This window comes from Haemaphysalis longicornis, unplaced genomic scaffold (genome assembly GCF_048455015.1).
Source record: "Haemaphysalis longicornis isolate Haplotype H1 unplaced genomic scaffold, Haemaphysalis longicornis Haplotype H1 scaffold_7, whole genome shotgun sequence".
NCBI classification, from domain to species: domain Eukaryota; kingdom Metazoa; phylum Arthropoda; class Arachnida; order Ixodida; family Ixodidae; genus Haemaphysalis; species Haemaphysalis longicornis.
Window position 1 is genome coordinate 88,294,433 of NW_027526422.1, and position 288,358 is coordinate 88,582,790.

The 288,358-nt window shown below is 46.7% G+C and overlaps 1 protein-coding gene across 2 annotated transcripts; it reads right to left on the reverse strand.

Annotated features, from left to right (window-relative positions):
- Window positions 1-63,468: 63,468 nt before the first annotated feature.
- Window positions 63,469-208,964, reverse strand: LOC144146052 (uncharacterized). 2 transcript variants are annotated; one of them, XM_077677981.1, is made up of 3 exons: window positions 208,765-208,964; window positions 80,595-80,709; window positions 63,469-66,197 (listed from the first exon to the last, which is right to left on the reverse strand). In XM_077677981.1, the coding sequence occupies exons 2-3, from the start codon at window positions 80,658-80,660 to the stop codon at window positions 65,946-65,948; spliced, it is 318 nt and encodes a 105-aa protein (XP_077534107.1). In that variant the 5' UTR covers window positions 80,661-80,709; window positions 208,765-208,964; the 3' UTR covers window positions 63,469-65,945. The 2 variants fall into 2 exon arrangements, with proteins under 2 accessions (XP_077534107.1, XP_077534108.1); XM_077677982.1 differs by lacking the exon at window positions 208,765-208,964 and adding an exon at window positions 91,377-91,535.
- Window positions 208,965-288,358: the final 79,394 nt, after the last annotated feature.

A 288,358-nucleotide genomic window follows, 5' to 3' on the forward strand; every position in this document is an offset into this window, starting at 1 on the left:
AAATCTTAAATGCTTGCAGAATGTAGTCACCCAACACACCCAGCACGTAGATTAGGGAGTCGCAAAGTACCTCAGCTAAAAATTACTGATCTATGCCCATCAGATAACTTGGAAACTGCCACGAAAGATTTTTCACTCTTTCCCGGTCTTGACGCTCTTCGACGGCACAATTACGTCACTAAGGCCATGTAGCGACTGTTGACCGGTTTCCCTTCAATTGCTGCAATGAACGCTTCTCGATAGCAACTTTAAAAATAAAGCCACAGAACCAAAGCAGAATCGGAAGGCGCATCTGGCGCGACGAGGAAATCACGCGGTGCCGCTCCTTGCTGGCGATAACTGTAACTTTCGCAGTGCTTCCAGACGCGAATGAAAGAGTGAAAGCGCTTATCGAAGCTGTTGCATGGTCCCTTTAACAACATGAATAGTTAAAAAATAACATGCGTGTGTGTTTATGCGTGTGCGCGTGGGTCCGCGTGATGTAGTGCAAATCGGTCCGGTGTGTGTGTGTGTGTGTCAGAGAGTGTGAGTGTGCTTGTGTCTGTTTCGGCTGCGTGCGAGCTCATTTTCGCGGGGTTTCAAATCCGAATGCCCAACGCAAATAAACTCATTTCTATACAGTCAGCCAACGTGGTAAGTATAAAACAGTGTTTTCCCTAAACTAAACAGTTATAAAACAGTTGTTGCCAATTTTGAATTGTTTTGTCACCCTCAGGTGCCATCTCAAACGGACAGATCAAATTGCAAACCATTCCATTCAGTTATTTCTGACATACATACCGCGTCTTTTGAAACTCTTTCTATGGCGTATCGGACATAGCCCAAAAACAGAGAAATGCATGTAGCGTGCCCCAACCTTTTTTGAACCACCGAAAAGGCAAGCCAGGATACCGGAGTAAAGCCAACCTCCCCTGCCCCCATCCCTGACGCCGTTCAACTGGGAAGAAATGGGAGTCTTCATCTCTAATGCTCCGTGCAGCGTAATTGGTCACTAAATAAATAAATAAATAAATAATTATGCATTCAGCAACAAGTTCCTCCGCTTGTGAAAGTAACGGGCAACGGGCAGTTACTTCGGGAAGAGTCAGGGTAGGTGCGTGTCTGTTAGTGCATACTTCAATCTATACTTCTCTGGGTGAATTTGTGGGTGCACGCATTAGCCAATGGGCCAGCGAGGCTCCGAGAAAATTAACCCTGTAGTTAGTCTTGTCCGCGTCCTAAACCTCGATCTCCTACCTCATTTTGCCGTGAAAACACGTGCTGCAAAGTCAGTAATGGACTGGAAATACAAGGTTCGCGTTTGCAACACCGTAAACCTCGGAAAACAATTTATCAGATAACAACACTGTAACAAAGGTGAGGGTTCTGCTTGAAAACGCAATCTTTCTACGGAGACAACAGCAAGAGGACGACGGCACGAACCGCTTTTGTTGCCGTTCTCTTGGTGTCAGCTTGTCGTGAGTTCCCTCTTGGAGAGTAACGTTTCACCAGATCGCCCAAGCAAGTATCCTTGGAAAAGTGAAGGCGCAAAGTTAAACGTTCTCTGAGAGCGCGTTTACAAGAACGCCCACGCCAGCCCTTCACTTATATTACCACGCCACCAAATGGGCTTCCCGACAAATGTTTCATAGTAGATTAGAGTAGTTCTGTCCCTCAGGCCAAAACTGAGCACTACTGAACTTCCCAAAAAACAAATGACCCCGAAGCGTGCAGAATAATTATTTAAGGATAGTTAAAATAGCGTAAAGCGAACGTTTTTTGATACTATTGCAACTGTGATGGTGTGGCCACTTCACCGCGGCCACATTGTACTACTCTCGGCGTCACTTCGATGGTTGCGTACTTCAAGCTTGCGACTTAGATTCCATAAAGAGCTTGGTTTCTTCATGGTAAACTTCTACAGTGTAATAACTACGATATTTATAATAATATATGGGGTGAAGTTGCCGTTGGTTTGGTATTCGTGATCAATAGGGTAATTCAGCAGGGGAAGGTCTCGCACGCAGAAAACAGCTTAATGATCGCCAGTAGCTCTGAACAATCATAGAAAGATACATGAAGTGCAACACTGGCACCACAGGTACAACTATTGGGGCAACGACAAGGGTTGCGCTGTGGCATTTTCATTGCGATATTACACGCAGGAGAATGAAAGTCTTGCAGCCGGAGTTTAATCAAACCTGGAGCTTATACACCGAATACCTAAAGCGTTCAATTTGCCTCGGATGCTAATGAAGGTAAACGCTTGGTCTTCAGGTAATCTCCTTCTGCAGTCGTACCGCTCTTGCTAAGCATCACAAAAGGCCTTGACTTGCGCAAGGAATTCCTCTCCTCAAACAGCGCTCAGGAGGCGGGAGTTTGCAGCTTGTAATTTAAATATACTGCTGAAGCGCGCGTGGGGACCCATGGTACCGCTCGCGGTACTTGCTGGGACATGCACCAAAACAAATAATTATTGAATCAATCTAATACAGATAACGCGAACACTACAAAGGTGGAATGTGTGCCCGTACTCTGAATTTTGTGTGCATGCCAGAAACCTAGAATTTAAGCAAGAGTGTATGCTGCTTTTGCATGATTAAAACTGGCACATAAACGTCGTTCTTAAAATTTAATATTTGACAAGGTTAGATAATTTGGAATGTGACCAGCCGCTCTACCAATTTACAATCGTGCTGGTTGCAAGTTAAATTGCTTGCTCTTGCATGCGAAATGCCTAAACATAGTAGCAAGATGGGTACTGTTTTCGTTTTGCTAGTTTTTGCTGGAGCGCGAGCACATGAGTTCTCGTCAGTGAGAAAAACAAACCACCCACGCTGTGCACGCGGGGCAAGGCAGTTCTACTCGCCTCAAACCCAAGTGCAGTAGATTGAGCTATAGCACATACCTTATGTACGAATTTTGTTTGTTGCCGCGGGTCTTTTAACACATGTCGCTCTTGTGAAATGAAAGACGCGGCATATCATGCTGCACTTGAGCATCGCGGGGGCCGCATGAGCATTACAGTCGCCTAATTACAATGATGGCTGGAAGGTCAGTGCAGTGGAAAGATTTAGATGCTCACTATTTCATTGCGTTCACTATTGCATGACTATAATGAACCTACATTTTGAGAACATACTCGCAAAATCTTAATCAATTGGATGGCGAAAGCATTGGATCCCTTCACACACGCGAAAAGTGGCCGCCGCTGCCGCCGCCGCCCTCCGTAAACATGCATGTTACCAAAACGGCCACCGCAGTAGGCAGAAATAATAAATAAATAAAACAATCCTGACCTGATGTGATATTTGAACAGAGGTCGTCAAAGACAGGAGCGAAATGTGCTGCCCACTGTGCTAGCCCGGTCACTAACCTCACCACTCGTAAACCGTGCAGAATCGCCCTTCCTGCATGATTCAAACACCAATTAAACACGTTGGTAGGCTGGACAATACGCCTAAAGCCATTTAAAACATACTGAACCATCCTTACGTATAACAAAGTTTGCATAAGGAGAGATTTACCCATTTTACACAAAAATATCACTGGTCTGAAATTAAAAAAACAATTACACCATCTTCCCGTGGGGAACCCTGATGAGGATGCGAAGCATCGTGGCGGTTCCGTGTGGTTCCATTGTGTTGCCGTTAAGTTGAGTGATCTGGTTTTTACTAGCGCCAGAGGGAATTCCGCGTCCGGGTCCACGCCGGTGGCAAAGGCATGCAAGTGCTGTTGTGTTACGGTGAGTAGGCGGTGGTTCTCGAGGCGCCGAAACTCGTCCATCATGTTCTTGTCGATGTTGTCTCTGTGGTAGAATCGGTAGTCTCTTTCGGCTTTGGTGAGGTAAAGATTGTTGACATTGGTGCACCGGTTGAGAGCAATGTACACGCCCTCATCTTCGCAGCTTTGTCTTCTCGTTCTTCTTCTTCTTCGGCGGTTCCCCTACGGGAAGATGACGACGGTGGTTGAACGCGAACCTATCTCGTGATGGATTCTTTGGTTGGCCATTCCCTAGGGGCATCCTGCCACAATCAGCATCAGAGGCGCTGCGGACAGGGCTGGTTGAGCTGCAAGGCGTGTGGCGCTTCCCGCCACAGCTTTCCCACGGGAAATTCAGCATCCCCCTCTAAAGTTTTCAGTTCGTCGTTTCCGTTGACGTTCAACTTCGCGTGCCTTCGTTGTGTCAGTAGCTTCTTGACGTAGTTTGAATGAGTCAAGGACATAAGGCGCGTTCGTAGCACTTGCTCCTGTCCCGGAGTCTGCTTGTCGGAGTTATTCACGTCAAAGAAACAAAAGTGAGGAGAGAGGGGAAAACACGACATAGCAGTAAAGTTTGTTATAGCCGCTAGGCTTTCGCAATCAAAACACGTAGGGAGACTTGAGTTGTCGAGAAATTTTTTAGATGCGAAGCAGCTTATCCTCGAGCCTGTTCCCTCCGCCGTTGTGCGGCGTCCACACCCCCATTGCGCATGCCTGGCCAGGCACCGCTGATGATGATAGTGGCAGGCTGCCCCTCGGGAATGGCCAACCAAAAAATCCATCACGCGATAGCTTCGCTTTCAACCATCGTCGTTATTTTGACGTAGGGGAACCATGAGTAGTATGCGAGGCATTCCTCCTCTCCTCGCCGACGCTCCTCTCCTCTCCGGCATTCCTCCTCTCCTCTTCAAAGCTCCTCTCCACTCCGGCATTCCTCCTCTCCTCTTCAAAGCTCCTCTCCACTCCGGAATTGCGCAACGAATGGCAACACCTGCGGCTCCGCGCGCGATAATGCGAAGCAGCTTAGGGTTAGGGACGCGACGGTAGCCGCTGCATACTCCGCTAGGGGCGCCACTGTAGCTCCGCGGTACAAATGGCGTGAGCGCGCGTTCCGCTCCCCTCATTCTTCTCCCTCAACGCCACGATCGAACTAAAAACTAATGGAAACCTGAGTCGACCCCATGGCTGCTTCGCATACTACTCAGGCTTTCCCTACGGGAAGAGGGTGAAATTTTTTTTAGCAATCAATTTGTTCCTGCGTTTTGTTTTCGTTTTCAACTCACCTCACCGCTTTTCTGTTCTTTGGACATCTATTTCCTACTTCAACGTTTAAAATTCTAACACGTGTAGATTCGTTACTCTTGTATACGCTAGTGACGCGTGATACAGACTTCGCACTTCGTTCATAACTTCAGTTTTTTTTTTTGTGCCTAGCTTAGAAAATTTTCGTTCATGGCTTTGGTTCCAACCAGACGTTTCTTTCAGGCGGCTTCATGGAAATGTAGCGCAGTGCCTCATCCGTCCCGCAAAATGTCAATATTTTTGGCAACCGCAATTACTCGTTCCTGTCTGGTTGAACCGGAAGCTTAGAAAAGGCCTCCGGTAAGCGCTAGAAATCAGACATCGCCGGCAAACTAGCTTTGTACAGAACGAAAATTTTGACAAGAATGTTTCCAACTCATCTTTTTGCTACCTAATATCATTAAGCTTGAGGGCATACACAGAAGGTCATTTCAGCCCTACCCTTCGTCTGCGATCACTTTCCCCCCGAGCGAACCGCATTCCATACTAAGAAAAAAGTGTCTCGCTATCCCGCTGCTCTTCTGGTCACTGCGCTGCCCGGGGCACTTAATTTTCGCGGGAGCCTAAAGAACATTACGGCTATAACGCTTCATTATAAAAGAAAAACGATGGGTGGTGGCCATAAAAAACACCACAACCGCCCGTGGCGGCATTAAATTACTGCGATGCGCCGCACCCAGACATATATTAAACGAGATTCAAGCGGGGAAACTGCAATCAAGAACACTGCCATAACAATAAAAAGCACTTGGTTATATTGCTCTTTTAAATTGTTTTACTTCCGTCCCATTATAAAACACTTTCCCGTGCCTCTCTGTAAACCTGGTTCTATGTAAAATAATGGTGTATTTACGACCGTACGCTCGTAAGCCACGACTGGCTGATCAATGAAATTTCCGAAGGGGTGCTACCTAAAAAAAGGGCGCCTATAGTGTGCTGCGAATTCTCTGGGCAAAAATTTCGGCTACCTTCGGCTGCTTGTAAATATAAGAATATTCGAGCAGGGAATTCAGGGCAATATTTTAAAGTTATTTGCCAAGAATACGTTATTTTTGTGGGTCGTTTTTTTTTTGTTTTCCCCAAACGTTTTTTTTTCCTGTGGTCGTGAGTGTTTACTTATATCTGCCTAATAAACAACTTCAATTCTACTGCACTGGAGTTGTGTTTTGTTGATACCTTTGTCGTTGTAGCTGCCATAAATCAGCGCGCCCCAGATGTTCTCTCAACAACGCGTATGCCCTCGCCGATAGACAAAAGGCGGTAGTAGTGGGCTGAAGAGAAGACACGCAAAGTGGCGAATAATGTCAGAGTATACCAGTGTGCAACAGTAAAAATAAAGGTATGCGAATAATAAAAAAGCTAGAATCCGTTCGCGGTTTCCTCAAGCTATGCCAAGCATATTTGTAAGGGGAATAACCATCTGTCTGATTTTAACAGAAGCAGGAAAAAAATTGGTGGATGCGTAAAGGAAAGCTTGTAATGATGTTTACATCATCATTATTGTGTCTGTTCTAAACTGCACACGAAGTTCAAGTAGCGCCGCCTAATATGATTGCACGGAGCATTGGAAAACTGGGTGGAGACGAATGTGCGTGTGGCATTTTTATTGCCCTGGTCGGCTCAGTTCTCACGTCGCTCGCCATCTTTCACTGCAGCTACGCGTTGTTGCCTCAACTCGCGTATTCGAGCCAGCGTACCCAGCATACATTCAAGATCATGCGCCACGTTTTACTGTTAACCAAGATGTCGCTGTCCTGCGGGACACTCCTTCAGGGCATTGATGTCCAGGACGCTGCTGTAAAGTTTTTGAAAGATTTTGTTGGCTGGTGTTCACGTGCTCGTTTCAAGAACACGAAGACAAAATGCAAATTTGATTCCTCAGAAATACTGCTTTCCCTCGAATAACAATGGTACCATTTTTGTCGGAAAATTCGGACAAATAATGGAAATAGCAAAGAAGGCATGTGAAGCAGTGGCGACTGCCTAGCCGCTTTCTGACAACTTTTGTATGACGTCACAGGATCTTGTTTGTGCGATTGGCGGGCGTTAACCGAAGCCACCGCCAGGAAACACGGCTGAGAAATTGTAGTGGGCCTCTGGTTCCGTGTAATCGTATCGCTTGAATGCTAACAACAAGTTAACACAGCGATGAAAATGTTTTATTTCCGATCCATAACATGTCACTCCTGCCCGTAACACGTCACTGTTGCTGGAAACTTGCAAGTTGTTTAATACGTCTTGCGCTTTTACTGTTAAAAACGTCTTTCGTGCATGGAATAAAGCTGAGTGAAGTACAGAAGCCTAGTTCTGTCCAATTAAACAGAGTTGTATGTTGTCCTAATGGTACATTTAACGGTCTTTCGGGCGCATCACCGGCTGCGCCGGCTCATATTTACAGAGAGAGAACAAGCGCTTGTCTGTGCTTCTTTCTTAGTCCCTGTCTTTTGCGCTGTTGTTTAAAATTATAGAGACCATCGCGCCAAAACGCTTTCATCCCGCATGTGACCACACTCTGCATACTCGGCGTCCCCTTCCACGAAAACAAATGAAAGCTTCACTTTTTTGCAACTACAGGTTAAGTTTACGCAACTCACATATTTCAGTAAAAGAATTTGCGCCGCCACGATTTCACGCAAGCCCTCCTACTCAGTCGAATCCCACGCCCCCTTACTGCAGCCTCAAACCGAGAGAACACTGCGAACTACATGCGCCCGTTTAGTAATCGCACAGAATACTTCATTTATCATGGTTTATCACGTAAAAAGGCAAAAGTAAAGAGGGGAAGGCAAACGTTGTTGAAACACCTGACGCCTCTATCGATCGCCACAAGCTCTGGCCGTGATCGACTCGCACTACGTCATTGTAACGACCCTCACACACACTCATCAGTGCTTCTACGGTGAGCACCTAAGAAACAGGCATGGTACGCTCCACCACCACAGCCTTTGCATACTTCTTGACCATCCTTACCATTCTTGCAGAGAAAACGCAAGCACGCCGTAACTTCGCAGCTTCCAGCTCTAAAACTTATCCGCACCTCCCAGCATTCCCCCTCCACAGAATCGGCGTTCACTCCTGTCGTAGGTAGAACTGAGGAAGCTCAAGCCGCTGCCCGCGATCTCACACTTTGCGTTTTCCTTTAGAAGAAGGCTATGCCCCACCCTTCATGTTCCCTTCAATCGTTACTAAATATCCCTTGAAATTACCGCCACTACGGACTACACCAACCCCTTTCACCTTACACTGACCCTCCCAGATGCGCGTATATGGCAATGACTCTAAGCCATCCAAGCATGCTCCAAGTCGTCCTCCTTTTCTTGTGTCCTGTTGCTCTCGCGTTGTTTTTTAATGGCCACTTCAAGCCGTACCTTCTGCATCACCCCTGTTCTCTACCTCACATTCTATACAAAATACCTCCGAGCTGCCCAGCAACGACGTCCCTTTTTCAACACATCGTCTTGTATGGGACATCCCACACCACCCGCACCTCCACCTTTCCTATTTCCAGAGCAGTGGGAGAGGGGGCTGACCATCTCGTGGTTTGAAGACCAGGTCGCTGGCGGCTAAGCTTCATGCAATGGAGGCCCAGAACTGTCCACTGCAACTTCACTGGTCTACCATCGCACGTGGGCATCATGGGCAACGAGGTTGCAGACGCCCTGGCCAGGGGTGCTGCTCGCCAGGCAGGGGTACCAGCCTCCCGAGATGTGGTGCCATTCGACGCAGCAAGGACTATTCTGGCCCGAGTGGTGGAGGCCCCACATCCAGATGCTCGAGTGGTCAGTGGTCAGGCCCCACGGGTCCTGCCCGGACGCATCAGCAGAGACGCCCGGGTGCTCCTGCTTCGCCTGCGACTTAATTGCTGCAATGTGGGAGCCCGCCTGCACCACCACGCCCGCCGAGCGTCCCCCACCTGCACCGACTGCCCAGAGCCCGAGACGCTCGAGCCCTTACTGCGCTCTTGCCGCCCGCACGACACCGCGAGGAAGGAACTCCGTGCTGCACTCCAGCGACTAGGTGCACCAAGCCACAAGCTGGAAGACTTCCTGTTCCCCACGGGACCGGACGCCTTACGACGGGAGGCCATCCAGCACCTCCTCAACTTCCTGGTTGTGACAGGACTCGTGCAGCGTTTGTAGCTGTTGAGCCTCGGACGAGACGAACGCGACATAGACTGTGCCCCACTCTCTTCCTTATTTCCTCTTTCTCTCTTCCTATCCTTTAACCACGTTCCCTTCCCTGCACTGGGTTGTATAAGGTTGAACTCTCCGACTGAGTACAACAATATACCCAATTCTTTTCTCTTCCCTGCTTTTTTTTCTTTTTTTTGTTTTCTCTGGCGCTCTTTGCCCTTAGTCGGCCATGCGCCGTAAAAAACCCAACCATCATCATCATCTTCCCTGCTTTCTTAATAAATCACCACCACCACAAAGACCAGGATTACGAGGTCCATCCAGTCTGCTCAACGGCGCTAGCTTGCGCTTTCTAGAATAACAGAGCACCGCACATTGCTTTCATTTCTGTTCTGGATCTTTATTTCGGTTACAATAAGCGCTTTCACCACCAATGCCACGAACTGAAGCGCGCAATCTGTCTACTAGGAGACATTTATTATCCTGAGTGGAGACCTTTTTACCGGAAAGGTGCTTGCCGAGCCGTGACCATCTCCTGAGAGCCTGCGCTCCACTTTTTTTTTCATGGGGCCTATACTCCCCTGTAATGGCCTTCGCCATTAAAATATCATGCGTTAGGCTCAATTAATCGTTCAATTATATTCCTACTAGACTTGGGCGTTCCTTTTTATGGCCAGATCTTTAACAGCTCGCCGCAAAGTTCTCACAGGTGCCTCTTGAACTCATCTTTGCAATTCTCTCCGCGGCGAATTTCAGTGACCACAAGACCAAATCGCCTGTATGTGACGAATAGCACACGCGCAGTGTTTTTTTAGAACTAATTTTACCTTTGAGGATTCATATCAACTTTGATTTTCTGTAATATTGCTTTACCCAAAAATAATAACGTAACAGGGGTAGTAGAGGTAATTGCGAATTTATTATTGCAAGGTCTAACACATACCAACGCACATAAATACCTTCAAGTGATAATACGGCAAGCAATCCGTGCAAGTTCTTATACAGAGTGCGGCTAACGTTAACTGGTTTGGGTGGAAGGATCTCAAGCTCTTTTGAAAGGTGCGAAAATGCGTGCTTTATTTTTATAAACAAAAACTTTTATTGAAGAGCATTAAGGTCTGTTAAGAATAATAAAGTTCTTAAGCAGGTAACTTCTCCAATCGACCAATCAACAGCGCGGAAATTAGTTTACGGGACTCCCACGATCGCAGTGTTTTCTTGTGATGCTTTTGATGGTTCTACGACTTAGAGCGGCGTCGATTTGTACACATACATTCGTAAACTCATAAACATTTTCTATATGCTGAGACAAGATCTAGTGTCTAGAAATGTGCCATGGTGTACGTCGCTATGTGTCTGCTCATTATATTAAACCATGCGAAAGTTGTAAGCACTTCACAGGGAATTTCCACTCGTCGTCAGGTAACTAAGCACAGTCCTGTAATAATAAAAAGAAACTGATTACTGTGAATATTTGCCCTTGCTTCACAATTACAGCTTATCTTTTTTTTCACAGAATGTTTATTTTGCAGCAAAATGTACTGTTATATTTCCTTTGTATTTATGGCCTCAGGAATTTGTTTTATTGCCAAATGTTGGGGCCGAAATTTTGCTGAACCCTACGTTGGGAAATAATAGTATGAGGGGAAGGGAATAAAATAACGATATTGATTAGCACCCAAAATGAAACGACATCATCTATACTGCAAATGTTTCCTAGCGCTAAATTCGCGCTGAACGGAAGTAAACTAATTGCAAGTGATTGAAAGAAAGGCAGGATTTATGAAATCGCTCCATGAGCTTAGCAACGCTATCCAAGTAGGTGGGGGATTAGTGAAAGGACCAAGGGTGTGTGTGACTACTTCATTGCCTCTTGCGATGGAATATGCGGCTGCTCCGACGTGCGTCCGTGATGCATCCGTGTAGACTAATCCCCCACCTACAGCGACTCTAGAGACTCTCCCAATAATCACCAGTATCCAGGACCTCTCATTACGGCCCCCTAACCCCTCAGGATATACCATATACACTGATTCAATGCAAGCTATTCGCGCCATTCACATGGGTAGGATTCCTGAAGAACTGCAGTATGATCTACGCAAAGCCTTAACAAAGCTACGTCCCCACACTGTCACACTGAGGTGGATTCCTGGTCACGCTGGAATCCCAGGCAATGAAGTTGTGCATAACCTCGCCCGCGAACTTCTGCACCGGGCGCCTGGGATTCCCTGGCCTTATCCACCGACGTGGGACACTACTCTCCACTACAAACAAGAAATAAAGCTTCACTACAAGAACATCAGAGAAACTCTTCGTACACTTCCTGTTCCAGACAAATCTCTAACAACCACGCAACTGCGCATTCTTCGACGCGTACAGTTAAATAACATCCTTACACCTGCTCGTTCCTTCCTCTACCGTATCCGACACTCACCAGCATGTCCCAGTTGTCCCGAACCATACGCTAATTTAGAACACTGCATTTTCGCCTACCCCATTGCAATTCAATGCCCACATTTTCCCCACCCACCTCCTTCAACGTGGCGGACTTGGATAGCCTCGGACGAGCTCTCGGACCAGTTGGCGTTGGTGAACCTGGCCCGGGACATTCTCGACGCTTAATGTTGCGTTTGAATAAAGTTTTTTCCTCTTCCTCCTATCCAAGTAAAAAAAGATCGAGACAGAATGCTTTTTAAGCAGGCAAACTAGTCTTAGAGCTTTTTTTTTTCATTTCCTTTCCAATTTTAACGTAACTGCACAGTGTTATGGAGTTCTCTGTGCTGATTTTAAATCTGCAATTAGACTTTCTGCAAGGTGATTATCTCTGGAGAAAATTAATAATTAATTGGCATCATTCTGCGTCCCAATTACAAAATAACCACTCCATACAGAATAGTGATTAACCCGTGGCTAGGCAGACAAATGACTAAAGAATACAACGTTGGAAGACTTTTTTCGATTCAGCTATTTTTCGTCATTTTACAGCAGACTGAACTTACCTCCTCCCGCGTTCTGCCAGAAATGGCTCTGAGGTGGTGTCAATGTAACGTAATAGTTTTTACCAAAGCCTCCATTTGAAAAAATTGTTTGCAACATTGTATTCTCCACACATTTAGAAATTAGAAACAAAAAATAATGACAGTTGTACCTCCTCTGGGTGCCGAGATATCCGAGGCCAAAATGCAAGCTTAGCGTTGCAAGATAACTGCCGTTTCATCATTGAAACATGTGCAAACTGAGCTGTAGAGTGCACTTTAAAAGGCCATTTACAATACAATATGGTGCCTTATGTTCAGGAAAATTTCAGACTGATAGAAAAATGGCCGTGGATGCCGCAAAGGCCATTTTCCAGAAAACGATTTTTTGGCCGTTTTTCGGCCAAAGACCCATCTGCCCCTTTAAAATTAAAGAAATTGTTATACAAAAATATGAAGAAGATACTATACTGGTGCAGATAGACAGTTTGTGAGATGATTTTTTTATGGTTCGTAAACCTAGAACGGCAGTACTCAGTTCCATATGACACGAGTACCCTAACAGTGTCTACGTGCCCTTGAAAATACTGAGAACGGGTTAATCTTCGGACGCTTATTCCTCTTAGCCCTATACGTTTGATCACGCTATCTGGCTCTGCATCACGCCAAATGTGTGTACTTTCCTCCGGGCTAAAAATTCATTTCATTTATTTTCTTTATATCACGGCTTGCCTACTCTCTCTCCGATTTCGCTCTGCGCCTTGCGAACTTACTAAAACTAAAGTCGAAGTCTCTTTTCTTCGAGACAGCGCACATCAAAGCGTTGTTGCATTTGTCGAATATGGTAATCTTCCAGCCGATTATTTAAAGAATTTTAAATCAAAGCACAAAATATGTGAATACTACAGAAAAATCTCGGTTTTACGCAACGTAATCTCCTTCGTAAAAATTGAAAACGGAGGCCGTACGAACCGTAGGAGCTGTGCATTATTAGACGCGCCGTATATATTGTTAAAATATGCTGACTAATTTACATATCTCCGGCTTCTTTCACATGTTCTGTAATTTCCCACAGAGATTTTCTTTTGTTTTCTAAGAGAATCAGCCTCCGCGATCCCTTAGCAACTAAGCGGTGACTGTGAGTACTCCTTCGGTGCTCCTAGTACTGTTTCCATTACCGTTTTCGACACTCAGAGGGCCAGGTGATCTAGATATTCCGAAGTACTCTCCCATGGTAAGATTGTTGATATTGTGGCAGTCGAAGCAAGTAGTTTTGTTCTTGTTTTCGTTTTTTTTTGCTGGGAAAGAGCGACGCCCGCGAAGTAGTGTGGCCTCTAATCCCCTTATTCAAGATATCAATAATGCGCTGGATTTCCTGTATTTGCCCATTCACACAATCCCCGTAACTTTTAAGAGCGTACATATCAGACGACATATCAATTGCATGCATATTAGGCAAGGGTCACGTAGAATGTAAAAACCGCACGCAAGTAAAAGAAACACTAGCGGAGGCTTAGTCGTTTGTAATGGTTCCGGTAAGTTGTATGTTTTTTTTTTGTATTTTACACTCAGCGAGATTTTAATGGAACAATATACTGGATGAAAAAGAGAATCGCATAAACCCTTGCTGAATGTAAAGAAAAACATACTCGGTCTGAAGCAAATATCAGCACAGCGTTGAAGCGACCGTCGGTCGTGAAGGTTTATCGGTGCATGTTAATGAAGACAAGAGTGGCCCACAATAATCCTGGATTGCCCTCGCCGAGCCAGACGAAGCGTTAAAACCCCCAATTAGTGAGCTAACCGTGTTGGGGGACCGAGGGCTAAGCCTCTTGTGGTTCGGTGCGTTGAACCCTGATCCTGCGTGATGCAGCGAGGGAGCCAACAAGGCTGCCTTTTATGCACGCCTCTGTATTTTTATTTGCTCAGCAGCGCTCGTTAGGATTGATCGGAGCGGTTCGAGGCTACTGAGAACAATGCGGGGAGCTCGGTGTGGAAGCACGAACGTTGCTGCCGCCGACACACTTTGGCGCCCAAGGAAGAGGCTATGAGCGTGCTACATTTTTTGTGTTTGAGGAACTCGGTATTAGTGTTGCTCCTGTATTCATCTTTCTTTGGGGACCTCGGAGTTTGGTGCTTGTCATTAAGAAACGGCTTCACGGTGTGTGAATTCCCGCTTGTAGGGAACGGCCAATTACTATTACCACTACGATCAGAAGTTGAAGAACTTAACGCCTCCCGGTGAGCACTTCGACTACTTGCCTGCCCCTAGCTGTCGTCAAATGTGGGCTGAGGCGGCGTGAACATATTTTCTATCATCAACGATGACGGCGACGAGACATTTCAGCTTCAAGACGTCACTGCCAATTAACGCACCCATCACGAAGTTAGAGCCTGTTAACGCCAGTTCCCCAGCATCGCCTCACACTTCCAACGTACCCTAACCTAACTTACCCTACCCTAAACCTAACCTTACCTGAGCTAAAACAGACGAAGAGCAAACCTAAACCTAATGTAATGTAACCTGGCCTAAATTGACGTCTTTTTTATTCATTTGCTTTTCACCCTAAATAGCGTGATGCGACGAGACGACCTGCAAAAGGACTCTTACTAACATCGAGGTCAGAAGCGGGTGCATCGTTTCCATTCGCCAAGCATTCACTTCCCAAACCGGCCACACGAACTAGAGAGGAATGATCAATTACGATGACACTTCGAGATCAGGAGACGCAAGCTCCGCTATACCATTGTTCCATCAGTTATCAATGCACGTTGTTTTTACCAGTGCATTTGCTTTCTTTCTGCATGGCTGAATTCTGATGCGAATATATAACGTAAAAGTAGCGAAATGCTTTGGTCTATAGAGTTCCGCAGAGTGTACTGGTAGCAAAGGTAGGTACTATAAGCATTCAAAATTCAAGTGAATGAGTAATGACATAAAACTCGCCTAAAGTAAGACATAAGGGGAATAAAACTCACATAAATGCAAAGCGGTATGTGAGTGTCATTCTAATGGAATCCAGTAGGTTTCTTCTTACCCGCTGTTAACTCCTCCACCCGCTAAAAGACGGCGCTGCATGTCCAAAAACGGAGATTCTCCATTTTTCACAAATGCGGCAGCTTTGGCGAAATTCAAGGGAGGCTTTTTTCGCGCTTGTTCTCACTCCCCACTGCCCTCTGCGCACGCGTAAGGCATCTTTCAGGAGAGCTGTCTCTGTCGATTTTAAATTCAGAGCATTTCAGTAACTCACGATGTCACCCGCGTTGACGTCCGTCGTAGTCCGCACCGTCGTTGTCCGCACCCGTCCCCCTACACTATTTAAAAAAAAATACTATCCGGCGCCTGGTTTCGATCCCTCGACCCTGCGGGCGGAACGCAATGTACATGGTGCTCTACCCACTGCGCCACAAAGCCGACACAGGATGGGAGGCTACGAACGCGCCTTATATCCTTGACTCATTCAAACTACGTCAACAAGCTGCTGATACAACGCATTCACTACCACCAACCCCCCAAACACTAAACGTTAACGCAATACACCCACCCCCTATGCGACGCATTTACTCGAGTGCCCCTCGCTGGGAGATGGGCCCAATTTTTTTCACGCGACCGGACAAACCACCACTGCTTACTGAATAAGCCGTCAGAGCTACTAAAAACATGAAAAAGCCAAAGCTAAAAATACTAGCCGAAAGGTTTCCCTTTGGCACTTTTAACATAATAGGGCAAGAGAGGTGAATAACTATTTTATTTATGTTTTGCAGCGATAGTTATCCTTGACTACCTGATCAGTGGTCACGTTAGTGTAGGTGCTAAATAAACGAATGAATGAGTTGGCAGTAGGAAAATTTGGCATATCTTGGTTTATTTACAAAAAGACAAGAAGAAACCTTCAGACCGATACAAACCAACCATGCGAGAGAACATGCAATATTTCAGTTTATAATCAATTTTCACTGACAACTTGCATAGATTGTGCTATATTGTTTCTCACGGCGGTTACAATATTCGAACGGGTGCGCATTTGTTTCCGTGACAGGTGTCAGTGGGAGACTGGCTTGACATACTCAGCATTTGCAGACATTTGGTTTTTCTCCGTGGATCCCGTAAAACTGATTCATAGCCTCGAGATTTTGCCTACATTACGAGTGCACACTAAGAGAACGTCGTTCCAATCTTTACGGCGTATCTTTAACACGCCTGAAAAAGTTCCTACACAGAGGCTTAAAATATGCGTCTGAACGTTAGAATAGTTAGGTCTGATGGCTTCCTTCTTCCCCGAACCCCGCAGAGCCGCCTCTCAAAAGTAGTACAGAACACAAAGTAGTTTTTATAGTCTCAACGGTTAATATGAGCACGGACCACGTTAAAAACGCTTGGTCACAATATATTCGCAATGTCGCGCAATAGTCCACTCATTATTCCCGTCACCCGTCCGGGCCGAGAAAGACAGAGTTGTGCCTTTAAGAATCTTCCCTGCGAGCGTGTGCTAGTAAAGGGGAAACTACTTTGGTGAAATAGGACGTTAACCGGATGAACATACATCAAAAACATCGATTTTCGGGGCAGCCAAGACGCCTAGCGAAAGTCAAATGTAAGTTGTATCAAAACACTACAACGGGTTACGCTAAAACATGGTGCTCTATGACTCGGCGCGTCTGGGCTTTTCGATGCGAACACAATGTCGCTGGAGTTCACACGGCGGGTTCAGCAGCGACGGCGCCGCGTCTCCAAATCAGCACTTTTAACTTCCGCTACCGACAATTAGAAGTTTGAAAACCGAGCTTCGCGAATCGATGTCCGGAAATGGAGCTTTTCAATGTAATGACAGTTCAGCTGAACACGTTTATGCTTCACTTGCCTCTCAATACTGCGGCCACTGCCTTCACTGGTGCAAGATGCTCCTGAGCGCCCCAGACACGCAGAGTACCGTTTCTATTCCCTACAAAAAAAAATAAGAAAGTGCCGCAGTTTGCACTAAGGGTAAAAGACTTGCACTAGTGATGCAAGACTGGAGAAGAGACGTGGCTGATGTACCTAAGATGGATTTGCGAACTCGCCGCTGAAAGTTCTCCATGACTGGCAGGTCCGGATCGTTTTTCCGCAGCATTTCACATCTATCCCACAGAGGACCGCGTTCGCACGCGCTAAAGCCGGCGGAAACAGGCTTCGCAAACATGGACTGCTTCCCTCGAAATCGGCTTCTGTGCTCCCCACTTAAGGCACGAATACACGTGAACTGGCGTGGAGAACAGCACGCAAGTAATCGTGCCACGAACGCAATCGCGCAGCAGCCGGATTCAATCCGCAAAGGAACCAGGGTAGATTCCCACCGAAGTGTTTTTTTTTCATGGTTTGTCTCTGTTTGTTTCATACGGCAGCGGTCTTTTAAGTGCATTTTGTAGTCTTTAATTTGGGCTGTTAGGTTATGGCTTTCTTGTTCCTTTATTATTTATTTCAATCCTCCCAAACCAATGTGCGCATTTGCCTTCACGTCTTGTAATGAGGTGGCATGTGAAGGCGAGATGAAATGTTGTTTAGCACGCAATGGGCGTCTAACTCGTTGTTACGTTCATTCATTTTTTCCGCTTTAGAACTAACCCCGTTTCGCTGTAAAACGTTTGCATGTTCTTATCTGGCATTTTTTTACTTGTAGATGTTCCGCACTACCTGCCAACATAACCGTTTTTTTTTCTTTCCAATTGGCTGCGCATCTTACCTGATCTTACCAGAGCTTTTTGGACGACCAACCGGGCTACGGATAAATCTATTAGTTCTTTGAAGAATCTCATCGGTCCCACTAAAAAAGCTTTCGCTGGAGACGACCCTTTGCATGCCTTGCTTGCTTGGACACAACTATCAGGTAACGGAAGCGAAGAGCGTATATAGGTTACGGTAGATGGGCAGGTGGAGGGAGCAGTGGTGTGTCAGCCATGCTTCATTGTGCAGACGCCAGCAGATTGTCTCGGTGGACCCTTTCAAAAGCACCCAAAGGATAAGCGCTCCTCTTCCCCGAGACCTGGGGCGGTATTCTTGAGTTTTGTCCCTTTTGCGTCCCTTTCAAAAGTGTCCCTTTTGGCGAGCCCTGATTGGCTAAAAGCAAACAACCGGAAGTGACGTAACGCAGGCGCAACAAACCTACTGCCAACGGCCACTGCTTAACCGGAAGTACGTCACGATGAAAGGGACTCAAAAGGGGCGTTTTCAAACGGGACATTTCCGAGAATAGCGCCCCTGGAGTCACTCCATTGTCCCTCAGTCGAACCATCTCATATCTTCGCTTACACCCCCCTTTCTTTCATACCTCGCAGGCCGTGCACCATCCAGAACGCCGCCTCGCTTAAAGTGCAGCCATCCCATACAACATATTGCAGCTCGCATTTAAGCAATGATGAACTCAATTTTTTTTACATTTCATAACTTTTTCGGACAACATACCCAGCCAAATTGCAGCGTGTTCGAGCCGCGTCCCTTTTCGAAGGAAACTTAATCTTCACATAATAGAATCCTTATTTTATTAATGATTGCTTGCTCTTCTGTCACCAGAAAATATTTTTTTTTTCACTTCGCCCATGACAATCTTCACCCTGTGTAATGTTTTTTTTTTACTGTGTGTCATCTGCGACAGATAAATATACGTGTCTGCCTTTTGTCCTTTATTGTTCCTTTGTTGTATTTTGTTCGTGTATTGTTCTCAACTATGGCTTTTGTAAACTACTCTCTGAAGTTTTTCTATTCGCTATTCTTGTTGCTTTCGGTTCATCTCGGTTCACTATCTGTTGTGTTGAACTCGTCATTACGGCGTCCTTTACGAAACGCCTACGCCGTATTAAAATGGTAATAAATGAAGTGAAGGGAATAGAGAGGACACATGCGACACAAAGCTGCTCAATAAAAATATGCAACCTTGAACTGGCGCCGATTTTAGTCGTCCGAAGAGCAATGGCTGAGATTAAAACTCTGTATAATATGACCTTTTTCATGAGAAGATAGCCTGGGAAGGAAGCGTGAGTACACATGCCAAGAGACACTCATCAGTGGTGCCAGTTCTTCAGACACCAAAAGGGCTGATTATGACACAAAACCTGCAGACCGGTCAAGGCAGACAGGCCACCTACGACCTACAATGGATAATTAATTGCCAATTTATTATTACTTTTCGGGATATATGAAAATGCTGTCTGGCCCTAAGATACACTAAGAAGGATGTTGCTTTCTTTTGAAAGTCCAACGAGGCACCCTGATCTCTTATTCGTCTGTGACGTGAATAGGCAGGGATAGGGAACCAAATAAACTTTTACAACGAAAATAATTCAAGAACTGAGAGGCAAAATTCAATCCGGGGGTTATAGGTGACAGATAATGATTCAGCACGGTATACGCCCCGCACTTGTTCAGCTAGCTCAGGAAAGGCATACGCGTCTCGTAAAGCAGCAAGCTGAAAACATTCTAGGACACGTAAGCTCTCATCACAAAGTAGTAAAGTAGTGAATGAAAAACCTTTAGTGTTTAATTGCAGGACGGATACGGCGGATTAGCTCTCTTCGTCGCATTTTAGAGCTACGGCTGCTCCTCAACGCCGAATAGCTCTGATCGACTATATTCAAGGCTGTTGTTAAGGGAGGCGGCCCACAGCCGATCGGCGCAGACCTCGCACCGATGAAAGTAGAACAAGGGTCCCGTCGAAGGCGGCGCAATCATTTTATGAACAGTCATGATGCCTGCCGGCAGTGGCGGCACCTTCACCCTATCGGCTGAAACGAACACATGTCCAGTGGTACGATGGTGTCCTCTCATTGTGATCATTATACGTTTTCTTTCGCATGGTTTTCTTTTTATAGGACAGCTATTATAGGCTAACTTGTCCATTTTATTGCCTACGTAGTCTGAGAGTAGCCGTTCCTATAATTCCCACTTCGCTACACCCTCTCCTTTTGGATACATGGTCGCCTTCGGGTCTTTATACTTCAATATAAGATGGCGTACGCTGCCCCTGAAAGAATGCATTCCCAGCAGTACATTTGCGTTTATAAGTGAAGCCCCCTTCAAGAAGATCTATGCAGGCTTGGTCTCTGTAAGCTGTCTTTCCCACATCGTGTGTTGCCCAGTGACGTCTACTGATAAAGGAAAAATATAGGAGACCAGCGATGACGATCGGGCCGCGGGCGCCAAGCGAATACGCGCAACGCCCGTCGGCTCCCCGAATACCCCGGGACGGAGACTGCAATACGTCGACAATTCTCGGCGTGAGGGCGCGGTTTAGGTGGGAGTTTGTGGCCAACCAATAAATCCACAAATAGCTTTGCTGGTAACACACATTCGCAGAGTGGGATAGCAACAAATTTTGTTTTCCGTCAAATGGCCACGACACTCCTTAAACCTACATATAAATGATTAGTGGGAACGAGCTTGCTTTAGTACTGTCCAAACTGCTACATTGTAACCATCGTGTAGAAATTACGCCCGTAGGTCATGTTCCTAACAAACTTTCATGAGTCGAAAGCCACAACGCATTAGCTACGTCCACATTAAGCCAGATGAAGCAACTAATCCACCATGGTTTTAAGAATGCGTGCTGCAAGGTTCGGTTCCCTGACTCACCCTGAGCATTCTTTCACCTGTTCCTTTTGTTTTACCTCTTCCTTTCTAACAGCGGCGCTGTTGTTACTGGCCGTAAGTTCGGAGTTAGTGCGTGCCGAAAACTCCCCGAGAAAAGACAGAGCGCTCGTGCACGCTTCTCTGGATTGCACGTTCGTCAAGCCAAGCATACCCACTTAGGGAGATTTGCCAACATTGGCCACAAAAACAATCCAGCGTTCGCCGTATCGTGGCAAAACGTGCTCAAAACGAGGAAGACGCGTCACAGCGTACGCCTTTCATTCGTTCGTCCTCGTGTCGCGTGCGCATGCGCCCTGTACCGCAGAAGAGCCGCAACTTGATTGTCGAAGCAGCTGTAGCTGATCATTCCCTGCACATGACCCAGCCGCGGATATTTCGCACGGCCAAGGAGAGAGAGAGAGAAACATCTTTATTGGCCTGCGTTCAAGCCCCCGTTGTAGGGGCAAACCTACTGCCTATTACCTCGCACCCCCCTCGCGGGAGATGGAGGCGTCGGTTTCAGCCGCTGGCTTTCGATGGCCGCGAGCGCGAGCTGGACAGCCATCTTCTGTAACCCACAGTCCGCACTCATGACCGCGCACTCAATTCGCGGTGGAAGCACGGTCACTTCGTCCGTATTAGTAGTCTCTTGCCTTGGTTGTTGTCCGCAACCCCACAGCATGTGCTGCATGGTGGCCCTCTCACCCCCGCACAACGCACACGCGTCCGATTGGTAGAGTTCGGGGCACACGTGCTTAGCGAACACCGGTGTCCAGATTGCCCGCGCCTGTAGCTGTCGCACGATCACTGCCTCTCTGCGGTTGAGATTACGGTGCGGTGGCGGGTAGACCCTGCGGCCTTCCCTGTACCATTCGAGCACCTCCCTGTAGGGGGTGATTGGAACCGCCGTTTCAGCTTCTTCTTCGTCTTCTTCTTCCCCTTCACCCTCGTCCTCCCCTTCGCCTCCCGCAGGCCTGCTTCGAGAGGCTCAGCGTGCAAAGCATCCGCTAGAAACCATGCGTCGCGCTTGCAGAGTGGCGTACGAAAACGTCGACCAAAATGACGAGCTCACTCTGGTCTTGCTCAACATAAGGTCATTGAAATGTCATGCCGCCAACGTCAACCACGACACCACAACGATACTAAAACTCAACTTTGTGTCCGTCAGTGAACACCTAAAACAGCTTCGTGAGTGCAAGCTTCCCTAATTTTTTTTACCTCTTCCTTTTTACCGGTTCTTGTTCCGGTACCATTCCTTATTATTCTTTTATTCGTTGGCCTTTTTCTAGGCCAACTCTTCGCTACGGTGATGGATTTTCTCCTTGCGCTGTTCAGTGGTGCTTTCCCATCGAAAATGGACACGAGCTGACACGGCACGCCGTCGTGCAAATGCGCCCTAGGGCGGCGCGGCAACTTCAAACGAACTATCACGAGTTGTAGGGTGTAAGAGCAAAATAAATCGGAAAAGATATGGCACATCACGCGTCATGTCGCCATTCAAGGTACCCCGAAGCGAAATACGCAAAAATGACGGTGTTTTACTTTCCTTTTTTTTTTTTCAGGCGCTTCCACATTACCAAGAATACGAGTCCAGCTTTAATATCAGCACCTCGAATTTCTGCTCATTACGTTCTCTGAAAAATACTTCTCGTAAATTCAAGCTCTGGCGAGAAATAAGGAAGGAGCCTCCTAAACAAGATATATTTAAAAAAAAGGTAAACCCAGCAAAAGAGCGCCGTTTCATATTCACAGCAAAAAAAAAGGGGGGTTCTAATCTCTCATTTTATTCGGCACGATGTTCTGAGAATTTACCTGAAGGGTACGTATGCGACGCATTCGTTCCACAGCCAGAAAGAAGAACACCGCTTGAAGCGCGACAGGTGACAATCATGCGGATTCAGAGCGGCGCGCGCGGGAAATTTTCCACGCTTCAAATGCGAGCTCGCAGCGCGAAAAAACGCCCCCAACATTCCCAACTCGTTATTCGAGTAATACGATGGAAATCGTGCGTCGCAACTTTTAATTACTACCCCGGAGGGTCTCTGCCCCGTCCTAATCCAGGAGAGAAGGGGAGAAGCTCTTGAAACTTGGGTCTTCTTGCTTGTGCTACGTGGGTGGTCGGAGCCTGGAAGTAGAAGAAAAAAATGGGGAAGGAATGCATGAGTAAGTGAGCGCTGACGAAATGCCATCAAGCTGGAGGACGCACCCAACGAGCTCGCTGTGTCGGTTCAGATTAAAATAACTCTCGCAGAGAACAAACGCAAAGACGTGCAAGCGAACGCGCACATAGAGTTGAAGCACTGCAGGGACGGAAACCTGAGGTCGCTTGAACCAATCAATTGGAATCTCATTACATGGACGCTCTTGGTCGCAGATGCAAGAGGGCCCACTGGAGCGTTCGTCGCCCACAGTTCACGCTCGTGTGGCCATCGAACCACGCGCCCTCTTCGAGGGAAATCAGAGATGCGGAACAGTGCAGCACCGTCGGGGAGTCATCACATTCACAATCTCCGCGCCTGACGGGGCCGGCCGGCTTTGTATTGTGGAATGAGGCAAACAAATTCGGTGCTCGAGCCACCACTTCGCGCTGACAGTCGAGTGGGTGCGTTGTTCTGAACGACTATCTCGAATTTGCAGGTTGCGAAGGCTTTGGGGGAGACGGCAGCCTACTTATTACTCCGTTTCCGAACGCAAAAAAGAAGTAAGGAAGATACGTGTGAAGCGAGGAGTCCTGCGATATTACTGCGTACAAACAGCGCCTGAAAACGGGATTGAAGTTGCAGGCTGCACAACAGAAATTATTGGACGCAAGCTCTTTCCTCGCGGCTCCAATAGGGACTCCGAAAAAAGATATTATGACATAAATATGCAGCATGCGACGACGACGCCCTTCGGTGACGCAAGTAACGGAATGGCCTTGTTTTCGAATGGGGAGGGGGGGGGAGGGGGAGGGTTTGTGACGATTGCCGCAATTTATGCAAAAACGCATTACCAATAACTCCATTACAAGTAAAGGGTTTCTTTCTTTAATAAGTTAATAATGTACTGAATCTTGTTTAGTATTGTTAACGGGTAGCGTACTTAAATGTGTTCTTTTTGAGTCTCGTGTAGGGTAGCGTTACTAGGTATTCGTTACATACAATTCGGGAAATCCGCTCATTTATAAGACTTAAAAGTCGAGAGGACATTATAACTGAACCCCAAACACTTTTTCCCGGCATTCTACCACCCGTCGGCCACACACGCTTGGCTTAACCGAACTGTTTTTCCAAGTCCTGACAAGAAAAAAGAACACTATAGAAACAAACAAACAAAGAAAAAACAAACAAACAATGACCCGGCGCTCTTCAGGTCTGACTCCCCCGCTTAACACGAGTTCCGAACAGATAAAAAACGCCATTCCTCATGTAACCTCACGAAAGAGATGTAAATGCGAAAGGCAATGGTGCCCGTCATAATGTATGGAACTGCTGGGGGATATCGTAATTGTGGTACGCTCCAAATACTTACGAGCAGGTAGGGCGAGAGTCATTACGCGGGAACTTTCGGAAGATTTTTGCACAGAAACCGTTACGAGTAACGGAAATCCAGACAACGGATACAGCTATAAGGGGGGTTCCGTGTTTTCGCCACTCATGTTTCCTGCATATCAGGTATTTGCGTGTGATTATTCTTCTGAGCGCCTATGCCGAGGGGAAGGCGGGGGGGGGGGGGGGGGGGGGGACAAGCAAATCGTTCATTTTGCGGTAATTTTTCAAGACTCCGCTTCTTTTCAGAACTTTTACAGCATTGGAACTTCGAATTCAAATTTTTTCGTGTGCTACATACTTATACCTTAAAGGTAAGTGAAAATAGGGCGCAATTAACACGAAATAACTTTCTCACGACTACTTCTGAGTACACGAGAGTTTGTAATCCTCTTAAGTTTGTAAGCCTCGCTTAAAAATTAATGCGAAAGCGGCATCGAGTCTCGGCTTCTTGGATAGCTTCTTTGCAGTCTTTGGCATAGGCACCGCTCCAGTGGCTTCTTGCGCGTTCCCTCGATGTTGATAACCGTTAAGACGTGCCTCCATGTGTGGATTTGAGATTGCAAGTCGCCGAATTTCCTGTTCAGCGGTGCAGAGTCAATATTGTTTATCATGTGGACCAGCTGTCGAATGACAATTGCAGACGAAGGCCTCTCCCTAAGACTTCCATTCTCCATGGTGTTTTCTAAACTACGCCTCTCCATTAATTTAATTACCCCCCGGTAGCCTCACTCGAGATGGCACCTGGGCTGGTGGTTATTCATCTCTGAAACAAAGCGCAAGTGTTTCCCTCCTCCCCTCCCTGTCCTGCGTGACGCGCTGTTGCTTTCTTTCAAATCTTGGCAGCTATGTTGTCGCTTGTGTTGTCCACCTTTGACACTCGTCAACATGACACCTTGTCAAGCACTACAAACGGCCACCGTTGGGGTCGCCTAATACGAATTGTACCAAAGTGGCAGTGGTTGTAAAGACAAAATAAATTTAAAAAAAATTCGCCGCATTTCCCCTAGGGGAAGAATGTGAAAGTGCGAATGCACGAGTTGAATTTGCGCGGTTCGGTAATGTTCGCGAAAGAGAGATCACACACACACACACAACTACAAAGAAAGAAAGATGCATTTATTCACAGACACCTATTTGTGTTGTCGTTGTACTTGATTGCTAGAGCGGATCTCAGCTTTGAAATTTCGTGTCAGTACTCCTTTAAGCGGGTGCATTAGCCCTTCTCACGCCCGATTCCTGGCCAATCCCCCACGTGGGTATGTGCCATGTCAGCGGCCAGGCAGCGCGCGCCCATCTCCCCCCGTTGCCAAGGAAGACGAGGAGATTCCTGGCCAATCCCCCGCGTGGGTATGTGCCATGTCAGCGGTCAGGCAGCGCGCGCCCATCTCCCCCCGTTGCCAAGGAAGACGAGGAGCGCGCGCACCCGCAGCTGTTGCTATGCGGACGGCGGCGGACGCTTCAGGCTCGCTTAAGAAGTGCATTCGCACTTAAAACGAAAGCCGTTCGACTGAATGTGAAAGCTGTCGGATGGGCAGAGCAGTGATTCGTCATAATGGGCTGCAGCGCCGTTATCCGCTCACTGCTGCATTTCAAATTCCCCGCCTTCGCAATGCTCGCGCGCCCCCTGCCTGAAGCTGTGCCAGCGGGAGTTCGGTTCTTTTTGCGGTTGCTTTAATTTCGTTTGCTGAGCTGTTTGGCGTCATTTCGAACACGTCATTTTTTTCTTGCGCGGCTGAGGCTTTCTGCGCCATTTCTAACACGCCATTTCTTTCTTGCGCGGCCGCTTTTTTCGGTTACTATGGTAAAAACCAACCCAACGAGCGTACCTAACTAAATAAACGCGGCGGCTGCCGGTTAAATACCGTAACTACCCGATTCTAACGCGCCCCCGATTCTAACGCGCACCAGATTTTCCAGGCAAAAAATCGAAAAAATTTGCACCTCCGTTTGTGAGCAAGAAAAACGAATGCGTAAGAAACGGGCGATTTATTCCCCGAAGTAATCTCACTCATCTCACTCCTCGTCGCTTTCCTAGAGCTCCTTGTCGCCTTCCGCTGACCGCAACATCTCGTCATTGGTGCCGTCAAGCGCGTTCGCGATGCCACACTTTTGAACAAACGTTCAACAATGTTCGATGGGATCATGGCCCACGTCTCGCATGCCCATCCCGCGAGCTAGTCCAGAGGCATACGCTTCAGCCAACCGCTCGTTGTGAACGCGTGGGAGCCGCTCGTAAGCCGCGGAAGCGGCGCACCTTCGTTGCCGCTGCTGCCATTGCTGTTATGAAGCACGCAAGTGGAATAATTTGACAATTTGTGTGAACGCCGAAAGAAAAACCTAGGTGCCTAAATCCGAAAAATTGTTGCTAAAAGCTTTGACGCCATCTTGAGATGGCGATGGCGATGAATGAAACGAAATTTCAGCTGTTTCGGCAGTTTCGGTTTCGTATCCGATTCTAACACGCATGCGATTTTTCGGCCTATTTTTGCGGAATAAAGGTGCGCGTTAGAATCGGGTAAGTACGGTACACAGATTTTGCCTGAAATGTACCTGCAGTTTTCTTTACGCTGAGTAACGGGGATATGTATGACAAGCAGTAGTGATTCACAAGGTTTGCACGGTTATGACAGTTTAAATCGCGTGGTTCTCGAAGCCTCAGCGTGACTCTCTGACCCCGGTACTGATGCTCTACTTGGGTCCGTTATCTAGCTGCGCCGCCTGATTATGGCAGTCGCATCGACCCTCAGCGAGCTAAGACGAAAAGGCGAGCCCATGAAGTGCTCTGCACTTAACACAATTTATGGGTTCGTGTGGAATTTGAACGTGGGTCGCCGTAGCAAGGTTCGAGTGCGTTAGCACTGCGCTAACCTGGCAACTTGTCGCTTTATTACCATTATCATTATTATAATACCTTGCCGACCTTCAATACCTTGCCGCTTATTCGCGCCCCGCTATCTATACGGTTTAGATCTCTAACGAATTTCTTCGGGCTTTTTAAGTCTTCAGTATTATCGCAAGTGCCATCGCTGCAATAGGACCCTTCTGAAAGTTACTGCAGGCCGCTTGCGAGTAGGTGATGACTGTGACCCGTTCTCGGCTATGGGGTGTTGGTGTGGTGGCAAGCGCGACTTCTGTCTGCTCCGCAAAGTCAGTGCAATTCTTATTGACCCTTTCCAAGCATAAATAAGTCCTTTACATCACTTTTTATCACAGTTATCGTGTGCGCCCTTTTGACTTTTTCCCGGTATTTCGCAGCGTCGGCGAATATGGTTGCTTCATCCTTGCTGTATGCTCTTCTCAAAGCCCTGACCCTGGCTCCACTTTTCGTCTTGTGGTAAACTGGGCGCAAGTTTCTGGAGGTAAACTTGCAACCATGATGTATTTCCTCAAAGTGGGAAGACGAGCCGTTTTTAGTTTTGTGCTCCCAGGCTCTGCCCGTAACACAGGCGGTGCAGGGTAGCTCTGCCGGTTTCGACAAGCTTGATTCGCTCGATTTGGCTGGCTTTAGGCGCCAACATGAACCCCCGCCGCGTGTTGGGCTCCACAAATGGAGAAACATAACCGTCGAGGTCTTGGCTCATGCTCCCAGTGCTAATTTTTAGGCTTGTCGAATTGAAATGACGATTTTCCCTATTTCCACTATTTTTAGCCCGAGTTACGGGGGCCCGTAAGTGGTTTTGCTAATTTCTAAGGTTTGTATTATTCTGATTGCGTCCTCTTCCTCCAGCCCGTGTTTTTTGTTCGTCACCCTTTTGAGTAGGTGGGTTCCCTGGATGACAGTATTTGTAGCTTTTGGAGGGTGTTGGTGCCTGCCCGTCTTGTTGAAAAGTCAGACCTAACACTCGGAATGTATCGCCCTTATGGATAGTAGTGCCGTGAAGCGTCAACCCGCGGGGTCGGAGGATCTCCTCGGGGATCCCCCGTATCCCCCACCTTTTGTACTCTTCTTAAGTAGCAGAATTTCGGATTTTTCTACACTAACAGGCAGCCCACATCTTTTCACGTAAGTTTCGGAGCAGTCAACCGCTTCCTGCAGGACGTCCTGCTGTATCACTGCTAGTCCATTGGGAGTCTGAAAGGTCACGTCGTCGGCGTAGATGGCCTGCCTGAGACCGAACATGCCGTTTAGCTGGTTAGGTTGCTTCATCATTGCCAAATTGATGAGAAATGGCGCGATGATCGAGCCCTCCGGGGGCTTTTTGCGGACACCTCGAATTTATCACTCCGTAGTTTGCCTAGTCCCAACGTCTCGCCGTGGGATAGAAGGGGAAGGCCCCTGATGAAATTACAGGCTTTCCCTCTGCATTGGGTAGCCCTCAGGGTTTCGAGTATGACCGCATGCGTCGTCAAAATCCCCAAGGCGAAGGTGGCTTTTGTTTTTGCGTTGCTAAGGTTGTCAATGACGTTTTTCCTTGTGTTCAAGTGGTATTACGTTTGGGCGGAACCCATGCATAGTGTCCGGCAGGCTTTTCAATCCCTCTGTTGTTGCTTCAATGTGAGAGATCGGCCTGTCAAGCGCAATGTGCTCCATTAGTTTGGTATATCCCCAAGGGTTCGTCGGAGTTTGGGAGCATGGTGGCATCGGCGTATTTCCACATCGCCGGCAGTTTTCCAATCCCCCACATCATTTTTCCCGAAAAGATCACCCATGGTCTTTTCGGCGGTGTTTCGCAGCCTTCCGTTCGTCATTCTGTCGGTTTCTTGAGCGTTCGTTTTAATTTAGGCAAGAATGAGCCGTATTTTACTAGACTGCGCAGTGCATTCATCGTTAAACGTGAAATCCCGCCTTCTTATGTTACAATCTCATGGCCGCCTTGTTTACAGGAGCTCCGCAAAGCGCCATGTTTTCGATTCTTAAGTGAATCGCGCGGCCACTGATCGGAGAAGCCCTTTTTCAGTGATAGGCGCAAATTTGGGATAATGATTCTGGTTTGATTTCCAGAGTGCTTCCAGGTTACAATTTCAGTCATTTGCCGCACGTTTTTCTCTACAACGTCTGCACTCGAGCTAGTTGGTACTCCTACATCCTTCACGTACTACGTTCGAATTTATTCGAGCTTACAGTTGTTTCCCTCTAGGCTTCAGTGCCAAATAAAGAGTCGTCCATAGTAACTGCGCCCATTTTGAATTGGTATTTTAATACCTATAACACCCACTTTTACATAATAGGGAGTTATAGCAGACCGGAGAACCCGTCACGGTACGGTACCCGGTAAGCGACCGTCGCTACTTCGCGTGCGCAGAGACTGAAAAATTGGTTGTGCGCATGCGAAGGTGTATAGGGTGCTCCGACCGGTTGTCTGCTCTGCTATAACTCTCTAAAAACACACTGAAAACGCGAATGATTCACGGAAAAGTGTTTAGTCTGCCTATGTCACTTTAGCCTACACCGGGAAATTCGGTCGATAATCTTGCTAAATACGGCAACACACCTTCGGTTACGGTGTGCTAGCTTTTGTTTCTTACGCGTTTAACCATGGATTGGAAACATTCACACATGACACGAGGGTTAGGATTAAAGGATTGTCACTTGAATGCAAGTTTTGCCGCAAAGCATGCTCTAAGGTTCGGCCAAGAAGGAGAACACTTAGTTTTTTTCTCCATTCAGCCCCAGGAAGACGACGTGGACGCACGTGTCGCTGCTCCGGCACGAGCGTCATATTTAGCTCTTCGATTGACCACCTGTGAGGGTAGGTGCCATCGATTTGCCATAAAGGCCAACTTAACCACCGCGACACGTTTTGCGACATCCTCGACTTGAAACATGGCTTCCCGACAACCGTGAAGTAAAAATCTCATTAAAGGGCTAATCTGGTTAAACTTTGGTTATGTTAAAGACTGCTTTGTCCTGATGCCAATGAAACCAATTTTATTGCAAACTCCAAACAAATAGTGGAGATAATAAAATATATAAAGCAGTGGCGACATCCCAACACTTCCCGGGAACTCTTCTATGACGTCACAAAACCTTGTTTGGGTGATTGGTGAACGCCGACCTCAGCCGCTGCCAAGAAATATTGTTGGGCGATTGTACATGGGCGTGTAGTTCGTTTATAGCATACCTTCAATGCGAACGTGCAGTTTGAATGCGGATAGCAATGATTTTAGGGCTGGTTCATAATTCGTTACTTCTATTCATAATACGTCACCGTGGCGCGAATTTTGAAACTTTTGAAACACTTCTTACATTTTGCTTGTTAATAAATTGTGCTTCATGGCGGAAAGGAAGCTGAGCGAGCTACCAAAGCAAGATGCTCGATTGCACGACGTTTCACTTGTCTTCATGGTTCCTTTAAGAGCAGCACGCAAAGCTATAAGTAGGTAGTTCTTCCACAAAATGGACTTTGCATCAAAGTGTCCTTCTATGTGGGGTCAGAAACCAGCATATTTAACTTTTCCGCTGGGCTCGTAGTGGAGTCGTGGCGGCAGCCGTTCGGCATGGTTCTATTTTCTCAAATGCAATCTGCGCTGACGCCTTGTGCCATCTAGTAGCTTGTTTCGTAGATATACAAATTACTTTTGGCACCTAAACTGACACTCCGATCACCTCAGGTATGGAGATACGGCTTGATTAGTGGCCTACGATCAAATCCCGGCACTTCTAGAATTTTTCTTTGGTCGAAGCTCCTTCACAGCTTTTCTTATCAGAAGTTTATCTAACGAATAACTTAATTGTGGATTACCTGTGGCAGCTCGTGCCTTTAAAGTCGGTGTCATCCGAACACGCGGTCGATCAGCGCATACAGCAGTGCTGAACGACTGGGTGCTCCGTGTCTTCAACAAAATAATAATATGCGCCTGTGGCGGTACTCGATACCTCTCTGATAAGCGTTGTTCTTCATTGATGGTGTCGCTATATAATTCGAAAATTACCTGGGTGCATCCTTGTAATTTCTGTATGGAAGTCACCCAGTGGTAGCTTTAGGGTTTAACTTGCCAAGTACAGTTCCCCCCTCTTCGTTTTTTTAGATGCGGCGCATCTCTTGCTCTGAGGCATGTCCCTCCTGCGTCGTCGTCGGCGGCGGCGGCGACTGTCCGCAGCCCTCCTCTGTTCGCCTCTCCCACAGCTGTGTGCAGCACTCTCACTCCGGCGCATTAGCATAACGACAGCTGGCGCGCTTGGTTTGCGCGCGCTTCGCTGCGTTAACGCTGCGTTAACAGCTGCTTCGGTGTGCATGTGCGCGCATGCGCGACTCTCCTCCGCGGTCTCCTCTCCTTCAACCCAATGGAAACGCCAACTGAACCCCCAGATGCGCCGCATCACACCAGGGTTCCCTCGCGGGGAGATGGAGGCAATTTTTTCATAGCCGGAACTGTTGCATTTACTTTTATTTACTCTAGTTTTATTGCTGCTTTCTTCACTTCTCTGTGGTCACCCCACGCCTATTTAGGCATCTGAAGACTCAGCCACATTGAATTCTTTTTTCCCGCCAGAATGTTGATTTCCACTCGGTGTCATCGACTGAACTCGTGTATCCTTGCTTCTATACACCTACTATAATCACGGGCTTTAAATTACATATTCCTAGGTCTCTCTTGATTACGCTTGCAATCTGATATGCGCGCTGTTTACTGTCCACTTACCAAACAGTTTGTTCTCTCTTCATCAATCTTCATTTCCGTACAGCTGAGATGTGTATATTCGCAGTCCAAACTATGGTCTATAGTAGGCTTTCATATTCATCCTCTAGTGCCCATGAAGGGACTAAAGTGTGTGCGCGACCCCGCTCCTATCCCCCCTTTTTCGCCTGCCATCTCTTTTATCCCCTGAACACCCCTTCCCCAGTGCCGAGTAGCAATCCGGGCTCTAAGCCTGGATAACCTCTCGGCCTTTCCTTTCGCTTTTCTCCTCCTCCTCCTTCATATTCATCAGTTGCACATTATTTGCCCTTCGCACTTATGTTTGCTAACTACTACAAGGAGATCGTTTTTTAGCGCTTGTCTACTTCCAGAGAGGCAATCTAATTTTGGTATCTGTTCCATCTACTATGTCGCCGTCAAGCCCTCTGAGTGGGTGAAATCACCAGGGTATTACAACTCCTTTGTCTTTCCGACAAAATTTTAATCTCACTCCTATTTGCCCCACTCCGTTCACTGCCCGTCCGCGAATAACTATTTGCATTTTTAACCGCCATTCTGCCTTTACGGGTAGATACTTCTTACGCATTCCACTTATTCTATTCCGGACTCTTACTTGTCTACAAATCACGCGAACCCTCCTTTGGCGACAAGTAAAACGCCTTGATAATGCACCCCTCCTGCCTTTCTCGTACGAATTTTTCTATTAAAACTCGTTACATATTAAATTCGTTTCTAGTCCTTAAAGAGCACTTTGTTCCGAAACAAGCACATTTGTTTTTGACGGAATTACTTTCGTATTCCTAACGACTTCCAACACTTACTGCAGCACAGCCAATTTAAACAAAACATTAAAGGGACTCGGCAACACGTCCGATAAATTCTTTCACGCACAAGTGGCTACCAGATGCTTTTATGGCTGCTACTGAAATAAAGCCGGCCAATAGCCGCTACACCGCTGTAATGACGTAATTCGAGCGCTGGAACATTGCTAAGGTCAGGAAAGAGAGAAATATTTCTTGAGCAAGTTAGCAAGTTATGTGATGGGCAAAGAGCAGTAATTTCTGGCTCAAGTACTTTGGGACCTCCTATGATAAGTACTGGATATGTTTGTTTACAATGTTTTGAAAGCATTTATTATTTAGAAAAAAAAAGCTAGAAAACAGTCACGGCCTATCTTTTTTCACTGTTTCCCCGTACTTGGTGTAGTATCTTTTGCTTATCTATTTCTCTGACAATGTTTTTTTGTTACTATTCCTGCTCCAGGGCGTCGTCACGCGAGCCCACTGATAGTTTAGGGTTTCACGCGACTGTATGGTAGAACATTTATACGTTAAATAAATGGTATCTTACCTTATCTTATCTTAATGCCGGACACTACTGAAAATATTCTCGCGACATGCCCCCGATTTGAAAACGGAAGGCAGATTCTCTTTAAAGGAGGCATGAAGACAAAATACAAGTTGGGTTTATTAGAAAGACTGCTTAGTCCCGATAACAATGATACCGATATCATCGCAATCTTCGAACAAATAACGGAGATATTGAAGAAAACGTGTGAAGCAGTCGCGACCCCCTAGCCAATTTCCCGCAACTTTTCTATGACGTCACGCAACCTTGTTTGTGTGATTGGCGGCCGCCTAACTGACCTGTCGCGATGACACATGACTGGACGTCTGTAATAAGGCCTCCAGTTCCATTTGACTGCATCACCTAAATGCTAACATGCAGTTAACGCACTGAAAATTATGTTTTATTGTTGGCCCGTATGACGTCATTCTTGCTCATAACACGTCACTGTGGCGCGAAATTTGAAAGTTTTTAAATACCTCTTGCTTTCTTTTGTTAAAAAACATCTTTTGTGGCTGTAATAGAGCTGAGTGAGATACTGAATCCTAGTTCTTTCAAATTACACGAAGTTGTATTTTCTCTTCATGGCTCCTTTAATACTATTGCTATGCGCTAATACGAAACGAATTTCTTGAATGGTCTCCTCCTACCTCTATACCCACCCAAATTAGCAAAGGCAGCCTGGAACGCTCGTATGGACTTTAAATCGCAACCGACGATTCTTCACCCGCTATTTATTCCCCGTGCCAACCGTGCGCCATACCTAAGATGTTGTAACACATAGGGGGTCTCATGCATTAGCAAAATCCTCATTGGATATGATCAATCGTAATAGACGTTAAAAAATCCCGTTCATTACTTGCCCACACCCACCGCTCCACATTACGTCGCCTTCTGTGTTCTCTCTTTTGGCAGCGATGACCTGCTCTCTCAGGGTTCTTACTCCACCCTGCCACTTCTGTCCGGTGCAAACAGCAATCAGCAACTATTGGACCGTCGTCCTCAGGTCGTGTGCCTCGTTTACAACCTCCATGTCAAGCTCTCTTACCGTCTTTTCGAGAACGCTGCTAAGGCGTGCTGCAATTACCACAATGTTTCGATTATGGCTCGACATGGCCGATTGCCCTCTCGCTTTCACCATCGCTGGCCTAATCGTCCGACCGCCAAGGGCACAAAGCTTTGCTCGACCGTCCCGCTTCATTCTCTTCCCCTCCAGCTGGGCTCCACCTATCCATGTTCGAGTGGCCGCAATAACGATGTCTTCGACCACACGTCCTTGTTTTCCTGGCCGCCTGCTTTAGGTACTGCTCTGAAGTTAAGGTAGGATCCGTCGCTCTGGCCTTTCATTCTGTCTTTTGCCTTTGTGCTCCCTGAAATATTGCTCCTATTCTACCGGTACGAGTGCATTCAGTATTAATGATACTTTGCCTAGTACACCACCGCACCGGCTGTGTAACGCCCTCTATCTGCACATAAATGCATATTTGGGGAGTTAAAACATTTGAGCCTTCTAACGGCGATAATTTGCCCGAGGAATAGAAGCAAACCACACTTTTAAGAAATAAGAAGCTCGACAGTACTAAAATAGAAATAATGCAGTTATAAGTGGCCTGTGACGACAAAAATCCCGGAAAACAACCCAAAACACGAAATAAAAATATCGTGAACAAGCACCGACAGCGCAACGCCCTGTATTCACACGAAAATGTATCATTGGCGTAGTTAACATATCCAATCAGTATAATTGTGTGAGTTTAGATTATTAGTTGAAAGAAAATAAGTCAAAACAAACAGATCAGACGTAGGAGTCCTTACGCATTGAGAAACTGTTTTCGGAATTTCTGTCCATACCGGTTGCGGCGGCTCAGTTGCTATGGCGTTGTGCTGCTGAGCCCAAAGACGCGGGTGCGATTCCCGGACGCGGCGGGCGATTTTTTCTGATGGAGACGAAAAGCAACAACGCCCGTGTGTCGAGATGTCGGCGTACGTTAAACATACCCAGGTGGTCCAAATTAATCCGGAGCCCTCCACTACATCGCGTCTCGTAGTCCATGTGTAGCCTTGCCGCGTTAACCCCAGTATCAATCACTCAAATTTTCTGTACATTGGCTTTCCCCCCCAAAAAAAGAAAATATTCTTACCAACGCACAAAGAACAGTGAGGTCTCAAAGAATAAATTCACAAGCACACACAAAATGCCGTACTTCTACTCACGCCTTATACGAACATGGTCAGATTGCCCAGTTTCTGCTCAGCTTCTAACGTTCTAACGCCCCCACGCTCGACTTGCAATGCAGTCTGTACTTCTGCAGGCCCGCCAATTACCTAGACGCGACAACACTAAGCATACAAGACACGTAGTTTCTGTTCCTTAGCTTGCTCTTTGCCGTCCTACCTCGTCTTATAGGCGCCTAGCTGAGCTCACGGTAATGCGTCTACCTACTACCCCTTCGCCCCGATCAAAGCCACACGTCAGGTGCATCGCTGTCTGCAAAGGAAGAGCACGGCAACTGGTAATTACAGACAACCTGAAGTGGTGTATACCAGTCCAAAGGAAGACAAAGTTGAAGGTGATGCCAATCTGACCCATCGCCTCGAGAGATTATATGTTGTTTCTTATTTGTACTCATCGCTCAGCTTACTGAAACTGTATTCACATGTTTCTTTTTCGGTGAGTGAAGGGGGTATTTGATGTTTCCTATTTCATCTGGTCGTTGGTATGATGTCCGTTTGACGTCGGTTTCTCCCGGTACGTTTCTTAAGCCTAGAAACGTCAGCGCAGGTGGCTATTTTGTGATTCAGTCTGTTTGCACATCTTTCTGCATAATAAACTATACACAAGTGGCAACTTCCATCTTGACTCGCCACTCATGGTGACAACAGGACACGGTAGTGCTTCTTAGTGAAGCAAGGAAACTGATCTTAAGCGTTACCCAGCGAGAGCGGAATATCTAAAAAAATACTAGATTTCAACCGCGTTTCGCTGTCTCCGTGCCTGGTACGCCGCCCAAGCCGCACGTGTCCATTGATGGTTGTCATCTTAGATTTCACTTCACGGCGACAAAGCTTGGCTTTGCTGGGATCTATGCTTGTGCGGTCAAAAATAGGCATTGTTTGATAGCCCTTTGCTGGTTTCCTAGCAGAGTGCTACTACGTAATACGAACCCAGTGGTGTCCTTTTGAACAAGGTCAAAATAAGACATTTTTTTCACCACATTCCACAAGGGAGAACGACAATGGAACCGGTGTTGTTTGCTCGCGGCGTCATGTATCCCGTAAGGCAGATTGAGCGCGTAACGTTGTTTGCGATATCCTATACTATGTTCCCGGTGCTTGTGTACAGGGCTGACGGGCTGTTGGTTAAATGACCGGGCACACAAGCAGCGTGTCGCAGTGCACAGCAATGTAGGTCGTCGCAGAGGTGACCACCGTAAAAGATAGGCGTGTGCGAAAAACCGAAACAAGCAATGTTATTGGAGCAGGGCCTCTGATCAAACTGAGAGAGAGAATGGATACGCCAGTTACAAAAATAAAGACACAAATGCGTCAGCCGGCCACTGTGTTAAAAAGATTAACTTTTACGTGATTTCCAGTAAACCTGTACCATTGCACAAACGCTGCTTTTGGCTCTTTTTAACGTCTCATTTCTTTAAAAGTATTTCCCTAATTGCGAAGGATGTAAAATTTCTTGAATGTTTCTAAAAAAATAAATAGTTGGAAGTCAGCGCCCGTCTGTGTGTCCTTGTGTTTACAGCGCTTCGTTTCATTTTTTTCGTAGAGTTCGATTTTTCTTTGAGATTATGAGCCAATTGATGCGCACCAGTGTCCCGCTCAATCTAGCTGAATGCGGGAGAGTACGTCTTTGACTTTTGCGCTTTCACTAACCTTTTAAGGGGTTTCGGCGTGGTATGTTTTCGAGTTTCGCAATTAAGATAGTATGCTTTACTTTCCAGGGTTTCTACGGTAGCATGTTAGCTGGTGTGTGCTACGCTCCGTAGCTAATAAGAAGTTAAGAAGCCGTTCCGCTGCTCCCACGTTATGGTGAGATTTTTATTAAACAAATTAAACAAGTGCATCCCCAAGGCAGCATGCCCGCCTAGAACTCTTCGCAAGGGGTGCTCCCCTCATCTTCCACAAGGATTTCCATGCTGTAAGCTCCTACACACAGGCCAACCTCTACCATCTCCTTTATACTTGCTCAATTGCCACCCAACATCTAGCCTCCAACCGAGAAAGCACGCAATCACCACACCAACGAACAAGTAATTACACTACCTGAGACAAAGGCGTCTTCATTTCACAGGACTATATTTTGTTACGAGGCATTGGCAGTTTTCCGACCATTCCAATGACCCACACCTAGTATGAAAACCGCACCGACAGAAGGTCAACATCCCCAACCCTTCCTCCGGCTTAACCCAGTACACCTCGGGCCTTCCTCCTTCAACACAGGTGCTACAGCAACATAAGCTTACCCAGGTTGCGACCCATCATCTAAGCTGCTGCTGATATACGTGTTTGTTAATCCACAGATGTGCGCGTTAGGATGCGGTTGTCTCGTGGAAAATTCTCAGCACCTTTGTTCGTGCTTGCTTGTCGGAAAGCACGAGCACGTGCATGCCCGTTTGGCGAACTGTCACGTTTCTCAAGCGTAACCTGTACACCCTTCGTCCTTCTGCATTATCATTCCCACCTGTAAATGTGTTTGTAAATATATGTTGAGCTGGTAGTTCCTGATGAAGCTTGTGATTGATAGGGAGGGTTTCGCACAAGGCGTGTGGGAGGCGGGGCGCGTAATTAGAAATACATGTGATGAGTGCTGAGGTGTGACCGCCTTGTAACGGGGACGCGCAGTGGACGCGCAGCAAATAGAATATAATCCGCCAAAAAACAGGGGCTCTTAAAAGTACGCCTGCGCGCTACCTGCACAAATAGAACGCACGTGGGCTGTGACGAAGCTACGGTTCAGAACACGAGGCTTATGGAGACGAGAAGAGACGACAGGGCATGAAAGGGGCAAACAACGTCGGGGGAAAATTTCCTTTCTTCCCTTAGTACGCGAACACGATCCGTTCGCATCTCACAGAGCTAGCCGCTTTTAGAAGGCTGCGTACTCCTTCGCGAAGTTATTTTCTGCATCGATTCCCAAAGTGGATGGCCATGTTTACGTTGTAAGGATGTTTGAGCAGGAAGCCGAGGCCGCGTTGGCGTCTTAAGGTTAAGGTCCAACATACGGGTTATTTTACCCCTGAAAGAAAAAAAGAAATTAATGTTATGATCTCTGAACTTACGCGTTTCTGCCCCTCATTTTAGTACGAGACGAACTGTTATTTGACCGGCCGTCTCATTGAAAGCTCTCTTCTGCACTTAAGGCATGCGAAGGTTGCGTTATACTCGACAACTTTACGATAAGAAGTTTAATTCGCTTTTCAAGGCAAAAAGAGACGGGTGGAAATGGAAGAAGCAAAGCGTGTTGCTTAAAGAGTCACCCGGAGTCGCGTATACACGACTGAATACCACCATTCTGACATAAGAAGCGAACCAACAAAACAAACAAACCGCGCACCGTACCACTTCAGCGTGAACTAATAAAGCAGGGAGAGAGGAAACTAATCAAACTTTTTTTTTTACTATTGAACAGGACCTACGTTCATGCGTACCGCTTGAAGCTGCTCGTAAACACAGCAAACTAACAATGGATGGTCGTAAATAACAAATTAACCCTCTGGAGGAGCAGTGACTTCAGGAAAGCCTGGCAGGATAAAATAAAGTATACATAAACAAAACAAGAGCAGTTCTCTGTTAAAACCCTGTTTTCAGTGTGAAGCGTCCCTAATGATTCCCACCTTCAGCACAGACGTCTATCGCACTGGGATCATTCGTCATTTTTCTTGGTTGGGCGACTATCTGCCAACAGTATAATTCTCGCTTTGTACTAGAAATGATTGCTTTTCTCGTAGGTGGGCCAGGTTTTAACTTTAGCCTACAATAGGGTATTTTATCGAGCAAGAAATTAACAACACTGCATAGATTATGATGATTGGAAGCATGCTGTCAGAGCTCCTTGGTGGACCCAAACAGGTGCTCTGGTAGTGAAAGTAAAAGTTGTAATTAGACTTGCACTCTAGCGTACACATCCAAAAAAGGCTGCCTAAAGAGGCTGCTTCTCCCGAGCTTATATATTGAAGGGAGACCCCGAAAAGTTGTATTCGACACAATTACTTTTAAAGGTGCCATGAAGAAAAAATACAAATTTGTATCATTCCACAGACTTGGTATTTTAGGCTGCCCTGAGCGTTTGTGCGGCACCAATCGTCCAACAGAAAAATACACAATTTAAGCCAAACTTTTGTTTCTCGCAGTGCAACGTATGTGCCATGACGTCAGGAATAATGTACAGTGATCCCTCGTTAACTCGAATTTGTAAAATCTGCTGAAATTTTTGAAATAAGCGTAGTTTCGAGTTAAGCGAAATGGCGAACATTTGTGGCCAGGTCGCTAAAATAAGAGGTAATTCTGGCAAAAAAAAAGCCCCACTGCACAGGGGCTTTTGTGATAAAGGCAAAAAGATCAACAAATTTTTATTATTCCGGAAGAAAAAACTGCGTGGTGCTCAGCTGTGTTGTGATCGCATCCGATCCCCGAAAAGCGTTCTCGACCTGCTCAATGCATCGCCTCAATTGTTGGTCACCACCGCTACAAGTTAGCTTGCTTCGAAGCAGGCGCAGAATCTTCGTTGCTTATGTTATTGTAGGCACTTCTGGAGGCTTCGCTTTGTCCACACGAGGAGTAGGGTCGCCCGTAGCTCTCTCCGCAATGCAGTCGTCGAACCGCGTTCAGTGCGTAGTCGGAGCTAAGCGTTACATTGGAGACTTTATGAGCTGTCTGTCGGGTACCTAGCCTTCTCTTTTCTCTGTCAACATTTCGAAATATCCGCGGTTCCCCGATAAAACGTTTCGAGATAAAGGTGGGCAAATGCGCGGCGAAAAAACTAAATGCGCGGAACTAAATGCGCGGCGAAAAAAAGTTCCGCGTTTACACGTTCGAGTGAACGATGGATTACTGTATTGTGGTCAGGCACCTAAAACTAACATTAGCATGTTGACTAAAGCTGCCGCTCTCCACAGGACGCATCTTTTGTTGCTTTGGTTTCCGTCCGGTCGCCTAGATGGCAAAGCGATAGCGCTCAGTACGGCTGCACGCACTGTGTTTCTCGTGACCAAACTTGTGCCTGGCACATCTTTGCTACGGCTGATAGTAATCGTTTGGTAAACTTTTGGCCATGACTCGACAATCAGGGTCACGCAAATGGCAGTATTGCTTACGCCAGTTGGCCAGTGTCGGGTAAATTAGGCCCAACGTGACCGATGCCATTGCAGCTATGGCTGTCATAGTGGACCCAGTACGCATTAGTGCTTCTACGTTTACGTGTTCGTTAGAATAATCGATTCTTTACCCCGTCGTTCCTACTGCTGTGGAAGAATATGCATTAATCTCAAGGGACCATAGTTCTTTCTACTCCCTGTTTAGTTTACGTTGAATCGTGTCGGCCTCAGCCAATCTCAAATCTAGCGGCCCCTAATGTGCCATCAGTTGAGTGCGGGAGAGGAGCTGGTTAGTTGCACGCCTATTCTTGTTTTCCTAGTTACATAACTTACTGGAGCGACGTTTACGTTAAAAGCTGTGTCGGCGTTATTCTAATGAGTCATTCTATCTTTCATTTTGCCTCTGTAGCCCCTTAAAGCAATTGTAGCGAATCTCTGAACAATGGATCCCTTTAGTGGCAGAGAAGCAATCTTAACATATTTTTGCATGGGTGCGTGCGTGCGTGCGTGCGTGTGTGGTACTTTTAAAGCGTGTGTCTAAACTGAAACCCACTGTTCTCCAAGAGGGTATCGAAACCAATTCAGACGCTGTCCTTAGCGAGAATCATAACCGATCAGCTCGAAGTCCTTTGTGGTTACACAAACAGAGTTGCGAGGTTACTTAAACACGTTTTCTGAGGGTTTGTAGAACCTACAAAATGTAATAATTCTAAGATAAACACTGATTCACCCTCATTCGGTAAGTTTTATCGCGCTGGAACCAACAAAAAAATGTTAGCCATTACAGTATAAATCAAGGTAACACCGTTCAAAGTCAACAACAAAGGAAACTTAACCACGTTCATATACATTTATGGCGCTTACGTTTGTGGGATTTTGGTGAAGAATGTAGAGCTTAACGGGTTGCCAGAGAGATTACAAGTGCACGTGCTGTGAAAAAAAAAGCTGTACTGCGCCAATTCTCTAACCGCGTGACGGCGCAATCACTTTATTCTTTTTTCTATCCTATCTCCGCACAGACGAAACACAAAGTAGCCTGAACGGGAGATTTTGGCTACTTGTTAAGCCTCCTTTTAAAATACATGTTTAAAACTCCTCACCGAAGGACGTTAACCCCTGCGTTCCGCAGTATGATGGGGGAAAAACTACCAGTTTACTGTGGCGGTCAAGAGCCGTCGTAAATAGGCGCATTCACCACAATTGCACCTCTCCCGAAAACGGAGTATGTGGCCGTCAATACTACGCTGGCTTGATGAGAGTAGCAAAAACCCCCACCAACCCCTCTTCTCCTTCACCTCCTGCACCTCTCCCTGCATTACGCCCCCTTACCAAATGGCTGGCAGTGGCTTGCAACCGCACGAATGGATGCAAGTCGCTTCCCGCCAACAAAAGCTCGGTGCGACCATTGTGGAATCTAGCCTGAACTAAGGTGCGACGCACTGTAACGTCTCTTCCTGGTCACCGACCTTCGAGACAATGGAGTACGCCAGCGAACCAACGCGAGGCCTAAATGCAGCGACCGCAAACGGACAGTGGCTCGTTGAAAACAACGCGGTTGTTCCTCTTCCAGCCGGTTCAAGGTAAGCATTGCATGTTTTTTAGGTGCAGGGCACCCTAGGGGCTGGCCCTATCGTCGTAGCTCACTCGATGGACCCTAGTAGAGCCCCACGACGTTCTGTCGTTGCGGCGTCCCATAGACGCTTCGAAAGCCAAGCGGTTTAGATAGTCATAAGCGTTCGAATCTCGTGAACCACCGGCACTTGTCATAAATCTCCCCGCTATTTAGCGCAAAGAGAACTGCAGGTACAATTGAGGCTAAATATACGTAATTAACCGGCAGCGCCCGCGTTCCTTTAGTTAGGAACGCTCGTTGGGTTGGTTTCTACCGTAGTAAGCGAAAAAAGTGGGTGTGCAAAGACGGCCCGTAAGGGAGGAAAAGCAAGCACAAAAATAACAGAACTCCCGCTGGCGCTCTTTCAGAAAGCGGGCGCGCGAGCACTGTGGAGCCGGGAAATTTAAATTACATTGGGTGGTATCCGTGAGCGGATAATGGCGCTACAGCCCATTATCGTGAATCAAAGCTCTGCACTTCCGGCAGCTTTCACATTGACCGGAACGGCTTTAATTTTTTTATTGCAACCAACATTTTGGGTGACCTGTGGCTCTTGTAGTGTCAAATTAAACTCAGTGTGTTTCCCGCGTCACTGTACCAGCGATTCTCCGCATGTCGAGGCGAGCTTTCTGCGCGAAAGAGAACGCCATGTCCGGAACATCACTGAGAAGGCCTAACGGTATGAAAACGATGCGGATACCAACCAGTCCCAGCTTCCGTTTTGTGTGTGCAGGTCGCGAGCAGAATGCAAAGTATCCGCAGAGTGAACAGCGATCGAGAAAGGAAGCTGGTAAGGCTAGTTAAGTGTTTTTTGTTACGCCGTATGTATTCGTGGCTCATCATTTACAGAGGAAGGTGAAGTTGGCCGAACAAACGCCGCATAGCGATTGTCTTAGGAAGTACGAGCGGTGCCCGCCGCGCCTGGTATATCGAGTGGGTGGCCGCTGCGCGTATACCTGGCAGCCGCATCCGTTCCACCGGGCAGGAAACGTGTCGGTGTGCCGTGGAAGAAGGTCGACAAAGGGAGCTCTCAGTGTGCAAATTGAACCAGCAAGTGCCATTTGCGGGAGAACTGTTTTAGCCTCGACTGTCGACTGTTTTATTTGGGAGCCCTGGGAATCATGTTTAGCGAACACGCCACAACTATAGAAATCTTTTCGCAAGGGGGGGCTGAGAGGGGGGAAGTGCGCGTGTTATAGCTAAAGCCCACTACCACAACAGTACACAGGAGGGAAGAGAGTGCTGGAGAATCACTTTGAGAAGTTTGGCGTCACAAGGATCGCTATCTCTAAGGAGCAACACTTCGTCTTGACCAGCTAGTCAGCAAAAGTGTCTGGGATGAAAGTGAAAGTTTGCACTGGTTTCAATGAAAATTTAGACATTACGGAAAGTTAAGCACAGAGTGACATGTGCCGGGTCATTACAAAACTGTTTCATTTTTTTCCAGGGCTGATGTACAACATGCGCCGGCATTTGCTGCTGCAGATTTAAAGCGCTCTTTTATCCCTGTAATGCCGGTGGTCCCGTGGCTTCGTGAGCAGCACACCTGGACGCCGCGGCAAAGCCCGTGTTCGGGAAGCAAGTGCAGGCAAACAGCGCAACTATCAATGCCTGGCTGACCTCATTGTTTGCAATTCGCTTACTTTTCTTTTCATAGAAGAAAGTTGTAGTAGATTAGGTTCCTACCAAGATACCGTGTATTCTTGGTGCACGTGTTTTGTTGATTGACAGTTTTCATACTGCGTTGTTATTTACGTGTTCCAAGGCATTTTCTTGATTGATTGATTGTAGGGTTTAACGCGCCGACGCAACGAAGGCGATGAGGCGCGCCGTAGTGGAGGGCTCCGGATTAATTTTGACCACCTGGGGATCTTTAACGTGCTCCGAAATCTCGCACACACGGGCGTTTTTGCTTTTTGCCTCCATCAGAAAAGCGGCCGCCGCGGCCGGGAACCGAAATGGCATTTTCCTATTTATGCAATTAATATGCTATAAATTGCCTGCGCGTAGAAAACAAACTATTCTCGTTTTGCCATTTAAATGTACGAAAAAAAGAAGATGCGGTTCCTCGATGCGGTTCCTCGACACCCGTAAAATAAACTAAAATGCGGGCTTTGTGCCGAATAACAACCCTCAAATACAGTCATAAATTCCCATAACGTCTCAATAAAACAACTAAAAAGCAACAAAAATACTCTGAATGCAGTTTAACAGTACTCCAAATGCGTCTCCTGGAAACTGCTAGTGGAAAAAAATATTATACTCCCAATGCTCCCCTTGACAACTCCCATTTTATTGGCCACCAATTTAACTCCGGAAATAATGGGAATAAAACGCTACCCCCCCCCCCCCCCCTCAAAGGAGCGTGGTATACTCCGACTTGGAATCGGGTTATGCGACAAGCCATTTACTTCCATTTTGGGTTATGTGTGTTCTGTTTGCACCGTGGGGGGAATCAGTTACCTTGATTCCTCAGTCGGACATTTCATTTTCGCATTTCATGGACTCCCGAACTTTGCCAGGAAAAGGTAAACCGCATGTTTTTGTGGAGCAACGAGTGGCAACTAGAGTGCGGCCTAATTTGCTACCTTGCGTGTCCCTAAGGCGACATGTGTAAAAAGGAAAAGCAGGAGCAGGAGGGCGGAAAGTAAAAACAGAACAGTGCGCAACATTACGACACTACACTTTCAAGAGCTGTGAGCGTCAATCCAGTCGTTTGTGCTATCCCATCCCTCGGAAAAAGCGGATGAGCACTTTTGACAGGTGACTGCGCGCTGATAACAGGGAATGTCAACATCTCATTATCTTCTTTCCACAGGAAGGCAACAATGAGTTCAGGTTGTAGAGAAGTAACACGGGCCACCTTCCAGGTGATCAAAAGCGGGAAGTCACATAAAGCAGCCATGTGCGTCTACGGCGCGCCGTATGCATAACACAGCGGATTTGCTGCCATGTCAGCTATAAAATGACACAGTCACACTGTGTGGCCCTTCTCATTCTTCCCAAAGAAAATGATGCCCTTCTCGACAAAGTCGACCAAGTGCAATTAAGTATCTGGTTTCGTTCCCGAAGCAGCTGCGGTGCATTACACTCATTTTCTATATTCGAACGAGCTGATATAGAGAGGATGCCGAATTTAGAGACAACGGGAAAGGCTAAAACATACACCTGTAAAGAAAGCCCATTGTAATCCCCCGAGTTGTTCCAGCATGTGCCGATAACGGCATATCGGTGAGACTTAAGTATGACCACTTCCTTCTAGCACGAAAGCATAACCTCCGGAAAGGAAATTAGGCTGGCCTTAACATAGATTCGGTGAATAGTCTGAAATTAAGCGCACGCTACAGATGTTTCGTCCGCTTTATTCATTCTAAATCCCAAATATTTGATCTCGTCATCGTCATTATCATCATCATCGCCATCCTATCTACGCCCACTACAGGGCAAAGGCCTCTCCCGTTATTCTACAATTACCCTGGTCCTGCGCTAACCGCGACCAATTTAACCCCGCAAACTTGTTGATCTCATCTGCTCATTTACCTTTCTGCCGCTTCCTGCTACGCTTGCCTTCCTTAGGGATCTACTCTGTTACCCTAGAGAGATTTTATCTCGTATTTGTGCCTTATTATTTATACTTTTACCGTGGGCCACTATTACGTAGCTTTTTGTACTGAGGAACAGCTTCAGGACACTACAAGCAGCGCACGTCTGTGGTGCGAGGGCTGGTGTCATAAAACTAATTTTGTCAAATGCATGTAAACTATTCCCGATTTTAATATTGTTTCAAACGAAGTTCCTCTATCTTACGGCAAGCTTCACTTTTGCCTGTTTAATCAAGGTATTACAGAGTATCCGCACAGGAATGCCTTCGGCGCGAATCCTTAGTGATGCGTTGCATGCAAGTGGCGCGCTGCAGCTTCTAAGCTATCGCGGGACCGATCGGAAATGCTTGTCTTGACTTTACTGTCACCTAGGGTTAATATATCGGGACGAAATGCTTGTAAAGTAAATGCAAAGACAATATTTTTGTAGTAACAAATATATATAACGGGCACTTTATGGTCTCCCTGTTCCTCTTTTGGACAGGGAAACGCATGCGGGGTTTTCGCAAGGGACTGTCTCAATTTACGGACTAAATTAGACTGCTGTGTTCGTGTTACCACAGAAATACAACACAAACGATGGTGCAAATATTGTCAACACATTTCTACCGGTTTTCTTGTTTTCTGACGGTTTTTTTACCATGTAAGTTGAAGCACTACTTCAGAACAGAAAACAAGTATGTGTTATCTTTGGAAGAAACTTATCGTCCCTAGGGCTGAAAGGTTTTCTTCAATGAGCGTGGTCGATGAAAGAACATGAAAAAATTAAGAGTGGAACCAACGCTCGGGTTTCGAAATGTTTTTCCAGCGGTGTGTGCTGTTTTCGTTTGCTTTAGTTTGACTTGAGTGCCGATATTTTCCTTCGTGCGTTGTTTTCGGACTTGAAACTAAGCACCTTGTACAAAAAACACAAAAGCGCTATCACCAGCCAGCAAGAAAAATACGACACGACTTCGAAATCTATACGCCGCTGCACTGGGATTACTGCGCCGATAGATAATGGACCATGAATAGTTTACAACGGATGTTGAGTACGACGTGACTTCGACCCTATCGAGCGCGATTAAGGCAAACATCCGGTGCAATTTTCTACTCATACCCCAAACATAGCTTGGGGGCGCTTTTAAATACGTCTCGTATACAGTGCCTGCATTAAAATTTCTAAAAGCGACGGTCCTGAAGATGAGCAAGAATTCGAACTGTGAGTGCGTTCATAGGAAGCGACACCCTTCGGCGTACAAAAGTGCACCGAGAAAGGCAGCATGCAAAAATCATCGTTACGAAAGAACAGGCTACCACTCCTGCCACATTTAAAAGAATTTTCGACGGGCTAGAAAATTAGTAGTATTTTTTCAGTTCTTTGAAAAGAATTTTTTTGTGGTGTACTCCGCAGCAAGACAGCTGTTTTATTCCTAAAGCAATATTCATCCTATCGTCAACACAAATCGCGGAGATGGGAGCGGAGGGTGGTACAGAAAAACCGACGGCACTGCCTTTCAGTAGGGGACCTCCGTGTCATCCATGTGTGGTGCTGCAAGATGTCGTCTGGAAAACATGGGCCGTGTCAAGGCTTCTATGCACAAGGTAAGACATATCACTCCGGCCGAGTAGCCGCAACGAGGCGCATGCTAATTGAACGTTTGAACGTTAACTTAAACAATAAATCAATGTATGTACCGCTCAAAATACAAAAGACAATACTGCTGACTGCCACTGACTTGCCGTTCCTAACATTACACATATAATTAATGACGAGTGATTGCACCGCACAATGTGCCTGCCGGGGACGTGGCGCCACCAATCGTCGCACTGGGGAACCTGACGTGCAGTTACACAAACTCCTGGTAAAAAGCGGCACCCGTCCACAGATATTGAATGACGGACACAGAAGCTTTCCATTTCCACAAGTTTTAAATGGTACGCAAAATAAAAATTGTGGTTGATGCCTCTTTCATAGGAAAAGGTAAAACACAATAGTGAAATGTGCCTTCACAAGAGCATTTATTGCGCACGCATATGAACTTGCACCTCGCTATTTATATTACGCGGGTATGGCACCGTTAGACGAATCAACGTTAGACACGGGACTGCACGCGCCGGAATATTGCGTAAATCCGACTGAAACCACAGCCCCTTGAAAACAATGCGAACAAACCGGAACCGAAACCAAAAGAACTAGGTGGCGAGGGGGGCCACAATTCACCCGCGTCCCGCGTACACGAAGACGCTGGCATCGAGGCGCCAACTGTAGGCGCTCATCAGTGTCATTATGAACTACTCCGCTTCACTTCTCTTAGACGGCAGCATTTCATAGACAGGATCTGAGTGAAGAAAGTAGTGGGAAAGATATAAGGCACGTTCGTAGATCACTTGCGCTTGAATTCGTAGCGCAGTGGGCAGAGCGCTGCGTACCTCCCATTGCGTCGAGAGGGTTCGTGTACAATGTTCTAGTACGCTGTAGTTCGTGGATCGAATCCGGGCGCAGCAGCGTCAGTGAACTTTTTCTGGCGACGTCATTTCCGTGACGGATATGACGCCGGTCAGATCTTTGTGTACCCGGACACAAAACACTTTCGTCTTAAAATGTCGCGGAATGTCCGGTGTAGGAATTGCCACGTACTGAGTAAGGAGACATTCTAAAGGAGTGATGATCCAAATTGCCAGGTACCGAGTAAGGAGTCATGATGTAGAAAAAATTAATGACCCATTCCTCCCTGGGATGGTAGATGATTAGCTAGGCATGTAGCAAGCGACATATACGCCGCTAGAGTTTGAGGGAAAGATATGAGAAAATTTTATTTTTATTAAGCCTTAATGGCGAAGACATACATCGACGCCGATGCCTTATATTAATACACTCTACTATTCTTGAAAATAGTGCCTAATTAATAAAAGTAATCCCCTCCAAATGGATATGAAGACATTTAAATTTCAGTCTAAGTGAGGTAATAATTTTGCAATTTGTGGCTGCTAATTACTAGTCTAGTAGAGATGCATGTCCAAGCGATGATACGTGTAAGATTGAGGTCCAAGTCCTGCCTTGAACGGCGTCTGACAGTGAGCGCGCGGTAATGGCACCTATTCTTTTTTGAGCACTATGCACTATACATACCTCGCGCCCAAATGACCCGTGGAGTCTCGCAAGTTTTCGATGTTGAACATTAAAAACGCATAAAACCTTCGGCATATAACATTCCCGTAAAAATACCGCGGCCGGGATGTCAATTGAGCTCATAGATGCGCGCTCACAGACAAATGACGTGACCACTGCTCTACGCCAAGTCATTGTCTCTTGTTTTACTTCGTGACGACGCTGTGCGAAACCGGTTTTTGAAGTTTTATGGATATGAACAGAAAGCCACCAACACAAGAAAAAAATTACCACTGCACTTAGGTCAGCTTACATGGTTTGAATGCGAAAGCATTACTGCTTTTAGCGGCTGCTGACACCCTGAAGGTTTAACTTCGACACGGGCTATGCTTTGTTGGCGGCCGCAAGCCAGAAGACAAAGTGCGTTGTCCCAAACACGAGCACAACTGAGTTAGTCAGATTTTCCGCGCAGTTGAATGCTCGCCGAAACATAGGCAGTTGAAACCCTGCATATTCTCATGAACTGTGAATCACCACTATTCAATCTCGCTGAAAGGTACGCATATGGCTAAGGAAATTATCAATCACTTAGGGAGAGCACAGTGGTTTGATATAGGTGGCGAGGGGGTGGAAGTGGTAAGAGAATATATCTACTTCGGCCAACTTGTCACACCGGTTCCCAACCATGAGGCAGATATAATTAGAAGGATAAGAATGGGGTAGACTGCATTAAGCAGGAATTCTCAGATAATGAATGGCAGCTTACCATTGTCCCTGAAGAAGAAAGTGTGCGACACCTGCATCTTACCGGTGCTCACCTACGGGGGAGAAACTTGGAGGCTCACAAGAGGGTTCAACTGAAATGTAGGACGGCTCAGCGAGCAGTAGAAAGGAAGATGATAGGTGAAGTATTAAGGGACAAGAAGAGACCCGTGTGGATAAGGGAACAAACGCGTGTTAAGGGCATATTAGTAGAAATTAAGAAGAAGAAATGGACGTTGGCAGGGCATGTAATGCAAAGGCAAGATAATTGTTGGTCATCAAGAGTAACAGACTCGATCCATAGAGAAAGCAAGCTCTGCAGAAGGTGGCAGATAGTTAGATGGGCAGATGAGATCAAGAAGTTTCCGGAGATACATTGGTCGCACTTAGCACAGGACTGGGGTGAGGGCAGATTATTGGGAGACGCCTTTGCCTTGCAGTGGGCGTAGATAGGGTGCTGCTGCTGCTGCTGCTGCTGCTGCTGCTGCTGCTGCTGCTGATGATGATGATGATGATGATGATGATTTCGGCTTGTTCAGCGGCGTACAGGTATGTTACGAAGACCCAGCCCATCGCTACCTCACTGGGCAGTAAGTTCTGAAGCTCCGAATTTGTGAAACTGGGCGATTTCAAGCCTTTTTTGCATAATTTGAACATACAACTGCTGATGCAAAGCGGATGCAGTTTGAAAACGTAAATGAACGGTTCAGAGCCGAGAAGTGAAAACCTTACACCAGCACTAGACACTGACTGCCAATTCCATTCACACACTACCCACAATTTTTTGAAGGGACACTATTGTATTTTGAAGGGACACTAAGTAATACTCAGAAACTCCGTGTGCCCCATGACCTCGATCGGGCCTTGGCAGCCACCGCCAGCCAGCTCCGATCTAGGACACCAATGGCGGCATCTATGGTAGCGCCCATGGTAAAGATGGCAGCGTGGATGCCTGGGGCTCCTGTGGTCCACTCCCGAAGCTCCCTCAAATCCTCCGCAAATTCTGGAAATCAGATGTTAGTTAAACATCCAAGTTCAACCTACATGCTTTTGCGACAAGGTAAGTTGCTACCCGGACGGGACGGTGTCGTCATCCGCGTCTGTGCGCCCTGCCTGTCCTCTGGGCAAGGAGTTATACGGACTGATATTTTTCTAGGCCAGCCTTTCGCGTTTCTGTGGGGCAGAGAATGTCTACAAATAAAAGGGAGCATATATGTCAGACGAGCGAAGGCACGAAGCGTTAGCCTGCTCAGGGAACGAAGAGGAGCGGCCCTCGCCGTGTTCTGTTGTGCTCCTGCGAATCAGAAGTCTGTGTCCTGCGTTCCCACACGGATCCGCCATAAAGGGTGCCGCTATAAGGATAATATTGCAATAAAGTAGAATACTATACGTACCCTCACAAGCATAGCCTGAATTTTCAAAAACGCAACTCACACCCACGGGGTAAATGACGTCAAAGCAGGTTGAGCGATGAAAGCGGCCTCTGGAGTAGGTGGCACTTTGTTTTTGTTGTAGCCTTATTGTAAAATCCGACGGAGTTCTACTATCGAAGTAGCCAACATGAAAAATTACGCAGTGAAACGGGAAGCAGATCCTAACGAACTTTATGAAAACGGTAATGTATAATGCACACATTTTAACCTTAATATTCTTCACAGTTTCCGTGGTCCAAGCGAATGCATAGTATTAATAACCCTGAAAGTTCGGTGCAGAACATGAACAAAACCATACCGTGCTTTTCTACTCTTGAACCTGATAACGTAGAGGCTGCGACGTTCAAAGGCGGAACAAAGGAGAAAATATTTTCTGAATAAAGCGCGTAATAATATACCCTGTATGAAGAAGACGCAAACATGCTTTGAATAGACCGTTCTACATCTGCTGAATGAAGGAGACGACACGAGGATGGGAAAGCAACCTTATAAACTAAAACATCGAGCCCCCCTTACGACAGCTCACTTTCCTGAATAACAGCCATGCTACAAGAGTATTTTCTTCCGTTCGGGACACGATGATCGGTCTGGTTGCCAAGATTTTTGAGTGAGCAGTAAAAGTAAATAAAAAGCAAAGCAAGTCATTGCTACCGTAAAGCTTGTGGGAGTGTTTGAGGCCCAAAAAACTTTTGTCGAGATTTTTTATTCCTTGTCAGGCAAGAAACCGGGGAGGAGCACTCAAAATATCACATGTCATGGGGTCGTTTCATTTACGGTAAAAAGGGTTGGCACTGAGGGCAGGGATCGAATTTAAAACGAAGTATCTTTGGAGCATATCTCTCATTACGAGCTCATCAGGAACAAACACACCCGTGGGAGCCCGGGGTATGAGTGTTTTTAAGGTAGTGTTGGGTTGTATGACCATTCTGAAGAGATTTTATCATCATTCTGTTTCCATAGACGGTGTTGATAAAATGTTAAGGCACACTAAAATAGTTGCAAGCGGCAATACATTATTAACACAGTTTACTGAGCTTGTCTACCGTACCCAATTACCTCTTAGATTCGACATTTAACATCCAATAAAGAGGGTCGAGCACCGACCGGCTAAGGGGCATCGATCGCGCAATCACCTTAACAAGGCCGAACACACGAGGGGACTAATGCAGCAAGGTGGCCCTAAATACAAAAAAAAAGTGAAGGAAGCCTCACTTACTCCTTCCCTCACTCACTCACTCACTCACTCACTCACTCACTCACTCACTCACTCACTCACTCACTCACTCACTCACTCACTCACTCACTCACTCACTCACTCACTCACTCACTCACTCACTCACTCACTCACTCTTACTCCCTCGCTCACTCTTACTCCCTCGCTCACTTACTCTCACTCACTGATTCACTCTCACTCACTCACTCACTCACTTACTCACTCGCTCTCACTCACTCACCTTGGTGGCAGTGCAGATATACTTGCTTCCCGCCCTAGCGTGTGCGACTGTTGAACGGCTTGTATAGTGAAATCTTGCTGATACAATTCCATATAGCGCAATGTTCCGTCGGAGTTCTGCAATCTTTGCAAACAAATGCACCTGCGCAGATGTCTTTTATGAGCCATTAAGCTCCATCGAATGATGACCCCAACTAAAGCAAAAAGATTCTATAGGCCCGAGACTTTGAGGAAGGTCATGGTCACGTTTTGTTGCGCTGAGGCTGTCTGTTACGCCCTCAACTTCGAGTGTCCGTACGCTGTGTGGAAAAGCCATTGCCACCGTAAGTGGCATGAAGCGGCGCGACAACGACTACCTATGTGATATGCACCTTACCTTTACTTGTAACGTTCCGCGGTTCAGTGTTTATCTGTGTTTACAGTAGCGGCTGCGCAGATTCACAGCGCAGCTTGATTAAACTGTGGCACCACTTGGTCACGTGAGGCGCACGGTGGACACTATGAATAGCACGGACACCTCGAAAATCAAGGGCTTCTGTTAACAGCTCCAGCCAAAAATGTGAAAGACTGGACATGCTTTAATTAAAAGTAAACAGAAACATTGCACTTCCTCATCTACGCTCGTGTTTGAATTGCTCAGACGAAACTAGATTTTCGACGCACCCCCGCATCCAGTCGCGATTTACTAACTTAAACGCCTGTGTTATTACCACCCGGAAGACACAGAAGCTAAAGTAATCGTGATTGATTGATTGATTGATTGATTGATTGACTGATTGATTGATTGATTGATTGATTGATTGATTGATTGATTGATTGATTGATTGATTGATTGATTGATTGATTGATTGATTGATTGATTGTGTGGGTTTAACGCACCGACACTACACAGGCGATGAGGCGCGCTGTAGTGGAGGGCTCCGGATTAATTTTGACCACCTGGGGATCTTTGAAGTGCGCCGAAGTCTCGAACACGCGGGCGTTTTTGCTTTTCGCCTCCATCAGAAAAGCGGCAACGGCCGGGAATCGAACCCGCGTCATCGGGCTCAGCAGCCCAACGCCATAGCCCCTGAGCCACCACGGCGGGTAAGAGAAGGTGTCTTCCATTACCGTTGAAAGCGTTTACCTGCCTTCGTTGTTTTGTCACTGTTCTTTCATACCACGTTGACACACCGGCCCAGGCTCTATCGATTCTGGCAATTTCGCGTGAATAGAGTTTGGTGTCTCCAAGTGAGCGCCAGTGACAACATCCCATTCGTCATTGGAATCACTCCATTGCAACTTTGTGAACATTTATTATTCACTAGTAACAAGTTGTGCGTCATAATTTCTAATGCGTAATTATTGTTCGACAACTTTCCAGAAGCCTGTCCCTCCTTACCTCTGTCTCTACCGTGTGACACGATGTACTCATAGGTACAGAAGGGCCACATTGGCTAGACGAATGGCCGTTGCACCCGTTGCACCCGTCGCCCCATGCCACAGCATGTCGGGTCACGTGATTGAAGGCAGAATTCTGGAAAGTGTAGTGCAGTGCTGACGGGTGTTCGGTTAAGTACTGCCTCCTAAGGAAGAGGAGCCCGCCGATTAGGATCGCCGCCGTAGGCAAACGCGCCGCTCTTGTCATGCATTGCACAGATGAGCCGCTCGAAAGATCCGCTGGAAATACACTTTACTAAATATCCGACATTTTTATTTCGTCTACTATGTGAAAATTGTGTAAATAGAAGCTGTTGTGTCTGTGATTCAATATCTGTGGATGGGTGCCGCCGCGTACCAGGAGTTTGTGGAACTATACGTCAGGTTACCCAGTGCGACGATGGGTGGCGTCACGTCCCCGAGAGGCACCTTGTGCGCTACACTCACTACTCGTTGGGGCTCTCCGATGTACAGTCTCGAACTCACCGCGTATAGTCTGCGGATAGTACGAGAATTCCCCGCGCCAAAGAGATGAAAGAGAAACACGAATGACGGACTACTTCTCCGGGAGTCCGGGGTGAGTCCGGCACTGTAAGTCGAACCCCATTATTATAGGTGTATTGTAATACGAGGAACACCCAGTCAGTGGCGGTCAACAGTTATGTTTGGTTATTGGGAGCAATAAAACGTTAATTTAGACTTCAACTTAGGGCTAGAATGTCCAAATAACATACGCCTCCTTGCGGCCACTCGGCAGGGGTAATGGGCATTGACTTGTGCAGAGAAACGTCAGCGCTGCCCGTGTTTTCCAGACGATATCTTGCAGCAGCACTATTGGGTGACACCTACCGGAAGGGCCAACTTCCAGAGGTGTCAGGAGTCAGTCCGGCGTGCTGAGTGTTGGCATTGACTGTAAAGGCGCTTAAAACAGCGCTGTAACTTACGGGAGCAGAACTAGAGCTAAGCCCCACACTCCGTGAAAGATGCCTCCTTCATCGATGGTGTCTTTTACCTATACGCCTCGAGCGCGGGCTGTCGGGGCGCCACTGAAATCCCCCTAGCGGCCTGTTTCGAAAGCAGCCGCGGGAGTCCGCGTCCCGCTCCCCAGTGCCACCGCTGCTTTTGCGGCACGTTCACGACTGAAATTTACCGTTTACGTGCGTTTGAAATCCATGTTTACGTGAAGCAGTCACTCTGTTCGCAAATGGGGTGTGTTTACGATAGTGTAAATGTTTCTGACACGATCTTATTGTGGCATATTCGGTCTGTATAAGCGCCAGGTGTGTGTCACAGGATAGCGTCGCGGAACCGGCGTATGATGGAGCCGATTGTAGTTACACTGACCTGAATTTACTAGCAGTTTCTCCGTAACTACCGGTTCCTCCGATGTTCATTCTACGGCTATACACTACGATTTAAATCGATTTTGTGCGCTTACATAATCAGCGGAGCACTCATTCCTGACAGCACGCCAGTTACGTTTGCCAATATACCTCAGATATTGATTACCACCATTTACAAGCCGGTCTTTGTTAATTTCGGAAATATTCAACAAAAGCACGATGGACAATGCATAATTATACTCGAGGATCAGCACACGACAGACTCGTCTTGTCGTGAGGTGAGCGCCCGCAAACATTCATCTGCTACATATATCCTCTGCGAGCAGCGCGGAGACGGGCTTGGATTATAATCCGCGTCCGCGAATAAATGCTTCTTCGAAATATCGTCATATGGCACAGGGAGCGTGCAGAATAAAGCAGAAACTGAAATCAGAGGGCCGCATCACATACCACACTGTTCCAACGACACCTTTCATCGCTTGTTGAACAGCCTACCCTGTATACTTCCAAAAATGAGTCCGCCGTACGATCAGCTGTTCGTTGCAGTATAACAACAAGGAAAGTGAACACGAGATTTGTGTGTGCGATTACTAAAACGTAGTTGCTTGATTCCGCTCCGCATTTGTACACAGCGTCTCCGTCCCCCCCCCCCCAATATCTCGCGAAATACCAGCGCATTTCACGTGTAGTTGGTCTAGTGAACCCTACCTGGCTTAAGTTTCGACAAACGTTTTTAGCATGTCAGAAGCTGCACTATTTTTTGTTCATTTCCGTTAGAGCTATTATGTTTCCTAATTCCGCACTTGCACAGCATTTATTTTTCCGTGGTTTCATTAACTTGCCTTGGTTCTTGCTATATGGCGTGTGTGGGCACATATTTAACGACGCACAGGCTTGGAATATACTTAGCCTTTTCGCATGGTTTATATTCTTATAAAAGGCATAGGTTTTTGCCCGGGATTGGGTAATCACATCCCCGAAACATATTTTTCTGCGACGTATATATTCGAAACGAAGCCGCATTCGTTGTCCACGCTGAAAAATGAAGCCAACCGCTCATTGTGCCAGTATCAGGTCTAAACGAGGCGGCAGTAGAATTCATTTGTGCCTGATGTTTTGTAGGTGACAGGGGTGATATGTTGCTACCGTCGCCGACGCCCGGAAGAGCAGCGACGAAGCGAGCAGAACCGCGTCCGCGGGTAGCTCTTGCAGGCGATCGCGTACTCAACGAAGACGCAGCTGCTTTTTAAGTGACCTAAACGTACTCTTTGCCTAAAGACGTCACCATAACAAGTTTTTTTTAGGGCGCAGAAAGGCGAAAAGAAGCGAAACAGAACCAAAAGCACTGCACGAGCCCCTATCAGCCACGCAGCGCAAATCCCGTCAACGCCGCGGAGAAACGGCGGCAGGCGGCGCAGCGATCGCGAAGCTCGAGGCGTATATCCGAGCGTCCTCGCGCATTGTTCGTTTCAAAGAGCAACCCAACATAAAACTCACTGGCAAACGAACTGGTTCGTGTGTTCCTGGAGAGGCGCTGCTATTGGAACTTTGCGTGTTGAGCTTTTTGCCAATGTTGGGTCTGCAGTTCAGTGCCATATATCGGGGCCATCTCTTAAGACTAGCCACCGTCATCCAAATATAGCGTTATATAGCTCGTTTAGGTGAGCGACGTGCTAACCGGACTTGCCCTTCCATGGACGTGCCTTTACTGGCTCTCTGCGAGCTTTTCACACAGTGGATTCGCAGCATAGCTGTTAAGATGTGGCAACATTTACTCCGTATATAGGCATTAGGAAGGAACCTGTATGATTAAAGGCACGTTTCCACTTGCGCCTCGCGCATATCGCCGGATGATGGGGTGTCGACACTTACGACAGCGGACGATACGACTGCGAGGTTCCAGTTCTATGCGATTCCCATTCAAAGCTCAAAATTCTTGTTGGAAGCAGTTCTGTGTAAGGCTTCCATCAAGTGTTTTCTCTTAGGGACAATAAGTGTACAGCGCTGGCCACACAAGAGCAGGTAGAAATGACTGCCAAGTGAGTGCAACAGACCTGAAATATAGCCACAACCTTCACCGTTTGCGGCAGGAGGGGCAAACAGTAACTTCAAGCGGCCAATTTTACATCGAAGGTGTTTAAAGGCGCAGGAGTCTTTAAGAAGATTGGTGTAAGCTTGGTCTCTGTAAATTGGCTTTCCTACACATTGGGATCCGCAGGGAAGCATGGCCATAGATGGAGGGAGGATGGTTGCAACCCCACTTTATATTTCTCACAACGACCACCGCCTGTCTACCCAGTTCTCCACGTGCGGCGTCTACCTCCCCCTCCTGCCGTTTTTTTTTTTAGTGTAATAGGGGGTTGAGGAGCAGCCTAAGCACGCTCCAGGCTTTACGCGCTTACCGTTGACGCATCCGCTCTTCCCTGGGGAGATATCAACGTGGACGTCAATCAACGTAGACGGCCCGATGCGTCGTGACTGCGGTCCTCCGTGTCGAGGTGTTTGGGTTGACGTGTTACGGACACGGTGAGATGCCCACGACGCAGGAGGTATATTTACCCCCTAGAGTGAAACTGTAGCCCTTCCAAGTTTCATTATGCTAATTAACTAGGAAGTGGGCTCACTTAGAAATTACGAACAAAGGTGTTTTGTTCCCTGTAATACTTTTACTGCACGCAGATTCGCTGGCCATCCTTCTCCACACAGTGGAAGGGCGCTTTCGCATACGCGAGCAGGCAGAAGTATACAGGCTTACCTCCACGCCACAACAATCGCCGTGCGGCCCACGAAGGTTGCGTGTTTTAATTAACGCAAGAGTTGTGCGAGCCATTTAAATCCACGGCGTTGACATGTTCCGCCGAATATTCAGCAAATCGAAGTACGACAAGAGGGAAGGACGAATACTGTCTAGAAATTCAGGTTTCCATGTACCAAGGTTACTTCCTTCTACAATGTAACGCGTTTATTCGTCCTGAGAAGTCCTCTGCCGTTTTTATATTTCGTCCATGCACATGATGAGCGGAAAGAGGGGCACACCACTGGGATACCGACACAAAACAAGCGCTTGGTTTCCACTTAGTGCGCTGCGTCGACCTATCTCCAGCCATGATTTGCATGTTGGTTTGCGATGCGTAGCACTCGACGACCGCAATCAGCACGTGAGCAGACGTCGTTCGGACCGTCAAGTAACAGCAGTACCGGCTGAAATGCGGTGAGAAGCCGTCGCACGACGTCGGTGAATTGAGGACGTGCGTTATATTATTTTACACAGTCCATGAAATTCGTTTTGAAGAGCCTGACTCTTGTGAAGATGATTTCGGTGTAATAAATTGTCCTTCTCCACAGCTCGATGCGCAGCGACATCAGGTAGCTTCTGTCGTGTCTAGCAGCAATCGGGGTACGCGCTTTCACAATGTGATATGCCATGCCTTGCTGAATGAACTCCGTTATGTTAATACTGTGTTCATTCCTGAAATGTAACGTAAAGGTTACCTATCTTGTAATCATCATTGGAGGAACCAGTCAGTACTTGGGACATAATATCGGAGTTTCTCCTAAAAACGACCTTAGTTCAAAGGACAGTTACAGTGCGGGGTTTTTGTGTCTCTTGTAGAACCTTTACGGCATTGCGAGAGGCAACTTGACAAACTTGTACTCTTAAAAACTCCAATTTCCATGAACTACAGGTATGCTCCATAAGGCCTTCAAATGCCTTGTATGTCTGGCTTAGCTGAAAATGTCTGCGTTGAGTCATATTTATCAATCTATCCGCAACCAAGGACAGATGAAAACTTACCTACTTATTTCTCATCTAATAGAGAATTTATCTTAATCATTGCCGGCCGTAATCATCAAAAAACTTTGCCCGAGATTGTACATGTTATTCGCTATTTTTCATCCACCCGGTAGTAGTTTATTATGTCCTTGTTTGTAGAGCCGTTCAAACAAGGTGTCCGTGCTTCCACTAATTACAGACAAATCTTCACATTATTCGTGCACCTCATCTGTTTTTCTCTTGATCTTGTAAACAGCTACCGAAGATGCTGATAGCCCTTTCAAATGCATTTATTTGCTCGTACTTGACTTTGCTTTTTGGTTTTCTATCTTGCACATATTAACCTCTTCTCAGTCGTTGAAGGTATGCAAGTTCTTCCTACAGCTGGATACCAGCTTTCATTATGTGTACAAGTTAGTGTCGTGCTTTTGCCTTATACTTAATCCATCGCTATTCGTAAATAGTTCTTCTTGTTTGTTTAGTGCTCCCAATTTGCACGCAACGCCCCACTTTTTTTATTATTCTGCCGCATTGCGTATTAATTCGGCTAGTATTACGCTCCGAATAGAACTCATTCCAGTATAGTCATGAATCTTTCAAAGGTTCTCTGCTTTATCCCTAGGAGGTTTCGCCTCGGGGATCAACCCTTTTGCTTCGTTGTTTACGTGTCGGCACATTTGATACGCCTTGTTGGAGGCACTGCAGACAACGAACACACCTTGCCTGGCTGCAATTTTTTTGAAGTTGTGGGCGAAGCCATGTACAGCCGGTAAAAGGCTTGTCTATAACACAGCGTTCGTACTCTCAGCCCTATCCTGCCCCACCGGAGCGGGATTTGAATAAAACTACTGCGGAATTCTGAAGTCTTAGCCCTTCGCTTTTGCCTCCGACATGTTTGGAACGAGTATGTTTCGGCAGTTTTCGGATGTAGCTGGTTGAAGTTGAAATCGCTGTTATAGACAAGCGTTTTACCGGCTGTACATAGGGAACTACCATGGTATTCCCTCTCGTGCGCTGCACGTTCTGTCTCCTCTTATTTCTTCCCTTCACACGCTGTAGTAGGCTTTCGCTCACAGCCGCCAGGAGGCTTTCCGCGTAGCCGGCGTTACGCAGCCTGGTTACCTGCTGGTTGAAGCTCGATGTCATCTGATGCGCGCAGGACTTCTCAATGGCGGAGCGCAAAACCATAGCAAGAGGGGAGACATGCACCACCAACCATCGAACAAAATACGCCGAATGCCAGAATTAAGTAGTATACAGCATCCCATTATCACGCAAAAAAGTCTACTTGGGACAAACCGGAAGGTGCATTAATGACAGGGCACGTGAACATGCCGCCTCACTCAAGACAACGTCATCCGGCCACTTATCATTCCATTGCCGCACTTGCCACAAATGCACAGCGCGCATCGACGAGATCAACGTGCTTCGAAAGAAACGCAATCGCCTCGCACGTGAGGTCGTCGAAGCAGTAGCCATCAGCAAGAAAGGTGACAAGTGCGTCAGCACAGCTTCCGTGGCGCTGACAGAGAAAGAACTGTAACTGCTTAGAGATTATCCCATTAACTAATCTCGGAAAAAAGAGTGTCGCGCTGTGCCAATGTTGTGCAATGTTTCATGTATATATGTTCCCGCTTTTTGTTAGTAAACTCAGTTGATAGTCAGCACTGTGTCCGTGTTTCCTTCCTAAGTCCTGCCGTTTTTTTTGTTTAAGCTGAAATTTTAAGTCGATAAATAAACGCGGGTGCTGCCGGTTGATTATGCATATTTTGCCTCAAATGTACCTAAAGATTCGTTTGCGCTAAACAACGGGGAGATGTAGGAGAAGCGCCAGCGGTTCACAAGTTTCGAACGCTTATGACTATATAAACCGCTTGGCTTTCGATGCCTCTGGGGTACGTCGCGATGACAGCCGCTACGACGGAACGCCGTGTGACTCTACTTGGGTGCGACCTACGACGGCAAGGCGAGGCCCTAAAGTGCCCTGCACTTAAAAGCAATCTCTGGCTTCTGCTAGGTGTGCCCAGGTGGACTGAGGGCATGCTACACCATCTTCGACTGAACGTTGCATACTCCAGGAGCATGTTGTTTACGCTGGCTGAGTGGAATCGCCATTGTCTCCGGTACGCTCTATTAGAGAAGAGATTGGGCGCATTTTATTATGCTGTAAACGATTCGCTAGTGAACGTGCAGAAGCATCGAAAACCCTTCCGCGGATTTGGCGATAGAGGCAGCGTTGAGGTTCCCTCATTTCCTTGAAACCTGGTGGGAGAACAGCGAACGGGGCACGAAAAAAAACCTGTGTTGATTTTCGTGACAGCCCCAGGGTTGTATGGGATTTTCTGAACACTCTGGAAATATGTTGCGCTCTTTTGCACTTTGTAAAGACGGATAAATGCCGGTATGGATCTAGATTAAAGGTTACGACACTGTTTATAGAAGCCTGATTCGTACTGCCCCCCCGTTTTTTGCTGTTTTATTTCGCTTCGCTATCAACTGCTGGGGACTGCGTTTAGCGAGCCAATGGCGTAGTAAAAACCGTGATGCCGCATACGGGCAGGTCTGCCGTTTCTACCGACGAGGCAGCAGTCTTATAAACACAGCACCAAGTTCTCAAACTGAGTAGTGTTATACGCTACCTTCTCTTGATGTCGAGATGCAAATAACGCTGTAAGTCGCTTTCTCTGGCGAACGTGCCTGTGAATTCGTCTTTGGATAAAGATCTTCAAAGAAGAGCATCAAGAACTCTGAGCTCTCCACGTCGGCGCCTTTTTGAGAAACCATCCTTGTGTGGTAACTTTGTTGAGAAAAGATCAGCGGCCTGACATTCGAGGTATACAAATAGGTGTCTGTCTGTCTGTCTGCCTGTCTGTCTGTCTGTCTGTCTGTCTGTCTGTCTGTCTGTCTGTCTGTCTGTCTGTCTGTCTGTCTTTGCATATCAAGATCACATGTATGAAGACCGACATGTTGACTCATAACCGAGCTTCCACATAATAGTTTAAAAAATACCACTGATTGCCTTCCGTCCCCTCCCTTGACTTGGTTTCGCGTGATAGATCTCTCTTCTTTCTTCTTTCTTTCTTCTTTTGCTCTCGTAAAAACACTCTTTGACTTCGGTCCAGTTTGTTTATTTTTAATTGGCGTCACCCGTGATACGTATGTAGTACGGGTTGGGCTTTTATTTGATTTTATAGCCCTTTATTTTGTCTGTCTGTCTGTCTGTCTGTCTGTCTGTCTGTCTGTCTGTCTGTCTGAATATACATACTCTGAATGTGTCCTTGTATGTATATTCATGATATATATTCAGAATATATGTTATGACTGTGCCTCTCTTGCCGCTGTACCCGCGCGCTTGACCTGCCATCTTTTCTGTACCTCCGAAGGTATATGCTCACTCCTCTAACAATCACCAAGGGGGATTGATTCGAACTTCAATAATTCAAATTTATGCACAATTCGAACTGTACGATCTGCTCCGGCCAAGTCGCTATACAAGCCTATAACTCGAACTATGTGCCACCGCGCCGGCGCCTTGGCTCTTGACACACGACCAGAGAAACCCGCCTTATACTTACACACTAGGCGCATAGAACGAAGAAGGCAAAATAGCGCGAAACCAATGTAAATCCCGTATGGCGGGCATTTTGCAAGACGCATTCTTCAACAGCTCGGTCAATGAGGACGCGAGTACAGCGGTGTGTGTTTGTGGTGCGCTCACAGGTGAGGGCATCAAATCACAGGTCAGAAGCTCAGGCCTTCTCGCTGCTAATGACGACAAGGAGGAAAAAGAAGAAGCATAGTGCGGCTGTGCGCTGAGAAGTCACGGCCGGATGAAATGCCGCCCGTCTCATCTTCAATTTCCAACAAGGCAAAGATAAAGCTTGTGGCTACATTCGTTTGTTGGACGAAAACGTGCTGACCTTAGTCTTTAGGAACAAACAGCACGCCGCAATCACGGTATTTTTTTTTAAGGATCGAAGTGATGACATGCCGTACGGCTTCCCAATCGCAGTGTACGGTTCTTATTGCTCACTTTCATTAGTTCAAACATTCAGTAAGTCGAACTGGGATCGCGACCCCTGGGGGTTAGAATTACCACGCTTTTACTGTATTGGATAAGTAAACAAATGAATGAACTAAATAAATAAATTACAAACGTGAAGGTAAGCTTTAGAAACATTGGTCTTCGACATTCTGTTGATAAAACACCGCATCACCAATTTGGTCAGATTAGCTACTTTGAACGTTTTGATAAAATTATTTTGCGCTTTTTTTCAACCCAGAAGGCACAGCTACGTTCACGATGCTTCCTTTTGCCTTAGAATCCCGGCCTGTGTGCTTTTGTACGCTGGCACAGTGTTTACAGCATCACTACTTGTGATGTTTGTCAGTCTTCCAGACACCTGTCACGAACAGAAAGTTCGGCAAAAGACAAAAAAACGACCTTTTATTTGCTAAAAACAAGCCTTTATTGTTTTACAGATGCGTTTTTCCACATTTGGTTTTTTTCTCATTTACAGGTGGTACTTTTTTAGCAATGAAGCGTTCGTACAAGCTTGTATTGGCGTCCAATAGTTAATATTCTTGATGTTGCTCTCGGTTTACACTACATTACTATGGGTCGTAATTTCAGTTCAATAAGTTGCAGAAACGATTGAATCAACCAGGCAACTGTGCAAATATCCCAGGTAGAATTCAAACACTTTCTTCCAAATAGAGGGCATATAATTCATTCCATAGTTCTGCTCCGGGTCCTTAAGTTCGCAACCAATGAAGAGCAGCCGACTGGCCGGTTGTCTTGGAATCACATGTTTTCTTCTAATGTACACATGTTTGAAAGTAGAGCACCTCCTAGAAACATGGAGCTCGTGATGTGTACCTTACCTAGCTGCTCAAACCTTTTCAGGCAGCTCTCCGGTCCCATAACATTTCCTGACTTCCCACAGATACATCCAATGGCCCTTCCAAACTTCCCTAAACTCTATCAGCACTCACCGTTCGCTAACAATCAGACATTTCATGCAGAAACTTTGTTCATACTTTAATACCAATGAGCACCACCAGCGGTAGTTTCTGCTGATTGAGAACTTTATTTTGCATCGAGTTCAACAATTATGATGGCACGGTGTCGCGCCCCACAAAAAGTAACGAGCATGACGATCGCGTATCATAAAGATCTCTGAAGACGATTGGGGCTGTCCACAACATTTATGTTGACCTTAAAACGACTACCCTAATAATAGAGATTTTCACAAGACGCCTCGGTGTCGAACAAAAACTGTTGCGAAGACTTAGCCGCCGGCGCTTATGTGAAGGTTGCGAAAGGCGGGTAACTTAGAGAAGTAATAAACTTGAGGCGTCTTGGTATTACTTTAAAAACAAAAGTTCTTTTGGCCAGAACTAATTTCAGTTTTCAAGAAGGGTTTCCGAATGACAAATACAGTATCCTAATATTCTCCCTTAAGTTCCCTCCACAACGTCTCTCCATAAGTCCTCTACATTCAAACCACTCGGAGCCCTTCACCGGGTGAAAGCAACTGCATGCAGAAGCGCAACGTCGTTATTTCCAAACTGATGAATTTTTCGGCCTCTAGAGACTGTGGCAACAAACAATTCGATTGTGTGCACGTTGGAAAGTTGCGATTCGAATTCCCAGAAAAGTTCCTATTCCCTTTTCCAGGATTTTAAATTCTTACGCAACACAATCAGATGCCGAACAAACTAAGCCTTCCAACAACACGAGAAAACATTTCCCCGAGTTGAAAACGTAACGCGAGCTGGAGCTCCTGCTAACGTAAACCTAGCTGTCAACCGAACACCGCTTACGATAACGACGTAAACAAATCTACGAGCGTTTCGGCGAGAGGATTTTGGCCTTTGTGCTGCGCACACCATCAATATTTACACGACTGTCAACAAAGTTCTGAAGTTTCTGACTAATTATCCGCACGTCAATTATTTGTACGTTTTACAGACATGATAGGCCCAAGAAAAACTCTTCTCAAACTTTAAAACGACTTTTCCTCCGTTTCCATGTCGTTAACTAAATGCGTACAGAACCGGGAACAAAATACCCGTCACTAGATTTGACTGAACATTCCGCTAAAAGCGGCGTGATGTATCGTATCACAGCATTTGTCTTTCACAAACAGCTATAGCGGCTGCGTTCACAGCCACTCTTTGCAGACTGATTGCCCAGTTCGCGACTCAGGGGATTAATTCCCATTGAAATATTAAACAGCGGGGGGCACAGAGTTGCCAATTGTGTTCAAATTCAAACCCATAGTACCAGGCCTGGCTTTTTGAATGCCAGTGATGACCCGGGAATTTTAATTGGGCATCATCGAACGAAGCTCTTGGAATGGTAAAAATTCCTAGCAATCTTTATGTTGATTTGCAAGGCTGGGGAATAGCCTAGGTCAAAAATTTCCCTGATGGCTCAGGTTCCAGTCGTGGGACTGTAGCTTTAAGCTATGTATTTGAATGATATGACTGCCCTCGTGAAGGCGATTTAACTGCCACCCCTTCGGTAGGATGAAAGAACAGGACTGTCAGCGTGATAGATTGACAAGACGGAACAATATTCACATACGGACGAGAACAATAAACGTCTGTAAAGAGTTAATTTTTCGAGACACCTCTCTTTTCAATAAATTAGGTATCAAAAGATGCAATGAAACATAAATTAAGTCAGCAGTGAAAGAATCGGAAGAAGGAACATGACAGCTGCATTTATCCCCGACTCCAAATGATCGCGCTGTTTCAAAGTAAGAAGCCTTGATCGCAGTCCGTCGTTCTTTACGGGAGTCCTGGCTTCCGCTTCCTGACTTAGGTGGGGGGCTCCGAAGCGGTCTGTCCAGCTGCTTGCTCGCCGATGCCCGCTGGCCGGCCGTCGTCCGTCCTGGGCGGAGGTGGGTAGCGCTCACTTGCGCCTGCCGAAGCAGGAGACTGCGTTGAAGGAGCACTGCTTCCATCCGCTCCGTTTCCTCTGGAAGTCGGGAACGGCGGCTTGCTCGACGACCTCGTCTCGCTGCATCTGGCGAGCCATGTTTCTGGCAACCAGGTAGTTCCACAAAAGGTTCTCCAAGCCGCGGCTGGCCACCGGAGCTGCACCGCCCATGCCGACGTTGCCCAGGCCCACTCCGCTGCCCCGCAGGCCGTTATCATCGGCCAACTGCGAACAGAGAAAAGAAGAAGGGGGAAAAGAGGAAGATTAGGCGTAGTTGCCGCAGTTGAAACAGCCTTGTGGGGTAGTACAGCTTCGTGTGTCATGGCCACATAGCACAGGAATGGTTATGTGATGGCACAGCTTCAAGTCAAATAGCCACATGATACAAGCAATGGACATGTGATTTTTTAAGGAACAAGAACAATTTTTTCAAGAGAGATGTAGTAGATAATCTTGGCACCTAGGCGTCTCAGCTAGAACACGGGGTTATGTATATAAGGCACGTTAAAATGCCGCCAGCTGATAGGCAAATTTCAAAAATATGGAGAGACGCCTATACAAAGGCGCAACATAGTTCACGGCAAGCGAACATCGTATATGCTACTGTCTTTTGTTAAGCTACTGAACAAGAGAGCAGTAGCGACGAAAAAGTTAATGAACAGTCGCTTTACAACATAGGTGTGTGTGTGCTAGGGTGGAACAGCTTAGTAGTACTGCTTAATTAAATGAGTAAATATTAGTTCTCCTAATAACTTAATGAGTAATTAATAGTACTCCTGAGCGAACCCTTTCTTTGTATTCTGGGAGGCAGGCTTCTTCACATTTTAGCGCCGGAGTAGCAATACATTGAATGGCCCACAATTGTAGGGAATCATCAAGCTAAATAGTTGATTTTGGTACTTGAGAGTACCGAGAATAAAACAGAAGCCTGATGCGAAATGCGGAAGGGTATTGAGGCCATTTCAAAGTCTAAGTTATTTTGTAAATCTATTGCAGAGGTAAACCACCATATGTGTACGCGGCTAGAAGGGTAAGTGAAACAGCATAATTTTAAGTGTATGTCACTGTAGGAACTGCTTTTAATTTCTTTACAGTATAATTCTTTTATTTCAACCACAATAAAAAGAACAGCCGAGGGCCCGAGACTCCACACACTACGACAAAATACTATTGAGAATGCTGTAGTTATATCCTTAAGTACAACAAATAAAGGCAACACGTAACGTTCTCGTGCTAGATCGGTACACGCATGTTTGCTGTAATAGACAAAGTATTTGAGAAAGGAGTTACGCCAATATATATGTGCTCAACGACACGTTCGAAGGGACTTCATCTGTGAGACAATATTCGCAGTGTATGTTTTATTTGCGGGGATAGTAAATTTTATCAATTTTGTATTAAAAGAATTAGTTTTACCCTTTTTACTCAAAATCACTGCGTCACAACAAAGTTCAGAAATGGCTAGTTTTTCTGCGCCATTGATTTTGCAACGCGAAAATAAAACCACAGTGTCATGTGTGTACGAACATCATTGCCTGACTGTGGTAAAGTGCTAGTGACTCGCAAATCATTCATATACAATAAAAAGCGATGGTCATAGCACTGCACCCTGGAAAACAAGATGTCATATCGGTAATTGTTAACAAGTTTCTAACGACCGTTTTTCAAGTTAAAAGTGGGGAACATTCGCACGTACAGGTCGATGTTTGACACCGGCAGAATTGTTTAGGTGTGCGTTTTTATCATAGCTGTGGTCGTCATTTATTTCATAATCATCATAATTACACCATCCTTGCAGCCAGCCGTCATTGACCAATAAAAAAAACAAAGCTCGTCTCCAGTGACATCCCGACAGTACCGACTGCGCATTAGTTTGTCCCAAAACTTCTTTCATTGGTTTCACCTAATTTATGAATGTAGATTTTTGCCTCTGTTCTTGTATAATTCGATTCGTTTTTCTTCGCTACCATGCATACCTACCCATTTTATTCATTGATTTGATTGTTCGTTCGTTCATTCGTTTGTTTGTTTGTTTGTTTATTATTTATATACTCATTTATAACATTTATTTATTCGAATTCCTACAGTCCCCGTTTTTCGTGCATTACAGTAAATGTGTTACAAAATCCTGAATTTTTTTACGAGGGATGAATAGGTTCATGGTGCACCTTGGGCAGCCAGATGCAAAATAGATCATAAGATTAAACCATAACATTTTAAATATACATAACCGTCGTGTTCACAGGCGTGAATATGAAAGCGCACGTTCCCCATACAACCAGTATTCGCAGTTGAGCCACTGGGGTGAAGTTGTGCATACATTCAGTTAACTTGGCGCCATTGTGGGCGTTAGGTACCAGTAACAGCGATGATTGTGACATTCAGTTAATTGGGCGCCATTGTGGGCGTTACGTATCAGTAATAGCGATGATTGTGACATTCAGTTGACGTGCCATTTTGGGTGATATGTATCAGTCAAAGCAATGATTGTGATATAACGTTCTCACTGCTGCGCGCTGGCAAGATGTTTGCATCACACATGCGCTGAAGAAAAGCTAATGTAGAAGAAAAAAGGCTCTCCAGATGTTGCTGAATGCGCATTTTCGCAGTGCAGAAACAAATAATTTTAAAAACAAGCACATCTGATCAAGTCTCAGATTCCTATTGTTGCTCCGGTAGGGCGTGGCAGTGCACTGAAATGGTCTTATAAGACCTTACCGTTATGTTAGGTACGGTTGATGTTTCTTTTTAACGTTGGCTTTCCCTCACCGGTGGTGCGCTTGCAGTGACACGTCCTTTACAGGCCTCGGCGTGGCTCCTTTCAGCGCGGTAGTCTTCCACTGACAGCGGTCTCCGTAAGGCAATCGGAACGACGGCTATTTCAAATGTTGTAAGCGTTCTTATAAAAGGCGACCAGGGAGAAGATTACACAGCTTTCTTCTGTGAATCCGTCAGAAAGGTCCCTTTTCTTTTTACACGGAATGTTGGTTTTTCGGCTTCATTCCGACTGCATCTTTCCGGCTGCGTGGGCGTTTACGCCAGTCACCGGGAATAAACATCGGCAAAATGCTCTCTAGGGCTTCATAGTTTTTTGCAGCACGCCACGGCTTCACCTCTAACAACTGCTTCAGAAAACGAGAGAAGGATTGAAACGAATACAAAATGCAAAGCATTAAAGTTAAGCTTCAAATGCGTTCTTTGTCTTTTTTTTTTTTTTGACTCGCAAAAAATCAGCGCTGGTAGTCACGCGGAGACGTGACCAGTGTAATAATAATTAAAAGCCTTATCTAAACTTAATTACTCATAAATGGCGACTGAGTTTTTGCCCTAACTGTACAAATGTCTAAAACACACTGGGTACGTTTTACATCTTTGAAACTTTTCAAACCCCGCGCATTTCCGGATTACTATGCATACTACCATTAATATCAGCCTTAATTATCGCACTTTCTTTAAATCATATTTTATAAAAGTTACCCGGGACTAACCGAATTGTGCCCGGGAGTAACCGTAAGGTAGAAGGCTCTTATGCTTCTTAACGTTACATTATGAGGGTTATTTATGCCCAGGTTGATTCCAGAAAATAATGCCTTTTTGTAATCCGACTTTACTTTCTACGGGCAGCTCCATGCCCACCCATCCTTTGCCGGGAAGACCATAGTATTTATCTGCTGCTCTTTATATATATATATATATATATATATATATTATCGGAAGGTTTTCGGGCTTTATTCTACAGCAGCACCAGCGGCAGCAGTAGCACCGAAGCATCAAGTCGCGCTGTCTAGTAAACTGAGACGGCGAGCCAACGAGACGAGACTTCTTCTTCGTCGCAGCGATGGCGATGCGACTTCCAAGAGTTAGTGCCTCTTCCCTGTGTGGCTTCTGTGTCACGTATCCACTCATTGCGAATGACCAGTCCTGTCTGCACTCCTACATTATTTAAATGAGCATGGTGCTGGCGACGGTCTTCCTTACAATTGCCCCCGGGAACGAAAGAGCCATCCTGGTGACTCAGGCAGATGAAACTATGACGGAGACGATGTGAGGCTTGAGGCGCTGAACATGGACTATGTCTTGCCCGTGGCGACGGTGATCGGGTGAAGGAGTGAGAGGCTCATCCACATAATTTACTTGAGACGTCCGCTTGACGATGCGGTAGGGACCCTGGTAGCGCGAAAGCAGTTAACTGCTCAAGCCTGGCGAAGACACTGGAACCCACAGCTAGATAAGCGAGCCGGGTGAGTAGGTAGGAGCGGGCGTCGTTTCGTCGTGGTGCGACTTCTGACGCTGTTGATCTTCCATGGTTAACGATCCGGCCAACTGACGACTGACGGCCAACTGACGACACATGGCAACATCGGAGATGGGCGTGCACTCGGAGTCATTGGGCCGATAGTGAAGTATGGTGTCCACGGTGCATGAAGGTTCACGGCCATACAAAAGAAAAAAACAGAGAGAAGCCGGTCGTGGCCTGCGGGGCGGTGTTGTATGCGTAGGTAACAAGTGGTAGTACTGCGTCCCAGTCTGAATGGTCCGCTGCGAAGCACATAACAAGCATGTTACTCAAAGTCCGTTTGAAACGTTCGGTGAGGCCATTGGTCGGAGTGGTCTGAGGGTGATACGCCGTGGCGCTGCGATGGACCATGCGGCAGGCTTTAAGAAGGCCCTAGATAACTTCAGAAAGAAATACCCTTCCTCGATCACTAAGAGTTCCCGGGGCTTCCCATGTCGCAGAATAAAGGACCGAAGGAGCTACATCGCCTGCGGTAGCAGCAGGCAGGGCGGCAGTCTCGGAATACCGGGTCAAGTAGCCGACAGCAACAACGACCCATCTGTTGCCATCTGCAGTGCAAGAGAGAGGTTCATAAAGGTCGACGCCTACACGGTCGAATTCTCTTGCTGGACATCGTAAGGACTGCAAAGGCCCAGTTCTTTGACGGGGAGGATATTTTCGGCATTGGCATCAAACACACGAACGGACGTATTGACGAACGAAGCGGTACAAGCCGCGCCAGTAGTACCGCAAGTGCAAGCGTTGGTATGTTTTTGGGACACCAGCATGAACGCAATGCGGCTCTTCGTGAAAATAGGCACATATTTCAGAGCGTAGGTGGCGCGGAATTACTAAGAGCCACTTGCGACCTTCGGGCTGGTAGTTGCGACGGAAAAGCATTCTATAACGAATGGCAAAGGCAGTCGCTTGCCGGCGTAGTGTCCTAGATGCACCGTTCGTCGGTGAGCCAGAAAGAAAGTTCAACATGGATGAAATCCAAGGGTCTTTCTATTGCTCGGACGGCATAGAGTGGATCTACAATGGCGACACGTAGCAATCGGAGCTCGATACCCGGTCGCTGTCATGAGGCAACGGGGAACGCGGAAGGGCATCAGCATCATTGTGCTGCCGACCTAAGCGATACGTGACGCGAATGTCATACTCCTGTAGCCGCAAAGCCCAGCGCGCTAGCCGACCAGAAGGACATTTGAGCGAGGACAGCCAAAAAAGCGCGCGGTGATCTTTTCACAACATGGACAGGGCGCCCGTAGGGGTACGAGTGGAACTTCGCAAGTGCGTGAACGGCCAGGCATTCTCTCTCGGTCACGGAATAGTTTCGCTGCTACACGTGGGAAGCAGACAGAAAGGAAGCCGAAGACTATGTCGCTGGTGAAACAGGTAAGAAGGCGAAAAGAGTACTGTCGCATTGGACAGAAATGAGCAGGATAAAGAAGCAAGGATGGCGGAATGCGGAGGAATGCTAACTTCCGCGAGGACAGCTTTAAGGCAGAAGTAGCGGCTGGTTCATCAGCGGTATGATCCAGGAAGAGCTCTACTTCGGCACAGCCACAGTCGATGACAGCCCCATGTTGAGAGAGGAAGTCCCACCCTAGTATGACATCGTGGGAACAGGAAGGCAGGACAACGAACTGAACAGCATACATGACGTCCAGAATTACGACACGGGCAGTGCACAGGCCAGTTGTATCAATGGGGTGAGCCGTTTTCAGGATTTATTCTTCAGCAGCACCAGCACCAGCAGTAGCACCGAAGAACCAAGTCGCGCTGTCCAGTAAATCGAGACAGAGAGCCAATGGGACTAGACTACTTCTTCGTCCCAGCGATGGCGATGCGACTTTCACAAATTGGTGCGTAACCCCGGAGGTCGGGGTTAGCAATTGGCATAACCCCGACCTCCGACCACATTTTACGTGGCTGCCGCTGGGAAAAAAGACGTTCTACGGCTCCCGCGGTGGTCGAGGGGCGGCGCTAGTTGACCGTCCTCACAGCACTTGTAAATAACCCCCCCCCTTTCCCCGTAAAGTCGAGAGAGGAGCCGCTGTGGGATAGCATAATTGGTCAGTGCACCGCACGCGTTATGCGGAGATGTGGGTTCGACTCCCGCTCCCGGAAAAACGGCGGATTTTTTCTCGACTTAAATTTTCGCTTATTTTTCACTGTATGAAAGAAACAGGACAAACAGAAGTTATTCGGCACTAATAATATCTCGGAAAAACAGCGGAAGAGCACTAGCAATGACAACTGCAACCTATATATATATATATATATATATATATATATATACAGTGTGTTGCGACGATAACTGGAACACTTTAAAATTTTTTCCTGAGCGATCCGCCGCTGTGTTCACGCTGAAACTTCACACAAAGGTCGCATTTTGTGGTCTATTTTGTTTTAAACCGGGAACAACGACGGTAGTTACCTGTTTATTCTGAAAATAAATAAAAACGATTTTCGCCTATGGGAAAGTGGCGGCGACTTGGACGTGCGAGCCCGAAAACTGGGTTTTCTGATCGTCTATTAGCTCATTTCTAGGCGCATTTTCTGATCGTCTGCTGCACCATTTGGCTCCGTACGTGAATCCCAAACATGCGTTTCACTCTGCAGGTGGTTCCGTCGTTCCAACATCAACTTGCGCTGGCTCGCACGTCCAAATCAGCGGCCATTTTCCCATAGGCGAAAATCGTTTTTATTTATTTTCAAAATAAACAGGTAAGTACCGTTGTTGTTCACAATGTCAAACAAAATAGACCACAAAATGCGACCTTTGTGTGAAGTTTGAGCGCGAACAGAGCGGCGGATCGCTCAGGAAAAATTTTTAAAGTGTTCCAGTTATCGTCGCAACACCCTGTATATATATATATTAGTAATTCGGGCGGCATGCCACTCCTCCCGTTTCTGTCAATAGCCTAACCTTCACAGCCTACGTGTTAGAAGGCATCCCACTGGGAGAGAAGAAAGAATAGCTCCGGGTCATTCCCTCAAATAATAACAAGGAAGCGACCAGCTGCCCATCCGGCTTCGACCTCCCCGCCGCCTGCGCCACCATTCTTTGTGCGGGGGCTGAGCTAAGCAGTTCGACTACGGTGCCAACTTTGCGGGCCCGTTAGTGCGGACGCAGCGAGCCGCGCTCTCTCAAACACCACCGTGCAAACAGAAAAGGCGAGGAAATCCCGGCGGCCGTTTGCTCATCGGTTCTCTCGTACCTCACCCCGCGGAACGATACAAAGCACACAGATGGCTGGCTTTGAGCTGACTCATTTGACCCAGGGCAGCCGCGCCGCCGAGGTGACATTTAATCACACTGGGGGCCGCTTTCTTGGCGGCTTTTACGGACCACTTCTATCGTCCTTCTCGGTGACACGCTTTTTTTGTTACCTCGACGCTACCCTCTGGAGGCTGTTTTGACTACTGACTTCAGCGCTTAGCCGAAAGCTAGCTATAGTCATTAATGGAGGTCAATGCGTTGGCAATGCTTTGGCCTCGGGCGTCATGTGCCATATATCAGACTCGACATATGCCTTCGGGTTAGGGGAGTGGTCGTTTCTTGGGGCAAAGGGTTCTTGTTCTTTCCTTACCTACAGCGCATGTTTGCAATACCCAAGGATATAAAGGCAAGTCTGCCTTAGGGGCGTGACTTCCTCCAATGTTTTGTGGACCATGCGGTCGGAACGTGTTAAACAGCACTGAGCACGCTAAACGTAGCCGAGCAGTGTTTGTCATTGGTCAGCTGTATGTGCAATAAACCGGAAGTTGGACTTTCTGCGTTCCGTTCCCGAAGACCTCACATAGTTCTCGTGGTATGAATATTTGTTTGTGGCATGATGACTTCAGAATGTAGTTTACAACGAGGTGCACCGATCATTACAAGCTGTGAGGTAACACAAAAATATCATTAAGTTAGGCAAACTCGCGCGCAAGACAAAGCACGTATTTAACGACGAGTGGTTGAACAAATTTCGGAAATGTCGGCTTCGCAACTTAGGTATACAGCTTTCTGGGGCTTCGCGAAAGATTGGGCCACTCATTATTCTGGAGCGAGCTCTGAGAGACGCCCGGCTACGGTAAGAAAAATCTTGTAGAACTCATCGAGGGAGCACTCGCCACGTCCAATACAATGAGCAGGGACGATTTATTGTTTCAATAGGGCATCGTGAACATTGCTTAACAAGTGTCCAAGCATTGTTACATTCTTACGGCGCTTCTTCCACTCTGCAACCTTACGGTTCTTCGCAGGTTGTAGCGTGACATATTACTATATATTTATTAGTTCCTTAGTTTTTATGTTTTCTTATGTTATTAAATTGTACCTGTGCTACACGGCCGTTTCAAAGGCCTTCCGAACGCCTCTGAACCAATAGTCCCTTGAGTGGCACATTGACTATCTAGTAGGCGCACTTGTAAGTACGCGTTCAACTGTCAATTGAAAGCTGCTGCGTAGCACAGGCATTTCTCATGTAAGGGTGTAGAAAGACCTTCAGCACTCCGGTAATTCAGTTTCACTTTTTTTGTGTTTTTCAGTTAATGGCATGAGGGTGGTATTTTCCGTTTGTTTGGTTTTTTCTGGGCGTGTAATGGCGTTAGGGCGCTGGAGAACCGGGACCTTCTTGAATGACGTTTCAGTGTTTTCTCCCTCATTTTTTATGTTGCCAGCGCGTCCGTCTTCTTTTTTTATTACTCGCAAATCGGAAGGGCATTCAATACACATTTCCGATTTCGTTACTTTATTTTCTGGTACTCGTATTTTTTTATTATTCATGCTATGGCGCTGCATTAGGCAGAAGATGTTTGAAATTTCGTTAGTCCATTTGTAGATTTCTTCCTTTTTGAGTTAATCACGTGAGGCCGCTTGATTAGATGTACATTACAGATTTTGGGAGTTCCCTTTCGGACTGTTTTGGATTTTTATTGTGTGTTTTACTGTCCTCTTTAAAAAATTTCGTACGCTTGTTTATTGTCATTGTTTTTTCCATTCTTTTTATTATTTTTTGTTAATTTTATGACTGAGGCGAATCACGTCAGGCGATTTTATTTTCATCTTTGTTGTTTGAATCTGCCTCATTCATTTTAAAATTACCCATGACCTATATTTACTCTAACTTCACCAATTTTGTGTTTTCCTGTACTTTCAAAGGCTACATGGTTCGGGTTACGGACAATCCAGAGTACTCGCCAAAAAATCCTTAAGCCTTAAAGCATAAAGCAATTGCGCTCCGGAAACCACTGGCAAAAAGCAGAGCGACTGCGGCCTAGTTTTAACGCATAAGTAGCGGGCGCTTTTTTTGTTTTATTCCAGGGCCTCAAAGCGGCTAGGAAACGTGAAGCATTAAAGTTACTTTTATCTTGTACAGCGTGAGAAAATGGCGGGGCACGACGACGAAGGTTTAGACGCTCTGGAAGAAGAAACTATTCTGACTATCGCGAATTTCCGCGCTGGTGTGTGTTTAACACTTCTGCGAGTGTTCCATGCAGAACGTTCACTTGCTCAAAGAGACACGACGAGTAGAATAAAATACACGGCACAGGCCCTACGATGCGTCGCGTGTCTCATCTCATGTTGCAGTTTATATTTGCGTGAGTGAAAATCCAGTACGGCTTGCCAACTAGGCCAAACCTGTACCTTATTTGGAGTGTTCCATATTTATAGCTTACGTTTCGTACTGGAAGATTTATAATCTTGTTTGATTGATTGATTGATTATGGGGTTTAACGCGCCGACGCAACGCAGGCGATGAGGCGCGCCGTAGTGGAGGGCTCCGGATTAATTTTGACCACCTGGGGATCTTTAACGTGCGCCGAAATCTCGAACATACGGGCGTTTTTGCTTTTCGCCTCCATCAGAAAAGCGGCCGCCGCGGCCGGGAATCGAACCCGCGACCTCGTGCTCAGCAGCGCAACGCCTTAGCCACTGAGCCACCGCGGCGGGTTATAATCTTGTTTCCGTCCTCGTATGTAAACTCGGTCTACACTATTTAAATGACAGATATCTTCCATAACGCTAAACACTCGAGACCAGCATTCCCGGTTCACCCAGACCACCATCTTATCAACAACCGCACAGTCAACTGGCGACCGATGGGTACAGCTATCACCGTCTGTTTCTGATCCGGCCATTTCGATTCATTTCGGCATAAACGCATAAATTATGATTACGCAAACAAGCAATGGGTTTCGGGAATTCGCGGGGGAGCTGACAACGGCGTACGTGGTCTCCGCTGCAGTTACCACATTGAGCGACAGCATGTGCATAAAACTAGAGCTCCAATCAAGCATGTCACGCGCGGTATACACTTACCCCTAAATGGAACAACCCCCGAGTCACGACACGAAGAAATTCGTAAGCCTGTACGTACGCAGCCACTCTCCTCCTGCAAATGGCTTGTCGTGGCTACACACCGATTAATAGAGCGTACTTGAACTGACCAGCGCATAAGCAATTAACTACTGAACCCGCTTTGTGCGATTGACGGTCATCGCGAGCACGCGGGCCTAACACGCGGGATACGAGTGTAGTTTATTACCTGCATAATTTAGCGCTGGAATTACTCCACAGTTTCGGAGGAGCAATATAACGGGTACACGCGTGGCGCCATTGATCTGTACGATACGAAGCAACCATTGCAGTAGCCCGCCCACGAAGCGTCGCGGTGTTTTAGTATGCCCAAAAAGGCTACTTCTGGAATGAGTTTGTATTATTGGCAGCACCACACGTTTGCGGGCATCTCCGCCCACTGATTTTCCGCGTATAAGGAAAATTATGGCACCAGCAACTGAAAAGAGTCGCTGTCGGGTACTTGCAGACCACAACAAAGATTAACGTGTTTTTTTTTTAATTTCACATGACGCCTTTTCACAAGCAGCAAAACAATAACGTATCTACTTTTTCTCAACCAGCCCATCCTTTCACTTTTGAGTACAATGAACACAGTTGACCATGTCGTGCAGCGAGCACGAGCGCAAACTATGAAGATAAGAACGGCCCGTCGCTGTATCTAAGAATTCTCGGCCTCGGCAAGAAGGCGATAATCAGAAAAGCCCGGTAGGGACCGCACTACCATTACAAATTAAAGCGAAGCTTTCTAAGCCTCACTTATGGCACTGTCGTAACCAGAAAGCACTACAAGAAAGTCAGCTTTACAGGATGGGGGTGTGATGATGATGATGACGACGACAACGACTACGACGATGGCGACGACGAAAGAAGAAACAAACATTTCTCATGGTCAGATTGGAAACTGGGTCTGCCGCGTTATAAAACCGACGTCTATCTGGTTTCACCATCCCAACACGGCCGACGATAGCTGTCTCGTGAGTGACTCACTTGGTGTGGTCTGTGTTAAGACTTTGACTCGCAGACACTTTATACTTTGATCGTTCACGCATTGACTTTAATTGCAGTGGCTTTGGCTTTGCCACTTAAGCATTTGATTTTCGCACCCAAGGTAGGTTCGAGTTTCAGCCATCGTCGTCGTTGGACGGAGTGGATTTGATTTTTTTCTCCACTAACCCTTTTCTCTTGATTTCGTTATCGCATTTAATTATCTGTTGCCAGATGTTCGCATTTTAAAGAACTGCTGAGACGATGAGAAACAGAGGATATTGTGAGCTCAGAAAAATAGCTAGCACTAAAAGGTGGCAGTCGTAATACTAATAGAAGCAGCTGTTGTAGTAGCTGTATCAGCAGTAGTGGAAGTATTTTTGTTGTATATTATATTGCATTTATTATATGTTGTTGTAATTGTTGTTGTATTGTTAGTCGCACCAATAGTAGTAGTCGTCGTGGTAACAGCAGTAGGGGAGGCTTGTTCATTCGATCTCTAGGGAACAAAAATGTGTACGATTTACCCCACAACAGCTTCGCCATTCTAGCCTTGCGTGTGAGTGCAAAAAGAAAATGCCCATTTTCTTTCCATCGCCAAGGATTGGTTTCTCTTTTTAGCAGCTTTGCAACTAAAAGACATCGCTTAAAATGGCTTTTACGACTTGAGTACTCCGGTACGCTTTCATCTCCACCCTCAGCCTGTAACACACTCCTGTTCATTGGCAACACGAAGCTCCCAGTACGAGTCCAAAGTGACAGCAGGAGTCGAGAGTGACACCAGATGCAGGTAATGAATTAAAAAAAACTCGCGAGCAAGAAAAGAAGCCGGCAGCAAAAGAGTATCCGCGTGGTGATTACGCATCGCGCCGTTGTGCGTGAGGCTGCAACAAGCTTTGCCTAACTTCCTAATCTCGTTTTCAAAATATTTCCCCATTGTGAATGCTAGCAAAGAAAAAGGTGAGGTTAAGGTATCATTGGGTTAAGGCACTAAGTATGGTGACCGGTTGCACACTTTTTATGTCACTTCTATTCTGAACCCTCTTGGGAACATAGGCACCGGCTGAGGCCCACCACTGAGACTACAATGGCTTTACTGGTGGGGCTAAACAGAATAAAAGTCTCTCTATTTCTCTCTCTCTCTCTCTCTCTCTCTCTCTCTCTCTCTCTTTCTCTCTCTGCAACTCTCTCTCTGTCCCACCGAACTGTTTTCGCTTAGCAGCCGTGCCTAAATTAAAACCACTGTTTTTGAATTACGTGCTTGACATATGTTTCTGACTGTATACTGACTGAATGTTTCTGACTGCCTACTTCTTTTGTATTAATTGTTCTAACTTCCCTCCGCATCTCGTCACTCCAACCTCTTCTCTTTTGGTCACCGGTCTCCTTCCCTACAACACCCCCTGTTGTAGCACGCGCTCCAGCTGACCCCGAGCAGTTTGATGATAACAAAGCGTAAAGCGCTGAAAACACGAACCGTCCAAGAGTAGAAATCAAACCATAATATGTTTCACTCGGTTCATACTCGTCCGCGTCTTTTAACACAAGATTGTTTTATTCCCGAATACACCAAGATATCGGTGACGTCATATCCGTCACGAAAGTGACGCCAGTTAAACGAAACAAGCGGCCTGTAAAGGATGCACCCCTGCATACTGGGTCTGCTTGCGGGAAGCAGCCTTTAATACTACAGAGTACGTCACACTTATTGTTTTTCGTTTTCGGGATTTATATTTTAACACGGAAGTGTTTTATGCGGCGATACCCCAAGATTTCACTGACGTCATATCCGTCAAGGAAATGACGTCAGTATACCTTTGCCGAAGCGACCCCCAGCAGGGCTTCTCTCCCCAGCACACCCACAAGACAGCCGCTGACCCGCAAATCATGCTCAGCTGCAGATTTCGCTTCACATTTCACTTTGGTGTTTTACTGATTCTAACGGCGGCGGAATCAACAACAGTTCTTTTAAATGCAGAGCATTTCTTAGCCTCGCCTGTTCCTGCGTCGGACGGTGTCAACAGTTCCGCGCCCGCAGCAGGTGTGCCTCTCCTTCCCTCCTCTCTCTCAACAGCAGCTGGCGCGCGCATGCGTCGTAGTCAGCCCGTTCGCTCCGTCGCGGTCTCGGCGTAACAGGTGCGTGATAGCAGCGTGGTGGGGCTTGGAAGGGCGCGCGCTGCTTGCGCATGCGCGCTCTCCCCCCCCCCCCCCCCCCCCCCCCCCCCCGTACTGCTCTCCCTCCACTGCGCGCGCTGCAAATATAGCGGCTAGCGGTCGCTCTTGTTTCAGTCACTGCGTTGCTCCTTCCTTCCTTGGTTGACGCTCGTGCCCACGTTTACTCGTGTCTGCTACTCCAGCATCATGGAAGAAGCAATAGAAGCAACACTGCCTTCAATCAGTACTGAGGCTCCAATGCTCAGCATTTACTCGTGTTCCCCTCGCGGGAAGGCGCGGGAATTTTTTTTCTTACTCTGCACCAGTAGCGCTGCTCTTGTTACAATCTGCAAATTCCACCAAGGTGGCATAGTCCTGCAGGGGAGCTCTCCAACCACTCACCATACCGTGCGCCTCGGGAGGCACTCGGTAGACGGCGCTCCGTCGCCAACAAACTTGGCGCGCCCTTGCGGGTGCGAAGAAACGTTCAGTGTGGCGCCAGTTCAGCCGAGTTAATCCACGCCAATTTGTTCGCACGGCAGTTTAAGCCCGGGGCTTGACGGCTCTCCAAAATTTGCTTTTGTCAAATTTAGTCTCTTCTAAAACAAAAGCAAAAAAGACAGCGCGAAAGAGGCCGCACACAAAGTGAGAGACGCGTACAATACGCACCTCCTGCGCACCAGCCATCTTTTTCTTTTTGCTGCGCTAAGTCTTCGTTTAAGGCTTGTTGTTTGGCTGCGGCGCTTGCTGTCGCGATAAACCCGCAGTTAAGCGTGGGGCTTATGGTTTAAGCCTGCCACAACCAGCAAGGTTGCGGCGGTAATACCCCGTGTGTAGGGCAGGCCGAGCTCACCTCTGCGCAGCTTGTGGCGGCCAGGTAGAGCAGGACGCAGGCTGTGGCGAACACGACGTTCTTCATTGCGATTGCTGTGGCGGCGGGATGGAGCTCCGTGTGCGAAATCTGCGATCTAACACACACACAGAAAAAAAAAACAGGGAGAGAGAGATGAGTTCCGGTGCTTTCATGTTTCTTAAAAGCTGCGCGTCATTCAGGGAAGCGAACACCGCCAGCGTTGCCGCCAGTTCAAGGGCTAAGGCCTGCTCTTTGGCTAGGCGCCTAAAGAAGGAGTGCTATGCATAATTCGCAAAAACAAATGCTTTGGCCTCTCAAGTGTCGTAGTACCTTGAGCAGAGGCCGATGTATCCTCTTTGAATACTTCTTTACTGAATATTAGCTAACGGCCATCTTTTGTAGGCAGTCAGGAAGACCACTGTGGATTAGGATGCAATCGTGCTCTTAGTTATGATATAAAATAGAACGATATGTTCAGATGCCATGAAAGCTTTGAAGGCCGTGCTTAAAACTATAACATCACTTCATAAAAGTACAACGTCAACGTTAGGATGACTTGTAGCGCTTAAACGTTGTTTAGTCTACTGCTAAAGGTGTATTTTTAGCGCACTGCCAACTACAGAGGTGTAGGATACGCAATTTCAACAATCCAAGTTGACTTCTCTGCCTTGAGAGCAAGAATTTCTTACGCTTTCGAATGTGAATCGCACTGATGTGATATGTCGGTTGCGCGCGCAAGCGAACTGTTTTGGCAGTGACGAGCGGGAAAATACAATTGGGAAGCCGAAAGCCGCGTGGAGGAGGTTTTCGCGACGATAGTACCAGGTCATTAGCCATCTCTTTCATATTGCCCATCATCGATAACAATCACTTGGCCATTTAACCAACTTGCCGTCGGAAAAAGGTTAGGGATAGATTGGTGTGCTGCATCACTGCCCGCAACATCGTGGTCTTCAACATGCAGTCCACACTACCGGGCACAACTAGATAAAAAGCACTTTTTTTGTAGCCTATCTCAACCGCCTCCCCGGAGATTTCACAATCATAGAGAAAATGTTTTCCAATTTTCTCAAACAATTACGTTTCCCATAGGCTGCCATACCTTGTTTGGCGCGAATGCAACTATGAGAAAGTAATCATCTAACACTGTTGTGGAAAAAGAGCCTGTGTGTCTACAAACACATTTGCTACTGCGTGGCCGGTATTCTCTCTTGGCTGTACTAATGAGCGAATAACTATAACGGCAATCGCCGTAAGACCGGTAGGAAATCGTTTAAAAATGAATCAAAGCAACAGACTTCAGTTTATGAATAATAAAGAGCTCATAGCAAGATGACAATCCCCGCCCACACACATTTTGATAACAATCTACCCAAGCTACGATCCCTGCTCACAGACATCAAAATCCCAAACTGGGTCATCCGGGGTGTTAAGCAGAACATTTTACGGCTTACTAACCGAAGTTAAAACAGAGTTCATGCGTCCAGTTTTACCCGCGGCATTAGACGGAGGCAGGAAGGTTTTTTTTCCTGTCCCCTTGTACGCAAGAAGAAAATCACTACAGAAAAGGCGACAAGTTGCCCCCCCGCGCGCAGTGCATATGGTGACCTATAACACCCCGTTCGTGTCCTACTGAAAAAATCACATGCCGTCAGCACTCCCAGGAAAGGTGTGTGCCAAAAAAGGTGGAAAAAAAATGAAAAAAAAAACTGTCTTCGAGCTCGTTAGACCCGGCATAACGGCGCCCCAACTCGCAAAGAGACGAATGAAGTCGCCGAATTTGGCAGCAACGACGACAAGCAGACGCTTTTTACGACCAACCATCAAAGGCATAAAACCCTCCCTCATAACGTCGCGTATTAGCGCGCTGCCTCGGAGGCTGACTGCACACTGCGAAAGGGTGTGTAGTTATTAGGTGAGCAAGCTACTGGGAGCGAGGGTGCGCAACAGGCGGGGGGGATGAGGCGTTCCGAGCGGTGTACGAACTCGTGCGCGCCATAACTCACGCTAATCATAACCGGACGAAAAATGTGACAATGCCGTTTTTTTCTTCCTATTTTTGTTCTCTTTCGAGCGGTGACACCAACAGCCAGCGAACACGAGCCGCAACGGCGTGCGCAGCCCCGTTGCTTTCCCTAAGCTGTAACGAGACGCGCCGACCCGCTTCCGTTCCGGACTCCTGCCTCCCCATTAAAAAATCGTTACCGTGGGTTGATGCGAGAGCGCGGGAAATTTGAGTCACCGCGCTCCGCGCAGTCATAAAACACCCGGGAAAACGTATGACGCCATTTATTTTGGCTTTGCCATTCGGCGAGATAGCCTGAAAAGCGAATGGAAAGCCCTGTCTCTCGCTTTCTCGTTCTCTTCTTCGTTCGTAATATCTCTCACTATTCTCTAGAATAGTCCCATACTTATAGTTCTAGTACAATCGTAAATCCAGCTAGGACGGCTTACTGCATTACGGGTTCATACTTAGCCGGGCGAGAGGAAATGTAAAAAGCAGTTAGGAGGGACGTTACGTTGGAGCAATTTTAATTTCGCTCACAGTTACGTCTGTCATGCCCCACCCGTCATTTCGCTGCTCTAATTTCAGTGGCAAGAAATCTAGAGTAATAAGAACAGTGTTCCACCGCACTTTTGTCTTCAAAAGTAACATTGAAGTGAAATGTAAACATTATCTTCTTGCTCTACCAGATAGAAGTATAAAAAATTTAGGACTAGCAGCAGCTTAATGTGACTTGACATACCGTAAAGTTCTGAAAGTACCCCCACCCAAAGTAGAGAGATATTGAGTGAAAAATACGAGATGGGCGATCTTTCGGGCCAGGAGCGAAACTTTGAAGCCACCGATTAAAACTAAAGCGCTAAAGCCATCGAGTTGATGGGGTGGACGATCTTCGGGGTCTTTTCGTAAATTCAATATTTCACCCCTAAAAGGAGTAACCGATGCTTCGGGGGAGGGCGTTTTTTTGGAACTTTACGGTACTTGAATATTGAAGCAGCGAAAAACACGAACAAAGAAGAAACAAGCACGATAGACACCTGTCGTAGCGTATTGTCTGTCGTACTCGTTTCTTCTCCGTCCGTGTTTTAGCTCTCTTAATTTTCGAGTAATATTTTGGCGCCAATCGGAACTTTTTGGTCAATTTAGTCGGATCTTTTAAAGAAGAAAATGGGTCAGGTGTAACACCTGTCAACCTTGTTATCAAAGGGAATGGTCTGTCTGCTTGGTTTTGCAATGACTATCAACAGAGTGTTTCGTGGTAGGTAGGTCACACCTTCCACACTCGCGCTCCGGCGGCAGCGCGCCATTAATTGCAAGACTGAGCGACCGAGCGCCGGCGAAGCAGCCGTTAAATCCTCACCCGGTCAGGTGGTACCGAAGAACCGAGGCTCCCAGCGAGCGTCGCACAAGTTTGTTCTTCGTTTGCGATTTGGGTCTTGAAAGGTTTGACGGCCGAATGGACGCACTTTCGGTGAAGGTTCCGACGCACTTTCGACGCAGTTTTGATGTGAGACAGCTTTCGCGATTCTGTCAACAACTTTCTCTAGCAAGGGATGGTACAATATTTCGTCGAACTCTCTACGCCTGTGGTGTACCAACTTTCTTCCCTCGCCTTGGTTTCAGACGCTTTTGAGGATTCAGTCACCCACACAGAATACTTTTTGGTAGGCCCTCCTAGAACTTCCGCGCTAGTAATTTATGGTGCGCTGCAACAGCCTCAGTGAGACACCCGAATGCATTCTTAGTGTCGCTGCAACTGAGGTGCAAAATTAGTATTGGCCGAGTATAAGCAACTATCTTACGCCTCGAGCGCCATCTAGCCACCACTAACAATAAACGTTGGCTGTGCGTAAGGAATAGTAGTTTATTGTGAATGCCTAAACCGTCGTCAAGACTGCTGCGAAGTTCTATGCTTATTTTCCCACAAGCATCAAGCGGCAGTTAAAATTCGCTATCCGCTGTAGTTTCATCTAGGTTAATTCGTAATTCTCTATAACGTTGTGGGAATAATTGAAAAGGCTTGCAAGAGAAAACATTATTCATGATGCTCCTTGAAACAACGCTCTGTATTCCTTTGTTCTTAAAAACTGAAACCCACCCATGCCCAAGCACTCGATCAGAAAGAAAAGGAGAGCCACTACAAAAAAAAAAGTATTGTAGGTTGTCTGCGACTTGTTATAATATTAATTACGGCTGGAAGTGTCCCCAGGTTCGCGTTATACTTCTTCGTACTCGCCTCAGGTAGCCCGTCACTGCAAAATATACTTATCTACCCGGCTAAACATTGATTAGCCCGTACCAAATCGTAATCTTCAAGTGCTATTTACCAATGCGTTTAATAATACCCTGGCCTAGCCTGCACGAGTGGGTTAAAGAATTAAGCCCTACGAGGATACAATGAACGTATTTCAGCACTTGCCTTTGAGTCCGCAAGAACTCGCGAGACCTGCGTTTTTACGGATGAGAGCTTCGGGAGATAATACGCTACTTTGTTTTAGAAAACTTCCATTGGTTATTGAAATTTATCAAAGGCTGAAAGTTCGTTGAATATGTAAAACACGTATTGTCAATTCCGGGCTTCCACGTTGCGCATCCCCTCCGGGACTCAACGTGTAAATGATTAATGAACAGCCATCAACAGAGAAGCGAAAAAACTCAAATGGAATATGCATTCATAACTAGCGCAGATGCTGTAAGTTTTATTCACCCTGATTTGCCAACTTGGCGGCTCAATTTAGCCTAGACGCCGTGTTTTTGCACCCGCGAAGACCTCTAAGCGTGGAAGTCGGCCTTCTTTAAACTTGAGCGCGAACCTTACGTCTAACGGATTTCAAGTATGAAAACAGCCCCCGGCGTCAAGTCGTGCTGCGAAAAGAAAGTAGGGAACGTGCACCTGATTTTATTAGGACTGACTGTATAGAGATGTGCTTCATGATTTAACGCTTGATTTCATAGTTAAATGACCTCTGTAGATGTGTGGTTGTGCATTAGAAGCGACCTTTAAATAAATAGTTTCAAAGATAACACCTGTCGTGTCGTCGTATTTAAGCGTCTGATACCTTTTGCTTGCTAACTCCCGAACCCTTTTCCTGGGCAGCTGAATCTTTTCATTATTACAGTTCACCGGATTCCCCCTAAATCACTCTCAATAAAACCCCCCTTTCCTTTGTGGAAGTTTTTTTTTTAGTTCACTTCGGCGACCGTAGACACAAGAGAGAATGAAGTACCGGGAAACAAGGGCTCGCTGTCCAGGTACACTTATAATGCCTGAGGAAGAAAAGTAGCTAGGCCTGCCTAAACAGACTATTCAGGCTTCTCCTTGTTCGGCCACTCCAGGCGTTGTCCCCGAAACGTTCATTTAAAATTCAAGTGGGGAGCAAACATCTCTGTGTCATGAAGAGTAGCTCAGAAGCGATTCTGGAGACCTAGAAAGATAAGTAAAAGAAAAAAAAGCTCTAAAACCTTTAGCGACAGAACGCGCTTTGAAAGCGTTTGTGCCGCATTATCGGTGTGTATGCTTTGTAACGACGAAGAGTATTGTAAGTGCTGGGTTGGCAACATTGTTTGAGTCTGCATACTCGCGTGAAGTGGAAATTCCCAGGGAAAGCATTGGCGTTTATACCTCTCCGGATACGTGCTATCGTCATTTTTAGGCTTAACGTCAGGTAGCCCTACGGTTAAGCCTAACCACGTGGCGAGAAACGTCAAAGTCATTGTACCTGAAATTGTAGGTGGCAGTTAGCGTTGTTTCACTTCAAAGCGCAATGTTAGGCTTAGCGTCTGGCTTTCGCGCACAAGAGTCCCCGATCCTCTTTTTGCGGTGCGAGCATGAAACACAAAGAAGCGGGTGTAAGCGTTGGCCCAAACACCCCTGCGTGTGGGCGCTGCTATGCCCCTTTGTAGTGCTGATTCTGCGACTTGCACGAAACAAAGAGTCGTGGGTGTAGTGTGAGCTGTAAGCCCCTAAAGCGGCAAACCCGAGGATAGATTGTCAGGAACGTATTTATGAGGAACTAGGATCAAACATCACCGCACATGGTTTACGCGTCACAAAGATAAGACGTTCTAAAACCGAAGCTAAACAGGCAGCTTTAGCTGTAGGGTTCCTATCCGAGCGTCACGAGATAAAAGTGCCCCCAACCGCGCCACCACGCTTCTGCTTCACGCAACAGTTCTCGTCTTATTGCGCGTTCGCGCGTCAAGATTTGCGGAAGTCTCCAAATTTTCGAGGATCTAAAAGTGTACCTTTTCAACCTGAATGAGCATCGGCGGGAGTGGGTAGTTTTTTCAACACGCTGTCTTTAGGCTTTGACGCGCAGGAAGGAGTTAGCCGGCTCGAATAAACACGTAGTAAGCCCGCGCTTTGTCAATTCTGTTACTACAAGAATACTTTTAATGGCATCTTAGTTAAGCGATTTAGCAATAATGCGCTAATGCAAAAATGTTATAATGAGGTTTTCTCCTCATCATTTTTTGCCTACCCTTGTAGAGTATCATCCGACGGATGAACATGTACTCTTTGCATAACAATAGAAAAGTGTAGGTTGGCTCAGGTACAAAATTAATCACACAGGCTCGCTATTACTCGCCTTGCCACCTCCTTTCTTATCCCCCTAGTCAAAAAACGTGGGGTAACTTTTATTGCCCTCCCCCCCATTCTCCGAAAATCTCCTATCGAAACCAAAACTGCCCTTCATTTTCATGAAATCCTTGTAAAATCCCTCCTAATCCTTCCTCAAATCTGCTTGTTGTGGTAGCGCGTCTTAGGCGAAAGCGCACCCGTGTGCGCGGCGTCGTTTTCGCGTAGGTGTCACTGGAGCTCGTGGCAAAGCATAAATAGGGCGCTGCAGACTACTGCCGGTCTAGAAAGTGTACAACGCTGGATACTTGGACGCTTGTCACGGGGAAGCCAACTTATACATCAGAGTTGGCCGCATCCTGAACGCTTAACACGTGCGCCGCAAATGCTCTTATCTGTGAGCCCCAGATGAGCGCCACACGATTCAACAAGGAAAAGCGGAAAGAAGCGCCTACTATTGGCCGTATTTCAAAAGATAACGAGAGAAAAAAGCGTTGGGGACAGAACCGAGCCTTGGTGGGAGTAAGAAGCCAGAAGCCTGGTTGGCTCCGCTACGCCATTGCGAGAGCGACGCAGAGGTTCCTCGTGAGTTTATACGCCGGGGTTTTGTGTAGCCTTGCGCATGATCCCTGAGGACTTGTTTAAGTTAGAAGCTAAGCCCATGAAAGACACGTGCGATAGAGCTTAACTTAAGTCATGCTTTACAAGCCACTGAGGCACTGGTCTTTTTGACGGTGATAAAAGTCCGCCGAGGGCTCAGTTTAATCCTACGCGTCTATTTTTCCATTTGGTCTCGTTTGTATACGTTACGGCAAAAGTGGTTCCTGTAGTGTGGCATCCCAGAAAGAACCACAAGCACCGCGATCTTTAAAATAGTGAAGCCTTTAATATAGTGAACGTGCCTTATTTTTCCATGGGTGCCCCACTGACGGCAGCTTATTGTGCAAGCCGTGTCCTGCCACAAGTGAAGTGCGATGCAGGAGCTCCTTTAATCTCAGAGTTAGGAAGTTGTTTATGTGATTACGTGGCGGTGTCGGCCTGCGTAACTCAGCACATAGGTAAAGCATCCTTGCAAGCAAGCGCCCATGCACAATGAAGTTGAGGCGCGGGTAATTGCTTTATGCGGTGCCCGGTCTCGCCTTCATTACAGTCTCGCCTTTACATTTCCGTTTTGGAGGAGAAATGCCGGTAAGTAAAGTAAAGAGTAAAAGAACCATTAAAGACAACGCGCTATTTTCTTTTTTGGAATAAAGCAATGGGATAACAATTAAAAAATGAACGCGTAGCTCACACACCGAGGCTTTGGGTTCTCAGGCGCAGGGAAAGTTAATTCCCGTCCCCGTGTGACCTGCCGCAAACAGCGCAGATTTGATAAATTCTTCTGAGGTGCGTAAAGATCTACAACGTTCACAGACAGAAGAAAACAGCGCAATGGATCAGGAAGGACAACAGGACGCGGCGCTGTACCGTACCATACCGTACCATCTACAACTTAACATACATTAATAGTCAATGCTCTTTTCGTCTCGATATAGTGTTCATGGTGTTGCACTTACTGTTTTGTGAAGGACAGATGCATGCGCATGGCTAGTAGCAAAATAAAGTGACGCTTTATATTTCCTTGAGATAACTGAAACTTCCCCGCAGTTGCGCGGTAGCCCTACGACATTGCGACAACATGTCGCACGGTGACGCTTCGACGAAGTTTTGGGGATATTTTGTAATTCGCGCCTTGATTCCTGCACCCTCCTAGCTTCCGGACGTTTGCTTGAACTCTTTCCTTCGTTGCGAAATGCTCAGAGATCCGTACCTAAGGTTCTCCACAGTAAAGTTTACTCCTCTCTGTGTAATTGCGTGACTACATCGTGCTTATTCGGCCTGCTGCGGAGAGATAGCCTCTCACCAAAGTCGCAGTTGGAACTTGGGAACGAATCGGTAGGTGGAACAGTTTCGCGGGAAACATCCCTAACGACCCGGAATTGGGCAATGATAAAGCGATAGTTATTGCAGGCATGTTACTACCGCCTCCACGTGCTCTCTCCTCGTGGGGATGCCGTGCAGCTCCGAATCTAATCGGGGATGATTAGTCAGGGATAACGCGAGTATGTTCAAATCGAAACGGGGAGTGCGGGAGATGGGTCGTCGGGGGATTGTGCGAAAGGTCTCCCCGAAGAGGCGGTGGGAAGGGGAAAGTTAATTACGTCGGAGGCCTAATGACACGTATTGGGCCTAATTGGCAGCCCCTACTAAGCGGCGCCGTGCCCCAAAATAAAGGTTTTGCCCCCGGATGACAGCTGCGCAAAATGACCCGGCGAAACTGTCGCTGCCGTGTAATGACACCGATATGTAACGCTGCTGGCCACACCGCGTGTTCGCAATTTGGTCGCAGAGCTCTTGTGTAATCTCGGGATTGTCGCTCGCCGGGGCCGTGTGGCGATTAGCAACTCACCGTTGTTGGGGATCGCGGAGCGGCGAGTCGGTGCGCACTACAAACGGACAATCAACTGTAGGGTGGAGTTCAAGCCAAACTAACTATTAAGACAACATATCACTTTGTTCAGTTTCGACGAACTAGCATTTGGCAGGTCGCGCAGCTCCATTTTATCCACAAAAAACGCTTTTTTTAACCATGAAAACGGAAGAAATGTTGAAAGTATTCAATTTTTGACATTGGTGGGCAATCGGCACGAGTGACACAATTGAGGCGAACACTATAAAGCGTAGTTATCAGTAAATAAATTCTGAGTGAGCATTCAAATGGTCCGACCAAACAGAACAAGGGGTCCCGCTTCAATCACACGGTCATATTTTTGAGCAAAAGGGTTGGTCGGTGGCCGCAGTTGCGCAAGCAAGTTTCTGTGACGGTGTAGAGACGTCGCCAGAAAGGGGCCTGGGAAGCCGTTACTGCTTCATCTGCTTAGTTTATTATCACAATTATTTGTTTGTTTCAAGTTTCGATTAAAGGACTATCATTGTTTTCCAGATTGACGTTTTCGAGAAGCCATGAAGACAAAATACAAGTCAGGTGCATTAAAAGAGCTGTTTTGTCCCGATAGCAACAATACCAATGTTCTAGCACCAGATTTCAAATTAATATTCGATATATTAGGGAAAACGTATTCAACCGTGGCGACCCGCTAGTTACTTAACACCAACTTTTCTACGACATCACGGAAACTTGCTTGTGCGATTGGCGACCGCCGGTTAAGGCCACCGCCAAAACACGTCATTGGGAGATTATGGAGGCGCCTCTGGTTCCGTTTGATCGTAGTACTTCAATGCTAACGCGCACTTAACACACTAATATTTATGTTTGTAGGGTCGGTTTATAACACGTTGCTCCTGCCCATATTATGTCAGTCCTGCGCGAAATTTGCCAGCTGTTCATTATTTGTTGCGTTTTGTTTTAAAAAAACTGAAGACGACTCATGCTAACGCACAATTTATTGAATACTTAGTCCGAAGCAACCTACCCACACACAAAAAAGAAGAAGTAAGGAAAATACGGATATGTTCACAATTCTGAAGAAATCACAATTCTAACTTGCGGGTAACATTCGAGAATCGTGACCCCGTGAGTTATTTTTACTAAAAATCACAAGCTTACAAGCATTTTACATAACACAAATTGAGCGTTAAATAAGGCAAGAATGCTTTCAGATCTATTCTGTGCAATACTTTAATTGTACGCATGCTAAAAATCGAAATCTTCCGATTCAAGGACTTTTAACGCGTTATGCCTCGCCTGGTGTTAAAACCTTCGTTTTGTATTAGCCCGTTTTAAAAATGTCCCCAAAAGTCAGCAAATTATTTAACAGGCTAGATTAATTGAACAGTAAACGCGTTGCACGTAAAATGAAATGAGCACTACCCTAAAGACCATGTAGCAAAACAGCGCCCTCACATGTCACTCTAACGACATTTTAGAAAACAAATGTGAGCGAATGGGAATAAGATAAAATATCAGGATAACGTGACGAAAACCCCTCAGTACGTTCAGGTAACTGACCTTAGAAGGATGAAAGAAAATAAACACTGACAACACGATGTATTACACCAGGGTGGCTTGTTGAGCCATACGATGTTAATATTGCCTTGCTATGTTATCTTTTTCATTGCGCCCTCTGCCGTAAACTATACAAAACTTGCTGCTTTTCTTTTTTTTTTTTCTCTTCGACCGCCCACTCTTTACGCCCACCTGTAAAAACTGTCGATCCCACGCAGGTCAAAGCCGTCCTCGTAGAGTACACGAACGTCGACTCGAAGGTGCACACGGCCGAAGTTCACGCAATTTCAGGAACCACGTCAGCCCTCCAGACGTATACTGAGTGCCCGCTGGGCGAAGAATGTGCTAGCCATGAATGAACCCGGTTTAACGCGGGAAGCCTCCCTTATCAAAGCAGAGGTGGCGCGCGACTCACATCTAGAAATAACATTGTAGACATCCTTTCGAAAAAGAATAAACGAACCGAGGGGAGCGTTGCCGAGTGGCATTTCACGTCCGTTCGATATCCGGCTCGAGGACTTTGACGCATCTGGTCTGCTGTATCGGATTTCCGCAACCCGCAAGAGAGCAGACGGCACTAGGAGAGGAACGTCATCGCTTACGCTAAACAGACGTCCAAGCACGATGTCCGCCTGCCTTTCCGTCCGAGCAAAGTAGATCAGATTGTGGTGGCAACCGTTAGCGTTGCCGTCAAGGCCCTCACCCTCCTCTGCGTCTTCTCTTTTACTTTATCTCCGTTTACAACGACGTGAAATCTTCTAGGCTGACACACAAAAAGTTCCGGTTTGGCTTGACAGTATAGCAGAAACCCTGAATATAGAGAAAGAATCTAAAGGGGAAATTGGCACGCACTTTAAAATAAACCATGTACGACTATAACGAGAGCTCTACAGCTTTCTCGGATACCTCCTCCGTGCAAAAGTTCATCCTCGCGTGTGGTTTGAACCCGGGACCACCGTCTATTTGATTCAGTCGCTCTGCCGAATCAGCTAACAAGGGGGGTAGCAGTTTGTAGGGCGAGGGCGAATTATTCGACCATATTGTGCGCATGCGGGTGTGTGAATACCCCGCCAACTGACAGCTGACAGCTGCGACTGGGATTGAACATTGAATTTCCCAAATTGATTTCTTCCGCATTTGCTTCATCTTTGTATTTTACCATACTTGTTAAATGTATTTTAAACACAATCCTGGCACGTTGAAGGACCACCTACATAGCCTTGGCGCTCTTTGGTCATAGATACCCTTGCGACAATAAACGCCAATATCCCACTAACATAGTACATTTTTTTATTCATGTCTTGCGTTTCAAACGGTTCTTTGGATTTCTTTCCCGTCTTTTTTTTTTGTAGCTTTGATTTGCATACTGCAAAAAATAATTAAGACAACTCCGGAACAGTTTTTTAACAATTTTCTCCCGGGACGTCTGGAAATCGACAGCGGCCGCTTACGCCGTCGATTTTGAATCCGAAAAAAAACTCTGACCGCACAAATTCTGACTTCATTTTCTGGCAACGTTTGCAAAACAAAAAAAAAATACGCAAAACATCGTTTCGCTCTGTATTGGGAGAAATTGGAGATCGTTAACATGTTGCTGCACTTCTTTAAAAAGCGGTTGTTTGTATTGTTGAATGCAATGTATGCATTGCGCCAGCGAAAAGAAATTGTTCGTATTCAGACACTTTTTTTCCGCAATGAAGTCCTTCGCCGACTCTAAACCCTTCAAGGAAGGCGAAAGGGCTGCTACTAAAATTTCTGAAGGTAGTTTTAGAGTCAACGAGTTGCACTGGTATCTTTGACTGATTGATTGACTTACTGATTGACTGATTGATTGACTGACCGATTGCTTGGTTGACTGATTGATTGATTGACTGATTTATGTATTGGTTGATTGACTGATTGACTGACTGGTTAACTGACTGACTGATTGACTGATTGAGTGACTGATTAAAAAACTGATCGATTCATTGATTGAGTGATTGACTGATTTACTGACTGATCGATTGAATGTAGGGTTTTACGCGCCGACGCAACGGTGGCGATGAGCCCCGCCGTAGTGGAGGGCTCCGGATTAGTTTTGACCACCTGGGGATCCTACGTACCTACGGGCGTTTTTGCTTTTCGCTTCCAACAGAAACACAGCCGCCACGGCCGGGAATCGAACCTGCATCATCGTGCTCAGCAGCACAACACCTTAGCCACTGAGCTACCGGGGCGGGTATCCCTCATTTGTGTATTGCCCTCTTGAGCCTTCTGTTCGCGTGGCCACGTGTTCAGGGAACCTTATCCGTCTTGAGCCAGCAACGAACCAGGTCAAATACCGAGCCGGATAGCATTCTCAGTATGGCCTGCAGTTTAGCATAACGAAACAAGCAGACGCCGCCTTTCACTGTGTTAGCATACGACACCTATTTAACGTCATAGGGACGCTTCTAGGTAATGACGTAACTAATTGAGATGCCCCCTTGCAAAGAAACGCTGCAACCACAACAAAAACAACATGAAAAATTCGCAGTACCCGCTGCCGACGTGGTTTTGCGTTACGCCTTCGTGCCTCCATCACGTTTGCTAGCACACCTGTCCATAATTGACGTTGTGGAGATTGGGCCGCGGTTTTTTAGCCTGAACCCGCTGTGCTCAGAGTTGAAAAGGTTGGTCTGCAGAAAACATTGCGGTGACTAATTGACGCCGTCGCCATCGTAGATGTACAAACAGTTCAAAGCGTTCAAAAATTTCCTCCGTATGCCCGTACCTGTTGCCTAACAACTCGCCTTTTTTTTCGTAGTTAATGTAGTAATACCAGCCCACAAAGAAGTAAAGGCAACTTCAATCGCCGCGATTTTGTATGAATTTTGCAACAGCCTACACGTTTCATTTACGCCAGAGGGCGTGTTCTTGAACTGCAAAAAAGATAAAATAACGCCTCGTTAGCGCCCAAAGTAAAGAGGCAGGCGCCAGGCTGCCTTTCGCCCTGCCTTCCATTAAGAAACGATCGTTGACCGAAATTATTCTCAAAGCTTTCCCGACGTGCCTTCACTTCCACGAATTCCGGAGAACACGACCGGAACTTGTGAACAGTGATTGCACTAATTTGCGGGCATTAGGCGCCACGGCCGAGCGAAACCGACCTAATTTTTAAACGAATTCAAGGGAAAGCGGGGAATATACCTTAACATAGGCACTTTCCGAAATATGCCAGCGGTGAAATTGCGTAGCACTGTGTGAACGGGAGAGAAAAAAATCGGAAAAACTCGGAAGAAAAATGCCTTCCGCTTACTTAAGGTCTAAGCTATGCTAATTCGCAACACCAAACTGGTGCGCTGAGCTGTGCCAAGGGGGATTTAACCTCGAAGCGGTCCGAAGGGAAATAGGGGAGTCCCTAATTAGAAACCTGTGGTGGCGACGAGATAAGGGACGCGACAAGTACAGAGTACGGCACGGGAAGTGCGGTTTTCAAAGCCCCGTTTCGGCTAAAGTGTTTGCCGACTAGTTTCATGCCACTTAACTTTGTTGATTCCGTTATATGAGCCTTCTAGAACAGCTGGTGGTTTTTGATGTTTATCGCCTTTGTTTTATTGTGAGTTTGCTTACGCTATGCACGTCGCTTATGTTCGCCTATATGCTTTTTTCCCCTTTCAGTGCGCGACGAGTTCACTTTTCCGGTAAAAAAAAAGTTTTCTGGGGTTTTTCTCGGGGTGCGAAGGCCAAAATTAAACACCAGAAGTGTAATTTAAATGTTTTTTCGCAGTGGTGTTCTCTGCTCGACGCGTGTTGTTTTAGTAGATGCGTTCTCCCCTAAATACGCGTACTTTTGCTGATTTTGTTTCCCATGAATTTTCGGTAATTTCGAATTGTTCAGCCTAGTCGGCAGTGATGTTCGTTTACATCAACCTTTCTTTGTTGTTCGGAAGGGCGAACGTACGATAGCGCGAACAAAAGCCCGGTATTTGTTTCACACCCTGAAAATTGTTTCTAGTTTTCACCTTGTCATTTGTACACCTTGTCATCCGACAAGGTGTGCGAATGACAAAACTACCTTGTCATTCGTACACTGTTCTCTTTCACTTCCTTTGTTTTCAACTTCCTTATTTTGCTTTGTTTTCAGCTTCCAGCACTGCTATGATCTTGATAACCACACTTAAAGAATCGTACACCACTAATAAAGACGAAAAAACAGCAGTCTCCATCTGTATACATGGGAAGAAATTGCGCTGCCACAGTTATCGATGCCCTTCATTTCAGCTATAGCTTGGCCTTTGATGTGCCCAGACATCTAGGGCGATGCGCCAAACGACCGGGCGGAGCATCATTTCCGCGAAGATATAAGACATCTTCGCAATATTTTTCTTAGCATGTTTTTTTTATTGTACTTTATACTTCTCAAGCCAAGTTTCTCATTCTAAGCACTATTGCTCGCGCCAGACGGGTCGTCGACCGCAAAACTAGGACAGTGTGTTCATTTTGTGTTTTTGTGTTCATCCTTTCCGTTCTTTGCATCCTTTCCTCAAAACGATCAGGTCAGAAATGTGGATGGTCGTGTTGCGGAAGAAGAGTTTGTGGCAACCGCTTTGAAAATTTACGCTTCAAATAAATAAACGCTTCGTCCACTTCTATCTGAAGAAGCTCAAAGGCATCATGTATCTATGAACCGGCGAGTCGTAGACATGAATTATGAAGGCACGCGTTATATGTTTCATGTTTCCGTTCGCTGTTCAAATACGAAGTTCCCTAATGCTCGAATCATCGAGCTGGTCGGCGCTTCCAAGCGGGTCACTCTTGCCTATTTTCTTGATCATCACAACAAGGACGCAAACGATCCCCTCGCAAACGCAAAAAAGGCAAGACTACAGCGCTGCGTGCCAATGCATATACCGTTCGCACTGTGCCGCAGAAAGTAATAAAAATGACCGGAGTTCCAAATGCATGCAAAGTAACTGATGAATGTATCACACCGAACTACTTGTTTTCTGTGAATAACAGCGATTGCTTCTTGTTTTCACTCAGTCAGCGAAAGAAAGCAGTTATAAACAGGCAACGCCGCGACGTGCTTGGGTATGCGTACATTTAGAACTTGTGAGCTTCAGCGAGCTTCCTTTAAAACGAAAAAGGAAGCAACTGTGTTTTGATATCCACCGAATTTTACATTATGCACTATGCCTAAAAGCCATGTTTGTTGGAATTATTTTCACCCATCGCTTGTGCATCATCCCTTTTTTGACACCAAAATGAGTTAAAGAAGTCCGTTCTCGCTAAAAACTTTGTTTTTATATCTTCTCGTGCATTTTTTGTGACGTTTCCGCGACGGCGAAGAAAATTAAGAGGTATATTGCTCGTTGTGAACCGCTTTCGCCGAAAACTTTTATGAAGCCGAGAACCTTCTCAGTGTAAATTTGCTGTACAAGCAAAATGTACCGGTCTACCTTATCTAGCATTAGGTAATGCAAGAAGGCTTCATCAAGCATGATTGATTGCATGGTTTAACGCACCGATGCAACGCAGGTGATGAGGCGCGCCGTAGTGGAGGGCTCCGGATTAATTTTGACCACCTGGGGACCTTTAATGTGCGCCGAAATCTCGTGCACACGGACGTTTTTTTTCTTTTCGCCTCCGTCAGAAAAGTGGCCGCCACGGTCGGGAATCGAACCCGCGACCTCATGCTCAGCAGCACGACGCCTTAGACTCCGAGCCACCGCGGCGGGTACATAAACCGTGATACTGCGCATACAAAATAATCACACCACTAATCGGTTTCAATTCTTCACTGCAGGACTCTGATTGCTACTCATTTTTACCTTTTCTGTTGCATCTAGATCGACCGGCATCTGCAGCTGTCGTATTCAGCCTCTCCCGTAATAATAACCCACGTGTAAAACTGATACATTACATCGAATCACATTCCCTCCTTCATATTTCCCGTTACAGGACAGTTACCGAAACGTCGCATTTCTGAACATTTAGCCGTACTTCTAACAGCGGCGGAACAGTGCTGTCGAAGGTGCGGGGCAAGACGAAGGGCTGATGGCGAGCGTAAGAGGGGACACAGCCTTGGTAAAAAAACTGTGTCGACTTCTGTATTTCTATCGTCGTGCACCAAGCCGGCCCTTCATCGCCGCAATGCTCCTGCTGGGAACCTTTAAGGCTAGCGTGGCGAAGGACAACGCGGGGTGTACTATTTCGGTGATGGCAAAATATCGATGAGCGCTTTAATCGCAATTAGCGCCATACGCTCCCCGTTCATGTAAGTTTTGAGACCGATATGTAGGAGCAGTATCGGCGAGCATGCCGAAATGTTGAAAGACTGGAAAATCGATCCGCTAAATCCATTACTACTCAAACTAAAACTCGTGTTAAGTCTGGCAAGTGGCTAAGCGAATAGTGTAGCGAAATAGCAATGGCTCACAAATGAAACCCAATTGCTCAGCCATTTTCCGTATTTTGTTTTTAAACCAAGAACTCCACACCTACAGCGCTTAACTCCCAGATTTGCCCGAAGTACGTACGAAACCTTTTATTTTTTGTAAGAGCGCCCTTTATTTCTCTATAAATAAATGCAATAGCAGTTTAAAAAAAACTGTTCCCGCAATTTGGCGCCCTTTCGTACTTGAGTGTATAATCTGTCTGCAAATCTACTGTACGGACGTCTCTGGTACGCTGTCTCCGGTTTGCGCCTTTTCGTATACACGTAAGAGCAGGGGCAAGTTTATTACGGCATTGAATGCTAGCGTATTTGGAGGTTTTTTTAGACTAAGGAATAACTTAAAATTGCCATAACCAACACTATTATTAGTATTATAAGTAGTAGTAGCCATAATAGTAAAATACATAGCAGGAATTTCGACCGGCACCTCGGAGGAAAATAAGACGTTCCTAGTGCAAGCCATTGACCTCAGCCGCATTGGAGGCGTTGTACGGGTCACAGGACGGGGGAAGGGCTGGCTGCGACAAAATTGTCGCTGTTCCGAGGCCAAAGTGTCGCTGTTCCGAGGCCAAAGCCTTTTTGTTTGTTTTTTTGGTGCGTAAGTCCCGTAATATATGTTCACTGGCCACGGGTATCTGAGCTTTGCAAAGCCAGCCACTATGCGCACTCCTCACAGAATTCGTTGTTGTTGTTTACGCCTCACATCGCTGCAAAAACAAAACAAAAACCTACTCAGAAGGTCGCGATCATTAGCTCCAACAACACGCATTAGATTGATTTTTGTCGCGCAGCGGTCTCGCAGAAAAAGAAAAAGAAGAGAAAGTAGGTTGTCGATCTTTGTGTCTCCGTTGCGTCGCCCGCCTCTCGCGCCCTCTCGTCGTTCGTCGGAAGCGCAATATATTTTCCCATCGTACGCCCCGCCTTTTAACCATCTAATGACTCGCGTCATTTATCACTCTCCGATACCGCCCGTTCGGCAACCCTTATACAACGCTCCGAACGTTGACCGAGAAAGTGGCTCTTGGCACCAGCAGCACCAGAAGCGAAATCACACCCTCGAGTTACAACCTCCTCGCCGTTTACGCGTTTTCTTTTTTGCCGCTTGTCTCGCCTTTTGTTGCACGGTACGAAGTGTCTGTTACGCGAAAGCCACGTTCACTGGGACCCGGGCTATGCGTCGCGGAGCCGTACGTGCAGTGGCGTACTGAGAGCAAGCGGCCTTGTTGGGCGAGAAAAGTTAGCTTTCGGGGAACGCTTTCGTCCAAGTAGAAGGCACATACATAACAGAAATCTTAATCTGATCAGACATTTTGAACGCATAGCGTAGAGGAGAAAGCGTGCGGCGAAGCAGTCAAGAGAAAAACGGTGCGTGCCTGCGCGGCGACAGCCACTCCAGTACGCCGCTCCGTAAGTGCTTCCGCGTTTACTGCGCCAACGGGCTTCGGCGCTATTGATTGATTATTGTCGCGTTCGCGCAATCAAGTAGCCCCTTTCGTCACGTACTCCCAATAATTTGAGCTTACACTCTCCATCTCCACCCCTCTCTCTCTGTGCTCTCTCTCTGCGTTTTTAACGAAACTCCTGATCTTAATTTTATTTCTTCTGTTAGTTCGCATCGAAGTTTCCGTTTTGTCCACTTGGGGAGAAAAGAGGCTAGCGCGCGAAGCCCACGGCAAAGGGGTAGGATGGCTCGATGCGAAGAAGGGACACCGCAGGAAGCGAACACCCAATGAAGATTGAGTTTTCTTCTTTTTCGCACGTCGAAGTTTCAGCGCGCAGTGAAGCAAGCCGGCGCCCGCGCGTTGAGACTGATTTCATACCCCGTTTCCTTGCCGAAGCAGAACAAAAAAAATCCCTTCGCGATTGTATGCGGTGCGGCCAATGGTCCACCTCGCCCTATCCGTCAAAGACTCCTCCAAAGGTGCTGTGGTGCGTGAGGGCAGGGTGTCGCAGAAGTCCTTTTTTCGCCTAAGTGGCTCAACGGGGGAGATGCGAGGAGGAGAGAAATGATGCGGACGCGAGAGGATGGAGCGACTTTTGTTGACGAGAGAATCAGCGTGCTCGGCCTAATGCCTCGAGCGGGGAGGGAGCGCGGCCGCTGAGCAGTGGCGTGCATTAGCAGGCCGCATACGTCGCTGCGTCTTTTGTTAATCTCCCTGGCGGGACGCCTGGGAGCTCGCCGCGTAACCACCAGAAAACAAATTTACCCCCCGGGTCACGCTTCGCCGTACACTCTTGCCTTTCGTCTTCGAGTAACTTCGGTCTTCATTTTTTTGTCCTTTTCTCTTTTCTCACCCGTATATTTGTTATTCCTTGTTCTTGAGGTATGCAAAGCTAGGCAGAGGTTGCCGAACTGAAGTGGGCTTTTTTTGGGGTCATTTTTCCCGCAGTGTGCCCTCTTGATTGAAGCAATGGGGCACGTATTTTGTTTTACCTTTCGCGTTCTCAGAGTTACTTTCTCTACCCCTTCTTGTATTCAGTCACTCGCTTTTCTGCCACCTTTTGGGGGTTTCTTATCTACTGCCTGAATTTTGCGAGCGGAGTAAAGACTGGCGTGTGTCGCCCGCAAGAGCGTTCCGTGTATTTTTTTTTTTTTTTATGAGCAAGCCCTTCGCCTCTGTAGTACCATTACGGACATTGCCTCGATGGTTCTCAACTATATCGAAATTTCCATCGCTGGGCACTTTATTGCGTGTCCCTTTTTTTCCTATCTCAGGAGGTATTTTTCCCTGTAGTGCCAGATGCCAGTAAAAAAAGACTGCAACCGTGACGCGGTGTGAAATAGCGCGTGGAAGCTTGAAGAGCCCCTTCACGCAGGGGGTTCTCAAAGAAGCGAGTCAAAACTTCTCGGGCACCGCCATATGCTTTCGACGCGTTCCAAAGACCTCTTCAAGGAAAGCTGTCAATGCGCGAAGAAAACTCTGTCACCCTTCTCAACCCCTTGCTCCACCCTCCGGCTGCTTCGCTTCTGACAGTACTTCAGAAATGTGGAGAACTCATCGGGCCTTGCGTATACACTAACGTTATGGTGTTTTTTTTTTCCGACAAGAAAACAAAGAATGTGTCTTTTCCGTGTGCGGTAAGTGGAGTCGATTCAAGTAATTGTTTTCGCGGCCCTCTCATTATTGTTTTTATTTAAATTTCCTGAAAGATAAGGAGAAACGCCACTTCATTAAGTTTTGCAGTTCAACAATGCCTGCATGACCCCACTAAAAACGTCAGTCTGCTGTCACGCTAAGCTGCTTCAACCCAGCGAGCTACGTTACTAGATGTGTGGTTTTGCGTACGCAAAAAGAATCGGATGCCATGCGAACCGACCATGGTGGCTCTGATGTCATTCAGACGCGACACATATTAACACCGGGACGGCCCCATGGCGCTCTGCAAATGAGTTCGTTGTTTGGCTATTTGGCATGCGGAAAACAGCTCTGTTCATTACCTCCCAGAATTGGGTTCACGCCCAACTGCCTTTTTTTACTTTTTCAATACGTCAAAGCTGCTAATTTGGTCGCCATGTTGCGGGTTTGCCTTGAAACTTGTTGTCTGTAAAGCTTGTTTTTCTGTGCGACTTCAACGCATACTGATGAAGCCGATTTCCTGAACTAAGGAGACACCTGAAGCGTAGTAGTACTATGAACATTCGCCTGCATAAAGAAGGAAAGGACTGGTATCTGATCCTGCGGCAAACATTTTTCGGTAGTAGCAGGTTAAAAGTTGACGGCTATTTTAGGCCACAAATAAATCCCTTGCACTATAAAATCATAACGCAGCCACCAACTTCGCTCGTAAGTAACTCTCCGTGTTAGCGTAAATGTGGCCGCAATATCCCGCTTACGAAGACACCGAAATGTTTCTACCGAGAAGCTTCATATAGCTACTCCTCGGCGGGGGGTGTTGATGTCCGTCAGTCTACGCGTCGCGTCGACACACGTAAAAAAATGTCCGTGTGAAATTTCGCGCCAATGCTATGTAGGTCTCAATCTGATGTAGGTGTAACGGAAAAAATACTGAAACCAACTGCTAAGACGGCATTATCATTACGGGGAGTTTCATTTACTTGTCTCAATTAGTTCAAAGTGAAGTGGTAAACGTTACAGAATTCCCGTCTGCTTTCCATGCTTGGGCGCCTACGCAGGGAGTATGCGTGTTTCATTTCTTTTATTGTACTTTCAAGGCCCGAAGGCGTTACAGAAGGGAGTGGAATTATTACATAATGCAAACACAGGAAAGGATATCAAAAACAGGAAAAACCGAGGAAAAAAACAAAACAAAAACACACTGATTAGTAAAGTGTTTTTCTATAGCATTTTTAAATGCAGACAAATAGGTTATGCTAGTAATTGAGCCGGGGAGGTGGTTCCATGCAGTGATGGTTTATGGAATAAATGAGTATAAAAATAAATTAGAGCGGCACTGTGGAACGAACAATGTATGTAGGGGATCAGTTTGAGACGATATATAGGAAGGTGCAGAGAAAAGTTGACTTCTCAATTCCGGATTGTAATAGTAAATTTTGTGGAGTAGAACTAATCGTGCTAGTTTTTTACGGTGTGAGAGGAGAGGAAGGTTTAAGGTAGCCTTCATAGATGTTACACTAGCTGTCCGAGAGTAGTTAGCAAGAATAAAACGTACACTACGATTCTGAACAGATTCTATTGCATTTGTTATATATTCTACTCCAGGGTCCCAGACAGAAGAGCCATATTCAAGCTGAGGTCGTATTAGTGTTTTGTAGAGAAGTAGCTTTACGTTAACTGGGGCCATTGAGAAATTGCGACGGAGGTAACCAAGCATGTGGTTGGCGTTGTTAGTGATATGTTAATGTGAGTTTGCCAGGAAAGGTTAGATGTTATGTAGACGCCTCAGTATTTATAAGAGGTGACCTCTTCGAGTGCAGAATCCGAGTGCGGAATAATGCAATAATTGTGTAAGTTAGGCGGAGCAGTACTGCGGGAAATTCTCATTAGTTTTACACTTTTGACTGTTAAGACGCATCTTCCAAGTATCACAGCAAGTAGAAATCTTATCTACGTCAGACTGTAATGTTAGAGTGTCTGAATTTGATGATATTACGCGCTAAATGACACAATCATCGGCAAATAACCTTATTGAGGATGTTACGGAGTTAGGCAAGTCAGGCAAGTCGGGCAAGCAAGGCAAACCAGCGCAGCTCTTGTTTTACCGAAACTTGCCCGAAACAAACTCTATGAGAATTATTTAGCAAGGAGAAGGAGGAGGAGAAAACGAACGGAAAGGGCGAGAGGTTGTCTAGGCTCAGAGCCCCGATTGCTACTCGACACTGGGGCAGGGTTGTGTGGGGGATGAAACAGGGGCAGGCGAAAAAGAAGGCATACGGGGCGGGGACACGCACACACGCTAGTCCTTTTGTTGGCACTGTAGTCTGTCAGCTCTGCCTGCGTCCTTCATAAAACGCCGAAGGTTTTGTTTTATCTTCTGCGAAGTTGATTGTAGGGGTCGATGTCTTATAATAGTATCTACTGTGAACGGTTGATTGTCCAATCGGCTGAGCTCGGCGGCCGAAACACGCCTTTCCGATGAATACTGGTAGCAACGACATATCACATGTTCGATTGTCGCTTCAACCTCGTGGGCGTCGCATTGGGCACTACTGGCCATCCCGATGAGGAAGAAGTGGGCTCTTGTGAAGGCCACTCCCAATCACAGTCTACAAAGTAAAGTAGACTGCGATCGAGATGGCGCACACGGAAGAATTCGGTGGAAGTTATGAGTCGTAATTCAATCAGCATAATAGATCCACATACAACACTTAGTGTAGTCGTCCACCAATACAGCTTCGTTGGTCTTCCATCTTCACGGTAGGAGAAGGGCTAGAAATGTTTTCTCTCACTGAATAAAGTTAGCAGATTTCTTTGCGAAGAATGATTGTGTAGTTGGGTGCGCCTACGAGGAAGTTCGCTCCAAGGAAGCACAGCGAAGCAGACTTCCGTCCCCCAGAAATACCCGGTTTTTGTTTTTGGTGACCCATTTTGGGTATATGTAGTCAAAAAATAAACCCTTTTCGCGTGAGATTTATTTTCCACTCCTTATGCTCCTCCATAAGTATTTTTCTCAACCCTCGGTGAGTGGAATGCCATTCCACGCACTAAATTACCAAAACCAAACAAAGTATGAATCATTTTTGAATGCGGCAGCAGCGAGCTACATTTGGCGGTAAGACGTGCAATACATTGGTGTAGGATGTCAGTATTTCGACGTCATCTGGTCGTCATTTCCCTCATTCCGAGGGTCGGTGAGGTTAAAAGAAGCAGAAGGGCTTTTACTTTGTTCCACACGCGAGGAATCGGACTAGTCGTCTTACACGTTAGACACAATTAGTTATGTAGTCGACGAAGAACCAGGCTATGGGGTGTGCTTGTTCCATGGGGTGTGGAACAAGCACGTTCCACACTCCATGAGACCACATGCCCCACACACCACATTCTGTACTTCCCTGTGCAGCCACTGTGACCAACGCACTACTCTCTATCACATGGTCTGGGAGGGCCAGAATAAACCACACTTAAATCCAATTCCCACTCCTAGTGCCGAGGAGTGGGCGAGCGAGTTCACCTGCTTTGACCCGAATAGGTAGCTATGGCTGACCGAAACGACGAGGACGGCGGGTGGAAAGAATACAGCCCTGGACTAAGTACACCCACCCACCTACCAGAGCTTCCGTTGAATAAAGGGTTCCTTCTCTCCTTCTCTGACTTCTGTACCTCCTACTCCTTCTTCTTCTCCTCAGTGAATATTCCCGTTGTTCGTTCGTCTCGAAACTGCCTAGCTATAATCAGCGAATTCGGCATACATATAATTTTTCGACGTCGTTCGGGTTGTGGCCATTAGGTCACGTCAGCCGGTGATTTCCAAAGTTGGTTCGCAATTAGATTTCACTTTGTGAAGGGCTTCAGCCTGTCAGCCACTCTTCGACCCTCTTTAAAGGACGTTTAACGACCTTTCCAGTATTTAAAAACGAATGATTCAAAAACAAAAAAGCAGCGGTGAAGCTGTTTGTGACAGCCGTCGAGAATGGTGCCACGAGTAGCAGTACACCTTCGATCTGCTGAGAACGACAACGAAAGAGGTTGCTTGCAGTTCTTTCTTAGTGTGCATCTACCAGTTTTTAAGACTACCTAAACGTCAGTGGTCGATTTGCTCGTAAAAGCGCTAATAAAATGCTGATTTACGAAACCTGGAGCGCCTTTATTCGTTCTTTAAATTACTTCTCTTAGCAGCGTCAACCAAAACGACATGTTCGAATGAGCACTGCACTCTTTTTCCTTCTCGCAACAGGTTATTAAAGCCCTAATCGTTACTTTGTCAGTGTTAATGCACCTTTCTGGAGAGCCTGTGCATAAGTTATAAATGTGACTCGAATAAACTCGAATAAATAAATAGACACTTTCGCGTGCTTTTTTTTGCTGGTTTTCGTTTGTCGTTTGCAATATTGTTTGCTTTGTTACAAGTATTGCTACAACTTAAATTTTTTAGGCAGCACCGCGGATTCTTGGCTTGACAACGATTGTAACGACAGGGCCAGCTTCTGAAGGCAGCCGCTTTGGCACGTGATGGGATGGCGAAAATGACCACATAATGTAGAAAGATTTTCCATCCCTATTATTATACCTGGCAGGTTTCCCGAGTTCTCCGGGACACTCTCGAGATTTGATGTTTTTGTACGATTGTGCCACCGAAAAAGAAATCTGAAAACGCACCCATTCTGCCAAATCTTTATCCAAGTGTGGCCACATGTCGCCGGGGCTACCTGGCAATGCAAGCCAATCCAATCCAATCCAATCCTTCCCCAATTGACATTGTTAGCAGTGAAAAGCTTAATAAGCGTTGTTCGCCATGCGCAGAAGTTGACCAGGTCAGTACCGCAGCAACGGTGAATGCGAAACGCAGTTCAGCATAGTAAAGAAACATCGCACCCAGTTCCGAGTATCCAGGGGCATTGAAGATTTAGCAACTGACCCTTCGTGCAGGCTGTTAGTAGTTTGGACGACACAGTTCAATTCCTGCTCCGTTGTAACTAAATAAAAATGAATGAAAAATATCGCATTCGTCCCAACTAATTCGCACCACCAGCGTGGCGGCTGTTTCTGTTTTTTTTTTTTTGTCTGCCAGCAGAAACATGTACAGCGACTGACAAATTTCCCGTATAATAGTTCCGCCTAAAATATATCGAGTTTTAACATAAGAGGACATCCACGTCAAGACCTAAATCCAACGCTCGAGGGAAATGCGGCGTTTGCGTCAGTTGTATACGCCCTATCAAGTCCGACGTACTGGCCGTAAACAAACCGACATTTTGACACACACCAACCCATGAGCAACAAATATAAGCCACACTAATTCACAACGTATTGTTATTCAACGCGCACCGCAGCCCTTCTATTGCATACTGTCTTTTCCTGAGTGAACAGTGCAGCCTGAAAACGCGTAGAAAGGTATTAGGGCAGGCGTTAGACGTCCGGGATTGGTGGAAAACAACCCGCGGATTTAGTTGGCATGTACCCAAAAGGCGAGGCTTCTCTTCCGCGACGTAGATTTGATCTCTCCATTTCCAAAGTTTCTTCCTTGGGTTCTTCGTTGTCGTTTTTTTTCCTTTCTGTCACCAATCGGACATGCAAATTTAAAAAGAGACGCGCATGTGCGCGCGACGAATACAACAAGAAAATAAGCATTGCTGCGCCGGAACTTTCTAAGCATGTGGTTGGATCGACAATGTAGGTCTATGGCAGCCCGGGTATCACACTTCCATCAGGGACACAGCGGATGTAAATAGACCGTGTACGGAGCTGACACGCCGTCTCTTCCCAGTTCGTTCGCTGTGTAGTCGCACGACGTTAGGAGGAGAGGGGGCTCACTGGTTGTATCCCCGATCTGGCTGTACGCTTCCAGATGGGAAAACTGTCCCCCTCGGCGCTATTTTATTGCACGCTACGATGCCAACTCGGTAGAACGGACGGGAACCTATGCACGACCGAAAAAGAAACATACAACACTGGGGCCCGACTCAATTTAAATGTCAGTTCTTCTCGCTGCCTTCGATTCTACCGACACACGTGGAACGGATGGCGGGAGAGGTGGAAGGCCCGTTGCCGCGATCCAAGAGCCCAAATTAGCCGTAAATGATGAAACAGTTCGCGTTAACCCCATGCGTATACGACGTGCGTGCAAAAGCCCAGCGCTGAATAATGCACCAAGGTTCACGCGTGTGGAAGACTCGGTAACAAAAGGAGCTTACCGCAGCCACTCGAACACAACTGCCTACTGCCAGTCTAGTCCGAGAATTGTGGGTGAACAATAGGGTGATATGGCCGCTTTTCACAATTCTGTTTGTCGCCTAGTCACCGTAAACGCCAGCCAAGCGATGACGCATCAGCGATCAAATGACAACCACGATGATAAAAGTAAAAAAACGCCGACGTAGTGTAATCAGCTACCATGACAGCTATTGTTCCCGCTTTTCTTCCAGCTTGTTAAAATTAAACATTAGGCTTCTCCCCTCCGCTACCCAAGTGGCAGTGAAATCCGTGACAGTTTAATAGCTTAAGTGCAGACTCCGTTCCACGTGCTTTGATTTAAACTAGCTGCGCAAATAATCTCTCTGTCTCTCTGTCTCTCTGTCTCTCTCTCTCTCTCTCTCTCTCTATATATATATATATATATATATATATATATATATATATATATATATATATATATATATATATATATATATATATATATATATATATATATATATATATATATTTATTTATAAAATGCCACATCGCAGTTCGCTTCCGCACACGTCCACACAAGCCTTACAGTGTTACATGCACACTCATCCCCACCCACTTGTCCTCCCCGAATGGTTATCCGGCCTCCGAGGCATGTAGGGCAATAAGCCAGCCCCCACTCTTGCCCACCACACCCGGGCGGCGTTCCCAGTGGGGAAAGAAAGAGCTGTTCGCCGGAAACTCTGTACCGTACGACCTAATGACCTCCGAGCTGCCAAAGCGATACTATCGTCTCATTCAATCTTGATGTCATGGAGAGACGCTTCAGACATAAGACAGGCGCAGACCTTGTTCTTGTGCAGTATTCTGTTTTAGCGCTACACATACACGTATCCGAGCCTTCCACATTGTTAGCATTGATATCTCTCTCAAGAAAAGGCAGAATGAGCGCCCCCTTCCGTTCAATTGTCGTTGAAAGGAGATCTCTGGAGTAGAATTCCCACTCGCACGTAACAGGTCCCACGGCGTTAGAGCGGTACATGGCTCCTCCGCAAATAAAACTTGAAGAGTCAGTTAACGAAGCTTATCTTCATTGGTCTTCTCAGAATGCCTTTAAGTAAAATATTATGATTTGTCGAAAAACTGATAATTGCGCGTGGTAACACGGATGCACTGTCAAAAAAGTGTTTAATACAAAGGTATAGAAGTAAAATATTGCAAAATAGCAAGTACTATCATATGAAGATTTATTTTATTTGCCCTGACTTCCTTCCACATTCACCCTACGAAGCGGCCAAAATCTGTTTTAAAAAATCAATCAATCCATCACTTACAATAACATAACCTCGGTATTTCAAGATTCAATGGCCCTACGGCGGTTTTGCGAACACTTCTTGGTGAACCTTACGTGAACGTTGGCGGAAACTGGCAGAATTCCTTCGTTTGTAATAAGAGGAGAAGGGAAAAAACTGAAGAGCTGGTAGGTGGACCGTTGGTTCTACCCGTCGTCTGCGCCCTTTCGGTTAGCCATAGGTGCCTATTCATGTCAGAGCTGGGAAGTTCACTCTCCCACTTCTCGTACCTGGGACTGGGAATTGGATTCAAGTCTGGGTTGTTCTAGCACTCCCAGATCATGGGGCACAGAATAGCGCGTTGGTCGCAGTAATTGCACAGGGGTGTATAGAGTATCGGGTGGGTGGCGTGTAGTCTCGTGGGGTGTGGGAACGTGTTCGTTTGTAGTCGACAGGGGGTCACGTCTTGTTCTCTTGACAGCGGTTCAGCTCCTGGCGGGTAAGTGCGTAGCGATAGCCTGTAGTGTTGCGTTAATGTGCTGAAAGTAGTGAGAGGGTGATCTTCGCGCCCGGTCGTCATCCTCCAACGGTGCCCGGCTTGTAAGACCTTGGGCGAACGCATGGCGTGCTTGGTTGCTGCGGAGTAACGAATGGGCAGGCGTCCAAAGTATTCGTTTGTTGGACACGGGAGCAGTGAGCAAAGCACGCGTTCTCCACGGTTTCCCCACAAATGACGTCACGGCTACTTTCTACTTTCTATGAGTGTTGATGCCTTTATTTTGACAAATTTTGTGGTTAAGAATAACACATCTGGATGCTTCCGCGCAGAATATAGGGCTAAGAGAGTGCGGCAATCCCCTAAAGAGACCTCGAAGACAACAAACCACTTCGCTCCATTCTAAATGTTGCCCACTCGAAATGGCGCCCACGTCCACTTTAACCCAAACTTATATCAAGTAAGCTACGCAAAAACATCAACTAAGGGCAATGTAGCGGTTCACGTTGTGCTTTCCTGCACTACATTAGCTAATCTGCGCAAGCTACTTGCGTAAGCGAAGGGGCGTGAGCTAATGTGCTGTGAAGCCGACAAACGCGATCGCAAATTAGAACGGTATTATCTTGATTGGAGTTTTAAGTACGTGTGGTGTATATTCAAACTAGCGGCATGTTGCGATTTCGAAAACCGTTCAAAGCCTGCGGCACGCTAGCGTGCCGGCCCGTTTCTTAGCAGGCGCAGGCTCGTATAACCAATAAACCTCGTAACGATGGATTGTGCCCTTGAGAAATGCGCGTGAGCAGGCCATTAGTTATATGAACAATACATACACACACGTCATAGACTATAAAAACTATATATTTTTATAGACTCTATATATATAGACATATATAAACACACATATATATATATATATATATATATATATATATATATATATATATATATATATATATATTTTATCGAGACTATATGTCTCTATAAAAGTAATCAAATGAAAAAAACAGTACTATGCAGCTTGGAGGGTGATCACAGCAAATTACGGGCATACTGTAGGGTTTAACGCGCCAGCAAAATTTTCTTAATGCACCAGAAATCTAGACGAACAGTTTTGTCTAGAAACACCCAGTATCACCTGTTCTCCTAAATACTCTTTAACTTCGCTATTTTGGAGCAGAATTCGTCCACAGTGGACTTGGCCTGTGTCGTTCTCAAAGACGGCAAAGCTTACGAAGGGAACCGGAAATGGAAACGCCTGGGTGCCGTCACTACTCTTGTCCCGCAGAGGGCATACGGTACGCCGTGTGGCCGCACGAATGATTAACTTTATTTGCTCGAAGTTGAAGGGAAGGTCGTGAATTCGGCCTCGGCAAATATTCTACGCAATGCCTGGAGCAGTGGAACGCACCCTGAAACAGGCATATGTTTCGACAGAACGAATAACAACCCACAAGAATAGGCAGAAAGGGGAGGAGTATGAGGAACGGGAATAAATAAACGTGGTCCGGCGAAGCGCAAGATTAAGTACGAATGGCGCCAGAGCCAGCCTCGCAATTCCCCGAAAGCTTGCCGTTTGGGCAAGCATAGTTTTCGTATGTTTCGCAAGGCGGAGTGAGTAATCTCTCGCCAAAGTGAAACCTCGCATGAAAGACGAAAAGAAAGGCACACACCAAGTCTGGTGCCGCCAACGTGAAACGAAAGGATTCGCACGGCTCACAGATGTTTCTCCGCTGGCCCCAAACGGCCAACCCTTTTTTCGTATTTCGCGCGCTTTTGGTCAGCGCGTATTACCCCCGCGGGGCCCTCGTTAAAAAGGATGAGAGGGCATTCATAACCCACGGCAGGGACCGAATGCGTTGTCATTAGCGAAGTGGCGGGAACGGGTTGCGCGGCCACTTTTAATCGCGTCTTTCTTATCTTATCTTATCCCGCGACGCACTTCACTGCGTGGTACGAGCCACGGGGGCATTATTCATCTGCTTTCCTCGTTTGGTAGTATTCCCCGCTCGCGCCAATCCATTCTCATTCGCGGATTTTGCCGAGAGAGCTCTTGTGGGACGTCTTCATATGCTCTCAGCGGGGATACATTCCGCTGCCGTGAAGCCGGAAAAAGCAAGCGCTGCGGACGAAACTATCCCCCTAGTATAGATCCGTCTCGGGCAAGCAGACAGGAAGAGGGCGGCGTGTTTATTTCACAATACCAGATCTATTTGGCGCCGGAGAATGTTTCTGCAATAAGCGTCAGAGCGCTCTTCACTTTAAAAGGCGATTTATAGCGCGCGAACTGAAGACAAGAATTGCTTTTCGAGACAGGGCAGCGCCCTCGAATCTACAGAAGAGTACGCACACTGGATATTTTCTTTTTAGAGGCTTGTTTTCACTATTAGTCTTTCGTATTAACAAAAGCATTTCAGTGCACCCAGGAGAACGTTTGAAGAAAGTCGGATTCATTCTGATATGCATTAAAAACAAAAAAAAAACACAGCGCGAAACCGCCAATATTGTTTGCTGAGGGCTTCTGGCTGATTTGGAACGTCTAGACCACTTGAATACTTCCTAGGTCTTGAGCGTCTGCGATTCGTTTCTCCATCTGGGAGCGCTTCAACCTCACGAGCCAGCAGAAGGGCAGCCGAAGCTTACTCCGAGGCCGAAGCTCTGTATACCAAGGTGAAAGACTTGAATGTCTCATCAAACGCAAAAAATGACCGTTCTCTCCTTCGGCGTCAACATGTACGGTACCAAAATGCACTCCGCTGTAAAGAGAAAAAAAATCTTTTGTCATAGTTCAGAAGTAGAGCTTTCACGCACCGAAGAACACGACTACTCGTCCGGTGGTTTCGGGGTAGGAACTCTGAAAGCTGCGACGTCACCTACGTAATCACGTAACATACGTCATCACGAGTGTGAAACCAGGCCAAGTGAAGCTTGAAGCGACGGATAGGTGATGAAGACAGACGCGGAGCTTGTGTGGCATCACTTTGAGAAATGTTCGCAGCATCCTTAAAGGAACCATGAGGACCAAACACAAGTTTGGTTCATTGGAAAAACTGCGTTGACCCGATAACGATGATTCCAGTTTTATGGCAAACACCGAACAGATAATGGAGATATCAAAAAAAAAAAAAAAACACCTGGAGCAGTGGCGCCTCCTCAGCCACTTTCCAGAAACTTTCTGTGATGTCACGGAATCGTCTTTGTGCGATTGGCGGTGGCCGAACTAAACTTTCGCTGAGACACGTGACTGAACCACTGTAGGTGCGTCCTTTAGTTCCGTTTGATGGCATCACTTCAATGCTAACATTCAGCTAACACCATACCTCTGCAACGATGGCGCGGCTCACTCAAACTTATAAATTTATTTTGAAATCACCACTCACTCAAACTCAGACTCATTGCTGAGCAGCCCATCTGCGCTCACTGAGACTCAAACTCACACTCAGCGCAAAACTCAGAACTCACTTGGGCTCAAAACTCGAAATGGACTCAGAAGTCAAAGCGACTCAAAACTCAAAATGTATTCAGAATTTAAAGTATACTCAAACTCAAAATGTACTCAAATTCAAATTCAAAATATACTAAAACTCAAAATATACTGAAACTCAAAATGTACTCAGAACTCAAAATGTACTCAAACTCAACATGGACTCAAAACTCACAATGTACTCAGTACTCAAAATGTACTCAAGACTCAAAATGGACTCAAAACTCAGAATGGACTCATAACTCACTTGGTCTCAGGCCTACTGAAACTCAGTCGGCCTCAAACTCACTCGGGCTCACTCGGCTCAAACTTACTCAAGCTCAAATTCACCATGTATGTAGAACTCGCCTCGCTCTCACTCAAACTCAAACTCACCCGCGAGTTTGAGTCCAAATTGGTCTGATTGAGCGGACTCATGAGTGAGTCCGTCGACCTCTGGTTAACACACAAAAAATGTTTTTTATTGCTGGCCCTTATGACGTCACTCCTCCCCATAACACGTCACCGTAGCATGATATTTGAAAGTTTTTCAATACTTCATTCTTTTTAGGTTTAAAAACCTGTCCCGTTCCTGGAATGAGGCACCTAGTTCTTTGAAACTATGCGATGTTGAATTTCGTCTTCATGATCCCTTCATGTATTTTGGAAGGCAGCGCGTTGCTGTGGACGCCGCGGTTGCTAGGACGCACTGCACGCTGATGGATTGCCGCGAAATTTGAAATACCTCCGACTGAATGGTTCGCGGCGCTAGCGTAGACACCGTCTTTGTCAGGTGTTGAGCACTGTCGTTGTTAGGGGCAGTGTAGCTCTAATTTGCCCAAATGTTTTACACCTAGATCATCGCCAATTCAAGACAATCTGGAGTAAACGAAAGCTGTTTATGTTACCAAATTCAGTTATAAAAAATTTATTTGATTTTTGTTTCTTTTTTACTTACTACTTGTATGTTTACCCGCGCCCATGAAACAGAGCATATAGAGGTATGATTAGCTGACGTGTTGGACCTTCGCTGTTTGGTGCCTTTTATTTTGACCTGTGCGTTTCTGAGCGCACCTCGATGTGGGTTTCTTTTGGAAAGGTTTCCTGACCGAAATGTATGAGTTGGCACATTTTTTCGTGGTGTGCATATGTCGTTGTCGCATGTTTCTATCTGTTAACTGACTCAGCTAGGCTATCCGACTTACAGCTCTCCACCTTTCTTAGTTTTATTCTTTCCAATTGTCAGACAAGAGCGACCTGAAACATCGACGCGCCGGAAGCGGTACCTCGAGGTTGTTTTAAAACTTCCTGAAATTAGAAATTTGCAAAGAAACCCCGAGACACCGTCGGGGGTATTATGTTGCTTCATTTGGAACTCAACACTGACAATGCTTGTCAGCGGCAGCTGGCAATACCTGCGCATAAACAGCGTCGAAAAAAAAAGCCCCTGCTCCCCCTGCTCCCCCGCCCCCCAACCCCTTACTGACATTTCACAACAGGCTTCATCAAGTTACAAAACAAAAAAAACAAGACAAAACTCGTAACTGACGACAAGCAGATACCCAGCCATTTTACATGATAATTAGTTCTGTCGATCACCGATAACTGGCGAAGAAGTCGTTTATGTAATGTGGCAGTAAAGTCAAAACAAAGCTTTTGTAGCGCGCTTACGTAAAGTGACAAAAAAAAAAATCTTCGCAACTTGCGGACGAGTGATTTTGCAATCTTTTGGTGCAAATTAAATCACAAAGCAGACTGGTCTTACAGGCCACCGCATCCCAGAATCCGAGTTCTGGGGCGCCCCCGTTCTTCTCACTCGCCATCACGTGCACGTGTGACGCCGCACTCGCTATAATTCTAACTTTTGCTCCCCCGCTGCCAATGTGTGGGGATAGCGCGGCTGTAACGCATTGGCTTCCCACTCTATATACCTGGGCATCCCACACAAACTCGAATGTATTTTTAAAGCGATAGCTATAAAACACATAGACCGGTTTGTAGACCATAAAGCTCTGATAAAATATCTGTAGACACGTTGCGTGAATGAAACCGGGCTTCCTTTGTGTCAAAACGCTTACCTGAAAACCGCGAAAACGGGGCGGTTCTAGATAAGGCAATGCACGAATCCATGATGAAGAAGGAGTGCAATGGTGTACGGTAATCTCATAAACCACGTAGGGCTGCGCAAGCCTCATTGGTAAAATGGCTACGGAAACAAGCGAGCTCGCTAGGCCTAGCTGTAGGCCTAACTGCGTGACGGCATGCTTTGGCGTCGGTTGTGTTGAATAGGCACAGATAAAAATGCGAAATTTGACTAACTTCCACGAAGCTAGTTTATTTCACCCATAGCGTTTACTGGACGCAGCGTTAAATTGCCTCGCACGATGAGGCCTGAAAGTATTACATTTCTTTTGTCGTTATATTTACTTGCGGAGTTTCCTCCCCAACCTCAACAGCCCCTCGAACGCAGCACGCGAGCCCGCCGTGCGGCCTCTGATAAACTAAGTCAACGCCTCAAGGGTTGATTGCGGCTTGACTACGTTCCTTGTTTTGGTGCCCCGAGGCCTTTCATGCCATATATTATTTAACCCTACCGTGTTCTCTGTTAAATCAAGCCGAAACACGCAGCTCACTTTAATCGGCAAGAGCAACTTCACATTCCTTTTTCTTTCACTCAATATCGCGAGTTTAAAATGACTTGTTTAGTACCCGCAGAAGAATGGTCTGTCACGAGACTCTAACCAGACTTCAAATAAAACTCGGCGATCCCTTTTGTAAGTATATTTGACGGCATGAGTTGTTTTTCTACGAGCGAGTGCCTTTTAACTGAAGCAGGTAATACAAGCCAGGCACTCAAACTCTTTGCTGTTGCTGTTGTTGCTATTGTTGTAGTCGTCAGCGTCGTTATTGTTTCTCACGACTGTTTGCAGAATAATATGCGTCTGGGCCCCTCCAATAACTGGTATATGTGCAACAGCCGTTTATTTGCGTTGATGTGCAGCCGTAGAATACCGTTCGTTCGCCTTTCGGAAGCATCAAGACGAACTTAGTCCTTCTCTCGAGTGTTGTTTGAGTGGCTTCCGCACAACGCGGAAACAATACGAACCCAACACGCGTGCCACCATCGGCCGAACCATTTGATAAAGCTTTGCCACGGCTTTCGTTATGGGAAATCGAGCTACCGTTCACCTCCGCCTACTTTCCTCCCGACAGAAAATTGCATCAGAAACGTCTCGTGCGCTGCGATGAAATTTGAATTGTCGCTTGCGGAAACAGATTGCCAGAATGCTCGAGAGAGTGGCTGATATTGGTGGGCGCTTTATTGACAGTATAACGCGTTTTTTTAGCTTTTTTGGTACCTGAGAAGGCCCTCGTCGCTGCTGTATTTTCGTGTTCTCGTACAGGTGCATAAAATATTTTCTCGGCTTTTTTACTTGAAGGTTTGTGTTTGCGCGTGCGCATGCGCGCATGCTTGTTTTTTATGGGGGGGGGGTGGGGGGGAGGAGAGGCGGGGGCGTGCTCGCGCGTGTGTGTGGGATGTGCGTGGGTGTTAAGGAATTCTACTTACTTTGGCTTGGGCGTAAAAAGACAACACGAATTGAATAAAAAGATTCCACGCTCTCCACTCAAGAAATATATACTGAATAACGGCATCAGATGAAATTGTATTGTTTTCGGTCTTTGACCTTTCGTACGTCAGAATGTGTGTATGTATGTATGTATGCATGTATGTGTGTATGTATGTATGCATGTAAGTATATAAGTATGTACGTACGTAAGCATGAATCTACGTATGTATGTATGTATGTATGTATGTATGTATGTATGTATGTATGTATGTATGTATGTATGTATGTATGTATGTATGTATGTATGTATGTATGTATGTATGTGAGTACGTTTCTGAAACCTCGCTGACCAGTTCTGTCAGCTTGCAGGCGAAATTTTTTGCATGTTTTGGGAAACGGGGGCGGGGAGGCAAATCATAAAATGTAAGCCTCCTCTCTAACTTGGTCTCAATGATGTTGTACCTCACCATCTGGCCATCTTTTTTTGTCGAGCAAATTGCGCCTGTTGTAGCTCACTATGTGCGTAGCTTCGCTAAATAGCAATACTGGGATCCCGCAAGGCTTCATTGGGTTTCGCCAAGTTGATATTCATCCACTGGTGGCTGGCGGGTTAAAAATTCGACTCTACAATTTTCGGTTTGTTTGAAAGACGAATTTCTACGTGAGCGGAATGGTCACTTAGTAAAAACGATCTTAATTCAACATACCGTGCAGCTTGATCACGAACCCGATTAAGGGGCACCTCGATCCCTTCGCCCAGGTCGTATAAACGTGACTGAGCGGACACTTTAGGTCCTCCGTGCATTCGCGGAAATGTGACCCAATTTTTTGAAGCGGCCAAATAAATTTCGTTAGTTGCGGGTAACTTCATTCCCGCCACATAAAGCTCCATGCAAATACGTAGGACCGGCGGGCCCTGAAATTTGATTCTCTTAACGAAATAAACTTGATTAAAATGCCTACATTTAAGGTGTTATCTAATATGCATGAACACTCATTGCCACACACTGACAAGAATATGATTGAAACTGCTACCGCTGGTTTAATAGAACCCGCAGACGGAAGAATATCCATATAGCGTTTTATATTTCTGCGTACCCTGTACAACATCGCTTTTCGTTTTATTCATTCTGAGCGCGTCGACGACTAAGCATGAATAATAAACCTGCACGAGCCTGTATGTGTACTATTCATGTCTCTGGTGCCGTCTAACTTAAGCGCCAGAAGGAGCCTGAACAACCTGGTGGCAACAGTAGTGTTTAACAAAAAAAACAACGTTTTTTGTTGAAACGTGCTAACTTTCATCAACGGAAAGAGCCTAAATAGCCGCGCGTTAATTGTCCCGCAGGGGTTTACTCTAAGCCCGCTGCGGCTTTTCGTCAAGACAGCTGCATTTTTTATACGTATTTCATTCACTTGGATGGGCTTCTAAAAGCGCCGTGCGAGGTCTCGACCAAATAATCTTGTTTTGTTCGTCGCGCCTGCGGAATAAAGTGCGCGTTCTTTTCGGAGTTCGGCACTTATGTTCTCGAATTTCGCTTAACGAGAGCCGATAAAGAAAAGACAGACACAACAGCCCGGAAATTATAGGAATCCGAAACATGGACTTCGACAGGGGCTGAAAGAGCCTGCTGCCTTAACAGGAAGCACCTTGAAAGTGCTATATTGCGGCCTGCGTAAAAGATCAAGAGGAAAGAGAATCTCATCAGTTTCTGTTTACGCCTTACAGCCGGCTTACGTGGCTACCTTAAAACTTATGAACGTCCCGGGTGACTAAAATACTTGATGGATGGTTGAGGTGCACCCACTGGAGTACGCAGGATGGTCCAAAGAAAAACAAAAACAGTGCCACTCCCGCCCCTCCCCCCCCCCCCCTCAAAAAAAGAAAGATGTCAGATTCTGTGAAGGGTGGCGAGAGTGAAAAATATTACTCAATCGGCCCAAAAACAAATAAAAACTACAGATAATTATTTTGATCCCCAGGTTACGCATCAACATTACCGGCATTACCGGGCTGGCTTCGATGTCTACACCCAACGCGACACTCAGGGATTTTGCAGTCATCATCGAAAAAAAAATGGACGAAACAATCGCAAGGTCACGTAGATGACACGGCGTCGCGAAGTTTGTTTTTTCTGTATTTTAAATAATAATGAATTCTTTTATAAGGCTTGTCTTCTCATCTTTCCTGTTTGGGTTGCGTTTTTCTTTACTTTTTACCGCAGTTTTCTTTTCGTGCTGCTTTTTTCTTTTTGTCAGGCTCCAGACCTCCAAGGAACGATGATGTGCGCGCCACCCTGGCCGCGCCAACCACAAATTATTCAGAGAAAGCAACGTGACTGCTTATAAAGAGCTTTACAATGTCACACCACTGCAGATATGCGTACTATGTGGGTATATAACTCCTTGCTAGACTAACAGCGGCAACTGTCGGGTATGCCGCAGGGTGTTAGGCCTAACGTTTCGCTTTGAGGTTTTACGACATCAATCCGCTTCCGAAGCTTGAACTACGATGCTATCCATGCAGTGATACTGGTTGGCCCTGTCAGGCCCCAGAGTGTGACGTTAGGCCTAACGTACTATGTAGGTGACCTTAGCGTTAGCGTAACGACATTGCGAGGAGCGGCATACTCATTTTACGTGGAAGCTATGCGGGCAACCGCTGTTTACGACGTGAGTCAACGAAGAGTGATTTTAGGCCTAACGTCGGGACCTCGTATACTCACGTCTCCTCCTCTCTCTGGTACGCATGAATCTATCCGCAATCGAATTATAAACGGGAAGATAGGGGTAGCTTAAAGAAAGAGGGTTTACGGGGTTTTTCCGTTTCTGCATCCGCAAAATCGGTAGAGATAGGCTAATAGTGCGTCCGCTCTAAAACGGCGCCGCTTAAAAGTATGCTGGGGTTCCAAACCGTACAGCGAAACTACTGTAAATGGAGCCTTGTCTTTCACGCAAAGGTTCAGCAGGGCGCAAGTAAACAGGCGGCGATCGCCACGTGCCTACAGACTTCTAAGTTGTTTTAATGCGCCAGGTAAAATAAACCAGACAAGAATGGTTAATTTCTCAAGCAACCGCGCCTTCGTTCACTAGGCGCCAAAAACAAAACTGCGCGTCCGCTCCTCCCCGACACCTTCCGACTGGAACTGTAAGGACTTCCTCTAAAAAGCACGCTCACTTAACCATCGCATATTGAATGAAACCTTGTTCCAACGACTCCTCCGGAACCAGCTGTCCCCTGATTACGAATGCAGGCCAACGGACTAGCGTCAATTACGCTTATAAGGAGGCTCTTGAAGGAACAGGCACGTCATGATGGGCGCAAACTTTCTTCCTCTAAGTACTTCGTGAACAATATGACTTTTATTCCCTGTATTTTTGTCCACTTTTTGGCTTCTTTCATGGGAACAAACTGGGCCAACCAAGAGCGAAGAGCCTAACGCTTACGCATTCCTGGTGGCACTCCGCTACCGCAAAATTTTGTTTCTCTTTTATTATTTTTTGTTATCAACGCCTGCCGGCCGGAGTGTAGGAAGGCGGGAAGCGTGTTTCAATTAGAAAATACTCCTTTGCGTGGGAACACCGCACCTTGTTTCACGCGGCGGGGAGTCAAGTCGACATAATTCGATTGGTGACGGCGGTGTGGCGGCGGCTTTGGTGCCTAGCACGACACTGTCTTCTCGCCCTCTCCAGCGCGCCAGGTCCCACGCGATATTTCTCTCTTTTGACGCGCGCTTGCCTCGTTTTCGCTAATGACACCTCGTGCGCTAATTAGCGAGCGCTCGTCTACGTAGTCATCGTCGGCTCGTGTCGCTTGGTTTTTGCGGAGTCGTCGAGCGAGATTGATTACGCCGGAACAAGAGAAAAGGCGCGGCTCTTTCGATTTTTTTTATTTAACTTTCGCATCAGTCGCAAGTTAAAACGAGATAGGTAATGTTGAGAACACTAACCATCTACCAGCAGCGTTATTATTTAGACTAGAGCGCGTTTGGTGCGGGAATAGAAGCGTAGGCAACATCATGGTTACGGCAGTAGTTACTGAGATAAGATAATGTTTCCTCATCATTACCATTGGCAGAAATAGTACAGCCATGCGGATTGCTAGAAGCATTAGGGACATTGAACGCGAAAAAAAAACTCGCGGGGAAAAAGGGTAGATGACGATTAAACAAAACTGCAATCACTTTTCCTATTTCACTTTCGCGTCAGTTGCAAGTTAGAATGAAGCAGGCAACGTTGAGTACACTAATCATCTGCCGGCCGCGCTATTATTTCTTTTAGAACGGGGTTCGAGTGGGAATAGAAGCGAGGAGATAAGCCCGCGCAAAGACAGGTGATACAAAAAAAAAAAAAAACGGACGGTGCCACAGAAGATGTTGTATGCAATAGAAAGTGCCGTCACGAACAAACACCCATTCTAAATTTGGGGCAGTCACGGTGCGAACGATTCCGCACGTGTGATCACGCCGTCAGAAATCGTTCATGAAAAAAGCCGGTAAATTTTCACCCCAGAAATCTATCCATGCGTACGCGGAAAATGGCGCGAGAAAACGGCCAAGCAGAATAATCGGCGGGAGCCGACGAGGAATGAGCCTAACGGGATCATTTCGGGTAGTAAATCGTGGGTGCAGACGGAAGCTCAAACCGCTGAGCAGACTTTCTGACAGAGCGATTACATCACACAGGAAAAAGCAACTATTGAGAGCCAAATTGTGATCCTATTGCATCGGTAAAAGCGACCTGGTTCCGCTGTAATCGACCCATCAGGGAAATAGCAATACGAATAAGGATTGGTGGAAAGAACTTACAACGATGAGAACATGCAACACGCCCGCTAATTAGAAAGATGCCGTATACTAATCAATCCACGCGGAAAGGGATGGCTGCATGCAAAAAAAAAAAATCGATCGATACTCAGCTCCGCTGACATGACTGGCCAGCGAATCCGTAGGAACTCTGATGTCCCCCGTTCCTTGCCCCCCGCCTGTGATCCGACGATTAAGTCAATATGAGACTAGAGATTTCGGGACACTGGACAAGACCATCTGCAACCAGAAAAGGCTACTTTGCCGTGACCCCCCGCCCTTTCGTCTGGTGCGGCTTCCCTTCATTCTTCAAGTTCGCTCTAGTTGCGATCAAGTTCGAGCCGATAATACCTTTCAACCATTACCATAGCATCACACCCAAGGAGAGTGTCAGGTTTTTTTCCCCGCAACCGTGACGACATGGGTAAGCCTATGCAATAGGACAATGTCGCGAATGAAGTCAACGTTCTTGGAAGGAGGCGACCGCACAGTCGGTGACCTCGAAGACTTGGGTTACAAGTGTCTGGCGCCGGTGTCACATTGCCTATTTAGGCTCTTGCGAGAAACACGCTTTACGCAACGAGGTAGCAGTGCTTGGCACGCAAAGCCAGCGGCGGTTGCGACGACGCCTTATTGCACCGACTTTGCATAAGTGGACGTTTAGTCGAATACGATGTCAACGACCGACGCTCCGAGAGCGGTTAAAACAGTGTTCTAGACAAATTTGTGGACCTTGTAGTTAAATTTGGGTGCGGGGATAGCGCCTACATTGAGGAGGGTACGGCATAAGGTACGCTGAGCTAACGAACTGATAAGCGTAAAATGTCGGGTTTGTTTTCGCGCCATTGGCTACAACACATAGTTCCCCGACACCACAATTTTGTCTCGCAATAAATGTCGAAACTACGCTGCAGAGTGCCGCGTATTTTAACAAGAGGCACCTGAGCAAGTAGATGCTTTATTCTTCCGGAGATATTTAACGTACTTCTATATAAAATTTATCTTCTCATGTCCAAGCGCCATCTGAAAGAGTTGTTAAGATCACGACATATTCTTGTGACCGGCACTCTTCAACTGTGAACTGTTCCGTGCTATTGTTCAGCAACTGTTTCAATTATCATTGCTTACATTTTTTTTCCATAAACTGATTTACAAGCGTTGCTGTCAACGCTGTAGAAGTCACTGCTGCTTTTACACCCGATCTAGCGAGCCTGTTGTTTACAAAGAGGAGGAGAAAAAAATCTTTATCAAATGCGCCTTGGTACTCGAATTACAAAAAAAAAAGCGGAACAAAAGTTTTGTTTGACTAAGTAGCCCGAAAGTCGCAGATCCAAGTTGAGTGTTTGCACTTTGAGAAAGCAGAATGTATAGGTTCCTCATAATGGATCACATATCTAGAGCTCGCGCTAAAGTTGTGGTATGTCAAGCGAAAACGGCTGGACACGTGTGTGCGTTTTGCAGGCGGCAGCTGGACAGCGTTTAGAGAGTCTCACGAGGAAATCACTGTAAGTGTCGCTTGCCCAATTCAAAGCTAAGAAGTGGCGACAGCGGCACAGTACTCATATTTCAGCCGTGAAGGCTGTAGCAAAGTACGCCCATATAAAAATAAAGCTTTTTCGGTATAAAGAGGCGTAGGAAAATCTCCGTCCAGCCCGGCAAGGCAGTACAAAATTTCTTCAAAGTAGTTGAGCCTAAGAGACTGTGACGCACTAACAACTCGTCACGCCTATGTTTTCATTAAGCAGGAGGTAAAGAAGAATTCATTAAACAGAACTGCCTGGAGCCAACTTGAGGCGAAGGGGAATGGTGATGGCTTAGTATTGATTCCTCAGACATGAACTTCCGTATCGAGTTCACTGTACCCTTGGCGACAAATCGCCCGGGGCAGAAACCAATCGACACGAGCTGGGTAGAACTATATAATTACGACTACTTCCGGAAACACCACAAACACGCAGTAGCAGTGGGAGGTCCGTTTTAATTAGGTGCTGTTGCTGCTTTAGAGAATGCGCCAGCTGTCAACGCGTCACTTAAGCCCTCACCCTTGGCGATTCACCTATTTTTTTTCACTTTCAGTTAGCTCCCAAGTTTTTCCTGATCGCTTTACGAAATTCATGCCTAAGCTATATGGCGCTCCGATGCTGCTAATATGCAATGTCTAATTTTGTTTAGCTGTTCGCCCTTGTCTTTTTTCTTTTGTAATTTATCATCCACGCTAGCAATCGACGATACAGTTGCTTTTTCTTTTTACGTTTTTAGTGCAGCGTCTTTTTTTAACGTCGAGCCGTTAAACAGGCCCATCCGCTTATCAAGCACCTAGTTTGGAGCATAGGGAAGTAGTTCATAGGACGCTAGCGGTACAGAGCTTATTAATCACTGCATTTTTGTTTCACCTTCATGATTAACTAAAGGATGGCGGCGCATTACTGCCCTTGTCATAATAATCGATGTCGTCGTCTTCCGTTCGTATCCGGTTCGTAATTTCTGCACGTCGTAGGCCTTTTACAACAATTCTGAATCACTCAAACCGACATCAGAGTGCAACTTTCTGTCACAAAGTTGTTTTCATTTTCCTCACCAACTAACTACGCATTGATAGCCCTCCTAAAACTCCACTTAGGGAGACCTAAAAAACACAACGAAGGAAAGTAAAGAAAGTGATGAGGCCGAAAAGCATCTTTGTGAAAGCAGGAGAAATATTCCTTGCTTGCTTAGAATAGCATCAACCAGAAATGACACAGTAGCGACATCTCTAAGAGTGCGGTAGTTGTGGAAAGTAGCCCATTTTAAACACATAGCCTCCTGTCCTAAATTTTCCCTCTCCTCCAGGTCACACCCCATTAAAGTTTGCTGGGCCAACGGCGAAGCTGCATAAGTGGGGTTAGAAATTGTGGCTGAAATAGCTTCAGTGCATCATTCACCACTTTGTAATGATGGTCACGATGGCTTTGTGGTCACTCTGATGTGGTGCAGTCACAACCGACGGCACGTTTTTTCCAGCGACGCTTTACTAATCTCGTCGACCAGTTTCGCCGTCGCGGTAAGTTTGACCTTCATTTTATCGCAGCTGCTCCATCCACTTGACAACGCATAACGTGACTCACCGGGCCAAACTCCGCCGACAGCCACGTTCGCTGATTCCGCCGCCGCTGCCGACTTGGCGCATGCGCTCTCCGCAGCTGTTTCACGCCTGACCACGTGACCTGGCGCGTGCATGCGAGCTTAGCTATGAATGAGAGCGAGGCGGGGCCGTCTTTGCGCGCTGCCCGAGAGGTGGAGGCTTTGAGCCGTCGTCGGCAGTCGGCGTCTGACCACCGTATCGCCCGGCGAGCCGTTCGGCTCGGAAAACGGAGGAAGCGGCACCACAACCGTAGAATAAGCCTGGCTTAGGGTGAATGGTATAATAATCACAGCTACATCAAAAGTTAATGAAGTGAAACCAAGACCTAACCAGGCCAAGCCAAGCTTTCGCTTTGCATCTTCAGGGCTAGCTTAGCTAAGCCACAGCCGTTTTGTTTTGACAATGCTAGGTCCATGCACGAGCGGCAGTGTGTTGTTGGTTGGTTCGGATTAGTGTGACATAGTAAAGCAATCTCACCCAGCAGGACCCGCGTGGACCACTCTCTCTGTTGTTAGAAATGTCCACACTGAAATGTCCCACAGTTAGAAAAGAGATGGAGTAAAGATGTGACATGTTCGTCTCCCCGAAGTCCGGTGTTGATCAGGACCTCAATCGCCCGCGCTCAGGGCTCGAAGAGGGAGGCCGAATGGGAGAACTCGAGACGACTTTGATAGCAGGAAGAGAAGCGGGAACTTTTTATACAAATATTTAGATTACGATAACTGGGTACATGCATAATAAAACTGCAAACTCCAGTTAGACTACCTCCAGGTGCGTACAAGTCACTTGAGCGCCTCCAACGCCGTCTAGCTCTCCTATGCTCCGACTGTACACAAACCACTCGAGCGACGACGGCCGGGACTCTGTTCCCGCCGCAAAACCCGTGTAATTGCTCGGTACACAGCTCTGGCCTTAACTTCCGACGCGACCCTCACATCTCCGTCTTGCTTAGGGAGATTATTATTCCCAACCTAGCTTCGACGGTCGAGACCCACGTCTCGCCGAGAACTGCCTAGCTCTCATGCTCAGAGAAGAACGCTCTTTTCCGGCAAAGTTCAAGCTTATAAAACCTCGCCATTGCTGCCTCTCGGGCACGCCCTTACAGCTGCCAACATGTGTAAGGCAGGGCCCGAAGTCATGCAGACCGCTTCCAATCAGCCGTTAACCAAACAATCATTTAGACGCTGCGCGTTATCCGCGCAGACTAGGGAGCATACAGCAGTTACTAGTATGCGCGCCGACTCTGAAGAAAGGGGGTGGGGAGGGGTTGCGATGAGCAACTGTGCTAACGGTCCAGCACAACAGCAGAATATCGCGAATAACGTCGCGGCTGCCATGGGACCACACGACGATAATTGCCCCATCTTTGAAAGCCATTTCGTATTGTGACCCATGAGGCTCTGTAAAAAAAAAAAAAAAAAAAAAAACTAACGCATTTTTTCATAGACGGGTTGGCCGACAGAGAAGCTCTGATAAGATCTCTGGACACAAGGCGCATGCGTCAAACAAGGCTTCCATTGTGACAAAACGGTTACGTGAAGGGAGAGGTCTAGATAAGACAGTACACGCTTCCACACCATGTAGAAGTGCAATAGTATACCTTTATCTCATAAACCACGTTTCGGTGTACACTTAGATTGTGCGTAGATGCATTTACTAAGTGCGGGAAAATTCGTCACGTGTGTTTTATCTTAGTTTTGGATTTAGGTCTTTGAAGGTTATCATGATTCCCTAAATTAGGTGGGAGGCACTTTGGTCTCTACGGGGCGCACCTACCCGGCGGCCTCTTTGTAAAGATACACACGAACTGTCGACTACAGAAGCCGAGACAAATTGAATTACGACAGCAGGTAGCATTTGCAAAGCTGCGCACCTAGACAGGACGGCGAGTATCTATCATTCCACAAGCAAGGAGGGGCGTCTGGACACCGACTTCCCGAGTGGACCTTACAGGTGGGATCGTCAGGGACGAACCACTCAAGTGTGTAGCCGTGAACCTGTTTACAGGGTCTGTTTACAGACCCATACAAGGGTCTGAGATGCAGCGATGGCGTAGAGGTAGAATACCCGCCTCGCGTGCAGAAGGACCGTGGTTCGAATCCCGGTGCCGGACAATTCCCACCGGATTAAAAAAAAATCCGCGTATTGATGGAATTGCACAAAGGGGCTTGGGGTGCGGCCTGACCCCGGCGACCATTGCCGGTAATGCACTCCCTCACCAGAGCAGGATTGGCCACCATGGTGTAGTAACGGCCACAACCTCCCATGAATACGCCAACTAACCCTCGGCCCTCAGTCCCCAGCGGCTGCAAAGCAAATGACCACGGCGGCGGTCAGACCTGTGACGCAGCAGAGAATGCTAAGAATCCCTGGATCCGGACAGGCCGCCAATGGAATCTGAACCTGGCAACGCTTAACGCGCGAACCTTATCTAGCGAAGCAAGTCTCGAGGTGTTGTTCGAGGAACTAGAGGGCATTAAATGGGATGTAATAGGGCTTAGCGAGGTTAGGAGGGCTGGCAAAGGCCTTACGGTGCTGAAAAATGGACACGTCCTATGTTACCGTGGTCTAGAGGACAGAAGAGAACTGGGAGTGGGATTTCTAGTCAATAAAAGCATAGCTGGCAACATAGACGAATACTATAGCATTAACGAACGGGCAGCAGGTCTTGTAATTAGGCTCCATAAGAGGTACAAGCTCGAGGTGGTACAGGGCGACGCGCCCACATCCAGCTACGACGACCAAGTAGTGGAACGCTTCTATGAAGATGTGGAATCGGCAATGGCTAAAGTAAAAACACAGTATACCGTAGTTATGGGGGACTTCAATGCTAAAGTAGGCAAGAATCAGGCTGGAGACAAGGCAGTTGGCAACTATGGTCTGGGCTGTAGAAATAGCAGGGGGGACCTACTAGTTGAGTTTGCAGAACGGAATAACCTCCGCATAATGAATACCTTCTTCTGTAAACGGGAGAGTCGGAAGTGGACCTGGAGGAGCCCGAACGGGGAGCACAAAAATGAAATAGACTTCATATTGTGCGATAACCCTGGCGTCGTGCAGGATGTGGAAGTGCTCGGAAGGGTAAGGTGTAGTGACCATCGCATGGTAAGATCTCGAATTAGGCTAGATTTGAGGAGGGACCGCAACAAGCTAGTACGAAAGAAGCCGATAAACGAACTAACAGTAAGACGTAAAGTAGAAGAATTCAGGATCGCGCTGCAGAACCGATATACCGCCCTTAACGAGGAAGCCCAGCTTACGACACAGGAAGCCAGCGACAACCTTACACGCATCATCACGGAGTGTGCAATAGACGTCGGGGGCACTATGGCTAGACAGGATACTGGTAAACTTTCACAGGAGACGAAAGATCTAATCAGGAAACGGCAAACCATGAGAATCTCTACCGCAGCTGACAGAATAGAATTAGCCGAGCTCTCGAAGTTAATCAATAAGCGTAAGACAGCTGACATACGGAAGTATAATATGGAGAGGATCGAATACGCGGTAAAGAAAGGAGGTAGCCTGAAAGCAGTTAAGAGACGTCTTGGCGTGGGGAAAAATTACATGTATGCACTTAAGGATAAGCAAGGCAATGTCATCACAAATGGGGATAAAATAGTCACAGTGGCCGAGGGGTTCTATAGGGATCTGTACAGTAGCCGGGACATACAGGATAATGCCGAACGAGACAGTAGTTCAGAGAAGATAGACATCCCACTAGTAACGACCGAAGAAGTAAGGAAGGCTTTGAAAGAAATGAAAGGGGGCAAAGCACCTTGTGGGGATCAGATAACAGCAGACCTCTTGAAGGATGGCGGAGAAATTGTACTTGAAAAACTGGCAAACCTGTATACGCAGTGCCTAATGACCGCAATGGTACCGGAATCTTGGAAGAACGCGAACATCATCCTAATCCATAAGAAACTCGACATGAAGGACTTGAAAAATTAAAGGCCGATCAGCTTACTCTCAGTCGTCTACAAGGTATTTACCAAGGTAATCGCTAACCGAATCTCTGCAACCTTAAATTTCAGTCAACCTAAAGAACAAGCAGGGTTCCGTAAAGGTTATTCAACAATGGACCATATTCACACGATCAATCAGGTGATAGAGAAGTGCGCTGAGTATACTTAACCCCTATATATAGCCTTCATAGATTATGAGAAAGCATTTGACTCGGTCGAAACCCTAGCAGTCATTCAGGCATTACGGAACCAGGGGGTAGATGAGCATTATGTAAGAATACTAGAGGATATCTACAGCGGGTGTACAGCTACCATCATCCTCCATAGGGAGAGCAGTAAAATACCTATAAGGAAGGGTGTCAGACAAGGAGACACAATCTCTCCAATGTTATTCACAGCATGCTTACAAGAAGTATTCAGAACGTTGGATTGGGAACAGGTGGGAGTAAGGGTTAATGGAGAATACCTCAGTAACCTCAGATTTGCTGATGACGTTGCCTTGCTAAGTAACTCGGGGGACGAATTTCAAAGCATGCTTTCCGCACTGGGCGAACAGAGTAGAACCGTGGGCCTGAAAATTAATATGCAGAAAACTAAAGTAATGATCAATAACCTCGGGACAGCACAGCGGTTTGAGATAGGTGGCGAGGCAGTGGAAGGGGTAAGCCAATATATCTACTTAGGCCAAGTTGTGACCCCAGATCCCAACCATGAGGCAGAGATAATTAGAAGGATCAGAATGGGGTGGGGTGCATATGGCAGACATTCTCAGATAATGAATAGCAGCCTACCATTGTCGCTGAAGAAGAAAGTGTATGACAGCTGCATCTTACCGGTACTCACCTACGGGGCAGAAACTTGGAGGCTCACTAAGAGGGTTCAACTTAAATTGAGAACGACTCAGCCGGCAATGGAGCGGAAAATGATAGGTGTAACATTAAGGGACAAGAAGAGAGCGGAGTGGGTCAGAGAGAAAACTGGTGTTAAAGACATATTAGTAGAAATTAAGAAGAAGAAATGGACGTGGGCAGGGCATGTAATGCGAGGGCAAGATAACCGCTGGTCATTAAGGGTAACAGAGTGGATCCCTAGAGAAGGCAAGCGTTGCAGGGGGCGGCAGAAAGTTAGATGGGCAGATGAGATCAAGAAGTTTGTGGGGATAAATTGGTCGCAACTAGCACAGGACCGGAGTAATTGGCGATTAATGGGAGAGGCCTTTGCCCTGCAGTGGCCGTAGATAGGCTGGTGATGATGATGATGATGACAAGGGTCTGGTAAAATTTACGCCCTAGATATCACAATCCCATCAGCTTTGCACGCTACAGAGATAACCGCAGTGAACGTCTTCGTCATCTTGAAAGTCCTGGACATAAGGACGGGCACACTTTCGGTCATTAGCGTTTACCGCATGCCACCCATTCGCGAATCCGCATTTGAAACATTGAATTTCTTCCCATTTTTTGAGTAACGGCGCCGGGCGTAAGACCCGACCCCATGACGCCTAGCCACTATATACTCCGCCGCTTGCCGAAATCTGATAGGAGTCAAAACATGGTGATGGACGATATGCAACCAGGAATGATTAATAACGTCCAATCATAATCCCGCCGCTCGCCGAACGCTGACAGCTGTCAAAATCTTTTGATGTAAGATATGTCGTCTCGAACAATGGCCTCCTGTTGCCAGTATAGCGCTGGGACGTTTTGCCCACGGACACAAAGTTACCCGTTACCCGATTCTTAGAGCCACACAGCCCCGCTCTAAAAGAAGTTTGAAATTTTCACGCGTTTTTGTAACCCAGTTCTAACAGACTACAAAGATATACCCGCGCGAGCAGTTCCTTTAAAGTGTACGGTGCAAGATAAGACGTGGTCCTAGACAGAATGCCCCAACTAAAACCTTACTTTCCCAGTAAAGACACCTCCTCTCCCCTTAACAGCTCTTCATTTCAGCGCCTGATATGGTATTTCATCCCGCGTGAGTTTGTTACGTGGCAAGAGTGGTGAAGGCTTCACCGACCTCCTCCAAACAAGCCACGTATTTTGCACGGTGCGCAGAATATAGGTGGTATTCAATGAAAAGTTTAGCGGGCGATTTCTTAGTTTGGCAACACTGAAAACCGCCATGAGCGTGGCACCTGTGCTTCCGCATGCGCTTTGCGCCCGCGTCTTGAGAAAAAACACCAGCGTGAATCTTCTGCCGCGTTTCTACTCGATTTTTAGCGGTAGCGTCAACGGATATAGTAATAATCGCAGTCACATTATGTGGCGGCCCTCTACTTTCCCCCGAGCACTTCGTATCCGTCGTCTCAGCCGTGGCGTCACAAGGTATGAATAATAGCAGCGACATTTTGAAGTGATGCTACGATAGAAGAGAGAAAAGCAACTATTAGACAGGCGAGGAAAGAGTAGAGAAGGGTAGTTCCACTGTGGTTGATACCGTCGCAAACAGCACGCCTCGAACACTGCTGGCTGGCGTCATGCTGCATACGGGAGACGAGAAGCCTCGAAGGGAACATTGAAGCGTAGAGGAAAGCACATGAAGGGAGTCTTCGGCGGTTCCAACCACTTCGGAGTTCTCAGGAATGGAGTGTGGCCGACAGAACGGTGCTTAAGAGAGGAAGCTGGTACTCGACTGCCCACATCAGCAGGGCGAAAGCCGGGCGAAATCCAAATCCAGGGCGGTGACTCGCTTCGACAACGGGCGGCAGAAACGCAGTCCCTCCGAGAGCGCCCGATGGCGAAAACAACGCTACGCGATACCCGCTGGCTCCGTAACCGAACAAGCGAGGCGGAGCCACGTGAGATCTGAGGGCGAATTACGCTTCGGAGAGGAAGTGGTACGTCGCTTAGAGTGAAAGGACTAAACCCATGTTCCTCCACAAGGTAGTGCTTTTGATCTCGGTGGGACGGCCTGATGCGTGTGCCGCCGTGATAGTGGCCGTCCGTTCCCGTTGCCAAGGCGACACACATGGTAGCCGGCATGTGCGCCACGCCAGTGAATGCAAGCTAACCTATCAAGTCACGCACAGATGTGTTGCGGTCATGGCGGAAGTTATTCGCTTTCTCCCACGGTGAGCGCTCATGAATCTGTGCTAGCTGCTTCCGCTGTTTATTTGGCTCCGTATCGTTAACAAAACAGACGCCGTACGCATGGCTGTGGCGGGCCAGACGGGAGTACGGTTTATTGCGACTCGCATACGCAAGGCGATGGACAAACGTCGCTGTGGCTGGAGAAATGCAGCAGCTTAGGCTTAGCGGACACGTTTATCGACATTCGCCGCCGCCCCCTCATTTTGCCGAGCCGCTTTCCAATAAAATCCTGTTTTCGCCGCGGTTTCTCCGAGGAGACTGACGAAGTGCCGTCGGTCGAACGCTCGTCGCCCGCTAATCCGCTCTCCTCCCACGCACCACGCAGAGATGACAGTTTCTACTGTGTACACACAGCGTAGCGCTGGGCAGGATATGAGGCGAAGAAAGCGAGTGAAGAGGTGTCGACGCCGTGCACGCGGCAGTCGAGGTAGAGTACGAGCAACGAAAAGGGAAAACATGGAAGGAGGACTGCGGCGTCGTGGTGCAAGAAAATACCACGCGTGTTCAGCCCGAACCCCTCCACGACGATGCGGGTAGGGCCGCCGGCAAGGTTTGACGGCACGGCGAGTCTGGGCTCCCGCGTAATTGAACGTCCTGCGGGACATTGCCACGCCGCGACAGGAAGCCAGTTGGGAAAAAGTGGGGGCACCACTCAGAACCCCTTATTACCACTCCTGTAGAGAAGCGACGCGGGAGCAGCCTTACTCTCGCCGTTAGCAGGCACTCGCTCCGCTCGACGCGATCTTAATAAGGCAGGCAAGAGTTGACACTCACCAGGCCGTACGTCTGCTCGACATCGGTGGCAGTCCGTGTCTACCTCTGCCGCCACCATTTACCGCGGCGTACGCTATCCTCGACATCATATTTTTCATTTGAAAAGGCGCAACTATTCTCTCAAAGTGACCCCCTCTCCTTTAACGCACCCTTCCACGTCTTTGGTCCGACGTCGACACGTAGGATGTATATATTTAGACAGGCAGAGTGGCCAGTGTTGTAGCTGGTGAAAAACTCAGACCAGGTGATTTGACATCTTTAGCGCTGCGCCTTATAAACAGCACGAACCGTCGTAAATGCGGCTCGGCGAAAACGTGGAGCACTGAGTGGAAAATCAAGTTACTAATTAGTCCGATGAAGCTTGTCGAATTATTTACCAGTTAATTTTGACGCGTGTGCCAGGGTTCGGGAAAACAGAGTTTCCCTTCCGCGGCTCAACTTTCTCAATTAAGCCTGACCAGGAATAAAACGTTTCTCCGTCATACCTCAACTCGAGTGGGAAGGCTGTCAATTTAGCTGTTAACGCGCGTCGCGTGAAAAGTGCCACTTTTCCAGCAAATTAATCAGGTCGCGACATCACTCGAGTTAAATTCGTACGGCGCGCTGTGGCAGTCTGGACGCACTAATAGCAAATTTATTGTGATAAGACCCAACTTGGATGACGTAAACCGTTATGAGTGCACATTGACAGCGTCCGTGCTGTATGACATGGCCGTACTGTGACCTGATTAATTTAAAAGAAAAACTAGGCGCGTTCTGGGTTTATTTAGATAATATGTATAATGCGGAGCGATAAGTTGGGACACACTAATTTTATTTGCGATTACCGACTTTAACGGGCACGGGCGTGAAAAATGACGTGACTTCGACAGCATGGCCCAAAAGTGTCGAGAGCGAAAAGGGACACTCACTCGCGCCAAACGTGTTGGCGGTGACGTGCTGACACACACCGTTGGTGCGTTCACCAAGGTGTCACACGCAGTTTTTTGGCCACTTTAGCATACGCCACCCGTGACAATTTCGCCTACTGGAAGAGAACAGGACCCGCGGGGAATTTTTTTTTTCAGAAAAAACGTAGTCCTCTATACCGCATACTCAGTTAACTCTCTTCTGCTGTCTAATGCCCCCTGGGAAAAGGGTTAGGAAATACGCGCTAAGTTGGTCTTCAGTAAAGTTGAGGGCCGTCCTGGCAGCGTAGTCGATTGCGATAATAATTTGTGGCTTCTACGCTGGCTCGTGCATAGAAGGCCGGTGGAGAGTGAGAAAATTTTCTTTTAGGTTACGTGAAGGGGAATGACGCTGTGAGAGAGCTCAATTGAGTATGGCTGTCTCCGTCCAGGCTCCAAGTGATGGCTTTCTCGATGAAGTTAAAACCTTTCCACGTTGCTCTTGCCATACACTCTTCAGTGTAGCGCCGTCAAATGTTTTCGTGAAGGGAGCATTCCCATTATATGACTCCTTGATTGACGATGAAATTGTTGGAACGACATATGGGGGTCTATCTGCCTTTATATTTTGCAGAAGGTGTAATCAAGCCGGTGGGTGCACTGTATCGGCTTGCGCTTGCCTGACTGTAGTCTGTTGGTGTCTTCCTAGCGGCAGGCTGTCGCGTTCGCCCACATACACCTTCTAACACGCGAAACATTGTAACGAAATCAAACCTCAAACCAACCCTACCGCCTTTGGTGAGGCATCCTATTTTATAATGTTTTCTTGCTGACGTTTGCTCGGTAGGAGCGTACACGCTCTTACCAAACTGCGGAGACTACGACAGTTGCTAAATTGAACTCGCGCGAGTTAATCACGGAGCAGTTCTTTTCTTTTCACCGACATCAGATGCAACAATGCTTCGCTTGGTCAGCGTAACGTGTCTAATTAAGAGCGTTCTCTTTGCATCGATTCGCTTCTGCGTGTCACAAACAATGCGAAGAGGCACCGGCGTGCTTTTCGCCGGGACGGAGTACACTTTCTGCAAAATGGCAGACGGTACCTTACGCTACTCAAAACGAGGAAGCACCGTGGTTGCGTGCACTGCTCGGCAAGACGCGTAGGTTGCTGGCTGGGGGCGACACCGGGAAAATTACACGCTTGTCGCCCTCGGTCAGCTCGTCATTGAAACCCAGCCCGCCTAGCAAACGCACTGATCGGTTTCCGATTCTTGTTGCCACACACCAAAAGCCCCCGCGTCGCTTCAGTCTCGCACCTCGTCGCCATAGCATTTTTTGTCTGTTGGTTTTAAGCAGGCACCGTGACCTTTTTTTCGACGTCTATCTACAACCACTCGTCGTCTCGTCGGAGTCGTGTTGACCAACTTTTGTTTCGCCCTACCCGTATCATCGTGCTCGCCGAGAAACTCGTGCGTGGGCTTCTAAGTGACCGTCTGCTGCCAACGATCAATGACGTGACGTTCCGAGGTACCAGACACGCCTGGAAATTATATGCATACAAAATGCTGTTTTCCCTGGCTTTCCACGTAGTAGGTATCCCTATTCATTTTTTTACCCCCCCTTTTCTTTCCTCCCGTCTGTCGACGAACATCCCAAGTTGAAGTTATTCTCGTCTGGCTACATCAATGAAGGGCTGCGCACGCCATCTGCGCGTTACCAGCGACCAGTGCTCGCGACCTTTTGCCGGAGGCACGAACGACACACTGTCGTTGTCAGGAGACAACGCAGAAGTACTTCGTTCCCGGCGACCACAATCAGCTCTTCTTATTTTTAAGGCGCAACGCCAATGCGGGTCAGGACGGTATATAATTTTGTCTGACCTTCTTTTGTCTGATTGAGAAGCCCCTTTTGTGTGTTTCCTAAGGTACACAGCTTCGAAGTGCCGCAAGCTAAAAATGCAGCATATTTCGTTGTTACCTGTTTTAAGGTGAACGCGTTAAGGTCCCTGTTGTGCGAAAACCCGTCGTCGCTGTCGTTGTAGTGCTCGTTGTTGTCGTCCGGTGCGGAATAGGGCCGCCATTGTAATGGCAAATAAAACGCCTTTGAGTTCGTGCGGGAATTGAAACCGGTTTTCCAAGGTAGGATCTGAGGGCGTTACTACCGCCCTACTCCGCTAAATGCCTCCGGCGGGACAAGAGTTAGCCGAGCGCGCGTTTTGTGACGGGTGAGCGTGACGGCGCGTGAGGTGAACAGGAGCACCCCAGCCTCATAGAACTTCGCTTTTCGGATAGCTGTGACGTGACGCCAGTGTGCCAATCGAAATAATACGGGCCAATAAATGAAGCAACGAAAACGAAGGGAGAGGCGCTAGCAGGATACAGCAATAAAGAAGTCTTAAACCGCCGTGGTAGCTCAGTGGCTAAGGCGTTCTGCTTATGAGCCCAAATATGCGGGCTTGATCTCCGGACTCCGCGGCCGCTTTTCGGATGGAGGCGAGGACCAAGAAACGCCCGTGTGTCGAAATTTCTGCGTACGTAAAAGATTTACGGGTAGTCAAAATTAATCCGGAGCTCTCCACTACGGCGCGCCTCATATAGAGCCGATAGGTGTAGCTTGACAGGAAAACCCCCAAGTGTTTTTCAATTTTACCTTTCGATAAGTACCTTTGGCTCTCGCCTACCAAGCACGTAAGTTGACTGAACCAACAAGAGGAACTTTTACCTGTTGCTTCTTAAAATAAAACGAAAAAAAGACGAGCTAAATAAAAATGAGAAACACTACACGAGGCCAATGTGGCCACAGAGTCGTTGGCGTTACCGCCGCGCTGGCTGTGGTGAGCGAATTCGTCGGCACTTGGGTGAACGCACAGCTCAGGTCGGGTCTGGTTACTTGGATACTTCCAATTTGCGCGCGGGTTCTCGCTAGCTTGTTCAAAAAAAGCCTCGGCCTATCTGGACGCCCGTGGGAATGGGCATACCTGTACTATAGAGACTCGTTTTATGAAACGTGGCAGACGATCCTTCAAGGCTAGTAGGTTTACGCGAGTAAGAAAATTAGCGCTTTGCATCACCGGTGCAAGCCTTAGAGAAACTTCTTAATCTTTCTATTTTGTTTGGGTCACGTGGGGCACGTGGAAACCTTAGCGGGACCGCTTGTTTCTATTGCGTGCGACAGCTCCGCTTTTATTTTCTTAAAAATTTCTTCTCTTTGGGATTCAGCTTTAAGGCGAAAGCCTTAATTGCCTAATATTGAGCGAAAGACTCATTTTTAGGTGCAGAGAATGGCTGTCGCAGCGACCAGCAGCAAAAAAAAAAAAAAAAAAAATGGCTGACGATTACGATACCCCCTCATGCAAAATGTGAGCGCAACTGTTAAGCTGTTTCGACTTCGCAAAGTATGTTGAGGCAAATAATTTTTGACAGACGTATAGGTATGGGTGACAACGGTAAGGCTGTGCTCCAGCGGCGCGAACTGCAGTCTTCTTGGCGACGCGCACATCTGGATTCTGGCGTAGGCGGCGCTGCGCCTGTGCTCTAACTTAGCTGCAGCGGCAGATGAAGCACTTCCGTTGTATTATTAAGCGATCGCGCCATCGGGGAACGCACGACGGCGCGCGCTACCCTGGCGTTTTCTCGTAGCGGGTCACCACCGCGGAGCACGTTAGGCGCGGCACCTGCGGCATACAGCTTTCCTCGTCACACTTTAGCCGCACTCTCCAGCGCTGCTTTTCCCCTCGTTCTTTCGGTTACATCAAGGCAGGACGTCGAGAAACGCCGCGAATCCACAAAGAAAGAAATTATTGTTTATCCCCCCTTTCATAGGAATTGGTAAAGCGCCAAAGGGAAAGGTGCCTTCACAGGAGCAGTTGAATGTTAAAGGAACCTTCTTCATGTGCGAAGGGTTCGTGAGGCTGTCCCCACCAGACAAAGTGGCGCCGACACGCGAGAAACAAAAAAATAACCGGTTTATTCCGGGACAACAAAACCAAAAATGGCATGCACAAAACAGCAGCTTTAAACACAACGGTCATGGGAACAACGCCACAGCGAAGGGTGTTTCAATTCACGCGCGTACCCCGTGCACGAAGGCACTGGCATCGAGATGCCAACTGTCGGCGGTCATTAGCGTCATGACGCGCTACTTCCCTTCGCCTCTCCTAGATGACAGCGCCATCTGAATGAGCCATAGAGAAGGGCATATGCCGCGTTCGTAGAGCTGCTCACGTCTCTGCCCATATAGCGCAGTCGGTAAAGCGCCACGTACCTCCTTTTGCGGCGAGAAGGCTCGAGAGGAATGGGCTCGAATCCGGGCGCCGCAGCGTCAATGGCAATTTTTCTGGTGACGTCACTTTCGTGACGGAATTTATGTAAGTGAGATAATGGTGTACCCGGGCATAAAACACTTTCGTGTTAAAACGGCCGTTTAAAAGTTTCGATCTAGAATGTTTAGATCTGGGCCAAAGTGCAGATGGGGAATATACATTTTCAATAAAGTACGTCAGTTAGATCGAAAAGGAAATTCCGCACGTTGTAGTCGTATCGGAATCGAACCCGAGACTCCATAGTGAGAGACTAGTGCGTCACCACCAGTCTACCTCAGCACACTGCCAGCACATCAGTGTAATCATAGCGCATGCTACGCTTACATCATATCGCGTGACAGGTGAAGGCAATGCCATGTGCGTAGGCCGCACTTCCACGCCAGGAGCGTGCAACTCTGATTCTGGAAAAGCTGTGGCGTGCAGTACCGCAAGTACGCCTGTCGAAGTAATTCGCGCCAAAGGCGGAGAAACGGAAGCGAAGAAAGAGACGCAAGCACGACGTGCCAGTTAAGAAGTCTTTTATGAGTTTCGTCGGGGGAAGCCATAACGCTTTCGCCTTCAAAGCACATCTGCAGACTTTAGTGGCATGATGTTATTTAAGTGCTGTGATAGGTGCCGTGATTTTATTTAGTTTTCGTAGCATGATACAATATAATGTGTATTATGATATAAAAACAGTGTTATCATAGGCTTTTACAAAAGTACTGACTCAAATTGGGTCAAAGTGTCGTTCACACAAACCGTCCGGACATAAATTGGCCTGGCACCAGCGCCATAGCAGTTGGGAAACATGTTTGCCAATTTCATGGAGTGAAATGAAGACAGGAGGGAAAGCGAGACCTTCTAGCGACCCGCCGCGGTGGCTCAGTGGCTAAGGCGTTGCGCTGCTGAGCACGAGGTCGCGGGTTCGATTCCCGGCCGCGGCGGCCGCTTTTCTGATGGAGGCGAAAAGCAAAAACGCCCGTGTGTACGAGATTTCGGCGCACGATAAAGATCCCCAGGTGGTCAAAATTAATCCGGAGCCCTCCACTACGGCGCGCCTCATCGCCTGAGTTGCGTCGGCGCGTTAAACCCCACAATCAATCAAATAAAAAAAATCAAATCGAGACCTTCTAGCGCGGCCAGAATGTTACAAGCGCCCAGGATAGCTTGAGCTAGCGGAATCTCCCGGGGGTAAAGAAACTGCGCGGCCACCGTGATCGCAGCCCCGGAATGAATTGCAGCCGCTATCATTTCGGCCATCAGGTGCCCCTACCCTCTCCTTCACTCCGCTTCTACGGAGCTTCGCAGTCCACATTGCTTTTCATAGTGATATTACCTGGTCGCTCGCCTGCGCTTGTCGCAATGGGTTGTTCCCCCTCCTGTGTATATTCTTGCTCCGTGGCGTATACCTGTGATCGGATACGAGAAAGCCAGATAATCATACGTTTGAAACCCGGGCCAAATCAAAGCCAGAAGTTTACCCACGGTGTCAAATTCTCACGCGGTCCCGCGTGATTGGCTGAGTCCACATAAACGTCACACGTACACTCTTAATCTGGATCCACATAAGATCCACTTAGTAACTGGAACTTTTTTGCAAAAAAGTTCCACTTATATATTTGGAACCGTGTTCCACATATCCTGAAAATGTAAGTGGAACAGTGCACCACATATTTTTGCAGCTATATTATCTGGATCGGCGTTCCAAATAAAAATATACGGATCACTGTTCCAAATAAACTGGTAGTGTAAGTTACTGGAACACTGATCCACGTAAAATGATTATGGATTTATCCGGTGCGCCGTTCCAGGTACCTTCAGACCAGCTGTTTATATAAAACGGTGTTCCGATAGACGTTGAGAAGCTGTCTATGGGACTCCACTTTTCCAACATATCTGCTTTCCTGTTAGTATAAACTGAGGTCATTTGCCAGGCTGGCGGATGCATTGGTATCAGAAGGAAACCGCAAGCACCATTCTAACGCAGCCTTGACATATGGCCCACAGTGATACCAACAATTGGAAAACAGAAACCGCCGCAGCAGTGTGGTCCCTGACAGTTCCCAACAGTTGCCTATCGGAGCACAGTTCTATATAAAAGTTGGTCTGAGATACCTGGAGCGGCACACAGAGACTTTGGCTTCATCCGCCGAATCCTGTTCTGGGTTTTGGCTGCATGTAAAAGAAACAAGACTCGCATTAAAATACACACCAAACCAACTATTAGCACTGATACAATGCTTTTAAAAACACTAAGGACATTTTATTCGCTCGTATTATTGCGTACATTTGAGATACGGAGACATATCTGTTTCCACTTGGGCAGAAAATGACCAGCGTACAGGATCAAATACCAAAACGATATCAAGTGGCCAAAACGATCTAAGTGGCATTTTCCTATTTTTTCTAATAATTACCATCCTTTTTTGCTAAAAACACGTGGGTAATAAAGATGGCTTTAAGCGCAACCGCGTCACAAACAGACTTGTACATCTACCCTCGCAGTAACTCAAAAAGCATTACACAACAGTGAGCATAAAATATGCTGTTTTATGACATGAAATCAGGTACCGCAAATGCGGAAGTACCCACAGCGCTTGCCATACCATGTTTACGCAACCGGGTTCCAAAATATGCAGTTTGCTATTAAATTGTAGGGAAAAGCCAAAAATACAAGCCATACACGGTTGGATTATCACAAGACCTGCAAGAGTGTAGGAAAAGAACACCGGAGCCAATACTAACAATTTAACATTTGCACAGAAAAAATTACCGGAAGCATGTGGCACTATTGCACAACTAAAACATACACCATATATCAATATCAAGCTAACTGTAGCCAAAACCGACTATATACGCGCCCTGAAAAAGCCTTTCACTGAAGCCGCGTTCTTTCACCGACAATTTGTAGCTATTTAAAATAACTTACCAAAAAAAAGCTCATAGCACCCAGTGTGAATCTTACAAAAATTTTACAAACCAGATAGCTCGGAGCATGTTACGCATTTTAAAATTTATCAAGCAGCCTAACTCTAAAGACGTTATTAGTTCCCTCAAGAACAATTCAGACATCCCAAATAACCAAGCCAGGTAGCGTTGAAACATACAGGTGACCAATTTTACCAAGCGAACTTGGAAGCATTTTTCCAGCCGAACCATTTATCTGAAGTAAAATTCAGTTGCGTGCTATACAAACCCTACTATCATGACGACAGTATGCTTGTGACCAAAGCACTGCCTCTTACAAGCGAGAAATGCAACTTTGTCCAAAGTAAACAACTTTTTCAAGCCAAATATGTATATTTCGCATTCTTCTAGAGCTTAGGTGTCAGCTAAGATACAGTACAAAAATTGATTAATAAAACCCCAAACCGTCTGTGTAAATAATTACTCTCACGTTTGCATCCATCAACAGCAGCACTGCTATGGAAAAAAATTTCGAGCTGCACTTGAATAATAAAAACGTTACAGTGCAGTGCCATTAGCTACATTAACAGAGTAACAGAGCAGCGGCAAAGGCAGTCTGCGCTTTGTGCCAATAATGAAAAATTGCAAAGGAAAGCACGACTTCACTTTTGCAGTTGACATGCCGCTTGCATCTACGAATCATTTGAACCACGACATATCTTTGCGAATAGGCTTAAACGTCTAACAATAATTTAAAACCCCAAGTAGAGTGACCACATCAAGTCTTTCAACAGAGCTTTAAACTTAAATGACACCAGGCCACTGTTAAATGGCCAAGAACTCTCTGCAAAAGTCCCAAGAACTCTCCAAAGTCGCATAAGTTTCAGGAGATTAAGATGAAATATACGGCGAGGAGGATGACCACATCCTGATGCGACAATGCAGGCGGAAAATCCATGACGTGTTTCTTGCAGACAATATTTACGCTGCCATTCTCTTCTCTCAAAATAACTGGACGTCGAGAATAACTGGACCACGTCATGTACCTTTAAGGAAGGAACAAGAAAATTTTGTTAGACGATGGCTTTAAATGAGTGAGTTGCTTAGGATACCCCTTTTATAGCAGAGTAATTGACTGAAATATCAGCGATTTCTTGGTTTCTTTTCTGGGAATGCTGCTAACAATGTACAAAAAATATTAGCACAGACTGTCAATGGCAGTTCTCTAATTTTGGAAAGCAACCGCATTGGGCGTGGCCGTGGCGCCGTATTATCACAGCAGCAACTCTCAATGTGAAAGCAAAATGTTTGCAAAACTAGAATGCAAAATAATAGTCTTTTTGTCCACATGTTGCAGCATCCGAAACAGGCTGAATGTGAAGGTATTTTCCAATTTGGAGTTCACGATTTATTCTTAACAGTAAGATTTTGCTACAAAGAAAACTACCACAAATTCAGTCCCGCAAAAATAAAATGCCAGCTTCAATAAACACTACCATAAATTGAGTCCCACAAAAATAAAATGCCAACTTACCCAACTAAAATTAAGATGCAGGCGTTCCTGGCAGGGCCTCCTCGGAGTGATTTTCCAGGAAAGTTTTGCCAATGTGTTCCCAAAAGCTCTTACTGTCGTTTTCACCTACAGGTCAAGTTGTCACTGAAATGGTGTTCCGAAGCCATTACGTATAATGCAACTACCTAAAAAGGGACCATCAAAGTTCCAGAACTGGGAGTGCGTACTTACTTGAAGAATGCAATGATTTCATCCCGTACAACGGCTTTCACGTGTTTCCTTTTTTAGAACACACGACTTCAAGAACGGTGAACACACGCCTTCAAGAACCAGGAAAATGGCAGTATGCATTCCTTGTTCCATTGTTTTAAGTCCCGGTCCGCCCTATTTCCTAGAAATAAAAACAGTATAAAAATATCGAAGCATAAATTTACGCTTCCCTCTAAGAAGGGAGTACTACAAGATCTCGTACAAGGCCTGATTAGTTGTGCTAAAATTTATTTTGCATCACGAGCCCTGGTAACGTTTTCAGGCGAAACAATTTTAAATATAAAAATATTTGAACATTTTTAGGCTCACCTGTCATTGCTCCATGCGGAGTGGTGAACGTCTGTATAATACGCAACACCCAAGAGGCACTCTTTCGTGGCTTTATGACTTCCACAATGCATTCACAATCTGTCACACTTGTCACGACGACGCCTCGACGTGCCGAAGATGTCTTCAGCCACAGTGAATGCCACAGACATGATTTCACAGGTATATGTAAGGAATGGAAATAATTCGTTTTAATTTCTGTTCTTCAGACAAAGGAAAACAATTGTCGCAAACTACCAGTGTAGAGACAAATTTCTCCACAGTCAGCCATAGTCTGCATCTGGACAGGTTACACAGATCGAATACAGAATGTAGCAATCTGCTTTCGCAGTATATTTTCTAAGTTCAAGGAAGCACAGAAATGGGTTAATGTTGGGTGCACATAGTGATGCAAGAACTTATCACCGGAGCGTTGTCGGAAATTATTTTGACTCTCGGGTTGCCACCGACATTGACGGCATAAAAATGCAAGAGTGGCTTATTTCTAACGAGGTTCGTGAAGTAGCAACCACTAATTATGGATATTGGATAATTATCCTGAAGTCTCAAGTTACCACTGACATTAACAGCATAGAAACGGCAGCACACTTTCTATATACCCGCTGCGTGTTTCCACATATTTCTTCCCCTCTACAAAAGAAACGTTTGTTACTGCGGTACTGCTAAGACAACCACTGTCCCTTCCATTTCTCTACACTTCAGGCAATGTAAAATAGATCATCTCAATTGGTCAAAGGAATTGGAAGAAACATGGAACTGCATAACACACTGCACAGATAAACATAAGCTGACGCCTTGAAAGCACATCAACACAACTCGAAATAGCGTCTACCTTGCGCGCAACGGGCAAGGTCGAAGATTCCCGGTCTGGTAAGCACAGTAAATGGCATTCTACTCATCAGACTAACACAACGCCGCAATTACCACGCAAGTTTTAAAAATACAAATAAATCTAAGGACGGACGCTCCGACAAACTTGCTTGGAAGTTGTACACGTGTGCACGCGCGATTATCGCGAGCGACTAACCCGAGAAGATTCGCTACCGCAGACATACACAGCTACCGTCAATATACAACTAAGCAAAGCCACACAGTAAGGGAACATCCACTCATGAAACGCGCAAACCAGGAACTTCTGACGTACGCAGTCAGAAATGTCCAGCCGACTCTGACCCACGAACACGGGAGTTTTGGTAAATTACGGCTGCAAACGTATCTCCAACACAAAATGTTACACGCCGCGACCACAAGCATGAACGACACACGAACAACGGGCATAGACGCGGTATGTTTATCGGACGCAGTGAACAAGGATGCCACTGAACAACAACCGTTACCAGCACATAAATAAGCAGCACTGACCTTTTTTGCGCCTCCTGGCAAAACTCCACATCGTCGAGCAGGAAATACAGCCCAGGGATATGAAAAAATTCGCAGTTGCACGCCGCAATCAACCCAATTTAAACTGCTAACGGCGCTAACGGTTCTCGCCAGCGTGACCGAGAATTTCTTTAGTAAATATCAGGCGCATCGCGCGAGCAATTCAGAAACCCGCTTGGGAGTGCCACTGGTGGCGCTGCATGCGGAAGACCGTAAAATTAGCGGAGGGAATCCTGGAAGATGGGAGCGCTGCTGTCGTTTAAAGTGTTGACGCAGTCCCGATTTTCATCCGTCGTCATCGTACCCGTTGCAGCCCCACTGTACCGTGAATCAACGCAAAAACAGCTCTGCCGTGCTGCTGCTGACGCATGCGCATTGAATGCGCTACTGGAGTGGCGGTCTTTTCCTCATGGCTTCGGCGTACTTTCGTTCTCGCGGAGGCTTTGGCGATGCGCCCGCATAAGAACTCATACAAACTCGGCACACGTGATGGCTTTTATTGGATTCGGAAAACGGGCGTATGCGTCTAAGCGGACGTTTACGCCCGCTGAGGCCGAAACAAATCTCAGATAATAGTCGCGTTAGCGCGTTAGTACTGGCTAAAGTTGTTTCTCGCGGAGGGCCGTGAGTGCGTGCGATATCCGAGCTTAACTTTGGATGACAATTTCTCCGTTACTGTTTACAATGAATGCAAAAGGGCGTGGCTTCATTTACTGCTTTTCTTGACAACAAGCCTTTCCGTAGTCAATAAACTATACTGCGACGCTCTTAGATACCCACGTTATATAAAGCTACTTACAGCTAATTAGTAAGTAATATTACATCGGCCCGTTTCCCAGCCCTTTTCCCTCCTGAACACCAATACTACAGGAAAACAGCAACTGGGGAAGCAGCTGGAGAAGGCGGGTCATTCAGTGAACTTCAATTACTATGACAAGACACAACAACAGCAAGTTAACTCTGCGTATTTTTGCCGTTACTGCACAGCACAATTAGGAATTACAATGTCATTTCAGCATTAATACATACAAAATAATGCAGGTATCACGTGGTATATCTAGGTTTAGTTCCGTTCACCCAGTCAACCGCTCTTTGCAAAGAGGCTCTTGTTTTTGCTTGTGGAAATTAAAAGGGACTCACATGTTAGCATTCCTATCGGACTTACTACGTCATGACCAACGGACTTAAAAAGCATCGTGCACCAATACGAATAGTTTTACAAATACATACCGATATTCACAACGGCCTAGTTTGCTTATTTTAGATATATGTCGCTTCTCTACTGAAACAAAGAAATAAAACTCTCGCATGGTGAGACCGCTAGCACCTTCCAGTGAAGACTGGATAAACCAAAATGCGTTTCTTGTTTTTTTTTTTATCTCTGCAAAGAAATGATATACAGCAGACTCCCGTTAAGACGAACCCGAACGGACCGTAAAAATGTATGCGTATTATCCGAAATTCGTCTTAAGCGGAGGTGTATTGCATTGTGGACGTTACAAGAGAAAAATGTTGTGGTTCTTAATCAGTGTTCGTTTTAACCATGTTCGTCTTAACGAGGGTCTACTGTATTTCTAGAAGAAGCAAACCAGGTCGTTAGTGTCATTTCTGTGAATTTGTAAAACTTCTTGTATCGGTACATGGTGCTTTTGAATTAGTAAGTCTCATGAATTTGCGTCATGAATTAGTGAGTCCAATATGAATTGGATCAGGTGAGTCACCCTTAATAGCATGCACGAGACGAAAAATGCTAACGAACATCCAAGCATATATAACTGCATTCGTGACATGCTGCGTGCAGTGTAAAATGCGGCACAGTCGGTTAACACTATATACCGCATCAGGGCATAAATAAAGTGGACTAAGTACCTATTTTACAGCAGATTGTAGCCATTCATACGTTCCTGTAAAGCACTTAAAATTGTGGACGTACTACAACACAGCGAGCTGATGGCTGAGCATTGAGCAAAAAACAATGTTTCTGCGACGCTTTGTGAACCAAATGCAGAACTTGCAATAGTCTCAACAACTATATATATTTCTTTATGAGGTATCCACAAAAGCCCAATGAATTCTTCAGCACTACCACGGCTTTGTCCCAAACGCAGAAGGAGAACCTGAGGACATCTGGTCCTTCTGAAATTCAAGTCATTGGTGATTTCAGACGTACTGCGCGTCTGCAATTAGCAAAAGACGATATTCACTAAAGCGGTCTGAGCGCCGCAGACAACCTGAAAGGGGTTCGTGAAATTTCTATTTTCGCTAAGATACCCTTTTCTCGCACCTTTCATGCTTTGTACGGTGTTGTTATAGCAGTGGACATATTGTTTTCTGTCAAATAACGTCACTAAAAATACGTCTTAGCCGTCTTATATACGTAAACTGCTCTAAGACAGTTCCATCGATATCGACGAAGTTTATTAAATTTTATGTGGTGCGTGCGTGTGTGCGTGTGTGACTGCATGCATGTGTGTGTGTATGTGTGGGTGCGCGGGTGTGCGTTCGTGTCTGTATCTATGTCTGTGGGCGTGTGCGTGCAAGTGCTTGTGCTTGTGCGCCAAAGCGCGTCAAATATATATCTGGTTCATTGTTCCAGTTAATGCACGATCCAGTGCATACTTCACTGCAGCGCACAAGTTATGTGGAACAAGACACGAGCAAAAAATATACAAAAGCACTGTCCAAAATTTTTACTGGGACATAAGTGGAACAGTAACTGGAACGGTCGACAGCGCATCCCCTCATTTATTCGGTTCCACATAATAAACACAAACCTAAAGAAAACAAATGGACAGTTCCAGATAAGATCCACTTATATCTCTCGTTCCAGTTATTCTTCGTTTGGATCCAGATAAAAATATGTGGATCGCCCCGTTTAACTGGAACTTACATGGAACCAGATTAAGAGTGTAGCTGCGCGCCGGGCCAATCATGTGAAATCGCGTAAAAAAATCAACCCTGCAGGGAAACATCCCGCGCTCCGTGGGATTTGGCCTTCGGGTTGGTAGCTAATGCGATAATTCAGAGCGCAGACAGAACAGGCATAACCTCTGCCAATTTTATTGGCAGAGGTTCCAGAAGGCGTCATTGCTTAGAAACGTCACGGCGATTGCGGCATGGTGTAAAAATGTTTCGCATGAATGCGTTGTTGCTTGCTAGTAACTCGAAATAGGCAACTTGTCAGCAGCCAAGTTTAAAGAAAAAGCGCCGCCTTGAGCACGATTGAAGTAACCAATGCCTGAGATGTTGATGAGACAGCGGACTTGAGATATGGCACCATTTCATGCAGCCGCCGTTGAGTTCAATTGATGGCCAACTCAGAGCCGGCATCTCAGAAGCGAAACAAATGTTTTATTGAAAGTGGTTGCGCCGCTCTACCGAAAAAAAAAAAATAGGTTCGCTGAAAATACGCTTTCGATAGGCGGAAGCACTAAGGATTTGCCGAAATGAAACAACGCCCGAAATTTGTCAACGTAAAACAAAGAAGTAAAGAGTGCAGGCACTTGCTGCCCTCGGTGGAACTCCTTGAAAGCCGTACGTGTAGATATCGCCCGTTTACGAACCGCTGCCATTGAGATGTAAAGTAATGGGTCTGGGCGTAGCCGTGAAAGATCCAGCTAACAACAGGAAACAAAACAAAACTGGCACACAAGTTGGGCTTCTGTTTTATGGACACTCCTTAAAGTATGCGGGTAAGTTACAGCTTCTCGTACTTGCCCTCAGACATAAAGCGGCAGTTTTACCGAGTGCCATTTACCACAAGGAGATATGTATATAAAGAAAAGGACTCAACGAAAAAAAAAAGGGCGTATTTCAATCCTAGCAACTATTTCACTGTTTGCTTACTCTTGTGCCGCTTGTTCCTTGTACACTGGCAGCTCGTCCGTCGATGATTTCTGCGTTATATATGCATAGGAGGCTGTGTTTTTAAGAATTCACCGCATGATGTTTGCGGGCTTATTCATGGGATATATAAAAAAAGTATTCCGTTTTATTTTCCTAAATAAGCTTGCTGAGTTTGAATATTTTCGAAACCGCCTTCCCTTTCCCTTTCTTCCATCCCGTTCTTCCATCGGGGCCACTGGTCCTTCTCCAGTGAAAGCCGCCTATTTGCATGATTCTAACGAGCTCCCCATTGTAGCGCGCAGGCACGTTTACTTACAAAAATGCGAAAAATGAATTTGACGCCGATTCTATGGTGCAGATTTAAACCGCATGACGCACCGCAATTGGCAGAAGACATTTTATTTGACGCACGTAACTGTGGTAGCAAGCATCCATTGTGCTTCATAAACTTGCTTACCCAGCTGCTGCTGGCATTAAAAGTATTGCAGGGAACAATGATAGTCGGTTTAGGTTTTGACCACGAATGAAACGCCCACAAAAACTTTAAGGCTAGGTTTAGCGAAAAAAGGCGCGCATTAGGATCGGGCAAATACGGTATACTAGTTCGTGTTCACGAATCCTATTGCTAACTTTTCGGACCTCCCTTAAACCCCAGCTTCGGACAGTCCCAAGAATATGGATTCCTGTAGCAGGAACACTACGCGCTCGTGACCACGTTTGGTGGCTCGAGAGTTCTCGCGCTCTTCGATAGTCGCTTCCGAGTAAGTGATCGTTGCGAGGAAACGAGGCTCTAAAAGTGTTTTACGCTGGTTGTTACACACACACAAAAAAATTTCCTTGGAGCACGTACGTTTACTTACGCGCTTTAAAAGTGAAAGCCTGGCGGTATCTAAATTAGCTCGCGTTTGCGCCTCTTTCTTCACTTTCGCTTTTTTTTTTTGTCTTACGGGTCAAAGTACGTCAGCAAGCGGACTGCCGCACGCCACACCAAGAATGGAATCACTATACTCCGAGGCTGGTGCGCACCTGTTCTATTCACGTGCCAGCACGTTCAGGGGTCGGGCGACATGCTCTATCCTGGAATTTTGACATTATTGGTTGTCGGAATTTTGAAGCGGATGAATTCAACCTCGAAGTCACCGAATCCTGGTTAAAGGAGCCATGAAGAGAAAATACAACTTTGTTTAATTTGAAAGAACTAGGATTCAGTATCTCACTCAGCTCCATTACAGCCACGAAATACGTTTTTTTAACGAAAAAAAAGCAAGAAGTATTTAAAAACTTTCAAATTTTGCGCCACAGTGACGTGTTATGAGCAAGAATGACGTCATACGGGCCAACAATAAAACATAATTTTCAGTGCGTTAACTGCACGTCAGCATTCAAGTGATGCGGTCAAATGGAACTAGAGGCCCAATACAGACGTCCAGTCATGTGTCGCCGCGACAGGTCAGTTAGGCGGCCGCCAATCCCACAAACAAGGTTCCGTGACGTCATAGAAAAGTTGCGGGAAATTTGCTAGGGGGTCGCGACTGCTTCACACGTTTTCTTTAATATCTCCGTTATTTGTGCGAAGATTAAGACGATATTGGTATCATTGTTATCGGGACTAAGCAGTCTTTCTAATAAACCCAACTTGTATTTTGTCTTCATGGCTCCTTTAAGCCCCCAAGTGTGTACAGTCATGAACAAATTAAATGCGAGGATGAGATTACGAACCATAATGCAGAAATATAAAGGTAATGGATCGTTGAGACCGCATAATCAAGGGGGTGTGGTTTGTTTTCAACGCTACACTTCCAAACTTCGTCACTGTTATAGAGCCATGCGACAATTTGACTTGTATGGAACTAAATTGCGCTGTTTGAGTGTTTCGATTCATATTTTTGCGTTCACACTTCATTTGCCTGTGACTGTAGATGCCACAATAAAAAGAACAACCACAACGCAAAACCTGTTGCTCAACCGCAAGCAACGTGCGGAGATAGCACAGCGGTAGCGTGGTAGGCTGCTGCTTTGGATACCCTGCGTCAAACCTCATCGGATCATGCGTGTGTTTCTTAATTACTCTTTAACGTGGCGGCCATTTTCAGCACCACGCCACAACGGCGAAATGGTTTTTCGCAGGTTGTGCCACGTGAGTCTTTCGCTTTAAAAACCGCTTTGCACACAAAGGAAGCAAACGGTTGGACAGCACTTTCATGAAGCGTGACACCTTTTAAAAAACTCTGCGAGGAGAGCTATGTTCATCGTGTCCCTTTTCCGTCAGCACGCCTGCCTCCACGGTGAAATTCGATGCTTTCCTCACTAAAATGAAATATAAGCGTACCGACAAATACCCCACTCTGCGTCAAAGCGGCTAGACACCAAGCTCCGTGAGAAATGGGTTGGGGAGCCGGTCCATTAATCGTCTGTTGGGTGAATGTATCCCTCCGCCGACGGGCCGTCTTCAGCGTAGTACTCGCCTTTCTAGTGTTTAAAGTCGATGGACGGTCGTCGGTAAAATAGAAGGACGCTCCGGTAGTATAAAAGGAAAGACTAGGGGGCCAAGTGGATGCTATAAAAAAGGCAACCCACTATATGCGCCGTCTTGAAAAGGCAAGCTGAGCAAATGAACATTTAAAGGAGGAGTTCAGTATCGGGCCACATCAGCAGATTCTGACCTGGGGCGCCCGTTTGCCGACCGCTGACGAGGCATAGTCGCCCGAGAGAAAAACGTGGAGCGGTGCGCTAGAAACGTCAGCGTCCCCATTGCATACGGCCCAAAAAGTCAACGGCTCGTCGCAAATGACCCGAATCCGGGAAGCTATGTCAATCTCGCCCCTACTGCTTTTGTTCATGGGAGTGAATGAATAGTGCGCAATGAGGAATGGATAGATTGTCCGTTCGTTGGCGAAGTTCCGCAGGTGCACTACAGTGGTTTCGTGGAATAGTCCTGGAGAGAAAAAAATAAACGCGATGGTTTACTGTTCCACGTGCTTTAATAAATTAGTATCCGTCAAATATCTGCTACCTAGGTAGGGGAAACTGGCAACAGGCACACAACTTTACAAACAAGAGCAGACATTTGTTCAACGAACAAAGCAAGAGTTCAAGAAAGACTTCAAAGAAGGTAGTCAGTAAGCCGGGTGGGCGGGTGTTCTTTACCTAGACGGGAAAGTTGTCAAATGGTCAGAATAGAAGGAGCGAAATCACCAATAGTTACTCCGTGACAGGCTTGCTTCCACCGCGATATTCGTGAAAGAGTATCAACGCTTGATTCCCACGTTTGCCACTTCCTCTAGACTCACGTAAATCACGTAAAAACACTTAAGTATGTTCACTGAACTGAAATCCCGGAAAATAATTCGCTCAAATATGTTCGTGTACGGGTGTTGCAAATTATGCGCCAGTTTTTAAACACGAAAGTGTTTGATTACGGGATACACAAAGATTTCCATGAAGTCATATCCGTCACGGAAGTGACACCCGTGCAACAAAGCAAAAGGCCTGTAATGGGTGCACCCCTGCACCCTTTTTCTTCCGGGTCTTCTTGCGGGGAAGCAACCTTTAGTACTAAAGAGTACGTTGTACTCAGGGTTGTTCGTTTTCGGGTTTTATATTTTAACACGAAAGTGTTTTATGCCGAGATACACCAAGATTTTACTGACAACATATCCGTCACAGACATGACGCCAGTACACCTTTTCCGAAGCGACCCGACAGCAGGACGTCGCTCGCCAAGTACATTCACAAGACAGCCGCCGAACCGCAAATCATGCTCAGCTGCAGATTTCGCTTCACATTTCACTTTCGTGTTTTACCGATTCCCATGACAGAGGAGTCAGCCACCGTTTATTTTTAAAGCTGCCGTCACACTTATCAATTTAAATCCCGCTTTTAAGCACAGTTTGTAGCCTAGAAATTATCTTTGTCAAAACATGGAATGCCAACGCAGATCTCTGCGCATTCTCAACGCAGAGATTTTCATACGCGCCGCATTCATGCGTACGCAAATCCCGTTAATCATCTCTGCTGTTGTGTGCGCGCAAGTGGACACTTCGCTGCGACTGAGATGCTACACAGTATATTGCAGCAACTATGACAGCACTGGAGTTTTAGCTGTAGTGCAGCGCCTCCTATCCAACGACCGGGCGAGCGATGCGCCCGCGAAGAAGGAACCGGGCGTAGAATCCCGTTGGAACGAGGAGCAACGCAAGCGCGAAATAAAGGAGACGATGGATGGACCAGTCAAGTACCCTTCGAGATAAACAGCGAAAGCGTCACTATGTGAATCAACGTCCGAAGCGCGGGTGCTCCTAGTCTCGCCCTTTCGTTTCCTGTCTCTGCTAGGGCCAAGAAAGATGAACATCGCCCACAACTTTCGCCAGTTTATTTTCGTTTCAAACAGCGTCACGTATATACCACAGAAACGCCGGCGATTTCTCCATCTTCGAAGAAAGGGAAAGAAAGGGATTGGTGGGAAGAAAGCGTTTCTGTTTTGCACGTTTCTTTTTTGTCGTCTTGCGTCCACGGTCACCGCGAGTCTTTGAAATCTGAACTGGCTTGAGGTCAGTGGAACTCCCTTCGCGAATGTGGCCGAGTGAAGGCTCTGCACTTTATGTCAGGCAGGGGGAAGGCGAGGACTCTTTTGTAAAGGTGTCGTGTTCAATAAATGACACTGCTTGAGAGAGCACTCACAAGTATACTTCGGTGGGCGCGCCCAATCTTTCCCGGTTTCTAAAGGTTCCAATTGTGCCACTTCTTTTCTTTTTTTTTTGTATTGCTACGCCCCCATTTTCGTGAGATATTCGTTAACGCAAAAGCTTATGAACAGGGTTTTTTCGCTGCGGGTGTTGTTGCTCCTACCCTCCCTTTTACCCTTTAACATCCTCTCTCTTGCATCCTTCCGGACTTCGTCCCAAGCTTTCTGATAAGCGACTTCGATTTCCTTTTTTTCTTTGCCTTCAATTGTGCATCTATGCCCAAGAAAAGAAACAGACAAGGCAGCAAAGAAAAAGGACTGCTAGAGGATCGTTGTTCGCCGACAGTTACCTTCTTGAGAGTGTGGTACATTCCATAGGGTGAAGTTTTTGCAAACGTAAGTACATTGGAGAGATCAGGCATTGTTCATTACCCTTAACATTTTCGGCGTGTCATTTTCTTTACAGAGAGGTCGATTTTTAGATTTAGAAGCTTATGATCATCCGGTAAAAGTTTCTCCCTTTTCTGCCTTGCGCTGGGATTTTTACTGTAAGAGTTTTCCACATAAGAAGGAAGCACTAGCGCCATGATTTTACAAGACTTGTTTGGGGGCTAGTTGGTTCATGATGCCTTAATTATGTTTAGCGCGAAAACCAAAGACGGTACACAAGAAACGAGACGGGACAATCGCTATCTTTGAACTGAATTTAACCACCGTCGGAGCAGGTAAATATAGAATAAACTGGAGCCTGCGCGACAGTAGTGTATCACAAGTACGCATATATGTCAATCACCGAAACGCTCTAAAAAAGATTTCTTTGAGATAAAAATGACCACCGACGTATCACTGATGCAATTATCGCTTTTTTCGTTGATATAAAAAGCTTCCCAGAGTCCCCGTGCTATCGCATCTGCCGTGACAGCACGGGACATCTCCCGTGCCATGATTTTCTGCGCCAATTTCAAATGTATGTCTCACGTGCCTAATTTTATTATCTGAGTCTGCATTGCCTTGTGACAGCGTAAAACTGTTAAATTACCCGAACATACGCCCTGTTTAAACCCTATTGTTTCATGCATGGTAGAATTATTAAACTAAAGTTGTCTCTAGCTGTCCCCCCCCACCGTTTATAATAGCCAACCACGGCCATTGATATTACCAAAAAAAGAAAATTTTAAATAAATTAATAAGTAGCAACTATCGCATTTTCTTTTAACGCCCGCTGTATTGTTCTTGAGCATTTATTTCTTCCCTTCTACTTATTCCGCTACTTAACGCAGTACCACCCTTGCACATCTTACCAGAGGCAAAAAAACGTACCGAAAAAAGAGGGGGGAAATAGGGGGGGGGGGGAGCGGGAAGTGTAACATTCCTATCCGAGGAATGGTATATATTAAAAAAGAAAGAGGTAACACCGGAGAGACCTAAACCCCAGAGCAAAGCTCGTTTGTGTTCCATTAAAACGTCGACGACAAAAATTCCCCCGCATTTCTCCGAGGGGGAGAATGTGAAAGTGCGAATACACGGTTGTCGGCCCGCTTGCGGCGCTTGCGCTCGGCCCCCGCAGCCCACCGCCTCGCCGCCTTCTCTTCCATCTCTTCCATCGGGTTTGTAGTATCACGTGTACACCACGCAGTTATCAAGCCGCTATAACGCCGCTGAGTCGCCAACGCACGCCGCTGACGACGTAGTTTGAATGCGTTAAAGATATAAGGCGCGTCAACACTGATATCACCGTCGCGTCCGTGGCTTGATCGGTAGAGCGTCGCGCTGCGGCCGCAAAGTCCGCGGATCGAAACCTGGCGCCGGATGCTGTTTTTCTTTATAGAGGAGCACTGCGGACGCCGCCGACGCCGCTGACGCCGGCGGTGGATGGTTTGGGGTCGCTTATAAAGTGTATTCACACTTAAAAAGAAAACCGTGTTTTCAAAGTTGCTCTCGTTTGAGCTTTAAGTGGCACTTACACCGTCTCTCGTGAACCCCTTTCGACGCCTCTTGGGTCGCTTTCAAGACTCGTGCAACCTGCCGGCATGGGTTGTTTTAGCAATGTGGTCCTGCGATTTAGCCTGCCTCCTTCGTCCTTGTCATTACGATTCCCGAAGTCCAACCTAACACCTTCGCTGACCACGGGTAGACCGCGTGTTCTAACGGTTTCACCTCACTGAATACAAAAAAAAAAATATGTGGTTGATTCTTCTGTCATAACAATCGGTAAAATACGGAAAGGAAATGTGCTGCGAAATCTGCAGCGAAACGAGCATGATTTGCGGGTCGGCGGCTGTCGTGTGGATGTGCTCGGCCAGCGACGTCCTGCTGGCGGGGCACTTCGGAAAAGATGTGCTGGCGTCATTTCCGTGACGGATATGCCGTCAGTAAAACCTCGGTGTATCCCGGCATAAAACACTTTCATCTTAAAATATAAAACCCGAAAACGAACAACCCTAAATATAACGTACTCTTTAGTGATAAAGGTTGCTTACCGGCAAGAAGACCCCGTGTACAGGGGTGCACCCTTTATAGGCCTTTTGATTCATTGTAGGGGTACCACTTCCGTGACGAATATGACGTCATGGAAATCTTTGTGTATCCCGGAATGAAACACTGTCGTGTTAAAAATGGCAGTGCGCATTCCGCGGAGCGCGTTATCACCTGCCCGAATATTACCTTAGTATAACATTGCTGCATCCCCCCCACCTCCTTTGCCCCTCATCAGGCACGTCTATATAAACAAGGGCGTTCCCATCGCCAGCGCGTCTGCATAGCCACTGTGTTATGAAGCGCCAATAAAGGCACCCTTTGCATCTGTAGCCGGACCGGTTGGCTTGGAGATTCCCGGCTTAATGTGCACATTTCGATCGTCGCCTACTGAGAGGGCAAATTTTTCTCTCTGAAGTCTCGTCCATTCCCTCACTTCCTGACTTCCGCGTGTCCTGGTTTTCCCCACCACCCTCCGCCCAAGCAAGAACGCCGTCACCTTACCCTCATCCTTCTCCCTACACCCCTCCGTGCAACGCTTTCTTCTTCCCTAGACGGGGAAGCTGGCGCCGACGTGGCAGGGGGAACAGACGGCGCCACGCGGGGGTTCACCCGGAAGAAGAGACGCCGGCGACGACGCTGCCATCAGTCACTGGCTACATTCAGGAAATGGACGCTACGGGCAACAATGGCCAGGGAAGAAACCTAGTTTTACGTTGACCGTTGTCCTCCTCTCCATTCTTGTCGTTTACTTCTTTGTTCGTTTTCTTTTTTTTTTAATTTAGCTGTGTCCGTTGGGGCCGATTGCGTCGTTTCTCTTCATTTGATAGCACTTTACGCATCCTGTATCCCGACTGGACCGTTATCAAGATGTCGGCGCAAATTCGTTGAGACCGGGAACGCACGGGCTCAAACATCAGCCCAGTTTTTTGTCACATTTCTTTTTTTTTTTGTAGTTGGGGTTGGCGTGCAACTGAAGACGCGTGTCTCTTACATCTCCTGACCGGTACAGAAAAGTACACTCATAGTAAAAAAAAAAGAAGAATTATTACGTAGGCTTAAGCTCAGGCCGTTGCGTTCATTCTAGTGTTTATATACACCTCACGGGAACCTAACGGCTGGTCTTTGTTTGTAGATTTCTGAGAGAATACCGGTAACGTTGAAGGCGAGCCTTTGGGCGACGCCCGATGTGTACAGAAGTGGTCGGTCCTGTACTGTTTAAGAAATCGAATGTCATCCGGAGCCCTATTCTTAGCCTGTCCTAAAGGAACACTGATGTAAAGTTGTCAAAGTTTTCCTTCAGTGGTATTGCGCAGTTTAAGGAATGTAATCAGTCCCTGGACAATTTAGGTGAAATTTAAAGGCTTATTGTATCTGAATGGGAAGCATAGGAGAAAGACGTCATGCTTATGCATGCACCCTCTGTGGACTTTGCGCTGGCTACCATAACGTCATCACACTGGTCTGGGCTGTGTTTCCACGTCTTTCTGTCTTTAAAAAAACATTTCTAACTTACTTAATGGTAAACACGTACTGCGTGTTTGTTTTCACACGAGCTGTACAGGTAATACATTCTAGCGGGCCGTTCAATATAATCTACGGAGATGCGAGCATGTCGTCATGGCCAACGTCAATAAAACGGTGGACGAGACAGTCGGGTGGATGGTTTGGGGTAAAAGGTAATTTCTAACACGCCAAGTAGAAATGGAGGGGAGGGAAGATAACAGTTTCCCAAGACGTAGGAAGACGAAAATATACCTTATGAATAAGATCCAACTAGGTAGCGAACAAGTAGGCGTTTCTTCGCGGGACGCACAGAATCTACCCCTTTTCTGTCAGTCCCCAGCTTAAGAGTGTGCCACGTACGCGTGCTAATCTGGACGACGGCGACAATGATGACGACTATGACGACATTAATGATAACGATGTTGGTGGTGGTGGTAACGATGATGATGACGACGATTCCTCAACAAGTTCGGCATGTATGTGGGTACATTATCCTACGACTGTTTTTCTCACGAATGTGCTTTATTCCGGGATTCACCGAGATTTCAATTGCGTCATATCCGTCACGGAAGCGACGCCAGTACCACGAAGCAAGCGGCCTGTAAAGGGTGCACCCCTGCAGATGGGGTGCTTTTGCGGAGAAGCAATGTTTAGTACTAAAGAGTACGTTATATTTAGGGTTGTTCGTTTTCGGGTTTTATATTTTAACACGAAACTGTGTTATGCCGGGATACACCAAGATTTCACTGACGTCATATTTCACCAAGATTTCACTGATTTTAATGACACCACTACAATTTAACAAAGCGACCCGCCAGCAGGACGTCACTCGCCAAGCGCACCCACAAGACAGCCGCCGACCCGCAGATTATGCGCAGCTGGAGATTTCGCTGCAGATTTCACTTTCGTGTTTTACAAATTCCTACGACAGAGGAATCAACGACAGTTTTTTTTTATTTCTTTTCTTTTATACTCTTAAGTCACGTTTATTTTTTTTTCTTGACACACAGCGGCTACAGTGCCGCCCGATGGCACTCCAGCTGACCGCTGCAGCCATGGCCATAGAGTGGCATCCGGCGACATTCCAATTCTTAAGTCCAATCTTGCCCAGTCTTGCCCAGTTTTTGAGTATCTACCGTTGTGGTGTAGGGGTTTTGTCTTAGCATCCTGACACAACGGGCGGTGGTTCCAGCCCGGGCCTTACCGAATTTATTTTTTTCATCGCTAGTTTGAATTATAACTTCTATGATCTAGGTTAGTTTTTGGTGCTTTAAATGACTGCTCTTTCTTCGTTAGGTGGTTTTAGGTTATGCTACGTTACTCTAGGTACGGTGAGTGAAGTACGGCCAGACACGATACAGTTTTGCGAGATGTCGGTGGACGTCGCTTTAGTGGGGTGTTTATAATACCGTCGGACAGCACTCTAGACCCAGCCGTCTTGACAGCAGATCCCCGTAGTGATGTGGTGTACAGAGATAGACCTTACTAATTTTTGCCAATCTCCAACATGGCAGTGGGTTCGGTGCAGTTATGCGCGCATGCGTCTTCGAGATTAATGCATTCCTATTCCTCTTTTTAACGTTGCTGTTTCTACTTCAACCGAAATCAGCAAGCCTTGGAGATCTTTATGGCTATTAAAGTAACCGGCTATAAAACTTGGTAAAAAAAAAAGTCCCACTAGAACCTCGTTGATCCGTAAGAATTCGTGCCCAGCTGGCACCCTTTGTGTTGCATATTCGCTTCTAATTTAAAGGGCAGATATAAACGGACGAATTATGGCCAAATGATCGATTACGACCTTTGAAGCATAGGGGCCTTAACATTTTTTACGGACTTGCGTCAAATGTGTGCACGCTTCCACGGCCACGCGTAAAAAAACTTCAACGTGGGTTGAGTACTGCTCCTGAAAAACAAAGAAAATGAAGTAATCTGTGCAGTAGCGCGCTAAAATGTTTCGCCCTCACGCATGAAAGTTTTGATGAAAAGCCTGCCAGGGTGCCCTTATAGGCATGAAACGAACCATGGAGTTATTCTTTGGAGTTACTCCAATTTTAAAAGAAACTCTCCAGTGGCTCTTTGTTTTTTCTTGTTTTCTCTTTTCTCGGTCGGCAGGCAGCGCTTTCTATTGGTTAGGCGCAGTATATCCCAGTAGTGCGCAGACTAATTTCAAGTGTAACCACTAATATTAATAATGCAAGGCTGCCTCTTATAATCTTACAGTTTACCAATCCTGGCTAATGCCTAAGGAATCCGCGGGAGCAACTGAAAAGGCTGAAGTGGAACCAGAAATATCTACACAGAAAACAAAATACCATATTCCGCAATCTCGGCAGCGCGTAGGCTGATTTCAAATACAATCGCTGATAAAATTACTGTCAAGGCTACCACTTATAAACGTATAGCTTACCAAGCCTGGCTAATGCCTAATGAATGCGCTGCAACACCTGAAAGGATGCGTTGTCGCAAGAAATGGGCAAGTAAAAAAAAAAAAAACTCGTATCATCGGTGGTGTAAAGAAATGCTGCGTGTTTTTTCCCGCCCAGGCAAACAAACCGAATATTGATTTTGAAATGAAAGAACCGACAGAAGAACGCTTGGAATACCATATTTGCGCTGGCTGCCTTTTCACTTACCCAGCTGGAAATGCGTCGTCTTTTCTGGGCACCATCAAATACGGTTGAGTCCTAAATTCGTAGGTAAGACTACACCCAATCCTTCCTTTTGATTTGTACCACATCGAGTATAAAAACCGCAAAACATTTCACCCCCACCCCCCCTCGCCATCCCCGAAGAGTGGACTACCTTGGTCCTTGTAATGTCTGCCGCGGAGATGATTACGATCACAAGGCGTTTTGACAAACACGGAGGAATCTTCGCATTCCGGTTTCTCGTACAATGATGACAAAACCCGCAAGATTGCTTAGTATTTGCTTCCCCGCATTGCGGCAGTTATTTACGAAAACACACGACGGCCCGCGTAGAGTGCAAGCCATCCGCAACTAAGGTCTAGCCTCTTGGGATATCTGCCGCCTCGGTGCGAAAATGAGATGACGACTTCGGACAAAGACAACCTCCACCAAAAAGCCTCCATTCGTGTTTACAGTGTAGACACCCTTATGTCTGTCGAGGCACCGCCTTCGTAGAAAACAACAACCGGAGAATTCGCGAGGTACACAATTTTAGCTCCTTTTTAGGAGCTCTGACATAAATACTACACGAAGGCGTCTGATTAGTCTTCAGCCACAGAGCGGTTGCTCTTTTCTCTGGTCGTAGGGTGATTAATGCCACGCTGTTATTACCGTCCTGTCAGAAACAGAGATGAAACATCGCACTATAGCTCACCACGGCGTCTCCGCCACTATATCACTGTCTCGCATGTACGCGTTCCTTATTTTCGCGGAGGAATAGCGAAAAAGTGACCAAAAATATGCCTCACGCCATGATTCAGAGGCATTGTTTGTAACTTACTTTTGTTATCGCATTTTTTTTACCCTGTGGAGATTTGAAAACGAAACTATGCATTTGTGCCTGTGCATTCGTATATAATCTGAATAACGAGCTCCAAAAGTTTGTGGTCGTGCCAGCGTAGAAATTCTGAAGTATATTCTGCATTCTCAAGGCTTTTCCTTCCCATTTCTCACGAAACATTGTGCCAGACACAGGCCCATGCTCGCTTTATAAAATACAGTGGGCCAGGAGGCCCTCAGGAAGGTGTACGAGCAGATGTCTTCGTTACGTTCCCGCTGTTACCGCAAGGTGTAGACCGTCGTGACAAATGGCGCAGGGTCGAGCCCCATCCGAGCGTTGACTGTACTCTGCGAGCACTAATTTGACTCGCTCCTTTCCTGCCTTCTGTCCTGATATCTTATTCAGGCAGCGTCAACAATGCGACCGCGTCTCCACCGCGCAAACCTTTCCTTTTGGTCTCGCTGAATGAAGTTAGCGTGTTTCTTTGAGAGCAACGCTCACATAGCTGGGTTCCTGGAGCCGCTCTTGAAACGCAGCCCACCAACCACTCAGGAATGCTAAGTTGATTTCTCATTGTGCGCACTGTCACCAGGGGTCGCCCCAACCCGCACCCTTTTCTTCGACCGTCCGACAAATAAGGAGCTGTTTGAATGGTTACGCAATGTTATGCTGCGGGAACTCAAATTACTTTCCGCTCGCAGTCTCAGTATACTGCAGATAACTTGAGAAGTACCCGCGTATGATACACGCCTTTTAACCTTGGTAGGAATATGACGAACGTAAATGAAAACGAATTGTCTTATGAGCTATTCCGGGGATGGCGATAAAGTCGCTGGATTCCTTGTGCGAATGCCTCGGGCCGGGTAAACTACTCGACTCCCTAATTTTAACTCGCGAAGCTGATGCTCTAACGCAGACGACGTCTTTTCCGTTCTGAAAGGCCTGTGGTGTTTACTGTTTGTTTTAAAGACGATAGTCTTTTTTGGGTTTCTTTGGCCTGTCTGTCTTGGTCTGTCTGTCTAATTTTAGTCTGTCTGTCTAATATGTATGTCTGTCTGTCTGTCCGTCTGTCACTTGATTCAGCCAGCCGGCCAAAGTGAAAAATTATCTGCGCCACAGTCTTATATAATGAAAGCCAAATATAAATGTCTCAGACCAGTGTTAATGTTCATACGTGTCAACATTGTTGAACAAGAACAAGACATTGCGCAAATATAAGGCTGCAAATCAATACATGAGTGATATTTGCAGTGTTCCTTTAATACAAAATTTACGGATGCTTGCTTTGTGCGACAGCAAATAAACTACTGCATCACCTGCCGAAAACGGTCGCTTGCTGTTGCGCGCACTACCTTGCGGAATCCTAAAAAAATCAAACGGCAACAGCAACGAAAGGTTCCACTATACAGGTTCCGCGTTCCGCTTGGAACGCTCGTGGAGTAGGGCAAGTTGGTTTTATCAGCGCTGTAGTCCGGTGCCTCGATTCACGCGCGTCTCCGCCGTACGGCAGCGCTGGCATCGAGGCACCTGATTGGGAGCAGTGGAACACGGTAAATTTAACTTTACTTGAGCAAACGTCTAGCATGTTTTCTTGGAAGGAACGAGGCTGCAGAAAAACAGCATAAGAGGTGAGCGGGAAAGAGAAGGGATGCATTTACTTGCCAGGGGCGCCAGTCGACTATCGTCTTCCGTAGACATTTGCAACGAAAGGAGCAGATACGCCGCCAATTTTTTGCTGCGCCTATGTTTGATGAAGCACGAGCCGCAAGCCAGGGTTTTCCAGTTCCGCGTTGCACTGCAAGACCTTCCTCTATGGCTAGACGACTTGGTGACGTATTCGTATCAACGCTCACATTCGCATTACGTGCACTCGAACAATACTTCAGGGAATAAGCCACGGTCATTTACCGTTTTCTGCTCACACTCTCTGCTGGCCGAGGAATTAATGCCGCCACTTATCCGCTCTCTTCTAACGGAGGTTTCGCACGCGATTTCTGGGATGTTTGTGCGCATAGAAGTGGCCCTCTTTCGAGGGAAGATTACCTAAGGAGTGAGCCTTTAAGCCAATACGATAAAGTATACAAGTAAAAGACAACAACGGTTACACCCCCCGCCCCTGGCTTCTCGTCCAACCTATCATGATGTGGTACGAAAATAGCAATCACATACTACGTATTGCCACATTGTTGGTTTCAATGCACACTGATGAATGGAGCCTTCTCACGCATAACATCGCGTGCTCCCATTACGTGATACGAGCAATAAGGTCATACCGACAGTTTTGTAACGCCATCAGGGAACTATTTCTGCGTGATGGGATAATAGCTTCATAAAGAAAGTGCGTTCCGTGATTCAAATGGCTGTAAATATTGCTGAAAAAAAATTGTACATGAGCTTATATTACAGGAGCAAATTTTGGAAGGGTTAGGCCACCTTCCAAGGTTTACAGGTCGATTTACAGAAAATATTTTTTAATCTAGAAAAAAATTCGTTAAAAAGTGGAGCCTAAGGACGCGGGTTCGATTCCCGGCTGTGGTGATAGCCTTTCAGATCGAGGCGAGAAGCGAATACGCCCCTGTGTTGAGATTTCTGCGCGCGTTAGAGATCCCCCGGTGGTCGAAATTAATCCGGAGCTTTCCACTACGGCGCGCGTCGTTGCCCAAGAGTAGCTTAGACGCGTTTAGCCGCACAATAAACGGCCTAAGTGTTCCGTTTCCCCGGCATCATCGCCCACTTGGGTGGCACTAGTTCTAACGAGCTACCTGCAACTCGTCGGGGATGTATTTGTCGGATTTCGAGGAAGTTTAACTTGCGCAAACTATGCTTAGACAAAGAAAAGCACGGATGTTAATCATCAAAATGCTGAAAATCGTAGCTTTCTAGCTTGACATTGCATGAATTTCAACGCAACCCGGTACGACGTCAAAACGATAGTTGGTGTGGCGGCCACGAGGGACGCATCGCGTTTGTTTCTTCTTCAAATCTTCAGAAATGAAGCAAGGTCTCACACACCCGGTCGAAAGTTGAGGAATTAATTGTAGTAGTTCAGCTCCACATTCGAATCGGACAAGCCTCTCTCAAGGTCAGTTTAATGTATACAATCTGGGTTAAACGTACCTCACTGAAACCCATTTCCTTCCCCGCTTCTAGCTAGTTAGGACACAATAGAAAACATAAGAGTTAAAGTGTACCGGCTACTGTAGTGGGAAGATTACGGGCGGGAGAAAACTGCCGCCTAATAATTTGCGTATCGTGTTTTGAGTACGATTAATTTGCGCCAAATCGAATAGCTCAATCAGTGTGCGTCATAACTTACCAGAGACAAGACGGGTCAGGTGATGTGACGTAGATATTGCTGTTTAGCGCGGCGAAGCTACTCCAGGGCTATAAGGCATGCCGTAGTGGAGGTCTCTGTCTTGATGTCGTCCTCCTGGGGATGTTTAACGTGCGCCGAAATCTCGACAAACAGGCGCTTTCTTTTTTTGCCCCCATCAGAAAAGCAGTCACCATGGCCAGGATCGAACCCACGCCCTTGGGACTAGCAGCACAACGCCATAGCCACTGAGCCACCGCGGCGGGTGGCGGTGTGACGTAATGTATCCACTTTACTGTGAAAAATTTCCGAGACAGGCAAGAAACAGTCGAACCAAAGCTCCTGTTTAAAGGAAGCAGTTAGATGTAGGCATTGCTTATAGTAAAAAAAAAAAAAAGCGCTGGACAAAAAAAGTTGGCCCTGAAACAACATATTTTCTTCACAACATGTATTGTCCGCGGTGGCTTTAAGAAGGCCACCATAGACCACGCTCTTTCACTGCCCGTTACAGAAACGCAGGAATCGTCTTTAAAAGGACGATGGACACCACTGGCATGGTATGATACACAGTTCACTGACGTATTCGCAAAGCTCCTTGACAAAGATTCGAGACGTTACGAAAGCGCGATTATGCACTTGAATGACGTAATTGACATAGCCTGCTTTTACGGAATGCACTGGCTCAGCGCTCGCCATGGTTTATTTGTTATGTTAATTATTTATCTTCTGTCATTCCTGAAAATATGTCTGTGGGTTTGTTCGCAGATGATTGTTTTAATTATTAAGCGAATTTCTTCACCGCGTGATCATGTGGATTTACAAGAAGCACTTATCGCTATCGACAGCTGGTGTCATAACTTGGGCATGCAGTTAAGCACTAAAAAAACTGTGCTACTACGTATCACCAGGAAACTAAGTCCTTGTCAATTTCCCTATACTCTCAGAGGCAGCAGCATAAATAATGTAGACAAATATAAGTACTTGGGGGTCGCTCTCATAAGCAAGCTAACTTGGTCAACCCATATAGCTGACATTACCACTTCCGCGTTACGTAAGCTATGGTTCCTAAAAAGAAAACTAGCATCTCCACCCCCCCGTGCTAAAATTCTAGTTTATAATGCCTGCGTTCGTTCAAAGTTTCAGTACGCTTCCATTATTTGGGATCCCCATACCAAGAAAGATATTATGAATCTGGAACGTATTAACAGAAAAGCAGTTAGGTTTATTTTGGGCAAATATCGTAGGCTTGATTCTCCGACTATTCTAATGCAATTAAATGACATTTCTATTTTAGAAGCTAGGAGAAAGTTCCGTCGTATTTTCTTTCTTTACGACTGTTTGTGTGGTGATATAAAAATTGATCTCCCTGACAGAGTTAAACCGCTATCAGCACGGCGTACTTGTCCTGGTCATGAACATGCTCTAACGCCAATTTTTGCCCGACCAAATGCTGTTAAATATAGTTTTTTTCCCTAGAACTTTGGAATATGGGAATTCCTTGCCCTGTGACGTCTTTCATTCTGATAGGTTTCTTGGTGACCTGGAGCGTGACCTCCTTTCTTAAGCTTTAGTTTCTTCTGTATTGTCTGTTGTTTTTTTACAATTATGTTTTGGTGAACCCACTCCTGCTTGGGCCAGCACATTGGCCTGCAGTATTGCGAAATAAAATTTGCAAATGTCTCTCAATGAGTGTACTTCAGTACTGCGTGAGCAGAGCGGTGGGGTTATTCCCTAACTGCACTGCTGCGCCACTTGCTCACAAAATCTGTAAGGAAACCATGCTTTACGACACGCAGGCAATGGTCTCGGAGCAAACACTTTTCGTCTTGCTTACGCAACAATAACAAAAGAAAGGACCATCAGTGACTTTGCCCTCTGTCTCCGCCGCTTTCTTGCTCTTCATTCCCTTTTTTCGCCCTCTTGAAGCCCTAAGTCCCACCGTGAGGCCCAAAATACTCAAACACACTCGCAGAACATCGACATTGAACGAGCTTCCTAACGAGCTCGCGTACACGCATGAAGGCACGCCGACTAATAAAAACTAATCGGCGAACCAGTGGCCGGCATGCGCGGGCGGCTCCAGCAAATAAACCGCGTTTTCTCCGGCGTAAGGACGGGGGCTTTCGTACGCGCCGCGATTCCGGTTTCTGCTAACCGCGCGCAATCACGGAGGGTCAGCGAAACGGAGAGCGAAGGCGAGTCGGTTGGGCTGCTTAGTCCCGGATGCTGGACTGCCGTGCACGCTCCCTTCCATTGGCGGGCGTCCGGCCGTAAACAATTACTGGGTCCGCATTTGCGACTCTGGTGAGGCGTGAAATTAAAGGCTTAATTAAGGCACCATTGTAAGGCAGTCGTGGGGCCTCTCATTCATGCGGCGCTGTCTGTACGCGTGCAAACCGAATGATTGTGGGCGAGACGCGAGGCTTGTCCAGACGCAGCTCCGTTATAAGGAGGGCCGTATGCACTCGCGCCAACATCATCCTGAAGCGAAGCTGTTGGCCCCCTCTTGGTAGGGGCATTTTTGAAGTTCGCATGCGAGCACAAAATCCGCAGTGCTACATACCAACACCACCAGCACATACCAGCAAAAGTGTGTTGGCCAAACCTTGCTCCAGGATTTCCGTGACATTAGGCCTAACGTTACCGTTCAAGCACTAACGCCGTTGACAGGCACCCTCGTCTTGACGGACAACGATATTGAAGTTAGTACTGGTATTGCCCAATGCTTTGCCGCAATATCTCTGACATTTGGTCCAATGTTACCCTATGTGATCTAACGAATTTAACAGGTACGCGGAGAATGACACGCATTGAGTTCGGTGTTTCTTGACTCGCCATTAGGCTCAACGTTCGGGCTACCTAAGCCTAAAAAGGAACATAGAACACGCCCCCAAGTCATTCGTACCCAACAGCCCCCCCCCCCCCTACCCCCCACCTAAATGGGTGTATTGGCCAGCGCTTACCCCAGGAGTTTTCATTTTGTGCACGTAACTCCCACAATGGGACTAACATAGCACTAAGCATATACACTCGCTGGCGCTCGACGCACGGCCCCAAATATACGGTGGACTGTCTGGTAAACAAACTGTACATCACCCTTTGAAAATCCGGAACCGCCATCGACACCTTTCTGCATGTATAGGGATTCTGCGTGTCCGAGACAAAAGCGAGAAACATGAATGGCTATCGTCATCATCATCAACCTGCTCAGGTCCACTGCAGGACAAAGGCCTCCCCCGTTGACCCCAATGGATATCGGGGGCGACTTTATTTTATAATTGAGAAGCAAGACAAGAAGGACTGGTTCCTGACCCTCGTATTTGAAAACCTTGGAATTTCATGCTGTATACAACGACCCCTGCCATCCAACCACACGCAACAAGTCGTGATTGGTCTTCGGCACAATGCCATTGCCAGTTCCAGTTACCGTAACGCATTATAGCCTTGCATGCGCTGATCAGCACGTCTGTTTGTTTTGCAACACGTTCCCTGGACATACGTCTCCACGGGGTCTGGGTGGCTTGTTTTAAATCAGGCGAGAAGTGGACGATTGCTTAAGCGTGAGACGAACCCCAGTGTGGTGTGTTGCAACTAATACGCGCAGCAGCTCGATGAAGCTAAGAACCAACACGCATTGGCTGTTTCACACTCGTATAGACTGCACCACACCAGTAAACTATTTCCGATGTGGATTATTCATCATGTGGTGTTATATTACCACTCCTGCCGTCGTTGTGTCGTACAATGTTTAACAAGTTGCAAGACTACTGAATGTCTCCGCAGTTCTCCTTTGAAGGGTCAGATATACCGGATTCAACCGCGGAAAAGCCGCAAGCATGGTTTTAACAGTTACGCAACAACCTTTACTCGCCATGTACTGTCGGCTCCCATCCGGTAAAGAACACAGCGATGATACAGGAACGAAACTGAAGAAGTCGGTCAGCTTGAATGGGCAGGGTAGGCTGCCTAGTCAACAAATACACAGCACTCGGCGGAACCTGCTTTACAATCAGCCAGGAAGGGTTATACATCGAAACAGACAGGGCCATCACAATCCATATTTTTCCTGTGCTGCTTTAAGACGCGGCGATAGTTGTACAGCGATTTATTAGAAGAAATCAAGGCGGCCAGGTATAAAAACAAGAGAAAAAGAACATTAGCATAGAGGCTGGCAAAAGTACGAGACAAAAACATTTCCGAATTGCGGAAATTTGATGTAGTCCCTCACTTTTTGACCACACTCCTTGCAACGTGACATGTAAATACATAAATGAATAAATTTTAATTTGAACTCAGCGACATGTTATGTCCCACAACTGAAAAGCTACCCGATGCTGCCTTTGCAGAAAATCAGGCTGTTCAACGCAGTCCGTAAGGCTAACAGAATCGTGACTGTGCAGATTTACGGGCGGATACCAGCTCGGCTTGTGGGAGCCTCCACGTGGCAGCTCTTCATTGCAGACAACGATACTGCGATGGTGGTTTAATTAATTCACCTCATTGATCGCATGAGGTGAACGTAGGAGCCCGGGAGTAATAGTCACGTCATTGCGCACACCCGGCTGCGCTGAAGAGCTCACAAAGTGGGTGTTACTATGATGACCTTGTCCCGATTATTTCGAACTGCTGTTTTACAGCGGCGCTGTGGCGAGAGGTGAAGCCTCCTCAGCCTGACGCTTTCTTCTGCGACGCATGCGCAGTGATTCGGACAACAACAAACCACCCACCCTCTCCAACCTACTCTCCGAGCGACGACGATGCTATCCTTCAATGTCTTAAAACGCCCCCTGCAACAATCGGTCAAATGATTTTATGTTTGCAATGGCAAAACGTTGCTGTATTAGGCGACTCATGTTGTGATATATTTATGTCAGGAACATCTGAGGGAAAGCGATTTAGGGAACTTCCCTCTTTCCTCCCTAATTTCTGAGCAACGAATGCAGGTTTCATTGCTGAACAAACACTTAAAGCGCTATACAAATACAAATCTTTCGCATAGAACAAAGGATTACGCACCTCCAAAGTTCCTTCCGAATTTAAACTGCGAATGCGAATTTATAGCCCTCTCCAATAGTAACTGCGTCTGTCCCTGGCTCTCTGTAGTTCCCCCTTTTGAATTGATCCTTCTTGGCCCGCGATCCTCTTTTCCGGTCGGGGGAAGCCCGAGCAGCGATAGAGAAAATGCGCATTCCGCGGACCTTAAATTTTCGCTTAACGATTCCACGAACGCACGCAAACACACGCGCCCGAACCGGCACTCCGCAGTGTACAGCTACTGCATGTCCGAATCCCCCGTGATCATCCGTAGCCGGCCGTGCCGCTTCGGTGAATGCTAACCGAATCGCCGCCGCGGGTGGACGGGGCTCCTCAGACTGACTGACTGTGCATCGTTGACTGAATTACGAGGCCCCGGTTCGCGAAGGGACGCTTCCCTCCTCCGGCCCTTTCATTGCGGCCGCGCGAACATAATGGCGTGGTCAGCCAAGTATACTGCACCTATACCTCTATACACGACAGGAGGCCTGACCTCTTCGGACGAAATGCATCGAGCAAGTTCCGGAAGCAATAGCTCGTCGGTCCTTTTCCGGACGGCCTAATTCAGTGAGCCCGGAACGAGTTTGTGTGAGAGGAGACGGACGTGGAGGATGCGGAGGATCGGAGCTCGGAAAGCGAAAGGGTCTCTACCCCGGCCGGAAGAGGGTGACGTGGGAGTTTTGGTTGTTTTGGTCGGCTCGCCAGCCCCACGGAGGCAACAAGACGGACGGTTGAGTGCATTTTTGGTGGCCGAGAAGACGGAGCCGCTGTAAAAGAAGAAGGTGCGTTGAGGCGAAGCGAGCTTATCCGGCGAAAGCGAGCGGAAATCCCCAATCGACTCCTGATAAACCCTGGGACGAATATTTCGTTTGCTTGTTTGTTTGTTTGTGTACGTCGTCTTGCGTTACCAGCTTGTGCCCTCACACCCTCTTGTCTTTCGCTTACGTCTCTTTTCTTTTTCTCGTCCTCCATTCTTCAAGTTCCGGAAAGAACCTTCTGTTCCAGTCGAAGTAAAATATTGCTAGGCGCCGGCAGATTCGATTTTGGCCTGAGTTTATTTTCTTCGTCCTCGGTGAAATCGAAGGGAATGTAAAAAAAACGATACATTATATACGGTCGGGTTTATAAGTGGAAAGTTCTTTCCATCGCTGCGTCGCGGCACCGTCTATGAGTGTGTTTGCCAGCAAACTTAAGCGTTAAAGAGATAAGAGGATCTCAGCCTATTTTCTTCGGTTTTTCTTACTGCGGTGCAAAGCAGCAATAAAATACCGCGTGGGCCAAGTTTGCCTTGCCCCTAACAATTTTGTCCCTTGGTTCCTCTGAGAACGCGATCTTCGTTTTGCCCAACAAAAGGCGATCGGTGCGAAAAAGCGATCGGCCAGGGGAATGGCGTGCGGACGCGTACACTCCGCGGTAGAGGTCGGCCACGCCGCCGCTTGCGTACGCACACAGTAAGATTAGATCCCGCTGTGTAAACTTCTGCAGCGATCACAACGTTGTAGGCGAGCGAGAGCTGCGGCAGACCTGGGGACAGAAAAAGGGGGCTCAAATATGCCAGCTCGAGTGGGCGTGTGTAGTGAATGAAAAACAACGTCAAAAGCGACCGAAAAAAAAAATACTATTTCAAAGGGAGATGAGGCACTACCTTGCAGACAGAAAAAAATCAATGACTTTTGCTTGAGGGTTTGTTATGCGCCAATGTTCGGCGAGAATATATTGTATTTGCTCGCGTAATGGTCGCACTCTTTTTTTCTTCAAATATATGATGCAAATTTAGCAGTGCATCCATTGCGCGAGGTCAATTTTTCGCGAAAAAGGTTTTAGCGCAGGAAACGCAAGCAAGTTGCAGGTCAGAGTTTTTTACGATAGGCCTCATGAACATAATAGACATAGTAAATGAACACATAAGAAAAACCCCACGCACCAATGGCAGCCACGTTGCAAAATGGCGCAAAATGCAGTGTTTTCCTGAATTACGGAACGTGCCGGAAGCACTTTGCTGCGAGGTGAAAACAGGTCGACCAATAAGTGGCTGCGGCTGTGACAGTACGGGATATCAAAAGAGACATCGCTGCCGGTGCATCAATCTGAGCGCGTTTTTAGATGCGACGGCATCTCATTCACTCGCCTTGTCCCTCCATACGGCGTTGTTGTCCGTCCACACCCCTCCCTCATTCTCCTCGCCGCGCGAGCTGCGCTCTCCGCCGTTCACCCCCTCTCCTCTCCGATAGCGAACACTCTCTCGCGAGGGGCATTGGATTGGATTCGATTGGATTGGCTTGGCTTGGCTTGGCTTGGCTTGGCTTGGCTTGGCTTGGCTTGGTTTGGTTTGGTTTGGTTTTGGCTTGGATTGGATTGGATTGGATTGGATTAAAGTGGATTTTGTTGGATTGTGTTGCGTCATAGCCGCGGCAGGGGGTTCACGGCACGTTTCACGCGATGGGAGAATCAACCTAACGGAATCAACAACGGAACCCCCTCTGCGTCGCATCTACACAATGGTTCCCGCGAGGGGAGGTGGAAGTAATTTTTTATTTGTCTTGTGAGTACATTATGTGCATTTGGTGGGCGTTTCTCCCGAACCAATAATGAACTCATGCTAGCCGATATCGCTAATATCGGAAAGTCTGCGGCATAACGTAGCCATGTCCGCTTTGAAAGAGGACGAAACATAGGTAAGCACTACCATCATCAGCTAGACTTGGCACACATACGACATATTGCTGCGGCAAGTTCAGGGTGCGATCATTGCGCCGGAAAATAAAAAAAAAAAGTCGTATCTTGACGACGACATTCAGGGGTACGATCATTACGCGAGTGCGATCAGTATGTGAGTAAATACGGTACAACATGTTGCGATTTACAAATGGCTCTTTTCTTTTAGTAGTGTTCTGAACTGTTTTGAACGCGACGTGGACGCGATGGGCCCTGTTTGCCCGCTTTATATGGGACCTTATATAATATCATTCCCTTCTTATTAATCACTGCCTGAGCTGCTGGATCAAAACGTTTCTGCGTAGTCGTCTCACCGCGTTCGGTTTTGTGAGAACGTCGAAGCCCAATGACGCGCCACAGACCAGTTTCTGTCAATTTGTTTCTCGTTTGGTGGTTTCACACGATGAGACCGACAGACCGAAATTTTCGAGTTAGAATAGCGGAAGAAATTCTATCATGTTTATGAAAAGAAAGCCCGAAAACACCACCTAACAAGATGTCCTACGTAAACAAAAAAAAAATGCTTTGATTTTTTTTGTTTTCCCAGCTATTGCTTTCTTCCGTGCAGTTTCCGGTGCTGCATGAACAAGATGCGTAAATGCTTAAGTGGTCCTGGCTTACTCCACTCTGAATATTTTATTTTACCCGCGTTGATCCCAAAATAGCACGCCGACTGGAGCACCCGCAGCAAAAAACTACAGTTCGGCGTTAGCACGAAGACCGATTTCTGTGCCAGCGAAGGCATTTATGAGGACTTTGGTTTTTGGTTCTTTCAAGCTCGGCCGAGTCGTCGTGCTATTCTGCAAATAGCCTCCTGCGCACCTAGAGATAACATGGAAATACCGAGTGAAGTCGTTCATTCTTTCTTGTAGGGATTAGCTGCCATGGAAAGCAAACGAAGCTCAAGCTGAAGCATCGTCCTCCTCCTTGTGCGTCTGCCTCCTTCTAAGCTTCGCTTGTTATGTATGAATAAATTAGAACGCATTAGTTTCTGCGTTTATTGCGCTCCAGCGGCGAAGCGTTGTTTGCAGCGCGCGCATCTTCTTAAGGTTCCTTTCGGTAGGCGAAATCTATAATTTGCAGTTTTGGATCTTACTTGGATTGAATAACGGCTTTCCCGGCTATTGAGTGTCTTCAGCTGCCTGCTAACTACGTTAATTACGTTAATTAACGTAATTAACGACTGCAGCGTTATTGACGGCCGAAACCAGGTTCCGGTTAATTCGAGGGCTTCGCCTCGAAGAGCAGCTCGTTTTGTGCGTATGGGGAACGCCCACGATCAGCTTTTAAAGCGAAGATTTCTTTGTCTCTCTGGGGGCGTCCGTGCGCACCACAAAACGGACTGCAGGAAAGCCAACTTTCTCTGACGATGGTGATGGTCGTATGGGTGAAGCGAAAGATGGTTGAAACTCGAAGCTTTCTCTTGTCGACGGACAATGTCTTCAATATCCACTCCAAATTCCAAATCGGTACGCCCACTACATACAGCAGGAAAGTCAACTTACACAATGGGTTTTTGACTAAGGCCCATGAAGCGCCTCAAGAAAAAAACCATGCACCTCTCCGTCTAACAACGCCGACGGTTGAATGTGACACCTTCTTCGTGCGAAATCAGATGGCGAACAGTGAAAGCGAAAGCCGCTGCGACCAAAACTCCAAACTGCGTGCGAGTGAAAGTCAAGGCTCAACAAGTTGAAGTCCAAACCGACTGCGAGCCAAAGTCCTATCTCAGTCGACAACCTAGCAATCCCTCAAAAGAAAGCTTCGTGTTCAGTTCGCGCCTTAATCATAACGATGTTTCAATTTACGGCCTCGCTATTTCAGGTAATAAATTAGTAGTTTGAGGTCCTCGCGCATTTCAGCAATTGATTTAGCCCTGGCCAATCCCCCCCTGTGGGTACGTTCCAAAAAGCTTGGAGGGTATCATCACCATCAACCGTCGTCGTCGTTAAGCGGAGGGGGTGCATGATTTTTTGTTTACGCAGTCCTGCATCATATACAGCCAACGTGCGGTTAGCGTTTCATTTAGTTTTTAGGCCTAAACATCTGCTACTCGAGGTGCAAACCCAGAAAATACTTCGTTCCATCAATGTGACCTTAAAGCTCAGCCATGGTAGAGCCAGCGCATTGTGTGGTTGCGGAGTGAAAGCGGCCAATCGCCCGCTTGTTCTAAGTGGGAAAGGGGGGGAGAGGGTGCGGGGAAAGCGGAGGGCGCTCGCCATCAGAAAATGATACAAGCTGGCGCAGGCTGCATTCAAGTTCACTGCGCGTTCGCTCCTAGACCGACCGGCGACTGCGCTGAGGAGCGTTTGCGTTTCATCTTGCGGATCAATTGCGTGCGCGTTCACTGCGCGCTATCGGCACGAAAACCGAGGTCTCGCTCGACAAACTTGGTTTAACCCCACGTTCAACCACGGCAAATTTTTTTATCATACCTTCCCCGACTGTTTTTTTTTTTTTTACATTAAACTGCATTTAAAATGACAGGGCCGGTAAATCCTTGCTGTCCCCTTTACGTACACTTCCTAGCATTTAAGAACGAAAGAAATAATGTAAACGCTGCTTTCAAAGTAGGCCCGCTGTTCTCAATCACTCCAGGACAGGCTTTGTAGTTACTCGCGGGGCTGGCTGGTCCAGTGAATGCGTGCGCACCCGGTGCGACGCTGCTTCAAACTGTCGTGATACGAAAGCCGGAATCGATCATCCATCATCTCTGGAGCTTCGAACAATGCGGGTTTACATGAAGAATTCGGACAGATCATGAAACGACGGTTGCTTGTTTCCAGGGGGCTGCAAACGGTGTACAAAGGGGCTCTTAGACTGGCCGCATATATACGGCGCTGGCTACGTCGATTTGTATGTTTGTTATCTTTAACGGGGCGTTATCTTTTTGTTGTTGTTTTCTTTGAAGGTGGCTTTGTTGTCCATCACAGGATGAACTTCTCGAGTTCCGCTTGCAGTCTAATTCGCAGGAATACACCCATAAACTCTACCAAACAACTATTCCATGTTATTACCAACTCTTCCCGGAGGGGGATTAGTCCTGATTTTGTTCTTCTGCCTCGCTCTCCTTTTTTATCTGAGGGACGCCCACAAAAACACCTCGTTGAACTGAAAAAAAAAATGCCACTCGATAAGCTCGCCTGAATTCGCGGACTCTAAATAATCGCCTATTGGCAATTTCGTTCGCACCAGACACGTGTTGCGTACACACAAAAATATAAAGTGACACATGGTGCGTCATTTATAGTTGGTCGTTTTGTGCAAGAGGGCTGGCTGCCCACAGGGGACAGTTCACAAGAAAATACCCTATTTTCTCGCCTTGTGTTCCCCCTTGGCGGGTTGGCTATGATTTAGCCCGTTTCTCGCATCCCCTCCCCACCACTGTATTCTTACGAGAACTGGGGTTCATACCCGACTAGCCTTGTGGGAATCCTTTGCACTAAAGGTATACGTTGTAACGAATAAAAAAAAGACAAGTATTTGTACACGGGGCAGCCAATGCGAATTAAAATAAAGCGCGAGAAAAAAAAAACGTTGCGTACCAGCCTTCCCAGAACTGCGATTAGAATGTCTTCTTGTCGGGCTCGGCATTACATTGCTTTAGAGCGGAAGCGAAGGTCCTTCAAAATGGCGCGACTGGGGGGTTACGAACGGGGTTAAGCGTCACGGCATGCCAAAGGAGGCTTGCTTTATATAATGGGATGGGATGTATGATCGGCTACAAGTCTGAATGCGGCATCACGTGAGCGACGATATATCATTATCGTCATCGTCACCTCATCCTCATCAATGCGAACAGCAAAATGATGAGTACGATGCCTCTGTAGCTGATGGACAAAATTTCCGTTTTTGGGGTGAACTGGGGTTGCACTGGTGCAGCCAGTAAAGGGCCATACGAATAGACCCCTCCATACCGATCCTGCGCTTGGTGTAGCCACTATAAAAATAGTCAAAATGCAAGAAGCGAAATGATGATTATGGTTCATCTCGCAAGATGGTTGTTCTTGTGCCTACACCGGGGTTACTTTAGTGTAGCAAGTATAAGGTTATGGGGATTAACACCACCATACCGAGCCTGCCTCAGTGTAGCAAGAGCGAAAGTAGTCATAATTAAAGCAGCGAAATGATGAGAATGGTCTTTCTCGTTGTGATGGGCAAAACGGTTCCGTTTAACGTACACTTAGGTCACGCTAGTGCAGCCAGCATGATGTCAAAGATTGACGCGCTTCGAAACTGTCACATAATTTCCTGCGATTCGAACGCCATCTGGTGTTTTTACGGGGAACAGGATGAAGCACGCACTGTTAGGGTGATTTTAAATGCAGGTTTGAACTGACGGAGGTTGCCAGGACTCACACAGAGAAAAAAAAGCAAGAGCAGCAAGAGCAGCAGTTGCATTCATGAGTGTCCTGGCGCAGTAAAAAAGAGTGTGATATTTCTTCAAGCAAAATAGGCAAGAGTTTGTGTCACGAATCCGAGGACGATTCATTTGCATATGAGATTCGAAATTTTCCCCTCTGACAGAAACTCCGACAGTAGCTTTCATCACCAGCTCTTTTTGCAGAGTTATGCAATGAAATCAGGGTATACTTGTTAACATTCCATCCGGTGAAATAATATTTTTGTTTAGGTAGAATAATTTGCTTGCCATTCCCTGACGTATATTTTACAGGCACAACGACTACATTTAGGAAGCTAAAAAGGGGACGGGGCAGCGCCAATAAGTGTGGTAGGTGCACAAGCGACAGAAATTTTGAATTTGTACAAATAAACCGAACATGCGGGTATGGAAGTAGTCCCGCGCAAACACGTGGGTTCAGCGAAGGAATTTTCATTTCAGTAGATACACAAAAACCGGGGTCTGGTGAATTCCCCGACGAATCAAAATAAAACAGTTCATTCCTTCACGCGCCAAATCGTTTTAGCTCAAATGAACCTATTCTCAACTCGCGCCTTCGCTTGCTTCCTCCTGCGTCTTCTTTCAATCGCTCCGCCAAATTCTTCGGAACTGTCTCAACGCTTCCAGTTCCAGTCGAGGCCCACGCCTCCACTGACTGTCGGAAACAGGTCTTCCCATTTTCGAACGGGTTCGGAAAGACCCACGACTTCCTCGGGCTCGGCCCGACAAAGAAGCGAAAATTTTGTTGGTCGTTCATCGACCCAGCCCACATACGGGCTAGCCGGCTTTCCTTGGCAGCAACGATAGACGTTACAAGCCGGCAAAAGATAGATTGAATGCGGACGAAGCGCTCGGCGTTTTAGGCGTCCAAGCCGCTACATTTTGGTCTTCTACGAATGCTCTTCAATTCTTGTGGCTTCCTTCGGTACATACGAGCGCCTCTCCAGCAATATTTGTCAAGATCAGGCAGCCCGTATTGACAACGCAGACAAAAAGCGTCTCCGAATCTATTTCTCTTTCGCACCCAGCGCCATCGTAGCATACAAACGAAGGCGGTTTTCGAATCTCTGAAACACCACGCGAAGCACTATTCAAGAAAGAGCGCAACTGAAGAGGGAAAGCGACAGGCGGGCCCCCTATCGGCGTCACTTTCGGTATGATCGTCGTCGCACTTATATCCGCAAGGGACGCACAACCATATTCGGACTAAGCATAGCCGCTAAGCGTAGGTGCATGCTTTTAAAGAAGGTCTTTATATATTTTCACCGTGTGTACATTTCTCTACAAAATCGTGCTTAGCCGTACCGTTGGAAGAAAACAGCAACAAAAATGATGTGAAGAAAAGCTAGTACGTCTAGTACTTCACGCGAACTAAAGGGCGTTTTAAGCAACGGGTTGAGTGTCGTTGCTTCCTCGGTGGCAGGGAATTCTCCCTTTTCACTAAATGAACCACACTGGTGTTTAGAGAGTTAGAGTGGCTAGTCACGTCTGCCTGCGTCTCTCTCACTACCCAGCGCCCAGTGCCCACTGCAAGCGCGTCTCCCCCGGATTGTCCACCTGAATCCAGTTAATTCCAGCGCGCACTCCCTTCCCGCAAGGCCTCGTCGCCTCAGGCGTACTGTCTCGGGCGCACGCGGGGACTCCGGGAGCATACAAATGCGCACGCCTCGTGAGACACGTCCCGGCGCCACTTCGCCTTCCTCACAGACGCGACCAATGTTTGCCTTGCTCGGGCTTTCTCTCTCTCTCCCCCCTCTCTCTGTCTCTAATATATACCGTATTTAGTCACGTAATAGTCGCACTTTTTTTTTCAAAGAAATTGATGCAATTTAGGGGTGCGTTCATTACGCGGGGTAAATTTTCTACGAAAAAGTTTTGAGCACAGAAACCGCAAGCAAGTTGTGGGTCAGAATTTTTGCGATAGGTCTCATTAACATAATAACAGTAATAAAAAACACATAATACAAACTCTACGCACCACCGGCAGCTGCTTTGCAAAGTGACGCAAAATGCAGAGTTTTCATGAATTACGGAACGCGCCGGAAGGAGTTCGCTGCGAGGTGACAACAGTTCGGCCAATAAGTGGCGGCCACTGTCACAGTACGGCACATCGAAACAGACATGGCGGCCGACGCAGCATCCTGAGCGCCTTTTTTACTTTGTCTTGTGAGTACCGTATGTGCATTTGGGGAGAGTTTCTTCCTCGTCCGACACATCAGCCTGTGCTAGAGAAATAAAAATATTTTTTCTCTCTCTTTCTCCTCGTCAACATTGAACGCATGCTTGCCGATATCGCTAATATCAGCAAGTCTGCTGCAACAACGTAGCCATGTTCTCTTTTAAAGGGAAGGAAACAGAGGTACACACGACCATCGTCAGGCAGACTTGGCACACATACGACATATTGCTGCGGATAGTTCAGGGTGCATTCATTGCAATTGAAATAAAAAAAAAATCGATCTTTGACGACAAACTTCATGGGTGCGATCATTACGTGAGTAAATACGGTATGCATAATATCCACCCAGCCATCCGTACATGTTTCACCTCTTTACTGACAACTTATTGGCTGCCTAGCGAAAAGGGGACTTCGCTATTACTAATTAGGAATTCACATAATTGTTGCTGTTTGGCTTAGCCGTTATCGGCTTTAACATACACTGGGTGGGTCAAACTCATTTCACCTGCTTTTCTTTTGATGAAGTGTTGCTCGTACGGCTCGTTTTCTACCAAGCACGTAGTAGGATTAATTTTTGCTCGCAAGGACAAGAGTATGCGGACCTGGTGAAACTTGCGCGCATCGCAGGAGCGCGCGAGTGGCGTATACTGCTGTAGAGCTGCATACATTTCGACCGATGAGTTTTACGCAAAATTATCCTAGTTGTATCGTGCCGCGCAACAAGGACTTTTCGAAAGCCTCGCGAACCTATGGATTAAGAAGGCTTTAAAAATTAATCCCGGTGCTGCACTCATCGAGTGCCGGACCCGACATCCCCTCGAGAGGGGAGTTCAGGAGAGTGAGCTTTCAGCGTATTGAGTTACTCGAATTCCCGTGTGAAAAGCGGGATCCTTGACCCCTCCGGCCGCAATTTGCGACCAGGCCCTAATTGAGATAGCAGAAAAATTTGGCTCCAACTCCTAATGCAGCCCATCTGTGGCCCTTAGCATGTTTTTTTTTTGTAATATCGACCAGAAGTTTGCTATATGGAAAAATTACTCTCACCTCCCCTCGCGGGAACTCCTGTGTAGATGCGACGCATAGGGGGTTCCGTGGTTGTTTCCGTTACGTTGATTCTCCCATCGCGTGAAACGTGCCGTGAACCCCCTGCCGCGGCTATGACGCAACGTGGCACGGCTATGACGCAACACAATCCAACACAATCCACTCTAATCCAACCCAATCTAAATCCAAATTCAATTCAATCCAAGCCAAGCCAGGCCAAGCCAATCCAATCGAATCCAATCCAATGCCCCGCGCGAGATAGTGTTCGCTATCGGAGAGGAGAGGGGGTGAGCGGCGGAGAGCGCCGCTCGCGCGGCGAGGAGAATGGGGGAGGGGTGTGGACGGACAACGACAACGCCGTATGGAGGGACAAGGCGAGTGAATGAGATGCCGTCGCATCTAACAGGACCCACGAGGGCGGCGGGGCTGATAGCTGCAAGATGAAGTTAAAGGAGTACTGACACAAAACTCCATAGCTCAGATAACTATGTAGGAAGCTTCCTTTTTAATGGGGATGCCCCCTCGGAAGTTTAAACCGTAACCGTTCAGTAGAACATGTTTTAAACCAATTTTAATCCTTTCGCGCACGAGAAAGCTAATCCGCGCCATCGATCGAGCCGATTATGTCATCTGCGCTTCGACCCAAACGGCCGACGTCAGGGCTACCGAGATGTATCAACGCGGCCGCGGGGCTCTCGGCGCGCGCTTTTGTGCCTTGTTCATCACGTCACCGTTTTTGGGACTGACATCTCGTGCGACTGCGGCCAGTCGAGCCGGTATGCCACGTGCGCACGCGCGCGCGCGCTTACACCGGCGTTGGCTGTTGTGCGGCGAAAACAGTGACGTCAAATGCGCATTCGTGTCATGGTAGCTGCCTAGGTGTTCACATTACCGGAACCGAAACTGACACGAATAAACGAAGCTGTAAGTCATTTACGCTGCGTTCGACAATCAAATTGGCCGATCTATGATAAGTGTACTCGTGGGCACCTATAGCCGCGAAAAAAAAAAAAACGTGACACAAAAAGTTTGTGCCAGTACTCCTTTAACAATCGGCCATCATGAACACGCCAGAGGTTATGCACAACTATGCCCTTCTGCGGGGACTAGCGGCGATAAGGAATGATTCACAGCTGACTTGTTGATTTTTTTCGGGACAATATCAAACGACACCACCGTATCCTGCAGCAGTACGCTTACCTGGTACACGTACGCGAACACGTACAGTCATGAATAAATAAAACGCGAACACGAAAATATGAACCATAACACACAAATAGCGCGATTTATTTCCATGCAAGTCAAAATGAAGCGTGGCTTCGGTACAACAAAAAAAGTTGAGAAATGTAGCTTTCAAAATATGCCAATCATCATCATCGCTAGCCAATCTACGCGCACTGCAAGGCAAAGGCCTCTCCCATAGATCTCCAATTACGCCGGTCCTGTGCTAACTGCGACCAATACATCTCCGCAAACTTCTGCCGCCCCCTGCCACGCTTGCCTTCTCTGGGGATCCACTCTGTTACCCGTAATGACCAGCGGTTAGCTTGCCTTCGCATTACATGCCCTGCCCACCCCCATTTATTCTTCTTAATCTCTACTAATATGCCCTCAACAGGCGTTCGTTTCCTGACCCACTCCGCTCTCTTCTTGTCCCTTGATGTTACACCTATCATTTTCCGCTCCATTTCCCGCTGAGTCGTTCTCAATTTAAGTTGAACCCTCTTAGTGAGCCTCCAAGTTTCTGCCCCGTAGGTGAGCACAAGTAAAATGCAGCTGTCATACACTTTATTCTTCATGGACAATAGTAGGCTGCCATTCATTATCTGAGAATGTCGGCCGAATGTACTCCACGCCATTCTTATCCTTATTATGCTAATACCGCGCCGTTAAGCTTTTTTTTTAATTTTGCGCGTTCTGATTCATATTTTCGTGTTATAGCTTATAAGTTAAAAGTCAAGATTATAAGCCTGACACGTATAAGCCTTAGGTCTTGAAGTTGGCGCCTATGATTAGATAATATACTGAAGATCTCTACTCAAGGTGTGTGTCTAAGTGGTGGAACGTATGAACTTGAAGCCCAAATCATGTTTTCCCGGCTTGCAAATTTGATGGTGACTGTGTGCTAACAGAGCACGCACCGAGACTTTCGCTTTGTAACGCATACAGCAATAGAACGCCTCGCACTACAAGGACACGTGGAGCGTCATTTTTTGTTCTCCGATACCAAATATACGTCGCGTAAACCCTTCCCACATTCTTTTTACTGAGTTAAATGTAAACAGTGTCAACTTTTTGGCAGAACTTTTCACTCGATAGATGTATAAGAATGGCCAACAAACCTTGCGTCCAAAGCGGATTTAAAAAAATAATAAAGAAAGGGGTAGGGTATACGAAAGCGTGCGTCTTTCAGGCTGAAAGTGACGTGACTGTGTCTACCATAGGTGGGCGAATAAGTCTAAATTATTGCCGTAAAAAACGAAAAAAACCACACATTTACAATAGTTCACTGCCGTGGAAGGCGATTATCGTGGCCTGCCTCGCTTTTTTACTATTATTTTTACTTTTGGATTTGGTGAAATACGTTTTCTCTCCCCTGTGAAGTCGGAGCGACGGTAAAGCGCCTTTCGGGAATGGGCCGGAAAAGTGCGTTACGAAAATGAGCTTATCCTGGGAACAAAAGGGTTAGGCGCATCCGCTCATTTTTGGGCGGGAAAAGCCGTTCTGCTTAGGGAAACGTCGGCGATTGGGGAATCCCTGTCCAAAGCTGCCGGGTTCGCAGACATTTTCGGAAATTTCCAACTCGAGGATAAAAGTTTCCAAGCCACCTTTTTCTCTACGGGTGGAGTTGAATCTCCCCTCGAAAGAATGCTGGTGGCATTTTACAGACAATCTCAATACTCACTGCAGTTCCAATATAACTTAACCAATGAGGATTCGGTTTAACATAAACAGCCCGTAATGGTCAGTGGGGAAGTTTGCTAATGGTTTCAAAGGGAAGGGACGAGGGTATTTGCGTAGCATATTTTTTTTGTTTCGAGAATTTAGCAAACGGCGATAAAGTCCACCGAAGAAAGGGCTTGATAGTGATGAATCAGCTATGGTCTGCCCCTGGTGCAGGATTTCTAAGTTAATAGTAGGATCGTGTTAAAAAATTGCCTCCAGTCCACACCATGACCGCGGGGTGCACAGCGAAGCTGCGAAGCGGTGGCACATGGTATAACACGATTGTTCTGGGGCAATGCATGCGAGCGCGAGAAACAAAACACTATTATTTCTAATTTGCAATTGATAATTTTTGTGAGTTAATTATTCCAATAAAAAGTGGATAAACTGAAATTTTATCCCATCAGGCAAACATGGAACTATCGTCCGTTTTGCGGTGGCTCTATGAACCTGCTGGAATGAATTAAGAGCAGCGAATTCGCGTTATTTGTAGTATTAAAACTGATTCGCACGCGGGTTTGATTCCCAGCCGCGGTGGCCGTTTTTCTGATTGAGGCGGAAAGCGAAAACACGCGTGTGTTCAAGATTTCTGCGCCCGTTAAAGATCCCGAAATGGTCAGAATTAATCCGGGGCCCTCCACTACGGCGCGCCTCATCTCCTGAATAGTGTCGGCGCGTTAAGCCCCATAATCAGATCAAATCAAATGTGTTAAAACTGCGTTTGATAATGAGCCATCATTTTATTTCTAACAAAACAGCGACTTATGAATATCCATGATAAAGACCAAGATAAAACTCACCACGGTAAGGTAATCTACTCAGCAGTCAAACATCACATCTATTTCGAGATTATCCCGCACACGAGTTAAAGCCGTTACCAGTAATCATGCCCATCCCGTAGAAGCCCGTGTATATCCACAACTCCCCCGTGAATTTCCCCAATCATAACACGTAAATTGAACTCGGCGTAATGATTTGCATTACCCGTATATTTGATTGTAATTGTTTTCTTGCCGAGATATTTATTTAGATTGAGAGCTACACAGCCTTGGCAAAAAACGCTGTCTTTGTTACGAAGCCTATTCTCCTAACGGATAACAAAAAATCCCCGGCCATCGCCACTAACGTGAAACCTGGCGAGGGGCGAAGAATGCAGTGTATAAGTGTATTCTTGGCGCCTTCGCGTTTTTGCCAACGGAGATGAAACCGTTGGAGGGTAGAGGTATACAATTTACTCGTCTCGTGTCTTTGAAGCAGGAAGCTGCCTAGCGCGAGGCGGAAATGAGTGTGCCGATGTTCCTTTAGTACGCGTTACGAAGCGCTTCAGCGCCAGCGCGAGGAGTAAATGAATGTCCTGTTGGTTTTTTTAACACGCTTTAAAAAAAACAACGGGACACTCATTGACGCCTCGCACTGACGCTTGGCCAACGTGACGACGCGTTAAACCGCCGTTTGCCGGCATTATTAAAGCTATTCCTACCTACCTACCTTAAGGGGGGAGGTGGGGATCGGAGCAAACTTTTTTATTTTTTGACATAGAGTAATGAAATTTGGTAGGCACATTAGAAAACACTCCAAATGGTGAATTTTGAAATTTAAGAATGATACCTTCAGTAGTTTTTGTGTTACAGAGGTGTACATGTTGTCCGCTCGTGGAAAGCCTAGCAAGGTATTGACATATGGTAGGAAGTTCAGAATACTTTTAAATTGTAGTCAAAAGAACACTACAGGGTATGACATTCTTCGAATTTTTTTTACACCCTTCATTTTTTTTACAGAAAACATTATTTTCACCTGTAACCAGTAGTATACAGCTGACTTGGCCGTAAATGTCACTTAAAAAAATATCTAGGCCTTAAAATGAAAATCCGAGAATGTCATACCCTGCAGAACTCTTCAAGAATTGAAATAAAACAAACGGTGTCGAAATCCACCCAGTGGTTGCCATGCTATCCTTTCCACGAGCAACGAAGAACTCGTAAAACGCACTTTTGAGAAAACGGCTCTTGAAGTTTACGAAGACTTCACGATTTTTCGAACTGCACCAGCAGCATAGTCCTTGCTGTCTTTGCTTGGGGACAACCTCAAAGACCTTTGCCCTTCGATTTGGTGCATCTGGGAGGCCTTCCTGGCCAATTGAAGGTTTTCATGTGCAGGCCTTCAGATGGCAGAAGCACCAGTTTTACACCTAGTGTACCACAAAGTTTGCTATGGGCTACTAGGGTACCTAAACTTTACTTGATGTATGCCTAATGCATAACTGTCTCCAAAATGAAGAGTAAGGCATGGTTTCGTTTTATATTAGTAATATTCCAGCAGACTTTCAGCAGATTTCTGGGTTTCATAACATTGCCAAAGCTACAGCTTAGTACATGAGGCTGTTCGGTGTCAAAACGTTATATCTGGGCATCACAAGCATAAGATGAGCTATTTGAAAGCAGAGTATAAATTTTTTACACAATTACAACATTGATTATTATTAGCATACCATGCTCTTCACCTTCAGGAGAATCAATCATTGCAAGATAGACAACACAATTGCAAACATTGCGAAAATAGAAAACCCAATAAAAATATCGAATTGTGAATGCTGCACCCTTACGGCGTCTTTTCTAATTTATTTAACACTGAAAATATTATTTTGTAATCCCAGACTTCGTTGTACGAACTAGTTTAGAGCCACGGCAAAAGTTTCTCAAATAAGCTAGGTGACGGTTCATTACACCCCCCCCCCCCCCCGCCCTACAATCCCCTACGCGCGCGTTCCCCACGATCGTAATTTAGGTAACCTTGATATGGTTGATAACTTCGCTTTTACCATTAAATTTCACTTCCCGTACATCAATTATTATTACTCGCGTGCAATAGCAACCGATCCCGCAACCGGCCGCTGCCCGAACACGTCGCGCCAATGCAGCGCGCGCCGCAACTTCTGGCGAGTCGGTCATTCCATTCCCGAAGCTCGCGAGCACGCTGTGCAACACAGCAATAACTCAGCGTTTTATAACATCGCAATGCTCACAATGCGTCCAAAAGTTCGCTTCACGAACCGCAATCGTAGGCGCACGCACCGCGCTTCCCACTCAAGGACAGACCACGGCGACGTCGCGGGCACGTTTTCGATGCGTCTTTCGAGCCGCGCACCTCCCTATCTGGCGCACGATCTCAACATGATTGCCGCGATAACAGTAATGTCACTGTTCAGTACCGCAACAGATAAAACGAGTAAACTGCTACCGAGTCGACCGGGAAACCTTGAAAACATCGGGAGCGCAGTGCGCGTAAAATGCGCAGCAGCCCGGCGGCCATGTTTTTGCTGGCATGGCGGCGCCCAATCAGGAGAGCCGTATCTAAAAACGCGGCCGGACAGCCAATCGCGTGTTACCATCTATCGGTTGCTTCGTTTCACTATCTTTCTCTTTCTGCCGTTTGTGCGTTTGTGAGCGAGCGATGACAAAAGGAGCGACCGGAAAACGAAAGTTAAAGAGTCGGCCGATCTAACGCGACCAAGATGGCGGCGCCCGGTAGCGTCGTTCCGGAGATACAGCTCTGCGAAAATTGCCGTGTTTTCGTCATTTTGAGGAAATATTTTGCCACCTCAGCCGATATAAATATTTTTCTTTGGCACTTCGCGATCGTTTGCGGCGGGGAAACTTTGTGAACGCATAGAATATAAAACGTGCAATCCGAAAATGTGAGTTCCGAAAAAACGATTTTTTGGTCACTTTCCGAAATCTGATCCCCGCGTCCCCCCCTTAACACGCGTTGCGTTCGAGCCCGAGGCGTAATCGAGCTTCCCAGTGTTTTTTGTACCATGACTACATGAGACGAACGACTATTACGACGGCGGCGACGACGCCGACAGCAGACGCCAACAGCCCCAGCCTCTAAGGGGCTTCGTCCGTAAAAAAAAAATTCGTGGGGACCGAGCAACGTATATCTTCTGTGTAAAGACAGCTTCAATACGAAAACGTTCCTAACACTCTTTACAAAGCTACAATTCCGGGATACGAAAAGAAAAAAAGCGACGTCTGCTCATCGCGAGCTTTTCGTTTACGACAGGAGCAATCGGAGCTCATTACCATCCGCACACGCCCGGCGGCGTTGCTGGGTGATATACAGAAGCCTGCTTCCCTAATGTGCTCTGTCAGTGAAGTGCACTTCCGGATTGGAGACTAAGTGGAGCTATGTCGAAAACACCGTAGGCCGCGATTTAAGCGCGGAGCCAAGTGTGGGCAGCAAGCCTTGTTTTGGGGCGTAGTACTACGGGCTGTTTACGTCGAATGCGAGCAGCAGTAATGCAGTTTCCCGGCACCTAAACCAGTCGCCGTGAACTGAACCGCATCATGAAGAAAAAATCGCCCGTTTTATGGTGATTTACTTTAGTCGGGATGGATCCGACCAAAGGTCAGTCATAAAACATCGCTTTAACCAATTAATCACTTCCATGAATGTTCAACGTCCGGGTGTTTCTAAAGCGGGGGAGCTATCTGGAAAGGTGGACGATACAGCGCACTCAGGTGGCGCACACAAACAACGCATACAAAGTACGTGCTGCAAAAAATGCATCAGAAAAGGGAATCAGGCCGTGAGATACGCGGGGGTAGGCAGGTGACTTAGCCCATTACACTTCTCCAACGACGCATGGAACGCAGCGCTCAAAGTTGGATTGGACCAAATAAACTCTGTTACAAAAAGATCGCATACGACCTAAGTGAGAAAATCAGGGAGAGGAATAAAAGGTCGTATACTTATTGAGGGCGACACCGGTAGTTGGAGGTACTTTAACGAAAGAACGCGAAGACGATAAATAAAACCTAAATAAACGATGCGTGACTTTCGGGTCTCCATACGCGCATGCGAAATAAAAGCAAAGAAAACACGCGCACCTTCGTTTAAAGCTGATGTACACAAACACGGCGCTTTGCGCGTGGGCGTGCGGTGCTTTGCGGACGATTCACCAGATGGCGCAACCTGGCCTAAGGGCGTGTAGTTTGAATGTTAGACAGGAAACCGCGTCGAATGTAACAGCACACGCCACTGTCGGCGCTGTCGGCTCTCCATCGTTCGAAATTCAATCACTCACGCAGTTTCGCGTCCTCATCCCATATTAAAGGGACCCTGCAACACTTTTATCAACATTTTTTGAAATCTTAAACACTTGCAGAACGTAGTCACCCAACATTCCCAGTACTTAGATTAGGGGGTCGCAAAGCAACTTAGCCCAAAATTTTTTGTCTATGTCCATCAGATAACTTGGAAACTCGCTCAAAAGATTTTTCTTTCTTTTCCGGTCTTGGCGTTTTTTAGACGGATCGAATTAAGTCATTAAGGCCATGTAGCGGCTGTTGGTCGATCTTTCTGCAGTTGCACCAATGAAAGTATTCGATAGCAACTTTAAAAAGAAAGCTACAAAAAGAAAGCAGAAACGGAAAGCGTGTCTGCTGCGACCAGTCAATCACGCAATGCCACTCCGTGCTGGCGATAACTGCAGCTTTCGGAGTGGTTCCAGACGTGAAGGAGGGGGTGAAAGCGTTAATCGAAAGTGTTGCAGGGTCCCTTTAATATGATGAGACATCCCCTTCAACTTTTTTGTGCGCATTATTTAGTAGGGTTTGTTACACGGGTTGCAAAAGTTGCGCGATTTTCTCACATGTAGTGCACCGATTTTTCTTACTTGTGCGTGGGTAAGAAGACTGATATATTCAGAAACAAAAATTAAGGCCATTTCACTACTGACGTTGCGTCACCAGCGAAGCTGTTTGTGGTTATTGGTTGGGCACGAACGCTCTCTCAAACCGCTCTGTCGCGCATTGAAGCGTTCAGCGGGATTGTGAGTAGGCTGAAAAAGACTGCTTGCAAACCTCCCCGACATTCTTAAGGTCGGCTTCACTTCTAAACCGAATGACTTGTTGAGAAGACGTTTTTTTTTTTTTTCGGATACAATACACGCCTAGTAGTATGAAAATCTGAAGCGCCGCAGAAGAACAAGTGGACGAAGGGAGAGTGTGTGCCTAAGTGAAAAGGAGTGAGTATGCTTCACTCCGCAACATGTTATGTGGGAAAAACAGGCTACAAAATCATGCTTACCCCTGTCGTTTAAACGTCGGCTTCACATTTAGGCACTAGTGCATTGCTAAAAAGACACTTTTTAGAAAGTATAGTTTATTTTAAAATATGAAGCGAGGGAAGAGAAAAACCGACCGAAACAAGAAGGTGTGCCGAAATAGAAGTGAGCGGCTTTCTCATCCTACGAAAGTAACAAAACAGGGGAGTTAGCTAATAACCGCTCCGCTGTAAAAAAAACACGACGCGCACGAGCCAAGACAACTTTGGACGAGCCAAGCTCAACCGGGGAGTTAAATGGTTAGAAGTGGGACGTTATGGTTCCAGGCGGCCTCCGAAAGCTGCCTATTTGAACGTGCTGACTGTACGCATATTGAGGCAATGTGTTCCAGACACGAGCAATAATGCTTTTGCGAATAAAAAGATATGTTTCTGGGACTAACAGCGGGTATTCAGCAACCCGAAGGATCTCGTAGACGATATTTTTAATGGTCTATAAAGATGTTTCGCTATTTCATTTCTAAAACAATTAAGCTGTCTCAATGCAATGCGGCGTACTGTATACTCCGGGAAAGAACAACGATTCCACCCAGAAGTCGTTCGTTTCTTGATTTATGGCAGGCTGATCGGTTTTGGCTCACGCAGCACTGCAATGATAGACACATTAAGTCTTTCTCCTTTCTACAACTGTTCCATACATTGAATATTTCATGCGCTTATAACACCATTAATGCCAGGTATAGCACGTTCTACTGACTACAGTTACGAAATAACAACTTTGGGTATCCCCACAGTTCCAGACACGTTAAAAAAAGTTTGGTTTTCGTATAACGTAAAAGTTCGAGAACAGATCGATCGAAGTCTTCCTGCCTGGCTACAGGCGGTGACAGGGGAGCTCTTATTAAAATCACCACTCGCCCTTCAGCACATCAGTGTTCCTAGTACTTGTATCGATAATGCGAAAAGTTTATGTAACATATATTGAAAGCTTTACCTCGCCACTCGTATTGTGATCATTCTTGTCGAGAAACAAAAGAGTAAACGCCTTCTACCAATTCAAGAGCACAAGTTCCTACTTTGAACGGGAAACGCGTGCGCATGCGAGCAGAGTAGCGGCAAAGTTGTCTGGATCGTGAGTGACATACGCATGGGTGCTTCCAATCAATAAACGCGGGCGGAAGAGAGCATGTACTTGCGCGTACCGTACGCTTATCGTTGAAAGATGGTAGGACACAAAGGACACAGAGAGAAAAAAAATGCAGGATTTTCGCGAACGAGCCGCGTACTCGTGCGGGGCGTTCTTCTTCGTTCCTCTCTTTACAAATGCCCAGAAGGCAGTGCAAAGGATGCAAAAGTTGGCTTCGACTTTTTTTTTTTTTTTCAAGGACCACACGTGCTTTTTTTTGTCTCTTCAGTTACGTTTCAATTCCGTGAGAGTCCCAGACGCACGCCATCGCTTTCTTGAGGCGCTCTAGACATTCGAGTCTATTGAGCGGGAATGACGAAGAAGAGTGGGAGAGGGTAGCGTCGGAAAATCCCGCACGCTGTTTAGGCATTCATCTGACGGCACAGTCGTCAAGAGTCTGGCAAAAATATAAATAAGTTAAACGCGGCGTACTTACCCACGGTTTTCAGTTGGTCCAAAGGGGTGGAGGTGGGAAGGGAGAAGTTATATAGGGTATGCGCGCGCTGCTAACGTTCACTCGAGAAACGCTTTCGGCGCCTTCCTTCTCTTGTCGCCGACGCGAATACGCGGAACAGTATTGATTGTGAAGTCGTGGTACACGTTCAGCGTGCGCGTTCTCGTAATCGGAGAACGACGGTTTTGCGGGGAAGACGACGAGCTTTCTGCCCATAACGTGCGATGCATGACGACTCGTTTTGTCCTCCAAACACAACTTTGCGTGCAGCTTGTCTAGAACCCCGACGCTAAGCTTTTTGTTCTGTCCATGCCGTTCTCGTATTTCTATGCCAGGACCCAACGCGCTTCGCTCATGGCTCCTGGGTTTCTTTTAAACGTGGTGTCAATGTTTTGGGATGTTGTTATCAGATAGCATGATGTACGCCCGCATAGTTGCCAACCACTGTGCGTCTATTAATGCATACGTCGCTACGTCGCATTGTAGTAATAACAATATCGCTCACTTTATGCAGTCATGGGTGACACGCTGAAGCTGCCTCTTCCTTGGTCAGTTCTCACTCACTCACTCACTCACTCACTCACTCACTCACTCACTCACTCACTCACTCACTCACTCACTCACTCACTCACTCACTCACTCACTCACTCACTCACTCACTCACTCACTCACTCACTTGCGCTGCCTAAGCTGTGTTCACTCCTTTTAGTTACTGTTTGTTTGGTTTTGCTGCTTTCGGTGTATTCTTTATTTTGTAATAATTAATCAAGGGTCCCGTTGCAGTATGTTGACTATGGGACCCTTGACTGTATACTAACTTGAATGTATTTTACACCATTGAAAATAATGAAGAACTCAAATTCAATTCAATTAAATCATTCACTCCTCTTCACTCACTCACTCACTCACTCACTCACTCACTCACTCACTCACTCACTCACTCACTCACAAACTCGCTCGCTCTACCCCGCTCACTCACTTACTCAATACTCAATCACTCACTCACTCACTGACTCGCTCACTCAATCATTCACTCCTCTTCACTCACTCACTCACCAACTTGCTCGCTCTACTCCGCTCACTCAATCATTCACTCCTCTTCCCTTACTCACTCACCCACTCGCTCGCTCTACTCCGCTCACTCCTTCACTCACTCACTCACTCACTCACTCACTCACTCACTCACTCACTCACTCACTCACTCGCTCACTCGCTCTACTCCGCTCACTCACTTGCTCACTCACTCACTCACTCACTCACTCACTCACTCACTCACTCACTCACTCACTCACTCACTCACTCAATCATTCCCTCCCTTTTAATTCACTCACTCACCAACTCGCTCGATATACTCCGCTCGCTCGCTCACTCACTCACTCACTCACTCACTCACTCACTCACTCACTCACTCACTCACTCACTCACTCACTCACTCACTCACAAACTCGCTCGCTCTAACCCGCTCACTCACTTACTCAATACTCAATCACTCACTCACTGACTCACTCACTCAATCATTCACTCCTCTTCACCCACTCACTCACCAACTTGCTCGCTCTACTCCGCTCACTCACTCAATCATTCACTCCTCTTCACTCACTCACTCACCAACTTGCTCGCTCTACTCCGCTCACTCACTCAATCATTCACTCCTCTTCCCTCACTCACTCACCAACTCGCTCACTCTACTCCGCTCACTCACTCACTCACTCACTCACTCAATCACTCACGCACTCACTCACTCGCTCACTCACTCAATCATTCACTCTTCTTCCCTTACTCACTCACCCACTCGCTCGCTCTACTCCGCTCGCTCTACTCCTCTCACTCACTCACTCACTCACTCACTCACTCACTCACTCACTCACTCGCTCTACTCCGCTCGCTCACTCACTCACTCACTCACTCACTCACTCACTCACTCAATCATTCCCTCCCTCTTAATTCACTCACTCACCAACTCGCTCGATATACTCCGCTCACTCACTCACTCACTCACTCACTCACTCACTCACTCACTCACTCACTCACTCACTCACTCACTCACTCACTCACTCAATCTTTCATTCCTGCCAGATTACTGACCCTCCGCCGGCGTGCGGCTCCGCCACCAGCTGTCGCGTGACGCAACAAGTCGCCCTACAAGGGCGATCTATCTATCGTAAGTAGAGCGGATATCGGATTACGGCCGGACTAGTCGAAGCCCCCTTCCCCCGCAAAGTAAACAGTTGTCTCAGGATCAGGACAACCTGGCAGCGGAAAGCGTATTCGGTGAGGGAAAAAAAAGACAATTTCGCCATCGATCACAATAGCTCGAACACGGTGGAGCCGCCGTGAGGCAATGCGAGCCGGTTCTGGTGCCGTGTCTGATTCATGGCAACGTGCTCTTTGTCTCTATTGCTCTTTTCTACGAGCCTGATTTTGCTTCCGTGACACCGTATTATCGACGGTGCCCTTCTGCTGTTCTTTCTTCGCGTTCTGATTAGAGTCCAATCAGTTGGTGTCGCCGGCGTCTGATTACGGAGAGGGTCGAGATCGGGGAATAATAACATACGGCTGCGCTCTTCTTCGATCGTGTAGGGCTCTCGGCCAGGACTGGGTTGGCGCGTACGTGGGTGCGACTTTCTTAGTCGAGTAGTTATGGGGGACATGGAAATGTTCTTGAAGATCGGTGTCCTCACTTTTTGGTGTCCGAGCATGATTGCTTTCACCCCCTTATTTCGCGCTTTGTTCAGCTTAGTGTCCGTACTTGTTCCACGCTGCGCCGTAATGAAATAACCAGCCCGTAGAAAGGCTGCAACAACATCACCTTTGTGAGTGGGTAGGGTTAACAAGTTACAAACGTTATGACAATGTGGTGACCAATATTAACAGAAATTGGGCCGTTAGTACATCTTTGGGGTTCCCAATAATGCGGAGGTATGAGAGACAAGTCTAGTGCTTTCGGCTGGAAACGAAGGCAGAAACTGACGAAGATTAATAGGGAATATTTGTCTGATAAAAGAAAAACAAACGCTCACACAGCCAATAAGAACAAAGAACACAATTTAAAAATGTCTCGGCCCGAAATACGACGTAAGCGCAATTTTGCGTTATAGAAGTATATTGGGTGACCCGAGCAGTGCGGACGATGTGGTGAATATGTGTGTTTCGTGGTGCCCCAAAGTTTGGTGCATTGAGATATAACGCTAACGAAAAATAAACGAGTAAAAACAGATTGATTCGTGTTCTGAGACTTCGCTTTTAACCCGAAACGGGCGATGCTCTGTTTAAAACACAGGCAACGTTTTCAGCTGTATACACAAACGGGCGGTGTAAGCGGTAATAACCGGGCGGAACACGCACCGACCAGCTCATAAAGCGAGTCTCAACGTCGCTTGCTTTTCCCGAGTTTCGGGTTAGAAATGGAGTTAAGAGAGTTATCAAACGATGGTTCTTTCAAATAAAACCCAATAGAATATTTCCTTTTGATAACGTTGAGGATTTGTTTGGGAATTGGAATGAGCTGCACAAATCAATCGACCGTATGGCCCTCAACTTGGGGTGTAACGAACGCTTACAATTTAATTACTCGAGCTAAACAGAAAGTACGGTGCGCCATAAGAAAATGTGAAAAAAGAAACAAAATTGGCGTAGCTTCCGCTCGTGGTGCAAGGCTGGAGAAACAGCAGAGCTGGCTGTCCCTCTCCCTTCGTCGGAGATCCGGCTGTTGCTGCCGCTCACATTTATTTCCGAACTTTCTGATGAAAGTTCTCCATGACTGGCAGGCGCGGATCGTTTCGTCGGCAGACTTCCACATCTCTCACATAGAGCATCGTGTTACCCGCGCTAGAACCTGCGGCAACCGGCTTCGCGAACTCGGCGGCTGTGCCCCCCAGTTCATGCGGGAACGCACGTGAGCTGGCAATGAGAAAAGCACATCGGACATCGCGCCACGAACGTTGGGCAGAGTGTTCTCGAAGGTATAGTTTTTGCGAGCCCCTCACGTGGGGCAAGCCGACGCGTAACCCTGCACTACGCTGCGCGCTTATCACGATCGGCCCGTGCACGTGCGCTCAGTATTTTTCTTGGTATTTTTGTGCTAATGCCACCGGATCAAGCTCAAGCTTAAACAGCGCTGCGGTTAAAAGGTAACTTTTAGTATTTTACATCATAAACCACTGTTACACGCAGCTTTCTTCAGGTTCGCGACCCTTCTTAGAATTTTCTTCGCACGCCTTCCTTTTTTATTGCTGCAAGGGAGATAGGGAGGGGGTTGGTCAGACGGTGGAATTCTACTTTTGGACTTGAAGTTTCTTTCGCAAGCGCTAAACTAGAAAAACGCGTCTTTCTGTACGCTTTGTTCGCGCGGGTTCAAGGCTCTAAAGGCTGACACAATGAGCTGCGTCCAGGCAACAATAGCCAGGAGCAACACGGGTCCGGCGACTCACTTCGGGCATTACTCAAAACCACATCCGAGACGCTGCCAACGCCGTCTGCCGTTACAGCGGGACGACCAACCAGCAACACAACCCTCCCATACTGATGAAGACCTATCGTTTAACGGCGAACAATGAGAACGGAAACCCTCTCATAACCTTATGGTGCAGCGACAGTCGACATTTCTCGCAGTCATCGCTACAGCTTGCGGCGGCGAAAGGTTCCGCTTTGACGAATCCGATCACGTTTTCACTTTCGAAAGACGAAACGTGTCTTTCATTAAAAGAAGCCGCATGTTGTCCGAGAGCGGTAAAAAAGAAAAAAAAACCCGAAGGAGCAATCGATGACTCGACCAGTTTTGGCGCTGACGGTTAGTAGTGGACAACAACCCATGCTTGGTCGAGCGGAAACTATACCTTTTGCAGCAGCTTTACTGCCCGTCCGTCCGGCGTTCTTTGTGTCGTTATAGGTGACGTAAGACGTGATCACGAACTCTCTGTGAGCTATCTCAACAAAGGCGCCCCGCAACTTTTTGCAGGAGAAAAGAAAACGAGATGGGCGAATACGTTCTGGTCAATACCAACGTGCATGGAAATGAAATGGCAAGGGCGGTGAAGGAGGCATTTGCGTGCGTCGGAACATGCAAATGCGCTCTTCTGATGATGTTTCGTTGTTCTGGTTGGTATGGACGTTGCAGCCACTACTGCGCTCGAAAGACACAGCCCGTGCGTACGTGTTTCTGGGTAGGGTACGGCTGCGATATTCAGTTGGAGGAAAAAGTTCTGGTCGTAACTGTTACTACTCCTTTTATGCAAAAGTTTTACTCTACTTGCAAAAAAGGAAATAAACATAAATGTTGGCAAAGTTGAAGTGGACGGTGTTCTTTTCTTTTCGGCCACACCTTCCGAAACATTGTTTTTATTTCGTTTAAAAAGCATGCCAAGTCAAGGTAGGCAAGCATACGTAGAGAATTACAGCGATCAGTGGAAAAGTAAAGGCGAACGCGAGAAAATCTTGGACGGCTACGGCCAAGATAGCATTCAAACACAGGTGTGCCTCGAATGCTGATGCTTTATAGCTGACACTTTTAAAATTCCCCATTCCGTTCCTGCGGGATGTTGTTGTTGTTATCGGAATAGTTTTTGATGGCGATAAACAATAAAACGTATATGGTTTTACTTACAATATCGGAGCCTATACGTCTGAAAAGGCGGAAATAAATCACGAAAATATCTGAGGACGCTATGTTATGTATTGCATGTGAATTCATTTTTGTCTAATTGCCGAACGGGTATTCCTGTATTGTCGGCGCCACCCATACCACTCTGAATATTTGGTGACTGCTGCGGCGCTGGGTGAGGCTCCTGGAGAGTGCAAAACTCGGAGCGGTACATGCCGAATTCACGTGATTGAATAACTCGCCCCAAAAAGACCCCTTATCATCACCCTTTTCAATTTGCATTTTTTTCTTCTTTTACTTACTATGATTAAGAGTCGTACGAAGTCTGCCCCAAAATCACGCGTCTTCCCGTAATTATCATAAGCATCATTTGAACTTTGAGACTTTTTCTCGTATCCGATGCTGTGACTGAAAACTTGGGGAAACGTCTTGTTAGGCCTGTATGTAAACTTAACGTTGAGTAACTGTAACGTTGAGCCTTACGGCATGCCGAGCCACGTCAAACACATTGTGCGTAAAGCTTCGCGGATACCGGTTGGCAACTTTCAAGCTCAAAGCATAGCGTTAGGCCTGACGCCAAGCCGGGACATAAATGCGTTCGCATTGTGAAGCAACGGGAACAGTTCGCGGACACGCACTTCGCGAGTCGCTTAACTGCTTCTTCGGTAATTATAATGGTAAAATTACGCAAGTAGGCCGCGGTAATGTCAGAACGTAACAGCGTAAAATACGCGACTGGGAAAAGATGCGACGTACCCAACAGCGCATGTCTTTAACACACCTTTCTAAGTGGATGGCCACAACGCATGCACAAAGTCAACCTGTAAACGACTAGCGCCGTCGTGGTGTTTGGCATGCGTGGTCGTCTAGCATTCCTGACGCCCCTGGTTTAATTTCTATCCAAGCCAATATTTCACCTTGTCTGTTCAACTAATTTCGTTCTCCGTGCTCCTCAGCCATTTTGTGTGTCATCTGCACGCTGGGACGCCGCATTTTCGAACTACGGAGTCCATTTATCGCGCAGCGTTACACGCAACACATAAATACTTCAACCCGCCCATGACGAGCTTTGTATCCTTAATAACATACCCCTAACCACATCGTGCCCTTAAGAGAGGCAATTGCCACGTGAGAAACCTGCTAATGGCTGGCTTGAAACTGCTAATGCGAACGTTTAACAACCCATCCGAGGTTGGTATAAGAACCCCGCTGGAGCGCATGACAGTAACTATACGACTACACCTACAGAATTGCATCTATTCATATTCTAGCCACTGGGGAATGCTTCACTAGCGAATAATATATGTTCCATGCAGCACCAGCTAATGTTTCCCCCTCCGTTGGCGGTAACGAAGCATCTTTCAGAGCTCACGAAATAAGTGAGCTCACTGATTTTGGAGGGGGTAATGTTTTGCTGTTTATGCTAACCCCAGAATCTCCATTTATTGCTCCCAGAATATTTTGTTGCACATTTTGGTGTACAATTATTTTTGAGTGCCATGTGCAGTGTCGGCCTTTGTCTTCTCAAAACGACGATGTTGTAAATGCGCACCAAAGACACCAGAAATTATTTTCTCGGACAGGTGTCGACCTTCCACCAAAACGGCGTCGACCAATCGACAGCCTTTTAGAAGAGTATACTTTTTAAAGCGAAGCTTTTTTAGCGGGACCACTGGCGTCCTGTCAAAAAACTAATGCATTTCCCCATGCACCGGTTGGCGGACCTAACAGCTCCAATAGGATCTCTGTACACACGGCGCGCGTGTAAAACCGGGCTATCAGTGTGTCAAAATGGTTACTTGAAAATTGCGAGAAAGGAATGTAGATCGTTCGCGGATGCGTTTACTTAGTGCTCTAAAAATTGTCGCGTGGGTTTGTGCTTCGTTGCCAATTTGGGTCTTTTTTTGAAGGTTTGACAATCGATGCGACCCACTTCCCGTGGATTGAACGAGGCTTTTGTGGAATAGGCAGCCGGACGCAATTAAATCATTCGCATCCTAATCACAATTAAAAAGGCATCTTAAGGAGTTTCTTTTGCAGTTTTTATTCATACATAATCGTTATATAAGTGTGTAACTTGGCGTGTTGTTTGTTATTTGTTGTTGCATAAGCGCGAGTTGTCGGTTTTATTGCAAATGTATGTTTCTGGTTCTGTGCTGTTGGTGGGATACAACAAAATTGCTTAGCTTCAGCGTATGCTACATTTACAGTGATCTTGGTTCATCTTTTCTTTCTTTTTCCAAGTTTTTTTTTGCAACACTCAGCTATTGAACTACGTCATCTTTTGTCTGTCATGGCAAAAATTATGTAGAGATTCCCCTTAGACGCGCTGTTTAGTCTATTCGTGTTCGTGAACATTTCAAACTTGTTTTGCTTAAAACTGTGACTTGACATATTTAGTATGGTGCATTTGTTTAGTTTACCATTCATTTATTCCGGACATATTTTCTCTTTTCCCTTTTTTCATGTGTTCGCCTTTGTTTGTGTTCATTTTCTTTTTTTCTTTCTTTTCTTTCAATTGAGTTTGGCCTAGCAATGCTATAACATAAGTTTTTTGGTTCGTGTTGCAATGTTGTTACTTTAAGTGTAAAAGTGTAAGTTTGGATTTGTGACGATGTAATGTGACTGTGTCTGCATGCCCTGTATATTATCTATGAACTAATAGACCCAGGGTTTCTGTGCTTAATCAACTATGCGACCCTCGTATGTGTGTGCAGGCTCTTGTAACCTTCCACTTTTACCGGAGCCAAGGAACTTTCTGTCCTTTTCATCTTTCTTTCTCTCAACTTGCCTTAAGTGGGCATGGTATAGTTCTAAAGTTCATGGGTAGCCCTTCACTTATATACTTACATATATATATATATATATATATATATATATATATATATATATATATATATATATATATATATAAATAGAACGGCCGCGAATTGAAGCGTGGGATCCAAGTTCCTTCCGTCCAGCGAAAGCGGGCGAAGTTTGAAAAAATATCCCCCCCCCCCCCCAACATTGGCAAAACGCGCAAGTGACTGCCAAACCCAATGAACCGCAAGGGTCGACAAAGTAATTCTCATGCTTTGGATATTGAATTGCCTCTTCTTGCAGGCGAACTGATCCGCCCATCATTGCGCGGCACTCAACGTTTTTTGAGCACCCGTGCATCAAAAAAAAAAAAAACGACGTTTGTACATTTCAGCTGACGTTCGCGACTGTTTCAACAGGTGGCGCTACCTTAAAGCGCCGCCCTTTCCCTTCCTTTCATCTTTAATTCAGTGAAGTTTATTAAATTAGTTATCCAAAGATTCTGCACTTGAGCTCAATGTATTCTTATTTATCCCTCCGATCACTCACTTTGTTCGCTAGCAACTTTTCATGTTCAGTAGATGCAAAGTAAATTATGGCACATTGAGCGGGTTGTAATGTAGTTCGGTAGTTCTAAAACTGGTACTTACGAAAAGTTTTAACAGCCATCTTCTTTGAATATTTCTAAACATAGCACTTAATTTCTATGTAGCGTTATTACTTTTCTGCCTTCTGAAGAGTTTAACGTAATTCGGCCCCCGCATCGCTATTTGCTTGAAAAATAATAACGTGAACTTAATCTTAGGCATCCAGTCTGCTTTACTTTGTTTAAGACATTTCTATTCTCAAATGGCAATTCAGATGTGGGGGAGTTTTTACTGCTAGATCATCGTTCTTGCCTATGTGTACCTTTTACTCAACCACCGCGGGAACTAAAACAAAGGTCGCGAACCTACTTCCTAGAAAAAACGTTTTCGGTTATTCATCACAGCTGCGAACGTAAGAATATAAGGGAAACGACGAATCAGAGGAAGTCCATTGAAATGCTGCCTCATGTTTTGCTCACTTTTACACGCCGAAGAAAGCAGGCAGATCAAGGAAAGTTGTAGCATGAGGAGTTGGGTTTGTCTGTAACAAACGAGCTGTCTGTAAACAGGAAAAACCTCTCACTAGTGGTTGTTGATCGAGGACTGGTACCTGCGAAATTCTTTGCAAAGGACCGGCGCGGATGCCAGCAACCATTCCTGTCGGAATTATTATTAGTTTTTCCGCGTAGGCGTGAAGACTCTTTCGAGGATAACGTGCCCTCTCAATCTCGACAACACTCGTGAAATCAGAAAGGAGCACCGGTTTGTCGTGTTTGTCAGAAACATAGGGGCCATCACTCATTCGCCCATCCGTTTTTATCGTGATTTTGTCGTTTTGTAAAAATTATGTGCATAGTTGAAAGAGCACGAGGTAAACGGAACTGAAATCGCCCCGTTTCTGTACGCCGTCTCCCGTCGCTTGGAGATGTGGCTCTGCCACACAATAAGAAATACCGCGGCGAAGCACGCTTTACAGAGGGGCTCCTGGTGTTCTTGAGGCTTCGTTCTTTCGGTAGGCGCCGTAGAGCTTTCAACCTCAGCGTGAACAGTTCACTTACGAGTGCACGTAAGCAGAAGTTCCTGAGTGTTTTTTTTTTAAAAGGAAGCAGGAACAAGTGGAGCGTAGTTACCGACAAGCGAAGGAAAATTTGAACTGCTTAATCCCTGTAATATTGCCAGCTTATCTCGGTTGGTTCTTTCGTTCCGTCGAACTTGCTAACGAATGCGCGGAAGTCTTTTAATTTTTTTGTCACCACTAACGTGCGCTGATTCAGCTTCTTCGTTGTAAGGAAGACAAAATGTTCGGTAATCCTAACTGGAGTCGGCTGTTCCGTGTCACCGTAATGATGGAGGAAGCGGAGCTGGGTTCGCCTTTTATGGCGGCGGGGGGAAAAAGAAAGAAAGAAAATGGCGTAGAGTGGTCGAAGGAGTATTCAATTTTTTGTCGAAAAAATGAAGCGAGATTGATTTCTATGCGTTTCAAAGGCTCTTAAAAAGGAAGGTAGGTTCTGTCGTCACGTCCTCCGTTGCTCTGGCGTCAGGGGTGGAGTTTTTGTTTCCTCAACTTTGATAGAAGCTGTCAACTTCGTCCTTACTCCTCATAGCATTTAGCTCAGAACGACTTTCATTTAGGTCAGAACGTCATTCTTTTCTTCTTCAGTTTTTTTCTTTCGCGGCACGGCTAATAAAATATTCGATAATGACACTAATAGGCGACAACTATTGGCTAGCAATAGTGAGGCTTTGTTTTTTTTACCGGTTCCCTACCTGCGCTGTTTGGATAGTTAAAACTTTGCTCCAAATCTGTACAGACACATTCACAGTTTGTGCGCGCAAGGCACCTGGAATAAACGAGCTGTCACAACCTTCATTTTCCCACTTATTTGTTACTTGACAACGAACTTGCCCGGTGAGGTTCGCCCGATGCGTACGAATTGTCTCAGCTTCACGAGGAAAATTACTTCTGGCCAGCTGGTGGTCTTTGTACAGATTGCGCGCACAATGCATCATAGCGCGTATACTCTTGGGAGGCATGGAAGAAAACGATGCATATTAAGCTCTCAGTTTTGACCCAAATAAGGCCTCCTGGATTGTCACTGCCCCGTTGTCCGCTCCGGGATATTGGCGACGTCGTTCTGTAAACATCCGACGTTCTTATTAATTGTTCAAGTGAACGCGCAAAGCCTCATGCGCTGCTTAGCGTTCGTAGTGTACGACGATAAATCTCCCTGCGACGAGAGTTGCCCTATGGTCCTGATAAAACTTGAGCACGGGGAGCCTCAGCAGGTGGCCAGCCTGGTTCCACGTTCGCTGATAAGCAAAATCGTGATAATAAACTTGTTTTGCGATGCCGGGCTCGAGTGCGTGCTCTTGAGCGACGACCAACAACGCATGCTTACATTCGGTAAAAAATATCCCCCCTAATTCCGGATGACATTTTACGGAGTTAGCGGGCTGTCAGTACGCCCTTTCATAACTTTAATATGGAATGGAACGATCCCAAAATTGGCTGTTCGCGAATCCCATTTTTGTGCACGAAGTCGGCACAGATGTTTAGCGAATTAGCTAACTGTTGATTTCGCAAGCCTCGTGCACACATTTTTTGCGCAACCATACAACAGTCGCCGGTGAAGATCAGCCAACTTTTAATACGTGAGCATTAGCTGGCGGGATCAGTCAAGTTACGTACCTGCGCTTACAATTCCCGTTGTCTGTGCGCATGAGTATGCGCCGGAGTGGTGCTGCGGAGAGAAGGGAGGGAAGGGGGGCGGGGAGTTGCGGCTGTCCAGTGTTAGCCGTAACTCAGCTGTTTACACAAACTCACCCAGAAAAGCATTAGTTGAGGCTTAACGTCACGCTTTAAAGTCTAAAGTCCTTAATGCGTACCCGCAGCTCTACGTATTGTGGGCTTCATGTTATTTGGACCGACGTTAGGCTCAACACAAATGCTACCTAACATTAAGCCTAAATACTGTTCCAACAAGGGATATTTTCGGACGCTTTAAGTCGTAGTAATGGAAATTAGAAGGGGAAATGGGCAAAGAAAAATAAATGGGTTAAGGAACAAGTACAAACCTGAAATGGCTGAAATACGACCGCTTTCGTATCTGCGCATTTCTTCGAAAACAACCGCTCGACTTGGTGATGAGCACCCGTAGCGCTTCCCGCTGGAATTATTATTGCTAATCTTCCTGCGTCGCTATGAAGGCTCTACTGGAAATGATGTGCACTCCTAATCCCCAGAACCGTCGCGAAATCAAAAAGAAGCGTCCGCTTGTCGTATTTGTCTCAGGGATAGGCGCCATAAATCATTCTCCTATCTGTTTTCGCATCACTTTGTGATTTTGTGAAAATTTTAAACAGAATTAAAATACCACAATGTAAACGCAACCGAAGTCGCTCCTCTTCACCTCTCCGTCTCCGGGCGGCTGGAGAAGTGGCTCTGCCACAAAATGCGTCTTACTGCGGCAAAGCACGCTTTACAGAGCGACTCCTAATGTTCGAGAGCCATCGGTGCTTGGGGGAGGGGGGGCGGAGGGGGGAGGAATATTTCCACTTAAGAGCGAGAATTTGTTGCGTACGGAAGCGGAAATTTTATCGCAAAGGAAGCATACAACAGTGGAACGGAGTCTTAAAAGCGACCGCGATTTTCAGTGGTTTCAGACCTGCGATATTGCCTGCTCCTTTCGGCTGGATCTCTTGTTTCGTCTTGTTTCGGCGCTCTTGCGGGTTACACAACGTCGCATTATAAAACACAGTAAACTCAGCAGCTGAATACTCAGAAACTGCAAGCAAGGGATCGTAGCTGGATGACATAATTGGGCGGTGGGTGGTGCTCACGCAGTCTTGCATTTTGGCATTTTAAGGGAACGCCTAGGTGCTTCCGTAATTTTTTTAAAGCGAAGCTTCCAGCCTCTCAATGATGTCGTCTGTAGTACCCCCAAAACGCAATGCAGGACAGGCAACTTTCCCTGACGATGATGATGATCGCGGGGGAAGCAAAAAAAAGAAAATGCTTCCCGTGGTGAAAATCGAAGCTGGTTGTCTTGCGTTATGAAGTCGACGTCTATTCAGTTGCGCCATGCGGGCACGGTCGAAGCAGTTTGGATTTGGAGAAGGGTGCATGGAATTGCAAAAGTGCACAAAATCCCCCCGCACCCCCCCCCCCCCCCCCCCCCCCCCCCCCCCCCCTCTGTCTAATGATGGCAATGGTTGAACGCTAAGGAAAGCCACAGAATGCTCGTGTCAGTAAAGAACTGGAGAGCACAATTGCAGTGCAGTAGGCCGTCCCAATAAGAAATACCTTATGTGCATGGCAAGGTTGTGTGATGGGGGTCCGCTCGCATGTGGGTTGGTTCGTCTGGTGTTGGACTTTATTTTGGAAAGGTTTACGTTCCCTGATGTTGGTCTTTCGACAGAGGGATAGTTGATTTTTCCGTGAGTACGGTACTGAAAAGTTCAGAATGCCAAGTGAGCTTTGATGATGCAATGACGCAGTAAATAAGCAAGGGCCTTGGAAGTTCTTATTAGCGACCGGGCGTAACAGAAATCCCCTGTCACATTTACCACTCCCCATCTTCGATTTCCTTTTGAGAATTCGAGGAAGGCGTTGGCATTGAATTTTGAATACGAAAAAAAAAAGAAAAAAAGCGAAGAGCTCGTTTAGGTTGCTGTCGGGGCGCTTCTAGGAAGCGTGAAATATTAGACAGTGCTTGTAAAGGGCCGCCGTAAATAACACTCATTACTAGTACAACGGTGCTCTTTGGCGCTATTTTTGAGAAGTAAATGGCTCAGCCCAACGAATGCATGATGTAGCCAATGCCTGATAAACGGTTGCAAGTGAGCTGCAGCGTGTTAAAACACAGCGTTATAACTCGGAAACATGGAGCGTCGCAAGAATATTTCAGATTTGTGTGTGTTTGGCGCCTCTTTTAATAAAAGCTACCGAGACGCTAAGCTTGGTGTGGGAAAAAAAAAGTTTTCCTTTATTATTATGTAATCAATAGCAGTATAACCAAAACTGCTCTACTTAAACATCCCGGTTTGTTTAAATAAAGTCTCGCAGGCGAAGAGCGTTCTCTGGAACGCCGGCGTTATTGACGTTCCATGTAGTCCGCCCCACAAGGGCAGCTCCCACACGCAGTAAATAAAGATTGGTTTGTCGGAGCGCTTTTGCACTCATGCTATTTCTGACAGTAACGCTCGTTAACTGACGGCAGCTGCGACATCATGTAGATGAATGGTGTACTAGGAAAGGCACTCTATTTTCATTCGACAAAGTCGCGTTTCTTGCGAATATTATAACACAAGAGACACCATTTTTGAGACCCGTGTTGGTGAGCCGTCGTACAACACGAAGAGATACCTTATTTACAGAGAAAGTAGCTTGCACATGCGTCTGAGCTCGTTAGCGAAACCGCGTTTTAGAAATCTTTAGCGTTGAAAAAACATCTTCTTTCAGTTATCTCGATATTTTAAATACAAGGTATTAGATAAGATATTTGCAAACGTTGTGCTTGCGAGGAATTGGCAAGACTATTTTTTTTTGCAAAACAAGAACGAAAACCAGTGAGAGTTCTTACAGTCCAAATATTTCCGGTTCCATAAAGGCTAGCACTCCTGAACCAGCCCAAATAACTGCTGTACTTCTTAATCACAGATAATCTAAGTGATGTCTATGTGACTTAGCCAATGCTATACGAAGATGCTTACACATTCCCTTAGAGCAAAATTGTTGCCGTCTAGTTCGCCCGCTTTTTATGCGCGTGAGAATAACACATATTATCGTTGAAAGCTCTTCTTGGACGATAGTCATCTCCATCATTCCATCGAAGAGTATCAGAGGCAGTGTTTGATTACTTACATGACATATGCGTCGCAGAGACAATGTAGAATTGTACATCGTCATCCTGTGAGACCACCTGGACTTTTTGCGTAATCCACGGAACACTCCATGTTCCCTTATTTTTAGCTCTTCCTGCTTTCCCCCTCTCTTTCGCCCTTCTTTCTTTAGGGCCTTCATTCCCTTCACCCCATCCCCGCAGAGTAGCATGTAGGCGGCGAATACATGCCAGCAGACACATCTGCTGTCTTTTATTGAAGAGCTCTCTCTCTCTCTCTCTCTCTCTCTCTCTCTCTCTCCCAGATCGGACGAGGTTTCTTGGCTAACACTTTCCTGGAATTTTCTTGATTTTAAGCATAGATTTACACTTTGAGGTTTAGCAGCGCTAACCGCTCGGTACCCACAGCTTCACATAGGATGAGTTGATGTTTGTAGTATTGTCAAACGCTTTCCAATGCTCCTGATATTATCACTAAGGTAACGCTTTGAGCTGCAACAACGTGAACAGGTACCCGCATCTTGACGCAAGCAGTGAACCCGACGTTGCTTGGCGCGTGGTTAGGCTTCATGTTAGGACTAGCTGCCGTGAGGCCTAACAAGGGTCATGGCCCATACCCGCATACATTGGCCCACGTTGGCCGACGTTAACCCGCCCGTAGAAATCTTACCCCGGGGTTAGTTTGTTTTGGGCGGATTTTAATATAGGATGCTACACACTCGCAGAGAAGCACATACGTGCTGTGACTGACGCTCATCCTCGGGCTTCCAACAGCGAAGCTGTTTTTGGTCGAGGCTTTCGTGAGCCGGAATGGGGTAAAGCGAGCACAGCGATGTGGAGAGGGCACAGGCTAGCGAGGAAGGGCGCAAGCGCCAAGCGCACGTGCAACAAGTTTAAATGATGCCTGAACAAGACGTTTCTATAGGCAAAACTTTTCTGAACTACTGAATCTGCTGGCGATGTTTATACTTGACAACATTGTTGAGAAAAACAAAAATATTAAGCATACTTCAGGCAAGACATCAACGTATAAGCATTATTATTTTGAATAAAAATACATGAATGCTTGATTTTTTACCACGGAAGATAAAAAAATGGCTGTAAGACGAAAGCGGTCGCCGTGTCCCCTCGTGTCAGTGTTCCAAGTTCAAAAGTGACACAAAGTTTCGGTAGATGGCGCGAGCAGTGGAAAACGACAAAAATGAGTTTGCGCCAATCGGCATCCATCTGCTGGCTTTAATAAGTTTTACGAAGCTGAGCCTTGCGATTAGCAAATGCCGGGCAGCTTCGCTATTCACATCAGCGTTGGCGACGTTATTTCAGTGAAGCTTAGCTTAGGTAATTTTTTTAAGAGCAGCACATCAACGACTGTCTACTCGGCGGGCATTGAAAGAAAACTATGATTTATTGTTTAACAGCTAAGAAGCTTGTCAGAAATACCTCTGGGGCACAGCATACACTCCTTCTCGACCGCACTGTGGGACTCACACACAGTTCGTGAGTGGCAGTAGAGAATATAAAGAGGCAGCCCTACTCGAGATCTCACGTCGTTAGGGAAAAAAGGGACGCCAAGTTTGTACTGCAAGAAATACGAGAATTGGTTTAGGGACGCTTTTCTGAAAAAGGACGCGGTTTTGTGCGTGTCGTCCTTTAACCGTGCCATAGCTTTGTTGTTGTTGTTGTTGTTGTTGTCTTGTACAAAGCTCTTTCCTAGAAGCAGGAAAGTGTCACAAACCACCGCTCAGCGACGGAAAAAGGCCAAAAGAGGCACCAGGGACCCGCGGCGAAAGAACTTAAAAGGGAGGTAGGTAGGAGACAGAAGAACACGGTGAAGAGATCAAAATTTCTAAAAGTGCGACTTCGGGTATTCCAGAAGGTTTAGACAGTCGCGCAGATCCATCTACAAGAACAACTTCGAACGTGAAGTGCTCCCTGGCTTCTAGCATTGTTAAAGCCGCCTCGGGAGGGGTGGGGGGAGAGGGCTTTGATGCAACAAGCGAGGTCTGTACCGAGAGCAGATCTGATAATTTCTGTTTTTTACCTTATTTAGCGTTTCGCCTTATACAGCCGGATGGGAGTGGTAACAAGATAGTTTTATCAAGAACGCGCACTTTCCCGCTATTAGATGTTGTAGTTATAGAAGAATGCATGCTAGTGGTTGCTGATCGAAATACCACGCGTGCTGCCATGAAAATAGATTGGAGAGCTTCCCTTCTGAGTTATGTAGGACACTATCGCCTCGCAGCGCGTTGCGACCAACTGCGTAAAACGACACGCGAGTCTGCACTGAGAGCACGACATATTTGGTTGCAAATTTATGGCCTCATATAATATATATATATACGACGCGTTTTCTGGATTCTTCTTTCGTTAACAGGAATTATGTGGCCGTTCAAGATAGGGAAGTATGAGCAGTTTGGGGAAGGTTGTTTTTATCGCGTAATAACGAGATCCGCTTTTTGTGTGTGTTTTCTGTGCTCAGGAGCGAAACGACCACAGAAACTGTCTTGTTTCAATGAAATAAAAATACTACTGCGGTTTTTTACAGCCTGCCAGAGCGAAATACTTTACGACAGAAAAAACTACTGCCTGATACGCAATAGAAATGTACTTTCTGGCCTGTGACAAGAAACTGGGACGCGACGTCTTCAATTTGTAACGAAAACCATGTTCCATTTTACGTTTTTCACATTGAATATTTCGCATCAAAAATACTTTCTTGAAGGTAGCATACAAGACAATTGGAGTCATGAGAAACAATGCATCGTATTAATGTAACTAGCGAGAACCGTACAAAAATTTATAGCGCCTCCTAGCCTTAATAAATACAGCTAAAAATTGTGGTTGATTCCTCTGTCGTAGGAATCAGTAAAACACGTAAGTGAAATATGCAGCGAAATCTGCAGCTGAGCATGATTTGAGGGTCGGCTGCTGTCTTGTGGGTGTGCTTTGTGAGCGACGTCCTGCTGGCGGGTCGCTTCAGCAAAGATGTACTGGCGTCATTTCCGTGACGGATATGATGTCAGTGAAATATTGGTGTATCCCGGCAGAAAACACTTTCGTTTTGAAATATAAAACCCGAAAACGAACAACCCTAAGTATAACGTACTCTTTGGTACGAAAGGTTGCTTCCCTGCAAGAACCCCTGTGTGCAGGGGTGCACCCTTTGCAGGCAACTTGCTTCGTTGTACTGGCGTCACTTCCGTGATGGATATAACATCAGTGAAGTCTTGGTGTATAGGGCAATAAAACACTTTCGTGCTAAAAAGCATAGTTTCTACTTGCACGTATTCCCGGGCGAGATTCTTACAGCATTAAAAACAATTAGGGAGCGAGGAAGGGGCACCACAGGCCACTGTTGTTTTCCACAGAGTGTTCTGTGGTGTCCCATCTCCGCTCCATCCTTGTTTTTATGCGCTCTAAATTTGCCAACTGCGTTTTTAGTCATTTGAAAAAAAAAAAAAAAAAAAACTGGGACAGTTGCTGCCTGGAATCAATGGGCAAAAGCGTAAGCACCCGTGGCTTCGGTTTCATTCACACATTTTGCGCGATGAGCAACTGAACAGTGAAGTTTTCGGCGCTGCCACTAAGCGAAAGCGTCTTTAAATGTTTTATGTGAAATTCCTCGTTTTAGTATCCTCTGAACTAGTTTAAGGCTAAGCAGTTCGTCATATGTTTCTGGATCCTTCAGGACGACGGAACAATTCCCTTTCCTCGTGAGCTGGCAGCATGAGGGAAGGGTAGGAGGGACATAATAAGGAGGAGCTAGTCGACGTCACTGGTGACGTCATTCGGAACAAGTCGTGGGCGCTGTGGCGTCACGTGAGCGTGGGAGAACGGCCCTGGCGCGCGGTCCGTTTAGTAACCAAAAAATTGAACGGTAAGAACGCTGGAATGTATACTTGCGAGGAGGAGAGTGGGGGCGCATAGATATTCTTGAGCCGGCTGTCGGCGGGAAAGAATTAGTTTCCGTTAGTCGGGATCTCGGGGCCGCCTTAATTTCAACCCTTTTCCGTTGGTTCTGTGGTTTCTCTCTGAAAGCCACCGTGCGATGCGTGTAATGAGGTTACGGAATTGTAAACGAAACGTGGGCGCAATTCCGAGTTCAGAAAAGTTGTATTGAGCTGGCGAGCGGAAATGCTGTACCCAGAATAAACAAAAGAAATTTTTAGAAATTGTACAGCAGAAATACAATACGCAGACGTAATGGGTTTGCTTGAAGTTCATTCAGTGGAAGGTGCGACAGGTCTACGTCTACTTTTTACTGGAGTGCCTGCCCACGGTGTAGGCGTAGCGAAATTAGAAGTTCCACTCACGCTGTATTCCTGTCGGTTGAAAGTAAGGTTTCTAAATTATTCCTTATTTTGGGAGAACTCCTGAATTCTGTAATTGACTTAAACCACTAAATTTCAGTTGGCCGGTATTGCCACCGGAAATTTAAACATATAGAAATACGCGACGTAGTTTTTTAATGAGGAAGCTTTGTGGTCAGTACGTCAAATGGGTCGAACGTGTTTATGGTTTTCCCGAAATTTGTTCTTCACCTAGTAGAGTCTCCAAGGTTTTTATAAGTTTGACAAATATGTAACTACAAGTTGCAAGGCGTCACATAGGCTGCAACAGTGGCGGTTAGTTTTGGCCACACACTTGAATAAGCCGAAATCAAAACCGATCATATAGAAATAAGCATACAGAATACTACTTTTAAGAGCAGCGGTATATTTACCGAGCCTTGTTAAACTAATTAAACTTTAAATGATTTTTTTAAAGTGAATAAAGAGCCCACAAGTCTTCCGTTGTAACGATGTAACGAATTAACGTTTGTTACGTGAAGAAAGACGTCAGGAAATGAAAAAACCCAAGCTGACAAACACTGGTCAGCATGCAAGAGCAAGTGCGGGTCTGGCTACACAATGTTATCTCGGAATATAATATCATGTTTGGTGATAATAAATTTAGCTGTCTGTCAGTGCAATCAAATGCAGATATAATTTTTCTCAAGATAGTTTTTATAGCGTGGATTTGTCGTTATTGCAGTATTAATACCGCAATGCATTCACATTCGGCAAACTAGAGCACCAACTTTTAGCGAGGATGACGGGCTACTTGTTATGATTCGTTAGTAATCAGGAAAAAATAACGGGTGGCAGATGGCGGCTTTTGACACAAATCAAACGGAAAATTTTTACATTGGATAGTTAATGGCAGGTTGTACACTACGACAACCCACGTGCCAATTAAACCTGAATAGCTACGCCGATTTCTCCTACCGTATTTTGGGCATTTCCCTCCCATCACCCGTTTTCTACCGGAACTTTGCCGGGAGCTATTTTCCTCACTCCGGACGTCCGACTCTCGATATTGATTGTTTCCCTCTCAAATAGTTTGTTCTTCCACAAGTCGATACGCCGGTTCCCCCGATCGCGTGTTGCAGAATACAAACTCCGATTTCAGTCTCGTAAACGCATACCGCTCGATAATTCGTTTCCTCTAAGTGTTTTTTTTTTTGTTATGTTCGCTTAACTTCCGCTTCATTGCCACTTTCCACGGTATCGAAGAGGCCAAGGAAGCGCGACACAACGCGACAAAATGGGCAACACTCACCGAACACTGTCGTGGCAGGGGTCGCGTGTCCTGTCGGTCGTCGACAGCGCAAACAAAATCAGGCAGCGGGTGCGGTGTCTGGAGGAGGAGACGACGAGGTGCTAGTCGGCGGAGCAGAGGGGTTGGTTGTTTGACCCGCTGGTCGCGTGTCTCAAGATCCCGATTGCCTGGTGCGTCTCGACGCTGGTGTGATCAGGACCCGGGCGGACCGGCCCGGTCGCTTTTATGAGGCGCCGTTCGAACCACGTGACGGATGGCGCGCCCAGCACCCATTGGTTCGAGGAGGCGCTGCCGGCGGGCGCTTGCTCTGCCATTGGCTGCGCGGCACCTGTTGAAAGGACGGCTCTCCGGCCAAGAGCAGCGCCCGCGCTGTTCCTCCCGAACAAATTAAGAAAGCAAAAGGGGGGCAGCCGCGCGCTCCTGACGAACTCGCACGCTCGAGGAGACGGCTTCAGCTTGGGAGAGGGTGCGGGAGCAGCGAACAGAGCAGCGGTGCGAAGTTGACCACCGGCAGTCGGCTGGATGGTTCGAGGATGCTGTTAAAGGCGCGGTCGTACGCGTGGTCTTTGATCTCGCGGTCGGTTTACTCTGTTTTGAAGAATGCGCAAATCACGCCCACTGGCAACACCTAAATTTTTATCTGGCTAGAAATATTTCTGAACAGTCGTGTCCGGTATGTGTCAGCTAAAAATGTATATTCACATCAAAAAGCCCCTTCCTTCAGGCGTGCTACAGGGCTCCCTTCTTGGTCTATTCTTTTTCTTATCTGTACAAACGACCAAGTATCTGAATTTTTTTCTAATGTACCCTTGTTTACTGACGACTGCGTTCTTTTTCGTGAAATAACCCCAGATAATGAAGTAGCGTCCCTCCAAGCCGGCAGACCTTAGCGCAATTTCTGCCTGGCATGCGAATTGGTGAAGGCAACAAAACACTAACAAGCGTAAATTTGTGCACGCATTGAGAACGTGTAAAAATCTGCCTTCTTAGAGTCTTGACCACGTTGCTTTAGACGCTGTTACGGCTTTTTAATATTTAGGCGTCCGCAAAACTACGTATCTGGCCTGGTATGTTTATATTGAGTATGTAGTCAATAAATCCAACAGGTTGTTGGGTTACTCGCGCGTAATTTTGCTAAAGCCCCTTCCTCATTAAATTCGCCTTTTATACAACACTAATTTATACGAAAATAAAATATGCCGCCCCCGTTTAGCACCCAGCAATGCATAACCCAACTCATTCACTAGAAATGATTGAAAACAACTTCGCCCGTTTTATCCTTACTAACGATAATCGAACAGCAAGAATTACAGCAATAACATTTAATGTTAACCTGTCATCTTTAGCATCAAGACGCCAAATCTGTCGTCTCAGTCTGTTTTATAAAATATTCCACCACCCATTCTTGTGTGATGATCTTATTTTGCCTCCACAGTATACATCAACTCATTTAGATGATGTTCTCAAGGTAGGAATGTCATTATGCCAAACTATGAGCTCTTTTAGTCGTACGTAGACCGGGCACCCATTGAATGAAACCACCTTCCCACTGACGGCCACCATCCAAAGTCATGAATTATTCAGAACGCCTTCGGTATTATTGTATAAGCATAATTATTTTTGTGTCGTAAACATTGCACGGCTCCTGTTTTCGCTCTCTTTTGTACCCACTTCCCTGTCTAATAGGTAATGGTCCTCAGGGCAGCAATAAATAAGCAAACGAACAAACAAATAAATAAAAAGTAAGTAAATAAATAAAAAGTAAATAAATAAACGAATACCGCGATGGAATCCCGATTTCTTTTTGTGTGTGTTTGTGTGTAGTGAAAGCATTTGTGTAGTGAAAGCAAAAGAATTTACTTTTGTTCAGCTATTCGGGACGATTATGGACTGGTTGGCACTGTACGAACGCCAAATGCGAGAAACAAAAAGGAAGTTCCGTCATGCCACTCTGCGAAGGTCGATAAACACAGTCGCTTTTTAGCCCACCCGCACGGAGGGGATACAGAATTTATGCGTGAGCAGATTTCACTTGTCTTCAGCGTCTACGGCGGTAATCCGTAAGAAAGACACGTACAGACTTTTATTTTGATTCCGCTGATCCTGAAAATGGCGCCTATTGAAAACTAGTCAAGATGCATAGCCAAGGGATGATCCGTACAAGCTTGAGGTGTAAGTCAGGTTTTTAACGGCGTGCGCCCTAGATGGGGACCGCCTGCAAATAGTGCATCCACTTAGTAGTTTGTTTGCCAACGCCTCGACCTATGGTACGCATCGCACTTCAAAAGCCGGTAGAGCCTCGGGAGTTTTAAAGACGATAGTCTTTCTTGCGTTAATTAAACTAAAAGGTTTTGGTCTGTCTGTCTGTCTGTCTGTCTGTCTGTCTGTCTGTCTGTCTGTCTGTCTGACTGTCTGTCTGTCTGTCTGTCTGTCTGTCTGTCTGTCTGTCTGTCTGTCTGTCTGTCCTTCCAGCCACCCGGCCAAAAGATAACGTAATTTTGAAACGAGAAGTTTATACAGACACAACCTTTAAAAAAAATAAATCTGGTATCATGCTTCCTACATGTCAACTTTGTCGAACAAAATGAAAACGTCAATGAAATGAATGAAATGAAAACGTCTGAGGCAAAAAAAATCAATATACAAGTAGTATTAGCCAGTGTTCTTTTGATTGCAATTAAATGGAACTGATATTTGCTATATCGAGTAAAAAATCCGCATCGAAAACAATATTACAAACCAAAAACACAAAAAGAGCTCGGTAGACCTCGTGGTAGACCTCGTGGTAGACCTACGTCGAAGAGTAACGACAGGCTCCAAAAGCTCGTGTGAGCAGAGGGATAGAGCGTGAGGAGTGGGCGGGGGAGAGATGAGAGGCATTTACGTGGCCAAGGCTGCAGAAGACTAGCATCTTTGGACGACATTGGCAACGAAGGGAGCAGATTCGCGGCCAATTTTTTTTTTTTTTGTCCGCAAACATGTAAGATGTTTGGAAATTGAGATATATAAGCTGCGCTTAAAAATCAGAATTCAAATTTTGAGCTTGAACGCACCGAAGCTACATCTTTGCTGTGAGGCACGCCGTATTGAAGGGCCCCGTATTATTTAAACGTGCGGCGAAATTTGGACACAAGCGCGTGATTTTGGCCATGCCCAGGATTTAGGGACACGCGGCGCCGAAACCTGATTGCGCCCTCTCCCGGCGCTTCGCTCGTCCAGGGGGCGTAACTGAATGGCGCATGAGGCAGCAGCGGAAAAAGTTTAGACGCCCTGGGAATCTCGTACGTTAGTCATAAAAGCCTAAAATTTTGCCAGAGCCTGCCGCTGGAGCCATGGTGCGGATATCCCGGAGGCGATTCTCCTAGCGGTCTTCGTTATCAAACGGAGGCCGTGTGTTTTATGCGCCATTCAGTTACGCCCTCCGGACGAGCGAAGCGCCGGGAGAGGGCGCACTCAGGTTTCGGCGGCGCGTGTCCCTAAATCCTGGGCATGCTCCTCCTCAGAATTGGAGGATTTCGTCCCCCGAAGCTAGACGCGTACTGCGAGGCCATCCAGAGTGTACGGCTATTAGACAAACCGAAGATCTTCAATGGGGCGTCGAAATCTCCCCCATCGCAGTTTTTGTTTTTTACCTTCACCGGTAAAGGGACGCTGAAGACGCGAACCCGCATGTTTTTTTAATAATTGCTTGAGTGATTCCTTCATTCGTTTTAAATTTTTTTCCCACACCTTTCATGATAAATAAGCACGTCTCGATATGCTCTTTTTGTATTTTTCAGGCCTGTCCAAGCCTGACTGTGATCATCTCTTTTCATACACCTTGCACGCTTATTTTATAAAATCAACTGAACAGGCAATTTAAGTTTTCGTTTTAGCGTCTACTATGTGAGATTAAATGCGGGCTTCAACTTCCGGAAAGTTTCATGAACCATTTAGTTTAAACTTCCGCGAACTGAACGCCTGTTTGTACATTGCAGGCGCAGTAATTCATAAATGGTCATCGTGCCGCGCTGTTTCCATCGAACGAGTTACCCCAAGCGAAAATGAAATTGTCACAATTGAAACTCAACGGGCAGGACTGGTATCGAAGAACAAAGCCCCTGTGTTAATTCCGTGTGCAAGTAGTTGGATATCCGATACAGGCGATCTAGGAGAACACCAGTATGTACAGCCTTTGTGAAAATTTTCTAGGCCATGGGGAAAGCGCATAAGCCGCGAAAAATTAAGCTTACCTCTCGAACGGGGTTTCAAATGTGTTATACCGGAAGGGTAAAGAAAACCCCTTGCTTTCACGCTGCCATAAAATATTTTGTTCCCAGTTAAATGTTAAGCCTAATTTTTGAATTTTTTGTGGCACCAAACCTTTTGGCGTGACTTAGAAATGTTTGACAAAAATTGTACGTGATTTACGCGCATGTCTTGAAGAATTCATTGATTTGTTTAGGGAGTTTAAGGCGCTGAAGCTACACCTGCGGCTGGGCTATGGATGGCTCCAGATTAATTTTGACCGCCTGGGGAACTTTAACGTGCGCCGAAATCTCAACACACGGGCCATTTCGCTTCTCGCCTTCATCAGAAAAGGGGCCGCCAACGCCGAGATCGAACCCGCGAATGCCTTAAAAAATCAAACTGTATAAAATTACCGCTGCGTCCTTCATTGCACCACACTTAATGACCCACTTGTAGCCTAATTGCGTTAAACCTAGTAATCAACTTCTGTTTTCAAAAATATGGAGGAGAAAAAATACTTGATTTCGGTTTGCCGGTTTTTGAGAACAGTGGCTGCTTTAACATTGACGACTGTAGAACTATGGCTTCATTTATTTACAGGGTCATCATACGCAAGACACTTGTTTAGCGGAAATGACGTTGATAAAAGAGCAGCTGCCGAATACCGATGTCTCAATAAACGCCAGCTATACCGCAGTAAACAAAGCAAGGAATTAGGTGGGGCCTTTTTTGTTTTATAAAGCCCCGTAGTTTCCTGATTGAACACGTACGCCTTCAGTGCTCCATGTTTCTCATACAAGTTATCGTCACCGCAGTGGAGATCATTGTATGCTCAAGATCCAAAGAAAACAGGGCACAAGCTCCCCATGCCGCCGGTCCAACACGATGAAATGCTTGAAAACACCAAGTAAAAAGATAACCGCTGCGCACGCGTTCAAAAAAAAAAAAATTCCAGCCCTGAAAATTATTGGCCGGCGGCCCCTTGGAAGCTGAAGTTTTGTCGTCACGCGTGGCTGCCCGTGAACATTGGACTTGCAGACGCGAAAACAATCTTTCAGCAAGTCCGTCGTCCCGACGAGCTGGCTTGAGTCGCAGCGACCACACTGCTGAGAGTTGTTTTCGCAGAGATATGGCCTTTCATACGACCGACAAATGCGGGTTTTCAGCCCAACATAACCTTGTTGTTGTTGTCGTCGTCGTTGAACTGCGACGAGGGTCCCTCAGCTTCTTTTCTCGCGCTGCGCAACATCAGTGACGGTACACGAAGTATTTTGCCCAACCGATACAAAGAGTTTAGAGCGGCGCGAGAAATCTGATCTTTAACGACGGCAGTTCGTCATTGCACGAGCGACTAGCGCAATGCTTGTCGATCGTTCTCATCGTAGTCACAAAAGTGCTCTTGAATCGCAGCTGTGCAGTGTATACTACACTGCTCTTTGTGTTGCACTATATTGAGAAAGGTATTTTTATTCGGTCACTCACGCATTTTTACCAGTATCTTGACTCTATTAAAAAGAAACCTGAAGGGAAAAAAAAGATGGCTGCAAATTTGAGGGTTGTCTGCAGTAATGGTTAAAATTTCAGCGATAACTGAATTAATGATCGGTTTAAGTACTGATTGATTGGTTTATATTAATCATTTATTCATTTACATCTTCTATAAATCAAGGCGAATCTAGCCTGGAAGAGCATACGCTGTCAGTGTAGCTGGCAACGAGCGACTAGAGGCAACCAGTGCACAAAAGACATCGACACTACTGGTCCAATTGCTCTCGCAGCCTCCCCAGGCAACAAACACGTCACTGTAGTGTGAGACTTTGTGTCGAAACTTTCGAGTCAGACGCCTTTCAAGAACACCTGCGAAAATCCCCTCTTTCCAACCCCAACTTGTGGAGAGGGAACGAGGCCAGCCATACACAACCATACACACCCGAGGACACCCAACTTCTGGAGAGAGAACGAGGCCACCCGCTCATACACACCGGGCGTCCCCTACCATAACTGCAGTCGATACTTCCCTGAGCCCACCCCAAGAAATTGTCTCGACAAGGTACTCCGACATCCTAGCCCACTGCCGCTTAGAACGAAGAACCTTCCCGTCCCCGCATATCAAGGCGTCTCGCGAAGACATGGCCGCCTACCGTCAGCTCCAGACAAACACATTTCCTCATGATACCCTATACAACCAGCTCTACACGCATAAAATTGTGAATTCTGCTTAGAGCCTTGCACTCTCGAACCTATGATGTGGAAGTGCCAGCACACTCCGACGGTTTCCCAAATCCCAATCTCCCAACTGACCATATGCAGAATTGGCTGACCAGCTCAAACCAATATGACGAACATCTCATTCGCAGGGCAAGGCAGGCCGCAAAGGCAGGCCGCAAAGGCAGGCCGCAAAGGCAGGCCGCAAAGGCCCGAGGTTTCCTGGACTAAGGATGTTCTCACCTGATAGTCCGCGTAACTACTTTGGTTGCACCAATAAACGTTTTGTCATCATCATCACCATTACCACCCCCGCCACCACCGTCAGTGTAAGATGTCTGTTTAGTTATTGTGGTTAGAGTTACACTGAGGTCGGTAGTCTGTGCATGACTTGCCACAGCAAAATAATTATTGGTTGTCCTGATTTAGGGATCGCCGAAGTTAGCGGTCCCGTTCGTTCCGCTTTTCAACAAGACAAAAAATTTGGGAAGGGGCGCTATGGCGCCTAAATGCGTGCACCATCGCATTGAACTGTAACTGGCGCAAATGGCAAACGTAGCTTCATGAAGGCGTCTTAGAAAGATAACATTATTGTTTAATGCGGCGAAATTAAACTTTCAAAGAACTCCCAGCTGTCCGGCTCTAGAACAAAATATTGGAACTTTTCAGTAACATTGTTGGCTTGAAGTGAAGGGGCTAATAAAGCATTGGGCATGTGCCAACTTGGAAGCTTTTTTGAATTCTCAAGACAATATACGCCATCACGTATTCAGCCTCTAATCGTCCGTATTTCCATCTGAATTTAAAAACAAATCATCTGTAGTTGATACACGTCTCAAACTTATTGATATCCACCTGCAATCCGGTGGAAAAGACTAGTACAGCTCTTCTAAAACAAAATCTACTGAACTGGAAGTCGTATTATTAGTGCCTTTTAGGACAATCTAAGGAGTAACCACTTGAAGCAAACATATTACAGCAGTTTTGGTGATTATTACTCAAGTGTTTACAGCAAAAACGGCTTGAAACCGTATTGGTTCCCTTTTACATCTAAGTTGGCACATGGAATAGCGTATTATAGCAGTAAAGTAAAACAGCTTACTCCGTATAATCAGTCCCGCAAGAACGGGTTCTCCTTAAGATAGCGATACGGCTTTTGGGGCCATTTGATTATGTATGTTAGTATGACATCGGCCAATATTTTGACCGCACTCACCGGATAGAATAAAAGGTACAATTCTAAACGTATGTTTTTAAGTTGTATACGTGCCTAAAGTCTTGCTCAGAAAAACGCGAACGCATGCAGTAATCTAACTCATCTACTTAAACGGTAACTGGTAAGCACTCTAAGATTAAAACCAAAAGTTAACTAGGACGAAGGCTTCCCAGAATGGCCCACCAGTCTAGAAACACGGTAATATTAGCAATATTTATTAGCAACGTTTGATATTATAGGCTATATATCGATTACTCAATCTATTACATAAACTCAATCAACAGCTCAACAAATCAATCGATTGATCACTCACTCACTCACTCACTCACTCACTCACTCACTCACTCACTCACTCACTCACTCACTCACTCACTCACTCACTCACTCACTCACTCACTCACTCACTCACTCACTCACTCACTCACTCACTCACTCACTCACTCACTCACTCACTCACTCACTCACTCACTCACTCACTCACTCACAAACTAAATAACAAGTTATTAGGTGAAAATTGGCTAAATAACTGCTATGCGCAAATAGAACTACCATAACTGTTGGCACTTCTTCAAAGTACTAATACGAAAAAACTCCCACAATCCCATATCACCAATTACCGAAAATATACTTGAAGCCGGGGAAAAGCTTTAGACGCGAAAGTTTGTTTGCTCGTACCAGTTAATATTATGGGATGGGCATGCCGGCGACTACTCGGCATCCGCGACATCGGAATATTCGCATAACCAGGGCATCGTGCTGTGAGGCGCCTGCAGGGGTGATTCTAAGATACTTAGTTTAATTCCCTAGCACAGCCATAGGAAAATTTCGCATGATACCTTATTTCTCCGGCACGCTTGTCATGCATCTGCCAACGTGGCTTCCGAAAAATGCTTGGGTAGCTGCGTCACGTCGGTCAAACACAATCGTAGACATCGGGCTGGATTCTTTGATTAGTTGGTGTCCACAGTATTTTGATTCCCAGTGAAGCGTCGTTGTGTGCGTTAGCCGCCGGTTGCCCGTAATTGTTCTTGCTCCTCACAAATGCACGCGCACGTCCTGTTTGCGTTCCAATTACTGAAAGAGTCGATCAACGCTCACTCAGCCGCATTGCAATTCGTATGCTCCAAGAAGAAAGTCGTCGTGGAAACGCCGTAAGAACGCTGCCATCTGCAGGCTCCAAATGTGAGCTCATCGCCACGTCGAAGTCAATGTTGAAGTACACGAAGAAAACATTTGTGCGTGTCTAAATGCACGAGCACGCGAAGGCGTTCAGTCGGAGCGATCCACGCGCGAACCATTTTAACGCGCCGACGCGAGCCAAGCACAACCGATTTGGAGAAACCTGGATACCCAGCAATATTATTGCTGAAAAAAAAAAAACGAGGTTCAGGCGTATAGGAAGGCTCAAAATCTCTGGCTGCTAGTCGTTTGACGAAAGCTGGCATGTCCAGCCAGGCGGAAACTTCGCTTCGTTGCCTCACTTTCAGTTGCCTCATATACCAAATTCGCAAATGTCCAGGCTTGAAAGTTTCAACCAGTAGCAAAAAGAATCTCGGAAACATGACAACTTACCTTGCGTGGTTCTGGAGAAGAAGGTGTTGTGTTTTGTTTTATCTGTTCTTGCTACGAGCCTTGTGAGTGTTCGAACATTTCCACATGATTGTCCAAATGATAAGCACATGCACAAGTGAGGACTGTACACTATCATGGGCACACACATACAGGGAGATTCGGGCTGCTAATAATAAAAGGAATAATAAACTACTGTTAATAATAAAATGAATAAAGCGCCTTGTAGTAAAGGAACCACGCCATCGACCGCCGTTACTTGGATACTGTTTTTGAAGTGGCGCATGCTCTACTGACAAACAAATTTGAAGTCCCCGTTGAAAGAAAAGGACTCAGTATACGACCTTTTAGAATATACAGATATCCTGCGTTTTCGAGCTATTTTATATTACTATATTGGATGTGCGCGACCAAAAAGAGTTTTAATCTGCTATATTCTACTTGCATGAGACTGCAGAGCTGCGGTACGTCTTTGTACAGGATATCGGTGCCCGCGAAGAGCTGGTGTATGCCATTTTACACGATCTATATTATCCGCCGAAGTTATTTTACACAGCTCTACGGGGCCATTATGAACCGTGAAGTTTATTCATTGCGCTAGTAGCATTTGTATGATGCACGATAGCTTCCGCATATCTCCAAATAAGATCTGTGCGGTGTTTTCGTGGTTTGTACGCGATGTACACGTGGGACTACCAATTATTGCATATTGTCACCAAGCCAAATATGATGCAGTTGTAATGAAAAAAACAAGTTTGTTGAAGCGAACTTGTGCTCCCCTACCAACTCAAGAATACACTGTCGGCGAAGCAGCAGTCAACAAAGTGACGTGCGCAGGCGGGTGTCGGTATTCGAATTCCGTGGCACCTGTTCTGCGGGAATTCATCACTCGGCCCGAGGGTTTCTCGCATAGTCGAATTGTATCCAGAACGCTGTAGATCAACGAAGATTATTCTAGGTTGGTGACGCTAGTTCTAAGCACTCTCCCTATGAAAGGAGATAACACGTGCGGCATAAAGAATGGAACTTGCGCTTCCCTTGTACCACGGATAACATAGATAACATAGCCGGGCGCAGCCGGTCGGCAAAAACAAAACGTAAATAAACAAACCCAAAACATGGTTTGTGGCAATATGTACAAAATTTGTCTTGCCTCTTATGCCCCTTTGACTATTTCAACTGTTTCGCAATATTAAATTTTAGGAGATGCGTCACAGGTCTTCGATGACGGCTCGCTGAGGGAGTTTTTGTCTGCGGCAGTAGTTGTGAGGCCTTCGAAAGGAGTGAGTCATAAGTCACCGTTTCAGTATTATACAAGGGATGTCCTCTACCCGAACAGAACTGGTAGGCCTTTGCGAAGCCGCCTGAAATATATTTCTCACGACATGCCGCAACAGTAGACCGTCTGTTGTGTCTGTGCATCAGTGTTGCAGATACTAAGGTGTACCATGAACAGAGGCGCATATGAGCCGTTGATCGTGAATGTCGACATCCGATTCCCAGTTGTGCGAAACAGGTCACACCCAGAGATCTTAAAAGTACACCAGTTGCGAAAGTCCATTTCGGAATCCGGGAGGCACGGGCCCTCCTGCTTTTTTGAAGCTGAGGGGCAAATGTACGGGCGGGGCACCAAGGGGGCAAAAACCTGAACTTTGCCAAAAATTGACTTAACAAAAAAGCTGCATAAAATAAACTTTGTTTTCGAATTAGAAAACAAAAACTAGTTTAAATTCTTACTTGAGTTTTTACGAATTTTTTTTCTAACAGAAGCTGCTTATCAAATCGTAATTTTTGTGTCCGCAGTAAAAATACCAAGAAATTGCCGAGCGCGCGCACGTGAAAGAGAAGCCAAGCCAAGCTATGCTTGTCAAGCCAAGCATACCCACTTGGGGAGATTGGTCAAGATGGCGGCGACCGCCCAGCAGTAAAAAAAACAAAAAAAAACAAGAGAATGCTTAGTCCCTAGCGGTGCCGCCCAGCGTCCCCGGTCCACATTTGTAAAGCCAAGCATGCCCACTTAGGAAGACTGGCCAAGATTGGCAAAAAAAAAAAACAAGAGAATGCTTAGTCCCTAGCGGTGCCGCCCAGCGTCCCCGGTCCACATTTGTAAAGCCAAGCATGCCCACTTAGGAAGACTGGCCAAGATTGGCAAAAAAAAAAAAAAAAACAAGAGAATGCTTAGTCCCTAGCGGTGCCGCCCAGCGTCCCCGGTCCACATTTGTAAAGCCAAGCATGCCCACTTAGGAAGACTGGCCAAGATTGGCAAAAAAAAAAAACAAGAGAATTCTTAGTCCCTAGCGGTGCCGCCCAGCGTCCCCGGTCCACATTTGTAAAGCCAAGCATGCCCACTTAGGAAGACTGGCCAAGATTGGCAAAAAAAAAAAAACAAGAGAATGCTTAGTCCCTAGCGGTGCCGCCCAGCGTCCCCGGTCCACATTTGTAAAGCCAAGCATGCCCACTTAGGAAGACTGGCCAAGATTGGCAAAAAAAAAAACAAAAAACAAGAGAATGCTTAGTCCCTAGCGGTGCCGCCCAGCGTCCCCGGTCCACATTTGTAAAGCCAAGCGTGCCCACTTAGGAAGACTGGCCAAGATTGGCAAAAAAAAAAAACAAGAGAATGCTTAGTCCCTAGCGGTGCCGCCCAGCGTCCCCGGTCCACATTTGTAAAGCCAAGCATGCCCACTTAGGAAGACTGGCCAAGATTGGCAAAAAAAAAACAAGAGAATGCTTAGTCCCTAGCGGTGCCGCCCAGCGTCCCCGGTCCACATTTGTAAAGCCAAGCATGCCCACTTAGGAAGACTGGCCAAGATTGGCCAAAAAAAAAGAAAACAAGAGAATGCTTAGTCCGTAGCGGTGCCGCCCAGCGTCCCCGGTCCACATTTGTAAAGCCAAGCATGCCCACTTAGGAAGACTGACCAAGATTGGCAAAAAAAAAAAACAAGAGAATGCTTAGTCCCTAGCGGTGCCGCCCAGCGTCCCCGGTCCACATTTGTAAAGCCAAGCATGCCCACTTAGGAAGACTGGCCAAGATTGGCAAAAAAAAAAAAAACAAGAGAATGCTTAGTCCCTAGCGGTGCCGCCCAGCGTCCCCGGTCCACATTTGTAAAGCCAAGCATGCCCACTTAGGAAGACTGGCCAAGATTGGCAAAAAAAAAACAAGAGAATGCTTAGTCCCTAGCGGTGCCGCCCAGCGTCCCCGGTCCACATTTGTAAAGCCAAGCATGCCCACTTAGGAAGACTGGCCAAGATTGGCCAAAAAAAAAAGAAAACAAGAGAATGCTTAGTCCCTAGCGGTGCCGCCCAGCGTCCCCGGTCCACATTTGTAATGCCAAGCGTGCCCACTTAGGAAGACTGGCCAAGATTGGCAAAAAAAAAACAACAAGAGAATGCTTAGTCCCTAGCGGTGCCGCCCAGCGTCCCCGGTCCACATTTGTAAAGCCAAGCGTGCCCACTTAGGAAGACTGGCCAAGATTGGCAAAAAAAAAAAACAAGAGAATGCTTAGTCCCTAGCGGTGCCGCCCAGCGTCCCCGGTCCACATTTGTAAAGCCAAGCATGCCCACTTAGGAAGACTGGCCAAGATTGGCAAAAAAAAAAAACAAGAGAATGCTTAGTCCCTAGCGGTGCCGCCCAGCGTCCCCGGTCCACATTTGTAAAGCCAAGCATGCCCACTTAGGAAGACTGGCCAAGATTGGCAAAAAAAAAATAAAAAACAAGAGAATGCTTAGTCCCTAGCGGTGCCGCCCAGCGTCCCCGGTCCACATTTGTAAAGCCAAGCATGCCCACTTAGGAAGACTGGCCAAGATTGGCAAAAAAAAAAAACAAGAGAATGCTTAGTCCCTAGCGGTGCCGCCCAGCGTCCCCGGTCCACATTTGTAAAGCCAAGCGTGCCCACTTAGGAAGACTGGCCAAGATTGGCAAAAAAAAAAAACAAGAGAATGCTTAGTCCCTAGCGGTGCCGCCCAGCGTCCCCGGTCCACATTTGTAAAGCCAAGCATGCCCACTTAGGAAGACTGGCCAAGATTGGCAAAAAAAAAAACAAGAGAATGCTTAGTCCCTAGCGGTGCCGCCCAGCGTCCCCGGTCCACATTTGTAAAGCCAAGCATGCCCACTTAGGAAGACTGGCCAAGATTGGCAAAAAAAAAACAACAAGAGAATGCTTAGTCCGTAGCGGTGCCGCCCAGCGTCCCCGGTCCACATTTGTAAAGCCAAGCGTGCCCACTTAGGAAGACTGGCCAAGATTGGCAAAAAAAAAACAACAAGAGAATGCTTAGTCCCTAGCGGTGCCGCCCAGCGTCCCCGGTCCACATTTGTAAAGCCAAGCGTGCCCACTTAGGAAGACTGGCCAAGATTGGCAAAAAAAAAAAACAAGAGAATGCTTAGTCCCTAGCGGTGCCGCCCAGCGTCCCCGGTCCACATTTGTAAAGCCAAGCATGCCCACTTAGGAAGACTGGCCAAGATTGGCAAAAAAAAAATAAAAAACAAGAGAATGCTTAGTCCCTAGCGGTGCCGCCCAGCGTCCCCGGTCCACATTTGTAAAGCCAAGCATGCCCACTTAGGAAGACTGGCCAAGATTGGCAAAAAAAAAAAACAAGAGAATGCTTAGTCCCTAGCGGTGCCGCCCAGCGTCCCCGGTCCACATTTGTAAAGCCAAGCGTGCCCACTTAGGAAGACTGGCCAAGATTGGCAAAAAAAAAACAACAAGAGAATGCTTAGTCCCTAGCGGTGCCGCCCAGCGTCCCCGGTCCACATTTGTAAAGCCAAGCATGCCCACTTAGGAAGACTGGCCAAGATTGGCAAAAAAAAAAACAAGAGAATGCTTAGTCCCTAGCGGTGCCGCCCAGCGTCCCCGGTCCACATTTGTAAAGCCAAGCATGCCCACTTAGGAAGACTGGCCAAGATTGGCAAATAAAAATAAAAAACAAGAGAATGCTTAGTCCCTAGCGGTGCCGCCCAGCGTCCCCGGTCCACATTTGTAAAGCCAAGCATGCCCACTTAGGAAGTCTGGCCAAGATTGGCAAAAAAAAAAACAAGAGAATGCTTAGTCCCTAGCGGTGCCGCCCAGCGTCCCCGGTCCACATTTGTAAAGCCAAGCATGCCCACTTAGGAAGACTGGCCAAGATTGGCAAAAAAAAAAAAAAAAAACCAACGTTCGCCGTAATCCTGGCAACACCTGTAGTGAACGAGAAAGACACGTTATAGCGAACGCCCTCCAAGGTGATGTCCAATGATTATAACTTGCAAAAAAGAGGAAAGAATCTCACCCTTAAAGCAACAATGATGGAGTAAATGTCGCTGCGGCAACGAAGAAAAAAGCAAATCGGCTGCAATCGTGGACCGTTGTGATGGATGCGCACAGTTTCGCTACCCCCAAGCATTGCGTGTTGGTGTGAGCTTCCTTTATTATTTTATGACTCTCAGCAGCGGCTGCAAGCACTTGAGTACTAGGGTTATTCAACGCAAAAAAGTTGCGAAACTCTTCATAGGCTCCGTGCATCAAAAGCCGGTCCGCGGTTGGCCCCTCTGCGCTGGGGCAAACAGGGGTGCGCACGGGGCAAGCTGAGTTCCTGTATATCCTTCGCCAGAGTTACGCGTCGGTTTTCCACGAACCACCTCGCCGCCGGTGCCACTATGACAGGAAAACCCGCTTTCAAAGACGATAGTCTTTCTTGGCCCTCTTAAACCCAGGAATTTTGATCTGTCGGTATGTCTGTCTGTCTGTCTGTCTGTCTGTCTGTCTGTAACTCGATTCAGCCACCCGGCCAAAGTAAAATGCTTACTGCGCAATAGTCTTATATACTCACAGCCAAATCTAAACGTCTAAGCCCGGTTTATTTGTTCATACTTGTCAACGTTGTTGAACAAGAACAAGACATTAGGCAAATATAAGTCAGGAAATTAGTACACAAGGGATATTTACAGTGTTTCTTTATTAAAAAATTCCTGGATGCTTGGTTTTTTGATAGCAAATGATATTCTACACCAAATTAAGAAAACCACCGCCTGCTGTTGCCCGCGCCACCTCATGGCGTCATATGAGAAATCACGCTGCAACAGCAACGAAAAGTTCCACTAGCTAGGTTCCACGTTCTGCGTAGAACGCACGGGGAGCACGGCAACGCGGTTCTATAAATATTGAAGTAGGCCGCCTTGATTCAGGCGTGTCTCCGCCGTACTGCAGCGCTGTCATCGAGGAACCCGGCCTGTAGCAGTGGAACGCGGTAAATTCAAATCGCTTTGAGCAAACCTTTAGTGTGTTTACCTTTGGATGAGCGCGACGGAACAGGAACAGCATGAGAGGTGAGCGGGAAAGCAAAGGAGGGCATTTCCTTGGCAAATGTCTACAAAGACTATCGTCTTTTGACGACATTTGCAACACGAAAGGAGCAGATACGCAGCCAATTTTTAGTTCTGCGCACCGAACGTCTATTCCAGTTGTGCGCAGGTCAGCGGCCGGCCCATCCAGCAATGCATGCACGCGCCGACCTCTCTCCGGCGGTGCAATTGGCGCGGAGGCTCCACCACGCGCGGCAAGTGGCTTTCCCGCACGACGAGGGAACTCAATATGGAGGATGTACGCGCAACTGTGCTTCCCTAGGGGTGCAGAGTTGCGAATGTGCAGAGGCGGAAGCACAACGGGCACATATTAAGAGACATATCTATGATATTCTATTACAAGCGACGACACCAAAAGTTGCAATTCGCACTTTCCATAAACAACCCGGCACTTTTCATTGGCCCTACCCACAAAATCGCCAAAAACGGTTCTACAGGCTAGATCTTCGCCAAAAGTTCTGCACTGCTACTTGACTTCGCATAAGCCAGGAGATCTTGCTGCGCAGGCTTCGCTTTGGTGTATCAGTTACGCAAATGTATTTGTGTACAACAGCGGACGCGAAAATGCTTGGACTGAGTTTTAGGTAACAGCTCATAAAAAGTAAACAGTTTGCTCAGTGTTTTTCTAAAGTTGATGAGCGAAAGAACCTTGACGCAGCATTGTGCGCTTGCCCATTTCCTCTCTGCCTGTACAAAATATTTTGGGAACGTGCTGCTGACGCTGGGAAGCGAAAGAAGGCCGCGAAAACTCTGCTGGTGTATCTTAGCGAAATATACCTGGAAACTCTGCACATATAATGCAGGGTTTTTCTCCTTATTTTATTTCTTAGATTTGGAAACAGTGGCCGACTGCGTTTGGGCTGTGAAGCACGCGAGACGTGCCCCGTGAGTATATTATTCATCGTCTGCGTTAACCTTCACCTCGCGGTGTTCATGATTTTATTATTCATCCTCACTCCTAGTCCTGTCCCAGTAGAAAGTAGCAAGCAAAAAATTAGTGTCTCAGGCCCAGCTCCTCTCCTTTCAATTAATACTTCTCCCTTATAATAGCGAAGCTGTTTAAGCTTTCCGCTGTCTATAACAGGAAATTTCGCTTGGCGAAGTGGAGAGAGAAAAAGTGTAGGCCAATAAGTATGAGGAAAAGGGGCGAGGTGGCAAGAAGCCCCAGAGCAGGCGTGGGGAGTGCGGCCTCATGAAAAAATTAGCAGTGGCTTAGCTCGGCTATGCCTGGATGGACGTAGCGTGAGCTAAAGTACAGCAATCTAATCCAATCCAATCCAGTCCAGTCCAGTCCAGTCCAGTCCAGTCCAGTCCAGTTCAGCTATGTCCAGTCCAGTCCAGTCCAGTCCAGTCCAGTCCAGTCCAGTCCAGTCCAGTCCAGTCCAGTCACTGCTCCACCCGCATGCGCAGCCCGGCTCTCCAGGAGCCACGAAAAAGGCTATTAAGCGGCTCCGGCGCAGCGTCAGACTTTGGAGGCGCATAGCTGGGCACGCGCCGGCGCCAGTGCGTCTGCCGCGGCTATGACGTCACTCCTTTGGAATGCGCAGACCGCGAATGTGCAGGGCCAATTCTTTACACACCCGTACTCCAATTGGATTGGATTTCCAATCCAACCCAATCCAGTCCAGTCCAGTCCAGTCCAGTCCAGTCCAGTCCAGTCCAATCCAACCCAATCCAATCCAATCCAATCCAATCCAATCCACTTTAATCAGCACGGCCCTTCAAGGTCCACGCGAAACTGCTCAACCTCGGCCAGTGTGGCTTACGCTACAAAAAGAAAAAAAAAACACTTTTCGTTGTCTGAATCTAACGTGGGTCCGTTGCACTATGAAACGGGGCGTCTACCTGATTGCGCTGTCATCGCTTTCGGGACGCACAACATTTTCTTTTGGTTCGTAACGCGGGCGTTGGCTTTGGACATTGGCTAAGTTGAACTTTGTCTTGAAACTTTGGCATTTTGGATTTTGGACTTTGAGAGTAGAGATTGGGGACTTGACCTTGTTTCTCTTAAGTGAGGGGCAGGCCTCAGAAAAGCAAAGTTCTATCTGGTGAAGACCACTACCTCCGCGCTTTATTCAGTATTCGTATTTCAGCTGCGAAGGTGGCCGAATTTGTCCTAATTCTCTCGATCTGCAGGTGTGCGATGGGCTACTGTATATCCCCACTTAAGACCTGCATCAAAATAAAGAAATAGATTATCGATTGTGCAGGAGTCGGCGTGGTGCGGTATAAATGTCATAAGGTATCAACACATGCGATAACGCACGAATGTCGGAAAAATCGCCACACGACGTGCAGGCTGGGTAAGCTCGTTCAAGTTTATACAGGTCTTGCGGAAAACACAGTGGAATCTTTTTTGTGCTAGCACAACTTCATACAGGAGTCTTACAATTTTTTAGCAGTGATCCATAAGCATGAAGGAATAGTGCTCCATACCGAACACGATAATGTTTCAGGAACGCACCATCTTTGAAAGAGACGCCTCACTGAAAACAGTTACCACTTCGTGAGCCCCGATAGAACAGCACTGAGGTCAATGCTTCCCAGCAGTCGTTGCCCGCAATTCCGTGCATAAACTTCGAAAGAGAGCACTTGGGTGGCGCTGAACCCTAGCTGCATGCAGGGGAGGTGGCAGAAATAAGTAGTAATGATTAAGCCACAGTGATGCTCGCTTTTGCGCGCCTCTTTATCTAGTGCGTCCAAAACTGTCATGGACGTAGTGGGCGACTGCGTCTTCACGCAACGAGCTCTAGACAAAGTAAAGATAAATTCTAAAACATGCCCCAAAGGCTGATCTTGACTGAATGGTTGCGGGGGAGGTTGTGATACTGTTGAGGCCGATATCTTGAAGCATGGTGACGAGACGAGGGTCCAATGTCGAACAGGCTTTTGAAGGTGTTACTGGGCGTTTGATGTCGTGGGTCCACTTGCGAGTGTGCACGGTTTGCAGCTATAGATAGTATTGACTAAGAAGTTTAGCTGTCTGTCAATTTCTTCTTTTGGCAACACTGGAAACGGCCACCGACATGGCCGAAGAACCACGGACATGGCGCGGAATGTACCACTGCGCCGGCACGCCGCAGAAAAAAAAAATCACCGGCGTGCGTTGTCTGCTTCGTTTCAACCCGATTCTCACCGGTATTGTCAAGAGAGACGTTATTAATCGCACTTACATTGGAGTCGAGGCCTTACTGTGTGTTCGGGGTTGAGTTTGGAACGCCCAACACGCATCATGTGTTGGATGTGTTGGACAGTATACACAGCACGGACAAGTACCACCACCCCACGGAGCCCTACGTAACCAGTGACGGCGCACTCACTTGGTTGCCTGCATGCGTGCCTCGCCAGTGAATGCAACCTATACGTATTGAAGTCTATAATAAAAAAAGTAGCTTGAAATTACGAAACACTGGTGACCCAAGCGGTGACGAGGAAAGAGTGAAGGAGTGAGTGAGGCCGGAAGGGATTGGATAAGGATAAGGGATTGGAGATGCACATGAGGCGAGGTGTTTACAGATCCTGGTGAGAAACAATCAGTTCCTGGGTTTACCGATACGGGTGGTAGAACCCGGCTAGAGTGTACCTTTGTGAGGCCTCTCTTGAGAGCACAGCTCCTAAAAGCGGCAAGAAAATCGCTGTAGAGGACGACCGGTTACTGCAGCTCGAAATTAAACCAGCGGGGCGCGTTTTTTCCCAGGCGCTCATATAACAAACCGTGAGAAACGGCGTAAGTGTAACAAATTCGCCAGCTTGTGGGCAACGCATACAGGCAAGCACATCACAGTGACAGAGAGATGCAGTGACTTGGACTACTCTCACAATGCTTAATATGTTGTAACCACTTCACAAGCCACGAAGCCTGTCATGCAAAAAATGTGGACCTCCCCTGGGAACAAAAAAATGAAGGCGTTTCCGAACCAAATAGAAGCCGCACTGGCGTCAGTCGTCAGTTCAAAGTGCACTGTTTTGTAACGATATGGTCTAGAACACCGTTGAAGCCAAGCGATTTTTCTTATTACAAGGCGCTTCTGTTTTTATCCCAAAACGTTTTGCACATATGGGGAACTTTATGTCGTCGACATGCAGGCCGTTAACCTTTATAGGCGCTTCCATCTTCCAGATTAACAGACTCTTTAGAAACTATTCCGACTGTTCGCGTATGTCAAATATAAAAAGAAAAAATGAACTACATGCACGACCCTACCAATTAACACAATCTTGCAGTGTACATACATAGGCAAAAGTGAAAAATAAAAAAAACAAGGAGTGCGTAGGGTCCATACTTCGCTCAAGGACGCAGGGGCACTCACGCTCGTTCTTGCTAGACGTCGTCGCTCTTCTCACAGCTTCGTGAAAAAACAGCCAAAGCCTACGATTCCTCAACAGATGAAGGGAGTTACTTGTCGCCTCCAAGAGCAGTGAGGTCCCAGTGCCGTTGCTTACATTTCGAGACTCCAGCGTTGAGCTCAATACACCCGCGGGATTGCCATGCTACCAGGCGATCAAATCAAAAGATTCGGTCTTCGAAAACCAGTCTTAAGAAGTTTTTACTAAACTTAGAGACAACCGGTAAGTAAGGAAACAGTTTAAGTTGATCACTCACGAGCAAGACTTCGAAGAGCAAGACCGCGGTATTACGAGGTCGTCACCTAAAATGCGGTGACGGCACCCAAAATGCACACAGAATGCACCACAAATTCAGTCGAGGGGAAATTCAGTGACCTAGGGAGACAGACAATTAGTGCTCGATACAGCGGTGGAAAAAAATATAAGAGGGTACTAGTTCTTTTGCCCGTAAAACAACATGCCTACGCACATATCTTACTGTTTCAGGTGCGTGGGGAACAGGATACCGGCAGATAGGTAGATGACAAGGTCATCTGAAGCCCACTCCACAATAAATCGGCCTTTCGACATGACACATATTGACTACATGGAACCATTCGGGACAAGGAAGCGGCCCAAACAGTACCTTCTCGCAATTGTGGGCACCCACCTGCCATGAGGAACTAACTCAAAGAAATGGGCATGGGCTGGCCATGTAATGAGAAGAACTGTCAACCGGCAGACAATTAGGGTGACAGAGTGGATACCGAGAGATTGGTTTAGACGAAGGGGAAGGCCATTAATCCGATGCAGGGATGAAATAGAGAAATTCTGGGGTAAACTGCCGACTCGAGAAGCGCAGGTCCTGGGAGAGGCGATCGTCCTGCAGTGGACCTGAGTAGGCTGCTGCTGCGGCTGCTGATGATGATGATACAAGATTTGTGATACCCTTCGCAACTCGGGATACTTCGACGAAGTTAGTGCTACAAGTAAACTAGAAGTTTACACTGCTGTAGAGCATATTTCTTCAAATTAAGCGAACATAATAAGCGAACATAATATAGTTCGCCGGCAGCGCTGGGAGTGGCCGATCTCGCGCACTCGTCCGAAACACGTTACAGCCAGGCGTATACAGTTTCACTTCATGAAAGATCCGAGTATACTAGGGCAGCAATGCCGGTGATGAGAAACGTACGGCGTACGTCTTGCACCACTATCCGGTAGGAGTACGCAGTACAGTGTAGTGAAAAAGCGGGGTGACGTATACAGTATGCCATGAAGCTTCGATCTATTTACTGTGAATGTTGTCTAGCACCATCACTGCAGGCGTTGTCACTCGGCCATTCGCACTTTGTGGCTGCGTGACGTGGGTATCGAGGTTGAGTATAAAAAACAGGCAAAGTGACGTCAACGGGCTGGGTTCTGTAAGTCCTAACTCTGTTTCCTGTGCGAATTGGGCTCTGATGGTGACATCGAGATCGACGCGATTTTGGCAGATGAGATGTCGATGTGGAAGGAGAGTTGACGTCCTCGAGCCCATTTTCGCCCCTTTAAGTAGTCGCCCACGACTCTGTTTTCGCAAGCATAACAATGTCAAGCTTGTGCAGTAGAGCAGCATGGAGCAACTAGCCAGCCAACATCGCTCACCGACCTCGGTTATGACGCGCTTTCCACTACTAATTATGTTCTTCTCTAGGCCTAGAAAGGGGATAGATTGTTAATTAGGGATTAATTCAGACCATGCAAAACAAAACAACTAATCAAAACCTGCATGGTTTTATGACAAAATGTGCTGCTTTATTTCTTCACATTATTTCCTCTGCGGACGCGGTGGCTGCGTTTCTCATGAAGGTGAAAAGCAAAAACTAGAGATTTTCGCTCACATTTAATATCCAAATGGGTTCAAAATTAATCCGGAGCCCTCAACTACGGCGCCCCTCATCGCCTGAGTAGCGTCGGCACGTTAAGCCGCATAATCCCAATCAGGTCCTTCCTCTGCTTTCCATGGCGGTTTTGTTTTGGTCCCCCTTTTTTCATTTTGTTCTAGGGTTCAGGGGCGGGCTCTTGTTTGGCCCTTTGGGCCTTGCTTTTGTTTTTCTATGCGAAAGCAGCAATAGAACTATTGCTCGTCAAAACAACTTCTGTCTGAGCGGGCTATCGTTCTGAATATGTCCGACGGCGCGAAGGTAATCAAGGAAGGAAAGTAATTTGGACGAATTTGGGCCTGGAACTCTAACCGAGGAACTTTGCAGTGCGAGTACAGCACGCAACGTTTGCGCCGGGGTCGATCCTTGGTTCTAGCAAAACTAAAGGTGGACGGACCTACTAGAAGTTGTGGCCTTTTACTCAAAGCGTGCTTTGTACTGAGGCCACCAGGACTGAGGCGTGCGGGATTATTAATCTAAGTCACCTCGGCACCATTAACATGCGCCGAAATCTGGTACGAAGGTTTTTTTGTGTGTGTTTTTCGCATCCATCAGCTAAACAGGCTCATTCTTCTTTCCGTAGTCCGCTGTGCGTGCTTCCTTCGCCGATGACATCAAGCAGCGCCGACGTGCTTCCTGTTGCGGCGAGCGAGGATCACAGGGCACGCACCAACTTCGGCCTTTTTGTCATGATTAATTAAAAAAGTTTCGTCGCTTTGCCGTAAGGGAATTGTTAATCTTCCGTGTCGGTTTTTCCAGTCGTTGACTGCGTATTTATTAAGTCGTTTCTGTTTTTAATAATTTAAATGTTTCGTGGCGAGCCCTGCCGTGGGTTTAATAATCTTTCTTAGCCTGTTCGTCGTCTGTGCTGATGCGTATTTACCCAACAGCCTTCTGTTGGTCTAGCACATGTGTTAGCGGTCTTTGCAGGTGACTTCACAGTTGCTGACATGCGCAGAAAATTTGGTAAACAGAAGTTATCAGCTGTAATAACAAAATTAACGAATGAAATCGCTGTAAAATAACTTTTAAGGCCGGGAATGTAATTCAATGCTCCGCAAATGTATCGTTCAGTTCAACTTTACAGTTGATTTTTTTATTGCTATAGTATGCCCGATGGCATATATAGTATGTCACAAGTATAGGTTAACTCCAGTTTCGCGAAGGAACGCAAGCAGGGAGCGATGGTGGGTTCCCCATATCCACCGATGAAGGTCAGGTGGTGTGCCGGGATGCAGGCTTGTGCCTGGAAGGTGTCGTGTTCTGGCCGCTTCCACTGAATGGTACGTCCACAGCAAATGTTCTGTGTCCGCATATTCGGCAGGAGCCATGCAGAAGGCGCAGTTCTGTGCGATACTGGCATGGTAGCGTGGTGGCCACTCCCGGGAAACAGCGGGAGAGAGGGGTAAAGCAACACGAAGTCTTCGCAGCAAGACCTCCTACCAGCGAATGAGTCTGCTAGGGAGGTAAATTCCACATGGTGGAATTAGAGCTCGAGTGGCCCGACGAAGATCGTTTTTGCTTTGGAGAAACTGTCCTGGGGTGTCTAGTGTCAGTAAAGGCAGTGGTCGTGGAACAAATCCAGTGTGGCAGGCACCATCCGCTGCAATGTGAGCGGGGAGAGTATTTCGCCGGACCCCCGAGAGCCGAAGAGGGCCGGGGTACGTATACAGTACATCGTGAATGTCCCTCGAGATAGCTGAGTTGTTATTTACTCGACGTAAATCACGTATGGCTGCCGTGGAGTCTGTATAAATTTGTTAAGCTGTACCTCCAGGGGCTTGATGAAGAGCAGGAGATAGTGCTTGGAAGCCACCCCGGATGGCCGTAAGCTCGGCCAGCATAGACGGCAGTGTGCACCGTTTTTCGTAGAAGCACGTTTGACAGGACTCTTAGTGGGAAGGACATTGTAGTGTTGTGAGTTGTGGTCACCACGTCGTCCTTGGCCCCGGCATGGACAAATGCCTGCATCACCTGGGGTTGAGACTCAGCTGCCAGTTCTTGTGCGACCGTGAAAAGCGTGTCAGAATGTCCGTTGGATGGATTGTACAGTTGCGTTAGTGGCCTGTTGTCGGTCACCTGGTGGTACAATTTACCCTTGATGAATTTCACTGAACACCCACACACCGACTTTTAGGACCCATCCTAAGAGACGCATCCCACCAACATCGTGCCTGCTCGCGTCGCATTAGACACGCCTTGTAGCACTCAGCGTCAATTGTGCCCTGTCGCATGTGGAAGGCTGAGGGCCACCGGCTACCTATCGTCCCCGTTCGTCGCTTCACAAGGATGGCGTTCCATGGCTATACGTGGGGCCATACGTTTCGATACGGTCGCCTATGTTTAGGTGGCATAGCCTTCGGTATAGGACTTAACAAAAAAACGCCCTGCAGGCTCATAGCCTATGCCGATCTTTCCCAAGTAGCGACAGTTTTTGATCCAGCCGCCGCGATCGTCGATAAGCCGGGTAAAAAAATGCGTACGTACCACCGTTTCTCCGACACCTTGCCGTCATGAAAGCACCAGGCTGCTGGGACCAGCAAGGCACAAGCCTGGTACTGAGCCTGAACTCAGAGTGTGGCTTGAGGTGGTCAGCTATGAATTTACTACATTATATGCGTCTAATGACATCTTTTCATTTTTATAAGTTGTTTTTGTTTTGCTTTTCTCATTTTCTTCTATCATCTAGCGTGGCAATCCAGTGCCACAGTTCGTCCAACCTCGCTGGGCTTCATTAAAGTCTCTCTCTCTCTCTCTCTCTCTCTCTCTCTCTCTCTCTCTCTCTCTCTCTCTCTCTCTTTTGCTCTTTAAACTGAAACGTGTACTGCGCTAAGTATTTAAAGATTATTCATCGCGTCACGAGTTACCCTCAGTACCAGCTGGCAAGCTGCGCCTTTCTTATCGCTTCGCCCGATAGGAGTCTCTCCCCTGCGATACCACGTGACTAGGAGAGGGGTAAACGGCTGCTTCCCCTTCGCTTCATCGCTCACCGCCCGCTGGCTGTCAGCGCGTGCGCTTCAAGGCAAACGAATCACGTGACTGGAGGAGGGTCTCACGGCTGCTTCGACGGCGCTTGGTCCCCCACTCATGCCAGGTATGGCACCCCGGCTGGGCTGTCTATGCGTGCCCTCTAGAGCAAGCGAAAGAATGAATACAATGTATTCAATTCAATGATGAATACAATAGATATAGCCAGATTGCACGCCGATAAATGTCAAGGAAAACTTTCACAAAACACTGGGTGCATATTATTTGTTTTCACTCGGGATTGCAAGTGTTAAACCCCTTACCCATTTTAAGCAGAAATGACTGTGGGTAGCATACCGGCGCTGATTCCAATTAGTAGCGTCTAATTTGAACTTTTCCTCTTTGATGAACCGATATGCTAAGGATTCTGTGCGGTTGGTTCTGAAAATGTGATGGACGTGGCAAAAAATGTAGAATGCTTTCCAGGGACGAGAATATAACTAAAAGGAAAATGTGTCTTCATAGGAGTAGGCACGAGGATTTTGAAGCTGTGTTATGCAGGGTAGGTGATTTTTATAGAGGGTGTAAACTGCGTACGCATATTTAATGCGACCACGATAGGAGTCTCGATAGGAGTCTCGAATGCGACCACGATAGGAATGCGAAAAGAAAATATGGTGTGACTGTTATTTCAACTGATTCCCAAAATAACCCAAATAAAACCAAACTGTGCGCTCACTTTGGTCTTCTTTTTCCCTTCCTTAGTTTGAACCTTCGGCTCTCTAACATCAAGAGCCCATCTTCGTGCTACCCAACGAATATACTACTACATTTAAGTAAAAATTTCGTCTGATTCATTTGTTTTCCAGCTGTTGAATGATCCTTAAAAGGGGACTCGCCTGAACACATTCCCAAGGAGCTCAATACTTAATGACCCACGGCTTCGAAGCCATCATACAGATACGGAAATTTTGAGTTTCGTAAAACTTTTCCTAATGGCCTAGTTTGCTTATCTTAAAAATGTATCATTGCTGTGCTGAAATAAAAAAGATTAAACTAACTCTTGCTAGACGGCTGGCGCCATCTAGGGTAAGCTAGCTAAACTAAAACGCGTTTCTTGTTTATTTTATTTCAGTACAGAAGCGATAAATTTCAAAAATAAGCAAACTAGGTCGTTAGGGAAATTTTTAGGAAGCTGCCGAACTTCTCCTGTTCCAGTACTATGGCTTTTTAAACCCGGGGGTCATGACTTAGTAAGTCCCACGTGAGTGCGAACAGGTGAGCCTTATTCACTCTTTGCCCACTCCCCAGCTGGGAAAGCTTACGCAGAGAACGACCGAAACGACTGCCACGCCGAGTCGTCGCGACCGGCAGAGAGCGGTGCCTCGTTTCATTAATTGCGTTGCCGACAAGCGTTAGGGCGGTAAGAGTAGTTGCGGCGTATGAACGACAAATTAACACCAAGTTAGAGTCAGACACAAAACGCCAAAGCAGCCGCGAGGAACGCTGCTCAATAAAGCGGCCCCATTTTAGACGAAGGCACGCGTTTTTCAAGCGACAGCTTGTCAAACGCTACACAGACAGACGCTGCCTGGAAAATGTGTAACTATTGGCCCTTCCTCGCAATTTTTTAGGTCAGTAAAGCCATCGCGTAGGTGCAGGCTCACGCCACCAAGCCAATGATGGCTGAGTGGTGAGCCCGGGAAAACTGTAAAATATGGTAAATCCGATGTCGTGCGGATAAGTTGTAAAAGGCAACTCAATACAAAAAAAGACGAAAGAAGGTCATACGAAGGAGAATTGAAGTACCAGAAAGTAGCAAGGATGTCCCGAAATCTGGAGACTGTGCATGGGATATCGAATGATTACACATATTGTTCCTCTCCATCTGGTAACTCGCAACGCGGAGACGAATAGGCCTTTTATATATAGTGCCCTCCCCGCACCCTCCGAGAAGAAAAAAAACGAGCAAGACAAAGTTACAAGACAGACAGAGAGAGAGCGAGATATATATATATATATATATATATATATATATATATATATATATATATATATATAGAGAGAGAGAGAGAGAGAGAGAGAGAGAAGAGAAACTTCGTTGAATTAACAAAATATATATATATATATATGTATATATATATATATAGAGAGAGAGAGAGAGAGAGAGAGAAGAGAAACTTCGTTGAATTAACAAAACGTGTTGCTGAGCTAGTCGGTACATACTTTAAGAAAGAAGAAAACGTGGCGCAAACTAGACGTAGACGAAGAAAACAAGGTAAGACATATACAGGCGCCTGTATATGTGTTACCTTGTTTTCTTTGTCCACGTCTAGTTTGTGCCACGTTTTCTTTTTCCTTTAATGAAAGCTGAAGAGGTCAGCCCCACTAACGGTAGTGCTTGCTACTCCAGATGGGCATGAATACAGTGAGGTGACAGGGAAAGTAGAGAGAGAGAGAGAGAAAGAAAAGAAAAAAAAGGGAAGGGGGAGGGGAGATGCACACACATATAAAATTTATTTACTCAGAGGGTTCACAGAACCTCTTCTAGCCCTGTTCTCGGAAGAAAAGTTTAGTTCCTAGCACTGCCTCATTACGATGTCGCCAGCCTCCAAGGAAGTGTGAGAGTTCTAGAGAACCTGCACGTCGTAGTCGCACAAGTGCCTTCGGTGCTGTTTCCCGTTGAACAGCATATTGCGGGCAGTGGCGTAAAGTGTGCCTAATGCTGTCGGTAGTGGAGTACACGGCATACAGTCGGGACTCTACCCAGGCCAGCTTAAAAAATAAGCTCCGGATTAAGTCGGCGCCGGTGTAGCACGCCGTCAGTGCTCTTGGGCAGACTCCGCAGAAGCCAGAGATCACACTTAGGGTCTATCCCATGGAGAGGCGCGTACATTTTAAGAGGATTCTCCCAAGCCGGCAGCTAGAGTTGCCATCCTAGGTCAAATGCAGCTACTTTGCTATCCTCGTTACAAAACAGGACTCCAGCGGTGTGGTTGAGGCCATGGGCTTCTCTGGCGGCCGCATAGCAGACCTTTTTTCCCGTTATACCAGAATGACCTGCTAGCCACTGAAGGCAATATCATGTCCTTCACGCACCGCAATTGTGTATATTTAGTTTATGTCACAGACAAGGTGGTTGCGACAATCAGGCGGCCTTTTAAATGCGAATGCATTTCTTAGTCGAGCCATGTCAGGCGCCGTGCGGCGTCCACGCGCCCGCAGGTGTTATGTCTCCGCTCTCACCCCCTCTCCCATAGCAACAGCTGCGAGCGCGCGCGCTCCTCCTCTCCCCTAGCAACCTGAGCAGGTGGTGCGGGCGGATCAGCGGCGAGTCAGTGGAGAGGAGGAGCGCGCTCGGGCGTGTGAGGGCGCTCGCATCGCGGGAGCTCGCCGGAGCTCCCGCGTGTGTGGGAGAGTGTAGGCGAGGGTAGGCGCGGTGCTTCGGTGCTTCTTCTCTCGACGTCGCCCCACTCTCCCGTTCGCTCGTTCGCAAGTATACCGAACGCAAGCGCTTGAAGCGAGCCGCCGACGCCGAACTCCGTGCTCGGGAAGCCGCTGCAAAACGCCAACGCCGAGCCGAAGGCCCCGAAGTACGTGTTCGACATGTGCATTCGCATTTCCTCACGATTCCCTTCGGGGAGGTGGGGTGAATTTTTTTAGTAGTTGCAAGGCTGGCTGGGAATTGGGAAGAATTACCTACCATCAAGCAGAACTTCCGAAAATGTAAAAGAGTGCTTCTATTTTAGCTGCTAGCTCAGTGGCTGTGGAGGATGTTCTGTGGCTGAGCTTTTCTTTAATGAACCATCCCGCTGACGGTATCCATACGCCGATTCTCAAAGAGGCCGAAGTCACATATCCATCCGTGCAAACTTGGATGTGGTCTGGATAACGGGTGCGGATATGCTCCGGAATAAAATGTCAGGGTCTATGCGGGCAGGGACGTCTTTTTGCCTATTCCAGGTACAGTGGTGCACACAACCCATGTCGCCTACAACCACGGTGGAGTAGCACGCAGCTTGGGTCGGAGGTAGTTAGACGGCAGGGCGTGCACCACGCCAGATGCAGAAGCGGCAGCCAGTGGATGAGCAAAGCATCGAGTAACATGTTTAAGGCCAGTACGGAGCAGTTCTTCTGGACGGACAGTGGTCGCAGAAAAACACCTTGCCTCACATCAGGTTCCTGTCGTGGAGGTGCACTTTGGAAGGCCCAGGCATATTCGCAGTGCTCGAGCTTGCAAGCTATTCAAATCTTCAAATTTGTCCTGGACGCAGCATGTAAAGCCGGAAGGCTATAACGAACGAGGCCTAAGAAGAGCGCTTTGTAGAGCCTCAAGCGTTCTGACACTGAGCAGCCTCAGGTGCGTCCTGTCATCATTCGGAAAACGTGAACGGACGAAAGCAGTCACTCCTTTAGCCGCCTGAAATGGCCCTGGTCAGCGAACGGTTATTTTTAATGCCTATAAATTTGTGGTTGCAAAGATAAGGTGTCTGCATGCCATTTATCTCCAGTGGGTATCGAGATACATCGCGTTTGGTGAATACCATGGAAGTGCAGTTCTCAGGATACACAAGCAGCCCGTCGTAGTTGCTGAGGTATTTTAGGGGCGAAGATCCTTTTGCTCGAACCCTGTCCCGTCCCTCGTTACTGCCGTGTACATACCGCTGAAGATGATTGTGGCAGGATGCCCCTAGGGATTGGCCAACCAAACATTGGACGAAGAGGTGAAAACGTTCAACGCGTTCGTTGCTACCAAACAAGGAGGAGAGGAAGAAGAAGAGGTTGTCGTTCGTCGTGTGCGAGCTCAAGACATGTACCGGGGTACGCGACATAAGACGCTCTGCAGAAGGCGACGGCCAAGGTGGCGAAAATGTCACACACCGAATTTGCCAACTTACCCATGGATATTCTTAGCGTCCCAAACAAGCCCCACATGATTACCACAAACATCAACGTCGTCGACGGTCTTGTCCACGGAGCGGTGGGAAGTCTCAAGCTTTGCGAGTGAGGAGTGGTGGTCTTGACTCGGCGGCGCCCGGTTTCGATCCCACGACGCTCTGGCCGCGACGGGAGGTACTTGGCGCTCTTCCAACTGCGCTACAAACCGAGACGCGAGCATGACTACGAACTCGCCTCCTGTCCTTCACTCATTCAGATGGTGCGCGCCGTCAAGAAGAGTGCCCGGTTTCGATCCCACGACTCTCTGGCCGCGACGGGAGGTACACGCTCTTCCCTTCACACATTCAGATGGTGCGCAGCGTCAAGAAGACCTATAACAACGTGTCGAGTGTTAATATGATGTGCGGGTGAATGTTTCAAGGTTTCACCGATAAGCATTTTAGCTTCGCCCCTCTCGTCATCATTCACTTCGTGGAGATGGCGGGATTTTTTTCTATGGCGAACACAGTCTTCTGCACTTTGGCTCGTATGTTTCTGCGGTTCCTGCCCGAAGCCCAGATTCAGTTGTCAGCATACAGCGAGATGTGAACACCCTGAGGTAATACCTTTGTGATGCGGATGAGGCACATACTGAACAATGGCGGGCTCAGAACACCACCATGTGGGAGACCTTGCTTGATGGCATGTCGTGTCGTGTCACCGTGATTGGTTGTCATGTAGACATACTAATCCTTTAGGTAATCACTGAGCCAGGCATGCTTTCGGCCTCGTCGTCCTATGAACGCCACCTCCCTTCCAATTGCTTTGTGGGCAACACTGTTAAATGCGGCGTTTATATCAAGGAAGACCGTAATGGTGAACCTTTACGCAGCCTTTCGTGCACAAACATCTGTCACAAGGGCGATCCCATCGTCTATGCTGCTCTTTCCTTGCCTGAATCGTGACATCTCTGGTGGGTAGACGTTTCTGTTTTCGAGGTCCCAGACAAGTCAAAGACAGCTTCCTGAGGAAGGCATCTTCCTCAGAAACTTCGAAGTTTCTGAGGAAGCATTAAATGTCCGCATTAAACGCATTAAATGTTCGAATCATAAAACCACGCTAATATTTAACCGGTGCGAAGCAACCACAAAAATGACAGGGCGCACACTGTCTCAAACAATCGATTCTCCACAGTAGAGGACGGACATTCTGGTCGTCAAGAGGTAATATGCATGCATAGCCAGCACTGCACTTCACAGAGGCGAAAATTAAAGCAACATGCTGTGGTGTGCTCGTGGATTAGTTCGTTTGAGACTGAATTGCACAGGTCCAATATGGGCACTATGGCAGGGCCTTTAGATTTGTTTACTGCCAGTAGGTTTGATGCGAGAAGTCATCGCGCTATTCCCGTGGAGTATTGTGTTTAATTTTACCACGTGTATAAATCGTGCCCGCAAGGCCACTACACCTAATTTAGTTTTATTTTTTTTCCTTCACATGCGCGGAATTACATCTGTACGCGTTAGCTTGCAGGATAGAAACTCACCGCACAGAGCTGGAGTAAGAAAGTTGAGAGATTTGTCTAATCTTATGAACGGAGAAGCAGCGGTCACGAGATGATCTGTATTTTTATTTAGCTATTCTAAGAGTGCGTGAGGTATGGTGTGGTGGTAGATGCTCATGCCATTTTCGAGTACCAGCGCAGAGCAGGCTCAGAACACAGCCGCTCCCACCAAAATGCGATCACTGCAGGAAACCGCTGTCCTTCTAGCCGTTATGTATAGTGATGTTCTGCATAGTTGCATAACCAGCAGCTACCGCGTATTCCACATAACCCCTGTATAACAACCATCATCTGCGATCATCTGCTGAATATAATAAACCTTTGTCTGCTGCATTTATACATCAAGACAAACGGATTTAAATCAAGTTGGTGTTGAATACCTCATTTTTAAATTAACCTAATTAGCGTTTTTAACGAGGGGTTTTCGAGCCCAGTTCTGTTTCCTAAGAGGACTGCAAGGTTCACTATCAGAAAAAGTGTCCGATAAGAAGACACAATCCCTTCGAAATTATTCGCTGCTGTCTAGAAGGTGTTTTAGGAAACTTAATTTATAAACATGAAGATAACGAATCAATGGGGAATAGTTGGACTATTAAAGGTTTGTTGGTGACATTGCCTTGTCGAGTCATTCAATTTGGGACTTACGCAAAAAAGCTTACTTGTGGTGTTAGAATAGCGCAAACAAAAAACGGGTACGGTTAAACAAACCTTTAGAAAAACAGCCTTTAAAGGTTGGAAACGAAATATTGGAACGGGCAGACGATTATAACTTGTTTCAAAAATTTAAGCGCTAATCCAAACATTGGAAAGGTATGAGTTGCAGAAATGAAATAATTTGGTAAGTATGATGGGAATTTCGTCTCTAAAAAGACTCGTATACAACTAATGTGTACTTCCGCCAACCACACAATCGCCAGAAATTTGGGGTATTCCTTCGCACCTTGGGAGAGACCTTAGATGGCCCAATAAGCTATGGACAGTGAAATGCCGAAACACTCAAAGGTAAGAAAACAGCAGCGTAGAAACACTTTCGGCTCAAATCAAGTGAACGAATAGGGATCAAGGAGGACCTGTAATGCGGATGACGGACAACGGGCGTACCAATTGTTTAACGAAATTGCTACCAAAGCGCGGTAACGAATTAGTCCCGATTACGGCATGAACTAAGAACATTTTAGCGGGTAGGCACGACCCGCCGTTGCGCAAAGAGGCAGGGCGACAGCGCCCACACCTGTTGCACGGCGCCTGGGGCCAACAGGCTAGGGCTGTGGAAAAAGAAGACGCCGACACACTGCTGGGATTCGAGCATGGGGGCCAACTTCCCTCTCTTCTTCACTTATGAGTCAGCACAACAGCCTAGCGATGACGACGGCGCTGTTGCGGATGCTGCTACTACGCAAGGAATAAACTCGAGGGGCTCGAAATATTTGGGAGAGGATTTCAACCTTAAGTGGGCACCAACAGAATGATGATGACGATGGGGGTGATGATGACGATGACGGCGAAGATGATGATTATGATGGCAAACTACCATCCTGTTAAGCTAGCCTCCAGGCCTTCGCCAGTTTTGTATACCACCGTCTAAGTTTCCATCGTACAAATTGTTCACGGATATTCATATGCTTAGAGGAATTTGCAGCAGGAAAACGTCGCTATGCGAACTGAAAGTACGCGAACTCATTAGTGCAACTCAACATCAAACCAAGAGGGGCACCTAATCTTGCTTTGATGTTGAGTGGCACGAATAACACGTCCTGCCCACAAAGACTTTGCGGGTAACCACTCCATAACGGGAGTAATTGGTCCACCGAGCTTCTTTTATCTGCGTTCTACCCATGCGTGGAGGAAAGGCGCATGCGAGGCTGCGATACGCGCCGGCGTGGGCTTTGTATCTCCCACAATTACTCCGGCAGGAAACACACCAAGCGCAAATTGTTTTACTGTTGTTATCGCCATACAATCCCGTATTTCGAGCTGTTCATAATTGTAGCGATACTCGTGGATGGCATTCGAATGTGAGCCATGCAAGACGGAAGACATAAGAAATGGCCAGTCATGCAGAAGCCATCCTCGATGTTTGTATTTGAAGGCGAGGCACGCTTTGGCTTCGGATAATTGCTAGGTTTGACCTCACTCGAGTCCACAGATAAGGGTCGCGGGATCACCAGGAAAGAAACCCAATAGTGTAAGTACAGAGAGAGAAAGATAGATAGATAGATAGATAGATAGATAGATAGATAGATAGATAGATAGAGAGAGAGAGAGAGAGAGAGAGAGAGAGAGAGAGAGAGAGAGAGAGAGAGAGAGAGAGAGAGAGAGAGGATAAAGAGAGTGTACGTGTGTGTGCGTGTGTCCGTGTGCCTGTGCGTGTGCGTGCGTGCGTGCATGCGCGCACGCGTGTCTGCAAGGTTCTTGCCGTAACTGGAGGTATTATCATGTGTACGAGCGTACTTGTAACATGCGGCTTCCCACCAGTCTGTAAAGCTCGAGTTATTAGCCAAATGATGTATCTCATTTAAAAAAAAAAAAAAAGTCGCAGGCGAGCCAATAGAATGAAAACCGCTGATGCGAAGCCACCGACGATCATGAGAGCGTGCGGTGGCTATAAGACCGTCCCGCTAGGCTGCTCATACGCAAACGGCGCAGCTGAACGTGTCACGAGAGCTGGCGAGCCCGTTGTTGCCGCTCCCCCCCCCCCCCCCTAACTTGGCGCACTCCACAAGATTCGCCGTCGGCAGCGATGTCTCGGAGAGCGATGCGGTCTTGGAGAGCCGTGGTTGCTGTGGGGAAGATGATTCCACGGGGAAAGACGCCAGGCAGAGTGTCGCCAGCCGTTAGTGAGAACTTCCCTAAATTGGGGAACGCCTGCGCTTCGGGGTTCGGGGACTAATTGCCCGCGAGAGAGACTGAAACCCGTCTAGCATGGGAAATTGGCTCAGCGTTGGAGGATATGCCGTGACATGAGCTGTATAACAAACAACCAGGAACCATCGTCATTTGAGTTTTACGTCCCTACACGCCACGTCGAAGTGGTGCCTACCATACTCGCTAACGCTTAGACGGACAAAAAAATTTGTTCGCCATCAAGAGGGCAAAGATTCCTAAATAACTTCGGAAATGCGCCTAAGATGGTGGTTTCCGCGTTATGAAAGTGGGCGGATTGGGAACGCGGCAGCGGGGGAGACTAGAAACTTCGAAGCCTTGTAGGTTGTGCCAAATCACAGAGCCGAATTCTGTTTAAGCTGTGCTTGCTTTGGAAATTCAATACAAGCGAGGAGTAAAAAAAAAAAAGTTCTAGCATGCGTAACGTTATGCGAGGGAACAGCTTTTAATCGCAAAAACGTAGCACAAACAACTGTAACAGTGGGAACCATCCTGAAAAGTAGAAACGTCATTGCTGACAGACAATTTTACTTGACGTGCTGGTGAATATCGAGGAGGCAATAAAAGTCGAAACTCAACGGTTAGAAGCCCGACCTTGTTGCAGGATTCATATCATCATTGTGTCGTAGTCACAGTCGGGCACTGGGCTGGGACACGCGGTGGCGTGGTTTCATTCAAACGTACTGTGCGAGCACAATACCAACCTTCCTCCCTCCCATTTCCCACCTTCCCGACCATAAGGTGTGGGAGAACTGTGTGACCAGTAGTAATCTGGACGTCCAGCAATTTCTGGCCTTCAGAGCGAAGGCCACCTGCTCATCTCAATAATTGTGGTAAACGGGATCCGCTAACAACTATTGAAGTTGTTAACAACTAAAAACTACCGAGAACAATCAACAACAAATAACTATTAGTTGTTAACAACAAAAGTTGTTAACAACTAAGTGCTCTTAAAGTTGTTAATCATGAACAACTAACAACTCTTGAAGACGGCTTAAAGGGGCAATGTGGCGCTGCCGATGAACGCTTTGACATCATCCTTCATACGTCGAAGCACTGCGAAAGGTATATAGTTATCGCTATTAAAGAGTGGCAATGCGTGATTTGGTTATCGACAAGATACGCGCACCAGTTTTTGCTTTGCTTTTGCTTTGATTTTCTTTGAAGTTGTCATCGAGTGTGTTTACTTTTGCAGCGTAAAGGAAGCCGGCCAATAGCTGCAATATAGACCGCTTGACGTCACTCAAATGCGAAAACGAAGCTGAGACCGAGAAAAAGAGAAAAATCTTTGGGCAAGTTTATAGGTGATTTTGCGGGTGTAGAGCAGCAATTTTCAAATGCAGTCGTTGACTACGCTTTGAGCATAATTGGGATTTAGGAAGGAGGTGAAAAAAATTCGGGGAAGATTGCACTCACGCGCAAGACTTGAATGGCGAAGCTGTTGTAGGTGAGAATGATTGCCGGACACATAGTTAAGTTTCAGCTTCATTCTTTATTTGGAGAGTTGCGGGGCTAATAATCGTCGTCTAATGTATCGAAGAACTTCGTCGTCTTCTTCGCAGCGCGTGGTGGATACAAAGTCATCCTCAGCATTGTAGACTTCCACCAGCTCATCGTGATCGACTCAGGACAGCGGTGGCGGGATCTCCAGCTTCTCTGGGAAAGGAGTGGCACACTCGTAGCCATGTCTGCGCGTGCCGGAGACGCTGGGCGGTCGGCACGCGCGCGCGAGCGCTCGGCATTTTCTTGGTAATTCTTCCTGCAACATCGAACTTACGGCCAGTAACAACAGCTCCGCTGCTATAAGTGTTGCAGGAACCCTTTAATAGCATGTTTTCCTACTGCTGCTGCGTCTAATACTACTACAGTAAAAGCTCTTTAATTGGGCCCCCGCTAATTCGGAAATTCGGATAATTCGGCTTTCTTACTCCATTTCTATAAAAATTTACATTGCCCTAAGGCCGCGGATGTTTGTATGTTTGTTATTTCAGGGCAGGCTTACACATGCACCTCTTAATTCGCACCAAATCTTTCTCGAAACATGTGCCGCAACGCGTTTTGTTCGCTCACCGGCCCTGCGAAGGGAAGGATGCTAGCGTACTACATCGCGGCCAGTAAACAACTACACCGCCGGAAGAGAAGTACGGCAATGAGACATTCGGTGATCTGCTCCACAACGAAGTTCAGCTTGCTGACTACATTGAAATTGAAGATGCGGTTGTTGTCGCCGACCAGATCTGCAATGATGCGATCATCATTGACGCCATAGATGCGGCAGATGATGCCTCCTATGCCGAACCTCCTGCATCGTCGTACTCCCGACGAATCGTACGGCAAAAGAAGCTGCGGGTGCTCTCACTATTTTGGAACAATTCGGCCATAAGGCTCTATGCGATACTCTTGCTCTGCGCGTATTGTAGCACGCTATAAAACGTGTTCGTTCAGCCCAGCTATCCGCCAAAAGACAAACTAGCGTAACCGACTTCTTCGATAAGTAAAGGCACGCATAAAAGAATTTTAAGTTGTCGTTCATTCAATAATTCGTGATTCCAATAACTGGTACATTTTTTTTACTCCGTAGAGATCTGAAATAACGAGCTTGTGCAGTATTTGGGTGCTGGTAACGACCAGACGAACGTTATATTTTTAACTGTTTTTCTCGTTCCGAGTACATGACGCTCTTTACTTTAAACTAAAATGTCTAGGAAATGTTCGGACTTGTTCTGCTCAGCGCATGCTTTTTTGCCTTTCCCGGCGTAGACGTTCATCCCCGATAGCCGTGTACATTAACCATGGGGCCTAGAACTTTGCCGGAACAGTAGAAATTATAGCGCCGTTTCGAACATTTGTGGACACCTATTTGCTTATCCCCTGGGATGTACTCCCAATGAATATTGAGTCTATTGTTATTTGTGCATGGTCACAAACCAGCACTATAGCTTTCTACAATAATCACAAACAACTAACTGCTAAAACTACACCATGTTCTTTATTACACGGTGTTGTACTGCCATCTACGGTGAACAAACAAGAGTGTAGATTGATAAGGCCCTTTAAAGAGGCCCTGAAAATAAAATATGTTTGCTTTATTTGAAATATTAGGTGTTTTACGTGGTCCCAGCGCTTTCCCGGCGGCAAAGGGCTTGATTCACTGAGAAATTACAGAAATTTCATCCTAAATTTCCATTTTCCCCCAAAATCGTGTGCTCTGTGACGTCATTGAAGGCGTGTACACTGCAAGCATGTGAAAGAAATGTTAAGCACGTTGACTAGGGCTGCAGGGGACTACAAAATATCTTTCGTTATTTTGCTTAACGTACGTCATATATATGACGCCACAATACCGCTCGGGCTAGCTGACCGCAGTCATTTTGTTTTTACCGGATTTACAACTGACTTGTTTTGGTTACGGTTGATTGTAATCGTTTAGTGAAACATAGGGTCTTTGTAATTCTTTGTAAAATAAAATAACTATAACAAGCATAGTGCGCGCCATACGCACTGGCGGTACTACGTTCGCATGCGATTTCGTAACTTTCATTGCTTACCGCACCATGCTTACTGCTATAGAAAGAATATGCACTAAATTTAAGCGCAAATTGCCCCTTTTACAAGCTTATTTATAAGCTTTGCCTAACCTGGGTTTACTTAAGCCGGGCTCAGCCAATTGCACAGCTGCCCATAATACGCCATAAGTTCTAGTACAGGAAATTCGCTACTGGTTCGCACGCCTTTATCTTTTTTTTTCTAATTATTTAGCTCATTCTACGTGAAGTTTGCGTTAAAATTGCTGTCAGTGACGAGACAATCTTTCGAATGAATGACCAGTTTGTGTTCATATCCTCGTTAACTCATAACTGGAAAAGGACCCATTATCTCGTGTGTCTAAAATAAAGCGAACTAATGATACCGGTATAAATTATGAAGGACTAAATAATGTATTAGCGTAAAATATTAAAAACAATGAACTCTCCTGAAGCCCATTACGCACCTTCAGGTTCATTAAAAGTTGTATAGCGTGGCATTATGAACGCGACTACTGAAAAGAATAGACCTCTCTTATGGCAGCTAAATTAGCTGTTGTTTAGTCACAGTAATTAGTAATTGTACCCGTCTTTAGAGAAACCTCGAATATCGTGAATTTTAACGCTCCCCTTTAAACCCAAAATGCTTTCTGCTGCAACATACATAAGGGCAAGCGTTCCCTGATTACCGGAACATGCAACATGATCCTAAACCGAACGGTTTACAGTGATGCCTTGATGCTCAAGTCTGTTCACGGCAGCTTTGCGTCCACTCAGCATATTTGTAGGCTCTAAAGCAACCTTACATTCTTCCGCACCCATTATCTCGGAAACTCCAGGCATTGTTGGTTACAAACACGTTTAAGAGCAATGTCATACCGAACACATTTTAATTACGCTTGACATCCCAGCAAACGTTGTGGGGTTGCTGTACGCGTGTGGATACGGCACAAAAGACCAGCAAGTGTGTGCTTCCTGTTTCGATTATCTAAAAATAAGCCATAATCTCTCGAGCAGCCTAACCAACGTACACGGTTAGGGGCCTCTTTTGAGGGGAGGGAAGATTTGCTTAACCGCACGGAGAGAGTAGGGAATTTTAAATTCCCACATCCCACGCGAGCAAAACAAATACACCGTGTGGCGGGCTCGTCTGTCCTACGGAAGTGTGGGCAAGGAAGGAAGGAAGGAAGACTTTGTTGAATGCCTGCAACAGACACAGTGTGTACACTGCGCCCATACGTAGCCACTCTTCGATTCCGACGTCATCCCTACTCGGACCGCACCTTCGCTACTCCCTACGGGGTTGGACGCCGCTTCCCCGTAAGGGAGGGCGTCGCCCCGGAGCTTTCGCTCCGGTGCTCCTTTTCGAGGGCCGCCAGGACCTGCTGGACGGCTGATAGTTGTGTGTCCTTGTCATAACTGCGCACTGCTTCTTGGATCCACAGCGGTAGGTCTGTCCTGGTTTCCGCCTCGTTAGGTCGCACTTCACAGTCCCACAGTAAGTGGGCGGTCGAGGCCCTAGCATTGTTACACAACACGCAGGTGTCGTCCGAATAGAGTTCTGGCTGCATGTGTTTCATGACGACCGGGGTCATCATTGAATTCGTCTGCAGCTGTCTGAACGTGGACGCTTCCTCCCTGTTTAGCTCGGGGTGAGGCGGTGCCAGAACCCTCCTGTTGTTTCTGTAATATTTGGTGATACCCTGAAAGGTATTGTACCTGTCCTTCGTCTCGGTCTACCACTCTGCAGATGGTTCCACTGGCGCCGCGCGGCCAGCTAATCCTCGCGTGACTGCGTTCGCCATCTCGTTGTGGTTGGTGGCGAGTTCCGATACCTCGTTCCCCGCGTGGGAGGGGAACAACTTGATTGTCACCTTGCGTCCATCAATGTTCACCCGCTCGCGCACCCGCACTGCTTCAAAGAACAGCCAACCCTTGGCGAAATTGCGCACCGCACTCTTTGAGTCGCTAAGCACCGTCGTCGTCTCTGGGTCCGCGATGGCCAGGGCGATGGCCAGCTCTTCCGCTCGCTGCGTGTCTCTCTTGACGATGCTTGCGGCATTCACCGTGACTCCCATCTTCCGGTCTATTACTACCACCGCGAAGCACCGGTGGTCGCCGTATTGCAGGGATTTTGAATTCGTATCATCCTTAGTTCGGGTGTGGAGCCGAAGTGATGCAACAGAAGCCACAATATTTTGTAAACATGCCGCCACCCGTGATCACGTCCCTTCCAGTCAAAAACCACAGGGACACCCCCGCTGTTTCGCACCTCTTCATTACGAAGTTTCCATAGCCACCTATCCCTGCAGCTCATCTTTAGACGACCACATTTCCCTCTCCCCTTCGGCTTTCTTCTTCCCCTTGACGCACCACTGTGGTTGCGCATAAATGGCCGTGTAAGTTTTGCAACGAATCTGAAAGAGGCTACGGGATACATGCCACACGAAGTGGGTTGGCTGTGCGAGATTCAAAACGTGTACCTCCGAGAAACAGCTCCTAATAAACGCACAGGCTTCTTTCAGACCACGGAGACGTATTCTCTTCCGTCCTTGTTTGCTGGAGCGACACAATCGTTGCCCCGCGTATGTCCCCAGTATTTATATCACCGCGTGCAGCTCCGCGCGTGGGTGGCAGGTGGCTATGATTTTCGAGCGAGCGTGCCGCTCGTGAGCTGTTTGCACAGCTCACCGGCCCCGTGCGCGTCGTTCTGCACTACGCCTGATTTGTCGCGAGGTTCCAGCGTCGGGTCCACTTCCCCATACGTTCTCACCAACCAGGTTTGTTGCGTCATGGAACAATAATCTCAGTATGCCTCTCACATCCTTCAGAGTCATAAGTTTTTAAGTATTTCAGTTTGGCTTGTTTGAAGTAATTAGTTTACACGCTTTTAGGCAACACTTTCAATCGGCATCATCCACATACCTCAATTTTCTCGCATGAAAAGCCAAATCGCAAGCTCACACCTCTTGTTGCTTCTCGCTCGTGTGGTAGGAAAGGTTACTTTTATCAGGTATGGTTACTGTTGCTGTTATGGGCTCGCAATTGTACTCAAATGAAGTGATATGCCGGTAACTCTCTGGATGGTAAGGAGGGCGGTTTGACTGCAAAGGCGATTACGACGTCGATGCCGTGGCGTACGAACGTATGTACGTCGGTACGTACCTACAAAGTCTTACTTAGCCAAAAACACATATTCCTCACCATCACCAAAACCATCACCGGCATCCTTGTATTCAATACACATGATGAGGGTCTCTTATACAGACTTACAAGCACTCCTATTCTGCATCTATCTGCCCGTTGTCTTTGAATTTTCTTACCCTCACTCCAAACGAGCTTTCCCCGTTTCTCGGCCGATAACCTGGTTTCGCAGCAACTCATTAATTATAGCTTCTGGTATTCAAATTTATGGACAATTCGAACTGTATTCTAAGGTCCGTCCAAGCTCCAAAAATGTCCATGTAGAAAATAGCCCTTCGAAATGTTAAAGAAAGTAGGTTCTGCCACCCATAATTCTAAACACGCACCACTAAAAAGACGATTTGGGGCCTGGCACACTGCCAGGAAAACACACCCGCTGCTTACACACGATGCTGCCTCGCCTCCAAAAGGATGGGAATTGAGAAAGAAGTTAAAATTGAATAAAATGAATCCAAAACTCTTACGGCGAACGTTTCGGAAGATTTCTGTTTTCGAAGTATGCCGCGATGTGGGTGTAACGGCAGTGGTGTGGGCTGCGCTGAGAGATGAAAACATCATTTTTCAGGTCAGAAGCACTAAACGTTTCACTGCCCGTCACAACCTCGACGGGGAGGGGGGCGGGGACGTAGCACGAGTGCTGTCGCCCGCTCAAAAGTCATGGGTGGGATAAAGTGTTGCCTGTCCGCCTGCTAAAGTAACTGACTCCGACTTTCGGGTGACAGATTCGTAGCTTATCGGTGTGGAGTTAAGAGTAGTGTGCGGTCTGGCAATCAATGGAGAAGAAACAAAAGTGAAGGAAGATAACAAGTACGACGTGGTAGATTAAAAGTACCCGATAAGATTCGCCTGAGAAAACATTTCGTTCTCAAAATGCGTATGCAGACTTAACCTCAACAAAAAAATGTTGCCAATTCTCTCGAACTGAAACTCGGACTAATCGTTGACCAGTGTATCTAGGTTAACTGCAACTCACTCCACCACCCTCGTGCTCAAATGCGTTCATTGAAACTCTGGTTCACAGCCATCGCAATCCTTAGACTCACTAGGAACTCGTGAGGGCACATGAGTGGCGATCGACTCACAACTCACAGTGACTTATCTAACAGCGAAGCTGGTTAGCAGATCGTAATTTTTTATGTCCGCGGTTAATGATACCAAGAAACTGCCAAACTCGTGCACGTGAGTGTGGGCCACGCGGCGACCGCCCGGCCTTTAACAATACCATTAGAATGCCTAGCGCTCGTGTGTGCACGCCTCGCGACTACCACCCAGCGTCACCGGCGCACATTCGTCAAACCAAGCCTACCACTCAGGGAGATTGGCCAAGATTGCGGAGACCACCCAGCAATTTAAAAAAAAAACTAGAGAGAGAGAGAGAGAGAGAGAAAGAGAGAGACAGAGACAGAGAGAGAGAGAGAGAGAGAGAGAGAGAGAGAGAGAGAGAGAGAGAGAGAAGGAAGGAACTTTATCTGAGCCCAAACTGGTAGAAAATGCCGATCGCTCGTCGGTGCGTGCCTGAAGGCGACCGCCCAGCGCCCCCTGCGCACGTTCGTCAAACCAAGCATACCACTTATTGAGATTGGCCAAGATTGCGGCGAGCGCCCAACAGTTTAAAAAACCAATAAAATGCCTCGCGACTACCACCCAGCGCCCCCGGCGGACGTCTGTCAAGTCAGGCATAACCACCTAGGAAGATTGGCCAAGATTAGCCCCCCAAAAAACAAAAAAGGAATTCCAGCATCCGTCATAATCGTGGCAACAGTCGCTCCGAACGAGAAGGACTCGAGCATTCGCCGTAATCATGGCAACACTTGCTCGGATCGAGAAAGACACGTCATAGCGTACGCCTCTCCAAGGTGATGTTCAATGGTAATTTCTTACAAAATAATTAGAGTATCACACTTATAGCAGCAATGATGGAGTAAAGGTCGTTGCGGCAGCGAAGAAGAAGTAAATCGGCTGCAATCGTGGACTTAAAAGTTCGGGATTGTCGTGAAGGTTGCGTACAGCTTCGCTACCTTCAAGACTTGCGCCAAAGTGTGAGCTTCCTTGATTTTATTCCTGATCAGAACCTATCCGCGCTCAGAACCACCCGTGTTATCATAACTCATGCATTCACTTTGGCTCGAATTTTAGAATCCACTCAGACTAAATAATGGAAGTTGGGCGAGTTGGTTATTATACTGAGGACATAGCGCTGAAAGATTGGACACAAGAAAGAAATGCACGGAACGTTTAATGTATGTATAGCATTCGTTCCTTGTATTGCTTTCCCACGTCTCTGTGCTTAGTGCGCATTCTGCGCATGCTCGGTGGAAATTCGTGTGGCTGCCCTGTATCCTCCCTCTTTTGCCTATCCTCACCATCATCACCAGCCTATGTACGCCCACTGCAGGGCAAAGACCTGTCCCATTTTTCTCCAATTACTCGGGTCCTGTGCTAACTGCGACCAATTTATCCCCGCAATCTTCTTGATCTAATCCGTCCATCTAACTTTCTGCCACCCCCTGCTACGCTTGCCTTCTCTAGGGATCCACTATGTTACCCTCAATGACCAACGGTTATCTTGCCTTCGCATTACATGCCCTGCCCACGTCCATTTCTTCTTAATTTCTACTAATATGTCCTTAACACGCGCTTGTTCCCTGACCCACTCAGCTCTCTTCTTGTCCCTTAATGTTACACCTATCATTCTCCGTTCCATTACGCGCTGAGTATTTCTCAATTTAAGTTGAACCCTCTTAGTGAGCTTCCATGTTGCTGCCCCGAAGGTGACTACCGGTAAGATGCAGCTGTCATACACTTTCGTCTTAAGGGACAATGGTAGGCTACCATTCATTATCTGAGAATGCCTGCCGAATGCACTCCACCCCATTCTTATCCTTCGAATTATCTCTGCCTCATGGTTGGGATCCGGGGTCACAACTTGGCCTAAGTAGATATATTCGCTTACTACTTCCACGGCATCGCCACCTATCTCAAACCTCTGTGCTGTCCCGAGGCTATTGATCATTACTTTAGTTTTCTGCATTTTAATTTTCAGGCCCATGCTTCTACTCTGTTTGTCCAGTGCGGTAAGCACGCTTTGCAATTCCTCCCCCGAGTTACTTTACAAGGCAATGTCCTAAGCAAATCTGAGGTTACTCAGGTATTCTTCATTAACCCTTACTCCCACCTGTTCCCAGTCCAATGTTCTGAATACTTCTTGTAAACATGCTGTGAATAACATTAGGGAGATTGTGTCTCCTTGTCTGACGCCCTTCCTTACAAGTACTTTACTGCTCTCTCTATAAAGGATGATGGTAGCTGTGGACCCATTGTAGATATCCTCTAGTATTCTTACATAATGCTCATCTACTCCCTGGTTCCGTATGCCTGAATGACTGCTGAGGTTTCAACCGAGTCAAATGCTTCCTTCAATTCTATGAAGGCTACATATAGGGGTTCAGTATACTAAGCGCACTTTTCTATCCCCTGATTTATCGTGTGATTACGGTCCATTGTTGAATAGCCTTTACGGAACCCTGCTTGTTCTTTAGGTTGACTTAAACGTAAGGTTGCAGAAATTCTGTTAGCGATTACCTTGGTAAGTACCTCGTAGACGACTGACAGTAAACTGATCGGCCTGTAATTTTTCAAGTCCTTCATGTCACCTTTCTTATGGATCAGGATGATGTTCGCGTTCTTCCAATATTCCGGTACACTTTCAGTCATTAGGCATTGCGTTTACAGGTTTGCCAGTTTTTCTAGTACAATTTCTCTGCCATCCTTCAAGAGGTCAGCTGTTATCTGATCCTCAACAGGTGCTTTGCCCCCTTTCATTTCTTTCAAAGCCTTCCTTACTTCTTCTGTCGTTAATGGTGGGATGTCTATCTCCTCTGAACTACTTTCTCGTTCGGCATTATCTTGAATATCCCGGCTACTGTACAGATCCCTATAGAACCCTCGTCTACTGTGACTATTTTATCCCTATTTGTGATGACATTTTCTTGCTTGTCTTTAGGTGCATACATCTGAATTTTCCAACACCAAGACGCCTCGTCACTGCTTTCAGGCTACCTCCGTTCTTTACAGCGTATTTTATCCTCTCCATATTATACTTCCGTAGGTCAGCTGACTTACCCTTATTGATTAACTTCGAAAGCTCCGCTAGTTCTATTCTGTCAGCTGGGGTTGAGATTGCCATGGTTCGCCGTTTCCTAATTAGATCTTTCGTCTCGTGGAAAGTTTACCAGTATCCTGTCTAGCCATCGTGCCCCCGACTTGTACTGCATACTCTGTGATAATGGGTGTTAGGTTGTCGCTGGCTTCGTGTGTCGTAAACTCTGCTGCCTCGGTAAGAGCTGAATATCTGTTGTGCAGCGCGATCCTGAATTCTTCTACTTTACGTCTTACTGTTAGCTGATTAACCGGCTTCTTTCGTACTAGCCTGTTACGGTCCCTCCTCAAATCTAGCCTTATTCGAGATCTTACCATACGGTGGTCACTACACCTTACCTTTCCGAGCTCTTCCACATCCTGCACGACGCCAGGGTTATCGCATAATATGAAGTCTTTACCGCTTAATATGAAATCTCTTTTGCCATATAAAGCGCTTTTGCCGGCCTCTTGCATTACAGCCTGCCGGCCCTTCATCACGTATCGCCTACAAGCCTGAAGGTCATCGACTCAGCGCTGGCAAAAGGTATGCGCACCTGCCTGGATCTACCTAAATGCACATCGACGGTTGGAACTCTGTGCAAAGCTCAGTGCTTTTCCGCCACAGTTCTACAACTCCAAGAGGTGCTGCGAACGTCTTTGCGCCATTTGACTCGATGTCATACGCATCCTTTGGCAGACATCTCAGCACAGCATGTAAGACACCTGCTTCCGGTGAATATTCAAAGACCTCAAAAGTCGATAGTAGCACCGCGGATACTGGCACCATGGAAAATTTGCACGACAATACCCGGAATCAGCAAAAAGTCTGCCATGACCGTGGCCGCGCTCAAGTTCTTCTCGCTCGAGTATATCTCCAGTACTTACAAAGGCTACACACATGTTTATGCGGATGGCTCGGTTCGCCCGGGCTCATCCACCATCGGCGCGTGGATCCCATCAGCCCGGTGCACTATCGAAAGAAAACTTAGCCACGAGACATCCTCGACTGCTACTAAACTGGCAGCTGTAAAGGCTGCACTTCATTACGTCAGCAGACATCATGCCCAGCAATGGGTAATATTCCTCGACTCGCACAGCGCCTTACAAGCCATCTGAAAGCTTCACAACAACCGCAGTCGGCTTGTATGTGAAATTGCCGAAATTCACACAATGGCCGTGCGCGAAGGTCATGACATCATTCTGCAGTGGCTGCCTGGTCACTCAGGAATACAAGACAATATTACATCCGACGCAGCCGCTAGTGCAAGCCACCTTATGAGCAACACGACCCAGCTTCCTTTCTCCCGAGAGGGCAGCAACGCGCTTATCCTCGCAAGTGGATGGACTGCACAAATGTCGGAGTGGCGGGAACCTCACCGCAGGTATCCACCACTTCATGCTATTGACCCGCACTGTAACTTCCGCTTTCCACGCGGCCTCAACAAGCGGTGTGAAGGAGTGTTGCACCTACTGCGCCTGAATGTAGCGTTTACTCGGAGTTTTAAGTTCAAGATAGGTTGCAAAGATTCCCCCCTTGTGCCGTACGTGCGCCGTGCATACGACTGTATATCACTTACTGTGCGTCTCCCCTTGATTCTCTGCTGCGCGATAAACTGCAGCGAGCTCCCTCTCTGGTGTACGTCAGGGAGGCTGTCTCGAACATTGTCATTTTCTTGGGCCCTGGGCCAATATTGCTGACCTTGCCTTAGGTATACACGTTCTGCTCCCGTTCCTACGAGAGACTGAACTGGACAAATCTCTCTAGATCATAGACAGAGCAAGTGTGTCACCATATCTACTCTTTCGCACTGTGGCGTTCATCTATTTATTGAGGGGGTTGGTGTCACTGTGGCGTTCACCTATCTATTTTTCCTGGGTTAAAGGTTGCTACTCTTTTTTTCGTCGTTTACTTTTCTATTTGATTCTGTGTTTGCATTAACGATTTTCTTTTCAATTGTATTTTCATGTCCGGACTCTGCTGGCAGCATTCTCTTGTTTTTCTTTTCTTTTTCAAACGTATCTCGTTTGTCTTTCTGCTGTTCCCCTAATTCCTAATATTCACCGCTCATAAACGTATCGCCCCCCATCTGGTGTAGCAAGCCTTGCCCCTAACAGGGCTGACCTCACCAGTTCCCATTAAAGAGCATTCTCTCTCTGTCTCTCTCTCTCTCTCTCTCTCTCGACTTTCAGCGCTAGTACAATGTCCTCAGTACTATTCTGACTCAGAATTTGTTCTGCTCAGAACTCACCGCTGCTCCGAACTCGTTCTCGCCCAGTACTCACTTGGCGCAACACTCATATCGAGTCAGAAATCATATAGGCAACACTTACACGGGATTAGAGGTCGTTTGGATTCGGATCTAGTTTGAATTCAGAATTTGTGCTGCATCACATCTCGCACAGACTCAAAACTTGTATTGATCCATGACCAACACTCGTTCCATGCTAATATGGGCTCGGACTTATGCACTCAAATTTTTTCGCGAAGCTGTACGTGGACTCAGGGATGAAATGAGAAAAGAACTTATCCTGGCTACAAATTTAGGGCAGACATGTCTGCTTTCGGCTTGAATACTTGCGCCTTCTCCACTTAACTTTAGTTTATTGGCTTGAACACCCCACTGTAGGGGGTATTACATTAGGAATGGACTCATAGATAGGAGTTACGAGTACTGGCTATCAAATTCGTTGATTGTGCCTGTTGAAACATTGGTTTAAAATATTGTGCTCGAGATGTTTTACGTCCTGCGGAGGGTGACTGAAATGGCGATTTAAGAAGCCTAGAGATCGATTCGCCATTGATGTGACTTTCGTGGTATGTTGGCGCCATGACCAATCCCTGGAAAAGGTGACACTTAGGTATTTGTAGTATTGAATTTGTTCAAGAGCAGAATTACCGATTATGTACTAGGAAAGCAAGAGGTTATGCTGGTGTTGAAAAAAAGGAGTTACCATGTGCTGGGTTAATTTTATTTAACCAGACGGCGCACCATTCATGTAGACGGTAAATGTCGGTTTGGAGCGCAGCGCGTTCAGAAGGGTTAGTACTTCTGCGATAGATGACACAATTACCGGCAAACCTACAGATATGAGACGATGCATGCATGGGTAGGACGTTAATGTATATTAAGAACAGAAGGGGCCCGAGGACTCCCCGTACTACCCGGAGGGAAGTAGAACTGTTTTAAAGCGAATCTTTAGTGTCCTCTCCTCACTGATGCCGTTGTACGCCAATACGCTCTGCGGGAAACCCAACTTTTTTTGACGATGATGACGAGTGGTCATTGGGGAAGTGAAAGAAAAAAACGCTTCCCGTGGCCGGAATCGAACCTGGGTCCCTCGCGTTGTGAAGCCGGCGTCTAACCGATTGCTCCATTTCCCTCATGGTCGTAGCTGTTTGTAAATCTCAGACGACAACCAAACACTCCGCCACGAGAGAAAATGCCGTTGCTCTGCATGTCGCAAAGCTGTTAGCCACGAGACGCTAGGCCTAACTTCCCATGTCGAGGTTTAGAACGTTAGGCCTAACGCCACATCTCGGGGTTTAGCCCCTCCAACCAACACTTTCTTATAATGAGCAATTGCTCATTAAACGCCAAGCATCAGGTACCGATTTTCGCCGTGCACCCGACACCCAAACGTTAGGCCTACGGAGTGCACACCCGAGAGTTGCTGTGGGTATTTTTGAAAAGTGGGGCGTGCCTCCAGAGTAGCACATACTCGCACTGTGGGATTGGCCAACTAAGGAATACATCACGAGAAAGCTTCGAGTTCAACTATCGTCCTCGTTAGACGGAGGGGTGCATGATTTTTTTATAGCTACGAATTGGAAGTGGTTAGCAACAAAATTTGAAATCCAATCGCGAATGTTGGGGTGCATATACAAGTGCGCAAGCTTAGTAACAGGTGTTTGGGGGATACTTTGTCGAAGGCTTGAGTGAAGTATAGACAGATTGCATCAGTCTGGAGGTTATGGTCAGGATTCACATGCAGATCATGAGTAAATATTGCCAGTGGAGTTTTACAAGAGAAACATAAGCGGGAGCGATGCTGGGAAGAGTGAAGGAAAATGGTAGTGTCGGGTAAGTGTAATGTGTGAGAGTATATGACATGTTCGATGGTTTTATAGGAGACGCTGGTTAGTAAAATGGGACAGGAATTAAGGGTGGACTGTTTGTTACCTTTTTGTGATCTTGAACAAATTTTCCCACTTTCCAGTCGTCTGAATTAGTTTCTGGTTCAAGCGAGAGTGAGAACAGCATTGATTAATACAGTGGAATAATTTGTTTAATGTTTTTTAGCATAATAGGCAAGAATTTAACAGATACAATGCCCTTAATATGGGCTGCTATCGCACAACACGCAGGATTCGTGCTGAGTGCGATAAAGGCAGAAAGACACGGGTATTCGTCAATTCATTTGAATTCATGAGAATGGCGTGCTCTGGGTTGTTCATTTAAATTACATTTTGTTGGTTTTTGTGTTCGCGTTGTCTTTGCGTCTGTAGCAAGCATCGCATGGAGTTCGTCGTACGTGGAACGGCATCTCTCCAGGCTATAGAACATGCGCTGTGTCACTGCGGTGGAATGAATGCCCGCTATCTTCTTTCATGACTTTCTGGCCGTGTTTTAGGATTTGCGCTGTGGTATCTGCATTTTCAGCGAACCCTTGTGTTACGCAGTCTCACTGCGGGCCAAACACCTATGCACCTCAACGGCACGCCGTGGTTTGTGTTTTCTTTTCTACCGTTTGATCAATTTGAATTGAATACAGAATATCAACAAAAAAAAAAACTTTGTGCACAAGTATTTTGTTCAGCTAGGTGTCTCTTCAGCGCACCATGTTCGACATTGTTTTTGTAAGCTTTCCTATGTTGTGCCATGGCGAGCTTATATTCCATACAGTAGTCTGCGCAGATAAGCCGTTCCGCAGTTGGTGTTGATATGGAGCGGCGGCCACTGATTTCACTGCACATGATAAACACATAAGGCCCTCACTTCGTGTTTACACGCCGAGGGGATTTCAGACGCCGGTTCCGCAATAAGCCGCGGTGTATGCGCCCTGAGGTCCTTTACTTCTGGTTTATGATGAACTTGAAACTAAGCCTGAAAGTCGGCGTCTAGTTTTGAGAAAATTGCTTCGCATTCTTGTACTCTATTCCCGATTCGGATAATCCGTTACTGCATGACTGTTTATTCCGCCTTTACAGCGAAGCCGTCAGTAAAGGGGATACAACCGATCACGTCGGGCGACAGACCTTCCGTACGCCCACAATATTCAGCGTATGAAAAAAACCTCGTACAATATAAAAACATGGTTCTACGGCCTCCATGTCCAGATAAAAGACGGCTTATATTAATATATTACGGTTTTGTAAAGGCTGTTCAACAATAGGCACCATTTACACGATCAATCAGGTAATAAAGAAATGCGCGGAGTATACTCAACTCCTATATATAGCATTCATAGATTATGAGAAAGCATTTGACCCGGTCGAGACCTCAGCCGTTATGCAGGCATTGCGGAATCAGGGTATAGACGAGCATTGCGTAAGAATAGTAGAAGATATCTACAACGGGTCCACAGGCACCATCGTCCTTCATAAGAGAGCACTAAACTACCAATAAGGAACCGCGTTATACAGAGTAGACACAATCTCTTCAATTTTATTCACAGCATGTTTACAAGAGGTATTCAGGACATTGTATTAGGAACAGGCACGCGTAAGGGTAAATGGAGAATACCTCAGTAACCTCAGATTTCCTGATAATTTTGCCTTTGCTAAGTAACTCGGGGGACGAATTGCAAAGCATGATTGTCGCACTGGACAAGCAGGGTAGGATCGTGGGGCTGAAAAGTAATAGGCAGAAAACTAAACAAATGGCAATAGCCTCGGGACAGCACAGAGAATTGAGATGGTTGGCTATGCAGTGGAAGTGGTAAGCGAATATACCTACTTAGGCCAAGTAATGACCCCGAATCCCAGCCATGAGGCAGAGTTAATCAGAAAGATAAGAACGGGGTGGAGTTCATTCGGTAGGCATTCTCTGATGGCGGAGGGCATCCTACCGTTGTCCCCGAAGAAGAAAGTGCATGACAGCTGCATTTTACCGGTAATCACCTTCGGGGCAGAAACTTCGAGGCTCACTAAGAGGGTTCAACTTAAATTGAGGACGACTCAGCGAGCAACGGGGAGGAAGCTGGCGGGTGTAACATTAAGGGACAAGAAGAGAGCGGAGTGGCTCAGGGAACAAACGCGTGTTATCGATATATAAGTGGAAATTAAGACGAAATGGGTTGGGGAAGGCATGTAATGCGAAGGCAAGATAACAGTTGGCCATTAGGGAAGCAGAGTGGATCCCTAGAGAAGGGAAGTGTGACCGGGGCGGAGAAAGTTAGGTGGCAGATCAGATGAAGAAGTTCGCGGGGGTGAATTGGTCGCAGTTAGCACAGGACGGGGATAATTGGAGATCTATGGAAGAGGTCTTTGGCCTGCAGTGGGCGTAGACAGTATGATCATGATGACGATGACGATGATGATATTAGTGTAGCCTCTGAAAGATGTCTTCCCAGCAATTCGTTTGTTAGGAGGCAAAAACGACTTTATGATATCAGTAAGTAGGCTCTCCCACATTTTCTTCTGAACATTGAAGCTTGGCCTTTTACTTAGAGTATATGGCTAAAGCCCCTCCTTGTACTCCCTCTGTGCCATGGCTGCCTCTTACCCAAGTACTGTACACTCCTCGCAACGCGCGGCGTTACTCTTCTCCATAACATTGCGCAATGCCGCGTGCTCTTCGGCGGGCACCTGTGCAGCGCACAGAGCCGGCACTTTGATTGGCGTTCCGCGCTATAATAGAACGTCATTGTCTCTGCCTACCGATTGTGCGTGTTCTTAGTCTCCGACCTAGAGATCGCGCTAATGTCCTTTTCGCTCAACACGTTATATTCCCAATATATCTAGACCACAACATAGAAAGTTCCACCAGAGCGCAACTTCGCTTGACTTACTTCTTCACACAGTTGATGAGCTCTGAATTTTTTGCAACATTTCGTGAGCCCATTTTCGCATCTTTTCCGGAACAGGAAAGTAGAACGCCATGTTCAGTTTAATAAGTTGGTCATCGGGTGGTCAAAACTAATCCGAAGCCTTGCACTAAGGCATGCTTTTCACACGCCCCTTCTCAAATTCCCAAGTTGTAGTGTAGTCGATAACTGAACAACTCCTTGGAATTTTTTCCCTGATAATTACAAATGAAACTGTTGTGCCCTGCCCACATTCCGCGTGACTACAAATGACAGGAGGTATCTGGCCTATTTCATTGTCTCCGTTTACTCAGTTCAAGCCGTTTCATCTCTTGCTATGAAAAGCAACCTGAAGATTTCTAAGGGGTCCCTGTTAGAAGCAGCCATCGATTGCCTGTTATGCGGTGCATCGCCCTTCTTCGGCGTCGCATCGTCTACACACATGCGGTTGTTCTGAGTCAAACAGCCCCAAAGGGCTCTGCTTTAACAAGATATTGCAAAAAATGAGCAAAACTTAGTGGTGCAAGGCTGGAGAAACAACGGGACTTAGGGTCGACCTAGTTTCTTCCGGTTTTGCTAAGTTTAGTTAGGTTCTGTGATTTTCTTGTTACTCTAGGCTTAGTGTTAAGGAGTGCGGCCAATTTTAGCCGGATTTTACTAGGCCGTTACAGTCAGTCGGTCCTTCAAAACTGACAGCAAATTCCGGGAGGGAAGCTAGGTCGGCCCCCAGCTCCGCTGTTTTCCCAGCCTTGCACCATTAGTGCAAGCTGTGCCATTTTTTTTTTGCGTTTCATAGCCCGGGAAAGACTATCACCTTAAAAGTGGTATATTAATTGGTGCGCATACGTACATACATGCCCATTTTGCTCAGACTCGAGCAGGCGAGAAAGCCGGCTTCACTGCTGTAATACCCTCTCTGCGGTGGTGCACCCTTTACAGGGAGTGCATTTTTTATATTTTTTTACTAACGCCACCGGACCAAGCTCAAGCTTAAACAGCTTCGCTGTTAAAAGAAAGAAGCGACACGGCTTGCTGGCAAGGCTTCTCATCGTAGATAGGTTAGCCGCAGTGCTAAGCATTTTTGTAGCAAGGTGGTGAGTTTGGCTAATTGGTTCACTTGCTTGTCCTGTCCAGTTCTTTCTTTGTGTCCTTGTCGTTTCGCGCTGTTCCCCAAGATGCTAAGCATTATTCTCGTTTTTGGTGAACGGAACTGGAGACTACGACAACAGCTCGAATGCCAAACATGGCAGGCGAAAATGATCAGTCATTCTTTCCGTAGCGGAGGGATGAGCCCTTGTCGATGGGGCTGCAAGTCACAGTTAACTCGGACTCGGGGACAGAACGAGTTTGCTCATGAGTGAGTCTACCGGCCATTGTTTACTACTTGAGAGCATTTCCCGCAGTGCAACCTAGTTCTTTGTAATTCTACCACCGATTTCTTTTCTCTGGTCGGTGTTTGCCCTCACAACTCGTCCACGATAGTTATCTTCACCTTATTCTATCGTTTTATTTCCTACGCTGAGGGGCTTATTCGCTGATTCTTATAAGGAATTGTTTTCCTAAGCGTGTTGAGATTCGTATTGTGCACTCGAAGTGGTATGTCTGCAAGGATATCGTCTGTCCCAGCTTCGGCAATCCCAAAACAAGGTTGATTCGTTAAAAGTCAGCGTGTTTTTATGCAGGCTGCTTGGAAAGTGTCTCAACCATTGACCCGTGTTGTGCTTTCAGAGACTCGGAAGATGGCAGGTTCAGACATTCGCACGTGTGTGAAGCAAGACGTACCATTACCGATGCTTTATACATCTTATGAAGTGCCGTGCAGATAACGACAAATTATAAGCGACAAGCCTGCATGGTCGGTCCTAGGCTTCTATATAAAGACCTCGAGTAGTGGTGGGGCCGGGCTTAAAAGCATGTAATTAGCTAACTATGGTGCCTGTATGCTTAAACTTTTAATTGCCCGAAGAGATGGAGGGAGGGCGTAGAAAATTACCAACCCGCACATGCCGAATATTTAAACACAACAGGGCGTTCGAGAGCCTTAGAGTTGTCTGGCGCCTGGTATGCTCGTGGAGTCATATTATCTCCACTGCGTGAATATTTTATTTATTACTTCGAACACACGAAAGCAGATAATTCCCATTTGGCGAGGGGCGCATACAATGTGCCGGAAAAATCCTAGTTTATAATGTCTAGTCTGTGACGCAACAGCACACGCGAAACTACCAAGTGGAAGCAGAAGTGTTAATTTCTTCTCTTTTTTTCACATATTATCCTTCCGCAACACACGTACCTCACTCAGACGTTCGTCAGCGCCTGCGTAGAGTGAGTACTTTCTTCTCTTCGTCCCGTCTCCTGCGCTGTTTCGCTTCGAAGGACCACGCTTGTGTTTGTCTTGAAGTATCTGCGACCAATTTATAATTCATTCGCCGAGTGTTTCGGCTGCGTGAAAGGAGCACTGATCTGCAAGAGAAAATATTTCGGGTAGACTGTGTAAGACTGCTAGAGCATGGGGAGGGGGCGTCATAATGCGCAACATTTTCGGGATTGGGTTCAAAAAATAACTGAAAGGGGCGCTAGGTGGTACAGCATGTCTTACAAAAAAAAAAGGGGTGTGCAAACAGTAGGATGTAAGCAAGAAAGGTGCACAACAAAATCGCTGACTCTCAACTGAAGGCTTATTAGAAGGCGAAAGAATTTATACAAGAAATGTGCGCGCATGCGCACTGACAACTAAGGATGGTGGCCCGCAGGGAAAGCACTAAGCGAAAAAGCACGCGAAAAATTCATACCGCATACAAACCGGACACAGAAGTAAAAAAACTTCACAGCCTTTACTTCCGACTAGTTGTATTCAAAAGTCACGTACGTATAAATATTCCCGCCATTATCGCCCTCTCAACGCCAACGCCGACGGTTTGGTCACGCGAAGAAATGTTGACTTTTTATCTATATACTTAGTGGTGGCACACTCGATCAAAACTGCCCGACGTATCTTTCTAAGATTTTGCTCTGTGTGTCTCGCTCGGACAACACGTGATTCAAGCTGTGGCATGCCGCCACAGCCGCGACGGGGAACAGGCAAATGACCATGCCAGTTGTTGCTGATATTTAAATAGCCGTCAAGACATTGGCCGGTTTGGCCTATAATTGCTTTCCTCACGAAAGCGGAGCATAATACATTACCCTGACAGTGCATTCTACAGAAGGTGCGAGATAATTTGCAGACGCCACAGGGGCTTTTCGGAAGGGGTTAGTCAGCTTGCTTAGCTGATTTATTTTGTTAGGCGTAGGGAGAACAACCTGAACGTTAATCCGATTGGCAGACTTTTTAAAACGAAAGCTTACTCAGTGGGACCGACGGCGTCCTGCCAAAAAACAAATGCCTTTCCCCGTAGACCGGTTGGTCGACCGAAAAGCTGTGACAAGATCTTTGGACGCACGGCGCGGGAGTGAAGCCGGGCTTCCATCGTGTCCAAACGTTCGCTTCAAAACGCGAAAAAGGAGCGGTTCTATAGGTAAGTCAATACATGCATCGATGATGAAGAAGAGTACAACAGCCTACCTTTACCTCATAAACTACGTATCGGTATATATTTCGATCGTTTGTAGATGCGTTTACTCAGTGCGGGAATAATCGTCGCATGGGCTCACTTTTAGTTTGCGATTTTGGTCTCGAAGGTTTGACAATGGATTGGGCGCACGTTTAGTGAACGTTTTGACGCACGTTTGACGCCATATCGATGTCAGAAAGCTATGGCGCTTCCCTCAACTTTCTTTAGGGATGGATGGTCATTTTTCTCTTCAAGTTACGTTCCGTTTTACACCCCGGATCGACTGCAGGATACCCAGCTGCGAGCAAACTTTCCCCTTGTTCTCTTTGCGCATAACAAAATAAATCCACTGCGAAAGATGACTAAACCCAAATCCCCGGTAATGTGGGCAAAGCAGCATCGAACACTTTTCGTAGAACGCGCAGTGTCGGTGGCGTACGATTTTCCGCTGTCGTGCGGGAAGCAGTACAGCAGCGAAACCGGCCGATGTCTTGACGAGTGGTTAAGAGTGCAAAGACTAAACGTCAGAAACTACAGGAATGCTTTTCGCTGCCGAAACTGCGGTCACGTGCCATTGTTTGTATTATGAGTAGTACTACCGAGACATACACAACAAAACGTAAAAACGAGTATTGAAGCGGATTTCATTATTAGAGGGTATATCATCAGAGGGTATGCCTTATACAGAGGGTATGCCTTATATAGGGTATACCATATACCAGAGGGTATGCCTTGCGTGAGTATACCATCCCGTAGTTTGACATATAACCAATCAATCAAATCAATCAATCAAAGTTTCTTATTGTACTGTATATAAATACATCTGCATGGAAATATACAGGTGAGACCCCAGAACCCAAGAATGGGTTGTAAAAGGGGTCCCTACGATAAATGAGGTGATCACAGCCTATTTGAGCATTTTTTAAACAAAATACATTCTCCTTGTTTGGACAGCCGCTACAAAGGCTTGCAATGAAATCAGGTATATAACAACACGAACAATGTACAATCATAAAACAGGAGAACGGTCATTGGCAAATGAAAAAAAAAAGAAGAAAATAAATAAAAGAGTTTGGGGAAAAAGAAGAAAAAAAGGAAGAAAGATCATAATGTGAAAACAAAGATAAAAGCTGTTCAAATACAAAACTCTGGTTATATAAACACAACTACAAGTCTGTACGTCAGTCAAATAACATAAACACTTGTGCTTTTAGTGGTTTTTTTATACACATGGAACGATGGTGTGGAGGTGACGCTGTGTGGGAGTTTGTTCCATAAGTGTGGAGCCATATACGAAAAGGAAAATAATCCATAGTTAGTTGTAATCTCGGGTATTGCTAATGTGGTTGAACATGTGGTTCGAAGGGAATATGTAGTAGTGCAATGAGTAATTCTAATCGAAGGACAGCTTATGATATTGTGAAATATCATATACAGAAGCAACAGGGCATATATCTAATACAGGTGTGTAAGGGCATTATATTGAGCATTTGATATGCAAATTTAGCAGATTCTTGTCTATGCATGAATAATATTGCGCGGAGAGCTCTGTTTTGGGCGGTTACAATAGGCACAAGAGTGGTGCGATATGTTAATCCGTCGACACTGACTGCGTATGTAATGTGGGAATGTAGTAAGCTGTGGTACAGTATAATCATAGTTTTAGGAGGTAAGACATGACGTAGTTTACAGAGCATTGGATTTTTTTTTGTAAATCTTGCAAGCAATTTCTTCAACATGGTTGTGCCATAAAAGTTGATTGTCTAAATATGCACTTAAGAACTTTGTGTGTTTAACATTTTCTAGAGTAACATTGTCAAGCTGTACGACAGCATTATTTGTTAGAAGGGTGTTTTTTGCTGAAAACACAATATAGTTACTCTTTGTTACATTCGCAACAAGCTGGTTGCGCTTTAACCATTGGGACAATTTTGATAGGACTGCATTAGCTTTTTTTATAGAGGTCTGTTTCATTTCTGGCTGTCAGGAAAATGTTAGTGTCATCTGAATATAAAACACATTGTTCTGCCAAATATGCAGGCAGATCATTGATGTAACATAGGAAAAGAAAAGGTCCTAGAATTGACCCCTGTGGCACGCCATTATTTGTGGTTAGTCTTTGTGATGAAGCATCGTTGACGACGACATATTGCTCGCAGTTTAACAGATAGATTTTGATAAGTTCGAGAGGTGTTCCACGTATACCGTATTTTTCTAACTTCGTTAATAATACTTTATGGTTTATCACGTCAAACGCTTTCGTTAAATCTATAAACACGCCCATTGTAAGTAACTTGTTTTCAATACTTTGCTTGGTGTTTTAAACTATGTTAAGTAAAGCCAGCTTTGTCGACTTTCCTTTCAAGTAACTGTACTGATCTTGCGCATGTAGTCCGTTTGATATAAAGAAGTTATCTAAACGAGACAGCATCGCTTTCTCGGCAACTTTCGACAGTGGTGATAAGATTGATATCGGTCGATAGTTTTCTGGTTTTGTTCGGATTCTCTTTTTGAATATTGGCACAATTTTTGATATTTTAAGCCTTGTTGGAAATTTACCCGTGGTGAACATGTCGTTAATAATATGCGCTAAAGGTTCTTCTACATGGGTTGCGCACGTTTTCAGCATTGAAACTAAAATGTCATCATAGCCTACTGATGCCGTGGGTTTTAAATTTAAAATTAACTTGTAAATTTCTTGTGCATCGACTGGTCGCAGAAAAAAGGATCTAGCACTGTTTGCGCCTTTTATGTGGTCAATTAATGCTTCCCCTGAAGAATTTTGTATTATTTTAGACGTTACCGTGGCAAAATAGTTATTCAGTTCTTCTGAAACTTCGGTGCTACTTGTAACCATGCTACCATTTACAATCAGTTTTGTTACAGCGTTGACAGCGGTTATTTTGTTTAATGCAGAATTAATTACCTTCCAGGTTGCGCTGGTGTTTCCATTCGCTTGCTGTATTCTCAGGTGGAAATAATTCCTTTTTGAAACATTAATTAGGTTCGTAAGCAATTTATTGTAACACTTGTACTTGTTTTGTAGAGAAACTTTGTGGGGATTGCGTTTTTTTGTTTTTTGTACATATTATTCTTGTGGTTGATTGATTTTAAAATCGCAGTCGTTAACCATGGTTTACGCTTTACTGTGGTTCTAGATTGCGTAACGGTAACTTCACCGCGTTTTATGTGCTTTGCAAAGGAGTTTAGCAATTGATCAAACTTGTCCTCAGTGGATTGTGCTTCGTAGACAGGCCGCCAATTTTCCGTACATAGGGAACGCAAAATTTTATCGTGTTTTTAAACAATGCGTGATTTTGCTTGTTTTGCTTGCTTGCTTGGTACAAGTCAAACTTTCATCGCATGGCTTCAACACGTCGACTTTGGTGATTAAAGTGCGATATAAATATTCGTATCCATCTTTCTAACACAATTAGCTGGAAGTTTGCGCTGAGTTGTGTGCCTACTCTCGACTACCCCTGTTTGTAAGCCGCAATCATTTTCAAGATTACCACACAAACGGGCCCAGGAATGCGTACTTCTCATGAATGTCATTTCATGGTATCCTGTGACGGGCTCAGAAGTTAAGTTGTTTACGAGTATCTGTTCTGTCTGAAAGACCTCAAGATGGTGCGAGGTAACACACGTTTCCAATAGCTTCTAAGTCCAGTGTCATCTACGGAGCTACGCACGAACAAATCACTCCCATCTGTCTTGCTATGTGTGACTTGCACAGGACTGTGGGGAAGCCGCGTTAGGTCAGAGAACTCCCAGAGTCAGACTGTCTGGAATCCACGTTCGTTGCGCAACACGGCTAAGAGTTGACGCTCCCTCGTTTCTAAAGGCGGCTTCTCAGGTAGCACATGTAAGCCTACACAGCATGCGCGCTGCCTGTATACAGTGTCAGCGTACTCAGAGTTCTCGGGCAAAAAGACAATGTCTCTTACACAATACGACAGAGAGAGGTAAATAGCGCTTTGATTGTGTGTTCCTCTTCTGCTGCTTGTCCTTCCAAGAATGTCGCCACTGCACAGTTTGTGTCTCGCCTTCCCATGTACTCTCTTTTGACGTCAATCCTACAACACATAGTCAGTCACCCGCGTCCCCACTGGTCGATAAACGCACCGCCGTTACACGCTGTGTTGTTGCTCTAAGTAATTTTAGAAAGCGAAATTGGAATACTGAAGTAGAACGGAGGGACGAGCTATATTAGGGGGCAAGTTAAGAACGGCGAAAAATTATGCCGTGTATCGCTTCGCTGAAGCGACGGAGCCGTGATGTCACCGCGCGCGCACGTTTTAGAGGAGATTGTGCTTAATGCGTCCTCGTCTGCTTCTCAACTTATTTTTCTGTCACCTAAGCAGTACTTTATAAGCAGGTGAAGCACGAAAAATCGCGGGAACGACTCGTGGAACGACTCGAAATGCAAGCAGTAGCGAACTCTTTGCGTTACCCTGAGGAAGACCAGACTGCGGTAATAAGGCGCACAGGCAACATCTGTTGTACATCTTATGTTGCACCCAAGTGTGGTTGGTTGCAGATAGACGTATAGATAGATGGACGTAGAAACACAGACAAGAGTGGAAACAAGGCTATAGCAAAGTATAACTGATATATATATATATATATATATATATATATATATATATATATATATATATATATATATATATATATATATATATAGAGAGAGAGAGAGAGAGAGAGAGAGAGTGAAAGAGAGATACGTTTATTGAATGACAGCCAGCAGCCAGCAATCCTAGACGGCGGCCAAGAACCATTCCACTTTAGCAGCGTCTTCCAAAAAAGAAAATCACTGAAGAGAACATATACCCAGACCCTGGCTATGAGGTGCCACGCCACATGTGAGTTAAACCTACAAGCTGAAGAAACCCCAAAAAGCTCAATCTTGACGTACAGAAGAAAGGCCTTGACTGGTTAAGGACATTGGGCAAACGTAAAAACCCGGTGTTCTTTACTACTGAAAAAATTTCTGGCGTGCATGGAGCGTCAGACACTTAGGCGTTTTCATATCCGTGACTAACCCAAGCTATTGGTGCGGGGATTCCCCTCCAACGATAGCCTGGTGTATTGACTTAGCAGGACATTTATCTGCACAGCGCCTCTATCGCCGAGACCACGCGCCTTGCATTCTTGCTTAAGACGCACTGTTTTTATATTGAACACACGGTTACAAACCCAACGCAAGAACTGTATATTCAATCGGTGACCCGACCCCGAGAAACCTTTGAATAAATCATGAAGTGGCGCAAAAGTCAACCGCGTTGAAGCGAAGCTTGTATGGCAAGAGTTCAATGTATTTTTGATGTCCGCGAAGGAAAACTCCCGAGGCCGAATCTGCTTTGAAACGAGAAGCATCGGAAAGCAAACGTCCCGCTGTATGGGCTATTTACACGCGGTCGCCACCAAAATAGCACGCGATTGATAACGTGATTTGGAGCTCAAGCTTTCAGGTATCATGACTGGGATGCGCACCTTGAGGATGTTAATTAATAAAGGGAACTATTTTCAAAATCAAAACATGACTTAGAGCTGAAGTTTATACGTTCCAATCTTTCGACACGCATCTTGAGAAGATTAGTTAATAACAGGCACCATTTTCGATATAACATGAGTTAGTTATCAAGGTGATACGTTTCATCGTATTTATCAATTTATTTTGACGACATTATTTGTGAACAGCCATCATTTTCAAGACCAACAAAGCCAAAATAAAAGTCTGTGCGTGTAGCTTGCTGTCCTTCACAGGGACGACCGCGGTCAGCGATCCAGAGAAATGCATTTGACTCGTATCTTTCAGCTACATTCTGTATCACGTTATATCTTGTGCATTTTTTTTAAGTTTCGCTGCTTACCTACCCAATTTCGCCTACCTTCACCGAGTGTTATGGCTCGTGCTTTTGCGATGCGTGGCACTCCTTCGCTAGTTACGAGAACTTTTGTGCAGTTCGGACGTAATTTTTATCCGAGATTTGTCCTCGAGTGAAAATTTACTGGCGCCCTCTTCACTATAATCGATGCTCGTAATCGCCTCCTCACTGGCGAATGATATTGGCGCCAGTTAATTTGTTCGCCTAAGTCAGGATTTCCGGCCTGTTCCATTTAGCATTCCAAGCACTGGGATTGGTAAGCAGTTCGGGTAAGTGTCACTGGGAAAAGTGTATTCTATCCGTGACAGTAGTAGTAAAAAACGTTTATAAGTGTCAGGTTGGTGGTGGAGAGGGGGGGGAACGAGGGATGGTCTTGGGGTAATAATCCTCGCTGTTCGGCTTCCTAAGCCAGAGGTGCTGAGCACTACTGCAGCCCGAGTGTCCCGCGGAACCAGGCCACAGTGGTTCTCCAGGTCAGAAGGGACTTCCACAGCTTTGGTGCTAGTACCAGGGTCTCCGGGTGCCCGTTAAAGCCCTTGCACTTACATAGCGCGTACAGCAAATGGTTAGACGTTCTGCCGCAGAAGTTGCATTCATAACTGTATAATGTGGGGTACAGATCTTATGAAGTCGAGTGGCGTGTGTAACTGAAGTTGTTTGAAGCTTTTGTAGATGTGTTGTTTCTCCTTTTCTGAGGGGGATTGTGGAGGCGGGTATTTTCTTCTTGTAAGCATGGGATGTTATACGATGTCCCGCCTTCGTTTGCGAATTGGCTGGCTGTGTGGCACCCCGTAGAGTGACATGTCCCTGATTCGAACACTCCTCTCACAGGGAGGCCTCGAGCGGCGCTTCGGCGTCTATTTTACCCTCGAGGAGCTCGTACACAGGGGTCCACACGCTGTAGCCTTCCAGTAGGTTCCGGCGTGCTTGAAATGACTTGGTTATTATCTGAACGGCTGTTTGGAAATTCGTCCCTTTTGGAAAATTCCTGCAGCCTGCTAATAAGTCTGTGAGCACTGTACCGTATACAGAAGTCAAAGAAGATCCGTGGACAAATAGTTTTATTTCCAGCTTTTGAAACAGAACGGCCTAGGTTCTATTCCCCAAAACTCTGAAGCGGCTAAACGAGTTTGTTTTGCAAAATTGTGTGCGGCAGCGCAGGCGCACTGATAACGGCGGTAGCGGCCGCACGGGGACGAAGACACGAGCATGCGCATGTGGTTACAGACACTACCCGTGAAAAGGCGCGCCATTAAAGTGCCCCACAAAATAATATATTACAAGAGGTAATACAACATTGTGTCTTTAGAGAGTTGTGCGTACGCAAAGAGTTGTATGAGCAATCCGGTATTCCTATAACTTTACGGTTTACGCTGTTTCTTTTATGTCGACATTCCTAAATCCGGGAGGCTAGTGTTTGCACGAGACTAGCTCAACCACACTGCTTGCTTCAAGCGGCCATGAAGGAAAAATACAACGTGGTTCGTTTTGAAAGACCTTGCCTTTGATAAGTCACTCATCTCTATTCCATTCACAAAATACGCATATTAAAGGAAAAACGCAAGAAATATGGAGTAATTTCAAAGTAATATGGGTGGGCGTGACGCAATAGAGGCCTGTACTGAAAAACGAAAGCTGTGTTCCCAGACTAGGGGCGCACAACTTCCCGCATCCTGTCTGGAAGGGACGCCAATGTTAACCGGCGTATATATCACGATGTTACGATGAGAAGAGCCGTGTATATCATGAGGAGGGCGCTGGAGTGAGTTAGCTCTCATGAGCCAGGGGTTCAAACAAAAATCCCGGGCCACCTCCACTAACGTGAAACCTGGTGAGGGGCGAAGCATGCAGCGTATAAGTGTATTCTTGGCACCTTGGCGCTTTTGCCAACGCAGATCAAACCGTTTGGGGGTACAGGTATAGAGCTTCGCTGTAAACGTTTCTTGTCTTTGAAGCACAAAGCTCTCTAGCGCGAGGCGTAAACAAGTGTCCCGGTGTTTTTTTTTTTTTTCAGTACGCCTGCGTTCTATCGCGAGGCTAAATGAGTTTCCCGGTGTTTTGATTGATTGAAGGGTTTAACGCGCCGACGCAACGCAGGCGATGAGGCGCGCCGTAGTGGAGGGCTCCGGATTAATTTTGACCACCTGGTGATCTTTAACCGGCGCCGAAATGTCGTACACACGGGCGTTCTTGCTTTTCTCCTTTATCAGAAAAGCGGCCGACGCGGCCCGGAATCGAACCCGCGATCTCGTGCCCAGCAGTGCAATTTTCCGGTGTTTTAGTACCATGACTAGATGAGACGATGATCACGACGATGACGACGACGACAGGAGACGCCAGCAACCCCAGCCCCTACGGTGCTTCGCCCTCAAAATGGTCACTACTGAGTGGGTTAAGTGCACTATATAATTTAAGTGGTACGTTCAAACGCAACTAGAGTTCCCACTACAACCACCCAGTCATGTTTATTGACGGCGACACTAGTCGGCGGCCGCCTGCCGCGTAAACCAGATTCTGTGACGTAATAGATACGTCACTGAAAAGTGGCTCGGGACTCGCCAATGCTTCATCTCTTTGCCTTAGCATCTCCTTTATTTCTCCTGAGTTTCTGTTAAAGTTGGAAACATTTTTAGTAGGCAAAAAAACTATTTTAATGAACAAAACTTTTTCGTTTGTTTTCATGGTCCCTTCAACACGATGCAAGATTTTAACCATTCCGCCTTTATGATCCGCCTGTCCGAATTCCCCCCCCTAAGGCGACTGCTTGGCGTGCCCGCTTGCTAGCGAACCACTTTGCTGCCAAGTCGACATAGCAGCTTGCCAGCGGGTTGTAACAATTCTATATATGTTAGTACCGGGCCTCAAAAAAGTATGTATAACACTTTAATTGGCTGCCACAAACAGTGCGCCAGCTCTTACTACGCTTAAAGTACCCCAACACTTTGCTACAAATCTGTCCAGACCTCTTGTTGACATGGAGTGGTTTGGAAGCAGGAATGTTCCCAACGATAAATTTATTCTCGTTTCCCACTTGTGGCCTCAAAATGTGAGCTGCAGAGAGAACGGACAGAGATGTAATAAAGTTTTGCAAACAGACGTCATACATATGGCTATTTATTTTAGCGATGCGAAGCTTGAGACGAATACAGATGACACACGCACGGCTTAGTACTCGCAATGTAAACAATATGTCACACACACACACACACACACACACACACACACACACACACACACACACACACACACACACACACACACACACACACACACACACACACACACACACACACGCACGCACGCACGCACGCACACGCACATGCACACGCACACACACACGCACGCACGCACGCACGCACACACACACACACACACACACACACCACAACCCCACGCAATGTACGCGACAAGTCTCACACACCCCACACCCCGCATGCACACAATAGACACGCAACCTACCACGAAATAATGCAACCGTGCAACACAAAAACACACACCCGAAACGAGATATGCACGCCAACAATGTACACAACACACACACATACCTCCCCGAACACAACACGCACGCATAATATAGCGTGCGTACAACATTGACGCATTCTCAACCCACACGACACGTACGAACTACACACGCCAATTTTTCCCGTGCACATCCAGTGTTTTGGGTCGCTAAGTATATTAATGCAAAATCCTTGTATCTCTATTATTGAAGCACTCCGTTGTGAGGTACAGAAAATGCGAGCGCGAGCCGGGAATCGCGCGCGCCGGCGCAAGGAGAGAAAGAGAGAGAGAGAGAGAGAGAGAGATAGAGAGAGAGAGAGAGAGAGAGAGAGAGAGAGAGAGAGAGAGAGAGAGAGAGAGAGAGAGAGAGAGAGAGAGAGAGAGAGAGAGAGAGAGAAGAGATAGATAGATAGATAGATAGATAGATAGATAGATAGATAGATAGATAGATAGATAGATAGATAGATAGATAGATAGATAGATAGATAGATAGATAGATAGATAGATAGATAGATAGAGGGAGGAGAGAAAGGGAGAGAGACAGAGAAAGAGAACGAAAGAAAGACAGAGAGAGAGAGAGAAGCGCTTATTTGAGCTTTCTGACGTGGGAGAGGCTCCCTAGTCCGGAAATCCATGAGGTGAGCAGAAAGCCTTCGCTCCGGATGCAAGGAGTTGCTGTACGTCCAGATGGCCGCTGGTCGCCAGGTTCTCCCACAGCTCAGGGGAGGGAATGGGGGTCGGGGAGGCGGAAGTTTGGGATTGCGCTCACACTGCATTATAATAAGAGGTAAAGTTCCCCGATGTGAACACAACTGCCATTCACTAAAGTATACATACGATGGATACAGCTGCGTAGGAAAAAGGTCGGAGGAGGGTTCGGAGAAAGGACGGTAGGACACGCGCGCCGGGAAAGGGACACAGCAGCGGTAGAGGAAGGCAGGCCGTTTCCGCACGTGCAAAATAAGCCACCTTGAGAGGTCAAGGACCGATAGGGCCGGACGGGAGGCTCCTGGAGATAGACAGCGAACGGAACGAGCCTCGCAGGGTGCTGTCCAGGGGACTGGTCAAGGAGTGACTGGTGCCGCAAAGTTCAACAAAAAGTTGAAGAGCAGATCAAAAGAAGGTTGGACTAGGCGTTCGCCTTCACATTCGTAAGAAGTTCTGAGCATCCGCAGTATTTCTTTATTTTAACGACAGTTTCGGCTGCCGTGTCTGTCCGCGACAGAATTTTTTTGCTTACCATCTAAGTGATCCAATGTAATACAATGTGATCGGGCATATTTTTTTAACAGTGGGTTTTGCGTATGCGTCGCCCGTGCTTATTCTGGTCGTCATGTACTTTACATTTTTTCCCCAAAAACAAGGCACGCGCTAAAATGGCAAGCACTGCGTGCTTGGTGCTTGACTAGGAGTTAAAAGTCGTCCCACACGTGTAGTTAGGCTCAAGACAAGTTACCTGGAACTGTACATAGGGATGCAAGCTGTAGCCTTTTAAATCCAGTTACCGACCGAGCGCCAAAAACAGAGAGCACACGCGCCATTGAGGTGGCGCCTGTAACTTTTGCTAACGTCCGACTGGTTAATCCTTTTCCCGACGGCCGAAATGAGATTTTTAAACGTCGAGTGCGATCTCTTTCAGCAAAGAGTTTCTCTAAAGCCCTTAAATATCATTTAAGTTATATTATCAAATAGGCATAAAAAATTCTTAACACCCGAAAGAACCTGGTTTAAAACTGATTTTGCGAGTCCATTCAAATCTGTTGGCTTATTATATCTGCATTCTGGTTACCTTATAAAAAGTGAGCAGCTTCGTGGCTGTTGCACCACCTGTCGTTGCCTTTCCGCATCGTCTACGCGGAAACTGCTACACGGTTATGTAGGTGCCCGTTACCTGCCTTGGCTTTCTTCCTCTTCTTATTGCTCGTCCATTACTGGCAAAACTTGTTATGTTCGGATCCGTAACGAGAACCAACTTTTGGTACATGTCAAAAACTACTTCAACTTGGTCGGGAGCTTGAACACTAAGTGCTTTCTGGCTGCCGCTACTACCATCAACGACGAAAAAAATCCCGCCATCTCCACGAAGTGAACGATGATGAGAGGGGCGAAGCTAAAATGCTTATCGGTGAAACCGTGAAACATTCGCTGACACATCATATAAAGACTCGACACCTCAAGCTTTCCACCGCTCCGTTGTCAAGCCCGTCGACGACGTCGATGTTTGTGGTGATTATGTAGGGCTTGTTTGGGACGATGATAATCTCCATGGGTAAGTTGGCGAATTCGGTGTGTGACATTTTAGCCACCTTGGCCGTCGCCTTCTGCAGAGCGTCTTGTGTCGCGTACCCCCCGTACGTGTCTTCAGCTCGCAGGCGACGAACGACTACCTCTTCTTCTTCCTCTCCTCCTTTTTGGGTAGCAACGAACGCGGTGAACGTTTTGACCTCTTCGGCGAATCTTTGGTTGGCCAATTCATAGGGGGATCCTGCCACAATCATCATCATTCCGCCATGTATGGCAGCAACGAGGGACGGGACAGGGCCCGAGCAAGAGTCATGAGCTCGCCCCTTGAGGACCTTCGGCCCTAAAACAGCACATCCCTACAACGGCATCACAGAAAGTTGTGTGATTTGGTTTTGATACATTACGGAAAAAGGCGGTGGGAAAGACGGCGACACCGAACAAAAAATGCATAGAAAGACGTGTATTTTTTCAGTTGCTAGTAGCGCGTAGTTCTGTGTACTTTATAATCTGTGGCACCGTCGTTTTCCGCGCCCTTTTCTACGATACATCCCTAGGGTGTGGGATTTGCTGGTACCTCGTTTTGGCCTTATGAGCGGTTGTCAGTACGATGATGACAAATGTTTGTTTAGCGTTGCAACGCGCATCTATTCCAGTCGTAACAATTGCGACCTCACTTGGACATAAATATCGTAGAAATTTTTCGTTGTGTGCATTAGATGACTCCTTAGCTACTAGCCACGTGTTTTGAGGGAGGGGGGGGTGGGGGGGGATAGGTGCCACACAGTAATGTTATACACGGCACCGCGTAGTTAAATACGTGTACATGTAGTTAAATATGCGCGTGCAGACACCTCTGAGAATAAGGTAATATGAGCGAATAAATTCACTCAATAATGAACCGTCGCCGAGACCAAAACGACCAGAAATAAACTGCAGAAGGACTGTCAATTGGGCAAGTTGGGGCTGGTTAATAATGCAACCAGTGAAAACACTACGGACTTAGAAAAGATGGGAGACAGGACACGTGTTCCTCTAGACCTTTGAAAAACAAATTGTCCTGAAGTCTTATAAGCTCTCATGCACTTTCGTCTCAACTCAAGTCACATAGTACTCCTCGGCGAAAGCAGAATATAATTGCACTATAGCCTTACGGCACGGAGCATAGCTCTAAAGCTTCACTTTCCAGCGTTCCAATACGGAACAAATTATTAAACAGACGTGTTTGCAATGACCGTCTCAACTTTCGAGTTTCCTTTTTGTTTTTTTCCGCCTCATCTCAGCATGTTCAGCGTACACAACGGACCACGACCAGTTCCTTACAACGACAGTACGCCCGACGACTTCGGAATAACACGTCCAACATGTCAGAAACAACGCCCAAACCTTACAGCAAATTGCGGAATTTCGTATCAAAACAGGTCTCTATAAAGTAGTATGATGGCGGATCGTTCACCCCCACTCTAGATGACCCCCCAAACACACCCTTTGTGGCTCCTCAACGGCTCCTTTTGGATACCCGGGTGATCGTCCCATTGGAGTGTCCTCGCCACTACTTCAACTATGCAAATGGTACCCTAGGGCGGAACCAGATATAACGTGTAAGTAAACGTTCACAGTGCAGTGAAAAGACTTTATACTAACCATCTTCCCCTACCCTTTTTCCCGTGTTCCACAACGGGGCCTATTGGCCTCCTCCTAATAAAGTCATCCATTTTATTCCATTTCCGTTTTTTTTTTTTTGAATTCAACATGCTGATTGGTGGAAGGAGGCCGTTGTTAAAGCGCAGTGCACGGACTGTTTCTATTAAATTATGCGTCATAGTTCGTTCGATCACAGACTATCAATTCACCTTATCCAAGTGACCTACTTCATAGAATATTCGATACCTTTCTCGCATTCAGCTGATGTGGGCGGTTCGCACACTGTCTTGTGTATTTGACACCGAGGCGTTCGGTCAGCATCTGAGGTATTCGTAGGCAAGCGTGACAGGCGTGACAGTCCCACCTTCACAGAGTCGCATGGCTGGATTTGTTTTAAAGACGGTAGTCTTACTTGGGCTACTTAAACGCAGAAATTTTGGTCTGTCTGTCTCTGACTCGATTCAGCCACCCGGGCAAAGTGAAACAGAATCTGCGAAATAGTCTTATATACTCACACCCAAATATAAACGCCTAAGTCCGGTGTTATTGTTAATACTCGTCAATATTGTTGAACAAGAACAGACATTACGCAAATATAAGACAGGAAATTCCACCTCTGGTTAAACAGGTTTCATTTGGTCAGGTACTTTACTAGAAAACATTTCACCACCATAACTGCGAGGTTTTTGCGTTCGTACACATAATCCGCCTTGATTGTCTCGGCCTCTATGTTTTCCAAGCATGAAATGAACAAGCTCGGCTCCACATTCAACATGAAAGAGGCCATAAATCATGTCGCACGGAAACACTTTTGAATACACTTCGTGCGTGTGCGTGTTTTTGGAAATTCTGAGGTTTTCTTTTGTGTGTGATGAAAAGGGATTGAAGGGCATTGGCCGTCCAGTTTTTTTGACAGACCGGCTGCTCCATGTGTGGGCACGCGACTCGGGCGCGCTACTATCTTCATCTCAGCGTGATCGCACGGGACGGCTCGAATCACCCGGCATGGTTTACCTTGGAGTGTTGACGTTTCGTTCAAAGCGATTGGACGGTCACCGTACTTCAGTCACCCTTTATTACGCATGATTAGCTTACGACCACCCGTAAAGCCTGTCGAGCCCAACGCGCGGTTTTGCTTGACGATGTTGAACTTAAGTTCTTCCTTTTAACCGCATGAATCAATCGTCCTTTTTGTGAGTAGTGCAAATTTCTTATACATAAACACAAACACGGGAACCATGAGTCTCGCATCTGCGTTTTCCATACAATCTTGTGTCTGCTGTCTTGACAGTGGAGTGTTTGATTAGGAATTTCCCTTGCAGAAATAAATAAATAAATAAATAAATAAATAAATAAATAAATAAATAAATAAATAAATAAATAAATAAATAAATAAATAAATAAATAAATAAATAAATAAATAATAAAAAATATAATTAACAAAAAAATACACATCCAACTTTTCGTATACTGCAAAATAAAGTGCAAGAAGTAACACAAAAGCTAATATGAATAGTTCAAGCTTACTATATCGTCTGTATGCTCGCCATGGTTTCTGCAAGCCAAATACCCCCTCCTAAATTATTGTAACGACAATATAAAAAAGCAATGAAAATTCATTAATTCAGTCATTTTTATTTTCTTAAGGACCCCACTGGGTGGGTATTACCTAAGGGGTGGATACGCAGGGAAATAAAACATTTGAACGCATTAGTTTTAGCAACACAGGTGAGTTGTAACATTTTCTACGAAGGTTGACGGGCAACTGGTTGAAGCAATGGCCCCGCAGCTCCAGTAGTGGACACAATATCTTGCCCACCGCATTATGTAGTCCATAGTGCGCTTCCTTAATGAGGTGCTTCAGTTCTTGCATCTAGCATAAAACTTGCACCGTACAACCAGACCTGACGTATCCCATCATTACTCGCCACTTTATTCTCTTGATGAACACTGCAAATTCAAGATGCCAGCTGCACTCCTCAAGCGGGAAAAAGTAATTCTACATCGCATGCGGCTGAACGTCGCATACCCGGAAACTTCCAGCTTAAATTAAAACGGACTACGTCGGCAGTCTACCACACTGCGATGTGCGAGAAAACCTGCAGCACCTGCTCTGTAAATGCGCTCTATTTAGTGCGCAAAGAACGTCCCTCGTGCTGTCTTTGCGACTGCCGCTTTCCGTGGACATTCCACAGAAGGACGTCTTTGGTGTGTGGGCATGTCGCAAACGTTCTAAACGTTCTTTACGGGCTACAAAAGCTCTCATCGCGTACCTGCAACACAACGGCCTACACCAGTGTCTCTAAATAAGGGAATGCATTCGTGCTCACCAACTTCTTCAACACTATCTCTACCGTCTTCATCACTGCCACCACATTCATCTGGCGTAGCAAGCCAGGTATTGTAGCCAGGCTAACATCGCCAGACTTCATTAAAGATCGTTATCTCTCTCTCACTCTCTCTCGCTGTCTCTCGCTGACTCTCTCGGTGTCCCTCTTTACATTTAGATCTCAAGCTTTCAGCTGTCATGTCTACATATGTACATGCACAAAATGTAGCTGAAATTGTTCTGAAGAGGTCACTTCGGAGCGATACCCCTACAACCCTGTTTTTGGGATATTTCAGCACCCCATGGGGGTAGCGTACAGACGATTTATTCGGGATGTAGGGGGGGGAGGGTGTAGAAGAGAAAGAAGAGAACGAGACGAGTAAAAAAAGTAAGATAGGCAGTAACGGAGAAGAAAACACAACGATAATAAGATTTACAGCAAAAATTCACGGAAGCTTGCACTCACGCGCGAAATTTTTGAAGCTGCTGAAGATAAGCATTGCCGGACACACGGTTAAGCTTCAGTATCATTGTTTATTCGCATAGCTGCGGTTCTTGTAATCGTCGTCATATGCATCTAAAAGGTCGTCGTCTTCTTCTTGGGGAGTGGTTCATGGAAAGTCATCCTTAGCATTGTAGACTTCCACAAGCCCCTCGTCGTCGACTCGAGGCAGTGGTGGCAGGATCTGCAAGTGCTTTCGGGAAGGACTGGCACAGTCGTAACCATGTTTCCAATAATCCGTATTGGCTTTTAGAGAATGCGGCGCCCGCGGTGACCTCTGCCCAGCAGGTTGTCGTTTCAGCTTTAGCATTAACTCTGGAGTTTTTTTTACGCGCGTTTCTTCACAGTTTTTTTTTTATCGAACCACTGCACCTGCCTACGACGCTCGGCGGTCGCCGTGAGGCAGACGCTCACGACCGCTCCGCATTTTCGTCGTATTTTTTCTGCAACGGCGAACTACCGGCTTGTGCAAACCACTCCGCTGTTAAAAAAAAACTTCTGGATGCCGGGGACATGCTACATGTGACCCTCCCAGTTTAACGACCATTCTATTTTTCTTTAAAGGAAGGGTGGCAGACCCCTTAATTTACGCCCAGATGTGGCGGTGTACGCCATCAGCCGTGAAGTGGCAGTCATCGCCTTCGACTCTGAGCAACTTGTGCCCCCCTTCAAAGACTCCTCTGAAGCTCCCAAAGTTCTACGATATTGTAACACAACTCACTCTCTTTATGGTATAGTTGATCAAATTCATCTCCTGCAACCAACAAGACAAACGTTCGCCTCGACTGGGTCACGAACCATTTTCCTGAAGCAACCAGGCCGGAACCTGAAGTAGCGCAGAAGAATGCCCCTTCCGAAACTCAACCGGGGCCTTCAGTAGGGCAGTAGCGATCGCCCTCTGTCTCCGCAGGGATTCGCCTTCACCGGTGCACGGAGGATCGACACTTCTGCCACAAAGCTTCCATTGGCTAGGTGACCCTACTGGCTACCACCTCTACTGTTAGCCCCCTCTGGTGTTAGCCTCTACTCGCTAACACCTTTCTGTAACAACCTTCTACGAATACAGTAAACACCCTAAATCTGCACATTACACACGTCCGTGCGTCGCTGTCCCCCCCCTTCCCCTTCATTCTTATCGCCTTAGCAACACTTCATCGGATGTGGTTTAGTCGCGCCCCAACCTCATCCAGGAATCGCAAAATGACATTTACTCACCATTTCCAACTATCGATAGCTCCAGCCGCACTCGACGTACCAAGAACACGCTCGTTGTGCTGCTGAACACGAGGGTGCTGGTGCGATTCCCGGCTGCAGCGGCCGCTTTTCTAATGGAGGCTAAAAGCAAAACGCCCGTGTGTACGAGAATACAGCGCGGGTTAAAGACCGCCGGGTGGTCCAAATCAATCCGGAGCCCTCCACTTATACAGCGCTCCACTTACAGCGCACCTCTTCGCCTGCATTGCGTCGGTGCGTTAAACCCTACAATCAATCAATCAAGAACCCGTGCACTTATTCTGAATTCAACAATCTGCGAACTTAGCTACTGCATGTATTATATATATTTCTCTTTGACTGTCTCCCCTTGCCTCTTTCCTTCCCTTCGTGAACAGTGGTGCTCATTTCGCAATACAAAGCTCCACTACTGCTATTTCAGGGGAATTGTAAAATTGGTGTTCGTCTTCATGTGAGCAAATATCAAAATGGCGTTAGCTTGGTGCGTAACATGCCCGAGAAAATTACTTTCTAGCGCAATTTTATCCCACCCCCCACCCCGTGAACTTCCGTAAGTCCAGTATCTTCTTTCCACACAAAAGCAGAAACGTTGGAAATTTTGCAACAACAGCGCGCAGATACAACGCGCCTAAAGTACAGATTTTCGACATATTGGGCTTAAAAATGAAGATGACCAGTTTTCAAATGGCCTTTGTTCAGTAGCGTGCATATCGACACACGTGCGTAAGCTTACGCTGTTTGAGAAATTGTACGGGACCGATAAATAAGGTTCCTTGCAGCTATCTCGGATTCGTCGAGCTCAAACGAAACGACATTCACCAAATGTTCTCCTTAGACGAACGTTCTGACGACATTTACCGCTGTCGGCACTTCCACCGTTTCTTTATTCTTCTTCGCGCTTTGCACAAAATTATTCCCGCTGTCGTGTCGTCTTTTCCCAGGCGGAGAGATAAAGAAATATTTTAAATATAATTATTACTTTAATGCTTACCCATGTTGAAGGACAACAGCAAAAATCATCGCCGAAAGAGATGCTCTTGCCCCGCTTTTCTCCGGGGGCCGTTTACTGTTTATTCAAAGTGCAGTTTTCGCCTAAGCAAGGTATTTCTTAAAACTACCAAATTTTGTGTAAGAGCTCCGAAACCCCATCCTCGTGCGTTTTGTTTCGATTGGAAAAACGAGTTGGCGAAGTTTTAAAGAAAATGGCGCCGCTGCAGCTCCCTCTGTATGACAGACTGGTATTTTTTTCTCAGTATCTGTAACACAAGTTTCGTGTCGGCAGCGTATGATAAGTAAGAAGGATATTCATATCAACACACGCTATTTCTTCACACATATTAATGCAAACGTAAATTGCCGTACGGAAAAAAACACATCGGTATGAAGCAATCGTGCATTGCCACGTTCGCGTAAAAATGTCGAGAAAGATTGTAGAGTTCGCATAATCTCTGTGTGATGCACGAATGTTTCGCGGAAAACGTACCGAGAATGGTGAGTGAGCTTGGCGCTCAAGCGTGCCTTCCACCATTCATCTTTCGCACCCGTCGGCTCCACACGTCCCGCGTGAACTGCATAATTTCGCCCACATGGTTCCCGAATGATAAATCACGATACCATAGGCTCGGGGTGGCTAGGTTGCATGGGATGGTCGAGAACGAGTAGGCGGTGCTGTGAGCTTACTGAATTCGTCACCCTCAAGAGAGCCATGTCATTACGCTCCCAACGTGGGGGTCCCCGTCGGCCAAGAGGCCGTTACTAGGCGGCAATGGTTCTTCACAGAAGTCTCTACAGGCAACATAACATCGTCTGTGGGGTAGAGGGCGTAGGCATGTAAATTAATTTCGCAGTCTTGTGATTGGGGCCGGGTGGCACAGGAACTGTAAAGATTTTTATAGCGTCTTGCAATAGTTGTCATTGTGTGTTTATTGAAAACTGAGACTAAATACAAGTAAACAAAGCAACCGCGTTGCGCCGTTTTGTTACCTTGATATTACCTGAATAAGATATTACTTTTATACTACTTTAATATGCAGTGAAGGATACAAGGAAGTCCCATAAATTCTTCTGGGCAATAATAATGTAGCGCAATCGCGCCAGCGTTATGAAAATGGTTTGTGACAAAGCTCTGCTAGCTAGGCATAGAGAGCCTTCAAAGTGATTTGTAAACATTTTCGAACTATCTGAGCTAAGCGTCGATATTACTTAGAACATATTCAAAAGGTTTTTTGGCAAGTTTAAGTGCACTCAAGTCCCGCCGTTTAATTGCAGGGGAACCCATTTTTCTTCTTGTTGTTGGTGTATGTGCGTGATTCGCGCTTAGAGTTCACTCGGTAGGAAGAAGATGTATTAGTATCGGCAAATAGGACACACCATTTCCCGCATGAGCCTTCCTTATTCAGCCACAGTGTTGATTCATCTTGCCGCTGCAGCGCCATGTAATCGATTGGCGAATGCGGAGGGTGTCGCGATTGAAGAGTATCAGAGCATTTTAGTGCCACCATTAATGCCATCAACATGAACAAAAATTCGGGGAAAATACTTGCGGCATGTTTATGGCAGACTCGCCCAGACCGGGAATTTTATTAATGATTGGCTTTTCATGGCATAAGGGTCTTCGTAAATGAAGTGTTTTGCTCTTTAAACCTAGCAACATTTTCTAGAAGGAATTTGAGGAGTAGGAGAATGAGGAGCGAATTCTTAGTGAGAAAGTGCAGCACTAACGATTATGGTTGGCAGGGTTGTTGCATGTCAAACATTACTACGCAAATACGGGACACAGAAAAAAAACTGCGTAGGCAAGCACTGACAACTGTTTATGTTTTCTCTGCTCATGCACCGGGCTAGACTTTGGTTACAAAATTCCAATCTCCAGTATGAAAAAAACAGTTGTATAATCAGAGTTTGTGTGCGTCGCTTTTTTCGGTGCCCTGTTTTTACCGCGGTGGCGTTCTGAGCCAGGTCAGCCGTGCGCAATGCTTGGCTTGCTACTACTGGTGGTTGGTGAACATTCGGTTAGGAATAAATGATAACGTACAATGAAGAAATGGACGAACACACATACATACACGCGCATACACAAAAAACAAGTCAGAGAATGAGACACGCTGAAACTGCCCTTTATTCATGGGATTTTTTGGAAGCCCCCACTAGCATCAAAGCGCCTTAGCTCACGTCTTTGCTGACCCACGGCCTAAATAGTCTTTGATGCAAAGTTTCTCGCCCGTCGTACATTTCGCGCTGTCGTTCGCGCCGACGAGAGGCGAGGACAAACAGACACGGCAGTAACTCTGGCTAACGGAACGCTGATAGTTCGGCGGCAGCTATTCCTGGCCATGGAAAATGGAGCCAGCCACCAAGGGACGGGCAAACCAACCACTGACAAGGCAGAGGCAAGCGGGAATATTTTTTTGTATTAGCAGCACAGTGGCTAAGAGGCATCTCAATTCACAAAATGGGGGCATCTCCACTAACGCGAAACCTGGGGACGGGTGAAGCAAGCAGCGTATAAGTGTAATCAAAGATTGTAGGTCCCTTTCTTGCCCCAAGGTGCGCGCTGATTGGGCGCCGGAGAAGCACAGGTTGGAGCAGCTATCGCGGGCTTTCTGAGGTGGTGGCGCCCTCTCTTGCGCTGAATTGGATTTAAGCAAGTAAATGAGAAACAGACTGGCCGTGAGTTGTCTTCGTGTCACACGCGGCAGCATGCTGAGAAGTAGGCTTTACGGCAGAGCACCTGGCGTTTGAAACCAATTGCGAGACGGAATTTACCACTTTCCTGTTATTGATGGAACTAAATCCTGATTATTCCTCTATTTTAAATTAGTTTAAGTTATGTAATTTCTTTTGAACCGGTTTTATTCATTATGCGCTTGTTTTGTCACCATCGTTCGACCACTTGATTTACCGTGAAGACATGAGACGACGACGACAGGAGACGCAGACAGCCCGAGCTCCTAACGTGCATCGCCCCTAAAACAGCCCTATGGAGTGATATGCAAGCATGATGTGCATCCGCATGCAGCGCCTCATGCAGTTCCTTGGCGCTACTCGTGTAGGGGGCAGCGTAGGCAGGCAGGATTTAACGGAGCCGAATCACAAAGAGCGCCTCGTAGATTCGCAGCAGTCAAGGAACCGCGAAAACCCAAGCAGTGCCTGCAAGCGTCCGTGGCATTTTAGAGTTAGAGATTCATGCAAGAGCCCCTCCCGGCTGAGCGGTGCCGGAAAAAATGCCTAGATGACCTTAACGGTGTCAAAAGCTTAGACTGAATAGGTCGTGATCACAAAATCCGCATACCTATTACTGTGCCTCACAGGTAGTTGTCAAAGTGCTAGATTAATAAAGTGCGCTTGTGAACTAAAATTAATGAGCTCACGGCCTTCTTCGCGGTTAAGACAAAGGCGGATTCATGGGGGGTGCAGCGAATTTGTAATTTACCGACAACACGGTGATGAGAAAAGGGCATCGAGAACGAAGTGGCACGTTCCGGCACGGGGGCGAGGTTTGCACGCCATTGAGAGAGAGAGAGAGAGAGAGAGAGAGAGAGAGAGAGAGAGAGAGAGAGAGAGAGAGAGAGAGAGAGAGAGAGAGAGAGAGAGAGAGAGAGAGAGAGAGAGAGAGTAAACTTTATTAAAGAAAAAGAGCCAAGTGGATGGTTTCCTCAGTCCAGGACCCCGTAGGAGTGTCCAGCCGTCCCAGCCCGGTGAATCAGCCGAAGCTGTTCTTCGGCGCTCGAGCTGGCCAGTTCTCCCTCCCACTGCTTAACCGAGGGGTTGGAAATCGCGGAAAGTGAGGGGTTCAGCTGTACTCCCACACCATGTGGTATAGAGTGCAGGGTGCTCTGCAGAATCGACCCTGCTGGTCGCATTGTGTAGGCCCGATAAAGTGGAGCTTGGTAGGATGGGGAAAGGTGTTCGTTTGCGGGAGACGCCAGTAGCGCTCCTCTTTCTTGCTGAGAGAGGGGTGTGCAGGGGGAAGCGCGAGCCGGGCTAGCCTGTAGTATTGCGTCACCTCCTGGAATGATGTCAAGGGGATGGCCGTCTCTAGCCAACTCTCTCGCGACGTTCGGCTGGTTAGACCTCGAGCAGTCTCGTGGGCAAATACATTGCCGTGGAGAGATGTGTGAGCCGGTGTCCAGACAACCGATACCCTTTTCTTTGGAGCGTTCTGGCTCAAGATATTCATTTCGGTGTGTGAGATGCGGCCTTGGAGGTAGCTCCTACACGCTGACTGAGAATCCGTGTTGATTACTTTCCCAGGTGTTTGCGTCATCACCAGTGCTATAACCACCTCTTCGGCCTGTAGCGTCGTTACTTTCGTGAGAGTGAGGCTCATGACGTGGCTGTCTATCTTCGTTACGGTCGCCACCATGACTCGGCGTCTTGCATAATCTGTGGTGTCCGTGTTATAAACTTCTTCGTTAGAGCTATATTTTTCTCCCGCGCTCTAACTCGCGCCTCTCTTCGTCCCTCGTGGAACTGCGGGTGCATGTTTCATGGCAAGGGGGCCACTGTGATGTTTCGGCGTAGTTCGCCAGAGATATTTTCCGTGGATCCTAGAGGGCGATCATTGATGTTCGTGCCCAGTCTCAGTAGAAGGGCCCTGCCCGCATCTGTCCTTGATAGCCGGTAGCGCTGACTGAGCAGGTGGCCCTCAATAAGCTCCTCCACAATGTTGTGAAGCCCAAGTTTGAGGAGACAGCCGTTCGAGGTGTAGGATGGCAAACCCAGCACTTGTTTGTACACCTTTCGCAAGAGCATATCCAACTTGTTCTTCTCAGTCTTCGTTAGTAAAGCATAGGGTGTCGCATATGTGCACCCTGAGACCACAAATGCCTGGACAAGTCGGAGTGTGTCAGCCTCCTTCATGCCTCTTCCTTTGACCGTGATCCGACGAAGCATGCGAGCAATCTGTCTACTCGTCCTTTCCAAATTCCTTATCATCGTGGTGTTTGCGCAATCAGCTCGCAACATTATGCCTAGAATTTTTATTTGCGGAGATGGGGTGATGGTGGCGCCGTCCAGCATGACGTGCATTGAAGGTGCATCGGCTCGCCTACCGCCTTTACTGCGCACTAGGAGCAGTTCCGATTTTTCTGGGGCGAACTAGAGTCCACAATTCTTGGCATAGTTGTTCACCGTATCAGCCGCCATTTGGATGCGGTCCCGCATTCCCCTGACCAAGCCCACACCGATCCACACCGTGATATCGTCGGCGTAAAGACCATGGCGTAAGTCGCGCATTGACGCCAGTTCAGGCAGGCCGATGAGGGCAATACCAAGTGTTGAGCCCAAGTTGTTGCACGCGATTGAGTTCGGAACGCTGAGTATGGACCACCGTGCACGGCTGAGCGTCGCTCTTAATCGTCGCATATAGACTGGCTTTCCCGTTCCGTTTTAGGGGACATTTTTGTCTTAGGGGGCGGGAAGGGGGTGCGGAGAGAGGACTAAGGAGGCGAGTACAATAGAGCAGATTATGGGGGGGGGGGCATTGTTGGTTAAGCACGCACTCTAATTAGCAGCGCTACTTTCAAAGACGCTTTGGGAGAATCATTACCACTTTACGATATCCTGTATCCTCAACTAAATAAAAATTTGGTCGATAGCATACTGTCTCTCATTAGAAACCCGTTGACGTACACGTTACCATACTTCGTCTTACGAGAACCAGGGTGAATCATATCTTTTCATGGAAAACTCGCCGTGAGAGAGATC

Bases quoted from the DNA above. Each gene is read 5' to 3' on its own strand.
- LOC144146052 (XM_077677981.1), bottom strand. From the start codon at position 80,660: ATGAAGAACGTCGTGTTCGCCACAGCCTGCGTCCTGCTCTACCTGGCC. The intron at 66,198-80,594 runs GTGAGCTCGGCC...CTCTGTTCGCAG, and splicing joins CCGCCACAAGCTGCGCAGAG to TTGGCCGATGATAACGGCCT.